The sequence below is a fragment of the Meriones unguiculatus genome, chromosome 17 (assembly GCF_030254825.1).
Source record: "Meriones unguiculatus strain TT.TT164.6M chromosome 17, Bangor_MerUng_6.1, whole genome shotgun sequence".
Classification (NCBI taxonomy): Eukaryota; Metazoa; Chordata; class Mammalia; order Rodentia; family Muridae; genus Meriones; species Meriones unguiculatus.
The window spans coordinates 39113537-39401894 of record NC_083364.1 but is presented as its reverse complement, the minus strand read 5'-3'; the positions used below and the strand labels follow the sequence as shown (position 1 = coordinate 39401894).

The window sequence follows — 288358 nt, the reverse complement described above, 5'->3', positions numbered from 1 at the left end:
GGGCTACATAAGAAAACCTGTCCCAAAACAAAATTTAAGTTAAATTTCTAAAATCTAAAAATATTTCCACAAAAATTAACTACTCAGTTATTTTTTTTTCCTAAAGAAAAAAGTTGGCTCCAGCTGAAAAATCCCCTTAAAAATCCTAAAGGCAGAAATGAATGTCAGAATTTGTTTATGCACAGTAATAAAGACTGTACCATGTGTACATTTAAAAAACAAGCCAGAGCCAGGTGGCACATGTCTGGAATCCTAGCACTCAAGGTGGCAGAGACAGATGGATCTCTGTGAGTTCAAGGCCATCCTGGTCTACAACGTGAGTCCAGGACAGCCAAGGTTACACAGAGAAACCCTGTCTCAAAAAATAAACAAAAAAACACTATAATGCCTTTGCCACTACTTTGATCAACTTTGAACTTGTTACAGAAGATGCTTTTGCCTCAATTCATTTAGTAATCTATATCCAACTCACTGAATGAAGATTCTATTTTTATTATATTCAAACATTATATATTTCCAGCATCTATGTCAGCCTATCCCTCAGTAAACTTGAGACATATCCTAAACGCAGTACCATAAACAGAACACCATGAAATACAACCATTCTTCCTCTTCCTCCTCCTCCTCCTCCTCCTCCTCCTCCTCCTCCTCCTCCTCTTCTTCTTCTCTTTTTAATGTATATTGGTGTTTTATCTGCATGTATGTCTGTGTATCACGTACCTTCTTGGTACTCACAAAGACAAAAGGGTATTGTCTGGACCCCCAGGCACTGCAGTTACAGACAGTTGTGAGCCACCATGTGGGTGCTGGGAATTGAATCCTCCTGCTCTGGAAGAACAGCCAGTGCTCTTAACTGCTGAGCCATCTCTTTAGCCTCCAAATGCAAACAGTCGTAATTACATTATAAGAAACCATCTTATTAGAAAATACAATGTGACTTTAACATGAGAAGCTCAAACTGTAAGAAAAGATTACTACAAAATCAGAAAGATGTGAGTTACATACATGCTGGGGTACAGTGTTTGAAGGTGTGTCTCTGTATACTGAACTGTTAACTCTGTACAGGCAGAAAGCGATAGCCCATCAACAGTCTCATATTTTGTAAATATGTTCCTTCCTCACCTGTCTAAGTCAATCTAGGCTTTAGTAAAGAGCTGACAACCAATGGCTGGGCAGTAGGGAAAGGCAGATTTCCAGGCAGAGAAAGGGACTAGGGGGATTTGGCAGCCTGACACTGAAGGAACAGGGTACATGGGCTGAAATAGTGAAGACTAGACATATGGCAGGTCATGGACAAGACAGCCAGGATAAGTTTAGAGTAGCTGAGAGTCTGCCCAGCTTTTAAATAATAAGTCTCCATGTCTTTATTTAACCACTGGAGGGTCCAAGAAACCCACCTATACGTATAAATAAAAACATGAGGTATTTATAGACTTCTAAAAGAGTTTTAGGTTCCTAACAATACTGAGTGTGTTCAAAGTTTCTTTCAATTTTCTGCTCCCCAAAGGGTTTTACTGGCCAAGTAGAGAACTATGAAGCTGAGCACCTGTATATAGAGAACAAACAAGATGATTAATACTACCCACCAATCAGGGTGCTTCATACAAGATGCTCCATGTGCCTATGAAAATATAGAAGCCAAAAACTAGGCTGCCAATTATAAGTCAATGAAATAGCCAGACTCTTTCTCCTGTACTCTATAGAGTAGACTAGCAATGCTCTTAAACCCTTCAGATGTTAAGAGTAAAGAAATTAAACTAAAATCTGAACAGTGCTCCGGTGCAAACTCAATCAACAAGTTTTACCCACAAAGCTTCAAATCTGGTTTTTGGTACCACACTCTTAAATGAACAGATGGGAAGTCTCAATAGGAAAAACACAAAGATTGGAAACATAGGAGCAATAAAGGGAACAAAAGAAAATGTGTGTGTAGTCTCAAAAAGGAGAGTTGGCTCAGTGGTTAAAAGCACTTGGTGCTCTTACCTGAGTTTGGTTCCAACACCCATGTCAGAGAGCTCATGACAACTTCTAACTCCAGCGCCAGGAGCTCCAACACCCTCTTCTGGCCTCTGGGGGCATTCACACACATTCGTGCTCATTCACATATATACACAAATTAAAATGCTTTTTTAATCTTTAAGATTTAAAATAAAAACAGGAAGAACAAAAAATAGGAAAGACAAGTAAAAATTAAGTTCTAATATTCAAGTAAAAAAATTACAAAAGGGCAAAAAAAAAAATGTTACTGAGAAAGAGATTATCAGCCAGCCTGGATGGTGCAGGGAGATAACCAATTTTAAGGCCCACCCTAGGCTACAAAGAAATTTAAGACCATCCTGGGCAATTTAACAAGACCTTAAATATAAAATAAATAAATAAAGGCTCAGGATTTAGTACTTTTCAAGCAGTCAAGGTACTTAGTCTATTCCCAAGTAGCTGACAATTAGGGATTAAGGACCGTACAGAACCAACTTACCCAAGTTGAGAATACCTAGTCAGTGGTATGCCAAAGACAACATTAACAAAAAGATGACAGCTGTATTTTGAGTTTAAAAATCAACAGACCATTAAAATCTACTGTCCTCAACTCTAAGTGGTGCTACGTACCTGCAATCTCATCACTGGGAGGAGAAGACACGAAGACCAGTTCCTAGCTTGAGGCCAATCCTGAGCTAAACAGTGTCTCAACAAAAACAAATCTAACACCCACAAGGAACTTCAGCAAATCAAAAAGCCAACAAGAAACAGCTAAAAAAAAAAAAAAAAAAAAGCTAAATAGATAAAAAAAATATGCTCAAATTCATCAGTTATCAAAGAATGCTAAGTTGAAGCACTTTTACTCCACAGACTAACCCAGTAGAAAGCTGGATAAAAACAAGCCCAGGCAGTTGAGGGCTAACCCTCCTGCATTGTTAGCTGGCATATAAACCATTTCTCTTATTTTATGCTACAATATTCTTGTAGCCAGAGAAATGGTTCAGAAGTTACAAGCAAATTTTGTTTCTCCAGAACAACCAAGTTTGGTTCCTAACACCCTGATCCCACAGCTCCAGGGGATCTGACAGCCTCTTCTGGCCTCCAAGGGCACCTGTACACACAGAGGGACATACATGTGCATATAAATACTTTTTTTAAATAAATTTAACTTTAAAAATAACATTCCTGCCAGGTGGTGGTGTATGCCTTTAATCCCAGCCTTGTCTATACAGTGAGTTCCAAGACAGCCAAAGATACATAGAGAAACTATCTTGAAAAACAAACAAACAGACCATTCATGAGACTACAATCCAAGGGACTTCTTATACAGACCATGAAAATAATGTACCAATTACTAGAATTCCATAGCACATATGTGTGCATGTGGCAAAACAAAAAGGTTCCCAACGGAGGGAGGGAGGGAGGGGGAGGAAGAAGGAAAGAAGGAAAGAAGGAAGGAAGGAAGGAAGGAAGGAAGGAAGGAAGGAAGGAAGGGAGAGAGAGAGAGAGAGAGAGAGAGAGAGAGAAAGAAAGAAAGAAAGAAAGAAAGAGAGAGCAGCTATGGGAAGTGATGGCTTAGTTTGGTCTTTAACTGTGCCTTACATTTCTTGTGGATGCTAGATTTGTTAAAGTAAAATTTAGCCCAGGCTGGCCTCAAACTAAGGACCGATTTTATTTCCTTCCCCCCCCCCCCCCCCCGGTGATGGGATTACAGGCTGAGGCAGGATTACTGAGTCTTAGGACAGTCTAGGTTGTAACTAGGTTTGGTTATAAATTTGTAGAGCGAGTCTCCAAATCTAGTGGTTCTCAACCTGTGGGGAGCTGACTAACCCTTTCACATTGGTCACCTAAGACCATCAGAAAACAGTAGCAAAGTTACAGTTATGAAGTAGCAATGAAAATAATTTTATGGTTGGGGGTCAGCCCAACATGAGGAACTGTATTAAAAGGTGGAAGATATAGGAAGGTCGAGAACTGCTACTCTAAATAAACAAGACAAAGTGTATAACAAAATTTCTTAAGAACCACAGGGACTAGGGCCAGCATGTTCTCAGTTCTCCCAGTTCTCCCACTGGGACTCCATGCTGCTCATGGCCCAGGGGTGCCTTCCACATCACACACAATGGGTAGGTTGCAAAGTTTACACAACAACCAAAACTTAAATCCAAAAGCAAAATGAATCTGAGTTGTCTGGCAGAACTAATCTGTGTTGCATCACAGAACTTCACCGAAGCCTGGTTATGACACACATGGGCACTTTATACTGTGTACACCATCACGTTACACAACAGCAGCAAAAGTCACCCAAAACATCTCAGCTTACTTTTCAAACTATTGTGTTATGAACTGCAATAGGTTTTAAAACTTTTACGAGTGTAGCACCCATATGTGTGTGTGTATGTGTACCCACTGCACGCAGTGCCTGTGGAGGTCAGAGGAGGGTACTGGATTCCTCTGGAACTGATGTTACATAGATGGTTGTGAGCCACCATGTGGGTGCTGGGAACCAAAACCAGTTCCTCTGCAAGAGCAGTGTGCTGGCCCATCACGTCAACTTTACACAAGCTGGAGTCATTCAGAAGGAGGAAGCCTCAACTCAGAAAATGCCTCCATAAGAGGGGCTGTAGGCCAGCCTGTGGGGCCACCCCTAGGCTAGTGGTCCTGGGTTCTATAAGAAAGAAGGCTGAGCAAGCCAGTAATCATCAGGTTCTGCGCCCAGGTTCGAACCATGCCCGAGTTCCTGTCCTCCCTTCGAATAATTGTGTGTGATATGGAAATGGAAGCCAAATAAACCTTTCCTCCCTGAGTTGCTTTTGGTCATGTGCTTCATCATAGCAAGATTACACTAACTAGGACAAACAGCAAGTGCTCTTAACCTCTTTGCCATCTCTCCATTCCCAATTGCAGTGTTATTCCTAAACATATACAATCTTCTGCTTTTACAGAAAAAATAATGGCTAATTTTAGAAAACAAAGACTTTTAATATTTCCCTACAGTTCTCCCTCAGCCAATATTTAATGTTCTTTTTATATTGCAATGTATTAGAAGGCTTGATTTTTAAAGTTGTTAGGAGTTTAAAAAAAATCTTTCAACTTGAATCTTGGCTTGATAGGATCAGGACAGAATTTCCAACCACTTCTGAAAGAGCCCACAGCATACTGCTACCACTTTATACTAGGTATTTATGTGAAGTAGTAGTCTCAGCACTGTTAATTATAAAATCAAAATATTGATCAACTCTGAAAAGTGCTGAAGATGGTCTACATCTTTCAACATCAAACATTCAGCAAAGGTTTAATACTTCATTTAAAAGTAAACACATAACTGACTCATACAAACTTCCTTTAGTCTTTAATAAATGACAAAAGTACATTTCTATCAAATAATTGTTTTAAAATAATTAATCTGTAATTATTATCAGTAAACACTTGATCTATATTCCTATTTGTATTGTACCTGCATAGTCTGGCTGCATAATAATTTCTTAGGCAAAAATGGTCTCTAGTGGAGAAAGTTATACACATACACCTTGATACATATTTCACAACAAATCATATATAACGACAACCATGAATATTCACAGCTGAACCACAGAGAGTGCTATAATTCCACAATGCTAAAGGAAAGAATGAAAGTAGGAATCAGAAATTTAAGACAGATAAGTTAAAATATCCTGTAAAATCTGAAGTGTCAAAATTGAGTTGCAATCAACTTTAAAATTCTTTTTTACCTCCAGGATATGTGGTGCCCACCTTTAATCCCACCACTAGAGAGGCAGAGGTGGATCTCTGTGAGTTTGAGACACAAATCAGTCCAGAACAGGCAAGGACACACAAAGAAAGTCAAATTTCTGGTTTTAAGGGTCAACAGAATGCTTTTACAAAGATTGATTTATTTATTTATTTATTTATTTATGTGGGTGGGTGTTTGTCTTCCTGTACAGGCTCTCAGATCCTATGGCCTGTAGTAACAGACAGTTGTGAGCCACCAGATGGGACTGGAAATTGAACTCTGAACCCCCGGAAGAACAGCCAGTGTTGTTAACCACTAAGCCAGCTCTCCAGCCCTGGAATGGTCTTTCAAAAAAGAAAAAGTAGGGAGAAGGGGTGATGGAAATGTACCTCACTTGGTAGTGTGCTTGTCTACCATGATGAGGCTCCATCCGCTGCACCACATTAAAGAAAAAAAAAATCAGGTGCTAAAAAGATAGAACAAGGATTAAGAACTCTGACTGCTCTTCCAGAGGACCTGGATTCAAATCCCATCACCCACATCAGGTGGCTCACAACTGTGTAACTCCAGTTCCAGGAGATGTGAGTCCCTCTTCTAACCTCTGGGGACACCACACACTATAATGCGGTGCACCGACATGCATGTAGACAAAACACCTATACACATAGAAAACTGAAAAAAAAGAAAAATGCTTTAAAAAACAAACAAAGAGAAAAAAGCAGTTCATGGTAGTGCACAGCTGTAATCCTAGCCGTGGGAAGGGGGTAGAAAGAATATAAGAAATTCAAGATCATCTATCCTCTAGGCCAGCCTGGTATGAGATCCTGTCCCAGGAAATAGAGTACACACACACACACACACACACACAAAATGAATGAAATCTCAAAAGTTAAAAATAATATCCTAAAAGTTTTGGGATATATGAGAAGAGGGGAAAACAAAACCTCAAAATAGGCCAAATATGCCACCCGAGTCTATGAGCCCAGAGGTGGGGTAGGGTGGTTCTGTCCCAATGTTGAGATAATTCTTCATCTCCTGGTTCAGTGAGAGACCTTGTCTTCAAATAATATTGAAGGGCTGGGAATAGTTAAAAATGTGCTATTGCAGCGAACACAAGTTCAGTTCCCAGCAGCCATGTAAGGCATCTGACAACTGGCCCCAGCAATGACAGGGAATACAAAGCCTCAGGCCACCACCACCTGCACTCACGTGCAAATGTCCACAGACAGACAAACACACCTGTAATCAAAAATACTAAAAAGTAAAACTGAGACCTTTGGCATACACACTGCCGCGCGCACACGTGCATGCACACCCACAAGCACAGGTACACACCACGCCCACACAACATTTTAAAATGGCTTGAAATGCCAACAACATTGGAAGGAAGCAGCAGAGATTCTGACTGCCGTGTATCATGTGTTAGGAAGTTTGCAGTTTCTTTTCTTCTTTTTTTTTTTTTTTTTGGAGGTGGGTATTTGAAACAGGGTTTGTCTGTGTAGCCTTGGCTGTCCTAGAACTCACTCTGTAGACCAGGCTGTCCCAGAACTCATAAAGATCTGCCTGTCTCTGCCACCAAAGTGCTGGATTTAAAGGCATTAGCCACTACGGCCCAGCTGTGTCAGGAAGTTATTAAGAGGACATACTCCAAAGAAATTAATAAAGAAAGAAAACACAGGGAAAGATGATGATGGCATAAAGAGACATCCCAAAACAAGAATGTCAACAAGTATAGAAGAAAACCACCAATCAGACTTTACTAAAAGAACAGAGGAGCCAGGTTTTTGGCACACACCTTGGGAACGGGAGGTAGAAGAGTTCCAAGCCAGCCTGGGCTTAATGGTAAGCCCATCTCAAAAAAAACAGTGAATTAATAAAGAGGACAACAACTTCAAGAAAGAGCTTAAGAAATGAGGACACTCTACCCCCAAAACATATTAACTCCTATATAAACCTCAACTAGTTGACAGGAAATTATCTCATAGTAGTCTGTACGGTTCAGCTGTATTTACAATTGTATTAACAGATACTATGGTAACTATATTAAGAAGAGGGGGCAGTATAAATTTAGGCGGAGCTGATAATGTAACACCAAGAAATATTTCACTCTGAGGAAAATCAATTATTCTTGCTAGAGAATTATTCTATCAAGACATAAGCCAGGCACAGTGACGCTCATCCCTGATCCCAAGCACCCTGGGTGGCAGACTGGTGGACCCAGGTCTGTGAATCTGAAGGCAGCTTGGTCTACAGAGCAGGTTCCAGGCAGCTAGAACTACATAGTGAGACCATTAAAGATAAATAGTGATGATGATAGCAGCAGCAATAAAGGTTAGGGCTGTAACTCAGTGGTAGCTCATGAGCCTTAGCATGCCGAAAGACCTTCATTTAAGCCCCAGAAAGGGGTGGGGGCACAGCAATAAATCAAAGAAAGGTATTTATCAATATGAGGATAGGCAACACTTAAGAGGAAAAAATTATAGAGACTAGTACAAGGGTGGCAGTTTTTCTGTTATCCTATTTAAAATCTGAGGTGATTTTAATGGCTACAAAACATGGAATTTAAGACTGTAAATTCAGTCTCTAGTGGTTCTGATGTGAACCGCTGATAAAGCTTCAATGACTGGTGTAACCATATTAAAAACAGCCTATGGCTTAAATCTCAGTCCTATCACTTACTGTGAAGTGGGGCGGTAAGACAACTTCCTCCTCAAAGTGGTTTTGCAAGGACTATTACTGAAAAACACCTGATGTAGACAGGGCTGACCCATAATGAATTTTACTACTCTCTGTGAGTCTTTCTGTGCCTCAGCTGGAAGCCCTCACTCTAACCCCAAGCCGTCTTGTTGGCCAGAAGAGTCACATGGACAACTCAGCACATACCCTTGTTGGTGCTGGAAGACCATTCATGCTGAGCAAGCAGACTCATCTTTGTACATGAAGGGCAGCATTATTCTTGTTATATGACGAGGATTACCCCATTATCCACATTCTGGATTACTGCCAGCTCTCAAGAATCATTCCAGTCAGTCTACAACATTGAGACAGAATCATTTTTTTTTCATTGAGGTCTATTTTGAAGTGTTGCTAAGGTCTTAAAAAAAAAAAAAAAAAAAAAAAAACAGAAACTAGAGTTCATCAGTCCCCAATCCCAGTTTTAATATACTACTTCACAATCCTTCTAACACAAGTCCTCCCTGTACTGCATAAAGAGAGAAATCAGCTCAATTCAGCTAAATGAACGGTCATAGCCAATGTTTACTTCCATTATTACACCTAAATTCACAAGATAACAAAAAGGAACGAGAATTAAGGGATTATCCTTTACCAATAGGTCAGTCATGGAACCAATCAAAGGTCTTAACTTTTGTTTTGGTTCATGTGGGCCAGGTAGGCCTCATACCCACTCTGCGCTGAAGATGATTCTGAACGCCTAATATCCTATCTCCCTCCCAAATACTGGTGCTAACACTAGAGATGAAAAGATATAATCCTACTCTCCAGGCATGGCAAAAGACAAACTGATAAAATAACTGAAAGCAACAGATTAAAAAAATTGAATCCACTGAGCCTATCGGTCAACCTGCAGAAACAAGACTGCTTACAAAACAGTATTAGTCTAATAAAGGCCATCTTTATATAAGAAGGGAAGGTAGTGAAGGAAGTAAGAAAAAGAAGAAAGAAAAGACTGTGGCTGGAGGCACAGCTCAGTAGTTAAGAGTTGTTACTCTTCCAGAGGACCCAAATTTGGTTCCCAGCATCCATATTGGGCAGCTGACAACTGCCTGTATTCCAGCTCCATGGGATCCAACACAACCCTTTTCTGGCCTCCTTTACAGGCAACCCTACACATGCAGCATACACTCATGCAGACACATAATAATTAAAAACAAACAAAAAGGCCAGGGCTGGGTGGATTTCTCAGAGCTCTTGCTGGGAAAGGATGAAGATAAGAGTTTCACTCTCTAGCATCCAATTAAAAAACAGAAGTATGGATGCACATGACTGTAAACCCAGCATTGAGGAGCAGAGATATGCAGATCCTTGGAGCAGAGCTTCAGATGCAACAAGATCCGACTCAAGGAGTAAGGCAAAGGTCAATAGAGTAGGATGCCAAAATATTTCTCTAGCTTCCACATACAGACAGATGTGTACACCCCACACACAGAAATAAAATAAGAAGCCTACCACTAGCAACAAAGTTGGGGGATGTTTTGTTGGCTTTGTTTTGTGGTTCCTTTTGGTATGGGTCAATACTAGATAAAAGTCAAGATGTGAGGAGGAGTGGTGCATACCTTTAGTTCTAGCATTCAGGAGGCAGAGGGAGGTGGATCTCAGTGAGCCCTGTGAGGGCCTTGGAAACAATGGGGGATGAGGGGAGGTCAAGATACATATTTCATGAAGACCACCAAAAAGCAGGTAATACAAGGACTAGGGACATAATGCAGTGGCGGAGCACTAACCTAGTTAAACCTAGGAAATGGATCACTGCCATCACAAAAATAAAACAAAACAGGACAATGGCCTGGCATAGTGGGACAAACCTTGAGTTCAAAGACTGCCAAGACTACACGGAGAGACCCTGGCTCAAAAGAAAGAAAGTATAAGCATGTATTTGATTTCAGGTAGTATCTTCATTCTCCTTACTTGACTCTAAAGGCTTTTCAGGTTTGATTTTTGTTGGGCTTTTCATAGGATTAAGGGTTAACTCCAGGCCTCTGGCATGCTACACTCCTGCCCTACTCTAGGTTTAGCTTTCTTGCACTGTAACAGGCTCAAGTGCCAGGCTTGCCTCCAACTCAGATCTTCATGCCTCAGTCTCTCGGGTGCTAGCATTACAGGCACAAGCTACTAGTACTTACTCTGCATTTTTATCAGTGAGTGATCTATTTCTCTAGAACTTTAAAATTTCAAGAATTATGCAGTGTTTTCTTGACTAGAGAGATGGTTCTGTGGTTAAGAGCACTTGCTGCTCTTGCAGGACTCATGTTTGGTTCCCAGTACCCACAAGACAGCTCAAACCATCTTCAACTCCAGTTCCAGCGGATCTAACACCCTCTTCTGGCCTCTGCAAGCATCAGGCTCCATCATGATGCACTTTACATACATGCACACAAAACACTCATACACTTAAAAAATAAGTAAAATGTTTAGAAACAAGCTATTCTTACAACCAATATTGTGTTCTTCCATGCTTTCATTCATGCAAGAAAAGTTAGTATCTATTTCAAAGTTACTGTAAATTTGCTTTTTTGTGTTTTTGTTTTTTGAGACAGGGTTTCTCGGTGTCCTGGGCTTGCTTGGTAGACGAGGCTGGCCTTGAACTCTGAGCTCCGCCTGCCTCTGCCTTCCCAGGAGTGCTGGGATTACAGGAGTGTGCCACCGCACCCAGGTTGCTTTTATTTCTTTCCTTCTACTCAGACCTCCATTTTAAAATTGTATATCACATAAAACAGTAATCTACCAAAAAGTATATTTCATCAAAACTAGAGAAATGTCTAAATGCCAAAATGTAGACATTTTAGCTTTTAAAATGTAGGAAGGTAGGGGGTGGGAGAGATGGCTTCTGCTCTTCCAGAGGACCCAGGTTCAATTCCCAGCATCCACAGGGCAGCTCACAACTGTCTGTAACTCCAAGATCTGAACACCTTCACAAAGACATACATGCAGACTAAACAACAATGCACATAAAATAACAATAAATTATTTTTAAAATGTTGGAAGAAGGTCAAGTGTGAGAACACACTTCTTTAATTCCAGCATTCCAGGAGTCAGAAGCAGGTGGATCTCTCAATTCAATGGCAGCCTGGTCTATATATGAATTCCAAGGCTATGTAGTGAGACCCTGTCTCAAAAGATAGACTGACTGACAAGACATATGAATATACATATACACATATAAATTTATACAAATCCACACACCACACACCCACAGAGGAGCAAATCAAGCCCACTGTAGTACCTGTAAACCCAGCACGTGACAGGCTGATGCAGGATTGTTTTTCGTTCAAGACAACCATGGGCTATGTATCCAACGCTAGGTCAGCCGTGACTAAATAGTGAGACCTGTCTCAAAAACAAGGACAAAGAAAAGGCAACCTAAAGGCAACAAGACGTGGGACTGTTACCTACTTAGTCATCTAGGCTGATCGAAATGTTGAGCCGGGCTGTATAAAGCATGTCTGAAATCCTGCCACCCTGCAGGCCAAGGCAGGACAACAAATTCAAAGCCAGCCTACCAAACAAAACCCAGTCTCAAAAAACAAAAAAAAAAAAAAAAAAAAAAGAAAGAAAGAAAAGTAGGAGGTGGGTTTTGGAGGAACTTTTAAGAGAAGGGGGTAAAAAGGACAGATGTTAACTGTTTAATATTTCAAAGCATTCCTCGGTTGTTGATCCTGATACCAGTTGACCAAACCGACGTTTAAACCTTAAAAATCAATTCATTTGAAACTTTTCATTGCAAAGTGGATCGGAAGCAGCTGCATTCAACCCTCACATTCTCCCCTGCCAACGTCCCTGACTCCAGTCACCCTCCAGCTTTCTGCTCCCACGGCGAGCCCCGGCTCACGCTCGGCGGTTTCCCTCGCATCACCGCTCACACGGCCGACCAAGTTGTCATTGCTATAATTACCACACCCCCGTCAGCAGCTCCGGGCCCGCGTAGTTATGACATCCGTAAACTGCAGCCTCCCGTCTCCACCCCCACCTCCCTCCAAACGCCGGCCCGGTGCTAACCTGCCAACTCCCGGAACGACCCCGCACGCCTCGGCCTCGGCCACCGCTCCGCGCCGCCCGCCCCCGGCCCCGTCCCCGCCCTCATGCTAGCTCGGCGCGCAGACTCCGCGCCGCCGCCCGGCGCCCCGCAGTCCCCGACGCCGCTTCTACCGCCACCGCCACCGCCGCCGCCGCCGCCGCGCCGCCCCGCCCCGACCGGCGTTCCCCACCCCCACCGCGCTCCGCCGCCCGCGCGGCCGTTAGGACCGCCGGGGCCCGTGACGCACGGGAGCGCCGCGAGGGGCTCCGGCCGCCGCCCGCGTCCGCCTTCGCCCCGCGGGGCCTCCCTTGGGTCCGTGGAGGGAACCCAGAGCCGCCCGCCGAGGAGGAGGGGCCGCAGGGACCCCCCAACCCCAACACACGCACACTCACCGGCTCCAGGCGACCGCTCCCGGTGCCACTGCGAGGATGAAACGCCCGCTCCTTGCCCGCCCGCCCGCTGCGCCTCCTCCGCGCACAACCTTGACCAGCTGGCGCGCGCTACGGAGGCGCTCACCAGGCCTCGCTCTCTGCTGCCGCGCACCCAGCCGCGAGACCCAGCTCAGCCGGCGTGCGCACTGCGCCTGCGTGCGGGGGCCGGCCTGCGCGCCTGCGCGCGCCCCTCCGCCGCCCGCCGCGGGGGCCGCCGGGAAGCAGAGTCTCCGGGCGCGGACGCTCTAGGCTGACAGCGGCCAGGGAAAAAGGCTGTGGCCAGGGCTTGGGTCTCTGAGGACGACGTTTGCGGTCAGTGAAAGCAAAGACAAGTAGAAGTTATGGAAGCAAACTTGCCCTTACTAAGGTCTTCCAGAATGGACGGATCCCCCCCCTCACATCTCTATAAGCTGTCCTCTCACATGGTAGGTACCTCACACCGAGCATGCTTATTGGATGAATAATGGCATGGTTGGAGGCTGAGGGAGTGTTACAAAATACGTCAGTGTTTCACGTTCAAAGAATTCACATGCAACTCATTTGCAGGAACGTTCTGGGTATTCAGTTCTCTCCCACTTTACCTGGTAGTTTATTAGTGTCATAAAACACTAAGAAATTAATTTTTAAGCCTGCCTTGGTAACGCACGCCTGTATTCCGAGCACTAGGAAGGCTGAGGCAGTAGAATGGCGAATTCTAGACCACCATGATCACGTAGGAAGACCTTGTCTCGATAATAATAATAGTTTTTAGCATAAATATTTGCTTTGATATGAGTAAGTGCCCTAAAAAACTGTTTTAGGAAAATGATTGTCACTGTTAACTGATGGACTTTTCCTTTCTGGGAAGTAGAGTGGTGGCCTCAAAAGAGCACCGTAAGACAGCCAAGGAGAAGTCAAGGGAAAATCTCACACAGGACCCGGTCTAATAAGTTAGTTTAAAAAGAATGCTGAGGAGGTACATACAGTGAATCAACACATTTATAAATGTAAGAAAGGGGGGGAGAGAGGGCCATAGTGACTAAATCCTGGGTAATGCAGGTTCATTTGTCTTGGCTCCTGTGTTGGTCTTAGTAAACTTAGTAAACTTAGTAAACTTGAGCTAGAGCCTCCTTGGAAGAGGGACCCTCATCGGAAGAATTGGCTGCCATCAGATTGGCCTGTAGACATGTCTGTGGACCATTTCCCAGATTCATTATTAATGTGAGAGGGCCCAGCCCACTGTGGGCAGTGACACCCCCGGGCTGTGTAAGATAGCAAGCTGAGAGTGAGCTAGTGACCACATTCCTCCCTGGTCTGTTTCAATTACTGCCTCCAGGTTCCTGCCTTGCATTCCTGTCCTGGCTTTCCTCAAAGATGTACTGCAAGCTGAAATGCCTGTCCCCAAGTTGTCTTGCTTAGTTTCATCACAGCAACAGAAAAGCAAACTAGAACAGCATCCTCCCTCCCTCACTCCTTCCCTCCCTCTTTCTTCTCCACTAACAGAGTACTTATTACAATCAGAACTGAGTTTGAGCAAGGCAGCTCGGGGAAAAAAGTGAGGTAAGTGTGCTAGCTAGTCCTATGTCAACTTGACACAAGCTAGAGTCATCTGAAATGAGGGAACCTCAGTTGAGAAAAGGCCTCCAGAAGATCCAGCTGTAGGGCAGCTTCTTACTTAGTGACTCATGCAGGAGGCCCCAGCCCATTGTGGGTGGGGTCACCTTGGGGCTGGTGGTCCTGGGTGCTATAAGAAAGCAGGCTGAGCAAGCCAGCAAGCAGCACCCATGCATGGCCTCTGCACCAGCTTCTCCTCCAGATTCCTGCCATGTTGGAGTTCCTGCTCTGGCTTTCTTCAGTAATGGACTACAATCTGGAAGTGAACGCCAAACCCTTTCCTCCTCAGTTTGCTTTGGTCATGGTGTTTCATTGTAGCTATAGAAATCTAACTGATACAGGCAAGTATCTTGACCACAGCTGAGCTGAAGCCTGATCATTATACTCTGGTCAGGAGCCAAGACTCATCATTCAGAGTAGTCTTCTCAGATTAATCTCCCCTTACTCCTAGCTATAGCTCTTGAGAGACCCAGGGAAGTCACAGGGATCCACTAGGGTCTCTTCCCTTTGTCAGGGCCTCCTCAGCTCCCCCAGACAGCCGAAGTGCTGCTCAGTGTCTCAGCCTTTGCTTTTAGAATCGGCAGTCGCCGCAGGCTAGGAAAAGCAATGGCAAGTGTCAGGCTTCCATGTCTTACACAGCCTCTGTACCTCTTCATTAATGTTTTCAGTATTTTCCCCACTGTTTTTAGTGATGGGTTAATCCCAATCAACTACAGTAGACCATTGCTGGACCCATAATGCCTACACACATTGACTATACAAAACTGATATCATATTATATATAGTATCTTATGTTTCTCTATTTTTGTATTTTGAGAAATACAAAATTTAAGGAAAATTATTTTGGGGTCATGATAGTCTTGTATACATACTATGTACAAGGCAATTGCCTTAAGACATTGTTGTTTGTTTGTTTTGGGATTTTTTTTTTAGAGACAGGATTTCCCTGTATAGCCATGGTTGGCCTCAAACTCACAGAAATCCACCTGCCTCTACCTCCCAAGTGCTGGGACTAAAGGCATGCACCATCACCTGAATCTTTTTTAATTTAAAAACAAAATGTATGTTTAAGAATATTTTGTCACCAGTGGGGGGTGGTGCATGCCTTTAATCACAGCATTTGGGAGACAGAGACAGGAGAATCTCTGTGAGTTTGAGGTAAGCCTGGTTTAAAAGCGAGTTCCAGGACATAAGGGCTACACAGAGAAACCCTGTCTCAAAATTTTAAAAAGTATTTTGCCTGTGTATATATGTATGTATGCTAAATGTGTGTGTGCCTGGTACCTGTAGAGATCAGAAGAAGGTACCAGATCCACTGGAACTGAAGTTACAGACAGTTGTGGGTGCTGGGAACTAAACCCAGGTCCTCTGCATGAGTGGCAAGTGTCCTTAACCACCGAGACATCACTCCAGCCCCAGGTCACTGCATCTTTCATTAGATAGGATAGGCAGAACTCTAAGATAACCCCTGTAGTCTCTGATTCTTATTGCTGCTCTGTACAATCCCTCCTCCTTGAATGTCCATAGGCCCCATACTTATTCCTAGCCAACAGACAGAACTACGGTGATGGAAGACCTCCTGTGATGACATTTCTTTTCACAACACTTCGTTATTATGAAACCGAAAACTCAGGCTGTCCATAAAGAAGCGAGTTGTCATATTGTCACTGCCCATAGAAGGCCACTTGGTAGGGCCCACAGTTAGCCTCTAAGACCTGATAACCTTTAGCTAGCATTCAGTAAGAATCTAGAGGCTGCAATCACATCATCCCAGGAAATGAATTCTGCCAGCAGCCTGAATGGACTTGAAAGCAGAATCTTCCTGACTTGAGCCTACATAGGAGAAATATGTACTTTATTGCTGCTTTGATAGACCCTGAGCAGATGGTCCAGGTAAGCTGTGAATGCCCTCCCGGCCAAAAGGAACTCCAAGAAAATAAATGGGTATTAAGGAACCAGGTGTGGAGGTGCACACCTTTAATTCCATCACTCATAAGGCAGAGACAGGCAGATCTCTGTAAGTTCAAGCTCAGATGGCCAGGGCTATTACACAGAGAAACCCTGTCTCAAAAACCAAATAAACAAACAAACAAGCAAATTAATGAGGGTATTAAGCCACTAGGTTTGTGGTCATTCATTACACAGCAACTACAAACTCAAACAATACACTGGGTATTCCTGATTTATTTCACCAAGTTATAGCCTACAGGCAGTGCATAATTCCATTTTCTACACATGCTTGCTAACATTTGGAACATGAGTTTATAAACCACTTATCTTCCAGCTCTTTTTATCTCTTTGTAAACTGTTTATTTTTGCTTTATATATTTATTAACTACCTCCCTCTCCCCTATTTCTTCATCCATGAAAGCTAAAACCTAACTGACCACTTACTTACTTACTTACTTCTTGATACTTTTTTTTTTTTTTTTTTTTTTGAGACAGGGTTTTTCTGTGTAGCCCCAGCTACTCTTGAATTCCCTCTGTAGACCAGGCTGGTCTCAAACTCAGAGATCTACCTGCCTCTGCCACCTGAGTGCTGGGATTAAAGGCATGAGCCACCACCACCCAGCTTTGTGTGTATGTGTGTGCGTGTGTGTGTGTGTATGTATGTATGCATGTATGTATGTGTATGTGTTGGTTTCAGTTGTTTTTATTGATACCATTTTTAAAACAAATAAAAAACTGCAGGTTGCGAGTGGGAAGATAGCTCAGTCAGTAAAGTACTGGCCACTAGACTCTGAGGACCTGAGTTCAATCCCCGACATCCAAGCAAAAACAAGTATGTTGCTATGGGCTTTTAATCCCAACTCCAGGAAGGCAGAAACAGGTGGATCCCTGGAGCTTGCTAGCCAGCCAGCCTGGCACAATAGCTTAATCCGAATGTCCCAGATCCCCTTGAGAATCACAAACAAACAAACAAATCACCCAAGTTTAGCTGGGTGGTGGTTGTACATGCCTTTAATCCCAGCGCTTATAAGGCAGAGGCAGGTGGATCTCTGAATTTGAGACCAGCTTGGTTTACACAGTGAGTTCAAGGACTGTTACACAGAGAAACTCTAAAAAAAAAAAAAAAAAAAAAAAAAAAAGGGACATTTACTTGGAATTATATAGTGTAGCATTATTTTTTTTTTCCTGTTACACACATCCTCTTACTAAAAGCAAAATAGCAACAGGCCTAGTTAAACATGGCAGCCAGTAATAAGTACAGGAAGAACTAATTAGATGATTAGATGATAGTTATAACCAAAGTGTGGCAGTATTTTATAACACTTCCATCCCATTCTTCTTATTTGTAGGGTAGTGTCTTGTTTTTCCAGATAGGATTTTCCTATGTAGCCTTGGCTGTCCTTGAACTCAGTCTGCAAACCAGGCAGGCCTTAACTTCAGAGATCTATCCTGCCTCTGCCTCCGAAGTGTGGGAACTAAAGGCATGCGCCACCACACCTGCCTTTAAATTGCATTGTTCGATATGACTGAATCCAAACTGAGTTTCAGTCTTTGGATGTCCTCCCAGTCTGCATTATTTCGCTTCACACATTAACTATTCAGAGAGTAACTCAAACAATGGTGATTTATTTGTATATCCAAAGCACTTTATAAAATTATACAGAAAATCTAAAATCATTCTGTTGTCCAAATGATACTATCATCATTTTAGAAAATAACAGGCTTGAATTACTTACTAGAAAAAAAAATCTTTGTTATATATAAAATATTCTTGCTATAGGAAAGGAGATGGAGATGTCAAGAAGAGACAGGAACAAGTTTTAGTTGGTATCTTTCCACTCAAGCCCAGAGGTAAAGACAAAGGCACTAAGATGGTAATATGTACTAGGTGTCTTTAGTAACCCAGTTGTTTGAACAATTTATGTTCAAGCCACTCTGTAAGTCACTCACAGTCGTTATTTTGTCAATTCACTAAACAGGGCTGCCACTTGAGATCTTCACCCAGGAATGCAGTGAAGAGTCCATGTCTGGTCCTGATGAGCAGTCCTGTGACCATATCTGACGCTCTGACAGTGTCCTATCCTGTGTACAAGTCCACAGATACTGGGGCATCGCTTGCGTGCCACTAAAAACAACAATGGTTTCAGGGTTGGAAACACTGTCAACCATGCTGTCATGAGCATCTAAGGCCCCAGGACTCAATGGTGAAGGGACAATATTTGAGTATTTACCCTGACAAAAGGAGCCTGTGAGTACTTCTGCCTCAAACACATAGATTAGCTTATCTGCACTAGAGGTCTTTTTGACTGTGTCTGCTAGTTTTCTGAGGCTCTTGGTGAAATATATGCCGGTTCCATAAACTGGGTCTGAAAGACAAAAAAAGAAAAAAGTTCTAGTAGATTATGTCTGTTTGGGTGCTAATATGTATTTGCTCTCTAGATCTTCATAATTACCTCCACCCTAAATTGCTCCCCAGAGACAAAATCACTGATACCATCAAAAATAGTTTTGTAGGGCTAGAGAGATGGCTCAGAGGTTAAGAATACTGTCTGTTCTTCCAGAGGCCCTGAGTTCAATTCCCAGCAACCACAAGGTGGCTCACAACCATCTATAGTGAGATCTTGTGCCCTCTTCTGGCGTTCAGGCAGAATACTGTATAAATAATAAATGAATCTTTAAAAAAAAGTTTTGCCTTAGAATTTATAGAGCAGTCACTGGCTTTCAAAGCAATTTCACATTGGTTAGAGTCAATTAATCTGCACTTTGGATAATATTTTCATGTAAAGCATGAAAATCTAAGATTCTGAGAAATTATGATTCAAGTCAGTATTAACCAGGCAGTTGGCAGCAGAAAGGAAATCTGTTTTTCTTAGAACATTGGCTGGCTACCTAGGCGACGACTAGGTCTATCTCTACAGCTTTGAGAGTAAAGCCTTAAGACAGCATCCAGTAAGAGCAGACAGCACGAAGACTGTAGGATCGTGAGGTTGAGGCCAGCCCATGCTAGGTACCCAGTAAGAAAAAAAAAAAAAAAAAAAGTAGTGGGGTGGGGAGTGGAAGAGAAGGCAGTGTCATGGACATTATAAAAGAAAAAGATGCAAATGTGCTTGCTTCTTAATCCAGAAGAGCAACCCTGGTTTGGGAGAACATAGTCTTATATCTGTTGCAAGGTATCCTGGTTAGTGTGACTGGCACAATGCCCCACTAAGCTTCCTCCATTGCCTGGAACTAAGTTCATGCTGACTAGGGAATTAGCAGCCATCAGGCATTCTGGAGACCAGGACAGTAAGAAGGTGAGGCCCCATCCCCACTACTGGAGATGGAAAAGTGTCACCATTCTGGAATAATACTTAGTGTATTATACCAGAAAAGACAGACTCTGGGACATTAACAATACACAAGATCCAGGTGTGGTGGCACATGTCTGTAATCCTGGCACACAAGAGGCTGACGTGGGAGGAGTCAGCTGTTAAGGCAAACTAAGACTATACAGGAAGACCTTGTCTCAAACAGCAATACAACAGAAATGAAAATAGGCAAACGAACCTTCCAGACACAGAGCCAAATTCTGGGCTTCAAGATGGTCCCTGTTCAGAAGCCCTTCATTACCACAGAGGCGTGGTAAAGGGGGACACACCAAAACCTCTTTAAAGCCATGTTGCCATTCCTTCCCTCTTCCTGTCCTTTCTATACTAAACCAAATACTAGCTTAGGCTTTGGAGCAGCACTGGAAAGTAGAAATGCAATACCAGCCACATGTGCCACTTTTTAAGTTTTCTAGTAGCAAAGTTAAAAAAAAAAAAAGAAGAGGGAGAGCTAGAGAGATGGCCCAGAGGTTAAGAGCACTGCCAGAGGTGCTGAGTTCAATTCCCAGCATCCACACGGTGGCTCACAACCATCTATAATAATGACATCTGGTGCCCTCTGCTGGTGTGCAGATGTACAAGCAGACAGAACATTGTATACGAAATAAATAAATCTTTAAAAAAATGAATGAAATCAAATTATTAGCGTGAAAGTGTCATTTCAATATCTAATTACCAGTATAATTCACTAGGGAGGGGCTGGAGAGATGGCACTTCTTCTTTAGAGGCACAGGCTCAGTTCCCAGCACCCATATGGTGGCTCACAATCATCCATAACTACAGTTCCAGGGAATTAAACATCTCCTCTGACCTCCACAAGCACCAGGCGCACACACGGTACGGTGCACATTCATCTGTACAGGCAAAACACTACTATATATAAATCCTTTAAGGAGTTGAATACTTTTTAAAAACTCACTAGGGAGATATTTTTGCACTTATAATAGGTATTAAAATACATTATCATCATATTTATCTTTACGTTTCAATTCCAATTAGCGACATGTCGTATTCAATAGTCACGGGTGGCTAAAGGCTGCTACACTGGACAGTGCAGTGATAAATGGCTACGGTAGTATTTCTGTTCTGAAAACATCACAAAGAGATCTCCCTGCATGGTAGACACAGAAGATACAAGTGCCAAAATAAATTTTGCCAAAATTAAATTAAATTCTGAAATTAAATTTTTCTTTGCAAGAGTTTCTTTTTGAATACTGCCTCAAAGACAAAAGAGATAAAGCTTGGAACAAAGCCTCTGAATAAACATATTCCCATATAAAACTATATATCCATATATATTCCTATATGTACATAGTATTTATTTATTTTTAAAGACTTATTTATTGCTTGTACATACACTACCCTGTCTGCATGTACGCCTGCACACCAGAAGAGGGCGCCATGGTTTATAAGCCACCATGTGGCTGCTGGGAATTGAACTCAGGACCTTTTGGAAGAATAACCTGTGCTCTTAATCTCTGAGCCACCTCTCCAGCCCCGATATATTTATTTTTAATTCATAAGAAAGTCATGGTCTTAAAATTCTAGCTTCCACAGTTTATTTTACTGAGAAGGTTTTTCCCCCCAACAAAAGATTAAGAACTTGAAGGATTGAGAACATAATTTTTGTTTTGACTTTAAAGAAACCATGGTATGCTTAGAGCAGTTTTCTCAGTTCAAAAGTCCTTTCTTCCAGCCGGTAGAACCAAAATAATAAGGAAGAGGTGTGACTAGTTCTGACCTAGAAACTGTAACCATCCCCCTCCCCAACCTACCCCCTTTTTATATCTCCTGATCAAAATCCTAAGCCTGTGTGCCCTGATACTGGGGCATGTCACTCTCTCTGAGGCTCACCTCTCTCCACTGAGCCTATGGAGACACAGACGCCCACTCTGAGCCTGCCTGCTGTCTTGACTCACTATAACTTTCCTTCTGTTTCCACTTCCCTCTTCTGGGATAAGACGCAGACATCCAGCTTGCTTGCTTGCCCTATTATTTTCTCTAGCTCCAATAAAGTCTTTGAGTTCCCTGCTGAGTCCATTTTTAAAGTTTGCTTTATTGATATAACCAAGATTCTGCAAAAGGGATCCTGTGTTCCCCTTGTGGCATTATGAAGACATGAACTTGACCTTAAATGAACCCATTTACTTGCTGGTTTTGTTTGTTTGTTTTGTTTTGTTTAAGGCAGGATTTCTCTGTGTAACAACCTTGGCTGTTCTGGACTTGTTTTGTAGTCCAGGCTGGCTGGAACTCAGAGAGATCCACTTATCTCGGCCTCCTGAGTGCTGGGATTAAAGTTGTGTAGCACCACCCCTGACTGTGTGTGTGTGTGTGTGTGTGTGTGTGTGTGCGCGTGCGCATGCGTGCACACGCGGGCATGTGTAAATTTTCTGTGTGTCTGTATGAGTGCTTGTGCACCATATGCACACAGTGACCACAGAGGCTAGAAAAGGGCACTGGATCCCCTGGGACTGGGTTACAGATGATTCCCAGTCTCCATGTGGATGCTAATAATAAAGCCCTGGTCCTGTGGAAGAACAAGTGCTTTTAGCCACTGAGCCATCTCCAGCCCTCCTTGCTGGACTTTTCAAAAATTATATTTATTCATTTTTATTTTATGTATGAGTGATTTTGCTTACTTGAATGTGTGTGCACCACGTATGTGCTTGGTGGCCGAGTAGGTCTGAAGAGGGCATCAGCTGGACATGGTGGCACAGGCCTGTAATCCCAGCACTCTGGGAGGCAGAGGCAGGTGTATCTCTGTGAGTTCAAGGCCAGCCTGGTCTACAAAAGAGTCTAAGCAGCCAAGGGTACCCTGTCTTGAAAAACAAAACAAACAAACAAAAACACTGAAGAGGGCATCAAATTACCTGGAACTGGAGTTACAGATGGTTGTGAACCACTATGTAGGTCCTGGAAATCAAGCCTGGGTCCTTTGCAAGAGCAACAAGTGCTCTTAACCCCTGAGCTTGCCAAGTTTTTAAAGGACTCATACTGCTAGAGAAATTACAGTAATCTGAGTGTGTTCTGGCCTGGGAGGCAATCCAAGGTCAGTCTCCCGGTTAGGCAGGAGACCTAGAAATGGACCAAGGAAGATTTCTCTTGACTGAGCAATGAATGCTCCCTCTTCCTGGCCAGCAGTACATGACAAGTGATTGTTCCATGTTCTCCCTCTCCACTTTCAAAACGGGAACTATCACTACACTTTCCCCAATCCTTTTCATACCATTAGCTAGTGAGTAAGAGAGATCACTTCACCTAGCAAATTAAACCTGACTCCTTCACAGGAAATAAATGATGGAAGGGCTGGGCATGCCTTTAATCCCAGTTACTAGAGAGGGGAGGCAGAGGCAGGCAGATCTCTGTGAGTTACAAGCCAGCCAAGACTACGTAGGCTCTGCCTTTAAAAGGGGGGGGAGGAGCAGAGGAATTGCAAAACAGAAGTTTCTTACATTTAAGTAAATGTGCTTCTAAGTAAGCGATGAGGGCTTGGCATTAATAATTTTGTTGAAATGAGAAAGGCAAAGCATTGACACACCAAGGTGCTCTATGCAGGTGGAAAAGCTAGAACACAGAAACAGGAATGCAATTAAAACCTGAACCACAGACCCTGCTGTTCACACCTGCATCTGAGTAACAACCACCAGCCAAAGGCAGAAGAGAGAAAATAGCAGCCGTTTCCAAAAGACTTCACCTCTGAGGCCCAGGGGCAAAGGATCCCTTCCCCACAGCCATACACTGATGTCCTTTGCCGGTGCCCCCGTAGGCAGCCCTGAGGATGAGCTGAGCCCTGGGGATGAGGCTGATACCTACCACAGGGCGCCGAGTACAGCCTGTGAAAGCCGACTCTGCACACCGCATCGCAGAACTGATATGGGACCTGCTGAAACAACCTTTGGCTCCCAGATCCCCTCGGTGCCCTCCCTTCCATCATTTTCTTCTTCTCCTGGAAGGCAGCCAGGAGTGCCTTATTGTGTGTCTGCTCCACCTATAAGCAAAGGGGAAAAAAAAAAAAAAGCATTGAATGTGTCTGAAAAATGGCTACTTAAATTGTCTCCTGTGCTACTTGGAAAATACATGTGCTGTGTGAGAGGAACCCATGGAGTTTGCTTTTCAGTTCTCTCCTCATTTGGCTTCTCTCTCTTTAAAATGTATCCCCTTTTTCAATAAACACATTTAATTAAAGTTAGCTGTATGCCTGTAGTCCCAGAAGCGGAGACAGGAAGATTAGAAAGAGATCAAGGGAGTCTCAGCTACATAGCAAGTATGAAGCTAGCCTGGGCTACATGAGACTCTGTCTCAAAAGAAAGTAATTTAAGAAAAAACACAGGCTTGGGAAATGGCCCAGTTAGTTGGTAAAACGCTTGGCTTGAAAGCATGGGGACCCGAGTTCAATCCCCATAACCTACATTTTTAAAAAGCCAAGCATTATGGCATGTGCTTATAATCCCAACACCAGCGAGGAGACAGGTTCCTGGGGCTCACTGGCTGGCCAACCCAGCCTAGGTCGTAAGTTCCAAGTAAAAGTTTTAGTTCCTATTCTGTCTCTGTGAAGAGACACCATGACCAAGGCCAACTCTTATAAAAGAAAGCATTTAACCGGGGACTTGCTTACAGTTTTAAAAGGTTGATCCACGATCATTAATAGAGGAAGCAAAAGACCTGTGCTACAGCAGTACCCGGGAGCTTTACATCCCAAGCAGTGTGTAGTCAGAAGGCAGACAGAGAGACAGCTCTGCCTGACACACCTCCTCCAGCAAGGACACGTGTCCTAACCCTTCTGAAACACTTCCACCAACTGGGGACCAGGCATTCAAACAAATGAGCTTAGGGGACCATTCTTATTCCAACCACCACAAACCCTGTCTCAAAAGACAAGGTGAGCTGTGGAAGATGGGTGTCCTGAGGAAGGTTCCCCAACTTCCACGTGTTATACAAGTCAAATATTAGTCTTTTCCTTCAGTCTTTTACGAAAAGGAATTAAAACATATCTTCTCTACCTTCTAAGACTTTTCTGCAGATGCTTTAAACTCTTACCTCATAGAACTTTTTATTTAAAAAGGCAACACTCTCAGAGCAGAAGTAATTCAGGTGCTGACACTCCCCCCTCCCCTTTCCTTCATTTCCTTCTCACTGTTTCTTTTAAAGCTAGCCAACCAAGAGGGACTGTGAGGTCAGACCCGGGTCAGTGGGGAAACGACAGGACACCGCCTGTGTCAGACTATAAACCAAATGAACTCCCCACCCAATGTGCTGGCTCTTCTGCTTTTTGAGTAGCACACCCTGCTGAGGAGAAGTGATGTTTTGGAGAAGCAAGCACCTTTATTTCAACACAATCCACATACCAGGCACGCATAACCTGGCACACAAACAAATCCACCGTGTGATCGGTACGTGCCAGTCACTGGTGCTGAAATGAGCAGCCACACAGACATAGCAGGTGCCCCATTAAGGCTAACGGCAGCACAGCAGGCTAAGCCGTTGCGTTGCGCTTTCCACTGTTGTGGTCACTGACAGGTAGACCTCATGCGTGTCTTCGACATCATTTCTACCTCCTGATTCCAGCTACACCTTTCAGGCCAGTATTCCCACCCAGTCTTACTCCAGAACCCAGGTCATTGCACAACTGGCTCAGAGTCCTTGGTGGGTGACTTTTTATTCTGGCTACAGCAGCAGTTAACAGCAAGGGGAACGGAGCCTCCCTTGATCAGGCATACCTTCACAACCCACAAGCCATACTTTTCAAACTGTTTCTTTCGGTCCTCAAGTTCCCAAGTTAAAGATGCCGGGTATCGTTGATATGTGCAAAACTCTTCCATTTCATCCAGTTTCCCTTGCTGTCCTAAAAAAAAGAAAACATTAAGATAAAACCTTGTTTCAGTGCTTGGTGAATACAGGGAAAAGGTGTTACAAGATTTAATGAAACAAACTCTTGCTGCTACTTAACCTATCTTAAGGTTGAAACCACCTAAACCTTCAGTCACCCTGGATTTCAGGAACCACAAGGCCTTGCAGGCAGGACAGGCCCCCTCAATTGTCTGTGACAGGAGACATCACAGGAGACACAGACATAGTAGAATACCAGGTTAGTCCCTTCTTTAGATGACTGTGGTTAACAACAACTTATGAGACCAACTTGCAGTAGCCTGAGCTGAGGTAATGATGGGCAGGAAAGGCCTTGACAAGGACTGTTAGCTTGCTTTCCCTGCCTACCCTCAAAATATTTTGGGGTTTTTGTTGTTGTTGTTTCTTTTTCTTTTTTGGGGTGTGTGTGTGTGTGTGTGTTTTCTTTTTCTTTTTTTTTAATATTTATTTTCAGCTGGATGCTTGCAATCCCAGCACTATAGGAGGCAGAGGCAGGCGGATCTCTGAGTTCGAGATCTGCCTCATCTACAAAGTGAATCCAGGACAGCCAAGGCTACACAGAGAACCCTGTTTTGAAAAAACAAAAAACAAAACAAAAAAAAAAAAAGAAAAAGAAAAAGATTTATTTTCATTTTATGTGTATGGGCATTGTCCCTGAATATCTTTGCACTGTGTAAATGCAGACATGCGGAGACCAGAAGAGGGCATCAGATCCTCTAGAACTGGAGCTCCGGATTTTGAGTGACCATATGTTTGGGAACAAACTCAGGTCCTCTGAAAGGGCAGCCAGTGCTCTTAACTGCCAAGCCATGTCACTAGACCCCAGTGCATCCTTCAGTTAAACCTAAAAGTCACATAACTAACCAGAAGAAGAAACTGGAGGCTCTGGACCCTTTATCTCTTCCTAATGTGAACTGATGAAATCTTTCTCAGCTTTTCATGACTCCTGTGTCTGAGCCGATGTCCTGGGGAGGGCAGGTGAGCTAGGCCTCTGAGGCTGCTGCTGGAGCCCAAGCTTCTGCTCTAAGACTCTGGTTCTAGAACTGAAGTACTTGTAAGACACAAGATAAAGTGGTGATAGATTTGATAACCTGGGTCATGAGACTGTGAAGATGCGAAGGGGAAGAGTATTAATTATATTCTTCCTCCTACAATAATGCTGCGGTCATGATAAATGGTTGTGTTGCTCATAGGGAATGTCTGTACTTCAGCCAGGTTGCAAAAGTAAGAATTAGAGAAGCATGAAGCAAGACTGGAGAGCTGCGTCAGCAGCTAAGAGCACTTGTTCTTGCAAAGGACCTGGGTTCCTGGGCTTGATTCCCAGTGTCTACCTACAGTCAAGTCCCAAAGGATGTGACACCCTCTTCTGGGCACTGCAAGCACATGATACACAGACATGCATGTTTACTGTGCAGGCAAAGCACTCATACACAAAAAATTTAAACATTAAGAAAGCATGGAAAACAACAGGCCATTCATACAACATTTCAGTTTTCAAACCCATTCACTTCTCTACCTGTTATTCATCCCGCCACTGCTGAAATGATCAACAGAGCTTTATAATCAAGGAAATTGAACTTCAGAAGTTAAGCGACCCGTCCACTATAACAAAGCAGGTAAGCAGAGATCTAAGATTATAATCCTGGCTTTTATTTGTGTTTGCTATAAGGAGACAAGAGGTGTCACGCCTGGTATGAGCAGGAGCAAAACTGAGAGCTCAAGAATCCACGATATCCTCTCCTTCCTCCCTCCTTTCCGTCTTTTCCTCCCTTTGTTTCCAAACTCTCTAACTTCCCCTTCTTTCCTATCTCCTTCTGTTTTGAAATTCAATATGCAATCTGTTTTTGTCCAAGGAAGCTCCCTATTTGACTGAACACAAATGTGGACAAACAAACAAGGTGGCAAGGTGGTATGTCTGTTAACTTTCAGTTTGGCTCGAGCATGCTAAAATGGCCTAATCCCAAGCATGGTGTCTCTGGACTTCAGTTTAACCATGCATGCAAAGCAGGCGCTAAATTCAAAGTAACTCACTCCCTAGAGGACCACGTTGTAAATCTACAAAAATAAGAAGAACAAAATCCATAGCAGAGGCGATCCAGATCAAGAGGAAGAGACTGTACCCTCACAAATTTTAAAGTGTGAGATTGGCTTTCTGGTCTCTTGAATTCAACAAACGGTCAACAAACTCCTGCTGCAGAGCAGGATTTACAGGGGCTGGGCACCAGAGACCCAAAGATCCACAATCTTCTACTGTCAGACCTAATCGTCAGAAAAGATGAAGTAGCCTGAAACAAGCAGTTGCCATGTGGGGACTACGAACTTTACCCAGGTCCTCTGCAGGAGCCGTTAAGAGCTGTTTTGTTTGTTAGTTTAACTGCTGATACACACCCTCCCTGTTTTTATTTAAGCAGGGGTGTCATGTAGCCCAGCTTGGCTGAAATCTGCCATGCAGCAGACGACGACCTTGAACTCCTAATTCTTCTGCGTGTACCTCCTGAATGCAGTCACAGCATGTGCCACTGCAGCCCGTTAGTCCTGTACTCTTATAGCTCGAGACTGTCTTCCCTTGCCTAGCTGCCACGTACTCAGCCTTCCATTTTCTAGACCTCCTTCAAGAAGCCTTGTTCTGACTCCCACGTACGGCCATCTTCCCATCACAGTTCACCTGCTGGCTTATCAGTAGCCTCAGACTTTGCAGAAACAAGTTCCACCGTGTTTATCAGCAGGATCGGCACAATACAGTATGCACTAGGTCAATAAATCAACGAATGATGTGTGATCGTGCTTTTATTGTTTGGTTGGTATGGTTTTTTTTTTAAGACAGGATCTTCATCTTCTATCTCATTATGTAGCTCAAGCTTGCCTTTCTGCCTCAGCCTCTTGACTGCTACAATTATAGGGATTTGCCACCAAAGTGTCACTTAATTTTTTTTTTTAATCACACTTATTTGTGTGGACGTGCTTGTATGCACGGGTCTGGAGGAGAAGACATCTTGTGGAATTTGGTTTCTCTACCACATCAGTCCCAGGGATTGAACTCTGGTTGGATGGCAAGTGCCTTTACCTGCTGAGCCATCTTTCTGGCCATCAAAGTAGCCTTTTAAATGAGGCAATATCTTAGTTAGCTCTAGGATTCACAAAGGATCTCTATAGGCCTAAATCCCCACAGTTCCTCTCATGAGTTTAATCACAATGACTGAGAGATACCTGGGTATATCTCATAATACCAGTGAGGACTTCTGTTGGTGACAGAGTTCACAATAGTAATCTTAGAGCTCATAATGCTGCCAGCAATAAATAAATGTAATAAAACTCAAGGTAAGTAATTGGGTAAAATATGTCTATATTTGAATGCTCTATTTGCAGAACTGAGCATGTTACATTTTTGTTGTTGTTTTCCTGCAGGTCTTATTTCAGGGTTTCTGTGTAACTAGGACATCCATGTCATCACAAGTAAATCCAATGGCATGTGTTTTTATTTATTAATAAATAACTCTAACAGCAGAAAGATAAAACATAGCTTATCAAAGTGTTATGACCTGAGCTGAATGTGGTGGCTCATGTCCGTAATCCCCATACTTGGGAGGCTGAGGCAGGGACTATCTTTCAAAGTCCACCTGGGATAAATAAGTAAATTTCAGGATAGCCTGATTTACAGCGTGAGGCCTTATCTCAAAAACAAAACAAAACAAGGTCAGGCATGGTGGCAGAGACTTGTGAAACCAGCCAAAGGCAGGAGAAACAGGAGTTCAAGGCTGGTTTGGACTACTTGACACTCTTTTAAAGGAAGGAGGGAGGGAGGGAGGGAGGGAGGGAGGGAGGGAGGGAGGGAGGGAGGGAGGGAAGGAAGGAAGGAAGGAAGGAAGGAAGGAAGGAAGGAAGGAAGGAAGGAAGGAAGGAAGGAATCTATCAATCTGGATATAACAGAGCTGTTGGAAACATGAACTCACAGCATTTACAGAGGACAGCCAAACTGTCCCCTCTAACTAAGGAACTATTAGTATTTGATGGCTCCTAGGAGGAAGAGTCCATTTTCTTCAGGGATGTAGCCCGGTAGGTTGCTCAGGCTCCATTGGACAGGCCTAGATTCACGAGCATATGGAAGGCTTCGATTGGACCCAGTGGGTTTTCATAAGAAGGACATGGAGTAGGAAGGGAAATGTTGGGAAAGCCTCAGAGGAGCTGGAGCAGAGGAATGAAGGTGAGCATAATCAAAATACGTTGTATACATATATTGAAAATCACAAAGAATAAATAAAAATGTTAGTCACCTGACAAGCTCAAGAGACTCTTCTCCTTTTTTCTCGCCACTTCTTCCTGAATTTCACACAGCATAGACTCAATACTCATCACTGCTCCAATGAGGTCAGCCTGGGCACCTCTAATCTCCAAAGTTGCCTTTCCTGGACTGACAGTCTCTGAAATGGAGACACATGCGGTTTTCTGGAGCTGAGACAGCGTGTCATGCTCTTTCTTCCCAAGGTAGAGAATATGATTATTCTCAATGATGTGGTGGTCCTCAGAGGTCAGCAACCTTTCAATCCATTCTTTGGCCTCACACATCTCTCCCGCATTCACACCCATCAGATTGATGGCAGGGAATCCAGCTTCAAGCCCACTTCTTTGCTCCCTTCTGGTCCACTGGGAGACTGGAACAGCTATTTAAAAACAGATATGGAAGGCTGGTGGGTTTTTAAATAGTGCAGATCATCACAGCCTCAATTTGCCCTGAGGATATCACCACCACTGTCAGCAGCAGCAGCTAAGACCCATCTGTAAAGCTACACCAGTTATAAAGGGAATCTACGTGCTCAGCTTATGGCCTCCTTAAAAACATACCAGTTAGCCACCCTCCGCTGTGTGTGATTTGTCAATTCACAAATGAGTTTACCTACTCTCATCTGCTAAGTGACATGTTCCTTAACCTCTTGTACCTACCAGACTTAAAATCAGGCACCTAAAGCTACAGAGTTCAAGGAATAAAATTTATTTTGAAAAACAAAATCTGAAGTTGAAAGTGGTGACATGTGCTTATAATCCCCACATCTGAGCGGTGGAGTCAGGAGGATCAGGAATTGAAAGCTAGCCTTGGCTACATAAAGATTTTGAGGCTAACCTGTAAAATATGAGAGCCTGTCTTTTTTTTTTTTTTTTTTTTTTTTTTTAAGAGGGGTAGATCTGGGAAGAGCTAAGGCAAGGATTAGAAAAATGAATGGTATGAAATTATCAAAGAATTAATTAAAATATTATTGTTTTAAAAAGGGAGCAAACCAGTAGATAAGTACACAAAAATATTTCACAGAAAAACAAACATTATGGATTAAATCTATTTGAAAATATGTTTATCTTGATTCCAATAAGAGAAATGCACCATCACCCATCAATCAGGCAGGAATTTGTAAGTTTAACAATATCAACTGTTTATAAGTCTATAAAGCGACTAGAACTCCTAAATATCTATGACATAAAACTGGGACAAGCATTCCTTTTTTTAATATTTTTCTTTAAATTTTTATTTTGTGTGCACTGGTGTTTTACCTGCAGGTTTTACTGTGTGAGAATGTTGAACCCCTGGATCTGGAGTTAAAGACATCTGTAAGCTTCCATGTGAATGCTGGGACTCGAATCAGGTCCTGTGGAAAAGCAGCCGGTGCTCTGAACCTCTGAGCTATCACTCCAGCTTGGGACTTCAAGCATTCTTATTCAAAATCAAAAACAAAAACTTTTGAAAAGCTCACATTTAGTGTGTGGGTGTGTGTGTCTGTGTCTGTGTTGAGAGAGCACGAACGATCTGAAGGAGTCAGTGGATCAAACTCAGATGCTCAGGCTTGGTATTGTACTGATGAAAAATTACTTTACATGACTGAGTCATAAAAACATATTTTGAGGGGAGAAAATGCAAGTTAAGAACTATTCCAGACATTGCTCAAAGGACTTTACACATATTATTATTATATTTTTATTTTACTTATTCTATCTATCTATCTATCTATCTATCTATCTATCTATCTATCTATCTATTTAGGTTTTTTGAGACAGGGTTCCCCTGTGTAGATTTGGCAGTCCTGGATTTGCACTGAGATCAAAGGCATGTACCACCACGTCCAGTTGGATTATTTTATTTAAGCCTCACAATCCTGAGATAGGAACTATTTAGTTCATCTTACAAATGAAGTCACCTAAGATTCACAGAGTCATTAACTTGTACCTGTCAGTAGGACTAGTTAATCATGTCCACCAAGCTAGTGGGTGTGGGAATCTGACCCTAATGCTTACACAACTCTGCTTTCTAGCAGTGATCCCAAGACAGTAGGACAGGGGCTGGAGATAGGGGTGATGAAGAGGATGTATTGCTCTTCCAGAGGACCTGAGTTCGACTCCCACCTCCCCCATCAGACTGCTCACAACTACCTCTACCTCAAGCTCCAAAAGAATCTCTGGCCTCTGCAAGCAAAATTCACTTACTGGCATGTGCCAGTTTTCCTACTGTAACTAAAACTTCAAACAACAATAATAAAAAGACAACTGGGTAATCAGCATCTTTCTACTGAAGTCATAGCTGGGTGGAGCTATGGAAAGCATTAGGACACAAATACAAGGGAGGAGGATGGCAGCTGAGTAGAAAAAAAAAAAGCCAGTGTTTAAGACAACAAAAGTGAGAAGTGGAGGCATGCTTTTTGCTGTTTTAAATGCTTGTTTGGGAACTTACATTACTTTGAGGAGTTTGTCCATCTTCTCCTTATTTGCCTCCTGGAACTGGTTAAATGACACTTTGTAATTTTAAGTTACAAAATATCTGTTGTGGGACTGGAAAGACGGCTCAGTGTGTAAGAGCACTGGCTGCTTTTCCAAAGGATCTGAGTTCAATTCCCAGCACTCACATGGCAGCTCACAAAACACCTCTTGATAAATGGAAATTATCAAAACATTGCCTATTATTCATTTAAACTACAATGTTTGAGTGCTCTGTGTGTGTATGTGTGCATATCTTCGTGTGTTTGAAAGCGCACACGTATTATGATGTACATTTGGAGGTCAAAGGACAATTTGTGAGTCAGTTTTCTCCTTCTATCATGTGGGTTCCAGGAGCTGGGCTCCAGTCATCAGGCTCGGCAGCAGTTGCCTTTACCGGATTAGCCATCTCACTGGTCCTAACGGCTTTCATCATCACTCTACAGGCAAACCAATAAAGGCCCCTAAGAAGCACCAGCCCAGGACTCCAACAGAGTCAGCCCTTCCGCACCTCCAATACTACTGAACCATTAGGCCATCCTCCCTCCCCAGTCTACTCACAACCCCCAAAGGAACGGAGTGACACAGAAGTAACCACACAAGCAAACATTAGTTCCTATCCCAGCAGTTCCAAACCCAGCTCAGCCGATCAGCTGGACAGTTTTTAAAGAGACCTGCTTGAACTAGGCCATAGCTCCTGAATCAGAATCTATGAAGACATGGGCAGGCACCCCACCTTTCTTTAAGAAAGGGTTTCCTGTAGCCCAGGAGAGTCTCAAACTTGCTGTCTGAGCACGACCTGGAACTCCTGGTTCTCCTGCCACCACCCATGTACCATTAGGCTTGTAGGGCTCTTCGTGTTGTTGTTGTTTTGTTTTTTGTTTCTCGAGACAGAGTTTCTCTGTGTAGCCTTGGCTGTCCTGGACTCACTTTGTAGACCAGGTTGGTCTCGAACTCAGAGCTCTGCCTGCCTCTGCCTCTCAAGAGTTGCTGGGCGATCTTAATTTCTTACTCACCACTGTTCATGCTGAGACTCAGCTCACTGGACCTCTTTGTCATTTCAGCACAGAAAACCTGAAGTGAGCAAAGCAGGACAGTCACGGCAGAGCAGACAACCACTGTGATGAAAACCTCTGTCTGAATACACCACACCACTATGTCATTAGACTCCGTCCCCACTGCCGTGAACCCGAAGGCAGGCCTCACACAAGCCAAGAGACACGTGCAGCACTATGAGCTATCAGAGCAGGGGTTCACAGCCTGTGGGTCACACATCGGATCCCCCGTGTATCGGCTACTTACATTACTATTCATAACAGAAGCAAGATTACAGTTATGAAGTAGCAACGAAAATAATTTTATGGTCGGGGATCACTGCAGCAGCATGAGGAACTGTATTAAAGCATTAGGAAGTTGAGGATCTCTGTATTAGAACATGTGAGAAATTAGTACAGGTAAAAGTGAAAAAAAAAACTGGTAGAATTTGGGCAAAATATAAGCACTTATCCATTCAAGTATTGATGTAGGTACTGAATTAAAGTTAAAATAAAAATACAGATCACTTCTAAATGTTACGGGCAAACCAAACTATTTTTTGTTTTTGTTTTTTTAAAGATTTGTTTATTTATTTATTTATTTATTTGGTATACGGTATTGTGCCTGCATGTACGCCGATAGGCCAGAAGAGGGCACCAGATCTCATTACAGATGGTTGTGAGCCACCATGTGGCTGCTGGAAATTGAATTCAGGCCCTTTGGAAGAGGAGCCAGTGCTCTTAACCTGAGTCATCTCTCCAACCTACCAAACTGCTTTATATGGGCTAATTATTGTAAACTACTTGGAATTGGGTCTGACTCATACTGAGCACTCAATATATGTTCTATATAATAATTATTGTTACAGTCTACAGAAAAATGACTGGATATTTCTAGACATTTCCTTTAAGATAGGGTCATTTTGAAATAACTGAAACCTCTAGGGGGTTGGAAACACCTTATCCAGTATCTTTTTTGTTCAAAGTTGATAAAATAGGCAGTAATCACTTTATTGAAAAATGATAATGATAAAGACTAGATTTTGCTTTATACCTTCGTGTGTGTGTGTGTGTGTGTGTGTGTTTAAACAAGTTTTCATTATTTCACTACCTTTTTTTTTTTTTTGAAACAAGTTTTCTCTGTGTAGCCCTGGCAGTCCTAGAACTTGCTCTATACACCAAGCTGGCTTCAAACTTGGAGATCCACCTGCTTCTGCCTCCAGAGTGCTGGGATTAACAGTGTGTGCCATCCTGGCTCAGATCCTCTTGCCTCTGCTTCCCAAGTGGAGGAACTCAAAGCACACACTAACACACCCAACTCAACATTGAAGTTTCCTCATTTAGAGACATTTCCTTCACAAACTGTTTTTGTAGCTTCTAGTTCCAGAGCAAATAAAATGCCTTGATCTCACAGTTACCTAGAGAGAGTTTAACAGGATTGTTCCCTGTTGTCTTCATCCAAGAGTTTGTAAATACAGCAGATGAAAGTCATTCCCTGGCTAGGTCATTTCAGAGAGCAGGAGATGGTGCAGGTTTAGAAATATGAACGAAATGTGATGGAAAACTGCAACTTAAGCACTAGTGACAGCTTTTACGCAAGGAGTAGGCAACAAGCAAAGAACCTGGAGAGGTGGAGCTGAAGGGCAAGACTACACGGCTCCCACTACATTGTGGGATCCTAAACCAGTGTGTTAGACTAGAGATCCTGATCAGACATTGGTGGGGAATGAAAAACTGAATGCGAACTCACTCTGTATACCTCCGTATCTACTGGAAAGACCACAATCTTCACAGTTAGTGTTTTTTCCCTGTGCTCTTTGGCAAATGCCAAAACTTCATCAAACATTATCTGTGCTGCTATACTCTTCTCTAAATCGATCGCTCCTGTCCCAAGAGCAGGAAAGGAAATGGAATTTATATCCGGGTTAAGGCATTTTTTCAGACAGCTCCTCATGGCATCTTTCAATAGCTGCAAGAGAAACACAAGTTCAAGATCAACCTCTGTGACAAAAATAAGACTTCACTTAACTCTTCACTTGTGCTCAAAATTTGCCACTGCACTACATGTCCTCAGAGGGCCAGTAAGGCCCCACTTCACAAAAACCCACTATATCTATAGGCTAAAGAGTAGGAAGTATATGGCTGAGAAACTGAGGCCACTGAATGCTACCCAGGGTATTGAAGCACTGTGATCTCTCCCAGTTATGTAGCCCTGATAATCTCCCTAGCTCAGTGAGCCAAGCATCACTCACCTGCCACTTCCAATCAACAAAGAGTCCTTGACAGTTTATGGGATGAAAAGAAGACTAAAAGAAGAAAACAGTACTCCTTCACTATTAGGATCTACTGTGTAGCTTCTGCTGGAGAAGTCCATCAACTTTTCTTTTTCCTTTTTAAGACAAGGTCTCACTATACAGCCCTGCCTAGCCTAAAACTCACTATGTAAAGTAGGTGACCTCAAACTCACAGAGATTTGCCTGCCTCTGCCTCCCAAGAGTAGGGCACCATGCCAGGCTAACCTTCCAACAACCTTTCTAAATTACATTGAATTCACATATAGACAGGAAGGTTGTCTGTGAAAGAACCTTGAAAAGATGAAGCATAAAGAATGATTGAGGGGCCAATTTGGGTGAGGACATGGCACAGAAAAAAAAAAAATACACAAGCCAGGGGTGGTGGCTTATAATCCTGGCACTCTGGAGGCCCATGCAGGAGGATTGCCATCAGTTATGGGATAGCCTGGACTACACACTTTCAGGCTAGTCTGTGCTACACTATGAGACCTCATCTCAAAGATTAAAATAGCTTTAATCTCAGCAGTCAAGAGGCAGGGGCAGGTGGATCTCTGTGAGTTCAAGGCCAACCGCGTCAACATAGTGAGTTCCAGGACAGCCAGGACTCTGTAGGGAGAGAAACTGTCTCAAATAAGTAAGTAAGTAAGTAAATAAATAAATAAATAAATACAGACACAGACAGAAGGCACACTGGGATCAAGCAGCTCTCTGCACCTGAGTGGATGCCCTCTATTCTCCCATTTTCCTGTTTCACGGCAGGCGTTGGCTAAGAGCCAGTATCTACTATAGGCACAGTTGGATGAGACTGGGAAACAGATTTGAATCCAGCTCTTGCTAGAATTTAACTTGTGAGAGAAAATACGGAGAGGCTGGGTTCCCGCCTCACTATGGAAAGATAGAGCAGGTCACTGAGTATTGGGGAGCAAACTGGTGTATAGACTGAAGGATTCTGGGTGTCAGTGACCTTGTGCAGTGTGTGCACCTAGACATTTCAAATCAAACTGAAGAGAGCTGGGGGCAACCGTGCTTGCTTAGCCTTTCAGTCAGTCGTAGATGTGTTTTCAAACATTTCATAAACATAATCAAACAATGGAAACTTGACAAAATGCTCAGATCACACAAGCATACAAACATAAGTTTATTTTGAACTTACCTGGTATTTGTTATTGGGTTGCCATATCACATGGAACACATACTGACAGGACAATTTAAATCCTTTTGTGACACGTACCACCTCATCTGCAGAGCACCTAAACTTGTCGAGTTCCCTTTCCATTTCAAGTCCCGCTTGTTTAAGAATTGAGTTAGATACACATCCGCCTTTAAGATCATATTTGTTTGTGGAATTAACAATTACGTCTGTCTGAAAAGGGAAGAAGACACAGGATTCAATGTTAAACCCCTCCTTCTGAAATAACTAACTTGCACTTCCCTGAATGTTTGGTGATGTCTTTGTGCACCATGTATTCAAAGGCTGATCTCTGTACCCAAAGATCTGGTTGCAATCCGGACTTTGGCACTGTCATTATGAGGAAGCATCTCCTGTCTTGGTATGTTGTAAACAACGTTCTCCATCACCTTCTGATTGGTCACATAAAGAGCTGAACAGACAATAGCAGGGCTGAAGAGTTGAGGTGGGATTTCTGATCCCAGTGAGAGAGTCTCAGGCGGGGACACTGCTGAAGAAGCAGGTGCCAGGGTGAGACTAAAATGGCAAGTATCAGGTCACATGGCGGGACATAGGCCAGGCCAGTATTGTTGGCCTTGAATAGCTGAGTATCTGCCCAGCTACAGTGCCTAAAGCTACTGTAAACAAATAGAAGGTCTCCGTGTCATTATTCAGAGCAAAGGTGGGCACAGGAAAAAGAACATGCTTTTACCCCTGGAAGTTTTTAAAAAAAATAGTTTCTGAATATCCAAAATCCACAAAAATTGATTTCACAACAGAGACTGATATTTCCAAAGAGAGTTCATTTCATTGCTATGAAGTTGTTTGCCCTATTTTGAAATTATGTACCTATATGGATGATATTGTCATTATGCTCACCTTTTGCTGAATTATGTTTAAAATACTTCAAGCTTCTGATCATTCTTTTTATTTTAAAGACTTTATTTTCAGGCTGGGGAAGTGGCTCAGTAGTTAAGAGCACTTGTTACTCTTTCAGAAGACCTGGGTTCAATTCCCATCTAGCACATGGAAGCTTGCAACTGTCAGTAACTTCACTGCCAGGGGACCCAAAGGCCTCTTCTTGCCTCTGCTTTCATCAAGCACAAAGTTGGTGCCAAACACACATGCAAGCAAAACACTCACACTAAAAAAATTTTTTTTTAGAAATCTTTTTTTCAATTGTGTATATGTCTCTGTGTGGGTTTGTTCACATGAGTGTAGTGCCTGCAAAATCCTCAAGAGGGTGTCAGAGTCCATGGGCTGGAGTTAAAGTAAGTTGTGAGCTGCCTGATTTTAGGCATGGGGACGGAACTCAGGTCCCCTACCGGAACAGTCAATAGCAGGGCCTTCTCTCCAACCTCCGTTGTTGCTGGATTATTTTTGCTGTTTTTGTTTTGAGTCTCACCATGGAACCCTGGCTGGCCTGTAACTCAGTATGTAGACCAGGATGACCTCCGAGATCCATCTGTCTCCGCTTGCTCAGTGCTGGGTTTAAAGGCATGCATCACCATACCTTGTTTGCTTTGTTTTTGAGGCAGTGTCTCCTGTGGCCTGAATGACCTCAGACTACCTGAATAGCTGAAGATGACCTTAAATTCCTGATCCTCTTGATTCTGCCTCCCCAGTGTTGGGATTATGGGTTTATGGGTTCTAGGGATCGAACTCAAGGCTTCATGCTGCTAGGTAAGTGCTCTACCATGGAATGGAATCCTCCAGTCCTTTTAATTTTTTACCCGAATGCCTGCCTTCCTTTTTGTTGAGACCGGGTCTCACTGTGTACTCTAAATTAACCCTGAGCATTCCCCATCTCTTCAGAGCTAAAATTACCAGCATACACTGCCACACACTCAGCCGTTCTCATTTTTCTCAGGACTTTTTCCAAGGACTTGAACCCAGGACTTTGCATATGCTAAGCAAGCATTCTACCAGAACCAAAACCCTAGACCATGGTTATCTTAGAGACAAATCCACACAAGTTTCACTCTCTCTCTGCCTTATCTCCTTAGCTTCTTGCTGTTTTCCCTGTAGGTGGTTTTGTAACAAAGAATAAACTTTCTTGGAAACTTTCTAGCACATTATGTTCTCATGTACATAAGGTTAAAGAAAGTATAAACGAGACCAAAAGGTCTTTAGTGAAAAGTAGGTTTCTTTCTTCCTGGGGTCACCTGATAACACTCATCCGCCCATTTCACAGGCAACCATTTTAACCAGGTCATCTACAGAGTGGTTTTCAACCTGTAGGTCATAACTCCTTTGGGGGGGATTGAGTGACCCTTTTACAGGGGTCACCTAAGACCATCAGAAAACAGGTATTTACATTATGATTCATAACAGTAGAAAAATTAGTTATAAAGTACCAATGAAAATAATTTATTGTTGGGGGGGTTACCACAACATGAGGAACTGTATTGAAAGGGTTGAGCATTAAGAAGGTTGCGAACCACTGACTTACAGAAACAAAGTACACACAGACATTAGTTATATTTATTACTACTTTATCTCATATGTCACGACTCTGAGAGCAGTGCCAAAAAGAAGGCTGTGTTCTTGCGGCTTTGGTGGCCAAACTCTTATCATCCTAATGTCTTTGGCTCCATCAAAGGAAACTTAGGTACTTCTGTGAATTTTTGTTGTTTTGAGACAGGGTGTCACTATGCAGTCTGAGGTGGCTTACAACTTGGTTTGTAGACCAGGCTAGCCTCAATTTTGGCTCAAATCTCCTGCCTCTGTCTCTGGGGTGTTGATTCCAGGCATGTGCCAAGGTGCTCAGTTTATCACGGATGTTAATGGTTTTACCCTGAAAGAGCGATCTAAATTTGCCATGTAAAAAAAAGTCAGGTGGGTAACAAGCACTCATAACCCCAGCCGAGCAGAGAAGGCCAAGACAAGAAGTTGCCTGGGGCTATCTGGCCAGTTGGCACAGACCATCTGACAAGTTCTAGACCAATGAGAAACTCTGTCTCAAAAAGAAAAGGGTAGACAGTACTTTAGGAAGACAACCAAGGTTGACCTCTGCCCCTACATACCTGTGCACAGGTGTGCAACACTCCCCAAGCATGCACAAACCCACAAACACACACCTATCAACACACACACACACACAGAATTCACTCTCATTCATTCATTCATTTTAGTGCTCAGACGAGGCATGGTAACCTTTAATCCCAGTACTTGGAGGCAGAGGCAGGTGGATCTCTATGAGTTCAAGACCAGCCTGATCTACGTAGCAAGCCGTAGGGCAGCCAAGGCTCTTTAAAAAATAAAAATAAAAATCTAGTGCTTGAGGCGGAGGCAAAAAGATTATGAGTCCTGGGTGACGTAGTAAAAAGCAAAAAAAACCTCTGTTTCAAAAACAATAAAGAAATAAAGAAAAAGCTTAAGTTCTTTGGGCTCAAAGAATATTCGAATTCCTTACGGTTCCTAAGAATCAAAGCCTAATAATTATAATTTCCATGTTAGCCACATGCCGCACACTATTTCTTGGACGGTGCCAGCTTTCAGATGTTTAAGTGTTTCAGTGTGTTTTAGAAGAAGGACTGAAGACTGAAAGAAAGGAGCTGAGTTAGAAAGTAATAAAGCTGGTCTCCAATCCAGATGACCTAACCCTGACATTCACACTCATAACCCCCCAAAAGTTCATCCTACGGTCTTCTACTTTAAACATCTTAGTAATTAATTAGTTCCAGGATTCCCTTGTGTTACGGCCAGAGAATAAAAACAAAGACTTACTGTTTGCATTTGAATGTGGCCTTGGACAATCTGGAACGTCAGGCCCTGGCCAATTTGGAGAGTCACTTGTGAAGAAGGAGTAGTTTCTGGAATCTCCCAGAGGCCCGGCTCCTTCCCCAGGATGCTTTCTGACGCGTACTTAAAGGCCGCAACAGTAGGGCCCTCATTGCTCACCAGGTGGATCTCTTTCAAATCACTGATCGTCTGCTTCCCTTGGAAATAAAACTGGATAGTTTCTAAAATGGTGCGTGTACACAAATCCAGAGGAAACTGGAAAATGCCAGAGCTCAGGGCTGGAATTGCTACTGTCTTAATGTGTGTACCGTTTCTGGTGACATAGTCTAGAATATTACAAATGGCACATTTCAGCAATGCAATAGCTTTCATGGGGCTGTCCGTTGCTGTCCACCTAGGACCGACGGCATGGATGATCCAACGGCAAGGAAGCCTCCCTGCGCTCGTGACAGCTATTCCACCAACTGAAACTTTACCATAGTTATTGACTAATTTTGTGCTCTCGGTTTGGATTTCAAGGCCCCCAGCTTTCACCAAGCTTCCAGCCAGGCCACCTCCGTGCCAAAGATCTTCATTGGCTGCGTTCACCACAGCATCAACAACATGTCTGGTGAGGTCATCCTTCCAGACGGATAACTCTATGCTAGGGGTCAGCCTCTTTCTGAAGACCTGCTGAGCGGGAGAGCTGTTTCCTGCTAGAGCTGGACAGCTCAGGGTAGAGACACATCCAAACTTATTCTGGAGGACTTCACACAGTTGGCTCTCCTTGCTTTTTAAAAATTCGAAGACGTTGTGTTTAATGGGAATTTGCCATCTAGTGTGTTCTTCATGAGAATCGGCTGGAAAAGGAGAAAAGACAAAACAGGAAACAAATGACTCCTTTTTTGGACGTGATTCCTTTCCACACTTGGAGACTGAGTTTCTTCCACAGAGAGATGAACTCCCACTATCCCCCCTGGAATCAGGCAAACGATATCTAAGGGTCTTCAGTGCTAAGTCACTTGAAAAGGGCCCAGTCTTGTGTGTGGCGTTTAGTTAGCACTCCCTGAGAAAACAAGAATGTCCTGAACGTATGTAAAAATTGTGAGTTTGGGAAGACTCAGGCGCTTTAAGTGCACACGTACTAAAATGACATAATTGTGAATCAGAAATAAAGGGAAGCTGTAGCCATGACTTCTTCTCTTTCCTCAGTCAGGTTTACTCTGAAGCAGATCTAAGCAGTGCAATTAGTTAAGAGATGACTGTAGAAGACATCGCAGCTTTGGGTTAAGGAGAGACCAAAGAAACCCGGAAGGGAAAACAAACAAGCAAGCAAAGGGTACTGTGTGTGCTGGCTAGCCAACAAAACTCATCCCAGATCACGGAACTCAGAGCCGTAGCCCTACAGCAGCCCTCATCACAGGCGCTGAGACACGCAGCCAGCTTCCAAGGGTCGCTAGCCAAAGCTGCTCCTTACTGAGGGGAGATGGGCAACACCAGACCAGCCAGTGGGTAGAAAGCCTGCAGCCTCTGCCTCATGGCACTTAACTCTAGCCATCACTGTTAGAGCCTAGCAGCCAAAAAATAAAAATAAAAAATTCTTTACTATTCTGTGCATCCCTTCACCCCAGCACTGGGGAGGCAGAGGCAGGCAGATCTTTGTGAGTTCAAGGCCAGCCCGGTCTACAGAGCAAGTTCCGGGTGAGTCAGAACCACATGGTGAAATCTTAGCTTAAAAAATAAATAAATAAATAAATAATCACACTGCATTTTTTTTCAGACTACAAGATATGCTGTTTGCACCCCCCTTAGTTTGTTTGTACGTGGAGAATCTAGTTAGCTCACAGCCTCTAGCTACTTGCCACTAAAGTTCACCTCAGCACTAGTCACGGTTCTCAGGACAACCCCCGTCAAAGGCTGAGCGAGGCCACTTCTGCCCTGGGGGGGGGGGGCATCTCTGGCACACATCCCAGGCTGCCAGAGACCTGGAAGTAGGTGGTAGCGAGACTACCACGCTTCACCGTGTGGTCCTTGAATTATACTCCTCCTGTCTCCTAAACTCCAGGATTACTATCACACCCACCTAGGACAGGTTTTGTTTTTTTTGTTTTTTAATACGGTCTGACTTCTTTCTCTTTCTTGTTTTCTTTCTTTCTTTTCTTTTTTTCCTTCCTTCCTTCCTTCCTTCCTTCCTTCCTTCCTTCCTTCCTTCCTTCCTTGTTTGTTTTTCAAGACAGGGTTTCTCTGTGTAGCCTTGGCTGTCCTGGACTTCCTTTGCATCCCAGGCTAGCCTCAAACTTACAAAGATCCCACCTGCCTCTGCCTCTGCCTCCCCAAGTGCTGGGGTTACATGTGTGCCACCGCACCCGGCTTCTTTATCTTTCATATAATATGTTTTATACTCCTTACTGTACCTCAAAATCCACTTTCTGGATAACCCAACCTGTGGAGTGACAATATCTTTTTCTAAAAATCCCCCTTACCTTCAGAAACTGAACCAACTTAATAACATACCTAGAACACACTTAAAAGTATGTACTCAATCTGTTTCCCTACTGTAAGTCAACCTTCTAAACTTCCCTTTAAGAGAACAATGTAACCGACCTTCTACGCTTTGCATTTCTCCTGCGGTCAGCTTTTACCACAAACTAAATATAGCCTTAAACTATGATTCTTCCATGTCCGTGACCCAGAATAATGGGTGCGCCTCTGTGTGTTGTGGTAATCACCTGCTGAGAGCAGCCAACAGGTTGAAAGCAACCTTAAACAAAATAAATAACCCGTAAGTGTTGGGAGCAACATGTGGCTGGCTACAGGTTCAGAACATCTGTTTGGGGGTCAAAGTAATTTCTTTCCTTCTAAAACTCTTTAAAAAAAGAAAAAGGGACTTTTAATTCCTTTACCACACTCTTGATAGGGACAGACAACAAGGACAAACAGACATCAGGTACACACAACAGACCTTCTACAGGCCACAAACGACAGGCACATGACACGAAGTGCAGATTTCAATTCTGGGCTTGCTCTTGGTCTCTATTATCCCAAGAGAAAGCCTCTTCATTCTGTAACGAAATACCAACCCATCCTATGCCTCTGAGGAAGGAAAATTATGTCAGTGAAACTAGGGTCTCATTTTGGAGATGTTAAAATGCTAGAAAATATGCATCCTAAAACATTAAAGTAGTTAATTTACTCCATTTCTGTCTAAGCCAAGAAAGACTTCTGGTGACCCCCTTTACTCAAAAGAAGCCACAAGTAAGCAACTGGTCTCAACCTGCCTGAGCACTGATGAGAAGCCTCAAATGGGTCACCCCTAGAACTAGGCAGGTTGGATCTTGGTCACCCTTTCTGCCTGTTCTGGCTATAGCCAGAAGCGTCTCACAGGGAGTCCTGATGTGCACCTTTAACGTCAGCGTTCAGATGTTCCGGGCTAGCCAGCTCTACAGAGTGAGACCCGTCTCAGACAGCCAACAACAGGGAAAAGAAGTCTGCCAGCAAGGGAAGAGACAGTGGGGACCCAAGAGAACGTGTCTTCAGCGGCCACAGGGCCTCTGAGGCGGCTCCCCTGTCCGAAGGCCGTGCTGGCATCTCCACGGGGCCTGCAGTCACACACCTGAGCCCCCGAGGGGGAGATAGTCTCCTTCCGTGTGCCCTCTTCTGCACGGAGGGAAGAGCTGAGCAAAGCCTTTCTTAAGTAAGAGCGAGAGTGAGGCAGTCATACCTGCTGTTTCAGGGGCCGCAGCTGCTCCAGCACCCTGCAGAAAAACAGGAAATGGCTGCTTTAAAAGCTCAAAGGCGGGGCAACCCACAGTTCCCACGGTCTACCCAACAGAGTCGCCGCTCAGAGCATGGGGGCTGGGGTTTGGGAAGGAGACTTTTTGGTTGTCGTTGGTTTAGAGTCATTATTCAGTTGGTTGATTTTTGTCGTGGTCTTGTTTGTTTCATTCTCCCCTTTGGTTTTTTCAACACAGGGTTTCTCTGTGTAGCCCTGGCTGTCCTGGAACTCACTCTGTGGGCCAGGTTGGCCTCAAACTCAGAGATCCACCTGCCTCTGCCTCCCGAGTGCTTGACTAAAGGCGAGCACCACCACCGCCAGGCTTGTGTTATTTTTAATCGGTGTGCCTAAAACATGGAAATACTACCACAGATCCTGTCTATGCCTCTTAGAGGTCAATGCACTTCTTGTTTGTTCGACTCACACTGCAGCCCAGGCTGGCCTTGAACGCCCAACAGTTCTCTTACCACAATCTCCCAGAGCTGAGGTTGCAGATGTGCACAGCCGTGCTCCGCTGAAGCACTCCTAATTCAGAGTCAGATAAAAGGCCTCAACCATAATGAGCCATAGCTCTCAGACAGGCTCCTATCTCCAAAGTCTTGTGGGATTTCCCTGGCCAGAACAGGAAACATGAGGACCTGAGCCTCACCAGCTGCTTCCCCCATCTCCACCTCCTCCCGTCTGTAAGGACCCATTTCCAGTTGCCTACTTCATGACACAAACATTAAGTGAGAATTTTCAGATCGACTCAGCAAGATGCCTTTCTCTGTTCCCGTTTTCATTCCTTGATCACTTCTTACCCCATCCTGAAAAATAACCGCTGAATGAGTGAAGAAAACCCACATGCCATGGAGAGGGCATGAGACAGGGTCTCATGTAGCTCAACATGGCTTCAAACTTGCTACGTCCTACCAAGCCCAACTTATGTGTTACTGTGTTGTAACCTGCTTAAACTCTATAGCCCCTCCGTTGAGACCTACTTTAGTTCTTGGCTCCTCTGTGAACACCTGCTGTTGCTTTTAGCATTATCAGAAGCCATTTTGTCTCCAAGTCTCCATTTTGATCATAAGGTGAAATTAAGTTCAAGTTCTTAGGCCTATGTGCCTGAGACCAGGATGTAATTCAACAGGTCAATACTTGCTGCTTAGTATAAAACAATAGATGATAAATCCATGTTTTGCTTGAATTAAAGATAAATGTATGTTCTGGTAGAGGTAAGATCTCTTCATCCCGCTATGTTCTTTACTCCCAGGAAGCCAGAAAGTCCCCAAGAGCTCCCCTACCCTAAATCCCAGCCAGTCAGCTTAGAGTGCTTTGTCTATCAAGCTATATACAACACTTGGAACAAAATAGATTATGTTTAGTTAGTCAAAATGATATAATGCTGCCCCCCCCTCACTTCCTACACTTGGTTACCTGTATTACCTGGTTATGGGGTTTTGGATAAAAAAGCCACCTAAGAAACATCCCAGCATCACAGCCTGACTAGTCCAGATGACCCCAGTCGGCCAGTCCTTGTTCAGCGTTCAATAAACTTCCATCAGTCTGAGTCTGGTGTCCAAGTGGTCAGTGTGTGGCAATTCCTGAACCCAAAACAACTAGAAAATTGAACCCAAGGCTATATGCATGGTAGGTAAACCCTTTATCATCTGTGCCACATTCCCAGTTCTGGAGATGACGTTTAAAAAAAAAATCATCCACCCCCAAGTTCATTCTGCTAATTAGATTAGTATATCTTTTTTTTTTTTTTTTTTATGTTTTGAATTTTGAGACAGGTTTGTTCCATAGCTCAGGCTACCCAGGAACCTCTCGTGAGGCCTCTGCCTCAACTTCCTGAGTACTGGAATCACATCTGTGTGCCACCGTATTTAATGATATTAGCACACTCTTGATTTTCAATTTCCCACACAGTACAAGGAAAAGAAACTTCAAAAAATTAATTTTATCTGTATGGGTGTTTTGCCTCCATGTATATCTGTGTAACACGTGGAGGCCAAAAGAGGGCACTGGATCCCCAGAACTACAGTCAAAGACAATGAGTTGCCATGTGAGGACTGGGAATTGAACCTGAGTTCTCTGAAAGAGTAGCCAGTGCTCTTAACCACTAAGTCACCTCTCCAAAAAGTTTACATGTATGTACGAGCCTGCGTGAGCTTGTGTACACTACCTGCATGTAGGAGCCAACCAAGACTGGAAAAGGGACTCCGATCCCTTCACACTGGAGTTCAGGCAAGATTGTGAGCCACCATGTGGGTGCAAACCTATGTTTTTCTTTTATTTCAAGACAGGGGTTCTCTGTGTAGCCTTGGCTGTCCTGGAACTCGCTCTGTAGACCAGGCTGGCCTTGAACTCAGAGATCTGCCTGTCTCTGCCTCCCGAGTAGTGCTGGAAGCAAAGGCACCACCCAGCCAGCGTTTACTCTTAACCACTGAGGGTATAAAGCCACAGGAGGACGCTAGGTGTAACTGAAGGCCCAGCTTTCTTGTTATGGGGAGAACTCTTTGTGCAATGATTGGACTTCACGGTGAAAGATATTTATGTTTTTACCGTGTGAAAGGCCATCCTTGGGTCCCACGTGTGTCTTTAGACGTTTATACTCTTTCGTGTTTCCAAGTGTAGTCTGTTAATCCTGGCGACCTGTTTCTTGGGACACATAGAAAGAAGAATACAATAAGCACTGACCAACGCTGAGGGAATTTGGGTTTCGTTATTGCTTTTGAGATGGGGCCTCATCACATTACTCTTCCTAGGTCTGGAACTTGCTATGCAGATAAGTCCAGCTTGGAACCCAGGAATTCCCCAGCCTTTGCCGCCCAAGTACTGGTAGTAAAGGCTTGTACCAAAACAACTAAAGCTGAGGGAATCTTCTAAGAATATAGCATAGGAGGCCGCCTGGGGCAGCACAGGCCTTTAAGCCTAGCACTGAGAGGCAGAGACAGCCAGATCTCTTGAGTCTGAGGAAAGCCTGGTCTACAGAGTTCCAGGACAGCCAAGACTACACAGAGAAATAAACCCTGTCATGGAAAAATAAAGAAGACCGTACCATAGGGACATAAAAGAAACTTCTGATCTTCAGCACTTTCTCATGTCAGTGTGAGGATGACCACAGTTTTGCCACTGTGGCTGCCTGCCTACCTTCAGGGAATTCTGATTTAAGTCAGGGGGGAAAGCTTCAGGGGCTGGAACAGTAAAAGCTTTTTGGAAGTGAGATAGGAGTCAGGCCTTGAAGGTGCTGGTACACTTAGAAAATGATAACAAAGTGCTGAGAATGGGAAAAGCCATCTAAAGAGCAGCCTTGTGGACAGCGGAGCTCTCCACGGGAGCTCTGAACTTGCATGGGGTGTGTTCTACCGAATCTGTTATAAACAGCTCTGACCTAAGGATAAACAACCGGAAACTCTGGGGAAAGTTACGTTTCCAAGATTTTTAGCCAAGCAGGCAAAAACTAAAGATTACGAACTGCTGGACTCAAGATAAAAAGTTACAATATGGCATCTAAAACTGTTGCTGTCATTAAGTGTCTGGAGTGATTGATAACGTCTTTGCCCCAGAAAAACCCTGTCAGAGCACAGACGGTCCTAGACCTTGAGGGAGGGCAGATACCAAGCAAAACTGCAGGGACAGGGTCCTCTGTGCCTCCAGAGGGCAGTGTTGCTTTCGCAGAAGACAGACCTCCGAGGTCCTTCGGAGGCAGCTGATGGGCGTCAGGTTTATCTTGGGGCAAGCAGGCAAAAAGCAAAAGCTTCCTTTTTCCCTTGTCATTTTATATTTGCTGCTACCAGGAGGTGGTGCCCGGATTTAGGGTGGGTCTTCCCTCAAATGATCCAATCAAGAAGAGCTCTCATAAGCCTGCCCAGCAGCTAGTTTGGGTTTTACCTGATACCAGCCGTAGTCAAAATTAGCCATTGCGAATTAAACTATGGTGACAAACTTTAGAATTAGCACACACAATCCCAACTGTATTTCTATTGACACTATAGATTTCACAGACCCTTCCTACTCCTCTCCCGAACCCACCTCACAAGCTCCCAGGCCTGGGACTGAGCCCCTCCCCCCCCCCACTCCAAACCTCAGCTCTCCTGGCCTAGGCTACTCTCGTTCCCTCCCCGACCCGACCTCATGATTCTGCTGGAAACCAGCCCTTTTAGTCCTTTGGCTTTTGCTCTGTTCACACGTACTGACTGCTCTTGCGAGCAGGTGCCTCTACCTCACTCTCCAGGGACTCAGGGCAGCAAGCAGATCTGTGCTGTTCACTGACTTAAGGACCCAGAGTAGAAAGTTCCTAGGTGCCCATCTAACCAGAAAAGAACTGGGGGCTGGAGAAGATGGCTCAGCAGTTAAAGAGCACTGAATGCTCTCCCAAATGACCTGGGTTCAACTCCCAGCACCTACTGGGCAGTTCACAACTGTCTGTAACTCCAGTTCTAGGGGATCTGACACCCTTAAACAGACAGAACACCAATGTACATTAAATAAATAAACAAACAAATACTGAAAAAGAAAGCAAGCCAAGAAATGCCCTCAACTTCAAAGAAAACAGGTAACTATATACCTTGGATTCAGAGTTGCATCCCAGTTAGTACTAGTTATATAACAATGGATTCAAAAAGCACAAACGGCAAACTCTTTTAACCCTCTACTCCTCTCCACACCCCCTTGGCAGGCCTGGCCCTGAGAACTTGGTTCCTACCCGGCAAGAAAAGGCGACCGACCACCCGGAGGAAACTTTTTCTCCCAAGCACCCACCGCCCGGTTTGCAAACTACTCACCAGGCAACGGTCCGACGGGACCACAGAGCAAGGAAAAGAAGGTGGCTCTGCGGGGAACAGGGAGGGACCTCTCGGGAAACGAAACTGAAACTCTGCAGCCCGGGTCTCTGGGGCGGGACGCGCCTTGGCTCTGTCCCTGGCTGTGCAGCGTCCCTGAGCCCCTAGAGAGCCAGACGCGGACAGCCATGGCCTCCAGTGTCTGCCCGCCGTCCCCGTTACTCGTGAGGCTGTCGGAGTCCATCCCCTGGGCGCACAGGAAGCTAGAGAAATACTTCCAGAGCCGGGCCTCAGGCGGCGGGGAGTGCACCGTCCAGCCCGTGGGCCCCAGCGCCCCGGACACCTTCGAGGTCAAGTTCCTAGAAAGGACAGGTGAGCCGCGACAGGGGGATACAGGGCCAAGCTCGGGGGGCAAAGGCGGAGCCTGCAGGTTCCCAAACAGGGGAGTGCGGCACGGCCTGTGGGGGACTGCCGACCACACACTTCCTCCATCCCTCTCCAGCAGAGGACAGAGCCTTCGCTGTGCCCAGCCCCTGACCTGGTTTGACTGCTTGGGAGAGCTACTTTCCATTTCCTTTCCGAGCTGCCTTGCTGAGAAGAGAAACCAAGTGTGGGGGTTGGGATTGAGCGGGAAACCCAGAGCCCACTGCTCCACCACTGAGTTAGACTCCAAGCCAAATGATTCCACTGACTTTTTTTTTTTTTAAGGATCACAAAAGTAAAAAAAAAAAAAAAGGAAAAATTACGTGAAGCCAGTAGGAACATTCTCTTTCCTTTTTTTTGGGGGGGGGGGTTCGTTTTTATTTGATTGTTCTTTTGTTTTTCAAGACAGGGTTTCTAAGTATAGCCCTGGCTGTCTTCAAACTAGCTGTGTAGACCAGGCTGGCCTTGAACTCACAGAGATCTGCCTGCCCTTGCTGGGTTTAAAGGCGTGTGGTGACCCACTAATGACCTCAATGGTAACATTTTCGTGAGTTCTTTTCTGTGCATCAACTAATGCATACATATTTATATCATTCTACACTTTTGGATTCTTGGTTTTTGGGGATTCCCACTTAACTATATAATTATTATTCTGTCATGGAAACGAAAGACTCAGGACCATTACAAAAACATGAGTTCTCCCCTACCCCCAACACACACATATATGTACCCCTTTAAGACAAGATCTTGCCATGTACCCTTAGCTGGCCTTGAACTCAAGATTCTTCTATCCCTGTAAGACCTGGGGTCTCACAGCTCAGGAGTTTAAGATCGCACCCTTCCCAGAAACTCCCCCAGACCAAGACTCATTGCAAAAGCAAGAGGTTTATTAACCATTGCGCAATGGGGTCACCCCTGCCGGTCAGCAAAGAGTGGCACCCGGAGACAAAGGCCTTTAGGTTTTTAAAATAAAAATTGCGGGAGATTTGAAGTTGCAGTCTTGGAAATTAAGGATTGGATGAGGAAGCTATAAAGTAAGATAATTGGTTAGTCTTAGGTGCTCAAGCTTGGCCAGTCCTGCCAAGTGTGGATGCAGCTGCAATTTAAGGTGGGGGTGGTTAGCTCATCCTTGAAGATTAGGGGCTGCAGACTTTTGGCTGCAGGTCAAAAGCTACTCAGAAGAAGTCTGGGTTCGTTGCTAAGAAATGTTATCTCAAAGACAAGGGTCTGGTCCTTATTTTTGTTGAGTGAAGGTCATTGCTTGCTTGCCTTTTTTTATATCTGTCCTCACAGATAGGGTCACATTCCTCCATTCTCTGGAAAGGTACTAAGAGGCTTTAGCTTAACCTGAACCTAAAACTCAAAGCTATAGGCTTTAGAAGACATACAGGTTACAAAGTTAGTCTAACCCTTTCATCCCTACCATTTTAGCGCTAGGAGCTTGGGTGTGTACGAACATTCCCAGACTAGAAACATGGCTTCTTACAACCAAATGATACTCTGTAGTAAAACTTAAACTGCCTACCTTCAAGTTCTGAATAGTTTCTTTCATCAACAACCTGCTATTCCAGAATGGCAGAAACAGCTGCTCGGGCCCTCCATAGGCATTTATCCCTGTTGTGCGACAAAACTTTTCCTGGGGAGACACACACGCACATCTACTCACCTCAGATAAGGACCCCACCACAGACCAAAGTACGGATACCACCAAAGTTCAACGTGAAGAACCAATGAGTTTACTGGGGTTACTTACAGGCATATGGGTGAGAGGTTACTTATAGGAACAGAAATGAGCCCACACCAGTATAGGTGACAGCTCACAAACCTGGGAACCTGGAGCACACTGCACAGCCTGCAGGCAGCTCAACAGGTGGGAGAGTTTCCTTTCCAGGTGCCTCACGTGGTCTAAACCTCTTCCAGGCAGAGTTAGTGTCTGCTTCTTCCAGGCAGCTACTCTGACATCAATGACTTCCCTGAGAGTCTCGTTTGCAGACCTTTAATTGGTCTTCATAGCAGATCTGTTCTGTGAGTCTCAGAAGGGCTCTCAGCGGTCTTTATTCTCGGCAGTCTTTAGTGCTTGCTCTGGTAGGCGGGGTCTATTGAGTCTGGTCAGTTTCAGGCACTTCCTGAAGGTATTTTGAGTTGTTTACTTTCTTGCTTAAGGAACTGCTTTGCAGGGTGCAATGTTTCAATCTTGAGGAAATTGACACAACAGTTCCACACCTTAGGGTTCATCCAACGAAACAATACAGTATAACATCCGTTTCTATAATGTTTACCTTGTATGTGGGATTAAAAATCACCTAGAGATTCTTAAAAGTATATGGAAGTCTGGGCAGTGGTGGCACATGCCTTTTATCCCAGCACTCTGGAGGCAGAGGCAGGCAGATCTCTGTAAGTTCAAGGCCAGCCTGGTCTACCTAAGGAGTTTTAGGAAAGCAAAGGCTATATGTAGTCAGACCCTATCTCAAAAACAAACAAGCAAAAAACAAACAAACAAACAAAAAAAAAACAGTTTAAAAAACCCAAGCAAACAGACAAAGAGCATACGGGAGAATGTGGGTAGCTTGTGTGAAAAGTCCTAAGCTTATTAAGGAATCTCTGGATTTAGGAGTTCCTAGAATCAACCCTGAGGGACACTGAGTATCATCCCTGCAAATTCTCTTATTTCTGTCTGAACGTGTGTGTTTAATGTTTCCCCTGAAGCTAAGGAGAAAGTGTTGAAAAAGAGAGAACACCAGGTGCCATTCAATGACAAATCTGTCACCATTTTCCTGGAAACCATTAAAAAGCCAGTAGAGGACCTGAAACCCAGAACTCCATCCTTAACACAGCCAGCTGAGACACCCAGCTCCAGATCTTCATCCTCGATAGAATCCCTGGAGGAAGTACTGTGTGAGGAGATGCACCCCAGCAATGGGCCTGTTTTTAACTCGGTTGACTCTATTGTCCAAAAGGTGAGTGCTGACAGAACAGCTGACACGGTTCCCACAACTGCCTCTGCAGTCAACGCACCTGCCTATTTGGTCCAACAGCCTTGTGCCGGGGACTAGACGAGGTAGGCGCTGGTCTAGGCACTGGAATACAGAGGTGAACAAAGAGGGACAAGATCCCTGTCCTCATGCAGCTTGCGTTGGGGTCGAGAGGTGCACAGACCGTAATCGAGTAAATGAACTGAGTAGAGGTACCTCAAAGAACGAGACTTGCTAGGAGAATAAGACCAGAGTTTTGCCTCAGGGAGGAACAGGGAGGGGGCTTGCAAGGGGAAGAGGGAAAAGAACTTCTTCATGAGGTGACATTTAGCCTGCTGGGGTTTAAATGATAAGAGGGCATCAGCCATTAAAGAAAAAAAAATGCATCCAAATAGATAGAGACTGCTTTCTGTGTGCCAGGCACTGTTGTAGTGCTTGGGGCACAGGCACATTGCAGGCTGCTCTTAGGGCCCTTAACTATCTAGTAAGGGAAACAGAGAATAATAAATAGATTTATGATATAATTCTTTCCAGCAACACATGCAGGAAGAATAAAGGAGCATAAGTGACTGTGACAGAAACACTCTCAAAAATTGGGTGTAAAAAAACAAGCAAACCCAAATGATGCTCCATCTAAAGAACAGGAATAAATTAAAGCACCTGGCCACGTGGTTTGTAATAACAGCTTTCTAGGCTGGGGGTCAGACAGGCTAGGCCTCACAAGAAGTGAGCTTAGAAGTTTCAAGCAGGCAAGAATAGGGGGAGGGCAGTGAGCAGGGAGAGAGCTAGGAACTGGTGAGGGTCCTGTAAGGTGGGGCTGAGGCTTTTAACTTCAGTATGGATCTTTGCCTGGTGTCTCGAAGCCTGGTAGTGAGGGATCTGGATTGCATTTGTGGATCACTCTGTGCTGAGTTGAAGCATAGATACAGGGAGGGGCCAGGCTGCATGGGGCGGGGTGGATGATGATGACAACCTAGATTCTAGATGGTCCTGATAGGCGGGTGAAAAGGAGGCTGGATTTTGGAAACATCTTGAAGCTCTAGCCTAGAGAAAGAATGTCCCTGGTGGATTAAAGAGCACCTGCAGACTCCTTGAGTGGGAACAAATCATCATTAATTTTGCTTTTATATTACACTCAGTTTGCCTATATACCTTTTTATCCAAATCTGGTATTTCTGTTTCATCACTGAACTTTTAAGAACCACAGTTTAAAAGACTTAATAACTTCGCATGAGTTACGTGTTTCATGTGTTGGGGTTTTCTTTTTCTTTTATTTATTTATTTTTGATTTCTCGAGACAGGGTTTCTCTGTGTAGCCCTGGCTGTCCTGGTCACTGTGTAGACCAGCCTGGCCTCAAACTCAGAGATACTTCCTGCCTCTGCCACCCAAGTGCTGGGATCAAAGGTGTTCGAACACCACCTCCTGGCTGCTTTAAGGTTTTCTTAAAGTAAAAAAAAAAAGCGTATTGATGTGGGGTGAGGGCAAGAATCCTTGGATTTAGAGCTAGCTTCAACACTCATAAACTCTAGAGCACCACAGCAACTTCAAGGAAAGCAGAGATGCCTTCTCTCCACCTTTAGTACCCAGGGTCAAGCATATAGTGGTAGCTCTAGACACAGATCTCTTGGCCACAGAGTTTTAGAAAATGTTCGTGCCTGGGCTTCATTGCAAACCAGTTACACGAGCCTTTTCAAGGAGTCGTGGTCTTGGCTTTCTTTTTTAATTCACCAGCAAAGTGAGTCTACTGTGCAAATGGGGCTGACAAATCTGCCTTGAGGGGGCCGTTCCTCTCAGAAGACTAAAAGAATTCAGACCCTGCTAAGAAAATAAATAAATAAAGGCAGTGATCGCAGCCGGACTTGGTGGCGCTTGCCTGTCATCCCAACACTCTGGGAAGCAAAGGCAGGTTAATCTGTGTGAGTTGGAGAGCAGCCTGGTCTTTTACAAAGCAAATCCAGGACAGCCAGGGCGACATAGAGAAACCCTGTCTTGAAAAACCAAAACAGAAGCAAACAAAAAAAAAGGTGGTGGTCATCTAGGTAGTTCCTGGATGTCTTCCTGAAGAGGGGTCAATAGCTGAGGCATTTTATTTGCACCTCTTCCTTTTAACCCTTCAGGTCTTTCTTGCTGTGACCGCTGAGCTGAACTGTGACCTGCTCTCCAAAGAGCAGCGGGCTCTCATAACCACCGTCTGCCCTCATGTCAAAGGCGTGGTGGGTAGTGAGGGAATTGAGAAGGTGTGTGGCAGCTTTGAAGACATTGAAAAGATACATCACTTCTTGAGTGAGCAGCTTTTGGGAAGTGAGTGGGAGCAGAAGTACCTCCCACAGAAAGACCCGCCCTCCGATACGGAGAGGGAGCAACCCTGTCAGAACAATTATGAAGTTTCCGAGCTTTTCCTTGAATATTTCAGACATGCCTATCCTAACAGGATAGAGTCCATAGAGAAAAAATTTCGTGTAAACTTTGAAATCCGAGATAGTGCTCCCAATATGGTCTCCGTGGGCTTCACCTCCGGCCAATCGGGCAACTTAGAAGAAGCCCGTGATTCTTTTGCCAGAAAGTTTCAGGAATGCACACAGTCTCTGAAGCAAGATTCCATCTCCCTAGAGGACCATGAGAGAGCAAAGGAAGTCAGAGAGGAGTTGACGCGCCGCTTTCCAAAGCTCCTGATCAAGGGACAGGGAAGAACGCTCACTCTCCTCGGAACTCAGGGTGACATTGCAGCCGCCACAGAAAAAGTCTCCCAAACTTTTGTCAAGACACCCATGGTGAAGATAACGGCATCTGGTTACCTGACGGGGATTGAGGTGGATTCGGCTCGCTTTAACCTCCTAAAACCTGAATTGCTCCAGGAAATCACGGAGATAGAGCAGAGGTACAACACTTGCGGGCAAGTCCAGGAAAAAGGTCAGAAAACCTGCATTGTCTTTGTCCCCAAGGATAAGGAGGTGGACCTGTCCGTGCACTCTTACACAAGTTTCATTGACGCCTTCCAGCATGCCACGAGCCAGCTGAGGACAGAAGCCCTGTCGCTGAAACAGTTGGGCAGGGAGAGAGCTCGCTTACAGAAGACGAAGTTCGTTGACGACTTAAGGAAAAAGCACTCAAATGTGCACTTTGTGGTGTCTCAAGAGTCACTGACCTTGACTGGTTTGCGGAGTCACCTCACACAGGCCATGCAGTATGTCTTCAAAAGAATGGGACTGTCCCCACCGTCCGGAGAGAAAGCGAATGTGGATGATGAAACGGCCATGGATGTCGACGGGAATGACTCAAATGTGGCCTCACCTCCTCCTGGAGGCTCGGAGAGTAGCTCCTCGGCCTCGAAGGTGAAGGAGAACAAAGACTACTGTGTCATCTGCATGGATACCATTACTAACAAGCACGTGCTTTCCAAATGCAAGCATGAATTCTGCACCTTTTGTATCACCAAGTACATGTCCATCAAGCCTGTCTGTCCTGTGTGTCAGACCTCCTATGGTGTCCAGAGAGGGAACCAGCCAGATGGAACCATGACCCACACCAGAGTAGATCGATCACTTCCCGGTTACGAAGGCTATGGTACAATTAAGATTTGCTACGATATGAAAGGCGGCGTCCAAACAGTAAGTGTGTCTGAGGAATGTGGGTCTCTTTCCGTGAAGCCAGAATTACCAGAGCCCCAGGTCATCCTGTAGCCTCTTAGATAATGATTATCCCCAGGAAATCAGTCACTATGGGTAGGGACATCTAATAGAGGCAAAGGTCATGTTGCTTGCTTAGATGCCTTTTTCACTATTTTGACAGTGTTGGGGCATGTCCTGGCTTTGGGCATGCCATGCAAACACTCTCATGAGCCACACCCCTAGCCTTTCCTGTCTTATTTTAAAGGTAGAAATCATATGTTACGATGGGAGGAGTTGGGTAGGCAGTGTTCTAATTTGAAATGAACTATGAATTATTCAGAATATGTGTAAAATGTCAGATTTTTCTGGCTTTCAATAAGCATCATCTGCAATGAGCACAACTTTACTGTAGTAAAATTCAGAGGCATATATACATATATACACACACACGTGTGTGTGTGTGTGTGTGTGTGTAAAACATTTGCTTTTCTTCATACAGAATGAGCACCCGAACCCAGGAACGTCTTACTCTGGAACACAGCGCATTGCGTACTTGCCTGATAATAAGGAGGGAAGAAAGGTTCTGGATCTGCTTCGAAAAGCCTTTGCCCACAAGCTGATTTTCACAATAGGGTGCTCTCGAACATTAGGCCTCTCAGATGTCATTACATGGAATGATATTCACCACAAAACATCCATGTCTGGAGGACCAGAAGGGTAAGAGTCTTTTGAAAGATAACGGTTGTGGAACGAGGGTTGTCAGATGCCGCAGTTTGAGGCTGCGGGTATAAAGAGACATCCTAGCAGTAGGCGCTAGCCCAGTGTCTTAGGGTTACCGTTGCTGTGCTGACCCAAAAGCAACTTCAGGAAGAAAGGGTTTGTTTGGTTTGCATATCCTGAATCACAGTCCACTAGGGGAAGGCAAAGCAGGAACTCAAACCAAGAAGGAGCTGATGCAAAAGGCCGTGAAGGGGTGCTGCTTATGGCTCGCTCAGCCTGCTTTCTTCCAGCATCCAGGACCATCACGTCAGGGTGGCATCACTAACAATGGGCTGGGCCCTTCCCTCATCAGCCACTAATTAAGAAAATGCCCTGCAGACTTGCCAACAGCCCCATCTTAGGGAGGTAGTTTCTTGGCTGTCCTGGAACTCGCTCTGTAGAGCAGGCCAGCCTGCCCCTAACTCCCAAGTGCTGGGATTAAATATGTGTGCCACCATCGCCCCAGGAGGCAGTTTCTCTCTTCTCTGATGACTCCATCTTGTGTCAAGTTGACATGAAACTAGACAGCACACACTACTAAATCATTAGGCTAATTTCAAAGGCAAAAATATTGGTTTCCCCAGCCTTCTCCTTTGCGGTTCATATGTATGACTTGGTTATTAAACTTTGCTTCAAAAGAAAGGGGTTTCAGAATCCAAGATAAATGGCATCCAAGTTGATTTAATTTAGGGTTTCATGGCTGTTTCAAAGGTAGATCCTAGGAATGTTATTTGCCTTTGATTTCTTTTTTTAAAGATTTACTTATTTTATGGGTATCAGTGGTTTTCCTGTATGTTTGTCTGTGTAAGGCTGTCAGATCCCCTGAAGTTACAGATAATTGTGACCTGCCATGCAGGTATTGGGAATTGAACCCAGGTCTTGCAAAAGCAGCCAGTGCTCTTAGCCACTGGGTCATCTCTCCAGCACTGCTTTGATTTCTTTTGAGGTCATTTTACTCTCCCTCAACCCTCTCTTCCCATCAGTCCAGTGATGTTGAACTCACATGGCTCATACATGAGGAAAAAAAAAAGTTTTAGTTATAAAGAGTGCCAAGATGGCAGGAGATATAGTCCAGGAAATCTGATTGTACTTTATGAAACTCAGAATTCTTCTACTATGACATCCAAATATATGGATATATCCTGAGACCTTTCAAATCCCCCAATCTGAAAATCCTGCAAGAGTATGAGTACTACCTTCTCGGTAGAATACTGCCTTTATAACATTATCTGTGTCGGTACTTAGAGTAAGTTAAGAATTTAAGCAAATCTGGCCAGAAAACAGATGCTAGTCAGCTAGCCAGGCCCTTGAGTGACTAGACATCAGTCACTGTCTGGATCGCCTAAAAATGCTGGAACCCACCCAGAATGCTAGAGGCTCAAATATCAGTTGTATAGAGTTTGTTGTTTTGAGACAGGGCCCCACCCTGTGGCCCAGGCTGGCCTCAGACTCTTGACTGCCACCGTACCTGGCTGTTGTACACATTCTTAAGAATTATCTGGGAGGAACCTAAAGGAATTCTTCTTCTTTTCTTCGCACAGGTTTGGTTACCCTGATCCTGATTACCTGAAACGTGTCAGGGAGGAGTTGAAAGCAAAAGGAATCGAATAAGGAAGCTGCAGGGAAGTCATCTCTCCACTGTCAAAAGAAGTGTGTTAGGAGGCTGTATTTGTACAGACCTAAACCTTTTTCTAGAAAAACTTTGTAACATTTTTTTTTCATGTTAAGTAGTCTTCTTGCCAGTCATTTCTAGAGTGTTACTCTTTCATGGAAAGCTAAATATAAAGGGCATGGGCTGGGGAAATGGCTCCGTCCGCAAAGTGTGAAGAAATGAGCTCAGGTCTTCATCATCCATGGAAAAGCCCGGTGTGATGGCCTGCACTTGCAAACTTAGCGCTGGTGAGTTGAGACAGGATTCCTGGAGCTTACTGGCCAGCTAGTCAAGCCAGAACCATGAGCTCCAGGTTCACTGAGAGACCTTGCCTCAAGAAATAAGGTGGTTCGGGACATGGTGGTGCAGGCCTTGAATGCCAGTGCTTGGGAGGCAGAAGGAGAGGAGCTCTGGGAGTTCCAGGCCCCAGCCTGGTCTTCAGAGCCCCAGTCCCAAGACGGCCAGCTGTCCATAGTGTCTCAAAACAAACAAATATTAGGTGGACAGAAATAAAGACATATAACTTTATCTTATGGCCCCCAAATACACCTCCATACAAAGTACACAAACACACACACAGAGAGACGTTTTAAAACAAAAAGATAAAGGATTTCAAATTTTGTTCTGAAGAAATCTGATCTCATTCTTATGTTTAAGTGTTGTAGTAAATAAATAAATGAGTGTTGGGCTACATAATGTTTATTATCAGCCCTCTGATTATCACAGTGGTATTATCTAACCCGCTGTTACAAATAATAAGACACAGATGCAATTAGATTTTATAATTGCCTTACTTACCTTAGGCAGGGCAGACATTTCACCTACGCTGGCTCAGTAACCTCACCATCCTTCTCCCAGCCCCCATCCAGTCCCATCCACCGTAGTCATCCTCATCTTCCATCCATAATCCTATGGTACTTGCTTGTATTCTTCCTCTGGGCCTTTTCACACCATTGTTGGAGTCCTTCCTCTTGGCCCACATGATTTTTTTTCTCCACACTGACCCATCCTGGCATCCTCCTTTCTTCTCTCTCCCTGTCTGTCTGTCCTCTCCAAGCCTGGGAACCTCTGCCACGCCTCCCCCATTCTTCCCTGCCCAGGTATAGGCCATTTAATCAGCCAATCAGGTATGTCTTAGGGGTGTTTACAAAACAGGTGTAAACAGACCTTGAGGGCCAGTAACCTCCATCAGACCAACCTACAACAGTTAAGGCTGGGGGGGTAAGTGAGTTTGAAATCATCTTCTGTGTCTTTCACTGGAACCATTGCGACTGATGGAACCTCCCCCGGTTTTTGCTTATCTGAGGCAGGGTCTCACTATGTGACTCTGGAACCCACTTCGTGGACCAGATCTTGAACTTGGACCTGCCTGCATCTGCCTCCTTAGTGCTGGGATTAAAGACCTACGCCACATGCCTGATTTTTTGTTTGTTTGGAGTTTTTTTGTTTATTTTTGTTATTGCTTTTTTGGTTTTGGTTGGTTTGCTTTGCTTTGCTTTTGGTGTTGGGACTTAAACACAAAGCCAAGGAGTTCCCTCACTAGTTCTTTGATCCTTTTTCATGTCCATCTCTGTGGCAGTACATTGGGTTTTTTGTTTGTTTGGTTGGTTGGTTGGTTTGTTTTTTTTTTTTAATCTCTGCCTGGACAAGTAAAACCTTTGTGTAAAAGGGAAAGCGAAACCCTTGTGTAAATGGGAAGTCTAAAAATAGGTTTGTCTGGAAAAGACCCATGTTTCTCTCCCTACCCTTAGCAAGAAAAGTGTCCAGGAGATCAGGCAACTTTTGGTAATAAGCAGAACAAGAAGACTTATTTTTCAGGACACAGAGCCTGGTGGATGGTTGGTGCTTAATGTGTGTTTCTTGCTTGGCTCTAGTTGCTAGCAGCTCAGCAGGGGGACAGGCATATAAAGAATATGTCCCCCAATCTTCGGCAGGAGCAGGACTGGAGTCCTTGGCATTCATTTGGAAAAGTTTCTTACCCCAATATGCATTGGTTAGGCTCTGACCAAGCCTAGAGCTCTACTCTTCCCCGAGCCCTGCCACAGAAGGGCAACACACACATACACACTACACACACACACACACACACACACACACACACCACACACACACACACACACACACACAGGTTATGTTATACTTTCTCAACATACTCTGTTTCAGATTTTAACAGGTAAACAACCTTGACTTAGCTTAATATTTTATAACTGCTACCTTCGATGTGGTAGGGTTTTGTCTTTTAATCCTTTGACTGAATCCCACCAGTCTGCTATCTCTCTAATCCTTTCCCTGGACACGAGTGAAGGAGAGAATTACACCTACTGTAGAGTCTGAACGGCATGTCACAGTTCCCTGTAAGCGGTTCTCCAAGTCAGAGGAAAATCACAATGGACAGTGATCTGGCGACCTGTGTTCCAACCACTCTCCAAAATGGTACGTGACATGTCTTGACCTCCTTAAGACAAATGTGCACACACATAGACCGACTTGGCCGGATAACAATAGCCAACACTTCCTGAGTACTTCCTCTGCAGGTACTGATATGATAGTACAATTAATTGCCCTGTTCTGTGAACAGAAATTTCATGTGCGGAGCAGAGTCATCACTCACCAAGGGTATCGTAATTGATAAAAGGAAATGCTAATTTTTACCTCTGTCTTGGTTTTGGCTTTTTTGAGACAGGGTCTCACGGAACCCGGATTGGCTTCTCCCTGTGTATAGCCAAGGCTATTCTCGAACTCTCACCTCCCGCCCAAGTTCTTGCGGGTATCCTTGGCTGATCTCTCAGAATCTGCTTCCTCCCAAGGAAATGGGTTCCAGGCACACACCACCATGCCCCCAGGCCTGGCTTGTGAATCCAGTTTAGACCTTTTATTTCCAATGATTCACCAAGCTTTTATCGTTAAGACTAACTGATCATTTTCTATCTTCTAATCTAGTAGTTAAGTTTACTCCAAAGAAGAAAAAAAAAAAATGGTTTCTGTTAAGTTCTGTATCTTGTATTTGATGGAGTGTGCATATGCAAATTCCACGTGGTGTGAGTGCATAATGGCATTTGGGTTTTTTCTTTTGCAAGGTGTTATCTGCCTTAAATAAAGTTAGGTCCTTACAACAGATTGCGTGCTATTCCTCATTCCTCGTTTCCCTTTCCTTAGGTTGGTCTTCTGGGTGTTTCCTATGACACATACAGTATATAGTGATGGGTGGGGGACGTTAGGTTGCCATATATGTAGCTCGCCATCACAGAACAATTCTTTATTTTTCTGACTTCGCTTTTGATTGCAAAAAAAAAAAAAAATCATACTTCTCGGTATTTTTTTCTGCCTAGTGAATACAGGTTGCTATAGAGGCAGGGCAGTGGGATGGTCAGAGGGTACAGGCCCTTGCTGCCAAACTTGACCACCTGAGTTCGGTGCCTGGCACCCACAGAGTAAAAGGAGAGAACCAACTTCTGCAAAGTTGTCCTCCGGCTGCTACATGCATGCCCTGGCACCCGCTCAGTAAATAAGGATTTTTTTTTTTTTACTTTCGTGTTATCCAGTATATAAGCATGTTTTGCTTGCTTGTAGTACGGGCCCCACACGTATTCAGTGCCTTCAGAGTTCAGAAGAGCGTGTCTGGGTCTCCTGCAACTAGATTTTAAGTAGGCTACAGGTTTCATCTTTTTCCAATTACAGAACGCATATTTGGTCTCTTATTAAACCTATTTCCCTGTGCTTCCTTCCCGAATACCAGCAGCAAATTGGGGGGGGGGGGGCGCACTCTTCGATCCAAAGGAAAAATGAAAAAATTTAAAAAATAAAAATACTGTTTCCTTACAAATAACATCAAGATAGAAGTTAGAAAGGAAGCAAGTCAAACTATTATTAACTTTCTTATTCTCCTTTTGTTTGCTTTTGGAGACAGGGTTTCTCTGTGTAGCCTTGGCTGTCCTGTACTTGCTTTGTAGACCAGGCTGGCCTCAGACTCAGAGAGAGATCCACCTGCTTCTGCCTCCCGGAGTGCTGGGATTACAGACAGCAATTTTCTTCTTATCTCACTGTTTCGGTTGCTCCTGCTGCTTTCTTTAATCTCTATATGGGAGTTTATCTAGCATTAGTAGTGGTAGTGTTATGGACTTGGGGACCCTCAAGAAAAGAGCACAGACTCAGACTATAGCTAGTTAAATTCATTAAAGCTGCTGCCAGCAGGACAACCGTCTCTGAGTCAAATTTGGGAATCCCCCACAAAGCGGGAGTGAGGGAAGGATTTTAAAAGGTGAAAACTGCAAGAAGACCTTGAGCGTCTGCTGCTCCGTGTCCACATCTCTCTGCAGCCCAGCCCATTGCTCACCAGACTGGGGTGGAAGAAAGCTGACGTGGGGTGTGGGTGCCATGCAGGGCCTCGGTGGACAGTGCCTGCCTGGGCGAAGAATACAAACCTGGGAGCAGCTTCCGGGAATTGGCTCAGTTGGGGGAAGGAGTTCTTTATGCCCCTGGGGAGGTGGGCAGGGCCTCTGGGGCAAGGTTTGTGTGGCCAGGTGCAATTGGCCAGAAAAGGGGTGTTGAAAGATAGTGGAGGGAGCTCACATCTATTGCCCAGGAAAACACGAGTCACTGTAAAATACACGCTTATTACAACATAGTCCTGGAGGCCCCACTGGCTCCTCTCTCTCCGGCGCTCTTCCGCTGTTACTGGCCCCACCCCTTCCTCTCACAGTTCAAGTTTCACTGTTGCTGGCCTCCTCCGAGTTCTGTGGACAGAACTACTGAAATGCTCTGAGACTTGGTCTGTACCCGTGTTTCCCACTGCACCACCGACCCCCCCTTTAAAATAGTCTTTGTTCAAAAATTAATGGGTCTCATAGATGTTTCCTGCACTTTGACCATCTCGCCGTCACCCTTGGTCCTCTCTGGTCCTCGTTTCACCTCCGGGCGTGCAGTATTTGCCTTTCTGTGTTTAACTTACTTCGCCGATCAACCTGATGGCCTCCAGGTCCTGCAAACCTTCATCCGCTGCAGCACAGGCCACTTTAGCCCGCTCATGGAATTCGCCTACACGCTCATCACTGGGTGAATGGCTAAAGAAAACGGACCTCTCCGGATTAGATAGCTCAGCGGCTAAGACTACCTGCTGCTCTTGCAGGGGACCACTTGGTTTTCAGTACCAGCATCGTGGCTCAGACCTGTCTGTCACCCCAGTTCCGGCAGATGTGACACCCTCTTCTGCCCTCTGTGGGCACCAGGCACACATACGGTGCACAGATATTCATGGCATGTAATACCCACACCGGTAAAATAGAGAGAACCTCGGGTTCAGGACAGCCAAGGCTACACAGAGAAACCTTGTCTGGAAACAAAAACAAAACAAAACCAAAAAAAAAGGGGGGGAGGGGGAGGGGAGCTTCATAGCTGAGCGCGGTGGCACCCACCTTTAATCCCAGGACTCCTGGAGGCAGAGTCAGGAGGATTGCCGTGAGTTTGAGGCCAGCCTGGTCTTACAAAGTGAGTCCAGGATAGCCAAGGCTACACAGAGAAGAGATTATTCATTATTAATTTTGGAGGTAACATGGCTGAGGGGTTTATCATCAATCTCCCTCTAGCTTTGCTGTAGATGGAACCTCAGAGTAAAACACATCTCATGGGTTAAAACTGTTAAGACAGCACCTGGTGGCACGTGCCGGAAATTCCAGGCGGGAGCTCCTCAGCTTCACAGCAAGCTTGGGGGTCAGCCTGAGATACACAGCAAGACCCTGCCTCCAAAACAACGAAAACCTGTTGTGCGGAACGGCCAAGGACTCTCGGGTTCAGGTGAAGTTGCCTTGGGTGTCTTTCCCAGTCTCCAAGCTTCTATTGCTCTCCACAATCTCCCTGTTCTTTGTATCCTCGTGATTTACAGTGGAATCGACTCTGGGAAAAGAAACTGAAAATACAGTCATCAGACTTTCCCGTTTGTAACCTTTCTTTAGGTTTGTAGCCCCTGGAACACCCCTGAGGTCTGCAGAGAACAGGGCTAGCACAGGGAAGCATGGCATCAGCTGCCTGAGGCTGTCTGGATGCCCTCCATCTGACCCGCCTCCTCTCCAATCTGGCTCACCACAGAAATCCCTATAAAAGCCTTGCACCGAAACCTCTAAGGAAGATGGCTTTTTAAGGCTAAGAATCCCAGTCTTACAGCTCTACCAATTTGTTGCAAGTAAAGCTTTTTTTATCCTCCCTATTACCAGGACAATTGTCTACACCAGAAAGAGTGGAAGGCTTGAGGGGGTCAGGGTGGTTCAACATGAGCCTGGGCGGGGTGGTGGAGAGCTGACCAGCAGACAGAATTAGCAGCTGAAGAGATGCTTTTATTCAGAGTGAGGAAACACAACATGTGATAAAGAAAGTTCAGCCTCTCTCTGGAGGCCAGGAGTTTTTAAAGTCCTTGAAGGGTCTTCCTACCCTACTTTAGGGCTTGTCAGTTTGAGGAAAGACAGGTCGGCTGCTTGGCCCACAACTGCTGTGTCAACATGTCCTGACAACACAGGGAATTTGTTGACCCGGTCCATCAGCAGGGGGCCCCACTGGCAGGAGAAGGAGCCTACAAGGCCTGTGTTTCAGGCTTTTGTCTCAGATCCAGAGGGAAAGGAGGAAGCAAGTCAAAATGGAAGTTCTCCGTCTTTTTTAGTGAGTCATGGCCCCTCTCCCTGTCAGTCTGCCTATCAAAAAACTCCTAGTCCCTCAAGATAACACTTTGGTGGGTGTGGTTGGCAACCACAGGGCTAAATGTTTCCCTCTTTGGGGGTCCAGGTGAGGGAGTTACCCCCTTTCCCTGGCCTAGTGTGTCTGATACCTTTGCCTGGTCTCCCTATGTGATTTTATGTCCAAATGCCAATCCTAATTTTACCCCAATAAATGTACAGGGTAGCACGCTTTCCACTCTCAAGCACACCTTATTAATCAGTCTGTTCCGCGTGATCCACATGGGGCAAACGGTGCCATCCGTGTGTTCACCCAGTGGCTCCGCCATCCTCCTCCGTCTGGAAAGCCGAGTCAAAAGCTGCTTGCAAATGGAGCCTTTTCAGAACAAAGCTCAATTTGAAAGCCCACTGTTTCACACAACCGGGTGTAACTTAGAGCAAGACCTGATCCCATCATCATACACACATATGCGAATGAGCACACGCCACACAGATATACTTGAGAATTTTTTAACTTGTAAAAAGTAAGGTGCGTTGACTAGGGGTAGTGCAGTGGTCCAAACGGATCCTGCGTAGTCTTCCATGTTTGGGAACGATTAGGAGGTGTGGCCTTGTTGGAAGAGATGTGTCACTGGGCATAGACTTGGAGGCTTCAAAAGCCCGAGCAATTTCCACATAGCTTATACTCTCCCTCCCTCCCTCTCTTCCTTCCTGCCCTCCTCTCCCCCGCCCCCCCCACCCCGCCTTGTAGTGTTATTTCAGCCTACAAGCTCTCAGCTACCTCTCCGGAGCCATGCCTGCCCGCCTGCTGCCGTGTTCCTCGCCACGACGGTCACGGACTCACCCTCTGAAACCGTGAGCAAGCCCTCAGGTAACTGCTTCCTTTGATAAATTGCCTTGGTCACAGTGCATCATCGCAGCAATGAACCAGTAACCGAAACAGGTGGTTCGGTGACACTGTGTGCGCCTAGCCTGTGCAAGGGGTTCAAGCCCCAGAATGCAAAATAATTAAAATTAATTAAATTGAATCAGGTAACTTACCAATATGTACAGAAAAGCCATATTTAAAAACTTTTGAGTATGTGTGTGGAAGGGGTACCTAGGTACCTGGCAGGTACCTGGGGAGGCCAAGAGGTGCTAAATCCCCTGGGTCTGGAATTACAGGTGCTTTAAGCACGTGGATGTAGGTGCTGGAAACCAAACTCTGCTAGAGCGAGTACACACCGAATCATCTCTCCAGCCCACTAGGCCTTTTTTTTTTTAAGTGAATATTTCTGTGCATTTTTTTGAGAAATTATTTTATTGTTTTTGCTTTCTAATAGTATTTTACTTTCAATGGATGTGGGTGTTTTGGCTGTGTGGTGTGTGTCTGCACAGCACATTTGTGTCTAGTGCCTTCAGAGGCACTGGAACTGGAGTTAGAGAGAGTTGTGAGCTGTGTGGGTGCTGGGACCCACACAGGGTCCCAGAACCAGGGTCTTCTAGAAGAGCAGCCAGTGCTCTTAACTACTAACTCGTCTCTCTAGCCCCATTGCTTTCCCTTTCTTATTCCATCCCTGTTTTTAAACGTAGATACAGTTTGTCTTCACCAGCCAAATTTTGTAACTTGTCCTGTGAGTTTTACGGGAGGTGTTGGGACAAGGTTTCTCTGTGTAGCCCTGGCTGCCCTGGAGTTTACTATGTAGACCAGGTTGGCCTTGAACTCACAGACACCTGCCTGCCTCTGCCTCCAGAGAGCTGAGATCAAAGGTGTGCGCCACCACCTCCCAGCATGTCCTGTGTGTATCTTAACTGGGACTGAATAAATAGATTTCCTTTCTTGTATCTCTGACTTTAACTCAGAGACCATTCACGTTTACGGAAAAGCAGAGCACATTTGTTGGAGTTGTTTTCTTAATATGGTCTCCCATCCTGCTTTCTAGAAACTTTTTATTGGTGCTTTGTAATTTTTGTCTTAAATTACATTTTATTTGTCTCATGTGTACATATGTGCACACAAGCGCTTGCTGGCGTGAAGGACAGAGACCAACTGATAAGAGTTGATTTCTCTTCTTCTGCCGTGTGGTCCCAAGGGCTGAACCCATGTCATTAGGCTTGGAGGCAAGTGCCTTCACCTGTGGAGCCACGTCAGGGGCCCAGGTTTGTGATATCTTAGATGGGGCTTCACGCTGGTCCTTGAACTTGCTCTGAAACTGAGGGTCGCAGTCCCAGGCCTGGCTTACACGATGCTAGAATTGGACCCAGGGCTTCCAGCATTCTAGGATAGCACTGTACCAACCAAGCTATGATTCTATTGGGTTTTGTTGTTTGTCGATTTCAAGATTTTTATTACCTTTAATTTATATTTTAATTGTGTTTGTACAGGCACACACATGCCTTGGCACATGTGTGCGTATTTAAGGAGAGCTTGTGTGTTCTCCACCGTGTGGGTCTCAGGAATCCAGTGCACTTACCACTTGCGTTGGTAAGTGCCTTACCTGCTGAGCCATCCCACTGTACTGATCAGTGCTGTTGGTGGCAGCTTTGTTGAAGGGTTATTTTTACACTCTAAAATGGACCCTTTATAAGCGTGCAATTCAGTGGTTTCCACTGTATCCGCTGGGCTCCTTGCTGTGCATTTTGAGACGTTTCCATCATCGCCGAGAAAATTCCAAGTGCAGGGTCAGTCACTGTCATTCCTCCTCTTTCCACAACCTGTGGGCCACGAAAACAGCTTCTGTCTTTACAGCTGAACGCATCTTGGTTATCTTCTCTGAAAGGAATCACATGTGGCTGCGTGCATCTGGGTTCTTTTACTAGGCATGCTTGCAAGGTCACCCACGTGACTGAGTGTATCATAAATTCATTGTTCCTCGGGCCCCAACCCAAACAGTGTTCTCTTGTGTGGATAGCATACTTTCTGACTAGTGTGACTGGAGCTTCTGTGAACATTTTCCCAGTCAGCTAGCGCTGCTGGGAAAACATACATGCCTGGGGTGGCTCATAGATAAACATTTATTTCTCACAATTTGGAGCCTGGAAGTCTGGCATCAGGATCCATCAAGACTGGGTTCTTGGTGAGAGCTCTTTTTTTCTAGTTTGCAGATAGCCTCCTCTTGCCTTTAGCATACATAGAGAAAGGGGAGAAGAAGGAGGAAAGGGGAGGGGAAGGAGGGGAAGAGAGGCTTCATGTAGTCAATCTTCAGAACCCATCTTAATGGAAGATGTCACATGTACTTTAAAGTTGTGGTGTAGTCATGTCTTAAGCTTTCTTGTGCACATAGGATTGAGATAATTATCACCAGGAAACTTTTTCTCCAAATTGTGCTATGCTTAAATATGCCTGACATAAGCTGCCCGGTGTCAGGCTCCCAACATTTGGGCCAACACCAGCTACTGAGCCATGTTGAACCAGACATCCCTCTGGCCTCACACGAACTGACACTCAGCTGGCTGTGGGAGTTGCAGAGACATCCCCCACCCACCCGCCATATCCCAAAGGCCCCTCCTCCAGATACAGTCACACTAGGAATTCCGTTTTCCATTTGAATTAGGAGGGAGGAACACAGCATTAAGCCTGTAATGTTTATGTGAAATTTTTTTGTGGATATGTGTTTTCATGTCTCTTGGGTATGATACTTAGTAAGCAATTGCTGAGCCACATGGTAGTTTTAAGTTTTTGAGGAACTGCAGAACTCTTTTTCTAAGTGGCTGAATTGTTTTATAGTCCAGCCAGCAATAAATGAGGGTCCCTGTTCCATATCCAATGCAACACTTGTCATTACCTGTCTTTTTGCCTTTTAGTTTTATTGTTTTTATTTTATGGTGGTTTTGTTGTTGTTGTTGTTGTTGTTGTGTTTGGGCCTACATGTTTGTCTGTGTACCCCATGCATGCCTTCAGAGGCTGGAAGATGGCACTGGACCCCAGAATCTGGAGGTACAGATGGTTGTGAGCTGCTATGTGGGTACTGAGAATTGAATCCAGGTCCCCTGGAAGAGCAGCTAGTGTTTTTAACCAACTGCTGAGCCATTTCTCTAAGCCCTTTCTGTCTTTTTTATTTTAGTCATTTTCCTGAGATAAGGTGATATTTTAGGCTTTTCTTTGCTTTCTCTGCCTGTCTTCTTGAGACAAGATTTCTTTGCCCAAGCTGGGATTGGACTCAATATGTAGCTGAAATTGACCTTGAACTCCTAATCCCCCTGCCTCTACATATACTTTTTTATTTGTTTTGTTTTTTGTCTTTTGTTTTTTGAGACAGGGTCTGTCTGTGTAGCCCTGGCTGTCCTGAAATTTGCTCAGTAGATCAGGTTGGCCTCGAACTCACAGAGATCCGCCTGCCTCTGCCTCCTAGGTCTTGGGATTAAAGGACTACACCCCCACGCCCCGCTTTCTATCTCTACTTCTCAATTGGGATAATGAGCCAACGCTATCATGGCTTGCTTCGTGATGATTTTTAAAAACTTTTTATTGATTCTTTGTGAATTTCACACCATACACCCAATCCCACTCATCTCCCCATCCCTTCATATCTACCTTCTGTCCTTGCAACCTCTCCTCCCTGCCCCCCCAAAAAAAGGAAAAGAAAAAGAAAAGAACCGTCTTGTCATGGAGGCTGCAGTCTTTGACAGTGTGTCAGACAGTATAACCCTTTGTCCACACATCTTGCCTTGGAGATGTTCATTGAGTCAGTGGTCTGGATCGAGGCCTCTGGCTTCGGCTACACTCTCCATACTGGATCCACCTTGGGACTCCTCTGGGATATCCTGCAGCTTCCCTGTGTCATTGAGATCCTGCAGCTTCGGGTCTGCAGGATCAGTCCCTTCACATGCTCCAGAAATTCATAGATGGGGTAGATGTTGGTGTGGCCAACTCAGAGCCCTAGATCTGGGTCTGGGTCGTGTGTAAGTTGGTCATTCTCCCAGCTTTCCCTTCACCCATACCGCCAGGGCCAGCTCTCCATCACTGCCCCGGCTAGCTTACCCAATGCCATAGCCGGCAAGCAATGGAGCCAGCTCTCCTAGTCTCATGCCCTGAGGCTGGCTCACCCTTGCCCACAACACCAGGGTAGCTTTACTATGCTGTGCTGCCTAGGCTAAGCACTGGGCCACTCTCTCAAGTGCTGTAGCTGTTGAGGTGTGGGACCAGCTCTGCACAGCTCTTTTGGACATCAACACAGTCCCAGGTGGCAGCCCAGACCAGGGACGTCCAAATGGTCTTTGGTGGCAACATGGGCCACAGACAATGACACAGACCCCTGCTACCGCATAGCCATGGACCCAGACGTGGCCCTCATCCTCAGCACGGGCCAGCACTTCACCATGGCCTCGGGTGGCAGGCAGGCTACTCACATCAGGCTGCTCCTCTCCACCCTTGAGTCTTCAGTTCCACCTCTCTTCACAGTGCTCAAACCATTCTGCCTCTCTTTCTCTCCCATCTCTGCTTCCAAGAAAACAACAGTGGAGTAGCCTTCACCGCGCACGTGCTTCTGCCCCTGCAAAATCCGCCATGCCGTCCCACTACAATGAACTGAAGTCCCTCGGAAACCACAAGCAAAAAGAAGCTCTGACTCTCTCCCGTTTCTGTCAGGCATTTTGTCATGGTACAACCAATACTAGTTGTATTAGAGTATGGGTCAAGAATGACATTTAAAAATACTTTCCCGTTTATTCTCACGCCTTTCGTGTACTTTATTTGGGTGACCAGGACGAGTTCTAACAATTATACTGAATATACTGTGTCAGAGCACACAGGGGCCTTTTGTTATTTTGGCTTTTACTGTTTCTAAGGGGAATGAGTCTTTTTTTGTTGTTTTGTATTTAGACGGGGGTCAAACTTGCTCGGTAGACCAGGCTGGCCTTGAACTCAGACATCTGCCTGCCTCTGCTTCCTGAGTGCTGGGATTAAAGACGGGCACTGCCGGGCTCAGGGAATGACTCTAGTCGCCTCACTTTACACACTACAACTGACTTCTGAGTTCCAATGGTGTCCTTTTGGCTTGTTTGTTTTTGTACCATGCTAATTAGACGTCCCTAATTTCCTTCCCAAGCATTAAAAATAACGAATATAAGAAGTCACCATCCCCGGCATTCCCTTTGTGATGGACACTGCCCAGGCTTCCTTGTGAATACCAAGCATTTTTGTCCTTCAGTTCTCTCTGTAGACTGCCCTCCCACAATGAGGTGAAAGGATGGTCCTTCCCGGTGGCTCCTTTACATTAGAGGAACCTGATGTACCTGAGCAACATCACCACTGCCCCTTTTCCTCTCACATTTGGGTGGTGGGTGAGTAAATCTGACTTTTGTTTTATTTTGTTTTGTTTTTCGAGACAGGGTTTCTCTGTGTAGCCTTGGCTGTCCTGGACTCACTTTGTAGACCAGGCTGGCCTCGACTTACAGAGATCCTCCTGCCTCTGCCTCCCAGAGTGCTGGGATCACAGGTATGTGCCATCATGCCCCAATAATCTGATTTTTCAAAGTATGCTGTTTACCTTGATTAATAATTTAGCCAAATACTTGGAATTTTCCTTATTATTTTAAAACATGGAGACAATGAGTGAATTTCATTTTATCTCAAGACATTTTAAAATATCAGAAAGTAACAAAGACCAAAGACTTGGAACCTTGAGTCAGATACAAAAACTTACGCTCATTTTACAAGCTGAGGAAATGGGGCCAGGTATGGGGTTTTCTCAAATAACTAAAGATAGATTTATCATATGACCTAGATTTACCACTCCTGAGTGAGTGTATGCCTGAAAGACTCTTGAGTCAACATACCATGAAGATATATGACATCATGTTCACTCCTGAGCCACTCACAACAGCTAAGAAATGGAACCAACTTGAATGTCCATCAACCAATGAATGGACAATGAAAATGTGGCACTTTTATACAACTGTATATAAAAATCAAATCAGCATTTGTGGGGAAATGAGTGGGATTGGAAATAATTTATTAAACAAAATAAGCCAGACTCAGAGAGATAAATACTACATGCTTTCTCACTAATGCGGATCATAGATTTAAATTATGTATTTGTAGATATTTATGTGTGTGTGTTATACCAGCAGAACAAGGGAGGAAGAAGTCTTTGCTGTGATTATTTCTGAGATCGTGTCTCTTGTAGCCCAGGCTATCCTCCAAGGAAGACCTTGAACTTCTGATCTACCTGCCTTCTGAGAGATTATAGACCTGTGTTACCTTGCTGGATTTATGTGGTTCTGAGGGTCAAACCTAGGCCTTTAATCATCTAGGCAGGCACTCTTCCACTGAGCCAGCCTTGGGAGGAAAAGTTTTTAAAGGAGGGAGGAAGGGAAAAACAAGAGGTGGTAAGTGAATATATGAGACCTGAAAATAAGAGGAGGATTTAGGGGGCAGAAGAAGAAGATAGAGGGATGGGAGAGAGCAGTGGGAAAGGGGGGTTCATGGGTCCTAAGAAACAAGACCAGGGAAGTCACCATGCAGACTCAGAGAAGTTGGGGGAGAAAGAGAGTGCCCACTCAGAGAGAGAAATGCAGGAAGGAGAGAGAAAATGCAGAGAGAAAGAGAAGGAGAGACCAAAATGTCTAGATTATACAGGGAAGAGATTCTGGGTAAGAAAAGTCTCTGGGCTGGAAAGCTCAGGGCAAAGGCCGGGGCATGCCCGACACTGCCTTGTAACAGGTAGGGACTGAGGGATGCTGGGAGACCCTGGAGGCAGGTCTGCTTTGATATGTTAGATAGGCACCTCAGCCGCTTGTCCAGAGTCTGAAACCCAACAATATGTATGAAAATGCCACAGCCAAACCCGTTCCTTCAGATGCTAACTTTAAAACTTAATCATAATTTTAAGAAAAAATGAGGCTTAGCGTTAAATGGCTTGTTCAGTGTGTACAGGTAGCGAATGCAAGAGAATTCTATATTACACATCTTGACTTCTGAGTTTGAATCTTCAGGTAATGAAGGGGTACATGTCAGCTTTGCTTGTCCAAGGTGGCTTGCAGTAAGGCTGGAAAGGACTCCAGAAAGGCAGAGACAAAGATGGATTTCCCGTCACAGCAAGGTGGCTCGGAGTCCTCTGTGGGCCAGGGTCATGGACACCTGAAATCTAGGACAACCACTTAGCGATGCATGGGCTGCTGTGCTCAGCTCAGCCGTTCAGGGTAGCTCACCGCGGAAGGACTTGCTGGAGTTAGTAGGAGACATCAGGAGACTTAAGGCAAAGCTCTTTATTGACCCTGTCACTTGCAACTTGCATTGTATAGATCAGTGGCTTCCAACATTCCTGCCACCCTTTGATACAGTGTCTCAAGCTTTTCATGACTGGAACACAAAACAGTGGGGTCCAAGTACCTTACTGAGTCTGTGAACCTGAGTCAAAGAGTAACATAATATAAATCTGAGAAGTTAAAATGTCACCTGGCGTTCACACAACAGGGATGTTGACTGTCTGCCTGAAGGTCCAAATTAAACCACCAATCAGGCTATGCAGAGCCACCTCCTATTTCTGTAACTGACCTTGACCCACACTTAGTTCAGATCCAGTTTTCTCTCCTGCTTCACTGAGCATCCACATAGAACTCACTTTTCGCACCTGATCACATGACTGGTCACAAACACACCCTGTTCCCACGCTTTGCAAAGACGCAGGCCACTAGTAGGAATGTTAAGTTCTTGGTGTGGCTCCCGTCCTCTCTTGTTGTTCCCTCTCCCGGTGAAGAGTTTCAGTTAGCCTGGGTATAACTTCATTTCGAAATAAAGAGCCATCTTGACTGGAGCTGAACTCAGGTGCCAGGAAATATCACAGAATGTACACTTGGCAGAAAACAAAGTTAATTCTCCTAGCAACAGCTTCTAGGAAATATCACAGAATAAATGCTTCATAGAAAATAGAGACAATCTCCCTGGCAATAATCAATGAGAATCAGTTGAGAATCGGGTGGGAAAATTCTCCCCAATGTTTCAGATATAGTTTAAAAGAATAGCCATTGTGATCATATGTCTTAGGCCATTGTGCCTCAGAGAGACATATGCCTTAGGCAATTGTGCCTCAGAGAAGGTCACCTCGCCCCTCTAACTTTTACCTGATCCTGTGACGTCAAGGCATGAACCCCCCCCTGCTTGCTGTCATGGAAACATGTGCCCCTCTGCTTGCTACCATGAAAACCCCTGCTCACAGACTTTCCCTATAAAAACCCTGCTCACTCAGGGCTCGGGGTCCCACTTCTCTACTGCTGCATCGGTGAGACTTGGGTCCCGAGTTCAATTGCTCTCGTAAAAAAGCTCTCTTGCTCTTGCATTGAGTCGTCTCCTGGTGGTCTCTGAGGGTCCTGTGAACCTGGCATTACACTGGCAACCACCAATTGGCAATAGATGAAGATGTTGCTTTACACTCTACACTCAGTTTGGGCTGCAGTTCAGTTTTTACCATGCACCCACGTGGGTACTACCCCTAGATAACCTTATTTCAATTGGTCACGTGTACTGGTGTAGGACACGGCAGCTTTTGAAACTGTTCCAAGGGATTCTATTGTGCAGCTGTCGCTGAAGATTGACGCTTTGAATGTTTCTTCAGAATTCCACCGTCTGACCTTGAGAGCCACCTCTGTTTGGATGGCACACATTCAAGACAAATGGAAAGAAAACCCTAGTGAGAAATTCGGAGGCTTTCTGACTATGAGCCCCTGGGAACATTCTTTGCTTTTGATGTAGCTAATGAGATAGCAGAGAGGAGGCAGCCAGCTGCTGTGAGTCTCCTAAAGAGTAGAGTCCTTCGACTATCTTGGAATGTGGGCTGAGGACCTTGTCCTGAGAGCAGCAGATTCAACAGTTGAATCTTACCTTTTTTTTTTTACCCAGAGTGGATCTGACTCATACAAATCAAGCTCAGGTGACTTACTTTATGAGAGCTGGAATTGTAATTACTTAATTTGCAGTGAGAAAGGTAATTGTCATGGTTACTGGTGATTGTGAGTCAACTGGGTTTTATAATCAGAGAATATAATCAGACCAGGAAAAAAAAATCGGATAGCATAACATTACAGTTCATTCTCTTTCGTTCTAAGGGGAGGCTTAGTTGGCTCAGCAGACCAACTGGAAAGCCATCTCTGGCAGGATTCAAATACCATCTCACTGCTGGGCAACCACTACCGTGGTCAGTATTTCTCAAACACTTCAAGGCCCTTATCTATTCAAAACAGGTAGGGATGTTGTTAAGATTGCTGTGGACTTAAATAAAATAATTCATGTAGGGCCCTTAACCCCTATCTGGCACTTAGTAAAGTGTTTAAAGGTTACAGCTATTATCATTATATACCGATTATGGACCAGGCCACACTCCACTCAGTTAACAGTGTAATACGGTTGAGATACCTATACCAACCTCACTACAAATGTTTACTTATTATTGTATTGTAAACGATGTGTGTGTGTGAGCCGGCACATGGAGGTCTGAGACAACTTTGTAGCGTCAGTTCTCTTTTTCCCAAAGACTTTTTTTTTTGTACAGTACTCTTCCTGCATGTATGCATACACACCAGAAGAGGGCACCAGATGTCACTATAGATAGTTATGAGTCACCCTGTGGTTGCTGGGAATTGAACTCAGGACCTTTGGACATGCAGACAGTGCTCTTAACTGCTGAGCCATCTCTCCAGCCCCTCTTTTCCCATCTTTATGTGGGTCCCAGGAATCAAACTGAGGTTGAGTACAGAGAAACAAGTACTGTATGCTCTGAGCTGTTGCTACCTCCCACCTCATAAAAATTTTTATTAATTATTTGAGAATGTCACACAAAATGTTTTTTCTATATTATGCATTGTATATAATATATACAACATACTGTGCTTATAATACACCATATATTTGTGCCTACCCCAATACTTCTCAGACCAGTCCCTGAAAAGTGAACTTTTGATTCACTTGTTTTAATTGTCCTTTCAGAAGATTACTGCCTCCTTCTGCTAACCTAGGCCTAGCTTTAGTCCCCTGGATTAAAGGCATGTCTGTATTCCAGCCAGATCACACAGACCTAGGTCTTTGGATGTAATCTCTTGCCACAGCAGCCATGTTCTGAATTAAAATTCCTCTACACATCCCCACTTCACTAACCACAGAACTTCAAGCTTATTTATTTATTTATTTATTTATTTTTAAGAAACCCACTGAGGGCCTGGAGAGATGGTGCAGTGGTTAAGAGCACTTACTGCTCTTCCTGAGGACCGGGGTTTGGTTCCCAGCACCTAAAAAGTGGCTGACAATGTAGCATCTGCAGTTTCAGGGAAATCGGACACCTTCTTCTGGCCTCCATAGGCATCAGTTACTCACATAACGCACAGACATGCATGCATGAAACATCCATACACATAGATGTTTAAAAATCAAAACGAAATAAAATTAAAACAAATACCATATATATTACATCAAGATCCCATCTCAAACTGGTCAGAGTTATCAATCACCAAGTAAACAGAAGCAAGCTGGGCATCAGTAGTGCACACCTTTAATCCCAGCATTCAGGACACAGAAGCAGGCAGATCTGTGCGTTCGAGGCCAGACTAGTCTACAGAGTGAGTTCTAGGACTATCAAGTCTACACAGGGAAACCCTGTCTAAAAAAAAAACAGTGTGTGGTAACACATGCCTCCTAGCACTCTGGAGGCAGAAGCATGTGGATCTTTGTTGAGTTCTGGGCTAGCCTGGTTTACATCATAAGTTCCAGGGCAGCTAGGGCTACATGGAAAGACCCTATCTCAAACAAGACCAAAACCAAAACCAAAGTGGAGCAGAAAATGCTGACAAAGATATAGAGCATGTAAGTTAGTAGCCAGAGAGAAGTTTAAAATGGAACTGTCATGTATATCACATGTGCATAGACACCCTCACACTCCTGTTCGCCTCTGCAACCATTCCTAGTAGCCAAGTCATAGAATCAGCACCGGTGCCCATGAAAGCGTAGATGAAATACGTGCACGCAAGTCCTGTTCGGCCATGAAGAAGAAGGAAATTACATTGCTTGCAAGAAAGTGGAAGGAACTGGTGGCGGTCATGTCAAGCCAAATAAGCCAGACTCAGAAAGATGAGCATGAGATGTGGAATTTATGAGTGGGAACATGGCCTGTCAGCGTGGAGAAAAGGGAAAGGGCTGGGCAATAAGAGAAGCTAATGGAGAATTTATCACATTAAATCTGATAAATGTGTTATATGTGTGTGTAAAAAAATGTCATAGGGGAAGCCATACTTTGTCCAATTAACATATGCTGATGATAATTATAATGATAAGATAAAAATAAAATTTTCTGCCAGGTCTGGTGGTGCGTGCCTTTAATCCCACCCAGGGCAATACCGACAAACCCTGTCTTGAAAAACCTAACAAAAACGAGTAAATGCAAAGGGCATAAATATGAGTCAGAAGTTAACTGCTGAAGTAGTTTCTATTGTTGTTTGAGACAGGGTCTCTCTGTGTAGCCTGGGACACTCTGGAATCTATAGAGACCCTCCTGCCCCTGTCTTCTGAGTGCTAGGATTAAAGGTGTGTGCTACCATACCCAGCTGGACCAGAAAAAAAATATATTATTTTTTTCTAAAGAGGGTTTCCTGGCTGTCCTGGAGCTCACTGTGTAGATCAGACTGGCCTCAAACTCAGAGATCTGCCTGCCTCTGCCTCCCAGGTAGTGGGGCCATGTGCCACCACCACCTTGCTGGACCCAAAAACATTAATAGTGACTGGCATGATGGCGCACGCCTGTGATCCCAGCACTCTGCAAGGCAGAGGCAGGAAGATCTCTGTGAGTTCGAGGCCAGCCTGGTCTACAAAGCAAGTCTAGGACAGCCAAGGCTACACAGAGAAACCCTGTCTTGAAAAACAAATAAAACAAAACAAAATATTTAATACTGGCCTTTTGAAAGATAAGTCAAGGCCTTATGAAGAGAGGGAAAAGTGGGATTTAAAAGGTTATTAGTCACACTTGTTGATGTGACCAAAAAGTAAAAAAAAAAAAAAAAAAAAAATTATATAAAAAGCAACTTAGAGGGACTGGAGAGATGGCTCAGAGGTTAAGAGCCATCTCTCCAAAGGTCCTGAGTTCAATTCCCAGCAACCACATTGTGGCTCACAACATCTGTAATAGGATCTGGTGCCCTCTCTGGCATGCAGGCAGAATACTGTGTACATAATAAATAAGTAAATCTTAAAAAAAAAAAAAAGAAAAAGAAAAAGAAAAGCAACTTAGAATGAAGAAAGGGTTTCTTTTCCTTTACAACCGTAGTAGTCATTTGCCCTGTGTTTCAGGGTCCTGTGAAGAGATAGCACTTCCTGGCAAGGCCACGTGGCAGAAGCTGTTCCTCTCATGACAACCAGGAATCATAAGGAAGACAAGAAGCAGAGAGCAAAGGGTACCAGACACACCTTGCCAGGGCTTTCCTGCGGTGACTAACGGAGCCTGGCCTCCTGCTTCTCATCCCCCGCACTATCGTGTGAACCCATCAAAGCTTTTAACCCGCTGATTAGTGCAGAGTCCTTGGGATAGGATCACTTCCCCCGAATCCATCAGTTAGCAACGAAGGCCCTAACCCACGATGTGTCTCTGAGGCGCTTCAGACTCAAACCAGAGCGTGAAGTCTCGAGATGCAAGTGCTTGTGTAGAGCATGCGGGCCGAAACAAGGCTGACTGAGGGCCCGAGCCTGGAGGTGCTGGGACGCTGTGGTACCGGCTGCATTGGAGAATTTACCAAGTGGACTGTTGTGTGACAGACTTTTCCTGGGGAGACACAACACACACAGGTCTCCTCACCCCAGAAGAGGGAGCCCCCAGCAGACCGGAGTGAGGATCTTGCGCTCCTCTCCCTGGATCAAGCGTTTACACCGTGTGTGTTATAAAACATTCAATTCTAAGTTAAAGGGTTAGATAAAACACGAACAGAAGTTTTCCTGCTTCTCAATTGTAAAACATTGCAGAGCTCACAGGAGGGAGTCTGAGGAGTATCTATCGAATTTTCCAACCACTCAACAAAGCAGCTGGAGAATGGAAATTTGAACACGAGCCTTTATTCCTGTCTCACTGTTCTGAAATCATAAAGGCTATCAGGAAAGGAAAACTTAGGCTATGAGTAAAGGGGAAAAAATGAGTTGGGAGGAAACTAATAGTGAACCAAAGATAACATAGTTTACGAGATGGGAACCAGCTAGCCACTTGGGGTAACTGACACGGAGTGGAAAAACAGAATGGAGAATGGGACCACCAAAGACATATAAGACTCACGGGTAGCAGGGGTCTGGGAGAGCAGGAGGCAGTATGGAGGTAGAGGTGGACAGCGTCCTGTGTCAGCAGCATTAGCCCTAAATGCCCTGCCATAGCCTACAGCAAGCTCTGTTCTTCAAGTTAGTCCACTGCAGAAATGGAACCAGAAAAATTCCAGGTGTAGGGCACCAGGGCCTGGTGAGATGAGCTAGAGAAAACGGTGTGGGAGTAGGTTTGTGCTGAGCTGTGAATCCCTGCACGCCTTGCAGAACTGAACATGGCTTACTGCGGGAGCCCAGAAGCCTCTTTTGCAGAGAAAGAAGGTTTGCACCTCAGCAAAGACAGACCAGACAAAGAAACTGAAAAAGAAGAAAAAAAATTTTAAAGAGTTCATCTACCCACATAATCAAAGATATATAAATATTTGCTGGGGTACAAATATAAATATTTGTGGTATAAATATTTATGGTACACACATCTAATCCCAGCACTAGAGAGGCAGAGGCAAGTGGATTTCTGTGAGTTGGAGGCCAGCCTGGTCTACAGGGTGAGTTCCCTGATGAGCAGACACACACACACACACACACACATATATACACATATATGTATGCCCTTTCATAATGATAAAATGACATTTTATCTAACATTTGCTCAAATCTCTGTGCGTGCCAGGCTCCTTTGATCCATTATCTCTGCTGGACAACTATCCTGGCACAGAAAGCGCTTTGTCAGCCTGCGTGTGACTCATGAGGAAAAGAGGAATCACACACTGCAAGAAGCTTGTGGAATCAATTCCAAGCTAGGATGCAAAGTGCAAAGTCCTTGTTTTCATGCACTCAACCCAGCTGTCATTGCACCTTGATCAACACGGTGAAACCATAACCTTGACCACAAACATTCCCTGTACAGAAAGCCAGCTAAACATTTGTCTAATTACCTGTGTGCGGGAGGAATCAAATAACTCAAAGAAAATAGCCAATTGTCTTGTTAGCATCCGAACTTTCACCTTTTTGTATTTTTCGGTTTTTAAAACATTTTGACAACTTTGTAATAGCTATCTTCTGGCACATACCCTCTTTTATTCAATAGCTGCTTAACAGTTGCTAGGCTGAACAATGAACGGGTTTCTCAGAAAATCTTGTGCTGCCTTAAAATGTTTTCATTGACACATCGCATTTACACATTTTAATTCTTTTTTAAAAATAAAATAATAGGGAGCAAAAACACTTCAAACTGCTCAAAAAAATTTTCTGGACAAGCAGAGACCCCAGTTTCTGACGCACCCACGGGGCAGGACTTCAGAGCTGTGGTCCAATGGATCTCCAGCCTCCAGAGGAAGAACGCTGTCCTTCTACTGGAGAAATTCAGGAGAGTGAGCACATACATTGCTCTTCTGGGACAGCAGGACAGTGGCTAAGTGCTCTGGAGACGGACTGTGAGATTTCAAGCACTGGGGGATGCCTGGACTCTACCTGAGAATCCAGTGAGCCCGGGGAGTGGAGAAGCCAGAACTACACAGTGGTTTGTTTTAAGGACCAAATGGATTGAGACAGATAATACATGTATATTGCTCCTCAAATATTCAACAGTAGAAACAGTGGTTTTGGCGTTTTGTTTTTGTTTTTGTTTTTGTCTTTTGAGACAGTTTCTCTGTGTAGCCCTGGCTATCCTGAACTCACTCTGTAGACCAGGCTGGCCTGGAACTCACAGAGATCCACCTGCCTCTGCCTCCCAAGTACTAGGACTAAAGATGTGTACCATGACTGCCCGGCTTCAATAATACATTTATTGAGTTAAAGAGTCTGGATTGTGGGGGTCATGAAGCTTTGGAGAGTCACCACTCTCCAAAGGGGAGATGTATTTCTGTGATGTATTTGATTTGGTTTTGAATGAGAAACACTTCACCCAAGCTCCTGTAAGTAACCCCAATGGGCTCCTTATTTCCCCCACCAAAAAAGAAAGTAATTCTGCTGGAAAAAAAAAATAGTTCAGGAAGCGAAACCTGAGAGGGAGGCCTGGCCTCATGGCTATCTGTCTGTCAGCTGTTTTCGTTTCTCAGAAATCAAGGTGTAGCTTCCAGGAACTGATGTGTTGTGTATTTTTTTTCTCAGCTGCACAGAGGGGAGGAGCCTGAATTATATGAGGAGGACTGAGATATGAGGGGATCCACTTAGATCCAACGTAAGTCAAACAACAGGTCAATGCAGATGACAAAAATATTTATCGACATCAAGTTGCTCCTGATCAATCACGGCCACAGAATAGGCTCAGGAGCTGAACTGTGACCTTGGAGCCAGGATGCTACAGACCTTTTAAGTTTCAAAGCCACAAACGTCTGTGCCAAGTTACGGTTGCATTTTTCCACCAATCAGGATTTAGGGATAGAGGATTTCCTGAGGAACATGTACACTTACCCTGTCCTCACTGGTTGGGTTATTCAGCTGTTGCAGGGTGACTTGCCTAGCAATTATGTCTCAACTTGTCGACCAGACGTCAGATACCCACGTGCATGTCTCTCTCTGCAAAGAATCCAGGGAGGTCCTGGGAACTTGAACTTTATTTGGTCCCTCTTCAAGATGGAAGTGTCATTCCTTCTTAGAGAGTAAAAAAATAATAATTTGTCTTGGAGAAAATAATGTCAGGAAACCAGTCTCCACTGTCCTAGAATGGTAATCAGATGTTCTATTTCTCTAATAACAACTGGAAGAGGGTTGCAGCCTCGTGGCTTGAACATCCTGAATCAGCTACATTTTTTTGGATTCTAGTGAAGTCAGAGAGTCTGCTAGTGAGTGACAGAACCCAGGCGTCTTTCACCCACCTTTCTTCATATCCTTCTCTCTTGGTGTCTTTACATGTCCAATCTTAGGTTAGTCATCTTCTGTTACTATAACAAATATCTGAGATCAATTGTCTGATGAAGAAAAAAGGTTTTTTCGCATCCTAGCTTTGGAGGTTCCTGTCTGTTATTAATTGGCTCTGTTGCTTTGAGCCTGTGCTGAGCAGCTTGTCTGGCTGAAGTGTGTGATGGAGCAAACCTGTTTATCATGACCAAGAAGTTCAAGAAAGAAGACACAAGGTTCTCAGATTCTGCTTTGAGACTATACATCACCCCCACCCACCAGCAATGACTCCCCATCAGCTCTGCCTCTTAAAGGTTCTATCTATCCCTCTCAACAGCACTTAGCTGGGAGTTGGGACTTGAACCTATGGGCCTTGGAGTAACACTGCAGATCCAGATTTCCTCCAGGGCATTCATTTGCTTCCCTTCTCTTAATTTCACTTCCCCTTTGGTAGTGTCCCGGTGCTGCCAGTGCTTGGCCCGCCACTCTCATCTCTTTGCATGCCCAGACCCTGCAATCAGCAATATCACACAGTGGGCTAGGCCTTTTTGTATCAATTAGCAATCAAGAAAATATCCCAAATACATGCGGACAGGCCAATCTGATGAAGGGAATTCTTCAGCTGACACTTCCTATCTGCGGTGGTTTGAATGAAAATGGCTCCCATAGGCCCATAGGGAATGGCACGATTAGAAGGCCTGGTCTTGTCGGAGTAGCTGTGGCTTGTTGGAGAAAGTGTGTCACTGGTGGGGATTAAGGTTTCAGAAGCTCAAGCAAGGTCTAGTGGCTTACTGTCTCTTCCTGCTGTTTGTGGTTCAAGATGTAGATGTCTGCCTGGTCCCATCATGCTTCCCACCAGGATGACAATGACAATGGAGTAAACCTTTGAAACTGTAATCCAGCCCCAGTTAAGTGTCGTCCCTTATAAGAGCTGCCTTGGTCATGGTGTCCCTTTGAAGCAATAGAAACCCTAACTAAGACACTCTCCCAGGCATGTCAAGTTGACCAATCAAAATTAACCACTATAGCCATGTCCTTTTCAAGCCCTATTTATGGCCTTAACTCACTTCTCATTTCCCCATTTTAAAGATGAGGAACTTGAGTAATTAAGATGAAGTTTAGATAGCTAGTGTCTTAGTTATTCTTCTATTGCCATTACAAAACACCATGACCAAAGAAACTTATAAAAGAAAGCAACTAATATGGGGCTCAGGGTTCCAGAAAGTTAGAGTCTGTGACTGTCATGGTGGGGAGCATGTCAGTTTGGCAGCCATTTGTGGAGCTGAAGCTGTGGCTGAGAGAGATTACAGGAGAGACAGAAATGGTGTGGGCATTTGAAATCTGAAAGCCCACCCCCAGTGACACACCTCCTCCAATGTGGCCACACCTCCTCATCCTTCACAAATAGTTCTACCAACTGAGAGCCAGGCACTCAAACAGATGAGCCAATGCAGGCCGTTCTCCTTCAAACCATCACAGCTAGCAGGTAACACAAATAGGCTCAGATGTATGCAGCCTGGTTTTAGGATTCTCTCCCCCAAAGAGCCCCGTGTCAGAGCCCATCACATTCCCAAGACCAGCTGACACTTTTTTTGTCATGTAAAGAAAAATGTTCTGCTCTTATAAAATGATGCTAAAAATCCTCCATCACCATTGCTTGTAAGGCAAACAGTGCTGTAATAGAAATCACAGAGGACATTTCCTCTTCAGCGCTTAAAAGAGTTGAAGCTGGCATCTTTCCATGTGAGCTGCTAAATAGATTCTCTGACAGCTGACAGTGTGAACAAAAGGGCCATCTCAGTGAAAGCGCCTGCCTCTCAGACACAGTCCCAGGCTGAAAATCACACTCACCTGTAAATCATGTAGCTGTCTAACATCATTTGTACAATATTTAGATGTGAATGCTCCCTGGCCTTATACTTTCCTATCAGTTTTAGGACTTTAAAAACCACTTCCCATGATAACAATCAGGAAACACTTTCCTTTCCTCTGATTATTTTCTTCTGAAACTCAGATTCATGCCTGAAGACAACACTAGCAAGTGGACAGAAAGTGAAGAGAAGGGAGCGGGAGAGAGCTGGAAATCCTAGCCAGTTTCTCATTGTTTCTTTGCTGATTGTTAGGGATCCTCAGTGTCTCCTGCAGCTACAGACTAGCAAATGAATGTTGGACTGCTCACCCCTTCTAGACAAGTGTATTAGTTACTTTGATGTCAACAAAGCCTAACAGAGCAACTTAGAAGAAGGACTTACTTTGTACATTGTTCAGAGGGTTAGGACAGTCATGGTGGGGAGGGGGTGGCAGAGTAGCCCAGTTCACAGTGATGGAGGGAGCAGGGAGGGAGCAGAAGGCAAGAATCCAGGGATGTAACCCCGGCTGCCCGAGGACCTGACAGCAGTGGCCTAATTCACCCAGCTCCCAAAGCTGCCAGGACCTCTCAGAATAACATCACTGGGGTCGCCCTGGGTCTATGCTTCTTAGTTGCCGCTCCGAGGACCTCTTACCCGATGTGTCTAAGCATCGAGTCGACCTAGGACCTTCCCTTCCTTTGTTTGGTAGCTTCCCTGCCTCTATTGTAGGGACTAGAAATGCAACCAGTCAGCTGGCACACACGCCTCTAATCCCAGAATTTAGGAGGCAGAGGCAGGTGGCTATCTGTGAGTTCTAGCACAGCCTGGTTCGAGGACAGCCAAGGCCATACAGAAAAATCCTGTCTCAAACAAAACAAGAAAAAAACAATATACAAAAAAAAAAGTTTTAAACAAAACACAAAACCAAAAACCAAACAAACAAAAAACGTAGCCAGTCTGGCGGTCGCTGTTTTCACCTTTTGGAGTACTTGGCTAGGAAGCACCATGAGCCTTTCTAATGATGAGTTTCTAGGCTCCATTGTTCAGCATTGCTGCGTCCTGCTGGTGGCAGAGGCTTCATCTCCCACACTCATCTGACAGCTACTTTTATCTGTGTCACACTGAAAAGAGTAAGAGCTATGGATGCACAATTAGTAACAATGGAACAAGTTCATTTATTAAGGTTTTTGCAGTAACATAAAATACAAATTATACAAGCTTATGCAAAAACTGGAATTTATTGGCTCATATTACTATGCAGGCTAAGCATTTCTGGCTTTAGGTATAGCTGGATCCGGGTGATAAAGGGACAGTATCCAGACCAGCCATTCTCAACCTGTGGCTCACAACCTCCTTTGGGAGAGGGGGGGTTGGACCACCCTTTCACAGGGTTCACCTAAGACTGTTAGAAAACACAGATATTTACATTACAATCCTTAACAGTAGCAACAGGACAGTTATGAAGTAGCAACAAAAATAATTCCATGGTTGGTGTCACCACAACATAAGGAACTGTATTAAAGGGTCGCAGCATCAGGAAGGCTGAGAACCACTGGTCTAGACCCTGAAAAAATTTTAAGACAATGTGGAGAAGGAAAAGGGACTTCTTCCTTCTGGGTCACCATCTGAGGAGGAAGGTCAGCTGGTGCTTTCTCTGCCTCTCTGTGCTAGTAGGTTTTCACCTCTGCATCTGGCTCCTGAGTCTTTACTGGTAAAATTCAAACGATTGGAATTTTGTTTAAAAACAGCAATGGTCAGGTTGGCTTCATACCAGAGTTGCAAGAAAGCTGCAACTTACGTCAATTGACATCAGTATACTCAGGGACAGACGTTACATGTTCAACAGATGCAGAAAGAACTTTTGATAAAATCCAACATCTCTTTATGATAAAATCCATGAAGAAATAAAGAATAAAAGGGAAATTTCAAACCTGTAGCCATAGTGACAAAAACAGTGCAATACTGGTCCCAAAACAGACATGTAGACACACAGGTGTAGGCTTAAGGTTACTGTGTAATTCAAATGCTGGTTTCGGTATCCCACACATCTGCTTGCAATCTTTGTTCGAAGAACCTCCTGTCTCAATGTTGTGTAAACACTGCTCCCCAATTGTCCCCCGATATGCCAATAGAGCAGCTTACAATCAGTTGCTGAGCAGTTGAGAAAATAGGGCTGGATTTTCTGCCATCAAGGGGAAGAGGAATTAGAGGAGGAAGTGGGGTATTCATCCATGGGCAGGGGAGCAGGAAAGATAAGGAAGGTTCATCTGGCACACAGAAAGAACTAAAAAGCAAGTAACTTGAGGATTTTGGCAAAGAGGTAGTCAGAATAACATAGAGGGTTAAGGACAGACTTAACCTGCTTAAGGTTGTGCTGTAAAGCTTTATAAACAAGCAGTCTCAATTATTTTGATGCTAGGCAGGGTAACATAGAAAAAGAGAAAGAACATAATTTTATAAAAGTAACTTTAACACACACATATACATACAGTCACACACACACAAACATAATAAATAAAAATTTTAAAAATTCAGCCACATAAAAAGTTTAAACTCACTCAGTTACAACCACCATAATTTTTTTTTAAATATGCCAAAAAAAAAAAAAAGCATACATCGGAGACAAGATAGCCTTTTCAACAAATAGTTCTGGGAAGACTAGGAGTCTATACTTAAAAGCATGAAGAGTCCCATCACTCAGCTTGCATAAAAACCAGTTCCAAAGGGACCAAAGGCCTTAATATAAGCACTGAAACTGTAATAGTGCTAGAGAAGAATGTGGGAGATACTTCAATATCAGCCCAGGCAGGGCTCTCTGTAAAGGACTCCAGTTGTTCAGGAAATAATGTCAACAATTGCCAAATGGGACTGCACAAAAGAAAACTGTCTCCTCACAGCGAAGGAGACAGTTGAGTAAGAGACAGGCTACATCATGAGAGAACATCTTTACTAACCTCACATCTGACAGAGGATTGGTTTCTGGAATATACAAAGAACACAGCAAACATCAAGAAAACAAACAACCCCAGTCAATAAATGGGCTAATGAAGTGAGTAAACAGTTTTCAAAAGATAAAGTACAAATGGCCAATAAACATGTGAAAAGGTGTTTGACATCACTAGCTGCAGTGAGAATTTTGGTCTCTTTAAGAACCCAGTTATGTTAGGTGAATCTGTTTTTGTTCTAATCCCAGGTGTGGGATATGGGCTGCTCCAAGCTGTCCATAGCAGCTAACTATGATTGTCTCGTGCTCTGGGAGGGGCGCGATTTTTGCCAACTGAAGATAGTTTATGTTTAGAATTCTGGGCACTCTGGAGAGGGTATAAATGGGAAAGCCCCCAAAGGGCCTGTGGTCCCTTTACTGTGTTTGCTATTGCTGGATTGCTGGTTGGAGATGTTCTGACTACAAAGATTGGACTTGCCCCAGGGACCCCATGCCCCTAGTCAGCAAGAAGTAGTGTAAAGAGTCTGTGCTGCTTTCCCTTCTAAGCTTCTTTCTCTACTGTGGAGGTTGGAAGGGATTAGGGTAGAATAAGGGTTGGAAGGGTGGTGGATATAAGAACCCAGTAAAGTAGCCTATGCCTACAACCAGCCATCAGAGAAATGTGATTAAACTAGACTGAGATCTAATAAGTTTCTTCTCCAATGCAAATGTAGGCCAGATCAGAACGGGTTACAAGTAAATAAATGCAAATTTAATTGGTGCAACTTTCAGGCAGATTCACTCTGTCTCAGAGATGGAGGCCAGGGAAATCTCCAGGAGACAGAGCGGGAGCAGAGCGAGAGAGAACACAGAGAGCACTCTGGGATAGCAAGGGGCACTTTATCCACAGCACACACCTGGCACACATAGGTCCCTGAGAGCAGGCCGGTGGGATCGCCTGTATACCAACAAGATCCATCTTAACATATCCAGAACAAAAGCCAGAGGAAATCAGCAAATGCTAGGGAGGCTGCAGAGGAGAAAACCCTCAAGCCACTGGGGGCCGGAAAGTAAAGTAGTTTAACATCTGTGGAAATCAGCAGGGAGGACCTTACAAAATTAAAAATTCCTGGGCATTGGTGGCGCACACCTTTAATCCCAGCAGTCAAGAGGCAGAGGCAGGTGGATCTCTGTGAGTTCAAGGCCCGTCTGGTCTACAGAATGAGTTCCAGGGCAGCTAGGGCTACACAGTGAAACCCTGTGTCAACAAACAAGCAAACAATCTATTACGTGATCTAGCCATACCCCTCTTGGGTATGTGATATGAAAGACTTCTTTTACAAAAGAAACTAAGTTCACTCCTGTTTTTTCAAGGATTAAGCAATATCCCTTCTGTAACCTTAACTACAAATGATTTTGTACTGCCTGTTCTAGGAAACGCAGCCGTGCCTTTGTTTCAGGAGGTTTTTATGCCCAAGTTGTTATTCTTACGTTCTGCTTCTGTAACCCTGCTTAGCTGCCTGCCAAACCCCCCATTAAGAAACTCCTCACTCCTGAGCTGTAAAAACCTTATCTTGTCCATGTCCAGGAGTGATCTCTTGAAACCTGTCTTGGGGTGGGAGGCAGCCCATCTACATGAATAAAGCTTGCCTTCACTTGGCCACTTGGGTTGGTGGTTTTTTTACTCCTGTCTGATAGACTTAACATACGTCTTTTCTTCACTGGCCACAGCCTGCAGTGGCCTTCTGCACCTGGAAGACTCAGGCTAGACATGAGAGATGCTTCTACACCAATGCTTACGCTATTCAAAATAGCTAAGATATGGAATCGGTCTAGGTGGACGTCAACGGAGAACCGTATAAAACTCTGTGTGTGTGTGTGTGTGTGTGAGAGAGAGAGAGAGAGAGAGAGAGAGAGAGAGAGAGAGTGTATACACATATATGTGTGAGATGGAATTTTATTTGGCCATAAGGAAAAATGAAATTATGTTGCTTGCCTGGTGGCAACAGAATGAGGCTTGCCTTCACATTTTTTTTTTAATTTACTTATTATGTGTAGAGTATTCTGCCTGCATGTGTGCTTGCAGGCCAGAAGAGGGCACCAGCTCTCATGATAGGTGAGCCATCGTGTGCCACAATGGCCATCATGTGGTTGCTGGGAATTGAACTCAGGACCTCTGGAAGAGCAGCCAGTGTTCTTAACCTCTGAGCCATCTCTCCAGGGCCTGAACTTGGCATTCTTTAAAGTATTTTCAGGCCTCTCGCTATGTATTGACTTAGTAACAATGAGTCCCTGAGCAGGTAAGCAAAGGACTTCCTGCCACTCTTCTCAGGTGAGAGCATGAAGACTCACACAGGTGTGTGACTGTCAATCTTATGTCCACAAGTTGAGGTCACCTGGGTCTTCCGATTCCACATCCTTCCCACTTTGCAACTTCTGGGCCTGAAGGGAAAAAGGGCCCTACGAAAACCTTACCATATGGCTCTGCCCTGAATTCAGAATGACAGCAGCACACCTAGAAAGACCCCAGGCCACTAACTGGAGATGATTCTGCAGGCAGAGGCTCGTGGGGAAAGCGGAGAATAGAATCAGGAGCAACTACACGCTCTATTGTGGGAGTGAGCGACTCTAGAAATCTCTGAAGTAGAGTTTGGAAAGAAGTTACTGCTGGGGCTTAGAAGCCTCCGCTTTTGTGAGAATGTAGTGTTTTTTTGTTTGTTTGTTTGTTTGTTTGTTTTTTGTTTTTTGTTTTTTGAGACAGGATTTCTCTGTGTAGCCCTGGCTGTCCTGGACTCCCTTTGTAGACCAGGCTGGCCTTTGAACTCACAGACATCCACTTGCCTCTGCCTCCCGAGTGCTGGGATTAAAGGCATGTGCTACCATGCCCACTGAAAGAAAACATTTAATAGTTAAAAAAAAAAAAAAAAAAAGCAGAAAGGAAAAAGCAAGCTCCCAAATGGATTTTAATGCTGAAATTACACCATCTGCTGATGGTGGCAATAAAGTCATACATCTATATCCACTGTATGGTAGTAAGAACATCTGGGGGGAAAACCCAACCCTAAAACTCCAGTCAGTCAGTTTGTATAGTCCCTTTTCTCATAGCTGTTTAAAGTGGCCATCCTCATTGTCATCCTAAGAATAAAAGACATTCCTCAGGTACACAATGGATGTGCTGTAGTCAGCGCAAGTTTTTACATCATTTGAAGCAATTATCTCTGTGATGGGTGCCCCATGCAGAGGCCTTTTATTTTATTTTTTTCCCACAATTTATTTATTATATATTCTGATTGAAGCCCCCTCCCTCAGCTCCTCCCAGTCCCACCCTCCCTCTTCCCCCAACCCCATCCCTAGTTCATTGAAAGGGGGAGTTCTCCTCTTTTGCCATCTGCCCACTTGGGCAGTCTCATCAGGACTGCCTCTATCCTCTTCCTTTATGGCCTGGTAAGGCCACATCATGAAGGACAAGTGATCAAAGAGCAAAGACAAGTGATCAACGAAGTTCATGACAGAGGCATCCCCTGCTCCCCTTACTCGGGCATCCACATGGAGACTGAGCTGCCATTGGCTACATCTGAGCAGAGGTCTAGGTCCTCTCCATGTATGGTCTTTGGTTCGTGCATCAGTCTCTGCAGGACCCCCAGGGCTCAGATTTTTGTTTTAGCTTTGTTGGTCTCCTGGTGGGGCCTTTTATGGAGGGTGTCTGGCCTCAACTGCAGGAAGTAATTCTGCTCAGCCAGGGATTGCCTCAGATGCAGAACCATTTTGCCCAAGGTCACCCCCTTCCTGGGGCCCATTCATCGACAGAACCCTGCTGGGATCACAGCAGCTCAGCCTCACTGACGTGGTGGTGCAGGCTGTAATCTCAGCATGCAGGAGGCTAAGGCAGGACGACTGTCAGTGTGTAGCCAGCCTGGGAAACCTTGTCTCAACAGACCAACAAGAAGGAAAAATAACACAAAGTCTCAATCTTTCTTCAAGTCTGGTGAGCCATTTGTGCCTGTGAGCCTCCGAGGGATCAGCTGAGACTGCTGTTGGGCTCTGCACTGCGCCGACTTCTTTATCTAATTCAACATCTGAGTCTCCTCTTCCGGACTACCCACCTCAAGGTCACTTCCTGATAAACTTCCTGCATGCTGCACTTCACATTAGAGCCTGGTCCTCAGGGAAGCCAGCCTGCAATGCATGTCCCTGGGGCTGACATTTTAAAGTGAGGGCAAGTCGGTGACTTGGAGCAGCTACCAGCTGCTCAAGCCGTGTGTCTTTCACGGCCCACCCACCCGTGCCTCCTTGAAGGACTCAACAACGCCTTTATAGACTCACGTTCCTGGCTTTGGATGCTGTAGCTATCAACAGCCAGGAACTACATTATAAAATGTTTCCTCCGCGGGAGACTTTTTAGGAAATCTCTTTTGCCTCCCTAGTCAGCGACATGCCTCAATTAAAGTAAGTTGGTTCTCTATCCTACTGATCAACTGTTTTCTTAAATCTTAGTCTGTCAGTGACGTGAATGCATTAAGGTTAAGAAACTTCAGTAAGAATGAGTCTCGTTTTACACCAGGCAATGACCTAATAATATTTACATTTTTTCACATAGTTATTCTAGCTATCTTTCTCTTTTTAGAAGCCACTTCAGTTTAGCGACAATAACCAGCCCGTGGTGATGGTGCAGTCCTTTAATCCCAGCACTCAGGAGCCTGAGGAAGGAGGATCTATCTCTATGAGTTCCAAGCTAGCCTGGTCTACATAGTAAGTTTCAGGGCAGGTAGCCCTACAAAACAAGACCCTGCTTGGAGAGAGAGGTGAGGTGGAGGAGGGGAAAGAAGGAAGGAAGGAAGGAAGGAAGGAAGGAAGGAAGGAAGGAAGGAAGGAAGGGAGACAATCACTCATTACTGTCATGTCTCAAGATTCCGGGAATTAATTACTATCGTTATCATATCATTCTGATATGGTATGTCAGAAACAGATATGTCTGTGCCTTTCCACAAAGCCAGAATTTATCGAGTTACACTAACCCCACAGGCTGCACCAGATTCACTGGCTGTACTCCAGGTACCCCTGATGGCCTGGCTGCCCGCCGCCCCACGTTCTTTCACTTCTGGCTTAATCACTGCTGTTAACTCTCAGCTCACACACTCCACAGTCATGTGTACTTTACAGAATGGCTACAAAGTGATAAAGAAGCTACTGTTCCGAGAGGCCTTACCACACGGGGGGGGGGGGGGGGGGGGAGGGGGGTAAGGGGGGGCATTAGAGTAGAGGTGCCCAACTCTGGTTTTTCTGGGCAGATCTCTGGGCAGATGGAAGTTACAGGAAGTTGTGCACTGGCAATCATCTGCTGGGAGGGGGGGTGCTGTTGGGGGGGGGTGCTGCTAACTGAACCCAGGTCCTCTGGAAGAGCAGCCGGTGCATTGAGTCACTTCTTCACCCCCATGCCTTATTTGTTTATCTCTCTACTTAAGAGATTTTTGTTTGTTTCTTTGTTTGTTTATGTGTGTGGGGGTTTTGCTGGCTGTGTGTCTGTGCCACATGCATGCTGGTGCTCACAAAGGCCAGAAGAGGAAGATGGTTTCCTGGAACTGAACACCAATGTGCATTTTTTTAAATTAAATTTTTATTTTTTTACATTAATTACATTTTATTCGCTTTGTATCCTAGCTGTAGCCTCCTCCCTCATTCCCTCATTCCCTCCTTCCCTCATCTCCTCCCAAGTCCAAGTCATGCCCTTCTCCAAGTCCACTGATAGGGGAGGTCCTCCTCCCCTTCCCTCTGACCGTAGCCTATCAGGTCTCATCAGGACTGGCTGCAATGTCCTCCTTTCTAGGGTGGTGTTCAAAGAACCAGCCACTGAGCTCATGTCAGAGACAGTCCCCACCAACGTAATTTTTAAAGCTCCCTGACTTATGATTTTCTTTGTTCTGTAACCCTAAGAGCCTCATAAACTGTTACACTGGAGCACAGTACTTGGAGTAATCTAAATCTGTGTTTCCAGGCCATGGCCCCTCATATTTGGCTCTAGAATAAACTATCTCTCATTCCCTTTGCATTGAGGGCCGTATCATGTCAATAAACACATATCCTGAAATTTGCATTTGAAAACTTCGAGTTGTAAATATATATATATATTAAAAGCCGAGTTTTCAGCTTTCTTGATGTCCTACTTCTCTTGCACAGCTAGGTGGTAGTGTAGACCTTTTTTCTTTCCTTTTTTTTTTTTTTCATGTCAGGGTTTCTCTGTGGAGCCCTGGCTGTCCTGGACTTGCTTTGTAGACCAAGCTGGCCTTGAACTCACAGAGATCCACCTGCCTCTACCTCCCCTAGTCCTGGATCACAGGCATGCGCCACCGGGCTGGTAGTATAAATCTTGATTCATTTCCCAGGTCAGCACCACTGCCAACCAAGCACGCCCTGCTGAAAGAGAGGCAAAGACTGAGAGGAGAGACGGAAAGGTAAAAGTTAAATAAAGTATACCAATGAAACGTGAGTATGTTTTTAAATAAAAGAGTGATAAAAGTGATATTCAGTGGTCACTAAACATGTAAGGGAAAGGAAATGATGAAAACAGGTTAAATGTATAAAGACAAACACAAAGGCAAGGAAATAAAATATGTCAGAATAAAGGTCCTGTCACATTTATCCATTCATCATTTGTATTGTGTGCTCAGGGTCCACAGTGAACATGAGGGGGTCGGAGGACAACTGGCAGAGCTTAGGGTCAGCTCTGGGTGTGGCACATGACATGAAGTGCCTTTGCCCAGCGAGGGATCTCCCCTGCTCGAGAAAACACAATTGAAAACTCATGAGGACAAGTGAAAATGAAGCAACTTTGAAATAGTCTGAACATTCTCCATTCATTCAAGCACTGTGGCCATATGCATGGCACGCTGTTGACACCAAGGGTACGGCAGGTGAGCAGGGAAGGACGTTGCCTACCACGGGAGAGAGGCGGTAGACAAGTTACAGACGAGAACAACACAGCAGCATTAAAGGAGAAGTAGAGGGAGTTATGCGATTAACTGGTTTCTAGAACTCAGAGAAGCTTTGCCTGAGAACTCAGTCGAATAGAAATAAGAACTGTCAGCATTAAGATATAAGAAGGTAAGTGAAGCAGCTGCTGAGATGGCTCAGTGGTTAAGCTCTTCCAGAGGGGCCTGGTTTCAGTTCTTAGCAACCACAGGACAGCTAGTAACTGCCTGTAACTCAAGGCCCAGGGACCCGATGCCCCCTTCTGGTCTTCTTGGACATACGTAAGATGCTTGCATACACAGGGAAAACACCTATATCCATAAAAATAAGAGTTTTTCAAGAAGGTAACAGTCAAGTAGAATGAAGCCCTGTTTCTCAGCAGACTTGATTGGCTGTGGCCAGCCAGCACATCCACCTGCAGCCACCAACAAATCTAAATGATATAGAGAAAGCATGGATTTTTGAGTCAGAGGAGAGTGGCTGAGTCACCACACAATCAGACTCCCACACCAGAGAAGCTTGGAGATGGCAGCCAACTTTGTAGCCACTTCACTAGCTCACCCCAGACAGTGTACCCCTGGACACTTACTGCAGAGGGCTGTTGGGGTGATGTGCAGGCACACACACACACACAAACACAATTAAAATAATAAGAAAATAAGTCTTTAAGAACTTTTTGTTATTTAGATAATTTTAGCTTTGGTAGAATGAACACTAATAAAGCCAAGACTTAGAAATTCATAAGGTGGAGAAAATGTTTGCACAGAGACACAAATTGAATAATTAATCAGCTGGGTGTGGTAATGGGAGGCAGAAGCAGGGGAATCTCTGAGTTCGAGGCCAGGCTGGTCTACAAAGTGAGTTCCAAGACAGCCAGGGCTACACAGAGAAACCCTGTGTCAAAAAAAAAAAACAAAAAACAAAACAACAAAACAAAACAAAAAAGAATAACTAAAATAGATAAAGACTATATAGAAGCTGTTAAAAACACAAGTGGAACCTATTTTTACATTTATTTATGTAGTGTGTGTGTGTGTGTGTGTGTGTGCACGCCCCTCATGTCATGACACAAATGTGGAAGTCAGAAGACAACTTCCTGAAGTTGGTTCTCTCCTTCCACCAGGTGGATTCTGGGGATCAAACTCAGGTCCATCAGTCTTGGCAGCAAGTGTCTTTACCCACTGAGCCCATTTGCTGGCCTGCAGTTCATTAAACAAATGATGGGAAGATAGTTCCTTAAAGAAGCACCTTTGAAAAGAAGCCAAGACTTTAAAAATACGCAGCCAATTTTGTTGGCCAAACAACCGCAAACTAAACCTACCGTGAACTTTCATTTTAAACCTAAAAAAAAAAAAAAAATCAGAAAAACTTTCAAAAAGTTATGAAAATCCCTGCCTGCAAGGCTTTGGGAGAATAGATATGCTCATACATTAATGAAAGCAATGTAAATTGATCCAGTCTTTCTGAAGGGCAAAATAGTACTTTATTGAAAGAATCATAAATATGCCTAACCCCTGACCAAGTGATAGAATTTGTCCTGAGGAAAAAATGTTTAATAAAAAAAGCCAAAAAAAAAAAAAAACACATAAGATGTTTATTTTATGGTAGTAAAATGCTGGAAGAAAGCTAAGATTCGGGCAGTACAGATCTCAGAAGGTAATTGTGGTCTATTAAAATGATATACTCCAGTGACACCCTGAATTCATCAATATGAAAATGATATAAGTAGACAATATTTGGTTATATGGTGTTTCACAAAAGGGAGGTGGCTACTGGGCTGAGCATTCCATCCAACTATACTTTAAAATAAACATGAAGATAGCTTTTCAAAAATAGTTTCAAAAATAGTTTGAGAACACCAGACCCATAAGGTGTTTTTTTTTGTAAAGTTGTTAAATATTAAAAAAAAAAAACTTTAATGCTGTTATAATGAAATTTTCTTCGAAGGACACTGAACTACCTTAAAGAAATAGTTATTTAGTGCCTTTCTAAACCAGGCATGTCAAAAGATGACAGATTTTTCATTTAGTTCCCTGAACTTTATTGAAAAGAAAAAAAGATACATTTTGAGACAGGGTCTCACTGTACAACCCTGCCTGGTCTGGGGTGCTCTGTGTAGACCAGGCTAGCCTAGAAGTCACAGACATCTGCCTCTGCCTCCCAGGCACTGGGTTTTAAAGCATGTGCCACTATGCCTGTCTGAAACTATAGTTTCTTAGAAAAAAATAAAATAAAACAGATGCAAGTGATGTCCAAAGCAACAAAGCTGGACCCCAAGGAATGTTCTAGCTTAGAGCCATTTTCTAGTTAGTGGATAGGAAGAAACTACAGGGTCCTAGCCATCAGCCTGAAAGGGACTTGAGGAATAGGACTATTGTGGGTAGAAGGATGTTGGATCAGGCTGTGCCATGCCCCAAGTTCCTCCAAACTGTGTAAAATGGGTTTTCGTGCTGTTCCAAGCAGTCCCTGACTATGTGAGATTGGAGGACGGCTGTGTCCCGGGGTAGACACCTGCCCTGCATCTTTTCCTGGCACTCCTCATCTGGCACAGACCGATAGGCGACTTATGGCTAGAACAGAATAGACACCAACCTATCTATACATTTGTCAGGATAAGCTGGGAATTAAGGAGCACGTGGGTGCATAAAAATCATGTTAGAAAAACTGGGCCTAAGAACTTATCAGACACAACAGGCCAAGGAAATGGTGTAACTCCCTTACCTGGACCTCATAAAGAAATAGACTCCCAGCCCTGAAATGGTGACAGCTCCATTCGACTGCTGTGTGACCACTATTTGTCTGGGGAGACTGTTCAATGGATAAGAGCTTGCTTTAAAAGCCAGAGGACTTGGGTTCCAATCTCAGCATCCACATAAAAGCAAGAAATGGCCATGTGTACCTGTAGTCCCAGAGTCGGGGGTGAGAGAAGGATGGAGACCTGCAGGTCTTGGGGCTCCTAGACAGCTAGCCTATTTAGAACTGTGCGTTTCAGATTTGACGAGAGACCCTGTCTCAAAGAAGACGTATGGGGAACTAGAGGAAGACACACTGTCTTCCTCCGACTTCCACACGAAGCTTAAACAACTGAGCACTTGTGCATACGTGCACATACATCCCGTGTCCCAGATAGCCCTGCCCAGGGTGCAAGCCAGTAGGCAGCACCCCTCCATGGCCTGTGCATCAGCTCCTGCCTTCAGGTTCCTGCCCCGACTTCCTTCAACGATGCGCTATTACCTGCCAGTGCAAGACGAAATAAACCTTTTCGTGCCCAAGTTGCTTTTGGTCATGCAGAAATAGAAACCCTAACTAAGATAAACACAAGGGTTTTGATTAAGTTTACGCTACTGGATTTAGTTGAGTCCCAACCTAAAGACCAGCACTCTGAACGTGACTGTGACTTTCAAGGAGATTTGTTTGCCATTTGCTGTTATGGAGAGGAGTGGATAATTTCTAACTCATTTCACTGATGAATGAAAAAAAGTATTGCACCTTTTGAAATACGCCAAATGGATTGAGTTCCTAATTTAAAAAAAAAAAAAAGAAAGAAAAGAAAAGAAAAAAGAAATCTGTGCACAGGGAGATTTATGCCGTCACTGGGGAATCAAATCAACTTGGGACAGAGGAGGCAGAGCCTGGAGTGATAAACCTACATGCCAACAAGTGCCAAAGAGTGAAAAGAGTCAGGGGAGTGTTTTTCCTTGGATGTCTTGCAGGCACCAACTCTACTAGCATATTAGTTTTTAACAGACTCCAGGACGGTGGGAAAATCGATATCTATTGTTTTGAGTCATGCCATTTATTGGCTTTGTGATAGCGCCCCTAGGAAATGAATCTAGCGAGCTAAATGTGTTGTCTGACTGAAATACTGACAAGACCAAAATGGACTACAACTGTTGGCTACCAAGGCAGTGGCAAGATCAATGAATCATCATGTTTAGGCATGGCCTAGAGGAAGTCTGCGTCAGCAGTCAGAGAAGAGGCCAAGGGTGTCAAATCCAGAACACTGTTTATGATATGCTATGATATGATATTATAGCATATCATAACATATATGAATGTGGGTATTTTCCATGTATATATGTCTGTGTACTGTGAGTTTCTGGTTCTCTAGAAATTCAGAAGAGAGCGTCAGATCCCCCAGGACTGGAGTTATAGTTAGCTCTGAGCGACCATATGGGTGCTAGGAATTGAACCCAGGTCCTCTGAAAGAGCAGCCAGTACTCTTAACAGTTGAGCTATCTCTCCATCCCCACTACACTGTTTCTTTCTGTGCTACCTTGCAAAATAATGATGTGCTTTGATGCAAATCAAAAGGACACCTAACACTTTATGATGTTTAAAAAATTACATGATATTTGGGTATGTTGGATGGCTCAGTGGGTGAAAGCATGAGCTGAGTGAGCATGATGGCTTACTCTCAAAAGGTATCCTCTGACCTTCACACACATGTGTGCACACACACTAATAAATATGATTTGTTGCTTTTTCCAAGACAGGGTTTCTCTGTGTAGCCTAGGTTGTCCTGGAATTCTCCCTGTAGACCAGGATGGCCTCGAACTCAGAGATCTGACTGCCTCTATCTCCTGAGTGCCACAACCAGGTGGCTAAGATTTAAAATTTTTCAATGAAATTCAAGTTCTGAATCTGTAACAGTGCCGTGTTCCCAGTCACTCCTGTGTATTCTTTGGCTGCATGCAATAAGTAAAAAAAAAAAAAAAAAAAAAAAAAGATACCCTAAGATGCAAAAGAAGGGTGAGATTTTCTTCATTTTCGTTTGTAAACACCTGTCAATGGTTATTCTCCTGCATATCCTTTTGAGATGTCTAATAACTTTTTGTAAGGCTCATTTAAAATCTCTGGTCAGTTCCACCCCCTGGGTGAAAACTTTTTGTTTTCACAAAAAGCTGGGAGCCATCGCTTTGAAATGCAGTCATCAATGAAGGCTGTACTCTTATCTTCCAAATTCGCTGCGAGGGAAGAAGCCTGATGTTGGCTCACGTCTGACTCCAGAGATGAGAAAAATGGATTATTCCTTTGGATTAAAGGCCATTTAGATGGTCACCCCAATTACCAAGTGGCTATGGGATGAGATGCGGTATCAAACAGTGTTTTCAAATCTTTTTACTTGAGGACTGTTCTCGTTTATCTTGGAAAGTGTGCTGCCGGTTTTTTGGCTGATAGCGTTAAAAGGTGAGATTTCATTTTGTCTTTGCAATCTGTTCAGCAGATTACTTGTAATTACTTTTGTTTTGTCTTAGTAGGTATTTATAATAAATAATTTTCTTTTTCTTCCTCTCTCTCTCTATATATATATATACATACATACATATATATATCATATAATAGCTCTAATTTCAATCTTTTAAGAAACCTCTGCACTGATTTAAAATTTTTTAATTTAATATTTTTTAGACAGGCTCTCACTATGTATCTCTGGCTGTCCTAGAACTCACTCTGTAGACCAGCCTGGCCCAGGACTCACAAAGATCCACCTGTCTCAGTCTCCCTGAGGGCTGGTATAAAAGGCACGGGCCACTGGCAAATCTGTAAATATCTCACTGAGCATTTTTGTATCTATGTTCACCACGGTGTCGTCACTCTAGAGGCAGAGGGACCTGGGAGGACAGAGCATAAAATAAGAGGTGGACTAAACATTCATGCAATGGCCAGTCTTACTTAGAGCATCAGAGAATTTGTATTCTGAGGGTTAAGCACGCCCACACGAGCCAAGTTCACACGAGTTCAAGCTGTCTACAGCCGCAGGGAGAAGCCTCGTATGTGAACATGCAGGTGGCCGTGGCATCGAGGAGGCAACAGATTCCCCTGGAGCTGCAGGGACAGCCAGCCAACCCGGGTGCTGAGAACTCAGCTCCTCTCCGAGGGCACTGAGCTCTCTAACCACTGAGCCATTTCGACAGGTCCAAGAGCAGACTTTTAATCATCACTTCAGTCTCGTTGCTGTGAATCTGTTTAGGTTGTTTGTATCTCCTGCATCTAATTTTGGTAGGTTATGTGCATTGAGAACTTTATCTGTTTCTTCCACGGTTCCTGGCCTTTTTGGAGTGAAAGTTGTCAAAGCATTTCCTAAGGATCTTCTAAGTGTCCCTGGAGCCTGTTGTCATGACTCCCCTTTCGCCTCTAAGTTTATTAATTTGGCTCGTCTGTCTCTTCCAGTTAATTTTGTTGTCAGTCTTGTTAGTGTTTTCAAAGAACCAACTCTTTGATTGTTGTTTTTTTTTTTTTTTTTTTTTGTGGAATAGCTCTTTGTGTTTTGCCATTGTATCATTGAAACCTACGATAAACACACAGAGGCAAACTGTCCCTCTTTGGCCCCCGTGGTTCATTTTAACAGTGTGTCACTGGATTAGGTTGGGTATATAGGGTGGGTAAACAGGATTGTGCTGTGTTACTTCGAGTCTTGAGAGATTCCCACGTGGATCTGATTCTCTGATTATTTTGCTGAAAGGCCAGGAGAGGTCTTTACTTTTTCCTTATTCTGCAAGAAATAGGAATGATCAAGTCGGTACCTTTCTGAGGATACTGCTTTTAATTCCCATCTGTGGTGCTTTGTTTTTGTTTTTTGTTTTTCGAGACAGGGTTTTTCTGTGTAGCCCTGGCTGTCCTAGACTCTCTTTGTAGACCAGGCTGGCCTCGAACTCTCTGAAATCCACCTGCTTCTGGCTCGAGTGCTGGGATTAAAGGCATACGCCCCCACGCCCGGCCAGCTTCATTTCTTGTAAGTTGATGGTGTGAGGAAAACGTGAAACTATTTGCCCTGCTCTGGAGCTCTAAATTCTGGGAAACGGGGTCGCCGATTTTCTCTGTGATTTGGGTGAGACAGAGACCAAGTCCAGGAAGAGTCAGCACTCTAGCCTACCCAGCGGTGTCCGCTACGCTGGGTCCGTCGATGGTTGGCTCGGATGATGAGCGCCACCTGCAGGCAGAATGCTGGAAACTGGAGAAAGATCCTTCCTAAATATCAGGAATTTAAACAAAACGACACAACGGTAAATTCTTCCCGTGCGTCTCTGAGGCTCTTTATATTGATTCAGTTCTTTGGGATTAAGTAACAGTATTCAGGGTCTGTCTATCTCCAAGGAATCTCCGGACCTGACAGACCCTGAGCTAGGACCTCTTACCTTTCTTCCATTCACATCTGACACACTTCAACGCAACCTCAGGTATACGGTATCCAAAATACGCCTGCAAACCAAGTACTCACTGATGATGAATCATAAAGTCATTTTAAGACGATTCTTGAGTTCACGCATGCTTCTGCTGTTTACTATAAATGGAAGCAAATTTGCATATCACAACAAAATGTTTCTTTTCACACAGAGAACTGAATCATGGCTGAGTATTTCCCATCGTAAAGGAATATCTTTTATTTTACAGTTGTCAATGCAGAGAACCCTACTCTGCCTTAAATACATAATATAAAATGTCTGAAGCTTGCTTAGGACCATTTCCGAAACTGGAATGGAACTTCTGTCTTAACCCCAAAATTCACTGAAAGAAATTTAATTTTATTTATTTTATGTGTGTGGGCATTTTGCTTGCATGTATGAGTGTGTACCATGTGTGTAGTCCCCTCAGAAGCCAGAAGAGTGTATTGAATTCCCTGGAACTGGGGTTACAGGTTGTGGTAAGCTGTTGTGGTAAGGTTGAGCTGCCTTGCAGGTGCTGGGAATCGAACCGGGGTCTGCTGGAAGAGCAGCCAATTCTATTAACTGCTGAGCCATCTCTCCGGCTCCTGAAATAGCAATTTTTAAAAGTAAGCATTTTATGGTGATACAGTCCAAAGATACACTAACTCTGGTAATTACATGCTGAAGAATGACGGGCATTTTCTATTACTGAGACATTCTGTTTCTCTAAGAACGGAAACTTTGTATACAGTAAAAGCTGCAATCCGTATTGTATCACAGTCTGGCATCCGAGCTGCCCTGTTTCAGAGAGTGTGCTCTGGTATACGCTCAGAAGCAACGAGGTGTTAGGCTGTTAATTTCGAATTGATTTTTGGTCACTGTACCTCCAGAAGAAGCCTTCCAGTGTCACGAAAATCTTCACAAGCCTATCACTGCGTGTGCCACCCGTCGGATTGCAATCCACAGAGAAACGGGACCCATCTGTAAAAACGCCTAGATGCAGCCGGGCATGGTGGTGCACACCTGTGATCCCAGCACTCAGGGAGGCAGAGGCAGGTAGATCTCTGTGAGTTCGAGGCCAGCCCGGTCTCCAAAGTGACAAAGTGGGTCCAGGAGAGCCAAGGTTACAACACAGACAAACCCTGTCGGGAAAAACCAAACCAAACCAAACCAAAAAACAAAAACAAACAAAAAAAACCCAGCAACGGCAACAAAAAAAAGCCTGGATCTTTACCCTCTACCTCCAACCCCAATCTCCATTCACAATGCTTTACTGCTGGCGCCTGGGACATCGTGGCTGATGCTCCCAGTATCTTCCCCATCCCTTCCTTGTACCAACATTTGCACACACCTAGGACCTTTCTATCTTCAAAATGTTTAAATCCAAGAAACAAAAACGAAAGCTTTCTGAGCCCCGACCCCCTTCTCCCAACTGCTGCCTGACTCCCATGTCTTCCTGTTCAGTCAACCTTGTGGAAAGATCAGGATATTTTTGCTGCCACCGCCGCCCTTCCTTTTCTTCAGACGTCGAAACTATTCGGACACCCTCCATCCCTCCCTGTTCTCCATCAGATGGGGCTACCAAGGGGCCCCGGAGGCCCACCATACCCTAGCCCCGGAATGGCAAAGCCTCCGTGTATCACGTGCTGAGGGTACCCACATTCCCAGGCTGGTCTCGTCCCTGTCACAGTCTGCCCATCTGACTCTTTCACTACTATCCAGGCTCCTGCCTGGACAGCTCCAGGGCGAACTGGAGTCTTGCCTCCAGTGGCAGCCCCGAGCCCACCCTTTCTCCATCCCTCTGTAGCACCCAGGTCAGCTTACCTCCCCTCCCCTGCGTCCACTCCAGCCATCACGCGGCAGCCTGAGTGCTTTTTGGGCTAGGGAACCACCACCCAGAGTCCCCCAGGCCTAGGTCATCTCTGGATCCTTAGGCTTCAGGTGCCACACATGCCCATAAGCTCTTCCCCACCTCCCCACAGTTGGGCTAGGAACCTCTGCTCTCTCCTCCAGCAGCACCTGTATATTTCTCCCTAGCGCTGTCTGCTGTCTCTTGGGTCCCTTCCTTTGAACACTCAGAGAGCACGGGGCCTAGCGCGCGGTCCCCCAAACCCGGAGTTTGTGAACACAAAGCACAAAGCACAGAGTTGGAAACAAGAGCTCAGAAGCCGGAAGGGCAGGTTAAATTCCGCTGGGTGGTCCTCAAGTGAGCAAGGAGCATCCTCGCGAGGATCATTTTGCCAGCCCTTTTCTTCCCTCCTAGGGTGTGGGGTTTGGGTTAAAGCTAGCCTAGTGATGGAGCAAAGCTCAGCTGCGGCCCCGGGGGAGCGCCCAGCCAGGGAGCCAGGGAACCGCTATGCGGGAGGACTGGAGGCCAGAGTCTCGGTGGGACGGTTCTCTGGGTGGTGTCGAGGGCAGGAGAACAAAGTGGGGGACTAGGTGTGCCCCGGCCCTGGAGGGGGGGGGTTGCACTATTCCAATCCCGGGACGGCTGGGTGAAGACAGAAACTAAGGGCGGGGAGGGATTTCCAGGAAATGAAAGCGAAAGAAAGTTAAATAACACCGAGCAGCTTTGAGCGACCCGGCAGTCGCTTCCTAGTCCAGCCAGGATGGCGGCGTCTGGCCCCTTCCCGCTGCTGGTCGAGGGGTCCTGGGGATCCGATCCCCCGAAGCACTTGACCAACAAGCTGCAGATGTACTTTCAGAGCCGGAAGAAATCGGGCGGAGGGGAGTGCGAGGTCGTCCCGGAGCCCGGGAACCCAGCCCGCTTCCGGGTGCTCTTCTCCCCGGAGGATGGTGAGGGACGCGCAGGCCGGGGAGGGTCCCCTCCGCGCGCGGGGTTCGGGGACGCGCGTGGCAGGCCCCGCACTGGGCTGCGGCCCGATTGGAGAGGGGGGTCGTGGAGGCAGAATCTGGGTGGCGAGCGCATCCCCGAGTGGGAAGGTCGTTTCCAGGCGCTGTCTGTGACCCTTCCCGTGCCTTTTCCTCTATTCTCTTCTTCTCTTCCCCTCTTCTCCTCTCTTCTTTCTTCTTTCTTTCTTTCTTTCTTTCTTTCTTTCTTTCTTTCTTTCTTTCTTTCTTTCTTTCTTTCTCTCTCTCTCTCTCTCTCTCTCTCTCTCTCTCTCTCTCCTCTCTCTCTCTCCTTTTTTTTTTCCTGCTTTTATTATTCAAGTGGAGCAGGAAAAGAATAAAGAAACCGGAGGAGTCCCGGGCTAGCACTGCAGGGTTCTTTGGGAGCTGAGCTTGAGAAGGGAAAAGCTCTGTGCTACAGCCGGGGGTCTTGTCCTCCCTTGTCCTTCAGCCCCAAGGTGACCGGAGGTGGCTGTAGGCTTCGAGCCGGGGCTGGCGTGGCGGGTGGTGGGGTTCCATCATTGCGGGAAGCTAAGCAGCTGAATGTCCCCCACCTCTGTCTGCATTCTGCATTCGTCAAGGCGGGCCCAGCCTCGCTTGCTTGCTCAGGTGAAAGAGTGGAAGCCCCTGGCCTGCAGCTTCTGCAAAGTCTCCGCTTGGTTCCAGCTGAGATTCTGTAGACCAGGGTCATCCTCAGAATGCAGGCAATTCCTCCTTCTGGATTTGGAGGAAACATTTAGGCCAGGGGAGAGGCAGTGGGAATCCAAGAAGGAAAAAAAAAAATGAAACAAAGAGAAAGGAGTAGAACAGGTTTTCAGGAAGCCTGGGAGAGAGGGCACAAGAGACTGCGTGGCTCTGACCCCTTCCGGAGAACAGGACCTTCTCGTCCTGTTTCACAGGGGAGTGCTCGATGGGGGCAGAATCTAGGCAGAAGCTATTTTCTCATTTTCACTTTTCAGAGAGCCGAGGTCCTCAGCCTTCCTGATGCTGCGGCCCTTTAACGCAGCTCCTCCTGTTGTGGTGACCCCCCCAACCATAAAATTATTTTCGTTGTTGCTTCATAAGTAATTTGGCTTACACGATGAGTTGTAAGGTAAAAATCTGCGTTTTCTAATGACCCCGTGAACCGGTCATTAGATTGCCAAGTGGTCGCGACCCACAGGTTAAGAACCGCTGTTAGAGGCTTTGGTTCCAGCCAGTCCGCTCCCAAGCAGACACGACCTGGATGGAGAGCATTCTTCTCTAGAATGCCACTAACTTCAAACGTTGGTCGTATGTTAGGGGTACAAACTCCTGGCGTCCCTGTCATAGGCTAACTAGATACAGCTCAGGCTCTATTCTAGACACTTCAGTGCAGTGAGTGTGCAGTGTGTGTGTGTGGGGGAGGGGTCATGTGCCACCAGCCCTCCACAGTGACCGGGACATGCTGAACTTAAAAAAAAAAAAACAAACTCTGTTGTTTATTGGGAACCTCAAACCAACAAAATGGAGAGAATCTCTAAGACGGTAGTAGCATATGACGAACACAGCATGGAAAAATAATTGCTGTGATAATGCGACTCCAATTCTAGCCTTTGCTGAAGACCCCACGGCTGGCGAGGGGACTCAGTCCTGAAGGGCTGTGCGCACAACGAAGTCACCAAAAGCAGATAGCTCTGCTCAGCTTTCCCCTCCCGGCCTCCCAGCCGCTACACCCTCTCTTCTTCCTGGCTCAGGGGGATGCCCCTGGTTTCACTCCCAACACAGCTGACTCCTAATCTGTTACAATGTAACAGTGTTGAGGGGCAGTCATTAGGGTGACTGGAATCTCTCTTCACTTTCGGTTTCCTATCTACACAGCATTTCCTCAGCAGCAAGTCATCAGGAAATTCCCTGCAACATATTTACAGGAGATTTACTGGCCTGGCTGTCCCAGGGCAGCAGCCTTTTCTTCCCTGTAGAGGGCATCACCCTCCGTCCCTGAAGTAGCCCAAGCAGGCCTGACTATTCATAGACATCTACAATAGCAGGAGAGAACTATTGAGCCGATTTTTTTTTTTTCAGTAGAACTTTGAGCCTGCCAGGCAGATACTCTATGGATGAGCTACATTCCCAGACCTTAACTCAAAACACAGTAAACTCCATTTCATATGGGCACCCTTTATCATACTTGCCAGTCCTAATTTGCCTCCTGTTTATTGTGTAAAGGCCTAGGTAGCCTTGAAGTAAGGGAACTCATCTTCTTTAAAAAAAAAAAAAAGAAAGAAAAGATTTATTTCCGGATGGTGATGACTCACACCTTTAATCCCAGCACTCAGGAGGCAGAAGCAGGCAGATCTCTGAGTTCGAGTCCAGTCTGGTCTACAGAGTGAGTTTCAGGGCAGCCGGGGCTGCACAGAGAAACCCTGTCTCAAAAATATTTATTTTGATCGTATGTGTATGGGTTTTTGCCTGCACATGTCTGTAGACATGCATACAATGCTTGAAGAGGCCAGAAGAGGGCGTGAGTCCCCTTTGGCCTGCCTCTTCAAGGCGGAGGTTGGAGAGCTAGCATCCGTCCTTTTTTTGTAAAGGTTTATTTATTTATTTATTTATTTATTTATTTATTTTGTGTACATGGGTACTTTTGTCTCCACGTACATCTGCCTGCTTCTGCCTCCTGATGAGCCCAGAAGACAGTGTCAGACAGTTATGTGCCATGTGGGTCCTGGGAATTGAACTCAGGACCTTCGGAAGAGCACATGAGTGCTCTTAACCACTGAGCCGTCTCTCCAAGTTCCCATGTGATACACTCTGGGCTCATCAGACCAGCCTGTCAGAGCTCAATAGGAACCTAGCATTTGATTGCCTCTGTGAACAGCAGGACTCTCTAGGACAGTTCGCAGCGGCTTCTATGCTGGCCACGACCCTCCTGTTGCTTTCCGGTTGCCCCTCATGTTCCTTTCTGGTTCTCCACTGTTTGAACTACACTTGATCTTTCGCTTCTCTCTCTATGGCTGCTTCTGATGCTTGCAGTTCATAGCTCTTCATGCGATTGACGGCATCCCGAGAATACTACAAATGGGGAAACCTCTGCTTCAGAGGTGTCTTATTTCTTTACAGCCACCCAGCTAGGTTGTGACAGAGTTTGAAATCAAATGGCAAGGCTTTAGATTCTGTTCAGTTTTCACTGCAGTTCAGCTGCTCAGGGCTGTCATTCTGTTTTTTTTTTGCAAAACCTCCTCTATTCCATTTTTTTTTCCTGCTCCCTTTACTACCAAATATGGGTTGTTTATCTTTGCAGGCTAAGGTGTCAGTTGAAATGGCTGGACTCTTGGTCATTCTGATAATGGCCAATTGGGTCACCTTCTTAAAACATGGCTTTCATCATCCTGTATACCCAGTTGCTCCTGTAACTATAAATATTCCTACCTTTGGTGCCTCCTGAGTAGAGTACAGGTACTGCACTCCTGAACTCTTTATCTCTTCAACGTTATATACTTAGCAGCAGCTGGAAACAGTCCCCACTTACCTCGTTAGTCCAGGAGAAGACTGAGGCTCCCTGGGTAAGATCTGTTTGTTTAGCACGATGCTAAAATCGGTCACCAGAGTTCCGTTACTGTGATAAGGTATCTGAGATAATCAACTTGAATAGAGGGAGAACTGTTGATCTGGGGCTCAGCAATTTTTGGTGAGTTTTTAGTCTACAGTCACTCAGCCTGCTGCTTTTGGGCTGATGGCTATGAAGTGATAAAGAAAGGAGGAAAGGGCAGGGGTCCCAGGGACACCAAGCTCGGCCTCCCACAGAATCATCTCCCAGGGGCCTGACTTCCTTCCTCTGGCCCCGCCTCTTAATGCTTCCAAGACTGTTAGCGCCATGAGCTGGGCAACCGTGTTTGTGATCTCAAGGCCCTTGGGGAACAATCCATAGCTAAGCTAAAGCAGTGGATATTAAAAAGTAAGCAGGGTCCAGCTCCCTCTGTCCCCCACCCCCCAAATCTTAGTCTAGGTGTGGTGGCACATACCTCAATCCCAACACTCAGGAGGCAGAGGTAGGTGGATCTCTGTGAGTTTGAGGCCAGCCTGGTCTACGAAGCAAGTCTAGGACAGCCAGAGCTCAGGGGAACACTGTCTCAAAAAACAAAACAACAAAAAAGTAAGCTGGTCATGATGGTACATGCTTTGACCCCAGCACTTGGGAGACAGAGGCAGGCAGATCTATGAGTCCAGCCTGGGAACTTACAGAGCAAGTTCTAAGGTAGGTTACACAGAAAGACCCAGTGTCAGAAACCACAGAACAACTACACCCCAGTCAGTTTAGGGGCAGGGGAATGGCTCATCGGGTAGACGGCTTGTTGTGTAGGTGTGAGTCTGGAGCCTGAACCTCCGGCACCCTGGAACAGCTGGGCATGGCTACATGTACCCAGTGTAGAGAGCAGAGATGGCAGAGCCCAGGAGCTCCCTGGCCAGCAAGCCTAGCCAAAAGGACAAGCTTCAGGCTCAGTGAGAGACCTAGTTTCCAGAAGGCAAAGGGTGATGCAGGGCAACGCCCAGGGTCCTGATGTGGCCTTCCCATGAACAGGGCTGCCCAGGCTATGGGTACCACATGTATAATGCACACAAAGGAAGTTTAAAGGTGAAATTCAAATCCCCCTCTCCTACAGAGTCTCCTTAGAGAAACTAGCTCAGCTGCTGACTAATCAGGGTGAAGACTGTAGAAATTGTGGACTAAATATGTAAGTAAAGATTGCTTGCAATTTGGCTTAAAACTTTTTTTTTTCTTCTGTTTCAGTCCGGCAGAACGTTCTGGAGAAAAAGGATCACGAGTTAGTGTTACAAGGAAAAGGAGCGTTCAGGTTAACTGTGTGGTTGCCTGCGGACCCAGGGGAAGCCTCATTCTCTAAGGAGGCAATTCCGGGAGAGGTAAGGAAACCCGAGGAGGGGCTCAAGGACACGGTGTTAGCCCAAGGTGTGTGAGAATCTCTGTGATGAAAATATGGTAAAGATTTGCTGGGTGAGGTGGCTCCTGCCTCTCATTGCAGCACTAGAGAAGGTAGAGGTAAGCAGAGTTCAAGACTAGTCGGGTCTACGCAGTAAGTCCAGGCTAGTCTAGGCTACAAAGTGAGATTATCTCAAAAAGAGAATAAAGAGGAAGCCAGGCATGGTGGTGCATGCCTGTAGTCCCTGTAGTCGGGAGGCAGAGGCAGGCAGATCTCTGTGAGCTCAAGGCCAGCCTAGTTTACAAATAAAACCCAGGATAGCCAGGGCTACACAGAGACACCCTGTCTCAAAAAAACAAACAAGTGAAAAGTAAAGGAAAAGGGTAAAGAATAAGGACCTAAGTCACAGTAGTGTGAAAACAACAGCTTGAAACTCTGGAAGGAGAAAGGCTATAAATAATGAAAAAAAGCATGCACTGTTGTTATTTTTTGTTTTTGTTTTTTTCTGAGACAGCGTTTCTCTGTATAGCCTTGACTGACCTGGATTCTCTTTGTAGACCAGGCTGGCCTCAAATTCACAAAGATCCGCCTGCCTCTGCCTCCCTGAGTGCTGGGGATTATAGGTCTGTGCCACTACCACCTGGCGAAGCAGTAACTTTTTGATACTTTTAGAAGAATCAAAGTTTGGGGGATGCAATAGTAATAAATTTGGGGGCATCAAAATTTGCATCTCTTTGTCTTGTTGTCCATCATCTGGAGAGGCCAGCGGCCCACACTGGGTGCTGTTTCCTCAGTGCTGAAGAAGATCTCCAGGGACGTCTGTGAAGCGTGTGCTCTGTGCACACACAGGAAACCTGAAAGAAGCGCTAAGTGTGGGTAGAGAAAGCGTGGGCTAAGCTGGCTTACATTTGGCATGAGCTGGGGACTCTCGTGTGCGTCTCACTTCATCACTGGTTGCTGTGAGCAGCAAGAAGACAGCGCTGGGGCATGTGGCCTCCAATCCATTCACCTACTCATTACCCAAGCGTGTTGTTATCATTTCAGTTTAGCTTACATCTCCAGTCTGGCCCGAGAGGTGTCTTATTTTTATAAGGAAATGATTCACGTATTAATGCTTCCTTACTGTTTGGGTTCTAGGAATCCAAGACAGAAGAAGATGCTGTGAAACCAGGTAAAGTCTCAGCTGAGGTGGCCCTCGTGTTCACCAGGCAGTTTTGCGTTTATTAAACAAGTTGCCTGGGAGATTTTTTTTCCCTCAAGAGTCACACATAGCAGGATCGTCTCAGCTTGGAGCTGCCCTGAGTTGCATCATCTTGTCTTAGATGAGTATGAAGCAGTCCCTGAGGGAGCTCCTGCCGCAGTTAGGGCTCCCAGCAGAAGAATAGGACCGGCTCTTTCTGGTGCCGGGAGGAGTCTGCAGATGACAGGGGAAGACCTGGGAGGTGGTGATGAACGCTTGTGCCTGGGCGGCGACGAACAGCAAGGATAGCAAATGTGGCAGACGCTGTGTGGCTCTCTCAGTGTTAGAGCTCTGTGAACACTGGGTGTGTCGGTGGTGGAACCCAGCTGCCCAGCTCTTCCTCATCAGCTGCGGGGAACAGCCAGCACAGGGACTCGGGGTGGGATCTCCTGATTTATCACGTTAAAGTCCCAGACTTTAATGAAGGCATGACTAATACCCTTATAAAGTCTAACAAACAAAGAACCGTGCCGGGTAAGATAAGCAAGAGTAAAGAAGAGATGCAGATACCCAAGGCTTAGGGAAAGGAATTCTTTCTTTCCCTCCATCACACTCTGCCTTCTGGCTCAGAGACTGGGTCTCTCTCTGAACCTAAAGTTTGCCCCTTTGCCTAGGCCTGCTGACCAGGCTGCTCTTGGGATCTGCCCATCTCCACCCTCTACACTGGGCACACATAGCCATGCCCAGCTCTTACAGGATTCTGGAGATCAGGCTCTGGACCTCATACTTACACAACAAGCTGTCTTACCCTGTGGGTCATTCCTCATTCATAATGTTATAGTGGTAATCTTTACAGTATTCTTTTGTTTAGCATGACTGTGTGCACACCCTCTGAGATCCTCGCTTTCCTAGAGGGAGCCAGACAGTGGTGCTCTAATCCAGCAAACATCTGGCGAGCTCCAGCTGTATGGCGCTTGCCAGCAATGCAAAGATGAGGAAAGGCATGCCCTGCTTTTAGAGACCCAGTTCCGTGATGACAGTCTAGTACCTGAGAGGCACAGGAGGAACAATGTATATTGTCAGATAGACAAAGCAGAAAAAAAATGGAATAAAATCAAATTGATGATAACAACAACAAGACAATGCTAAGGTTTAGGTTTTTCAAGATAAGAGTTTCTTTCTATGTAGCCATGGCTGTCCTGGAACTCACTCAGTGGACGAGGCTGGCCTTGAATTCACAGAGATCTGCCTGCCTCTGACTCCAAAGTGCTGGCATTAAAAGCGTGTGCCACCACCACCCAGCTCTGCATTTTAGTTTTTAACTCACTAAAGCAAAAGCTTCAGTATCTGAGATTTCCTTTTAGATGAGTTAGCCAAGAGATGGTAAAATTGGAGTTGGGGAGCTGCAGGGGGGAGTTGTCTTAGGATAACTTGTTTTAATAGAACCATGATTTAATATTTTATACCTTTCATAATTTATCAGATGACTTGGACACAACACGTTCTCCCAGCGATGGATCTGAGAAAAAGGAAAACGTCCCAAAAGAATGTGAACATGCTTCCTCCATGGTGGTATTTGAAAACCTGCCAGAGAGAGTAGCCGACATAGTACTGATCATCCTAGTGGAGAACCTGAGTGGCCTCCCCAGTGATGACTTTAAGATGGAAATGATCCGGGACTTCAACCTTGCTGTGGTTACCTTTCAGAAGCCTATAGGTGAGTGCCAGGGGGCACTGTGTTCCCAGGCTTCTGTGCGCCACACCCCAGGATCTAAGCTGGTCTCTGAAAGTGTGACCCTTTCTCATAGTGAGTTAGACAGATCTCTAAGTCAATACCGATGCCTCTGCCCTCAATGTTTTGAAAGAGAAACAAACTCATTTTGAGAGCACGTTTGAGTGTGTTCAACAGACCGCTTTCTATTGTGTGATTGCTGGAGTGGGTGGGGTGGGGGTGGGGAGAAATGGGAATCCTAAGGTGATACCAAGTGAATGAGCTTAGACTTTTACATCCCTGGGAGGAGTAAAGACAGACCTGTTACCGTGCTGCACTTACTGGAAGGCAATGATGCCATCAAACTTACCCTTCAGTGCTTGCTCCGAGTCAGGCACCTGCTCATAGCTGCATGTGCTAATTTACTCCTCCCTTTCAACGACCCTGTGACACAGGGCACAGTGGTGCTGAGAGACAGGAACTGGATTTGACCCTGGGCAGCTCACCTCCTCTCCCCTTCCTCCTGCCACATTACCACACTTCTCCTTGGCATAACCCTTTCACCGTCACACATGCAGAGATGAGGGAGCCCACTTAATGGGGAAAATGAGTGCCCCGGCCAGCAAGATCGCAGAACAGGCAAGAGCACTTGCTGCCGAGCCTGACAGCCCGAGTTTGATCCCTGGGCTTCTTACAAGTTGTCCTCTAGCTAGCCTCCAAAGGCACACACACACATACACACAAACATGAAAAAGAAAATGAGTGTTCTGTTACGTCATGGTCACAAGCAAGAACCATCTTCACCTCAAACAGGGAACATTACAAAGCTGAGCTCTCACGTCCTACGGTCATGGCCATGGGGTGTTGATCAAGCCCACAGGTGGTGTGGTCAGAATTCTAGCCCAGGCACTTAAGTGGTTGTATGCATCTGTTCCTTGTCCACTCATCCATAAAACGGGGGTGATTGTACTTAAATAAATTCCTTTGAGGATTTAATGAGATGACACTTCACGGAATACCTGAGGCATGGTAAGGATTTGATAAAGGGCACTATTGTTCTTTCAAGTTTACTATTTTTTTATAAAGGAAATGCTTTGCCTGCACGTATGTCTGTACCACATGTATGCAGTGTGGCAGAAGCCAGTAGAGGACATTAGGTCTCCTGGAACTGGAGTTACAGGTGGTCGTGAGCTTCCAGGTGGATGATGGAAACTGAATCACAGTTCTCTGCAAAGGCACTGAATGCTGTCAATCTCTGAACCATCTCTCCAACCCCGGGAAGGGACATTTAAATTTAAACGACTTTGCTTCTGTTCATTGAGTAACAGTCTTGAATACATATGGTATTAGCTTTCTGTTACTGTAACAAATACCTGAGGCGACCAGCTATAAAAAGAAAGGGTTCTTTTGGCTCACAGTTTTGGTGGCTTCAATATTTTTTGTTTGTTTGTTTGTTTTTGTTTTTCAAGACAGGGTTTCTCTGTCTTGTAATCCTGGCTGTCCTGAAACTTGCTCTGTAGACCAGGCTGGTCTCTAACTCACAGAGATCTCCCTGCTTCTGCCTCCCTGAGTTCTGGGGTTACAGGCATGCACCACCACACCTGGCTGGCTACAGTTCTTGATCAGTTTTCTGTATTATTTTGGGGCTTCTGGTGAGGCATGGTGACAACACATAGAAGACTGTCTATCTCAATGACCAGGAGAGAGAGAGAGAGAACCAGGGTCATCTTGTTCCCTTCATCCTCTCTTGATAGGGGACCCACAACTTCTCTATAGCATCATGTTGAGGACCAAGCCTTTAACCCATGAGCCTCTGGGAGCTGTTAAGATTCGAACTATAGCCACTCTTACGGGCCAGGTACTGGTTGAGGAGCCGAGGCATAGGGATGAATAAGTCATAGCTCCCTCTCTGCGGGAACCCGGTCTGGGAGCAGGAAGGAAGCATTCGTGTAAATGAATAATGAAGATGAAAGAGAAGTTGTCTGTGAGCTGTGAGGGGTGGAGACAAGGACGTGCATTGTTGTGCTCTGAGCATGTGCTCCGGCAGTGTCCCCTGACCATGTCCAAACTGAACCAAGCCCATTCATGCCGCCATCGTTCCCTCCTTCTTTTATCCACTTGGCAACTCTCCTCTTATTTAGCCTTTAAATTAGAGACCATACCCAGAACATCCATACTCCGAGGATAAATGGGACCAAATGAGAGAACAGAGGAGCCTGTAGACATAGTGATGGGAGCGTGGTTGGATTTGATCCTCAGCGTCACAATAAAACCAGAACACCTCCCTCTCGCAGGTCGGAGAAGGGCATTGCAGACACAGGCCAGTGTACGCACAAGGACGAAAGACGAGGGTTTTAAAACATGACGTGTGCGTGTGTGTGTGTGTGTGAAAGAGAGAGAAGGAGAGAGAGGGAAAACTGAGAGTGCTACTTGGCTATGAGTTTGGAGTTGGTAGCCTGGCCGTGGGTGCGGGCTCCTTGAGAAACCGGGCAGAGGAACAGCTCGGTGGCAGAGAATACAGCAATTGGCTGGTTCCCCCATCTCAGCTGTAGCCAAGCCATTTCTTCAATCCGGTCTAGAGATGTCATCGAAATGTTCTCATTTTATTTTTGTCTTGTAGACACCAAAAAGTTTATTATTGATTGTATCAGCCACCCCTCGAATCAACGACTCCAGCTCACCCCGAGGCTTCTGGAACCCACAAATGTAGTGAGGGTGGAAAACCTCCCTCCTGGGGTGGATGGTTACCAGCTGCAGCTCTTCTTTGAAAACCCTTCCAATGGTGGCGGAAGCGTTGCCCGGGTGGAGTGCTTCCCCGAAGAGAGTTCGGCGCTGGTTGAGTTCTGTGACAGCAAAGGTACCGTGTCTCTGCCCACCATCCTGGGCATAACCCAGACATTTGGCCACTGCAGCAGTTACTTAAACCCTCAAGCGTTTGTCCGTTAATCTGTCAGAAAGGCATCGACCACTCACTCATTGACAGGATTTGGGGCAGGATGAGGACTGAGCAGCAGAGGCTCTGTCGAAGTGGACAACGGGAGAGCCTCTCCTGAGTCCATGACTGAAAAGAGCTGCCGTTCTCTGAGCCTTCAACAGGCTATACTCACGAAGAGACAGGCCCATGTTTTCATTCTCCACATTGATTCTGAAATTGATTCCAGCAAGCGTAGGTAAAGATGTACTCAGAAGCACGTATAGCTCTACAAATCGTTTCTGTTCCCCCTTCTCCTGTCACTGTGTTGAGTCAGAACTTAATGGTTTGGCATAGGGGCAAGAGCATGGAGGTTGGATTGGATTGGCTCACGCTGGAAATGAGCTCAGATGATACCTTGTTCTGTGGAACCCTGACCTTTCCCAGCCTCAGCTTTCTCACGTGTAGGATGTCATAGAATCTTTATCCGAGAAGGCTGCTGTCAAGATTAAAGGCATGTAAAAGGCTTGGGAAAGTGATGCAGAGCACAGGCTTCTCCTGCGAAGATATTTTAGGTGTAGTATGAAAGTTAAATTATGGGGCTCCACAGGAAGGGACAGACGACAGGAAGTTTCTCCCTGAGGATTACAGTGGTGTTTGCGCTGGTACAAACACCAGCCGAGTGCTTGAGTCCACCTTTGTGTCTGTACATCAGTAACCTCAGAAGGAAGGAGAATCAAACAGGACTTCAGTGTAGAGTACAGAAAGCAATATTGCCTCAGCTAAAGTCTGCCCTGTGAGTTACTATGTATCAGTTTATAGATGGAGGATGAGAATACAAAGTAATGACTGCATTAGATGAAGTGTGCCTTGTGAAGGTACTGCCTATCTGCTTCTATGTGACCACGTGGGAGGATGCTCCCTTGAACTTGTACAAACACCAGAGAATTTTTGTCCTCTAGAAAAGCTTGTTTTGTTTTGTACTCTTTTGAAATGTGTGACATCGGCATCACCTTTATTTATTATTCATTCATTCACTCATTCATTCCTTTATTTTGCTTTTAAAGTGTTAGACACCATTTTGGCCAAGAAACACAGCTACAACAAGATGCCGCTGTCTGTCTTCCCTTATTATGTCTCTCTGGGCACAGCCTTGTACGGCGAGGAGAAGCCCCTGGTGAAGCTTCCGGCATCTTTCCAAGAGTCTCTGGGTCTTCCTCTGTTGAAGTTCTTTCAAAAACACAATCACCTGATCGAGGAGATAAATGAGGAAATGAGACGCTGTCACTGTGAGCTAGTGTGGTCTGAAACCAATGGCAAACTGACCGTCAGACCAGCGGCCACCTTAGCCAGTCACAGACCAAGCATTAAGACCTGGAAGAATGATGCATCCACAGCGCTCGCTGGCATCAGGTCTAGATACGAAGTTAAGCTGTTTGAGGTGTGTTCGCCAGTGTGGGACATCATCAAGCACGAGTTAAGAGATGACAGAGTTTTGATTGAGTTTGAGAAGGAGAGTCTCACCGTAGCGGGAAAGTCAGAAGATGTCCAAGACATTAGCCAGCGAATCAAGGAATTGATAGACAGCACCACCAAAAAGCTCAGAAGGGAAGAGCAGAGTCTGAAGGAGACCATGACCATCCCTCCGGGAAAGCATTTCCTCTTGCAGCACAGCGGTTTCCTGTTGGAGCTAAAGCAAGGCTACCCGGAGATGGAGATCTCTTACGACACCACCACCCAGCACCTGTGTCTTAAGGGGCTCCCGGCAGACGTGTACAAAGTGAAGTGTGACATCCAGGAAAAGGTGTACGTCATGGCTCACAAAGACATCTTGGTTTCTCCTGAAATCTTCATGTTTCTGCAGCAAGCAGACAGTGGGGAACTCTCCAAGACCCTTTTCGAGGCACAGACCATCCTCGCCACGTACGAGCTGAAAGGCACAGCCGTTCTCTTAACCGGTTGTTCTTCCCAAGTCCTGGCAGAAGCTGAGAAGAAGATGCTCGGTGCTTTAGGTCATAAGTGCATAGAGGTTGAGGACGAGGAAGTTCTTAGAGGCATTGCGTGGAAAAAGAAAGTTCAATCTCTGCAAAAGAGACACAGCTCCTCCGCAACCATTGTGGTAAAGAATGAATTAACCTCAGGGGCCGTCGCTGAGGTCTCCGTTGCGGGCTGTGTGAAGCAAGTGAATGAAATCCACAGCCAGCTCTTCGAGTTCTTGGAAAACAACATGAAAGTGGAAAGACTGGTTGAGCTAGAACCGTCCTTGATAATTGACTATTTAAAGACGGACAGGAGGCTGCTGTCGAAGACAAAAAAGACAAACGTGCAGGTGAATTTCAAACCTAAAGACAACCCAAACAGCATTTTGCTAACCGGCTCCAAGAAGAAAGTTCTAGAGTGCGTGAACACAGTCAAGGAAATCCGGGATTCCGTCTGCGTCAAACATTTCCAGACTGACAAAGCCGGTGCCAGGCACTTTTTCCAGGATAAAGAATCGTATTACAGAACGGAGATGAGGCGCCAGTACGGATGCATCGTTGAGCTCCAGAAGGGTGGCGAGAAGCGGGGAGGCGGCAGTAAGGAGCGGAAGTGCCTCTTACAGAGGGACATAGCCCCCGGAGTCACGCTGGTCGTACAGCAGGGAGACCTGGCCCTGTTTCCTGCCGACGTGGTGGTGAACGCGGCCAATGAGAACCTGCAGCACACCAGCGGTCTGGCGGGCTCCCTGGCGAAAGCGGCTGGCCCTGAGCTTCAAGCAGCATGTAACGAGATAGTGAAACACGGCGGCCTGATATTCCCTGGCAACGCGACCATCTCGAAAGCAGGCAAGCTCCCTTGCCGTCATGTCATCCACGCGGTAGGGCCTCGGTGGGAAAGGGATAAGGTCGTGGCGTGTGTGAGCCTGTTAAAGAAAGCTGTGCATCAAAGTCTCACTTTAGCCGAAAAGTACAAGTGCCAATCCATAGCCATACCAGCTATCAGCGCTGGGATCTTTGGCTTCCCCTTAGACCAGTGTGTGGCGACCATTGTTTCAGCCATCAAGGAAAACGTCCTACGCAAGCAAGACGGACACACCTTGAAAAAGATTTATCTGGTGGACCTGTCTGCAAAGGTTGCAGAGGCCTTTGTGGAAGCTGTGAAAACCATGTATAAAGACACTCTTTTCCACACAGCTCTCTCACCCAGTTCAAAGGCATTAGGACCCCCTGAGAAAACGCCACAGAATCAGGGCTGTCTGCTGGTGTCACCCGAAGGCCTGAGAATCCGCCTGGTGGAAGGAGGTGTGCAGAATGCCAAGGTGAGTGTCCCTGTTCACCACCCATGTGCTGTGATGTCGCACGGTCTGTGCCTGCTTTACTGAGGGACAAGGTGGAGGGGAAGAAAACAGAGGAAAACTCCATGCTCTCCTACTCCGCCGTAGACACTGGACTTCTTGTCAAATCACTCAGGAATAGAGATTTGGTATGTTTGTAAGAGTTGAAAGGGCACTGAGATAATTCTCTCCAGCTGGGTGCTGTGGTGCACACCTGCAATCCCAGTACTCGGGGAAGCAGAGGCGGGGGGTGGGGAGATCTCTGTGAGTTCGAGGCCAGCCTGGTCTACAAAGCAAAGGCTACACAGAGAAGATAGGTCCCTTTATCCCAATAACTTCAGACCCATAGTAGTAGACATTGCATACTTCTCTGCATTTTCATCATTTTTACATCTGTCATGATTTGGTCCAGCTGGGGTCGGGTCCTGTCAGGGTTACAGGTGTGGAAAAGAGCATGGGGAATGCAGAAGACAGAAATCCGACCATAGACGTGAGCAAGGGTGAACTAGGGTGCTGGAGTGGAGGGCGCTCAGTTCCCTGAACCCACTTGTTGGTCCTTTGTGAGGAAGGAGTGAGCAAGTGGACCTGAGGAAGATCCAGATGTTGGAAATTCTATAAGGGCAATTCTTGTTCTGTGTATTTGTTTTGAGGAGCTGATATGTTTTTTTGGATATGCTGGCAGCCAGCAAGCTCCAGCAATCCTCCTGTCTCAGTCCTACGCAGTCCCCCCAGACCCACCTTGCATCCTACTGGGGATACAGGCCTGAGCAGCCATTGTCCTTATCCACTATCCACTGTCCACCACCCTCAGCCCAGACTCGCTCACTCTCTCTCTGTGTCTAAGCATTTAGCTCGGCATGGTGGCACATGCCTTTAATTCCAGTACTTGTGAGGCAGAAGCAGGCAGATCTCTGTGAACCCAAGGCCAGAGTTCCAGGACAGCCAGGGCTACGTAGTGAGACCCTGTCTTCCCTCCCTTCTTCCTGAAAAGCAGTTCATACCCTTTCCAATACAGGCTCTACCAGTAAGAACGGTAACCGTGTGAAGCAGGACAGGCTGGCACCTGCTTCCTGGTCAGCAATTGCATTTCTCTCCCGTGACTATGGCCACAGATGTGTCCTCTGGTGAATGTCTGCTCCACTGTTCTATTGGCTTCAGGGGCCCCTGGGGCTCAGAGTTGGGTGCCCTGCCCTTTCTGCCTCGCAGACAGCTCTGAGCATTTTGCTGTCACTGTTGTGATTTTAAAGATGAAGGCGTGGCTGTGGCTCAGTTGACAAAATGCTGGCCTAGCTGGCATGAGGGATCAGAAATTCAAATTCAAGGTCATCATCCCTGGCTACATAGTGAGTTTAAAACCAGCCTGGACTATATATAGGACCTTGTTTAAAAAAAAGGAAAGAAAGAAAAGATTAACCATTACAACAACACAAATAAAGAAAACATTGTAATATAGAGAAAAAGTTGTGAAAGGTTTCTTTGTTGCTTTTTGTTTTTGGTTTTTCAAGACAGGGTTTCTCTGTGTAGCCTTGGCTGTCCTGGACTGTAAACCAGGCTGGCCTCGAACTCACAGAGATCCACCTGCCTCTCCCTCCCAAGTGCTGGAGGCAGCACCACCACCACTGCCCCGCTTATTCCTGTTCCTTTTTTAAATGTACATGCCGTGTGTGTGTGACTATGTGAGTCCATGCCACAGGTGTGTGGGTACCCAGAGGCTAGAAGACACAGTCAGATCCTTTGGAGCTGGAGTTACAGGTGGCTGTGAGCCCCCTGAGGTGGGTGCTAGGTGGGTCCTCTGCAAGAACAGCGAGAACTCTTTAATTGCTGAGCCATCTTTCCAGCCCCTCCAGTGACATTTTAAACCAAGCCCTGAAAGCTTCCTGTAAAGACCAAGATTTAAGTCCACTGGAGGTCACCTTTCCCTGCTACCTTCAAATGGCTAACAGTTGGATACGTTGACTACCTTAATAGACTAACTAGATGTTGTTACTCTTGCTTTGCTTTGATTTGCTTTCCAAGAGGAAGTATCTCCATGAACCCATCAAGAACACTTCCTGGTACAGTGTGATCAACACACCTGAAACCTTTAACCCGGACATACTGCTGTAGCATATCCCACGGGCTATATTGAGAAAAGCTAACACTCATTTAGCAGCCATGTAATTAATGTCCTTCTTTATCCTTAAACAGCTTTACAGAACTCACATACAATACCCATTTCAAGTGGGTTTTAATAGATTGACTAAAAACACACACAGAAGGTCTTGGTGTTGGGGATCATGTTGGGACAGTTAATATAGTATGAATGTGTGTTTAACAGGATCATGCAACCATGACTACAGTCTAACTTTAGTACACTTTCATCCCACCAGAAAGATATTTGTACCCATCAGCAGTTACTCTTAGTTCGTCCCCCTACCCACTCTACCTTCCCAGCTCTAGGTAACAGCTAATCTGCTTTGCTTTTATTTATTTATTTAGAGACAGGGTCTTACTACATTGCTCTGGTTGTTCTAGAACTTGCAGAGATCCATCTGCCTCTGCCTCTGCCTCCCAAGCACTGGGATTGAAGCCGTGCAAACACCGCTGCTGGCTCTATTCTACAGATTCACCTGTTCTTGAAATTTCATATAAATGAAACAATATATTTGTGGTTTTCCGTGACCAGTTTCTTGTACCGAGAGGAATGCTTCCAGGGGCCATCTGTGTTATAGCATACGTCATTCCTTTTAGTGGCTGAAGAAATGCCCTGTTAGACGAATATACATTTGGTTTTCCCAGCCATTAGCCAACAAACATTTGAACTCTTTCCACTCTGACTTTTGGGGGTTTTGTTTTCTGAGCATTGATTTACAAAATGTATACGAGCAACTGTTGTCTTCTTGATGCCAAGCCCAGTGACTCATGAAGGCCTTTACTAAGAATTTGAAAAGCATCTCTGGTTTTGTCTTTAAGACCCATGCCATTGTCAACTCCGTTCCCTCGGATCTTACACTGGATAAGGGACCCCTTTCCCAGGCCCTCCTGAAAAAGGCTGGGTTAGAGCTCCAGGAGGAATTGAACAACGTAGGATCACAGGTGTCTGTCGACGTGGGCACGGTTCTTCGAACCAGCGGCTGTAATCTGGACTGCCACCACGTGTTTCACGTGGTGGCTCCGCCGTGGAAAAGCAGCAACACTGCGTGGTCACTAAAGGTAGGGCCCGACTTCTCAATTTCTGGGAAGTGGGTTAGCTCTCTGGACTCTTCCTTCAGCACAGCGCAGTTAGCCCCTGCGATGTTCTGTTAGCAATATCATGATTGGCAGGCCCCGTGCCATGGCCATTCCTTTGCAGTCACAGATGACTTCTTGTAGGTCATAGTTAGTAACGTATGTTGGCTGTTGTGCTCAGCAGTTGAGAGTTCAGGAAGAGTTAGGGGGAGTATGCTACTTTGGTGAGATAAGTAAGGTGAGGGCTTGGAGCTGGGAGCCAGTGACAGATGGGGACAGCTGTCGCTTCCCCTCTTGGCTTCATGGCTGTCTCCCATTCCTTTTCCCATTTCTTCTCCTGACTCTCCTTCTCCAGACTACTGTTAACTCTTGTTGAGAGTGGAGTGCCCCCAGTAAAAGCTGCTGAGGGCTTCTTTTTTTAGTGTCTCCCCTTTCTAAAGAGGATGTTTAAGGAGTGCTTTGTGTTTTTCAGCTCATGAAAAATATCATCTGTGAATGTCTGAGGCTCACCCAGGTGCTGTCTCTACAGTCGGTCGCCTTCCCTGCAATAGGAACGGGAAATTTGGGCTTTCCTAAACCTGAGTTTGCCAAATTAATCATTTCAGAAGTGCTCAAATTCAGTAGCAAGAACCAACTGAAAAGTTTACAAGAAGTTCAGTTTCTGCTGCACCCGAAAGACCAGGAAAACATCCAGGTGAGGACTCGGCCTCTGATGACTCTGGCAACGGCAGTTGGGGATCTGTGTTCTTCTGAATCTTCTCGGTCTAATAGGATGTTTATTTCATGTATTTTCATCACGGGAGCGTGTGGGAATAGCATTGACTGGTTATATGTAGCATGACAGATCCGAAGGAAAATTAGACACAGAAAAAGCACTTCTCATCCGGGAAAGTTTCAAAGCCACACGGAAGTACATAAACCAGGCTAATGAAGTTCTCTGATTCTCTTGCTCAGCTCAAGCTGCGACTGCTCTATGGCCGGGTGTCTGGTCTTTCCCCTACTTATTTCTCATCTTCTCATGTGACGTTGAAGCAAATTCCAGACACTTGCTTCTGTCTCTAAACAATTCAGTGTGGTTTGAACAGCATCTGGTTCCTTTGATTTGATCAGTTCTAGAGTTGATGAGTGAGTTTACAGCTGTCTCACGAATATCTCCCCATCTTTACATCTTTATGTCTGAATCAGTCTGATAAGGAAGGCTCACACGTTGTAATGCTCATTGTGACATTTTCAACCTGTAGGTGGCCTTTCACATGGGCATAAGGGGCTAACACATAACCTAAAGGCACAGTTGTGGCATTATCAATCTGAAAATTCTGGGATGGGCCGCCGATGATTCTAGCTCTCATTTCTGGAAACGTGCAGTGAAGGGTGTGGCTAGAACACATCACATATCCGCACGGGAGTAGAATGCTTAGGCCAGAAATACGAGCGCTGTCATCCGTCACCGTTTGTGTCCGTCAGCCCACGTTTCACCAAACAGCAGCCGCGGCGGCTTCTGCCCTCCGAGTTTTTATATAGAGTACCTGACCTTAATGTTCGGAAAGTCCCACCATGTCACATTCAAAGTTGCTCATAGGCGCCTGTGGAACTGGCTGTTGGAACATTGGGCTGTGGGAACTTTTAGGTCACGTTTTATCATTATCTGTATTTAGATACTACCTACAAATTCATAGGAAGCAAGCACACGGAACCTACATTCTAATCGCACTCGAGGCCAGACCTCCTTTGGCTTGGCTTGTACAAACACAGTGGGTTTTGCCTGTTTGTTTCGGCTTTGTTTTTTTAGACAGGATCTTGCTCTGTAGCCCAGACTGTTCACATGCCTGGCAATCCTCCTGCATCAGCCTCCATGATGCTAGGATTACAGGCATGCAACTGTAATCTTACCTGCCCAGCTGGCAAGAGTTTTTAATGACTTCCCTCTGGTATGCGCTGTGTGAGGTGGCGTGGGCATTGGGCACGTGTATAGCACATATGTTCCCTCTGGCATGCGCTGTGACGTGGACATTGACCACATGTGCAGCACACACTTTCCCTTCTAGAAATCAGAATGACTTTGGAAGTTTAGATTTACATACACAAAGCCAAGATTTTTGTATGCTATTCATGTATGATAGGATACGTGCATCTGTGTGGATAGGGCTGAGTCTTGGCACATAGACTTGAGCCTCCCAGTCTTTATTTGGGAAACTCTGGTCTCTCCCTCTCTTCCTCTCCCTCTCCTTCCCTTTCTCCCTCCCTCCCTTCTTCTCTCCCTCTCTCTTGTTTTTTTCACTACATTCTGTAGACCAGGCTGGCCTCGAACTCACAGAAGAGTCTCCTGTCTTTGCCCCCAGTGCTAGGATTAAAGGCGTGCACTACCACCGCCTGGCTAGAATCATTTTCTTTAATACATAGAACTATTATGCAAATCTTCTTTGAAAAGGATTAGTCTCCGCCAACACCTTTAATGCATTTCAATGCTATTATTCTCCCACCAAACGTGGTAAACTTTCAAGATTTAAAGACATGGAAGCTTGAATTGCATTTATGAAAAGAGCTGTTCGTTAGTGGAGACTGGAATGGCGATTGCAAAGCAGGAGCGAGGTCTGACCATGGCTTCCAGGTGCGCTCTATCTGAGCTGCTTGGTTAGTGGCGGAAGGCATAGCACACAACACAGGAAGTGCTTAGTCAGCCTTAACCCAGGCCCTTCTGCTACAAGGCTGGTTTTCAGATGAACTTATGTAAATACACAATATCATTCCCACTTCAAAGTATAAGCGTGTCTACATCCCATTAAATATTCTCTGGAAATATGTTGGCTACTGTTTCAACACACGGGCATGTGCAAGTGCAGTGAACTACCCCTCCATTGGCTTTTCACTGTCTTGTTTCTGTCGTGACTAGCACTCTAGCCAGCACCTCTGTCGTTCCGTCTTGTCCATGTCTTTATTTTTATAGGGCAGGTTTGTAGAAAAGGAGTTTTTGTGTGTGAGTGTATGTACATATACATATATATGACTTCAGTTGTGTAATATCCATGTATAGAACATTAAAATCTGCAAGTAAATTGAATATACTGTTTGAGAGTTATTACTTTCCAATTATGTATGCGTGCACACAGAGTCAGCAGTCCCCATGAAGCAAACGTGTCCATCAAGGAGGGAGTATAACGGCCAAAACTGTGTTTGCATTTCCAGGCATTTTCAGATGAATTTGACAGAAGGACTAATGGGAGCCCTAGTGACCAAAGTCCCAAGGCTGAAGCTACACAAGGTTCGGTAAAGCTTTTAAGTTGACCAGTGATGCCTTTTTACTGAGTAACTGTTCAATGACAGGTAAAGGATGATGGTGATAGTTTTTCCTGATAAGTCAAACTGGGGAACATATTAAATTCTGTTCCATACATGTGAGTATAAAAGACAGTCGCCCGTTCATGGGACTTGGGGCAAGAAGGAAGGCGGGCCGAATTATATAACCTGAACCATGGGGTTTTTAAATTATAAATGAGACTTCCAATGGATAACGTGTCATGTATTTTCCCAGAGATACATTAAGAGACAGTGCAACTGATAATTCTCTGTCAAATTTGGGTTGCTGTTTCTGAGGTTATCTTGTTTGGGGTTCACTGAAGCTATGTTTCAAAGTGAGGTTTTGCTCTGTTGCCCAGGATGGCCCCACACTCTTGAGCTTAGGAACTCCTTCCATCCTGGGCCAGGGCCATAGTAAAAGACAGCTAATACAGAGATAGGGCGGCCTGCAACCTGAGTTATTCTTGCTTCTGCTCATGACTAACTTATCTTCTTTCTTCTATGTTTTTGTTTTGTTTTGTTTTCCTGGGCAGGTGTCTATGGAAGTCTTTCTAGCCCTACTTTAGGAATGCATGAAATGCATATTGGCCCGATCCTCTTCCAAGTGGCCACTGGGGACATCACCAAAGAAGTGGCAGACATGATCGTCAATTCAACATCACTCGCATTCAATCTCAAAGCAGGTACTTGACTGAGGCAGACTCAGTCTCCTGTAGTAATCAGTATGGCAGATCCTGAAAAGGAGTGTTTCTATGGCCAAATGGGGTTCTTGGCTTTGGCTTGCTCATGTTAATTAGTGCCTTTAAGCTATCTTAATGAGCTTTCTTTTTTTTTCTTTTTTCTTTGGTTTGTTTTGATTTTTCAAAACAGGGTTCCTTTGAGTAGCCGTGGCTGCCTGGCCCTTGCTCTGTAGGTCATTGAGATCTGCCTGCCTCTGCTTCCCGAGTGCTGGGATTAAATTCTTTGTCGGTAACGCCCGGCTGTGGGACTGCTCTATGAGCATGTTGAGATCAAAGGCTGTCTTTCTGCTCGGGTTACCATCTTGATTTTCTCATGTAGGGGTCTCCAAGGCAATTTTGGAAGGTGCAGGACAAAATGTGGAGCAAGAATGTTCTCTCTTGGGTAAGGAACAATGCTATCTCTTGGTGCCAGACTGTAAGTGGGAGATTCAATATAGGCAGCTGTGAGGAAACCGAGGAAGGTTTTCTTGGGCGAGGAAGACAATCTATTAATCTTAAGATCATATATTTCATTAGAGAATTCCATATGAAAGAAAATTAAGTGGAAACTTATCTCACAGTCAAGAGAAATTAAGCCACAGAATTTTACTAACCATGGTATCTCAAGAGCTTTTAATTCATAAAATGTTCCCTCATGGAATCAGACACCTCGCTTTCTCAGAGTAGGATCGGCACCTGATTCTGAATCTGCTCGTGTTTCACAGCTCAGCAGGGCCCCAGTGAGTATATAGTCACTGCAGGAGGATCGTTGAGATGCAAGAATATTATCCATGTTGTTGGTGGGAATGACGTCAAAAGATCAGTTTCCTGTGTTTTGGAAGAATGTGAACAACGAAATTACTCCTCCATTTGCCTACCAGCTATTGGCACAGGTTTGTAGCTACAGGCTGTTAAGGCTCAATCCCAATGTGTTCATTATCCCATGGACTTGGTCCTCATAGTGTCCTGGATGATGACAGTGACCCCTCACCTAGGCATAGACAGTTCCCTTTCTGCTAGGGAATGAGCAAAGCCTGTGGGTACTTCAAGCAGGAGGAGGAAAATGAGCAGGGTACATTTATGTGCACGGTCCCAACTACTGGAAGGTCTGAGGCAGGAGGAGTCATTTGTGTCCCCACAATTGTCGCAATAGTGGTGCTCAACCTTCCTTATGATGTGACCCTTTAATACAGTTCCTCATGTTGTGGTGGCCCCCAGTCATAAACTTACTTTTGTTGTTTTGTCATAACTGTAATTTTGCTACTGTTATGACTTGTAATGTGTCTATGTTTTCTGATGGTCTTAGGTGACCCCCCATGAAAGGGCCTTTTTGACCCTCAAATGGGTTGCGACCCACAGGTCTACGCTCAGTCAAAGGCATCGCCTATTGTTTTCTGCCACAGTGATGGGTGTCATCAACAGGGATAATAAAAATCAGCTTGCCCAGGGGACTGTTAGATTGCCTGTCATGTGACTCTGCCACCCTCCGTTCACTCTGGGCCACACCCATGATTAGAAATGCAAGATTTCACAATCTTACCCAGCCAACGGCTTTCAGGGCTTGAGAAACAAGGTCTGGAACATACTGAAGACAGGAGTGGGTCTACTCAGTGGCTGCTTTGAATCCTGCTGGACAGCTAAAATCATACTGAGCATGAGGAAGAAACATGCTGGAGGCTCATGATAACGAACACACCCAGGATTATATATAGATTGTATAACAAGTAGCTTACAGTTTTGGGCACATTAGAAAGATCAGTTCCCCAGATAGAGCTGGGCAAATGCAGACACATGGATGAAGTCACACAGGGGAAGAGATAAATTGTCTCTGGGAGGATCCTGTTGTTTCAAGATGTAGCTTTTTAATTTTTACTTATTTAGTTAGTTTTTAGGATCTTGTTGTCATGTTTTTCAAGACAGGGTTTCTCTGTGTGTATTCCTGGTTGTCCTGGAGTCAGTTTGTAGATCATGCTGGCCTCTAACTTACAGAGATCTGCCTGCCTCTACCTCCCTGAGTGCTGGGATTACAGCTGGAGACCAGGACACTAGTAAATCAAGGGGCGGGGGCGGGGTGGGGGGAGTGTCACCTGGACTGTGTAATAGGAGGAAAACAACACTGAGAGCCAGAATCAGCTGAAAAGGACAGATGGGAATGTCACAAGCTACAAGTTGGGTCTCGGGGGCTTTTGCTGGGGTGTTGACCTGTTGGCAGCATGAAAGAAAAACTCCTCCCCACTGTATCTAAGATGTCAAAACTATTTGCTGATGTAATATTAGAAATGTCTACCTTGATTACAGTGGGGAACAGGCAGTTTTATTTCCTGTGACAACTAGACTTCTCTGTTTATGCTGCAGCCTTCTGCAGGTGGAGCTTAACCTTGCCTTTTTTCATGTGGTTTTTCTAAAGGAAGCGCTCAACAGGACCCAAATGTAGTTGCTAATGCCACAATGGATGCCATTGAAGAATTTGTCCAGAAAAAATCAGTGCAAGCTGTGAGGAAAGTCAAAGTTGTTATCTTTCAGCCCCATATTTTGGATATTTTTTATGACAAAATGAAAGAAAGAGAAGGCTCCCCCGGTTCTCCCCAGAAGTCAGTGCTGTCTAAGATTGCCTGTGAGTAGTTCATGTTTATGAAATACATATTCCTAACCTTGATGTTGAGGGGAGTAAAAGAAATGTTAATTTCCATTTTCTCTTTAGCCTTTCTCGGCTTTCCAAAGCAAGCTTCCCCCAAACAGAACACCCTGGTTTTGGAGAAAAAAGTAGAGCTGACGGTTTTCCAGGTATGTGGTGCAGACACAGCCAATGTAGAAAGTGCAATCTCCTGGCTACAGGATCTGATTACCAAAGAGCAGTTTTCCTTCACCAATGCCGATGAGTGTGTCAGAGACTTTGACAGTAATGAGTACGAGAAACTGAATGAGATGCAGAAGAGACTGAACATCATCATTGAAATGGACCAGAAGAAACCTTGTATCAGAGTCTCGGGAATTAGCAGAGATGTGGTAAAAGCTAGAGATGAGATTGATGACATGGTCAAGAGCATTCGACTGGCTAAAGAAAAGGAAAACCAGGCAGACTATGTTCTTACTTTCGTGGAGTGGAGATACACCGAAAATAACATCACAGACTGTTTTGACAAAATAGCCAACAAGGAGTTGGAGGACGCATGGAAGGCAAAGCAGAAGAACGTTACTGTTAAAATTCATAATCAGGAATTCACGGTGAACTTGAGCACAAACACAGCCACGGGCCCTCAGGGGCAGAGCGTCACTGTTCAGCGCGTCATAAAAACTGAAGGTGAGTTAGGTGCTCCTGTGTGTCAGTGAGTACTCTAATTTTAACACTGTTTTAGAAACACAGCAGTTTTTATTTTGTTTTTGAACCAGTGTCTCACTATGTAGTGGTCTGGACCTCTATGTAGACCAGGCTGGCCTCAGACTCACAGAGATCTGCCTGCTTCTTCCTCTCAAATGCTGGGATTAAAGGGGTGAGCCATCACACCCTGCTGCATTAAATGTTTGGTTTTTGGTTTTGTTTTTTTGCTTGTTTGAGACAGGGTTTCTCTGTGCGGCCCTGGTTATCCTGGACTCCCTTTGTAGATCAGGCTGTCCTCGAACTCACAGAGATCCGCCTGCCTCTGCCTCCTGAGTGCTAGGATTACAAGCATGCATCACCGTGCCCAGCTGCCACATTAAATCTTAAAGTAGATAAAATTCAAATAATCCTAGTAGAATAGTTTATAAGTCTTGGTCCCTGCATTTCCGGAATATACCCTATAGCCAGGAAAATAAATCATGGATGAACTCGGCTGCCAAGAACAACCATCATAATTGTAACAACAGTAACCTTGCATTTGTGCCCATCCATGCAGGTTATAGGCTTTCTGGGGCCAGTTCTTCTGAGGAAATAATGGCTGCCCCAGGCAGAGATAGAAAATAGTTTTAGAAGGAAAGTGGGCTAAGGTTTTGAAGATCACAAAGGCCACGGAGAGGTCAGGCTCATTAGAGTTGGCCCCTGTGTCCATGGTGATGACCAAGGAGAGATACTGATTTTATTCCCAATTCTTCTCTTTCCTGAGCAAAAGGTTCTTGGGTACCAGTCAAGCAGCAGCCTACAGGTTCCCTGGTGGGTCTGATCCCCAGAAAGGGCATGTCTGTCTTGTGTAAGGTCATTCTGGCCTTCAAACCATATAAGCCCTTGGCTTCCCACAGACAAGATTCATCTTCTGTAGGATCAATGTGAATGAACCACTCAGACTCGGAGCAGCTCTGGAGGAATGATACAGCACAGGTGCTCTTGTGCAGCATGTCACAGGCAAACCCTCCCAACCGCCTACCTAGCTTTTAAGGATGTAGCGAGGCAAATGAGCAAATGCATGTGAATGGCCCTCCAGTGTTAGCGAGGTGTTCTGGTAGAAACCCATGCATGTGCAAAACTGTGCAGGCTGCCTGAAACACGCTACGCAATTAATTTGTTAAGTTAATCAGAATAGAGGCTGAGCAGGAAGTGAAGGTAAGTTAAGAGTATGTAGTCGGTTCTCACACCTTGGCGCCATCAAAACAGAAGGTATAGACATGAAGCTATAGATACAGGTATAGACACAGCGCCTGTACTCCTAGGAAACCCTACCTCGGTATATCAGTGGCTTTTCTTCTGGAGGAGGTGCTGGCAAATGAGTCCAGGTCCCGTGTAGGTCAGATAAGAGATCTACCACTGACCCCTTAAATTATCCCCCTCCTTTGAAGAAACTTTCTAGTTCATCTTGATACAAATGGTCTGTGGTCCACACATTTAACAAATATCCTTTTAAAAAGATTTCTTGAATACATGGAATTGTGAGATTGTAACACAGGAGCCCTGTCTACTTTGCAGCTGAAATCCCTGAAAACTGGAGTGACATGAAGCAGAAGACATTGCTTGTGGTCAAGCTGCCAACCAGTGATCCTGAATACATCATGGTGGCGAGCCAGTTTAATCAGACCTGCTCAAACTTTGTCATAGAGAAGGTAAGTTGGCTGTTAACAAGGAATTTCCTAGTGGTAGAAATAGCTGATATCACAGTCCTGTATGAGTCCACACTCATTTGATGGGCTTATAGAGGTGGCCTAGGGGTCAAGATCTCATACTGTTCTTGCAGAGGACCCTGAGTTCCAAGTTTGGTTTTCAGACTCATGCCAGGTAGCTTACAACAGCCTGAAACTGAGGCACCAGCACTCTGATATGTTTTTCCTTAAGCTCATTGGCAATGTATTTCCATTTTATTTGCTCCTCTTCTAGCCAATGTGGGCACCTGTACACACATGTGCCAAACCCAAATGTACATATTTGAAAATTACAAATAAGGTCTTAAAAAACACACTCACTTTCACTTTCTATTATATTTTTATTACCCAGAATTAGTTGTGTGTGTGTGTGTGTGTGGCTTATTCTCTCCTTCCACCTGTTTATGAGTTCTTTCTGGGGGCTGAGCTCAAGTCACCAGACTTGCAAGGGAAGGCAGCTTTACGTATTGAGGCAATGACCTCGACCCTCCTTCAGGTTTTGAAGGACATTTTTGCTGGGTACAGAATTTGGAATTGGCAGTTATTTTCTTTTAGGCATTTTGAAAAAATGATTCCACTATCTTTGAACTTCAGTGCTTCATTCTCTCTCTCTCTTCTCTATGGGATCCCGTCTCATCAAATCCTTGTTTTCACCTCCCCTGCATCTTCTGGCAGTTATTGGTGAGAGAATAAATTTGATTGATATAATGGCCAAGAGGTAATGGCTAATAATACATCTACTAAAAAAAAATGTTTAAGATTTATTTTCCTTCCTCCCTTCCTTCTTTCCATGCTGCTGGGAATTGAACCTAGGGTCTCACATATGCTAAGCATTCACCCTACTACTGAACTATACCATCAGGTCTGAAATAATTTTGTGCTGTTTTTAAGAAACTGCCCCTTTAAAATTTTAAATTAAAAGGGTGGAAATTTCAAAGCAAAAATCTGAAAGTTTGAAAAACTGAGTTAAATGACAAAATTTAAGGTAAGTGAAAATAAAATGGACACAGTTGAAGATGAGAAACAGTTGTAGGGAAACAGTAAAAAGGGGAAATGATGTGAAAATCCTAAATCATATGTGAAAAATTTGAGACTTTGATCTAGAGATCCTGTTTTTTATTTCTCATTTTTTGATGTTTTTGAGACAGGGTCTAATCATGTAGTTCAGGCTAGGCTACAATTCACAATGCAGCTCCAGGCTGGCCTCTAGGGTCCTGATCTTCACACATTAATTCCCTATGTTCTGAGATTAGCACTCAGAGTGTACCACCACAGCCAGATCAGAGGGAAAATTATATATAATTTAGTTGGCAAGTTGCTTGTCATTTGAGCATGAGGATCTGACTTCAACCCCCAGACTCAAGGTTAAAAATAATCCAGGTATGGTGGTACCTTGTAAAACCACAGAGCTGTATAGGCAGATTCAAGTGGATCCCTGGGCTCATTGGCCAGACACCTACTAACTTGGTGAGCTCCAGGCCAGAAAGAAAGAGGACCTTGTCTCTGTGTGGGGGTAGCAGGGTTTCACACATGTGGAAATCAGAGCTGTAACTTTGTAGAGTCAGTTCTTTCCTTCCAACTTTAGGGATCAAACTCAGGTCACCATATACTTACTGAGATGTCTTAGTCCTAAAAAGATTTCTGAACATTCGCTGTCACTTAACAATGAATTTGCTACAGAGTATAGTTTTTATTTACAAAGGACAAGGATGCTGTTTTATTCACTATTTGGCAAGTGCTCTTGGCATCTCCAGCATACTTTTCTTTATTAACTTACAGATTGAAAGGATTCAGAACCCAGCTCTCTGGAAGAGGTACCAGGCAAACAAAAAAATTATGGATGAAAAGAACGGCCATCAAAGAAATGAGATGCAACTCTTCCATGGGACGGAGGCTAGCTCTGTGCCACACCTTAACAGCCACGGCTTTAACCGCAGCTATGCTGGGAAGAATGGTAAGGGCGCATGTAATCAGCTGCTCTAAACGGGGTGCTGCCTGGGAGAGTCCCCTCTGGGCAGCATGTGGGTTCACTGTGCTCCTCACACGTTGGTGGCCAGACTGGAGTCAATTTTAACAGTAAACAGCAATAGATTTCATCCCAAGGGCTTGATTGTCTTCTCTTTGAGGAGGAAAATTTAACTTTTAAAAACGAGCAGAGGAGGAATAATAATAATAATAATAATAATTAATAATAATAATAAGCAGCAACAGCAGCCAAACAAAATACTTGAATGGATCACTCCTTTTATATTAGTTGACGTGTCAGGCTAACACGCTGACACGCGACACTGAATTTCTTCAAAATGCTTTTCTCTTTGCAGCTGTGTGCTACGGGAAAGGAACCTATTTTGCTGTTAATGCTTCCTACTCTGCCAACCACACCTACTCCAAACCGGATGCCCATGGGAAAAAGCATATGTATTATGTGCGGGTCCTCACTGGCAACTACACAAATGGACACTCGACACTGATTGTGCCTCCTTCAAGGGACCCTCAAAATCCTACCGACTTGTACGACACTGTCACAGACAACGATAAAAATCCAAGTATATTTGTAGTGTTTTATGACAACCAGGCATACCCAGAGTACCTTATCACGTTTAGGCAGTAACACTTTGGGGCACCCGCCCTCACAAAGATAGCCATGATCATGTGTCTGCTGTAAGGTAAATTTTGGCTGACTTCGTTCTTAAGCTTTCTCTAAGAAAAGAGCACAAGGTCTTTCTTTGCCGTGGACCTGCTTCCTCAGCTGCTCCTCCATAGTGGAAATTAATCTACTTGAGAGCCAATCAACTTGAGAATTGAGATCAGGTAACAGCCATAACTGTATGTGCTCAAATGTGAACCTCTGATCTCTGGAAAAGAACAGGCTTTTATGTTCGGGGAGGACAGCAAGACCTTTATGGACTTTCAGGAAGCCACACAGTCTCAGTTGCCTCCAGTGGAGTCGTGTTGGAGTGTCACGGTGCCGGGGTGGACCCACATCATCACTGAGCCAATCTTCCTTGCTGCCAACCGAACAGATTCCAAGATGGAGAACTTTCTTCACTGACAGCCCTGTGCCATGTGGCCAGACAGCCCCAGCCGGGGCTATGTACCAACTGGGAGCTGGGATGCAGCTTGTGGTCTGCGTGAACTGTGCCCTGAGGGACAGACCTATCTCAGAAGCCCTGGCCTCAGTGGCCGGGGGCCCCTTTTAATGTTGACCCCAGTGGTCAGGCTACCTGGTGCAATCAATGAGGTGCCTGCTACATCTCCGGTGGGATTCCTCCTACCGTGTGAAAATGAGTGAACTTGAAGGAGATGGGCTGTGTTTCCGGTGGCAGCCCGGCTTGTGATGACTTAAAAGCTTTTTGTATAAGCCAGTTAGTCAGGCTGCTAGCTTGCTAACACTATCTACTGGATGGTAATTATTCTTGCGGTGCTGGAGATTACCCAGGGCCTCACAACGGGTCAGGTGAGCCCTCAACCTGTGAGCTATATCCGAAGCCATCTTACTTTGAGGCGGCGTCTAAGTTGCCCAGGCTGCCTTTGATATCATTCTGTTAGGCTTTGAATGCACTATCTTCCTGCTTTGGCTACCTATTGGGGGCCTGTGCCACCAGACTTGCCTTATGTTATTCTTCTAATTTTCTCCTGTAAGTTTCAGACTCAGTGCCATTTGTTGAGTGCCTGGGCCTTGCCAGGTAGAGTAAGAGGCGTGTGCACATACATGGTTTTGGTCCCACAAATAGCTGAGCCCCTCATTATTCCCACCCCAGACCGTGGCCTTGAGATTAGTGAGTGCCGTTTCAGGAGTTATTGCAGATGATCTGTGAGGCAAACCCAGATTCCCTTGCTTTTTTTCCTTTCTGGAACTGGTGACCACTCTACCCTTACTAGGCGTTCTCTAGGACGGGGCGCGAGTGCCGTGCAAGATTCTCAGTTGGTATACTCTTGGGTTTTGTGTGTGTGTGTGTGGGGGGGATGATTAAGGCACTGGTTCCCACTATAGGAAGCATTGGCAGGCTTCAAATGGAGAGAATGGTCACTGTTGCTGCTCCATCGACACAGGCCTTGAAACTTCTGCTGCTGTTTCTAAGTGGACTGGCGGAGACTGCGGCTTGAAAGGGGTTTTCTCAGCACTGGCGGACCAGGATTCGGCACTAACAATGGCCTAAAGAGACGGGATGAAAGCCTGAGGCCTGTTTTCATTTGCTTTTTTTCTCCAGTGGTTTGGTTAACTCAGGGCAAGGATGACACATGCAAGAATAAGAATCCCATCAGCCAATGTCACAGTTACGTTCAGTCAAAGTAAATATGTCATTTTTTTTTGTCATTTTCTTCATGTCCTAGTAAAATGACTTGGAAAATGTCTTCTGGTAGAATCACTTCTCTCCTGAAGGGCAAGTGTAAGGGGAGCTCACTGACATACAGTGGCCACTGCTGATAATAAGCCACAACCAAACAGGACAGCACTAAGAGATCCTTAGTAACGATGCTCAGCTGGACCACAGTCCAACGTTCCTTGATCACCCGAGGGGCTTGCTGCAAGCCCTGTGTGCGAGTCAGTGTGCTTACACTGAGCACGTCGATTCCAACAGCGCTGACGGCCAGGGCCAGGGCAGGACACTTGGGCCCAGGTGCTTCTGCCTTTGTAGCCCCCTCAGTGTATACAGACAGAGCATTCACATACATAAAATAAATAAATAAATCTTAAAAATTAAAAAACAAACAAACCCAAAACAAAACAAAGAAAAACAACAACAACAACTGAACTAGGTATGCTGGCGCATGCCTTTAATCCCAGCAGGGGCAGGCATTGCTCTGTGAGTTCAAGGCCAGCCTGGTGTACAAAGCAAGCCCAAGACATGAAGTGGATTTGGGAGAGGCTGGAGGTGGGCAGTGTGGAGTGAGTATGATCAAATCATACTGTACACGCACATGGCATCCTCAGAGATTAAGTAAAAAAAAAAAAAAGCTACATAAAAAGCAAACAAACACGCGTATCACATTATTTCTAAAAATATATTTTAAAAAGTTACTAAAAAATAATCTATTAGGATCACAAGCTTTTTCCTTGTATCAAAAGCTGGGCCACCATCCTGGTTACTTGTGGATTCACCAAGCAGTCCAGCAAGTCATCCGTGGACACAAACATTCGAGAAGGCGCCACAGGACGCTTTGAGGTCGCCTGTTCCGCCACTGCACTTGCTCTTTTACTGGTTTTCTGCCTCTTGGAACAGGGCAGTTCTGCCACGTGTTCTCCGTCTCTCTTGATAAAGTCTTTGCTGTCCCCTTCGAGTGTGCATCCTTTCCCTTCACATGTTGGTGTCACCGGGACCAGATCGGGGCTAAACAGACCCGCTGCCTCCTGTTTCTGGGTCTCCACCACGGAGCTGTGCCTGTGCGCTTGTTCCATGTCCATGGGCTCTTGAGCACTGGGTTCTTCCTTTCTCCCGCTCTCTCCGTTTGCTCTCAGTGCTTGCACGTCTACTTCCTTATTAGCTCTTTCACAATGATCAAAAAAAGCACAAACAGCACCATTTAGGTAGCAGCAATTGACTTCATGAGATGTTTCCTCCACCTAAGAAGAAGAAGCCATCAGTATTGTGCTGAAGTGGAGACCAACCAACTCTACCTTAGGCTGATTCACCATCAAAACCAAGAGGCGGCAGGGAATCTGAGCACCGCACCTCAGTGGGGTTCAGCCAGGCTGCAGGGTGACTCGGGTCCTCTGCATTCTTCAGTGCACACACAAGCATGCGGGTGATTGCCTCCTCCACCCGGGTGAGGTGGTCTTCTTCCTGAGATGAGGTAAGAAATTTAAAAATGAAATCTTATTTTCCTCTTTGTCTCTGCGCCTCATTGTTGTTTTAAATACAACATCCTAATCATTTGATTTTACCAATAAGGACTGGGGAACCAGATGCAGGGGTGAAAACCTGTTAGCTCAGAGAAGCGGAGAAAGGGCTCAGCTGACCTTCCTACACAGCTTATGTCCCAGAAGGAAAAAGCCCCTTCTCCTTCTCCACATTGTCCTAAATACCCTTTAACTCAATGTCCCTCCTTTCTACTTCCTGTGTGTCTCTTTATCTGTATTCTGGACTTCCTCTCACTCTCTGTTTTTTTCCCATGTTCACTTCCCATCAGTCTGGTTGCTTGCTCCACCTCTTGACCTAGGGTTAATTTTATTTAATCCTGTTTACAGAAAGCTCTTAGATTAAAGGTGTGTGCCAGGGCTGAGCCACCAAGCACCTGTTTACAGAAAACAGAAAGCTCTAGGATCAAAGCTGAGCCACACCACATTAGAGACGACCCCCCCCCAGAGTTTCTGTCCTGGACTCGTTTTGTAGACCAGGCTGGCCTTGAACTCACAGTGATTTACCTGCCTCTGCCTCCTGAGTGCTGGGTCTAAAGGAGTGCACAACTAAGCCCAGCTCAGAAGCAGGTTTTTACAGTTCACAATCTTGGGTTTCACAATGGGATCAAATATCCTGTAACACCTCATGATTTAAGAGTCTCTATTAGCTACATGCTCTGTCCCACATGAACGCCAACCTCCTCACAGAAGGAAGCACTCTGCTGTTGGGAGCGCCACTGTGCTCGTGTGCTCATCATCTGCCATCTACGGGGGTAGGACAAGACAGACATGCCCTTCCTGGGGATCAGACCCACCAGGGAACCTGTAGGCTGCTGCTTGACTGGTACCCAAGAACCTTTTGCTCAGGAAAGAGAAGAAGAATTGGGAATAAAATCAGTATCTCTCCTTAGTCATCACCATGGACTCAGGGGCCAACGCTAATGAGCCTGACCTCTCCGTGGCCTTTGTGATCTTCAAAACCTTAGCCCACTTTCCTTCTAAAACTATTTTCTATCTCTGCCTAGGGCAGCCATTATTTCCCCAGAAGAACTGGCCCCAGAAAGCCTATAACCTGCACAGATGGGCACAAATGCAAAGTTAGCTGTAGTTACAATTATGATGGTTGTTTTTGGCAGCCGAATTCATCCATGATTTATTTTCCTGGCTATAGGGTATATTCTGGAAACAGACACCAAGATTTTTAAATTACTCTACTAGGATTATTTGAACTTTACCTACTTTAAAATTTAATGTGGCAGCCTGGCATGGTGGCACATACCTGTAATCCCAACATTTGGGGAGACAAAGGCAGGTGGATCTCTGTGAGTTTGAGGCCAGCCCTGTCTACAAAGGAAGTCTACACAGAGAAACTCTGTTTAGAAAAACAAACAAACCACCCCCCCCAAACCAAACATTTAATGTGACAGGGTGTGATGGCTCACGCCTTTAATCCCAGTATTTGGGAGGAAGAAGCAGGCAGAGCTCTGTGAGTCTGAGGCCAGCCTGGTCTACACAGAGGTCCAGACCACTACTTTCTTTTCTAAGAGTTGCCATGCTCATAGACAGCACTCAATAGCTGTCTAAGCATACATCTGTGTGTTTGCCATTTCTTCATTCCCTCCACACCCTCATCAGGTCCAAGTCCCCGGAAGCTGAGTATGATCATTCCCAGTGATGTCTAAAAGGCACTCAATGAAATTCTACATTCCTTCTAGATTTCAAAAAACAAAACAAACACAATGAACAAAAAAATGAACAAAAAACAAACAAACAAACAAAAAAAAACTCAGAAAAAAAAAACCCAACAAAATCTACATTCCTTATAGAGTAAACACACACACACACACACACACACACACACACACAAAACAAACACTGACTAGAATTCTCTCTAAAGTCAAGAAAAAGACAAAGATGCTTATCACCTCTACTATTTATATCTGAATCAGATGTACTAATACCAGCCAATGCCATTAAATAAAAGTCACAGAAAAACACATTGGAAAGAGGTGAACTTCATAATTTTTAGAGAAACTGAGGTACCTTTAAAAACCTAATAAAGCCAGAAAATATTAAAGAAAAACAATATTAAATAAATAAAACAAAAAGAAAAAGAAAACAATTCAAACCAACAGCCATCATCCATATTCAGCACTGTGCAGCCAAAAGATACGATGTGTCGACATAAGGGGAAGAGAGATCTTCCTGCAGCCACGGGAAAGATGCACTCAGGCACAGACTGTATGAGAAGAATCACAAAGTCAGAGAGAGGAGACTTTAAAATATGCCTAGAAGGAAGAAGATTGAGCTTGGACGAGGAAGAAAGATAATTTAGCATCTACAGTCCACGTAAGATGTTAATATGGACTGAATAAAAATATTAGTAGTTCTTTTTTACCTTCAAACTAGGTAAGTTGGTTTAAAAGACTATAGAAAAAAATAGAAGGAAGAACAGCAAGGGAAACACTTCAATAAAAACGCACTGAGAGGTCAGGCCTGCAGTCGGCTCTTACCAACATGGCTGACTCGCTCAATAAGGCAGGAGTGGGCAGGAAACAGACCTGCATGTGACTCAGCGGACACGGCATTAGCCAAGGGAGAACAGACTTTCACACAGACAAGGTCTCCCACAATCCTGTTGGGACTGTGAGAATTCACTTGGGGAAAATCCGTCCTCAACCTCACACCACACACCTGCAAAAACTCCCCATGGATTTCAATGTGAACTAATACATACTAATCAACCCAGTGCAGTAAAATCCAACAGCACATTCTGTTCACAAGGCTGTGGATGGAACGGTTGCTCTCACACCCCACTGACAGAAGACTGCACCATCACAGCAGAGTGTGGCGCTGGACCTCGGGGGTCAGGGTCTTCCCTAATGTCACACTCCAAGGCAGACAGAACGGCACACACACAGACCACCCTGACAGCATTTGTAATTATACCAGAAGCAATCAAACACCTACCCACAGGGAGTCTGTGGAATGACACTGGAGCATCCCACAGTGGGATATAGTTGTTAAAGGGGAAAAAAAGGACTTTTGGTTTTATTATGTAGGCAAATTCATGACACTATTGCTCAGTAACAAAGTATCAGAAATCAGTAAAATTAAAAACTGGAGACCTGGGCTACAAAGGTGGCCCAGTGGTTAAGAGCACTGACTGTTCTTCCAGAGGACCAGGGTTCAAATCCCAACACCTACATGGCAGCTCACAACTGCCTGTAACTCCAACCTCCCATAGACTTACATGCAGGAAAAACACCAATGTGCTTAAAATTTAAAAAAACAACCAAAACCAGGAGACCTAGAGTTCTTAATGATCATCATCGTTATTTTTTTGTTGCTGTTGTTTTTGGAGACAGGGTTTTTCTATGTGGCCCTGGCTGTCCTGGAATTCTCTTTGTAGACCAGGCTGGCAGAACTGTCAGGCTGTGGGTTAAGGAGGACAGGGATGTAACCGGAGCCCTGAAGGGGCACAGGTGTAATCAAAGGCCACTGTTAAAGACGGTGCAGACACAGCGGACACGTCCACTTAAAGGGACAGATTTGTGATGGCTACTACACTGTCAACTGGGCTCCAGGATGAAGGTGTTATTGGGGAAAGGGTCCTGGCAGAAATGAATGATAAAATATAGTGCTGAATGATTCTACTTTGAGCCAATGCGTATGTCAGGCTTAGAAGTAAGGACCCTGTCCCAAGAAAGAGAGACATCTGAGGTGGTGTGGGATGGAGCCTGCAATTTTAGACACAGACTGCAGTCCCACCAGGCCTAACACCTTTCCTGACTCCACTCAAGGGAGCCAACCTTGTTCTCTCAAGGAGTGTCTGGGCACAGAAGCACAAGCGTCATCCCAGCACTTGAGAGGCCTACAAACCCCATCTCAAACACAAGACAACGCAAACAACTAAAGCAAAAGAAGAGAATGGCACATCTCCAATGTAAACATTTATCGAGAGAGGCCAGACCTCAGTACACAGAAACGATGCCATCCAGGACTGCTGGTCCCAGAGAACTAGTGACTGGATTTTGTAGACAGGCTTTGCTTATCTTAGGCATTTTTTTTTTTTAAAGTTGACAACAACAGCAAAAAAGAGTACCAGCTCAATCCAGGAGTTTATACTGACGGTGGCAGGATCAACAGACTCCACGTAATGCCACCAGTGTCTGGGAACAAACAGAACCTGGAAACCAAACAGAGACCAGTTAACACAAGGACAGGGCATTTTGTGCTCTAGTCGAGACTGCGGCCACTTTACCTACTGGAAACCCCCGAATTACGATATAGGACGGTGGGTGCCGGGCAAGGCGTGAAGCAACCAGAGCCCTCACACACTACTGGGAGGAATGCAAGGTGGCCACTGTGGAGAACAATCTCCCAAAAGGTCAACACACCCACCCGGACCACCTGTCCTACCCTTAAACACTCAAGAACCTAACACACAGATGTCCAGAGCAGCGACAGCCATTCATGGTGGCTCACGTGATCGAAAGAGCTGTGCATCATTGCGGCACACCTGTGTAATCAAGAACCGCTCAGCCTTGAAAGTGTGTTCCGCGTCACAAGTCAGGCATAAAAGGCCCTACACTGTGTGGCTGCGTGTACAATGCCCAAACAGGAAAATCTGTGGCTGCTGGAAGAGGCATGAAGGGAAGTGGCTGAGGCAGCCTGAGCAGGTTGATCTGTGTGAACTTTTAGGATGTGTATGAGACCATCCTAACAGAGAGCCAGCCAGCAAGGAGGACAGGGTAAGGATGACGGAGGCACTCTGTAATGACCAAATGCTAAGAAGCCAGGGCGGCGAGTGCCAATGCCGAAAAAGAAAATTTCCCCACAGGGTGGCAATAATGTTTTGGAAATACAGTCTCTTTAGAAGTAAATCAGAAGTCAGCCGTTCTTGCTGAGAAGCAAAGCTCACCCTCAGTGCACCTGCCTCTGAGGCTTGGATGCACCGCAGCCAGTGTTCATCCATCTGGGGCAACAGGTACTAAATGTGAATCAGTGTTCCAGCACCCACACCCTGTCAGGATCCCCAAACCTGAGTAGTGATGATGGCTTCACCCGCTTTGTCTTCCTCCACGCCTATTCTCCCCTTCACCAGCAGGGGGAGCTGTGCTCCCTCTTCCCACGTCTCCCGGCAGAGCTGCAGGTCTCAGGCTGCAGGGAGGAAACTATTCTCTGCACTGAGGGACACAGGCACAGGCTGTGGTGTCCACTGACAGGTCATCGATGTTCAAAGGCCCATTACCTGTCCTGGGCTCAGCGTGACCATATGTCTTCGGGCTTTCTGGAACTGAGGGAAGCGCTTTAAATCAGGGTTGACAACATTGATTTTACTGAACACACTAGACTCTTCGTAAGGAATTCTGGTTGGATAAAGGAAAGGCGTATCTTCAGGAGGAAAGAGATGCCATGTTTTCCTAATGAAAAAAGAACACACAAGTTAGAGCTCTCAACATGAGATGAAGTGTGTAAGAAGGTAGCAGCCAAAGGTTCAGTTTTATTAATTGAAATTAAGTTCGTACAGGAACATACCTGCCATTACAGTGGTCGCCTGACCTCTTACTTTAGGCTCAATTCCCCTGCAGGTGTCTGGTGGAAGGTAGCTCCCTACTGGTGGGGTTCTTACACCCTCCTGGGGTAGGCCCTCAGCTGGGATAGGATCTTGTTTGTAAGGTGTGTGTGTGGTTTCTTAAAGCTTGCTTATAACTGCTTTCACTCCTAATCCTGAAGCTAACCAGAACAATCTTAACCCTTTCTGTATTCCTTTTAAATACATTTTACTTTGTGTGTATACGTGTGTGTGTGTGGCATGTTTGTCTGGCAGTGAGCTCCTGGACTCCTGTGTCTCTGCCCCACTCTGCACTGGAGTCACAGCCCTGTGCCATGCCTGGCTTCTGGCGGTGCTGGGTACTGAACTTGAGGCATCCTGTCCGAGCAGCAAGCACTCCACCCGCTTGGCCATCCCCCGAGCCCTTCGGATGTCTGCACTGTCAGCACATCCCGAAACCGTCCCAATGCTCCCCCAGCAAACAGCTCCCAGACTTCTCCCTGTCTGGATCTCCTAAGGATGAGAAACACATAACTAATGCCACATAACCCGAAAGTAGTATAATTGAGGATCTTTTAAAAAGAGAAAACTATTTCATAGAGTGGATTTTTCTTTTACGAATGGAGTAAAAGTAGTAATAAGTAGTAATAAGTCTTATTTTACTAAACTCTTTAAAAAATCCATATTTTATAGCAACAGAAGGAAGAGTGCTGAGGCAAAGAAGGCAGGAGTATGAGTAGAGATGAAGAGATGGTGAGGAGAGCTGATGGTGCCAGAGTAAGAGCCGAGCCCCAGTTTTGAGAAAAAGCCATTCGGCCTTCTTGAGTGTGACCCTGGCAGCCACAGACACCACTAGTCCTTTCTGCAGAGGGAAGCAGTTTTCAAACTTCCAAGCATCAACCGAAGGCTTCACAGAAAGTGGTGTGCCTGGCTGTTTGGAAATTCTAGGGCAGCCTGCGACTCCCACAGCCCCTGGTACGAACTGCTGGCGTTCAGAGGCCCCGATGCGCGACGGCAGCCTCTTCAGGAAGGGCCGCCCCACTCCACTGCACCCCCACCGGTGGGCGGCCGTTCTTGGTCACTTGGGCTGTATGGACGCTAATTCCGGAAAGGCTCTGAAGGGCTCATCAACCGAACTTCATTTCCAAAGTGGTGAGAGGGAGGGAGAGGGAGAGGGACCATGTTTGCTAGGTGTCCTTTGGGCTCACAGGGGGGAGAGGGGCCATGCACAGAACCCAAAACACTTATCTCTTTGCTTCTCCAGATTGTAGCTCCATTCCCTGCACCAGTGTAGCATTTCCCAAAGGCCCAGCCATCACAGCCAAACTCTCCAACCTGCTTTGCTTGGCTTCATGAGTTAAAATGTGTATGGCCTACTGGCAGAGGACCGTATCACCACGTGTCCTACCAGCAGAGAACCTAATCACCATGCCATCCCTTGCTCAAAAGCCTCCCCTGGTTCGGTACGTAGAAGGAATGGAGAATTGGGCTGCTTGGCTTGAGTCAAGACCTTATGCTCCACCCTGCCTTCCCTGCCAAGTCCTACTGTTCCCTGTACACTGTTCACACAGGGTCCTCTGCACAGACCATGTCCTCTGGGACCCTGTGTCCCTTCCATCTGAGTGACATAGGACACTTGCTCTGCTTCAGAGCCCACTGCACACAACAGCTCCTCTACAGAACCCCTAATCCTTCCTACAGAAGCACTGTCTCTCCCATTTCAGTTCCAACGTGCTGCAGCCTCCTTCTGGTGCACAGACCTCCCCTCCCTGTGGACCTGTGGGCACCCTGGGCAGAAATGCTTGCAAGGCAGAGCCCTGACCATTTCTGTACCTATTCTAACACATGGAACTCAATGGACACTCAATACATATTTACTAAAGCAATTTTATTACATTGGAGTGCCAGGAAAATGGAAAACATGCTGTTAAGACACTTACAGTAAAGCTATATATATATGTGTGTGTGTGTGTATATATTATATATTAGTATATAAGTGATAATAGATAATCTGATATATATTGTGTAATATATATTATTACATATCATTATACTATACTATATTATTATAATATATAATTTAATAATATATAATTTGATTAATATATTATATATTTCAATATGTAAATATAGAATATATATTAATATATATTAATCAAAGGAAAAAAACACTGGCTTGCTTCCCAATTCAGAGCACATGGAGGAGGCAACCTTAAAGCAATGCTCTATCTCATCACATTTTGGTCTCTAAACTCTTAACTCCAAAGGGCAGGGAAAACTCATACCAGACTCCACGATGGCTCCTCTGTATACAACAATGTACCCGAGAGGTTACCCTTTAGCCAGGACATGAATGCTCAACTGCTGTGCCCCTCCACTGCTTCTCAGGGGACATGCATCTGCCCCTCCACACACATGCCGTTTCTCTTGGATCCACTCCTCAAACATTTTTGTGTTCAGTGATACTGAGACTTTGTGGCCATTTCTGGCTTCTTCATGAATTGCCCTGTAGATGTCTCAAAGGGCCAGAGGGAAGTCTGGGATACCATTTATTAGTGGGGAATAAGGCTGCACACACGACGCCTGAGTGCACCCGCCAGGCTGCCAGACTCCAGGTTATCAGGGACTGTCCACTCAGCTCTGCCGCTCCGTCAGGTGGAGAGAAAAGCTCATCTCAGCCGTACACATTGCATCCACTGGCAGACATCAACTCCCAAACTGAAATTTAGTCAAAGGGGGCGTAAAAACTATGTGGCCCAGGCTTCCTGGCACCCGTCAGCACCCAAGGGCCACAGTGAAGCATCTGTCTTTCAACAAACTTCTCTGTTCTTGTTTGAGAGGTGGAAGGGAGTGAAAGGTGCACACTCCTAGTAAAAAAGCTAAGCAGAGAGATGCCCAGCAGGATAGGGGCCTCTGAGAGAATCCTGATGATGGCCGAGGCACACCGAATTCACTTCAACTGTCCCCTTGCTTCACACAGAAGGAAACAGCATGGTGGGGAAGAGAAGAGCCTTGGCCATGAAGGCTGGTGGACAGGGCGGGGGATGGGGCTACTATCTGACCCCACTTTCTGTTTCCTTTTCCTGGTAGCTCTTGTGTGCACCCACATGTGTGTGCAAACACACACATACACACACACACACACACACACACACACACACACACACACACACAATTACCTTCCTTGTACCTGGAATACTAAGTTGCAGCCATAGGAATCCAGATGGCAGGGAGTATGGGCTCCCAGGGAACCGATCCACAGTGTACTTTCCTGGCCATTTCTTCCAGGAAACCCAAAGTCAGACCACATCACCTCCTGTTTGAAAGAAAAGTCTGGCTCATCAGGAACTGACAGTCTACTGAGGTGCACGTGCTCACTTGTACAACTGTTTTTAGCACTTACATTTTCTTACGGAAAATGCTAAGAGGTGGAAAGGGTTAGATTTTCAGGGTAATATGAAAAAAATTTCAACCAGTAATATCTAAATAAGCTCAGTGGAAGCAGTCAGTCAACAAATGTTTACTATTTAAAACATGCCAGGAACTCTTCTGGAAGCTTAGGACAAATCGATGGATAAACTAGGCCCACCGGGGGTGACTGTTCTAGCTGTCAGAGACAGACAATAAGCAGCAGACATAATTCTGCAGCTGCCTGGGGTAAAAGTACTTCAGGCAGCAAGAATACTGTGGAAGCTCAACCCAGGAAGCCACAGGCCTCTAAGCAGAGAGTATTTGTGGGCATAAGCACTTTATTACCTTTTTGCACTTCGATGATCACATAAAAGAAGCCTTCTGGGTGAGCCCAGCCATTTAAAGCTGTGACACTAAGGTCATAGCTCACCTACGAACCCAGTCTCAAGCAGCTGTGTCACAGAATGGCTTCCGGAAGGGTGATTCATAGGTGATTGATTCTGCTGTCTGCCCCAAGCCTGGAATTTGTAAGTGTAATAAAGAAAGCACAATGCTCCAGACCAGTGCTCTCCTAGGCAAGGTTCTGAGGCAGGTTTTGGCCATACTCATAAGCTAGAAAAGAAAAACCGCTAGCAATCCAAGCACGCCAATATTCTCCGATTTTTTAATCAATTTTTCCTTTGATTTTCTTTTTTACGAATGAAACAAAAATACTTTTATGTGCAGTGTACTGACATAAATGCTAACACCTCAGAAATTCCTCACCATCTGCAATCTACATTCTCCTACCTTTGAGGGGAACTATCAACAGCTCTATTCAAAGAGAAATTTAAAAAACACATTCAAGGGATGATTTTGAGGAAGACTAGAAAAGACATTTGAAGTGATGAAACAGTAGGTTAGTCAGGGATGACCAACAGATTACCAAAACACTATAAGCTATTGCAACTGCTCTTGGTTGTTCCTCACAGAGTCAGAAGTTAAATCCTAATCCTGAAGACACCATGCACTTTGGACCCAGAACCCAGAGGACCTGAGCTGGATCTGGCCTGAAAGCCTCCTCCATGAGGGCTAGCTTTCATGGTGCCAACTGGTGCCACACAAGCTTCCAAAGGAGGGAACCAACCAACAGCCTTTACCTAACTTTGGGCCACAACAACTAGCATGGCGCAATAACCCCCAGGGGGCAGTAGTGGCACACACATCTTAGCAGTAACCAACAACAGCTATCTAATGGAATCTTAAATCCTGCACTACAGGAGGGAAATCATGCTTGGTATTAGAAACCTAGTCAAGGGGCTGGAGAAATGGCTCAGTGGTTAAGAGCACTGACTATCCTTCCAAAGGACCCGGGTTCAATTACCAGCTCCCACATGGCAGCTCACAACTGTCTCCATTTCTAAGGGACTGATACCTTCATGCTGATGCACATAAAATGAAATTAAATAAAGAATTAAAAAAAAAAAAAGAAAAAAGAAACCTAGTCAAACCACCAGGAGCTAGTGAAGGCAGAAATCTTGGAGGAGAATCTACAACTAACACTTTGCTAAACCAGCATTAATTCCCAACCACACTCTAAATTCTTGTCCTTATACCCACAGAAGCAAAAGCTGGAAAAACTGCAAGAACCAGAGGAACAAGAAGTTTGCTGTGAGGTTATGTCTCCTAAAATTGTCAGTGAAGCTACACCCATGAAGTCTAACTAACATGGTTGCCTAAACAAGAGCTGAACAAAGATGGCATCAAAGGACATGCTAATACGGAAGATGGAAAGCTAATGAGTCCTCAATTCTAAATAAAGAACTGTGAGCTACCAAGGAAAGCTGAGAGGGAGAGAGGAGGAGTCATCCTCAGGGAAAAGCACACGTGATTGTCCACTATCAAATGGTCAGCCCTGAAAACATACATACACGTAACATTATACACACTGAGCAGGTTGTATTAATTGTTGTTTGAGACCGGGTTTCTCTGTGAAGGCCTGGCTATCCTGAACTCAGATCTACCTGCCTCCACCTCCTGAGTACTAGGATTAAAGGAGTGTACTACCACTGCTCAGCTAGAGCAGGTTATATTTATTCATTTAGAAACATGTATATGTAAACATATACATATATATATATGTAACACAATTAAAGAAAAAGACCTATGAATTTGATAAGAGAAAGGAGAGGTACATGGGCAGAGTTGGTTGGAGGAAAGGGAAGGGGGAAATGATGTAATTATACTATAATATAAATTATTTAAAAAATGGAATAAGCTTTTTAGGAAAAACTTAAGTAGAATGCTTTCCTATGTTTAGGTGTAGGTTTTGAAAGGATGAAAAGTCAATTATGGCTTTAAAGTTTGTCTTGAATTCATAAGATAAGGATCTTGGGAAACATTCAAATTTAAAGATAGTAGAAGCAATAAAATAATAATTAAAATAATATAAAACACTAAGAAGTATTTGGAAATGGTTGCCCCTCCCCCATCTAATTTTCTTTCCAACTTAATTCCATTAAGGTAAAATTTAAGTATGACAAAATGCCCCATTGTGGAGAACAGTGCTACATGTCTGACAAACGGAGACACCAGCTAACTGGCCACAACAGAAATCAGCAAGACTTCCATTACTCCCCAAAGTTGCCTCTCTCTCCTGGGTAGCAATCCTCCTGCCTTTACCTTCAGGCCAAAGTCACAGTATTTGGCAACTGGATTCTTCTAGATACATATACCAACAGTGAGAATCTACTGAAAATTTTTTCACTGATTTTTAAAAATTTGTTCATTTATTTATGGTTTGTGTCTCATGGCACATGTGTGAAGGACAAAGGGCAATTTGTGGGAGTCAGTTCTTTCCCTCCACCATGTGGGTTCTGGGGATCAAACTCAGGTGGCCAGGCTTGGCAGCAGGTGCCCTTACTTTCTGTGATCTCTCTGGGCTCATCTTTCTTACTTAAAAGGGTCCCTACCCCATGTGACTACTGAGCCTTAGGGGTGGTGGTATAAATGCCCTGTTTAGGACTGCCAACCTATCCTTAGCTCCCAAACCGTGAGGGTGCTAGGGAGAGGAGGGCCTTATCTTCAGCATGTACCTGCTAAGAAGCCCACCAGGCTCCAATGGATAGTTCTAAACCCATGTTCACACCGATGATCCAGGCTAAACCCAGTGGGCTTCAGAAAACAAAACTCCCCCCCTCCCCGGAAAAAAACCATGAATGTGGGAAGGAACTTAAGGGGGTTTAACAAGGGTATGAAATAGAGAGGTTTGGGAAGTATGTGTGTGTGTGTGTGTGTGTGAAATTGTAACACTTTTTGTTTTCAAACGGTTCCCCCATTGGACGCAAAGACAGGCAGATCTCTCTAAGTTCAAGGCCAGCATAGTCTACATAGTGCATTTCAGGGCAGATATAGAGAGCACCTTTCTCTAAGAACAACAACAAAAGCAAACAACAACAAACAAACAAAAAGGTCCCTTAACAATTAAACGAGACTTTAAACTCTACAGTAAAAATAAAAAAGTATGTCTCAATATTCTTGATAGTGTGCTGCATTCCTAAACTAATTATTACCAACATTTAGGTGACAAATAATGAATTAGAAAGTGTACTGAATTCCGGTAGAAGACATTATACTTTTTGATCCTGAGTCTTGGTTTCTGGATAGACTTCAAAGTTCTGTCTTTTTAGAGTTTCTACTGCTGTGATAAAACATCATGACCCAAAAAAGCAACTTGGGGAGGAAAGGATTTGTTTCACCTTACACTTCAAGGTCACAGTCCACCACTTCCACAGGAAGTCAGGGCAGGAGCTGAAGCAGAGGCCATAGAGGAATGCTTCTTACTGGCTTGCTCCTCAGAGCTTGCTTGCTGAGCCTGCTTTTGTACATCCGAGGATCACCAGCCCAGGCGTGACACCACCCACAATGGGCTGGCTGGGTCCTCCCACACTGATTGTTAATCAAGAAGATGCCCCAGGCTTATGGAGACACTTTCTCAACTGAGGTTCCCTTCTCTCAGATGACCCTGGTTTGTGCCGAGTTGACATATAAAACAGTCAGGACAAGTGCCACGCCAGCTCAGTCTCTTCATTACGGTGACTTCTCCAATACCTACGGTGGTGAACATAGCACTCTGAAAAAGAACTGGGTTACTCACAGTAGCTCCTGGATCTACTTTTTACCCAAGACCTAAAGAGCTTTTCTTGCTTTCCTTTCTGTTTTTTTAAAGCGGGATTTCTCTGTGTAGCCTTGGCTGTCCTGGAACTCATCTGCCTATTGCCAGTCTCTGCTGGGATTAAAGGTATGCGCCACATGCAAGGCTCCTTAAATCTGTCCCAGTGAATGAGTTCAATAACCATTGAGAAACAAACTCCATTTTGAAAGTGCTGTACACATAATGAAATCATCCATATTTTTACAGTTTTAACAAAAGCAAAAAATAAAAAAAATAAAAGGAAGAAAAAGAAAGTGGTAGGAAGCTTCTAAGGCAGGATGATGGCTTCTGTTAGCCTATCACAAAAACAAATGACAACAAAAATCATTTAAAACTCCATGGTTAAGGTACTTAATGCCATATGGTATTACTTGAGAAAACACTTAAAGAAGTGTTTCCATGTGCCCCTTTACCCAGCCCTGACCTTGCAGACAAGAATCTACAGCCCAGAGCTGACAGAGGCTTCTGTTAACAGCTCCTACCATTAGACTCTGAATGCCTCAGCTTGGGAATGTTCCTTCTGTCACCTTTAGTGTCAATGTCTCTAGTTATTTTCTATTCACAGATCATAATACAGGAAAGCCAATCATACTTAATTCCACAACAAACATATCTGAAGGAAGAAATTAATACTGGTTAAGAGCAATAAAACTGCAACTCTTAAAAATAACAAGACCTTTACTTATAATTAATATACAGAATTTAAACTTTCTTTTTACCTCAGGAAAAAGACCTTCAGGTACAGAAACAGAAGAGGTCATTAAGCCTCTACTTACTGAGTAAATGCTAAGTTTACTCAGTTATTCCAGTTTCTGTTCTTTTAATCATGTGAATTCTTAGGTGCCAATCTGTCTCATCTGACAGCATCCCTGTCTGAGGCTCTTTTAATCATTTCCAAAACACCTGCCTCTATTTCAACACGTCCTCACAGCTATGCCACAAAGTCCAACAGGTCTGAACTAATCTTCCATTTATTGCTTTTGCAGATGCTATATCCTGGTGACTTCATAAGACTGCTGGCTCTCTGTAGCTAACCTCAATTATAATGTGAAATAGAATCTACCTGGAAAACACTCCTGGGGTACAAAACTCCTTTTATTCTATGTTGATTTTTCATAACCTCAATTTTAAGAGTGCTTATCAATAAGTACAAGAGATAGAAGTAATGCTTCTCACACACTCCCTACCTTCTTAGGGCAGTAAAGACGGAGGGTTCAGACATGCTTTATTGAGTCAATGATGTGAATGGGTAACTAAAAAACCAATGAGACTAATTTTGTCATACACAAAAGCAGGTGTTAATAACTTCAGGTCCCCTGCAAGACTACCAGATATTTTCCAGATATTAGTACATTTACCAGTTTATTTGCCAACATACAAATATTGCATATTTAACAGAGAATTAATTTCCTTTATGGAAGAAAAGATTAAGGAGATGGAGACTTTAAACAGAGGTTCTAAGTTAAAATTTATAAACCTACTAGGAGGCTGAAGAGAGCTAGAAATTTCTTATCAAAATTGACAGATGTTACACACTTGGTTAACTAGAAGGCACAGGACATTTGACAAGGGAAAAGCCGGGGTTTAAGCCAAACTGTTCTTTAAAGGGTGTTAAAGACCAAAGAAATATGTGATCATTCCAATACCTTTTACATATTCAGTACTGTGCTAACGGTCCTGAGGAGGAAAAGGAACACAGGCCAGGACTGTTAAAGGACCAAGACGCAATTCTACGAAATTCCAATTCCAACAAGAATGCTGGCTACGGATGTGTGCGCTTTTGTGGCTGAGGTTTCACGGTCAAGGCTGAATCTGAGCCAGCCCTAAGAAGCAGAAGTGTTTTGGCAAAACTCGAGAGGGTCTGAAAAAGGTCAGAAGGTGGTAGAGAACTTGGTCTGCCATGAAGCCAATGAGGAGACCAGCTTGCGGCTCATGCGGACAAGGCGGCTGGGCTAGGGTGCTGCGGAGGGCCTTACAGGCTACCCTTACATATCTTCAAGTCATCAGCTGTTTATGAACATGACTAGTACATTTTGGTATTTAATATTAAATGTGACTTGAGGAGTACATTTTCTATAAGAGATTATTTTAGAACTAGAGGAGATGGTGTCAGAAGAAAAGGATAATTTCAGAAGTAATGCTAGACTCAGGAGATTTCTTTGGCCCCTTTGGGGATCTGTGAGGTCAAAACTATCTTCACAATACTATAAAATCACTATCTGCCTATTTCACTGTGCTGATACTTGCATTGACTATGTACAGGCAACAGTACTGCGAGTGTCAAGATAGTGCAGTTAAAATATACTAGTAGTATTGTTTTTTTTTTTTTTAAGATGTATTTTTATTTTATGTGTATGGGTGTTTCACCTGCACAGTTGTCTATGTACCAAGCATATGCCTGATTCTCCCAGAGGACAGAAGAGGGTGTCAGATGCCTGGAGCTGGGGTGCGTGGTGTGTGCTGTGCCATGTGGGTGCTGGGATAATCAAACCTGGGTCCTCTGGATAAGCAGTCAGTGCTTTTAATTGCTGAGCCATCTCTGTGGCCCCAAGTATATAGTGTTTAAAGGTGTTACTGAGGTATGATTAATGTACAACAAACAGCATATATTTAAAGCATTTGATTGATGAACTTGATCTGTTTGCAACACCATGAATCCATCAAGATAATCAAGATGACAAATACTTTATGTCCAAAACTTCCCAGTGTCCCCTCATGACTCATGTCTCCCGACAAACCTCATTCTCTGACAACCACTGATCTACTTTGTCACCATAAATTAGTTTGTAAGTTTTAGGATTTTAAGAAAATTAAATTCTGCATGAAACATTCCTTTTTTGTACTACTATTAATCAAAGGCAAACTAAGCAAGTTAAATTGGATCAGAAGGACTACGCCAAAATAGGTAAATTAATTTCATCACAATAAAAGCTCAATAAAGCCAAGTGTGTGGTATGAGGCAAAATCTGACCAATCTAAAGTGAGGAAAAAGCTAACAATGTTCCTCTCTCTACACAGATAAAACAAACGCACAGACACACAGTACAGATGTAGGACACTTGAGGCCCAGGCTGACTTCAGGGGGACTTACAAGGTACTCCACTCAACAAGACAATGTATAATTTCCAAGTTTCCATAGAACATTCATCAAGATCAACCATACTCTGGGCTATGGAACAAATTTACATACATTTAAAAGGGCTGACATAATGTCAATTATGTTTTCTGACCACACTGGAATCAAATCAGAAATCAATGACCAAAAGGTGGTTAGAAAAAAAACACCAAACACTATAAACCGAATGTTACAATTTATAATGAAATGAATCAAGCACACCAACATTTGGAAGAGATACATAATTCATAAGCCAATGTTTCCAAATAGCTAGTGAATGGCATTACATAAGGTCCATTGTGCGTTCACTGGGCTAGGGGGTTTTACTACAGGAATACAATGAGTTCTTTCATTGTGGGTTCAGAGTCTATACCGCAACTAATGAACTTTTAAGACAACAGCCCTTATCAAGTTTGGTGTGGTATTTTAAAAAATTCCACAATTATCTAAAAAGATTATTGCATACTTCTGTTTTTCACCTGTGTATGTGATTGAGATGATTTTTATTCCTCTCTTAACAGACCAACAAATTGCAACAGATATGAGAATCCAACTGTCTTCAATGGTCAGGCAGTAAGATGACTTCCAAGATACATAAAATAACCTACTCTTCTAATCACGTTATATTTACAAGTATGCTTTCTTAGAATATCACTTGTCGTAAACATATAATAAGCTTACTGTGTTACCTATGTTTTGGTTTTAGTTTTTGGTTTCTTGAGACAGGGGCATATGTTAGATGAGCTGAAGCTACACTTATCTCCTGACTAATGCTTACCAATTATCCCAAGACAATATTAAAAAAAAAGCTAGAAACAATAACAAGCATGAGATTTAGTATCTAAGCTAACTGCATTCCTAAAAGCAAACGAGAACAGGGACCTATAATGTCTGAAGAGTTGGTACCCAGAAAACCAACAACCGAGGATGGCAAAATGTCCACTGTCTTGATTGTTGACAACAGAGCTAATGACCATGATGTGAGCTGGCACAGACTCATCTGACTAAAAACCCAGACTTTACAAAGGTTTACTTAGAACTCCAGCTTATTACCATACTTACTGGTCAGGTCATGTGTGTGCCAGTGGTGGCTGTGCCTGAGATGGGACAGTCACCTGACCAGGTTTGGTGAGAGGCATCTAAGGCAGCATAAGCTAGACTCAGCATGGCTGGAAGTACTTCACCTAAGCTGAACAAACCTTTTCTGGGAACAGGTTCACACCACCTCTGTGTGCCTTATTTTTCTGAAAACAGAGGTAAGCGTTAAATCGTGTTACTGTGAGGGGTCTAAGTGTACAGCGCTTAGAAAGGAGCCAGGGACAGGTGAGCACTTGGTAAATTTTATCATTGCATAAGATGTTGCTGAAGTGTGGTGGGAGAAGGTGGAAGTACAACCTGCAGAGTGCCTGAGGGTATAGAGGAGCCCAGAGCATTCTAAAAGTTCACTATGAAATCTGTGGGTTCCAGGGTTCAAGATCCATAATGCTATCTAAAATGGTAAGGAAACCCATCACTCAGACGTATGACTGCAAGACGGCTGTGTGTGGTGTTTGGATTTGGAAGAACGGCCATGGAATAAAGAGGATCTTCACCCAACGGCGCACAACTGGACCCCAGATGGAGGGTGGTGATGTTAAGGCCAGCCTGTGCTACACAGTGAGACCATCTCAAAAGAGAAAAGAAGAGAAAACAAAGGGGGGAAGGGGAGGGAGGAAAGCAGGGAGCTCAACAATTAATGAGGGTAGGGCAAGGGTGTATTTTTCCCTCTTTTTATAAAAATAAAAAATGTTTGACATTTAAAAAAGTTAATAAATGAAAACAAACTATTTGGAGTTGTAGTAGCTTTGTGAACACCTTGATTCAATAAGGAGAAAAAAAAAAGTAGGTTGAACAGGAACAGAGTGAGAGCCAAAGAGCATCACACACAGAAGAGGGTCAGGGCAGGGCAGTCATGGGTGTGGCAGGCAGGCACAGAGGTAGGGAGCAGCAGGGAGCAGGACTAAAGGAGAAATACTTCTTTCCACAGACGATACTAAGGGGTGATAGGGCTTTGCCTATTGGGATCAAGGTGGTCATGAAAACAAAGCTCCTGGCACTACCCCCTCTTGCCCCACCCTCAAGGCAGGACAGAAACCAGAGCAGGGGTCTGCAAAATCACTCCAGCAAACAAACTGGCAGAAGATGCCGAGGAGAAAAAGGACATGGCAGTCTACAAACCCTGTTGCCAGTTATGTCAACACACAGCAAAGAGCTTTCATGATTTTCCACAAGCATCCGGCGGGGCTTCTGCCACCACTGGGAAGTCTCTGGAATCCTATGCCTCAGGTCATAAACCGCCCAAGGAAGCCACAGCCTGAGCAGAGACTGAATAAAGGCAGAGGCAGCCTAGTCTATGCTCCCGCTTGGCAGCTTCCATTTCTACCTGCCTCACTGGCAGGACCAGGATTTCTGTGCAGGCTAAAGGGAAATGAAGTTTCACACGGAGTCCAGGCGTGTGCTAGAATGTACTAAATGTACATCCCACTGTTTAAAGATGAAGGGGTGTGGGGAGAGTGCTGAGCAGGAAATACATAACACTGCAGCTCATCAGGCAGTGGGTCAGATGGTCAGGTCTCATCTGACTACCTACATGAGAAAACGTAGTTAAGAGAGAAGGGACCCATAAAATTCTAATTTAGGATCCCACGAAGGAGCACATTTTTACCAAGACTAAAAAGTATGAGTAACTTACCTGGAAAACATCTGTGTTGTCTTCAAATAGAGTGACAAAATATTTATAGTCAGCATAAGCCCAGAATTTAGAATGATCGTAATCTTTAAATGGTCCAGAGACACAAGGCTGGTCACAGTTCCAGGTCAGAAACTCCTCAAGTGTAGCATCCACGTAACTACAAGCGGTTTCATACTGAGGAACTGCAATGTAAGAGAACACATCTTGAGATGCTTAGTAAGCACAGGCTCTCTGAATACTTTTTCTTAGGAGGTCAAGTTGACCAAAATATAATTTACCAATATTTTAAAATGAATTTTTTTATTTGTTCACCAACAATTTACATGGCTCGCAATAAAAGAAAAAGAATGATGCCAGACCTGTAGCTCCAGCATGGCATGAAGGCTGAGGTAGGAGGATCTTGGTTTGAGGGTACACAGCGAAAGAATGAGAAGGATAAAAAAAAAAAGAGTGAGAAGGAGGGATGGTAAAAGAGTTCTCCACTCTGGGGATCTATCTGTGTCCACTCCCAATTCTAATAACTCTCAGACATTATCTGCCTCTCTCAGTCTCACTGGCTCAAGAGCATGTGTGTTCTCCAGTGTCTACACGACTGTGAAGGCTCATCTTTACTGTCAACATGACTGAATTTACAATCACCAAGAGGACACACCTCTGGGCATGCAGAGATGTTTAACCTAGGAAAGAAGACTCGCTTGGAACATGAATGGTATGGAGAGCTAGAGTGACGGAGAGAAAGAAGGAACAAGGTCCATGAGTGCCAACACCCACCTTGGTGCTGCAGTGGGCACCAATTCAAGCCAAGGCCAAAAGAAACCCTTCCTCCATTCTCCATTAAGTGGCTTCTTTCTTGATATTTGGTTGGAGCAATGAGAAAAGTAACAAATAGATGACATGTGGGTGCTAATACTCACTTGGAGCATGTGTTTATTGTTTGTGTGAGACAGGGTTTCTCTATGTAGAGCTGGCTGGCCTGGGACGTCCTATGCAGACCAGACAGGCCTCACACTCACCACCTGCCTCAGCTTTCAGACTAAAAGGGGTGCACCGTCACGACTTCCAGCTGTGCATCTGTTTCTTAGGTTTCACATACTAAGTGTCCCTCTTTTAAACAAGGTAAGTATGATGGGAGAGTCTGCCTCACTGGGGTCCTTGGAAAAATTTAAGTATAAAGTGATCCAATGCTCAAAAGAAAATTTAAATTAAAGCCAGCGCTGATGAGATCTGATAGGCTAGGATCAGATGGAAAGGCAGGAGGACCTCCCCTATCAGTGGATTTGGAGAGGGGCATGGGAGGAGATGAGGGAGGAAGAATGGGATTGGGAAGGAATGAGGGAGGGGGCTACAGCTGGGATACAAAATGAATAAACTGTAAATAATATAAAAAAATAAAAATGAAAAAAAGGGAAAAAAAATTGACCTCCTAGGAAATGTTACAGAAAATACAACTACTCAAGTAAAAAGAATGCGAGGAGGAAAGTGAAGAGGTGGATGACCATGAGAGATGAAGCCAACAGAAGAGGAACCTGGAAATGGACCTAGGACAGTGTCCCTGATCCAGCTAATACCTTGAGAGTGGTTATGTATATGGCTTGAAATGCACTAGGTATAGCAGTTGCAAGTTGCTGAGGAGAATCTTGCTTAGCCCTAGGAAATAAGGTCATCTTTCAAAGGGCACCCAGCAGGTGTTGGGCATTACCTGACAAGGATCACAGAACACCTGGCAGCACCATCAGGTTGCTGAAAACACTGGTGTGGACTAATATTCATGCGTATACTCTCGCTTAAATGTAGCATGAGTGAGCTCACCTCTCCATTCCTTCATCTCCATCAACACCATCACTCAGGAAGAAAATACTAGACAGACCCTGTGCTCAAGCACAGGTACTCATAGATACTTTAAAACCTAGACAAAATTTAACTGTCTTTCTATTCTACATGTATTGATGAATAAACATTAAGTAAAAACAACAACAACAACAATTAGTGGCTTTTGAAAAGTTTCTACTTTGCATTGCATGTTTACACACAGAGCTCCTTAGATTCACTAGCTGGACGTCAATTTAATGTCTGCTCATTTATTTATTAACTCAGTTACCTCAGAATCATTTACTTAAACACATATAATTTGTGCTTAGGTTTGTCAGGACACAAAATAAAACGATAATAGTCTTGAGTTTAGAACATAATTTACTAAGTCCAAACATGCTTGTAACCCTGGCACTTAAGAGGCTGAGGTGCAAGGACAAGTGAGTTCAGACAGCCTGAGCTTAAAAAACCAAGCAAGACCCTGTGCTATGGCTTGAATGTGAAACTTCCCCATTGGCAAATGTATTTGTGTCCCTGGTCTCCAGCTGGAGAACTGCTTATGAGAGCAGCAGGAAACAAACTAGGACACTTCTTAAGGGGGTTGCTATGATGTTTTCTGAATGCAAAGGGAACCCCTAGGCCCATAGGAAGTGACATTGTTAGGAGGTGTGGGTTTGTTGGAGGAGATGTGGCTTGTTAGAAGAAGTGTGTCACTGGGGGTGGGCTTTGAGGTTTCTGATGTTCAAGCTAGGCCCAGTCTCACCCTCTTCCTGCTGCCTGCCAATCCAGGTGTAGAACTCTCAGCTCCTTCTCCATGTCTGCCTGCACGTTGCCCTGCTTCCCACCGTGACAATTATGGACTAACCCTCTGAAACTGTAAGCCAGCCCCAATTCAATGTTTTCCTTTATAGGAGCTGCTGTGGTCATGGTGGTTCTCCACAGCAACAGAAACCCCAACAGCTATGAACCCTCTTGGGCACAGGGTCTAGTGGGCAGATACAGGACTAAAGGACAAGGCTAGGAGACTGTTACACAACCTAGGCCAGCTCCAGTCTGTGCTGTCTGCTTTATGGTCCACCATATGCAAATGCCTACCACCACAGACCGAGCCAACCCAGCTGCCATGCTTCTCTCATGATACGCACTGCCCTTCCTCCTGCTTTTTTTTGAGACAAGGTCTCTGTAGAGCTGTGGTTATCTTGGAAGTCTACTCACCATGCTGGCCTGGAACTCACAGAGGTCCACCTGCCTCTTCCCCCTAAGCACTGAGATTAAAGATGTGTGTCACCACCCCCCAGCCATGCTGTACCCCGTTAAACCAGAAGCCAAACTAAAGTTCTGCAACCTTAAGCTTTGTCTATTTGTTACTTGACCACAGCAATGTGAAAATAACCAACACATACAACCTCAAGAAAGAAAAATCATTTCAGACAGGAAGTTTTAACTAGAATGACAGACAACTGGCAGACCATATATTTATTGTACACAGATACATGGAGAGGAAACTGTCCTCACGGCTAATGGCTGGCCCGTGAGCTTTGAGGGGAAGTCAATGATCTGTGTGTGCGTGCAGCTTGTTCTTATGACTCCGACGCCCAGGGGTCAAGACTACACTAACTGAAAGGAAACCCGCAAGTTGCAGTGTTTCGAGTGAGCGCAGGGAAGTTAATATTTAAGAAATCTAACCGTGAGCTCCTTTGCAAGGTGTGCAGCCCTTTCAGGAGGGAGGGCAGCGCAGAGCCTGACACACGCACATGCCCAGTAAATGTCAGGCACTATAATTAGTCCTTCTCATTTGTTCCAGTATCGACTTGGAACCTTTTCAAAATTAAAGGAGCCAACACACCGGTACTCTTCTTTCAACAGTTTCTAGCTTTCCCCTCCTTCTTCACTCCTTAAAATTATCCAGTCATCTTTTCCCTTCCCTTATTCTTCTTGAAACTACTAAATTGCAAAGACGGAACAGAAGCAAGACAAATGTCATTTAGTCTATCTATTTCATCAATTTGTCACTTGACTTTGTTAAGTGGGAAAACTCCCGTAGGCCACACTGATCTAAAAGACAAAAATCTATATACTTAAAAAACATTCCAGAAAGAAAAAAACTCTAGAACCCCCCCCCCAAAAAAAAAGCCCACTCCAATCTTGAGAACTTTTGTGAAGTACGTAAGAACAGTGCCTGGCAAGCAGTAAGCCACTGATATATACAAGCTCTTAATAGCATTAGCTTCCTCAAGAATTCACCATAAAACCAAGAGCAAAGGAAATTTCCACAAAAATGTACGTAGCAAGAAAAGCACCCTCATGGTGCTGAGAATGAGCCATATTTAATCCTTACACTGAAGCGGATGAGTTTCCCCTTCATAGAATTCAATCCAGCTGTCTAACTAAATGCTCAAGTCCTTAGCACATTGGCCCTGGGGTAGAATGAACAGGGCATTTTGGTGATGGCATTTACCACCAGCAAGTCTGCATTGTAGTTTCAAAATCTGGCCTCATTAGAGGACTTCATTTCCTGTCACAGCAAATTCTGTATGTTAAAAATGAAGATCTAAAAATGTAAAAAAATCCACTTGAGAATTGTTACTGCCAGGGGAAAATAAAAACAAACAGAATGACTGGACATGACAGATCTTTTCACGTACATAATGATTTCTAAAGAGAATCTTTTCATTCTGGCAGAGCAGCAGCAGCACCAACAGTGCCCCGACTTCCCTCACGCTTGCTCCCTCTGCTTTGCTTTATCCACTGGATTACTCCTTTCTCACGTTATCATTCTGTGTTCTTATTTAATGTTGAAGCAGTCTAGGCAGCTCTGGCTTTCAAACACCAACTGCCAAGTATTAGGCAAAAAGCTGCGACCTTAGTCCAAGATTTCACAGCAATATACAAAGTGAGCTTGCTTTTAAACCTAAAACAAGGGCGCACACACACACACACACACACACACACACACCTGCCCAGCAGGAAAGCAGCTACTTTTCCATTTTGGAATCTCAGCACTCTGCAAACTGGGAAGACTGCGTAGAGAGTGACTTTGCACGGATCTCTGACTGCTCCCCTCCTTTCCCACTTACCAGGGTTTGGCACTGTTTCCAGAATGGTTGATGGCTGCTGCCAGTGAGCGCGCATCTTGACCAATGAATGCGATTCAAATGGGCTGATAGACCTACATGCTACTCACTACCTGTCTTCTAAAATAAACTCAGGAGATGCAGTCTCACTGTAGACCAGGCTGGCCTCAAACTCAGATCAGGCTACCCCTCTGCCTCCCAAGTGCTGGGAGTAAAGGCATGTGCTACCCTGCCTGACTTGAAAAAAAGTTTTTAAAAACCCTCTGTAACTATAGATAATCATAGTATATTAAACATTTCTGAGAGCTGGGAGAAAGGATTTGGAAGTTTTCACAAAGAACTGACCGACATTTAGAGAGATAAATATGCTCAACTGACTAAATCATTAGCAATGTCTACATATACTGAACATGGTGCTCCATTAATGCATAAAACTTCTATGGTCTCTGTATATTAGTTAAAAATAAAAAATATTGCCAATTACTTTTAAAAGTCAGTTGCTAATACTATTTCAAGCATCCTAGAAAAAAATTCTAAACAAGACCTAGGACAGATATAAGAAATGTACTCAATACAAAAGAAAGCAGAAAATATCATTATTTACAAAATTATGTGTCTATCTTTCTATGAGACCTACAGGAACAAATAAGCTATCTATAAAAACAAAAACAAAAACAAACAAACAAACAAACAAAAACAGTGGATACAAAACCAACATAGAAGCAAACAGCTTTTACTTATGTACCAATCAAAAAAAAAAAATGAGGCTGTCTAGAGAGACCCTGTCTCAACTCCTACATTATATAGACTGCATATATATATAATATACATGGCAAAAATATTATCTTTACCCTGGCTGTAAATGAAAGACAACTGCCATTCTTTTTGCTAACAGACTTGGTAAATAAAGATGACATGTTTTTGCATAGAAAGATACAATTTTAGAACAGTGAAAAGTTCTTATCAAAGTTAATTTTTAGGGCTTATTAAATTTTCATTTAAAATCTCAGCAAGGGAGAGAGTCCGGGATCACTCAGTGGGTTACAGGGCTTACCCTGTACACAAAGGGCCTGAGCTCAGCTCCAGGACCACAGAGCCAGGCGAGGCTCATACGATTGCACCCGAGCACTGGGAAACAGACAGGTGGGTCCTGGGGGCTCACTGGCCAGCGAGCCCGCTTAGTGAGAGAGCCTGCATGGAAGCTAGGGCAGAGTGGTTGGGCTCAAAACCCTGCTCTGGTCTTCACATGTATGCCTAAGGTTCAAGCAGACACTCACTCACACAGACAGACAGACAGACAGACAGACAGACATACCAAATAGGTAGGTTTCTTTTCTTTTTCTTTGTTTTGGTTTTTTAAAGACAGGTTTCTGTATAGTCCTGGCACTAGCTCTGTCGACCAGGCTGGCCTAGGACTCAGAGATCCACTTTCCTTGGCTGGAATTAAAGGCCTATGCCCCTCCCGCCCCCACCCCCCTTTTTTGTCTTTTGAGACAGGGTTTCTTTATGTAGCCCTGGCTGTCCTGGACTCACTAGTAGAGTAGGCTGGCCTCGAACTCATAGAGGTCTATCCACCTCTGCCTCACGCCAGAAGGGTTTCTTTAAAGTGAGCACTCTGTGTAACTACAAAGTCCATTTGGGCGAATAAAGTTCAAAGCTACAGGGGAAAGAAGAGTAATGGAAGATCAGAGCAGACCAACAGTTACCAGAAGCTGGAAGAGCTGGCAGGAGGGACAGGCAGGGGAAGAGTGGTCATGGGAAGGAAGTCTGAGCTAGATAGGAGACATTTTAGTGTCTTATCACACAACAGAAATGTACCGTGAAGTCCACAAGAACTAGATGAAAGGAATGTAAAAAAGGGACCATCAGTATTCTGACATTTAATGTGCACATACGTAGAAAGGATATACAAAATATATACAACTTATATCAGTTGGATATAAATACATCTGGTACGATGATACACGCTTGTAATCCCTGCAGAGGCTGAGGCAGGAGGATTACCAAAAGTTTAAGGCTAGTTTGGGCTATACAGTGAGCTACTGAGTGAGACACCATCTCAAAACCAACCAACCAACCCACCCCACCCCCAACGTCAACAACAAAAACCAAACAAAGAAGTAATCAGGCTGTCTGAGATGTACTTTGAAGTACTAAAATGTGTATCAGTTCTAAAGCGGTATTTTCAAATCATCTGATTAGCCCCAAACCTGCGACTTAGCATGTGACCTGGAAACCGATGGAAGACACAGGGGCATACAGTAACACACTGACGGACGCTGCCAAAGCCAGCATCTTTAGAGCAATGACTGAGTAAGTGATTTGGAGCTGCACTTCATTATTGAAAAAAACTGCAGCAAATGGCCGCCAGTAAGCTGTTAGAGGAAAAGTATTAGAGCAGCCTATTTTAAGAGAAGAAATTTCTAAAATGAAACAAATGAGAATAAATGTCTGTAGAGCACTAGCTGATTTGATTATAAAAATGCACATGTATAGCAAAACAAATGCAAACAATAAAGAAATAGCCATAATATAAAGAATTGTCTTAAAAAGTAAAGAAAAATAAAAAATAAAAAAGCATGCGGGGGTGGGGGAGAGGGAAGGGTGCATGTCTTTAACCCAGCACTCAGGAGGCAGAGGCAGTGGATCTCTTGTGAGTGCAAGGCCTTCCTGGCCTGGAAGAGTTAAGTTCCAGGACAGCCAGGGCTGTTACACAGAAGAAAAAAAAACAAACCTGTCTGAAAAACAACAACAAACAAAGTAAATAAAACAAAAACAAACCCCTGAAGCTCTACAGAAACAGTCAAAGGACAATTATCGGGAAGATGCAGGCACTACTGATGAATACTCAATACCACCAGCGAAAATGCTAATTACAATCATGAGATACCCTTTCACCTACCAGATGTTTTTTTAAAGATAAATTTGTTTGGTTTTGACAGGCACAGACATGGATGCCATCTCTTTGCACATCTATCACCTATGGAAGAATGTCTAGCTGATGCTGAACCCAGGATGAGATAAGGCCCTCGAAGAAAGACCTCAGAGGGAGGAGATTTTCTTCAGGAATGATCTGGGAGGTGAGGACAGGGGATGAGAGGAGTAACTTTGACCAGGAACACAGTAACTGCAATTGTGGGAGTGACACAGAAGGGTGAAGCCAACCAGAGAGAGCGTCCACCAGACAGAGCAGCAGGTGGTTGCCAGATATTTAGCATGCAAGTCACAGACTCCAGCGTGACTCAGGTCTCTGGTGCAAGAAGCTTCCCAGTGAGTGCTGCTGCTGCTGCTAATCCACACACCCTTGGACCCAGTGACCTTGTTCCAGGAATCTATCCTAGGGGAATAATCAGAGACAGCTGGACAAAATTATACATTTAAAACTTGTAAGCAACTTAGAAGCAGCTCACCTTCCCCTGTTAGGTACTGACTGAACCTAGGCCTAACACAGGAGTGGAACACATCTAGCTTTCTAGGAACATCTTAAATAGATTATGATATTGCCACATAATGGAATGTTAAGGAGCCATTTCAAAGTCACATTTACTGTCAGGAGTTGTTCCTCTGAATATGCTAATAGGAAAAAAAAACAGCTTGTGAAAATCAATACAACCTTAATTTTTAGACATAACCTGTTAAATAACCTGTTTAGGTCAGGATGGAGAGGTGCTCAGTGGTTAAGAGCACTCTGCTCTTCCAGAGGAAGTGGGTACGATTCCCAGCAGCTCACAAGGCTTTTTAACTCCAGTTCCAGGGATCTGATGTCTTTTTCTGGTCCCCATGGACGCCAGGCACACATGTGGTATACAGATATAAATAAAGGCAAAACACCCATACAAATAAAATAAACAAAAGCTTATTTAAAAAAATACAGGCACACACCTGTAGGATTTGCTTAAGAAGGTTGGAGGCAGGAGGACCATGAGTTCAAGGCTAGCTTGTGCTACACATCTGCCAGGCATGGTGGCACACACTTTTAATCCCAGCACTCTGAAGGCAGAGGCAGGTGGATCTTTGTGAGTTCGAGGCCAGCCTGGTCTACAAAGTGATTCCAGGACAGCTAGGGGTGCACAGAGAAACCCTGTTTCAAACAAACAACAGCAACAACAAAACAAAGTATCTTTAAATTTCTGTGGTCTTTCTGCCTTTTGCAATTTTATATATATTACACTGAAGAAGCCATACTTTCATTTTAAAATTATTTCTATGTTAACAGATATTTGTTGAATATTTACTATGTAGGCACTATTCTAACTGCTTTGTGCATATGAAATTATTTCTTTTTCTGAAACAGGGTCTCACACTGTAGCTCTGGATGGCCTTGAACTCGCAGGGTTCTCCCTCCTAACTGCTGGGAGTAAAGGCGTGTACCACCACACCTGCTGAAATCATTTAGTTTTGAAAACATTTCTAAGATAAAAGGAAAAGCTAATCTACCTGCCCAAGGCCACACAAGTAAGCCAAAGTTTGAACAGCTCTTTTATGCTGTATTCCTATGCTATCTGTGGGAACACATACACTCAGGAGACTTTTTTTTTTTTTTTAAATTACACTGTGTGTGTGTATGTATGTATATGTATACGTGGAGGTCAGAGGGCAACCTCTTTGCTTTCATCAGTGCATTCCCAGGGATAGAACTCAGGGGTCAGACTTGGTGGCAATGCTTTACTACCAAGCCATGACATCACCCTCCAAAAATGTTTTTAAAGGAACAAAGTGTTAGGATAATCTACTCAATGGAGAAAACCTTTGCAAGCTATGCATCTCATAGGGGCCTGTTCTCTAGAATATATACAGAGCTCTTTCAACTCAACAACTAAAGCCTCCATCAGAAAACAAGCAAAAGGTCCCAACACACACTGCAACTGGCTAATACAACCACAAGACGACTGACAGAACAAGGCCAATCAGAACCAGGAATGGAGTATGTCCTCTCGAGAACCAATGCGGCTACAAGTGAGAAGAGACCGGAGGGGGTAGTCAGGAGGTGGGGAAGTGCTGGCAAGGAGCTAGAAAACTGGGACCTTCCCACATAGCTGGCAGGAATGTAAAATGGTACGACCATTTGTAAAACAATGCCTCAAAAGGTTAAGAAGCACACTGCTGACTCAGCTATTTCCCTGCTAGCTCTATACAGTCACGATGAAAACACAGCTCTACTACAAAATCTGAACCCAAATGTCCATGGAGTGTTACCACAATAGTAAAAAAATGCAGAAAAACCCCTTCATTTCCATGCTGCTTGTGAGAAAACAGGATGCACACATTCACACCCACGGAATGCCACGTGGTAATAAAGGTAAATGAAGTGCTGATACACACCAGCAGAGAACCCTTCCTTACCTGAAAAGCCTGGGATCAGAGCGGCTTACTTTTTCTTTCTTATTTTTCTGGATTTTGGAATAGTTGCATATACAGAATGAGCTATTTTGTCAATTGAACCCAAGGCTACTATGAAATTCACTTCTACTCCATTATCTTCCTTAGACTAACATGGGCTAAACATGGAATTATTATATGGTTTTAGGCTAAAGGTTATACATTTTGCCTTGGGGGATCAGGTACGGAATTACCCAGTGGTAGCATTGTGCTGGCGCTTGAAAACTCAGACTCTGAAGCATTTCGATTAGAGAAGTTAAATTTATATTTCTATTTGGATGAGCCTTGAAAACAGGCTATCTGCAATAAACCAGATGCAGGGACCAACTCTTCTGTGCCTCTGTTACTATGACATCTTGAATGGGTACATTTAGATCCATTTAGAAGTAGGCTGGTGTTGCTGGGGTACTGGTCCTCATCATGGGATAATGAACATTCTAAAATAAGAAAGTGGGCTCGACAGCCCATGAAAACGTTAACCGCTGTTGGATTAGATACTTTCAAATGGCTAAATGCTACACTTGATGCTATGAGAATTTTATTTTAGTTATTAAAAAAAAAAAAAGACTAAGCTACCTTTATTAAAATTCAAAGAGTGGGTTCTTAAAACTGCAGAGACTTTGTAAAAACTCCTTTTAGACTTAAGTATCAACCTGAAGATGTCAAATTACTGCGACTCATCTGCAGTCTTTTCAGTCTAGGAGGGAGGTGAGCAGATTAGGGCAGAGAATTCAGGTGAATCACTCTCAAGAAATAAACACTAAGTTACCAGTGGTGCTGTGGTGGTGGCGACTAAGCAGGATGTGAAGATACCAAAATTTGTATTTCTCTTCAAGTTAGTAATAGACACTTCAGTGATAGATTTGTTTCATGAATTCAAAAAGGAAAAACATGTAATCTGATTTTAAGTTATTGCACTGGTCTAGCATTTCATTTCAAAATAACTGAACAATCAATTCTGTGGTTAGAATGAGATGCCAAACTATAGTAATTCTGTTGTCTATCTGTTTCGGGAGTCCAAAATGACTCTAGACACCAGAAGCAAACTGCAGGAGATATCCTACAAGGTCACGATGAGAGAAAAGAGCTTGGAGCTGCTGTAAGGGAAACTGGGAAATGTTCTTGTCCTCTTAGGCTATTAATAGGTCTGCACAAACTACTTTTCTGCAATGTACTGAGTTTCTACAGGACCAGTTATTCATACTGAAATGCAAGCTAAAGACCAGACCACTGCTAGAGATATCTTTCCATTAGAAACATACCATGTCTGTCCTTTAAAATAAGGACATTTCAGCGAGAATGACAATCACTTTATCTGATAAAAGGGCAAAAATGTCAAAATTTTCAAAATGATCTGGAAAGAAATGGCAAACAAGCAGTCATCTGTTAATGCTAAGGAAAGCAAAACAACAACAAAAATCACAAGTGGGAGGGTGATGACAATGTATTCTTGAATATTACTACATTGTTACATTGTATTTCTGTATTATTATAGCATTGCTACTTTTCAGTAGAATGGGGCACAAGTAGTAGCACGTTAACATATTTATTGTTGGCCCTGCTCAATCAGCCACAATAATGTCTAGCAACAGGTTGAATACATGAATAGACAGATTTGCATTTTGTGTGGGTGTTTAAACCCAACTGTTTGAACACGGAGGGAAAAACCTGCACGACGTCAAACTATCTTTCCACTCTTTCTTGTAACATTTTCCTATCTGTACAGTGAGTGGTCAAAGAACATCAGACATAGAGGACTGCCTGGAGACTGGGTGAGCATGGCTGAGAGTGTGGGGGTCCTACTGAGGAGGGACTGACGTGCTGATTGCCTACCCGTGTCTGTGCTTCTCCGGCCCATTCTGAATCGTATCTGCTTGCCCTGCAAGACCTCAGAAAGGTGTGTCACTGTCCAGTGTCGTGCAGGCCAATCAAAAACCATGTTATAGAAGACTGCAGGCTGCTGTAGAGACATTATAATTTCTTTTGCTTTCTCTGGCGTAAAAGGTTTGGCACGTTCACCTAGGGAGAGAGAAGAACAGGACATTAGATAACAATGGCCAGTTAACCACGCAGTTATTTCCTATAAGATGAGAGAATGGCTAATGCTGCCTTTGTTCTGGCGAAGCTTTCTGTGAAACTGCAGTGCACTCTCACTCCATTTATCACTGCTTAGATAAATATAAATACAAAGGCCTGAATTCTTGCCTTTTTTTGTTTATTTGTTTTTGAGACAGGACCTCATGCTATAGTTTAAGTTGGCCTGGAATTCATAGTATAGCTCAGGCTGGCCTAGAACTCACGGAGATCCTCTGCTTCCATTCTAAATACTTGGATTGCAGGTGTGAGGCACCACACCCACTAACCTAATTCTTCAATTGGTAGGTGATTTTTTTCATATTAAATTTTACATGTTGACAATATTTATGATTTTCAATGTTAATAGTAAAATATTTTAGCTTTTTTTAAATTTTATCTTTAGTTATTTTATATTTAGTTATTTTTCCGTTGTATCCCGCTCCCTCATTCCCTCCCCAATATTTTAGCTTTTAAAAGGGCTTTCTAGCTACTTTAATTTAAAAACAATGAAATTTTTGGAACATGACAGGTCTGTTTTGTTTTGTTTTGGTTTTTTGAGATAGGGTTTCTCTGTGTAGTCCTGGACTCACTCTGTAGACCAGGCTGGCCTCAGACTCACTCTGTAGATTCACCTGCCTCTGCCTCCCCAGTTGCTGGAATTATAGGCTTGTGCCACCATTCCTGGCACAATACGACAGTCCTTAAATAGAAGGTTATATGAATGCTGGCGAGAATTACTCCAACAGCCAGAGTTTCTGGAATCATCAATGACTGTACTTATGACTTGTTTAAACCCAACAAGCAAAACGACTAAGCTATAGCAGTCAGTCAGGACAAGAGAAATTGCTTTTTATTGCAGTTTTTAAAATAAAAGCTCTAGCTGGGATGGTGGCACAAGACTGCCATCCCAGCATTTGGGAGTGGAGGCAAGAGGACCATAGGTACGTTCTTGGCCAGCCTGAGTATGTATGGAGAGTCTACAAAAAAGTGATAAAACAGCAACGCATGACCACCCCTGGTTTCCACACACTTGGGAACAGTTAAGAGACAACAAATTATGATGTACCGAGTATTCAAATTTCCCAGGCTCTGGGTTTAGATACAGCTCAATTGGTACAGTGCTTGCCTAGCATTTCCTTCTATACCTCCCCCCAACCATGTGATGGTGCATAATTATAATCCTAGCATTCTGGAGGTAGGCAGGAGAATCATAAAATTTAAGGCCATCCTTGGCCATATACAGTGTTTGAAGGTGGCCTGGGCTATGTAAGTATGTCTCAAAATTACAGAATTTTAATTTTGAAAAGGATAGTCTACTATTCTCTCATTTATTCTATCTATCTTCCCTCTCCTTCTGTCTGTCTTAGGGTTACTATTACTGTGACAAAATGCTATGACCAAAAAAAACAAAAAACAAAAAACAAAAAAACAAGTTGGAAAGGAATGGTTTCATTCAGCTTCCACAGCACTGTTCATCACCAAAAGTCAGGACAGGAACTCAAACAGGGCCGGAACCTGGAGGCAGGAGCTGACGCCATGTAAGGATGCTGCTTACTAGCTTGCTCTCCATGGCTTGCTCAGCCTGGTTTCTTCTAAAATCCAGATCACCAGCCCAGGGGCGGCACCATCCACAATAGGCTGGGCCCTCCCCATCAATCACTAATTTAAAAAATGCCTTAACCGGGTGTGGTGGCACATGCCTGTAATCCCAACACTCGGGAAGCAGAGGCAGGTGAATCTCTGTGAGCTTGAGGCCAGCCTGGTCTTCAAAGGGAGTCTAAGACAGACAAAACTACATAGAGAAACTGTCTTGAAAAACCAAACTGACTAGTCCTCCTCTCCTCTTTCCTTCTATCCTTTCATCACTATGTCTGGATCTTTCACAGGGCCTTTTACATGGTAAACCATCATTCCACCAAGGAGCTACTGATCCATCAGGTGAGTTTGTCTTCAAAGACACCCTAGTATGGACAGTTAGGGCAGCTTCCCACTCTTGACTCTGATGCTCAGACAGGTAATTATGAGTCTTTAAAATCTTTCATGAAGAATCCCAATTCTTTTGTCACTTAACCTTCTAAGCTAATAGAGAGGAGTTAGGAAGGGCTCACAGAAGAGCTTGGGTAATGTATGCACCAATGTAAGGCTTGCTCTCTTTCTTTCCTTCCTTTCTCCTTCTTTTGTGTTTTCAAGGCAGAGTCTTTCTACACAGTCCATCCTGTCCTGGAGCTCTCACTATGTAGAACAGGCTGGCCTTAAGGTCACACAGATCCTCCTATAAGGCTCATTTTTAAAGACAATAAAAACTGTTCCTTCCTGGGAAGGCCCACACCCTGGGATCTATCTCTAAGCCCTTGGTGACACTGACCAGGCTGTTACTGACACCTAAGAACCTTGACCTCTGCAAAGGATGAACTCATTGTGGGTGTTTGGAGGGAAGGCCAAAGAGCTGGGACCAGGAACAAAAGTTTCTATCTTTATCTTCAGTTGTTTATTTTTGCTTTCATTTCTTTTTGTTGGTAACTTTACATACAGATACACAGATCAGGGGGACCCACTCTCCCTTAAGGGCCATTGGATAGGTGTGGAAATACTACTGAGAAAATTCATTTCAAGTTAGGCCTTTATCATAAGCAACATTCAATGTTTAAATGAACAAAGCTATAGGCAACAGTCAATTCATCCCTACGGATACCTGACAGACCCTTCATTTGTATTCAGTTGCCTTAAGAAGGGTGCTGTCAATAGAACAGCCCTCTAGAGGGCTACCAACTAGATTGTCACCATGACAGGTAGGTCACTCAAGTAACACCCCAGTCACTTCAAGAACACTTCATTCCAGTTGCAAGGGACACCATGGCCACCAATGCCACTAAAGCCACAACAGCTTCAGCTATAGACAAACTCACCCTGGGTCCAGGAGACTTCACTTCAGCCATGACAAACCTTGGTGAACTCTAGATGGCCTCTACTCTATCCTGCAGGAAGAGTCCCTCAGGACAGGAGGGGAGGGAAGGGCCTTTCTAGTGACTCAACGATAAACTTGTCATTAGTGCGTACACGGCGTATGGTGTGATGCACTCATCGGCATAGCTCAGTGTTCATTTTGGAGTCAAATATGACTGTGGCCCAGCAGCAGAGTTCGGCTGCCCCAAACACCACATTCCACTGTACAAGTGGTTACACAGTGTTTTAATCAGCTCCAGAGCAAAGAAAGTCACATGTCAAGGTGCTAACCAAATATACTGGGGACTCCCAGGTACTTGGGCACAGCAAAGCAAGGCAAATTCTGCTGTGTATTTTATATATTATCTAACATCATTCTTAGCTTCCGGGTTGGTCAAAGCTAGTGGTTTGCTAAGAATGCATGGTAAAGGTTTTGACAGTCACAAGAATATTAGGTTAGACACATGGGTACCCAATGAATGGTTTTCAAAGGGAATAAAATTAGCCCCAGATAATTTGGTACTGGTCTGCAACATTTTAGCTTTCCTTTACTTCAGCCATTTTATGCAGAATCTATTTTGTCTTTTGGTGTACATATTATGTGTGTGTAGCGTGCATGTGTGTGTGTATGTTCGCGTGTGTGTATGTTCACGTGTGTGTGCGGTATGAAGGTGCAAAGGTGCATGTTCATGTGGAGGCTCGAGGGTGATGGTGGGTGTCTTTACTGGTACCTCTCCACTTAATTTATAGAGGCAGGGCCTTTAAATGGCACCCATGGCTCACCATCTGCTAGTCTCTCCCGCAGCCTGCCCTGGGGCCCTCCTGCCTCTACCCCGAGTACTGGAATTACAGGTGGCTGCCATACCTGTTTCCCTGGCCCCATCTCATACAATCTTCCTAGAAACTCAATGCATAATACAAATGTAAGACTTGTGACTGGCGGATCCAGGAGCTGTGCACAAGCCAGTCCCTCCCTCTTCTGGCTACAGAGGCAGCTGGTTTCAGTCTTCTCAGGTCAGTCTGAGAAGTGTCCCTCCTATACACTGACTGCTCCTTTCGAGCTGTAACTCTAGGTCTCAATAAAAGCCTCTTCTAAATGGCTTTTTGGTGCCCAGTGACACGAGCAGACAACACTATAGTGAACTGCTGGGCGTGGCTCTAGGAATCCAGTTGAACACCAGATGAACCTCTGGGCGTGTTTCTAGGCATCCAGTTGCAGCCAGCAGGTAACTAGAGGGTGGCTCTTGAGGTTGAGTCCTCAAGCCTCCCAATACCATAAGCCTTCAGCTAAGCATGCAGCTTAAAGGAGGCTGCAGCAACTTAGTGAGTTGCCTAGGGCGATGGGATAGGAGAACAGATTGCCCAGAGTCCAGAGCTGTTACGACTGCCCAGTGTTGAGCTACTGACACTCTGAGCCTACAGCAATGGGCACTGATTTGAGCACCCAGGGCTGAAAGGCTAGAGCTGTAAGCCCCTGCTTCTCAACGTCTAGAGCCACAAATCTCTGGCTTTGGAAGTGCAGACCAGCAGGGTCTGACTGAGGATTTCGGAGCCTAGATCTACATGCACTACTTTCAAAAGCTCAGCTCATAAGCCTCTGAAATCCAAGCCAGCCAAGGGCTCATTGCCTGGTTCAGATTTTCTCTCACTAGAGCAACAGGGCCCTCATGCATCTGCTTCTGACAAAAGGATTCCTGGTACATGAACATGGAGGAATCACTATTTTGTTTGTTTGTTTTGGGACAGATTTTTCTCTGTGTAGCCCCTGGATGTCCTGAAATTCTCTCTGGAGGCCAGGCTGGCCTTGAACTCACAGAACTCCAATTGATTGAGGGATCAAGGTGTGTGCCACCACCACCCAATGAGTCACACTTTTTAAAAGTGCTACAGAGATGACTCATGGGATAAGTGTTTGCTGCATCAGAATGAGGACCTGAGCTGGGACGCCAGTACCCATGTAAAAAGCTCAGTATGGCCATGTGTGCATGTGTGTGGTAGTCTACGTCCAGACTCAGTGAGCTGGCTCACTCAAAGGATCAATGCAGAGAGATATACACAAGACACATACATCCTCCTTACATCTCTGCACATTTGCATATATACACACACACCCAGACACACCACCACCACCACCAAGACTAACATCAATAATACACTTTTAAAGTTTCGTTAGACTATTATAGAGAAGGTGAAATTTCTTTTCCGCCCTATGGGTCTTTGGTTAGAAAATTACATGGCAAGTTAATGTGAAAAAAACATTCAGATTTTAGTAAATTTTACATGTGCCTAGGAACCCTTATAGGAAAATGAAGATCCACAGGACTTAGAGCATGATGCTTAGTCAGCAGGTAGGACAGAAAAGTGAGCTGTGAAAAAAGGAGGCGATAAAGGAGTCTGGACGAGGGCAGTGACTGAAGAAAGTGACTGAAAGATAATAGTGACTTAACAAGTTTGCTTATCCAGACTTCTCAGTGTTGCCTGCCATCTCTGGTTATAAGAATGACTCCCTTTTCCCTTTCTTCCCTTAGTACAAGAAGATACCTTTCCACTGGGAGTCTTACTTCCTAGTTTTAGGAAGAGGAGGAAAAGTCAAGGTCCTTTCTTTATACCTGCTGTTTTCCAATCGAGCAATCAGTATGACAAAGCTGTATTTTTGATCCCTATGATAAAAAAAGGTGTATAATAGAGCTGGCTGTATATCAGGCTAGACTACTTGCCCAGCAGGAGGTAGACCCTAGGCTCAACACTAGAAAAGGAAGGACCCAGCACTCAGGAGGCAGGTGCAGGTAGATCTCTTTGAGTTCCAGGCTGGCCAAGGCTGCACTGGGAGACCCTTCTCAAACAACAACAAAGAAACAATATACTTACACTCTATGCTCACACACAGAAATTAGAACCGTGCTTTGGGAAATAACTGGGACATGAAACCACAGTCTCAAAGAACCATATCGCACTAACTCACATAACTCATGCCACAAAAATTACTCTAACAAAAATAATAGGCTTCACATATATGTATGAAGCATACAAGTACACAAAAATTAGTAGCATACTATAGCAGCTAAAAGTGTGGATATCTAATGTCCCCAAACCACTCACCAAATTATGACATGGAAACCACATGGCATATTGTATATACTAAAAAATAAAAATAAGAGCTTTGTAGAAAAGTATAGAAATGTGAGATAATTAAGGAGAACAAGGTAGAACTGACTCACAGTTAATACAAAAGCCAAGCGAGGAATGCAAAGTTCTAAACAAAAGGTTTCAATGAGTCAGGCCGTGATGGTAGAGTTGGAGAAATACGAACATATCAAAGACCATTTCAACCAGAGCCGTGGGCTGGGAGGAAGGTGCAGCCGGAAGGGAGAACTGAAGCTTCTGCCACAAAGAGAAATCACATGCAGCCATTTGTTTTGTTGGGAAGCTAAAGAGTGGCTTTGAACACCACCATCATTATATCATATATTTACAGTGTCCATCTGCTCTTCTAAGAAGCCTATAAAACACTGAGAAAATATTTTATTTCCATTGCCAAAGGATAAAATGGAAACTTAGATGTAAATGAATTAGCCAACGACAAATAAACTGATTAGGGCTCATTGCAAGCTTAACGTTCTTCACAATGCACAACCCTACTTCCAGAGAATGAGAACCTGACCTAAGGCTGAAAACTGCAAAGACAGTGGGAGGAAGGGAGAGAAACAGAGGGGGAAGGGGAGAGAGGAAGAAAGGGGGAGGAGGACAGTGAGAGAGAAATGTCCTAGTTTGCTTCCTATCACTGTGATAAACATCTTGTCCAAAAGCAATTTGGGGAGGAAAGGGTTCACGTTGCTTACACAGCCCATCATTGACGGAAGTCAGGGTTCTCCTGACACAAGCCTGGAAGGAGTTGAAGTAGAGGTTGTGGAGGAAGGCTGCCCACTGGCTTGCTCAGTTTGCTTTCTTAATACAACCAGGACCACCTGCCCAGGTGGGCGAGCCCCTCCCACATTAATCACTAATCAAAAAATTCCCTACAGTCCAATCTAATTGAGGCATTTTGTGAATTGCTGCTCTCTCCTTTTCTGATTACCCTCTTTTTCTGAAGCTGACAGATCTCTAGACAGCATAGAGAATGTGACCTGAAAGAACAGGTCTAGGAAATCTCAAGGTCAATTCACAGGTACTAATCCACACGTATTTTGGGGAAGACAGGAATGTCTGCGGAACAATTACAGGGTGGGGGCATGCTATACCTGCGGTAGAGACTATACAATGCCTAGTCTTCTCTTCCTGAAGTTTGCCTTTTCAGTACTGGGCACTGAAACCAGAACCCTGTGCTTGCTGGGTAAATACTCCACCACTGAGCTACATACTACTCCCTCTTGTCAACAGAACTCTGCATGAGGACAAATGGTTAAAAAAAAAAAAGTCAGACTTCTGTACAGACATTGATGACAAAGATTTATGTGTGTGAATGTACACATGTGTGTTCACACATATATGTTTTGCTTATGTATGCAAGCTCCTGAGTCAGCATTTTGACCCTTATTTGCCCTCCTCTCCTATACCTATTTTGCCTGGAAAACATACTTAACAGACAGCATGAGACATAAAAGTTAACTGCAAAATTTGCCCAAAAAATGCAAATGTCCACCTTTGTGCCATTTCACCAGCACCAGCAAACTTCTACCTCCTAATGCTTTTGTATGACAATAAACCTTTAGAGTCAAGACTCCAGTTATTAATAGTTCATGGTTGGAGGAACACTTTGCTGTTTCAGGCAAGGACACTTTCAGAGACAACCTTAGTCTCCCTTTGTGGCTTAGACCAGATAAATCATGGCTGGTCTGACGCACTGTAGCATTTTTCAGTTCTAATGTGGTATAAAACATTCAACCTTTGACCATTATGCTTCTAGAATTTTAAAGGGCAAAGATGATCAGATGTACTGGTGCTTCCAGGGTAGGGGCTGACTCACTCCCTTTCTTTTAACCAGAGCCAACAAATCACAGTTTTGAATGCCCCACAAACCGTTCTCCCGTTTGGGTGATACACCCGGCTCCGTTTCTACAAACACATACTCAGACATTACTAATACAAGAACACTGTTTTGACAAAACAGCTTCAAAAAAATTGACCCACTGGGTTCTTTTAAAATACCTTTATTGCTACAATCTAAAAAATCTCAGATAGCCCAGCAATGAGTTAATGGAAGACCACCCAAACCAAACTTTGCTGAGGAAGCATCTGCTCCAGTGACTGGTATACACAACAGTCATTTGCCAAGTGAATGAAAACTGCGATTAAATGTGTGTAAAGAAAAACAACAGCAACAACAAAAAGCAATCAGATGGTTACCATAATAGAAAACTAGCACACATTACAGAATTTCAGGCCTACAATGAAATCAACAATCAGTTGGTTGTGAGATAAAACTCATTTGGCTTCTGATCAACAATGAACTGGGCCATTAAACTTGCGAGTTTAAGTCTCAAGATTTCCTTTAGAGAAGGATGTAAGGCTACAGCCTATTAATTAAATAGCCTAGGGATATACCCAGTCATTACATGCCAGGAATATGTGCAAAGAGCTGTAAAGATTCTGAAGTAACCTCAACAGCCCTTAAAGGGTAAATGTGTTTACGTCCAGGCTTGCAAGCAGGGATTTTTAACTAGATGGTTTAGAACCTGCTGAGAAGAAACAGATCACTGATCCAGATGTGGTGCCATCACCCAGTCTTCCTTCAAACACAGCATATTCAACACAGCAACAGCAGAAAAGAAAAAGGCCAGCATATTTAGTGTATTTGCTGTAGCCTGGTTACTACTAATTCTTTAGGACAGCTGAAACATCATGAAGGAGTGAACTGACATTATCAGTAGCTAAAAAAAAAAAAAAAATCATGCAAAGCATAAGATACTTTGAAACCCAATTCTTCTGAATTTCATGGTTACATCGTGTTAGTAATTAATATCTGTCTTGGGTTTGTATCTAAAATTTAGAATAAGATGAGAATAAAGAACATTCACCAAGATTTTCAGAAGATTCTCCAGATACGGATAGACTCTAACAAAGCTCCTGAAATTAAAAATAATCTGTCTCTCTCGTTAGAAAATACAAATGAAAAAATTATAAATAATAAAAATGTACAGAAGGTGTCATAAAAGTTTCAATAGAGAAATCCTCAGAATAACCCAACAGGATTTAAAAAACACAACAACAATAACAAAAAACCCTGGCGTAGGAAGATTTCTGAAATAAATTCATGTATGGCAGTCTCTTCAATCTGACAACTATTACACATGTGTGAAATTTTAAACCATTTCAACAGGAGCTATTAGGACAAAAGGCAACCATCATTTAAGCCAGGTCTAAAAACCTGACAGACTCATCTAATGAAATGACTGAAATGGGCTGTAATCCCAGCACTCAGGTGAAGGAGGTGAAGGTGGATGACTGTCAGTTTTCTAAACGCTTGGCCTACAAGACCCTGTCTGACACAGAAGCAAATAAAGTGCTGTATTAGTACAAAGGAGTGCAGAGGAAACTTGTACAAAGACTTTTTTTCTTTCATTTTGTAGGTATCACTTTGAAAGGTCAATAAACCTGACAAAGTTCTCCTAAAAAGGTAACATAATGCTCGAGTAACAGTAGTTGGCCACATGTGGAGGTGCGCAACTTTAATCCCAGCAACTCAGGAGGCTGAAGCAGGCACATCTCTGTGAGTTTGAGACCAGCCTGTCCATGTAGGGAGGTCTAGGCCAGCCAGGGATACACAGTGAGATCCTGTCTCAAAAAACAACAACAAAAAAGATCAATGGGCATAACTCTTGGGAAATTCAAGGATCAAGGTGGTCTTTTGCTACTGAAGAAACACCACATTTTAATGTCCAGGCGGTTACAGCTTAACCATTGCAGAGCTTGGGGTGGATACATGAGTCAGAGACAGGCCTTTTCCCATGTTTCACTTCGTAACTCTTCCTCAGATGTCCCAGAAACTTTGCTGCCTTCTCAAAAACTGGCTCATTAGGGGCTGGGGAGATGGCTCAGTAGGTGAAGTGCTTGCCATGCAAGCGTGAGGACCACAGCTCAGGTCCCCAGAAGGCACACAGGGCATCCCAGCCCAGAGCCGCAGACATGGAATTCCCCAAGCGAGCTGACTAACCAGACTAGCTCAACAGCAGGCGCTGGGTTCAATGGGAGACCCTGTCTCAGTATGTAAAGTAGAGATTCATGGAGGAGGAAGTCTGGTAGAATCTCAGACCTGCACCTACATGCCAGTGTGTGTGCACACACTTACTCGTGCACACACATAGATGGGAACAAACATATGTACACACATGTACAACACACACACATATGTGAACCCAAAAATCTGGCTCACAACCAAAACTAACAAATTCAAAATTGATACCTGTTTTGAACTTTAAACAAGGAAAAGTAAATTCGCATTATAAATCAGACTGAAACACTAGAAAGAAAGGAATCTCAAATACTAATGCTCTTTCCAAATGCTTCACAGTATCTTCAAAATCTCCCCCAAAATATTCTGATCCGATTCCAGATGCTTCTAAGCAGATATGCTACAACTGAAAGTAAATGTCATTTTGCCATGGTCTTTTTTTAATTGTTAAATGAAAGATAGTCAACAGTTGAACAGACACCGGCATCGGTGCTTCCAGCAGCACTACTGTAACAGCTAACACTGGGAGCCAGGCTGAATGAGTGTGTCGTTCAGCCTGAAAAACCAAAGACACAACATTACTAGAAACAAGCAGGCCACAAAGTTGTACTGTGTGGTTCCTCTCATAGGAGGTGTTAAAAGCGGTCAGATTTATAAGCCTTTTGAATAATGCTCCACCGAGCATGACCAGACCAGCCTCAGTTCCAGTTTCATGCTCGCCTCACTAGCCTCTCCTGCACCACGCAATTCACCCAGGTAGCTGTATTCTAACTGCCCCACGACCTTTGAGCAACCATTCCAAACTTTATCCTCAGCGCCCCCAAACCTTCTCCATGTCCCCATTTCTGTGGTGCTTTGTTGTTTTTCTGAGAAGCCTGAAACCCATGACTTCCCTTTTCACCCTTCAACATTTATATTTTCACTCTGCTTTCTTCCTTCCTTCTCTTTTCTCTTTTCCTTCCTTCCTTCCTTCCTTCCTTCCTTCCTTCCTTCCTTCCTTTCTTTCCTCTCTTTCTTTCTTAGATTTATTATTTATACAGTATTCTGCCTGCATGTGTGCCTCAGGGCAGCAGTTCTTATTATAGATGGTTGTGAGCCACCATACGGTTGCTGGGAATTGAGCCCAGGACCTTTAGAGGAGCAGACGGTGCTCTTAACCTCTGAGCCATCTCTCCAGCCCTCACTCTGCTTTTTCTATGGCCTCAACACAGTTTCCAGGAGGATCTTTGCATTCTGTCGCTACCTCCACCCTTCGTAAAATCAGTCTCTGCAGTCCAAGCCCTCTACCCTGCAGACTTAGTGTTCTCACTTCCACCTCGTCATTTCTTCCACTCATTCCCATATCCAACTATTTAAACTTTGAGAAATTACTCCAGAAAGCATGGACAAAATCTGTTTTGTAGTAGTGTCTTAGGGTTACTGCTGCTGACATGAAACACCATCACCAACAGCAACCTGGGAAGGGGTCTGACCTACACTTCCACATCCTAGTCCATCACTGAAGGAAGTCAGGACAGGAACTCCAACAGGAAAGGACCCTGGAGGCAGGAGCTGATGCAGGGGCCATGGAGGGGTGCTGCCTCCTGGCTTGCTCCCCATGGCTTGTTCAGCCTGCTTCCTCGTAGAATCCGGGACCACCAGCCCAGGGATGGCACCACCCACAGTGGGCTTAGCCCTCCCACATCAATCACTGATTAAGAATGTCTCAGAGTAGGAGCTTCTGGAGGCATTTTCTCAATTGAGGTTCCCTTCTTTCAGATAACACTGGCTTGTGTTGAGCTGGTATAAACTAGACAGAACTAGAAGCTCTTTCTCCTTCAGTTCCCCAAGCTCTGCACGTGTAGATTCTTATGACTAGTTGCATCTCTCCTTGTGAGTATATCTTCCACTATAACCCCCTCTCTCAAAAAGTCTACATCCCTTTCCCTTCAAGTTGATAACACTTAAAGCTATTTTAAGGTAAGGCTGTCTTTTTCCACACTGTACACAGCAGGGGTCTGTTTATAATGTATATCAAATGTTTCCTGATAACAAGATGGTGGCAAGTTTTTAAAAAACAAACAAACAAACAAACAAACAAACAAACAAACTTTCTAGGACCACTGCATTCATCTTCATACTAAATATATTTGCTTTTTTGCTTGGAATTAAGTAATATGTGTATTCTTAAAAACCTTTTGTTCCTTTTTGCCTTGTCTGATTGAAGGTAAAGCCCTTTCTAACAGAAGGATCTGGCTTACTTTATAATAAGTGTGTTTCATTCTCAATGTTTCTGGAGGTGACAGTTTAAAACAGGGTTCAAAGTTCTAAAGAGAGAATTCGAACTGTTCTTTTCTATGAAATTGAAGGCTACCTGCAAAGATGCACATACAGGCTACATTTTTCTGTGAGGCACGACCATACTTCCATCAGTTTTTTACTGCTACTTATAACTTCAGATTAAGAACCAATGATTTTCCGAAAAGGTGAAAATAGAGTTACTAATGATCGAGCAATAGTTTACATCTACGAAAACTGAAAGCACATTCACATGCGTACAACACATGCACACACATGTGAATGCTTACAGGTGTACTATTTGCTAATAATGTTTGTTATTAATTTGCAAAAAGTAGAAATGATCCTAATAGCCTCCAACTGATGAAAGGATAAACAAAATGTGCTTGATCAACCTGCAGGCATACATCAGCATGTATTACATAAACAGTTATAGGAAAGACACTGGACATTAAACACCACACACAGAGTAGCACACTTAAAGGAAATGTCCAGAATAGGTAAATCTACAGAGATGGAGAGGAGAGGTTACCTGGAGCTCAGGCAAAAGGGGAATAGGGAGTGACTGCCAAGGGATGACTGTGGGAAATGATGAAGATGTTTTGACGGTGACAAACGGCTGGACAACCTTGGGAACATACTAAAAACCACTGCTTTATACATGTTAAAAGAATGGATTTTATGGTATGTGAATGTTGAAAAACAAGTAAACAAATATCTCCTTTTGCTCAGTTGTATGCTTGATAAGCTCTTTTGCATCCCACTCTGGTACCTAAATGTCACCCGTTCAGATGAAAACCTAACTTTGCTCCCAGCAGTCTTCTTGTCTCTAATGCTGAGTTGGCTCTCTGTGAGCAGTAAGGAAGAGGGCCTCTAATGAAACTGCATGCTGCTTACATAGGCTTGGGTTAAAAGAAACATTAAAGGTTAACATGGCATGCTCTAAAGGATTGAGGAAGACAAGAAGGCCTGTTGCTGGTTATGAGATAGCCAATGTGCAGCATGACTGTCCTTTTACACACACATATATATAACATATAATATATAGATGTGTATATATATATATATATATATATAGTATTATGAGACAGGGTTTCTCTGTGAAGCCCTGGCTGTTCTGGACTCACTCTGTAGACCATGCTGGCTTGAAACTCACAGCGATCCACCTGCCTCTGCTTTCCCCAAGTGCTGGGATCACAGGCATGTGCCTCTGCGCCCAGCTCTTTTTTATATTCTTCTTCTAATGCAGCTAATTGTAACAGATTACAGTGGAAGTAAGGGTGTCTTGTAACAAGAAGCCTCAATCTATTTCAGCAAAGAGACCCCAGACCACTCCATAAACAAGGAGCTAACTCAGAACAGATGCAGCTACTTCTTGGTATCCATGAAAATAAAGAGAGCTAGCATATATCATTAACAGCATTTAAGACATCTGCAATATCAGAAGGGAGTAATGCCAGCAAGTAACAGCTAGCAAGCAGTCAAGGTTGGGCACTAACAAAGCCAAAATCAAAGATTACAGAGGGGGCTTCAACTGCCCCTAACTGTGTAGGCAGCGCATGAGCAGCTCCCTGGGCAGGTCTGGGTGAGGTGGGGGTAAGCACAGGTGCTGTAGGCTCTCTATTGGTTCAGCCCCTGATAGTGCCAAGAACCAACCAACATCAATAGAGATTACCTCAGCCTTTGTCCAGCTATAGCCATGGTCCTCTAAAGATCCCCGGGCAAAGGAATTCAACAGCTTTTCCCTCCCTTGGAAACCTTCCCACACTCACTTTTCAGCAATTTTTCCTAAGAAAGCTTGCTTCCACTTTTGCATACTCCGAGAAGAGTGTGTGCCTTTAATCTTCACTGGCATCAGAGTCACTGTCTCAGGTTGACTTCCAGTGACTGTGGAGTGTCCAGAACTTTAGGACCCTGGGTTAAACACAAATGGGCTGAAATAAGGTCCCACTGCACACTAATTTACACCTCGCTTTTCAGGCTGGAAAATAAACATCTCTGATTTCTTTGCTCACTTCAGTTGTCACTAATGCCAACACTTTCTTTTTTCCCTGTTAGCGGTGCTGGGAATTGAACCTGGTGCCAAAGCACTCCACCAGTGACCCACACCGCCACTCCCAGCACTTGCTGTTACAAAAAAAAAAAAAAAAAAAAGGCTGTTATTCTTAGATATCTAATTCCTGCCAGACACTACAGGTTAGCTATATGCATTATCTTCAATTTTCACAAAATTGTGCATTACATAAAATAGGCCCAGAAGGATTAAGTACCTCGTTGTCTACTCTATTTCCTTCTAATTTATATGGTATCCTTCAGCCAGAATGATCTTTCTAAACTTCAATCTGATCATATTACACCCACAATGAAACCTCTTCAAAAACTAACTGTTTTTTTTTAAAGTCCAGGTACTGGACATAGCTACAAGATATCCCACTGTACCACTCCTGTACAGTAAGGACTCTGTATCTTATTACAAGGTTGGCTGTACGACCATGTTCAATGCTGCTCTACTCACAACAGCAAGGAAATGACATCAGCCCAGATGTCCATGAATTCCTGACTAGATAAAAGATACTGTGTATAAAAGCTGGGAAGTGGTGGTGCATACCTTTAGTTTCAGCACTTGGGAAGTAGAGGCAGATGGATAGCTTTGAATTCCAGGCCAGCCAGGGCTACACAGAGAAACCCTATCTCAAAACAAAACAAATATATATATAGCATGTATACACAATGGACTTTTATTCAGTCATAATGAAAACTAAAATCATGAAAGTGGATGGGATGAGACCTGATAGGCTAGGGTCAGATGGAAGGGGGAGGAGGACCTCCCCTATCAGTGGACTCGGAAAGGGGTATGGGAGGAGAGGAGGGAGGGAGTGTGGGATTGGGAGGGGACAGGGAGGGGACAAGGGAGGGGGCTACAGCTGGGATACAAAGTAAATAAAATGTAATATAAAAATATAAAAAAATTACCTTTAAAATAAATAAGAGAAGTGGATGGTACTTGAGATTATAATAAATGCAGACCTTAACTTCAAGGTTATATATACATATACAGATTATATATACATATATATAATCTATCAATTTTTTTCTATCTACCCATACACCTACCTACCTATTTATCTGAGTGTGGATAGAAGCAAGAGAACTAGAAAGGGACCCATAAAACAGGGGGGAAAGGAGGCATTAAGGGAAGGAGGTGGAGAGAACAGAACAGGTATAATGAAAGAAGAAAGGAGAATGCTGGGAATGGAAGGGTGCAGACTAGGATGGAGAAGAGGCTGGGAGGTGGGTGAAAGAAGTATGAAGGAAAGAGGAGTCAACCAAAGTCAAGTAGATACGAAAATGCCGTAAAAAAAAATGTCATGGCTAGTTAAACGTTTTAATTTAATTGAAGAACGAACAAACAGAAGAGATGCTGCTTAGACACATCAGAAGACCCCAGATCAAAGATTTGTGCAGGCCATGGTTTGCAGCTTGGATTTTTAGTCTAGATACTAAGCACAGTACAAATTATTAAGGAATTTTGAGTAAGGAAGTGTCACTTTTGCAGCTGGTGAAGAGACAGGAGAGGAATAAAATAGTGGCTTGGAAAAAAAAAAAAGAAAAAAGAATGATTTGAGGCAGTAAAAATTGGCAAGTAAAAACACCTGGTGCGCAAGTCCGGCGGCCTCCCCCCAGAGACCTTCATCAAAAGCTCCGGTGGTCTACATCTGCATTTGTCCTGGAAATGCAAGGCAGACAACGGGGAGTCACCGCAAAGCTCCCTCACGGGCTAGCTAGCCCGGAGGACTCAGAGCAACTTCCGACTCCCACGGCGGCATCTGTCCCCCTACAGGAACACCAAGACGGCGCGCGCAGCGTAATGAGAAGTCACGTTCGCCACAAACAAGTCACTTTCCGCACGGCCTACCACACAGCGTGAGAGACCCCGGGCCGGAGCTCCGCACGGCCGGGCCACCCCGGACTCCCTGACCGCCGCTTACCTCCCTCGCCAACAGCTATCCTCGCGCAGTTCCCCAGAGCGTCCCCCCGGCCGTCTGCTGCCATGGTGACCGCGCCGAGGAAGGAGGCGGCGCGGGAGCAGAGGGACCGCCGGAATCGGCCGTCTCCACACAGGAAGGAGCCTCCGCCTCCGCCGGAACCGGCGCTCCCGCGGCCACGTGACGGCGCTGGGCGTGGCCACGCCGGTTTGTTTTGCTCTCTGGATGCTGCGAGGCGCCGTGCACGTGGGCTGGGCAGGGGTGCCTCTGTCTTCAACCCTTTGGCTTCCTTCCTGATTCTCCTCTTTCTCTAGAGGGACCCGCGGTTTTAGGAGACGCCGGGCTGGCGCGCCGGCTCCTTCACCTTGCTGGTCTCTTTAGCGTCCGTCCCTCCAGCTGGTTTTCCTAGCAGCCTAGGAATACGGGAACCTCAGGCAGTGTCCCTTGCAGGCGTTCCCCGTGACTCATTTTCCGAGCCGGAGACTCGGAAAATGCTTAAATGTAATGTTTTTGTTTTTTTTTTTTCAGGAACACAGACAGCTGTCAGGGTTCTGGGTTTGTACATTAGAACAAACAAATGCCTGTCTGAGATGCACCACCCTCAGCTTCTCTGTTTGTTTCGTCTGGTGAACACCAGCAGGAGGCAGATCTCGGTTACTGCCTTCCAGAGTTAGCCTAATCCTTATTGTTTACCCCTTTTGCGTGACAAAGTGGGTGGAAAGACTCACGGGTATGAATGAAAACGGGCTAGTTGCTAATCTCCCGGGACACACACAAAACCGAATGGGTTTTCATGACCTTCCTGCTCCTCAATATCCTGCCCCCCATCATTTCTGCAGGTAAAACCCTAATAAAAACACAAGTGAGCCTAATATAGAAGCGAGCGTCGGGATGAGTGACCTGAGGTCATCGGGTTGTTTATTAGGCACGTGATGTAAACTTGGGCACTTCCTCCAGCAACCGGCGAGTGACTGGCTCAGCCTCCCAGCCGGCCGCGTTCCTCCACCCTTCCCATTGCTAGGGGCTCCGGAGCGACCCCCAGCCTCTCTCTCGGGGCGTTCCCGTGCTCCCAGCGAGCAGGGTGGACCCTGCCTCGCCTCCTCCCCTCGGGCTCGGGCGGCGCAGGCGCAGCAGACGCGGCCGGGAGGCCGAGGACCAGAGCGGCTCCGGCTCCGGCTCCACCCGCCCAGCCAGCTCCCGGCTGGTCTGCGGCCGCCACCGGGACGCGTCGGGCAGGGCCGGCGGGCGGCGTCGCCATGGGCTCCGGCTGGAGCAGCGAGGAGGAGGAGGAGCGGCAGCCGCTGCTGGGGCCGGGGCTCGGGCCTGCGCCCGGGGCTTCGCGCAGGGGTCGGGAGGCGGCGGCCGTGCTGCCCGCGGCAGGCCCGGGCCCCGGGAGGGTGTACGGGCGCCGCTGGCTGGTGCTGCTGCTGTTCTCGCTGCTCGCGTTCGCCCAGGGCCTGGTCTGGAACACCTGGGGCCCCATCCAGAACTCGGCGCGCCAGGCCTACGGCTTCTCGGGATGGGACATCGCGCTGCTGGTACTGTGGGGGCCCATCGGCTTTCTGCCCTGCTTCGCGTTCATGTGGCTGCTGGACAAGAGAGGTAAGGGGTCCGGGATGCCTGCGGGCGTGTCCCTTCTCCCAGAGCCGGCTTCTGCCAAGATCCGGGCCTGCCTGTGTCTCCCTGGGCTTGGTCTTGGGGTTGTGTGAGGTGACCCAGCGCCGCTGGCATCTCATTCCCAAGTCGGGAACCCGCTGTCCCCAAAGCGACAAATAAGGAGGATGCTTTCCAAGCATTGATTTTTTTTTTTCTTTCGTTACGCCCTTTTTGCCACGCCAGATTTAGGTAATCATCAGATGTGGTAGGCTTTGCATGTTGTGGACATCAGAGCGACTCACTGGGAATGTTTTTGACACCTGACAAAAGTGACTCATGCTTTGCTTTTAAATGGGGTTTAGGGTGCTGAGGGTGAAAGATCAGAAAAAGAGACTGGTAATGCCCAGATATAAGGAAGTGATGAGCCGGCGTGGTGACTCCAGCCCTGGAAACACTGTTGGGAAACTCAGGTGTGACGCTGGGATTTCTGGAAGGTAGATCCCCAGGTTCAAATGAGCCCGCGGGTGACTTTTCAGTTTCGATTCATTACTCTCAGATAAAGATCGCAGACTCAAGGCTCTCTTTCAGGCGTTTTACTTTGCCAGTTGCCAGTGTGATTCTGTGAGGTGGGGAGAAGGCCAGAGTGGGAAGAGTCAAGATGTTGAATTATCCCTCCCTCCTGAGTGTGAGTAAACCCCCGAGGCTGTTGTGCAAGAGTTAGACTTCTTAGGGATATCGTTGGATAATGGTTGGAAACTGCTTTGTGTAGCTCAGCCTCTTGTGAGCGGTGATGCAGTGTATTCTTCGGTCAGTTTTGGAACATCTGCAGGTATATGAACAAAAGGCCATGAGCTTAGGAGACAAAAGAAATTTATTTATAACCTTTCCGGAAGCTGGGGAAGTCCAAGAAGGAGTAAGCAGAGTGCCAGGCTGGTGAGCATCATCCGTGCAGTGCGTTTCCTTGGTAATCTCTCATGGAAAACAGCCAGGGCTCGCTCTCTCTGGGGTCCCTTTCATAAGGGCATTACCCCAATTTGTACAGACCCTGCCCTCACCACTGTTTCATTCCCGAAGCCCCCAACCTCTAAGTCCAGTCGCTTAGCTGGGAGTAGGAATCTGAGCAGACACTTGCCCAGCAAAGCAGGAGTGGAGCATAGGTTGGTCAGGACTGTGGTTGTCTGGTGTAACATAAGCGCTCAAACTGTTCCTTACTGAAAGAACAAAACCCAGCCGTGCTCCCTCTCTCATCCTGATGGTATAGGAATCCACACAGAAGAGACAAAAAACAAACACAACAAAAAACTGAATACCTTCCTGATCAACCTGTGACACAGTTCTAAGCACAGAAGTGACGTGTCCAAAGGGAGACGAAATGTGCTTTGATTTGTTCTACTCTAGTACTAGTACTGTTTTTTGTTTTGTTTGTTTGTTTGTTTTCTGAGACAGGGTTTCTCTGTGTAGCCCTGGCTGTCCGGGAACTCATTCGGTAGAACAGGCTGGCCTCCAATTCCCAAAGATCACCTGCCTTTGCCTCCTGAGTGCTGAGATCAAAGGCAGGTACCACCACCGCCCAGCGACCATTGACTTTTTTTAAAAGATGCTCATTTGGCAAGCTGGAATGACTGTAAGAGCTGTGTGAATGATAGTAAATGTAAGAGCCATGAAATTTGAGACGAAGCTTCAAAAGCGGGGTGCAGCGGCACACACTTGTAACCAACCCCTGCCTTCTGGGAGGCAGAGGCAGGTGGCTCTCTGTGAGTTCCAGCCTGGTCTACGGAGGAAGTCCAGGACAGCCAAGGTTACACCGAGAGAAACAAACAGACAAGCAAGCATGAAGCTTCAGAAATAACCTGAGGCATTGTGTAGACTTCGTGAAGATGAAGTGAAAGGGCGTAGACTTAATTAAAAGGGCGTAGCGCCCAAGGAAGAACTACAGTGTAGCTGTGCAGTGGGGGAAGGGAGTGGCGTAGCATTTCTAGACCAGCAGGCAGGTGGGCAGCGGGTTCAAAAAGCACTTAAGGTAGAATAAGGTAGAAAAGACCAATTATTAGATACTGATTTATTCAGTGATTTACTGTTTGCCAAGCATGACTTCACTTGCTACCTGAAGCAGAATGACCTGGAGGAATAGCTGAGACAATGGGTCATTCCCCATAACAACCTGCTGACTGCCTCGAAGGCTTCTGTGAAAAGCTAGCTTGCTTGCCTGCCCCACCTCGTGGGTTTTGAGTATAACATGAGAATGCAAACTGGACCTGGGTTGGAGGCATTTCAGGGGCTGTCCTGGCTTCTGTCTACCATAGACAGCTCCCTCTCCTCCATCCTCATTGGTGTCAGAGTACTTACTACAGAAACATTCATGCAGCATTCTGAGTGGGGGGATTTTCTTTGTGTAGGGGCTTTCTGTTTGCCTTTAAACTGAATTAGAGATTTTACTGGGACTCATCAATGCCTTCACTGTTGTTATTTATTTATTTGTTTTCTATCTTAAGATTCATCCTAGTTTCTTCCAGTCTGGAAATTCCTTAGTGGTTCCTGTAAAATCTGGCCACGTTAATAGTCATCAAAAAGCCACAGTTATGGGGCCGAGAAGACAGATGGTCAGTGGGTAGGAATGCTTGCTTGTAAATGCGAGTGGCCCTGAGTTCAAATCCCCAAGCACCCGTATAGAGCTGAGCATGGCTCTCAAGACAGAAGATTCCCTCAAGCTCCAGTGAGCTTCAGAGTCTTAAAAAATAAGGTAGAAAGACACCCAGCCACTGTTCTGGCCACTACATGCCTCTGTACACACACACACACACACACACACACACACACACACACAATGGGCTTTATAAAAAAAAGAATAGTGAGGCTTTATCATAGCCTTACTAATTTTTTCTTTGTGACTGCTGAGTTAGAGACTCTCCATTGTACACAACAGGAGGAGCACGCCCCCTGGGGACACTGATTTTCTGGGTATAAACAAGAGCACAGAGTAGAGAAAACCTGCCGGCGAATACTGGATTGCTCCCGGCCTCATTTCTGTAAATGTTAAAGCAGAGACTGCCTTACCATACTGCCTTATTAGAAATCTCCTCTTCAGGAAAGACTGTTCTGCCTTGTGATTTATCCACTTCCTTAAAGTTTTAATTTCACTTTAGCATGAATGACTCTTTGGCTGGTTAGTTCCTATGTCACCTTGATACAAGCTTGGTCATCTGGAAAGAAAGATCCTTCTAGAGAAAATGCCTCCATAGGCTTGGCCTGTGCGCAAACCTGCAGTGTGTTTTCTTTCTTTAAAATATATATATATATATATATATATATATATATATATATATATATATAATTTGTGAGTGTGTGTGTGAGAGAGAGAGAGAGAGTGTGTGTATGTGTGCATGCACACACATGTACCTAAGTTATACTCAAAGTTATACTCTGGCACCGGAGTTACAGGTAGTTGTGAACTGCCTGATGTAGGTACAAGGAATCAAATTTGGATCCTCTACAAGAACAGTGTTCGTAACTGCTAGGCCATCTATCTAGCCCGTGTGGTACATTTTCTTGATTGATGATTGGTGAGGGAGGATCACTATGGACCAGTGCCTGGCAGTTTGAGCCACCATTAGCAAGCAGTCCAAGCAAGCCAGTAAGCAGGTTGCCTTCAGGTCTCTGCTTTAGTTCCCAGCTCCAGGTTCCTGTCTGAGTTCCTGCTCTGAATTCCCTCTGCGATAGTGCGTGACCTTATAGCTGTAAGATGAAATGAAGTAAACACTTTTCTCTCCAAGTTGCTTTTAGTCGTGGTGTTTTAACTAAGGCAAACTATTTTGGTTTGGTTTGGCCTGTTAGGTTCTAATGTAGGAACTCAGTCCAAAACAGTCAAAAAAAATTTTTTTTTTGGTTGTTTTTCAAGACAGGGTTTCTTTGTAAGGCCCTGGCTGTCCTGGACTCACTTTGTAGACCAGCTGGCCTCAAACTCACAGCAGCCCACCTGCCTCTGCCTCCTGAGTGCTGGGATTAAAGGAATAATCTTTTGCTCAACAGAACAAAATGCTGTTTTGTGGTGTCTTTTTCCAGTAGTATTTTAATGTTATTTTCTAAGTTTAGCCATTCTTGCTTTTGTGCTACAGAATGTTAGTTTTTTTTTTCTCTATATTTCATGAGTGCATCCATCAACCATGGCTGTCTACATTAGACATTATTATTCCCTTCAGAAAATAAGTTGCTTTGGGGAGTATTTCATAGTTCCTGTAACTGTTTGGTAAATTTAATTTCGTATTTTCCATTAGTTGAAGCAATAAAAAACAACAACAACAAAAAAACAAATTTCAGATCTCTCCCCTGGGCTGAGGAGGGAGTATTAGAGTTTGGATCCCCAGCATGCACCCTGTTGGCACATGTAACCGTCCGCCGCAAAGTTCTCTCTTTTAGGAACAGTTCTTCTTTCTGGGGGAGCAGTTAAGACACTTTCATAATGTTGGTGACCCAACTGCACCCACACAACAGCAAGTTCGCTTTCTGTGGCCTGCTCACTGGGAGGCATGCAGCTCTCTGTTCGCTTAGCATACAAGGCCTGTTATCTTCCTAAAGCAGGTGTTGTACCTTTCCACCCCATTTCCATTCACCAGCAAGGAAACAGAAGAAGGTGTCAGGGAGATAATAGTGTAAAATGGGTGCACCCTGGAAAGCAAGCCAAAGAGCCGTTAAAGAGATAGCAACATGCTAAGCTGGGACCAGGGGCTCCTAGAGTCTGCTTCTAGTGAGAGGATTAAGCAAAGAGGACAACTGATGCTTTGGAAAAAAGTAAGAACAGTAAAGGAGGAAGATCTTGTGATCCACTGTGTTCTAGTTTGTGGAAACTGTCCCACAGGCCTCATGGGAAGGTGTGTTTGAGTAGACACCTGAAGGAAGAGGGAAGCTTGGCATGACAATGCTGGACAAGAATGTCTGGAGAAAGAGGATGGCAATGACAGAGATCCTTGTTTGTCATATCCAGAAGGAGCCATGAGGCCAGAGTAACGTCCGAGAGGGAAACTGTAGTCAGAGATGAGGTCAGAGAACTAGGGAACTGGCTCAGGCTGGGCCTCTTCAGCCACTTGTAAGGACTTTGGCCCTTAGGAGTGAGTTATGCCATGAGGCTTTGAGCAGAGGGGTAAGGATGACTCTGCTGCTGTCCTGGTTATGAACGCAGGAGCGGGAAGACATCTTACTTAGACCAGTAGAAAAGCCTAAGATGGGAGACGGAGCCAATGCTGGCTTTCTAACACAGGTGGTAGTGGTGGAGGATTTGAGAAGAGGTGAGACTGGATATGCGTGTTGGAGGTAGACTCACTGTAGACTCACCAGTACCGCTGATGAGCTGGATAGAGCATGTGAAGCTGATGAGCTGGATAGAGCATGTGAAGTAAAAGAAAAGGCTAGTACATCTCTTACCATTCTAGTATCAGGGAGAGTAGAACTTCATCTACTGGGATATTTTAGGTTATGGAAGGGAGGCCAGGAGTAGTTAGTGGCACATGCCTTTCGTTCTCACACTCAGGAAGGCAGACTTATCTCTGTGAGTTTGAGGCTAGCCTTGTCTACATAGTGATTTCCTGCCAGTGATACCTTATAGTGAGACATTTACACACACACACACACACACACACACACACGGACGTGTGTGCAATAACACACATTCACACACACAGGTTATGAAAGGAGTGGTTTAAGAGAAATGGCATGATTTGAAATACCTGTAAGATAGTCATGAAGATAGATTAAGCTGTCATCTGGGTATATATACAGAGTTCAGTGAAGAGGCCTGCAGGATGGTGTAGGAACTGTTAGCCATAATAGAATGTAAAGTCTCAAGGTTAGATATCTATGTAGAGAGGTGGAGACTAGGATTAAGCCGGGGTCATCTCAGTGTTCAGAGGTTGGGGAAAGAAGAAGGATATAGAACATGGAGATCGTCGATGTCATTTGGAAGAATGGCCTTATTGGGGTGGCAGGAATAAAATGGGAAAGAAGAACTGGGGACAGTGAGTGTTGTAGACATTTCTGTTAAGAAAGCATGCCATAAAGAGCAAAAGAGCACCCGAGTAAGAGCTAGAGGGAATGTAGGCACTGAGAACTTTTTTTTTTTTTTAAGTAAAAGAACTTAAAGCATATTTCAGTAGTACAGTGGCCTTTTGGATACATGAGGAAGAGGGAAATTGATGCTGGAGGAGAGAGAATTGTTGATATTACTGTGCTGTTGTATAAGCATGATGTATTCTTCACAACACAGGTAGACTAGTTGTCCTTAGGAACATTGGCAGCTAATTCTTCCTGCTAACAGAAGACAAGATGATGTGACAGGTAGTGGTAGCTCCTATGTCTCAGAAAATCAGTAACAAAATTATCACTTGAGTGAGGATAAGGGAACAGTTACTGGAGAGAGAACTTGTGAAGTGCTTTCCAGGGAACTGCAGAACACTTCGGTTAGACGTGGTTGCTGGATGTGTCAGCATGGAAGGCCTACTGTAAATGGTTGACTATTTGAAGGGGTGAGTCTGCGCAGTTGTATGTTCCTCCCCCCTTCAATGTTCAATGTTAAGGCAAGAGCAGAAGTGAATGTGCTTGTGTGTGTGTGTGTGTGTGTGTGTGTGTTGGGGAGTATAGTACCAAAATAAAAAAAAATCACACCAAGATTAAAGGGTTATGTTGAGAGCAATATAAAAAGGAACAATGGCATATAAACAAAGTCAAGAATAGATAAGTAACAAAAAATAGTAAACTCACCAATTGTCATTCTTTATAAGACAAAAATTTTCCTGTCACAGTTGTTAGTGTAAGAGAGGGAATGTGTGGGAAAGAGAGGCCATGATTGAAAAGCTGGGTACTTGTAATTCAGATTATGTCATGGGTGTGATTTTGCAAAAATAAAGGCAGAATGTAACCAATAGAGTAGATAGTTGTCTTGGTTAGGGTTTCTGTTGCTATGATGATACGCCATGATTGAAGCAACTTGGGGAAGGAAGGGTGTATTTGGTTTACATATCACGAGTCTGTTAAGGAAACTTCAAGACAGGAACTCAAATAGGGCAGGAATCTAGAGCCAGGAGCTGATGCAGAGGCCATGGGAAGGTGCTGCTCACAGGCTTGCTATGGCTTCTTCAGTTTCCTTCCTTCCTTCCTCCCTCCCTCCCTCCCTTCTTCCTTCCTTTCTCCTTCCTTCCTTTTTTGGTTTTTCGAGACAGGGTTTTCTTGTGTAGCCCTGGCTGTCCTGGAACTCACTTTGTAGATCAGGCTGGCCTTGAACTTACAGAGGTCAGCCTGCTTCTTACTCCCAAGAATTGGGATTAAAGGTGTGGTTGGCTTTCAGCCTGCATTTTTATAAAAGCCAGGACTGCCAGCCCAGGGGTGACTCCAGCCACGATGGGTTGGGCCCTCTTACACTAATCACGAATTTAAAAATGCCCTACAGACCTGCCTACAGCCAGATCTTATGAGGCATCTTCTCATTGAGATTTCCTACCATCATGTGATTATATCTTGTTTCAAGTTGAGATGGGACTAGCTAGAATAGGTTGTAGGGCATGACCATGAGTAAGAGGTCAGAGACCTGAGAGGTCAAGATGGAAAGCCTTACTTAGCAAATATTGAAAGGGCTTGAGAAAGGAATCATTGTGTTGAATAATATATTAAGTATCTTCAGACAGTGAGGCCACCTGATGTGGAGGCAAGTATGTCATGCTCTATAAACTACCACAATTAGGAATAGTAGCTATTATATCAGATCAAATAGACCAAAGGCTCCTTTGGCCATTGTAGCGGTTTGATTGAGAAATGCCCCCATGGGCTCAGGCATTTGAACATTCGGTTCTCAGTTGGTGACACTGTTTGTCAAGGTTAAGGGGAGGTGCAGCCTTGTTGGAGGAAGTACATCACTGAGGGTGGGCTTTGAGAGTTTAAAGCCTCACCCCACTTCCAGTTCACTCTGCTTCATGTTTGTGGTTCAGGTTGTCATCTCTCTGCTTCCCGTTCTGCCACCAAGCCTGCTGCTTGCTGCTGAGCTCCCCCTATGTGATATACTTTTACCCCTATAGGACCCTAAGACCAAATAAACTTGTTTGTCAGTTACTTATGGTTGTAAGGTATTTTCTCACAGAAGGTACTTAGGACAGAAGTTCCTATCAGACAGTAGGCTGTTGCTGTAAAGAACTTCACCATGTTGTTTTGTGGAGGAATGTGGACGCCTTTGGGACTTTGTACTAGAAAAGCGTTTGAATGGTAAACAAGGCCTAAGGGGGATGCCCTTGTGGGAGCTTGGAGGGCAGCAGTGTGAAGAGCAAAGCAGATTGTAGAGGTCCAGCTCAAGAGGTTTCCAGAGAGAAGCAAGGACTTTAACAGCAACCAGACAAGAGTCCATGCCTGTGACAATTGGCAGAGACTCTAGCTATCTTTTGTCTGTGCCCTAAGAACTTGCTTGAGATTAAATTAAAAAGTAAAGAACTAATTTATCTGGTGGAAGAAATTTCAAGATAACAATGTTGAATCTGTGGTATGGTTGTTATAATAGTGCTTGGGCAGGTCTACAGTGGAAAAAGAGGTAGTGGGGAAAAAAGAAATAAACGTACAGTTTGAGAGAAGAAACACTAGGAAACTTAATGTTACAGCAGAGGCTTGTGCTGGGAGAGAGGCTGTGATTGGTAAAGAGATCAATGCTATTGAGGAGAGGCACTGGAACTAAGGAAAGAGTCCTGGGGGCAGGGTCAAGTCCTACCCTGCTAAGCCTCCACCTTGCCAAAGGAAAAGGCCTAAAGAAATTTCTGCTCCTAGTAAGTGAGGAAGCAAACAAAATGTCGCTAATGTTATTCCTGTACAAGTATTTTTATTTGTTCGAGGTTCCCGGAAGCTTCTATCCTCCATACAATCTAACCTGGCCTAGAGTGTTGTCAGCCCCTGAGACTTACTGCTGAATAAGCTCACCCTTTCTAGCTCTTTCTGAACTCTGTCTGGATGGTTCGTTCAACTCAGCTGTTCTGGCTCAAACTTCTCTCCCAGCTAACTGATTCAGTCTGGCTTCTCTCTTGGCCTCTAACTGAATTGCTCTGCTTGGCCTTAAACTAACTCTAGCAATCTATTCTAATCTTCTAGCTCCTTTTCATTCTCTCACTTGTTCTGTCTAAACCTGTGTCTAGCTTGTTCTATCTTCAGCCTGTGTCTATAAAACTCTCCCAGTAAAACTGCCTCTGAATTCCACAAACTGAACTTTTCCACGAACTGAACTACTAAGAACTCAACTCTACCGCACCGACTCTCAACCGAATTACCTGAACAGAACTGACTAGAGCTCAGAGATCTGCATTCTTCTGTCTTCTGAGTGCTGGGAGGGATTAAAGGCATGTACCTAAGTTTTTCTTTATCTGGTAACTTGCTTTATACCAGGCTGGCCTTGAACTCAGAAATCTGCTTGCCTCTATCTCCTGGGGTTAAAGGTGTGTCTATTCCAGCCTGATCACACAGACCTAGAAAGCCTTTGGATGGGATCTCATGCCAGAGTAGCCATGTTCTTAATTAAAATTCCTGTACAGATTCCAGGGGCTGAGGGTCCATTTCAAGTGACAGTACAACTTGACAGTGTCATCCAGTCCACAGGGTGACAGCTTTAGAGGCACAAAAGGTACAAGCATAAAGAGATTGTGGATTATTCCTCCAAGACTTTAAGAGAGCTGGTGAGCCTAGGCAGCGTATGGCAGGGGAGTCTCTATGAGAAGGCCCTGAGAGGCCATTGAGTGAAGCTGTGAAAATGAAGTCTGTGTTCCCGTGGCAACCCCAAGATGTCAGAGATGCCAGAGTCACAGGGTATCTGCCAAGAAGAGCTGCATGCAGGAATTTGAACCAGCCCACGAGAGAAGTATGCTTCAGGCAGCAAAGCCGGAAGGCAGAGTCGCTTAAGCCCTTTGACTCCAGACATGAGCTACAGAATTTGTGTTTGCGCTGATGGGTTCTGGTCTTCCTTTGGTTCCGTATTTCCTCACTGTGCCCTCAGTCCTCCCTTTTGCTGTGATTTATATTCTGTGCTGCTCAATATGGGAAGTCTGTAACTTACTGTTTTTGATTTTTATAGGGGGTTACAATTAAAAGATTACCTTGAGTCTCAAAAGAGACTTAAAAATGTTGAAATTGTGAAAGACTATGGGTGCTTTGGAAGTTGGACTAAATGTGTTTTGCATTATGATATGACAATGGGTCTATGGGTGCCAGGGAATAAAATGTGGGACATGAATCAGGAGTGGCCCCCAGAGGCCCAGGTATCTGAGTACTGGGTCAGTTGGTGTTGGTGCCATTTGAAGAGGCTGTAGAGAGCCTCGGTGGAGGGAGTATGTCACTGGGACGAGCTTTGGGGGTTTAAGGCTTTGTTCCACTTCCAGTCTGCTCGCTGCTTCATAACTGTGAAAGATGTGAACTCTCGGCTTCCTGATTCTGCTGCCAGCTTCCATGCTGTTCCTTCCATTTTGTACTCAAACCCTCTGGAACTACAAACCAAACTCATCCTTTCTCCTATAAATTGCCTTAGTCATGGCATTTTATCAAAGCAGTAGAAAAAGACCTAGAAAAAGAGCCTATGGGAAAATTCTGGATTTTCACTAAAACAAAACAACCCAAAAGTATATGAAACATGAGTCTCAGACATTTGTTGTGGGTATTAATATTTATTATTGATTTATCTTTTAGTTAAGCAGTGGTTAATTCTATACCCAAATCACACTGCACAGAGACTACGATGTATGTAGTTAACCTAGAGCACAATGCTGGGCAATGATTACTCCATCCTAAATCTCCAAGCCCCCATAGTTTCCTACCATTCAGAATTTACCCATTATACTTGCTTTTAGTCATATCTTAGGTCTGGTTCCAAGTTCTCTCCTGCCTACCTCTACTCCTACTCCCTCCTGCTGCTTCTCCTCTCTGGACCAGGATGTCCCACCCTATTCTCTCCATTGCTCAACATTGGGGATGCTTGTTTAATTGACAATATAGAGAACAAATGGTGGCATGTTTACACAAACTTGAGACAGATGATACTTAAAATAAACGTCACAATGCAATGTCCGAATTGAAACCAGATAGTGGGGTAGAGACATCAGCATTTGAATGAACAAGGGTGAATTGTATACATTCCAAAAGAACATTATACCAACAGACTTTGAACAACATGGCATGGCAATGGTCCTAATGGTGGCTTCAGCTTGCCCCCTGGAGAGAATTTCCAGAAAGCATTGCAAATAAGGAGAAGCCATAATTTTTCCTCTTAAGTTCAATACTTAGCTATGAAATCAGTGTTGGCAATGCTGATCAGTTGGTAGGATGTCCACCTATCATGCCAGAGGTCTGACTGTGATCCCCAGGGTCACCTAAACTAGAATAGTGGTACACAGTCTTGTAATCCTGACCACTCTGGAAATGGGAATAGGAAGATTAGGAGTTCAGGATTGCTCTCTGCCTCATTTGGCTCCTGGCCTACATGGATTTCTTGAGACCGTATCAAAACAGGATAATTACAGCTGGCACATTGTTGGGCTAGTGCTATACCTCAGCAAGTCACGGTACTTGCTGCCATGCTTGACAACCTGAGTTCAGTCCCTGGAACCCACATGCTAAAAGAAGATAACTCTTGCAAGTTGTCCTCTGACCTCCACAGGTGCATCCACAAACATAAGGCTAACATTAAATTCCTAGAGAAAAGAAAACAAACACCACCCTAAAAGAGAAGGCAGAAAAGAAAATGGTTCTGAAGCTCATACATGACAGCCAGAATGAAAAAAAAGAACAAACAAACAAACAAAAAACCTTCTGTAAGGTTTTTCTGTAAATATACCCCATATGTATTTACAAAGATGTAAAAAAGTTTGATTGTGCTGAGGAGAAATATAGAAATACTAAAAACCCAACATTAAACTTCTAGAATTGAAAAGTTTAATTAGTGTCTAAGATTTTTAAAAATTCAGTACTGGAGTTCAGTGATTTGTGAGACCATTTTAAATTACCTGGTATACATGTGGTTGGAATCTCAGAAGAAGATGAGCAAGGTAAATAATAGATAAGGTGTGATAGAAAAAAATGTTTTGAAGAAAAAATGGAGAAAACGTCTTCAAGCCTGATCTCTCTATTTTGCATATTAGGAATCCCAGCAGAAGCAACATGAAGAAAACTACATCAAAACATATAGTCATAATTGCTCAAGGCCAGTGATAACAGAGAATCTTAAAATGCATGGGAGAAGATCTGGGGAGCTTTGAGACAGAAAAAGGAGTGTGCTTAGAAAGTAGCAGTAGACGCAGCATCCTAAGCGGGAGTCATTATAGGAAGACAAGGTGGAGACCCTTCAGAGATGCACTTGAGAAGGTCGGGGGTCCCATTGATTATGCTGAGCCCTCCAAAAGGCACAGCGGGAGGCTTCCAGACTTAAAGGTTTCTGAGATGCCGGGTTAAAGGATATGAAGGGGTAAGGGTGACCTATGGATTTTGGATCTTGTGTGTCTGCTTTTGTAAGCAGGATAAGCTTACACAGTGTCATTATCCTGATAGTATCCATCGTTGACTGGGATGATGGGAGAAGAGAGGCCTGACAGGAGCTTGTCTTCCCTCCTCCTGAGGAAAATGAGGCCCCTGGACAAGCATGCTCTGGCTCCATGATCTTTGTCTCTGCAGTGTATTCTTGAATTAACTTCACCTGGATTGTTTGTTTCTATTTTATTAAATATTTATACTTTTCTATAGTGTAATTATGGAAAAATGTAAATTTACTTTTAAAAAGATTTATTTTATTTTTCCTTTATGTGTGTGGCTATTTTGTCCGTATGCATTATAGATAGTTGTGAGCCACCAAGTGGGTGCTGTGAATTGAACCCAGATCCTTTGGGATAGTACTCAGTGCTCCTAACTATTGAGCCATTTTTCCAGCCCCCTGAATTTACTTTCCTTTGCAGATATTTGTCAAGTTCAGCTCCAGAAACATTTTCTGACCCTTGTGTGACAGCTTCACGTTCAGTACCTTTTGTGAAGACTCTCATCCCTATAGCCAGTGGATCCCAGTATCTCATCTACTGAAAGGCAACTGTCTGAAATGTCTCAATGCTGTATTTGATGGAATTCTACTTTTACTTTTAACATTGTTTGCTTCTGCGTCTTCTAACCGCACTCTTTATAACGTGGGTTTTGCCTTCACATACTGTGATAGCTTGAGGTCCGTTCATGCATAGGTTTTATTTGTCTCAAGTGTATTTCACTGGGTCCTTTATTACCTCTCTTCCTGGGCTGAGTTGATATCTCTCTTGATTAAATGGAATTAGAGAGTCCTGCCTTGTTGAGGTATAAGTGACAGGAAGAAAGTATTCCATTCAAGACTGAGAGTCTAAGTGGGATAGATTAAGTAACAGTTGGCAACAATTAAACAAAAATAAAAAAGCCTGCTTCTCCTTCCTCTACAACCATGCTGTATCCATCCAAAATTGCTTTAATAACCAGCTTTTCACAGCCTCTTCATCTTACACTTATATAAGCTATGAAAGCATCATATATTTGATTAAAACACCCTGCATAGGAAAGTCTTGGGCAGTAGCAATGAAAAGCTGGGCCATTTGGACCACATGGCACAGTCAATGCCCTGCTGCTTCTTTGCTGCCTCTATAATTACAAGCAGAATCCTTAGGAGGAAGATAAACCTCGCATACAATATAAAATATAAAACTCTGTTTGGTGTCTCATTGGGTGCCCAGAGTAACTGTGTGTTTTCATGCAGTTTTAGGGTATTTATGGCCGCGTGTGTCTTTTCCATTAATTACACTCTGTTTCCTGTGTCTATACTGCTGTTTCCAAGCTTGTGTTCTGCTAGTAGACACAGTAATGAGCAGTATGTATGCATTACTTGTTACCAGGAAGCACAATTCTCTGTGGCATTCCTTCTGCCCAATTGTATTAATCATATTCAGATTATATAAGAATATTATAAAGTTTGCCCCATTCATATCACAAAGTATTCTCAGTGTGGCATTTATGTGCCTGATCTGGATCTTAAATTTATTTTCCCTGTGATGTTTGTTCTGCATAATCATCGTTTTGTTGACTTTCCATTTTCTTCAAGCAGAGAAGAAATTTGAAAATCAAATATTTAATCTACCCTCTACTAATTTTTTTCTGAAAAAAAAAAAAAAAAAAAAAAACCAAGCATTTTATCAATTGTTTAGTTCTGTTTTCTCTGTAGCATGGTTTCAAATGTTGGATTTGGGAGATACCACCTGGACCATAGCTTGTGTGAGTCACCTGTGTGATGTGGCAGCCATAGGTGATAGGTTATTACATCAGGTAACAGTAGTTCAGTGTGAACAGAACAGCAGCATTCCAGACGGAAGCAGGTGCAGTTTCATTAGTGTTTCATTTTGCACTCACATGCAGTTATCATGTGTGTTTCTGGTTACCTGTGTTCTCTTTCATTCTGTTGCTGGGGCAGATATACCATGCCCCAAAGCATCTTCGGGGAGGAAGTTGTGTGTGAGCTTTATTTGGCTCACAATCCCAGCTAACAGTTCATCCATGGTAAGGGAAGCCAGGAAAGGAACTTGAAGCAGAAACCTCGGAGGAAGGTTGCTTATGACTTGCTCATGTTTTCTTACCTCCATTTGCCCAGGAAAAGGCTGGACCACAGTACACTGTCCTGCATCCGTTAACCATCAGGACAGTGCCCCACAGACCAGTCTGATCTGGACAGCCCCTCCGTTAAGACCCACTTCTTGGTGACCCCAAGCTGTGTTGAGTTGACAGTTAAAACTGATTCTAGCTCAGACGCCTTGTTTGTATACATACTTTTATATTTGCTTTTGCCTTTTACATATGCACATGGTGCTGGCACACATTTGAAGATCATATTAAAAATACGAAGGAAAAACTACCTGATTCACTTTATTTCCTGAAGTCTTGAGCCACTATTTAAATAAAAAATACACATATTTTTTAACTTGTCAGGCATGGTAATGCACACACACCTTTAACCCCAGCACCCAGGAGGCCTGTGAGTTCAAGGCCAACCTGGTGGTCAGAACAAAATCTTGGCCAGCCAGAGCTACGTAGTATTTTCCAATCTTTTCTTTTTAATTTTCATTATTATTGTTGGTATGTATGTATAATGGGGGTGTTGTGTTAACTTTTCCTGGGGAGACATAAGTTAACATCCAATCACCCCAGATGGTCACCAGAGACAGACCGAAATAGGATTTCACTTGGTGACAATAAACTTACGGGATTTTTTCACAGACCACAGACAGACAACAGTTTACTGACAGAGTCATGGGTAACAGCCAGGCAGCTGCATCACCACCAGGGCCTTCCCCATCATGGCTGGGGAGCCTCGTGGGAGCTACATCATGGAGTCCTGTTTTAATAACTTTCTGCTTCCTATATAGTTTAGTATCTCCCAAGATCACTTGTATACAGAGTTGGGGGAAGTAACAGTTGACATTCCAGGCAGGGTTTCCTGACATAGGGAGCATCAGTAGCTCCATTACCACGACTAAAGACTTGGCTTCCATGTATTGTTCTATGACATCTTGTTATAAGGAGGTAAAAGATACACACAACAGGGCAGGGCTGGGGGCTGGGTCTCCTCATTTATGGAGTTTAGAGGACACTTCAGGAATTCATTCTCTCTTTTCATCAGAACTTCCAGGGATTGAAGTTCAACTCTAAGGCTCGCACAGCAAGAAGCTCTGTGCTATCTTGCTTGCTTCTGATTTTAATTTTTAATGGCATCATAAATATATGCATATTTATTTATTTGGTTTTTGTTTTGCACACATGTATATATGTATGTATGTATACCTTGGGCATACCTGGTGCCTACAGAGGTCAGAAGATGTATTAGAAATGACTAATACTGGTCTTGCTCTCAGAGTGACACAAAAAGACACAAGAACTGAGCAAAAGTAAGCTGGCCATGCAATTTCTATCTGTACAAAGGCACATGTACATCACCCAGAGAGCACACGTGACGTAGATGCCTCTGTATCTTTTGTCTCTAACACAGAGGGCAATTGGCCATTCCTCACTGTAGAAGGTTCACCTCACAGTCCAATCTCAATTGGCTGATGTGGACAGTGGAGGGAAAAGGAGACTTGAGAGCATGTCGAAGTAAAAAACCACAGCTTTCTTTTTAAAGGAAATAAGAGATAGTTTATTGTGGAGCCATTGTAGGTTACCCCAAATTCTGTGCTCCAGTGTGGAAGCAGTTACATGAAGTTTTTATAGTCTCACAGAACAAAGAAAATGATAAATCAAAACAAGTTGAAATATATTTGTGCATACACCAGAGAGGCAGGTACAATGAGATGGGGAAGCTATTATGTAGGTGTAGATGCAATCTGATGTCCTTAGCTTTAGCATCTGCTGAAGTTACAGGCCTGCTAAGTCAGTAGAATCTAAGGGGTTTTTATTTATTGTCACAGGATGTTATTTCCAATACTGAGTGGGGCAAGCAATGGCAGTACCAGAGGCTAGAACTAGCCCAAGATAAGGTAATTAGCCTTTGAACATGCAAATTCCAACCACTCCACAGCACTGAAGTTCCAATCGGTCCATCAGTCTCTGCAAACACAGAGTCCTTCTAGGAGTCTTTTTTTGGTTTTTTCGAGACAGGGTTTCTCTGTGTAGCCCTGGTTGTCCTGGACTTGCTTTGTTGCAGGCTGGCTTCAAACTCACAGAGATCCACCTGCTTCTGTCTGCTGGGATTACACATGTGTGCTCCCACACCTGGCTCTAGGCTCTTGGTGAGACAGGGCCTCTTTTCAGGAATTTTCGTTCACAGGGAGGAGGAGAAATGAAGTGTAGCAGGCGCACAGCCACTAAGCCTGTTGCTCATAGATGGTATTGATTCCCCTGGAACTGGAGTTATAGATACTTATGAGTCACCGTGGAGATGATGAATTGAGCCGTTGTCCTTAGCAAGAGCAGCAAGCACCGCTAACCTTAGAGCCATCTCTCCAGGCCCAACAGCATCATTTTATAAGTTAAAAACTATCTGAATAAATAGAAGAATTAAGACTGTTATTGTATTAATAATCAGACTACTTTCTATGCCCCATAATAAACATTAATTTGTACCAATTATAAACTAAAATATATAGTTGGCCAATTGTCTTTTCTTTTTTTGAAAAAACAAACAAACAAACAAAACAAAACAAAACAAAAAAAACCCCAAAAAAACCCTTAATATACATGTCACCTTAGAATAACTTTTTAGTGACAATGTAGTTTTTATTAGCAGTTTGAATTTGAAAGTTGGAATTTTTATATTTGATATATATAGAAAGATTCAGTTTGACTTTTATTTGTGTATGTGTGTGTATATGTGCCTGAGATACAAAATTTAAATAGTCTTAAATTTATTCTTCGTTCTTTTGCTGTAATAACTGCATAAAACTTTCCAGACCTTCACTTAGACTATTGGAGGGAGAGGGTTCCCCTTCTGTCTTTGTGGTTATCCCAGTTTTCTACTCAAGTAGAAACCATCTAGTTTTCAGTGTACAGGTTGTGTTTTCCCAGTGTGGAGGTTGCTGGGGACATCGGGGAAAAGCTATTGTGCTATTGTGTTAGAATGAGATGTTAGACCGATTACTAACAAGAGTCTCAGCTAACATCAAACACCCACAGGGGAAAGAGAATTCATCCTGATGCTTGCCTCCTCTGCAGGTCTGCGTGTCACTGTGCTCCTGACGTCCTTCCTCATGGTCTTGGGAACCGGTCTAAGATGCACACCCGTTTCAGACTTAACCATTAAAAGAAGGTAAGTCCTATACGGCATGTCCCACGATTTTAATCTCTTATTGCAAGTGTGTTGTTTATGCTTGATTGTAAGTCTCTAGTCGTGATCTGTGGAGAGTCACTGGTGTGGACGCATTTATTCTTTTTACTGTATGCAGTTTTACTGTATGTATTCCAACTTAGTTGGAAGATGCTGGACTAGTTGTGGGAAAAAAGCAGCGAAACAAGTAAATCTTCTTGTTACCCAGGAACTGTAATAACCATGAGAAAATAAAAGCAGAGTATACTACAAGTGAGTATAATAGGTCACACACTCAAATGTGTGTGTTACATATATAGTAAAGGCCATGGGGCTGAAGAGACGTCTCAGAAGATAAGAACACTTGTTGCTCTTGCAGAGGACCCAGGCTCAGTTCCTAGCACCCACATGGTAGCTCACAGGCATCTGTATACCCCACTTCCAGGGCTTCTAATGGGTGTGCACGTGGTACCCATATGTATGTGCAGGCGAAACGTTTATACACATAAAATAAGTAACCTAAAAAATATTAAAACGAATGAGGTAATGGTATAAAGGAGACATAATGTTACCCTGCGGGGCAGAGTAGTTTTGATCATGCAGAGAGAACCACAGGTGTAAGCGGTAGAAGAGGGACGAGCTCAGCTGGCGGGAGGCGAGGATGGTGAGAACCTCGTGAGCGGCTTTGCGGGAAGTGTGGAAAGACCTAAGGCCCAAGCCGCCGCAGGCACTGTGGGAGTGTGGGACCGGATCCCTTAGACTGTGTGAGCTCCTGGAAGGACTTCAGCGCTCTTGCTGAGCTAGGAAACCACTGCAGGCTTTAAGCTGTGGAGTGTCCGGATTACAGTCTGCTGGGCTGCCTATAGGGAAGCTGGAGGTCACAGGCAAAATAAGGAAACCGGCCTGGGAAACTAGTCATCGAAGCAGGGAAAGATGGCAGCCTGGTGTTGTGGTGGAACTGAGTTCGTGGAAAAGTGGTGAAATTCTGTTTCTGTTTGGGAGGACTTGCTGCTGGAAATGGAGCTATGGGGAGAGGGAGCCAGGGCGACTCTTAGCTGTGAGGAGTGGTGGGATGAGAAGGATGACATGTGTGAGAGTGAATACGAGGCGAGGTCAGAGGTCATGCAGCTGAGGCAGAATCGCTGGTTGTTGATTCTGTTAGAGATGGGGAGACATGGGGACGCAGGAGGGTTTCAGTGGCAAGGTGGCTTTCATTTAGAACAGAACTTTACAGGTTAAAAATAAATGCTTGTTTTCCGATTTTCAAAATATATTCTCTTTTCAGAAAACTTAAGATACTAATGTTTTGTATTATAAAGGAAATCCAGAAAAAGCTCATGTGAACTTCCTTGGAAGGCTGTCAGCTTCCATCCTTCTTACATTGGGTCTTTATTGTGTTTGATATGGTCTTAAATTTTAAAACATTGCAGGTTTGTTTGCTTGTTTTTAAATTTAAGCATCCAGAGTGTTAAAATACAATCTCAGTATCATGTCCTCAAGGCACTCTGAAGATGTCAGTCAGCCTTTGGTTTTAGTTCCGTTTTGGACCATCTGTGCTGTTATATCCCAACCCTACAGTCCTCTTCATCCTTCCAGTTATGATTCTAGAAATAAAGAGTTGGGTCTGCCTTTTGGCAGGGAAAGTGAAACAAAAGAGAAATAGAACTCATAAAGAAATGTGAAAAGCTGGGTATGGTGGTGCATGCCTTTAAAGCATAGCACTAGGAGGCAGAGGCAGACGGATCTCTGTGAGTTGGAGGCCAGCCTGGTCTACAGAGTGATTCCAGGACAGCCAGGGCTACACACAGAGAAACCCCGTCTCAAATAAAAAAATAAAAAAGAAAAGAAATGTGAATAAAGATAGGATGGACAGGAAGGAGAAAGAGAGCTCACAGATGTTGAACCTTTCCTAAGAAGATGGTATAAATTTAATTTTCAATCTTGTGTTCATCTGTAAAGACTAGGTTTTCCCGGAATAAAATACTTTGTGTCCTACAGTAATTTCATGCAGTATGTACAATGCAGCTTTCAGACTGAAAACACTAAAATTAGAACCTATATTTTTATCTGATAAATGTGCTAGATTGCTACTTTCTCAGCTTGCATAACATTGTGGAAGGAATAAAGACCTACACTATGCATTTAAACATCACTGAAACAAGACATTAGCAATCTTATGTTCTGTGGGCCTATCTCACATGCAGCTTTTTAGTTCTGACCCAGCCTGTTGGAACGGTACCCTGAACCCGGACTTCCTAAATCTCAACTCCTATGACAGTTTGGGATGCCCTGTTTGCAGGGCATTTGGGCACTATATCCGGCTTAAAATGTACGTGTTCTTTACTGTATACATTTATAAAAAAATGAGCTCACATGCAAAGCCGCCCCAGGTGGCAGATCCCACTGTGTGTGTGCAGCTTTGCTTGTGATAGCGGAAGGCTGGACTCATACAGGTTCCAGCCACAGAGGCCTGTGCAGTAGCTTGTGGGATTGTTTGTGGCTGTGAAAGGGGTTACAGTATTGCAGGTGCTGTTGTGGGCTATCTCTAAAACTGTGCTTGTGAGCAAAGAAGTGTGGTTTAGAACAATATGCTTAGTGTGCTTTAGAAAACAATGGCAAAGACATATATGGCAGCTTTAACCAGCATTACTGTTGTCTCTGGGGAAGGGGCCAAGGAACTACAAGTCTGGGGAGAAGAAAACATCTATTTCTTGCTTTATATTCTTAACTACTGTTGGGAATATTCAATCACATGGGTATATGTCTTAGATTGCTTTCCTTTGTTATGATAAACACTGTGACCGAAAGCATCTTGGGAAGGAAAAGATTTATTTCATTTTAGAGCTTACAGCCCATCACTGAGGAAAGTCAGGGCAAACATTCAAGGAGGCAGGAGTAGATGCAGAGGCCAAGGAAGAATGCTGCTTACTGGCTTGGTCTCCCATTTGCATAGCCTGGTTTCTTATAGAATCCAGGACCATCTGCCCAGGCATGGCACCAACCTCAGTGGGCTGGGACCTCCTACATAAGTCATTAATCAAGAAAATGTCTACAGACTGATAGAGGCATTTTATCAGTTGAGGTTTTTCTTCCGAAATGACAATAGCTTGTGTCAAGTTGATAAAAAGAAAAGAAAACAAAACAAATCAGAAAAACAGGGCTGTCTGTTACCTTTTCGACTGATTGAGTAAAAATAAAGTGCTTACTAAATGTCAATGAGAAAATAGCTTTGAATTCAGAGAATAAGAGATAACTTATTCTGAAGCCAATATGCATGGCCCTGTTTGGGACCATAGATTCAGGTTACCCCAAACTGTACGTACAGAAGAAAAAAATTCTTAAATCAAGACACTTTTCAAATACATAAGGGGAGACCTCAGGTAGGTCTCACCGTGGACCTCCGATACAGCACAACAGCATTGTTAGCCTTTTGCTTCGTGGGAGCTAGTACATTCAGGGGATTTACCTAACAGTCACAAGTGTTAGGTCACATACAGAAGAAGGCAGGTAAGGGGCCTAAAGGTGGCCTAAGGTAATTTGATCTTGGGCTACAGTCATTCCATTATCTCAGGTCATGGAAGTTCTAATTATTCAGCCTTGTTGACGTTTCAGTGGAAGGGGTGTTTTTTTCCAGGAACTTCTGTTCACAGTTCTCCTTGTTGGTCAAGTACCACATTCTGTGCATGTGGACTATGAATAATGAGAGGGAGAGAGAGAAATACAAGGAAGGGTATAGATATGTGAGCAATTTGATACAAAAAAATGAGAAATATGTACATTTAAGAACCAAGAGTTTTTTCATAAAATGTATAAACTTAAGGTTCCCCTAACTTAGGGTCTTTATACATTTCACAAACTACTGTTTACCAACATTCTAGATCCTTGGTCCCCATCCCAGTGCTAACAATTTTAAAGAGATCTGTTAGTTCTTAAACCCATTTAGGCTTAAGAACTGCCTGTCTAGAGGTAGTTTCACCATAAATAGCAATCAGATAAGTAAATTGCATTTCATTAATCCGTTCTGTGATATAAGCAAATAAGTGAGTTTTAGGTAGATTGCTGTTTAGACTCTAGGGAGTGAGGGGATAACTCAGCAATGAAGAACACACTGCTCTTGCTGAGGACCTGGGTTCAGTTCCCAGCACCCACATAGCTGCTCAAAACTTGCTGTAACTCCACTTCTAAGGGATCTGATGCCCTCTTCTGGCCTCCTTGGGCACCACACACATACATAGTATACACACATACATGCAGGCAAAACATGCATAAAAAATGTTAGAGATTTAGACTCGAGTAATAATTCTAGTCGCTGCTCTGTTTTTTAAACTTTTATCTGCACATATTCTGTGCGGAATTTATTCCCGTGCCATCAGCTTTTGTTTCGTCAGTTTCTTCTTGGATCTCTTTTCTCCTGTGCAGCCTCTTCTGGCTTTGGAACAATTTGTTCCTTTTCCGTGAGGGTCATCTCACTGTGGCAGGGGGAGCTCAAGTATGGGTTAATCCGGCCATGAGCTCTGTATGTTTGATGGCACAGCTTAGGTGCCTTGGTCACCTGGATACGGTCAGTGACTAGAGAATCTCCATCTAAACTTAAATTCAGCGTTACTCTCTGCGGTTTTAAGCATGTTCAGCAAAAACTCAGCCTTTTTTTTTTTTTTTTTTTGCCACTGCCCCTGAGTCCAGCCCCACTGTTTGGCCTGGGCACACATCCCGACTCCACCATCATACCACCAGAATGGCACACACTGCTTCTTTAAAGTGACATCTTTCAGATACTTGGTGACTTTTTGGAAATGCATTCCCTTGATGGTCTGGGCAGGTTCCTGGGTGTTCTTAAAGTGAACACAAAGATTTGAACCTCTTGATTTGCATGATTTTGTAGGGTTTTCTCTGTCAAAAGAGTAGCAAACCATCTTTTCAGGTTATATCTGACAACTTTCAGGAAGAACTGAGTTGCCCCCTCCTGATTCTTAAAGCTCAGGGGTCAAGTTGTTAAGTGTTTCTGCATGGTGCTGAGATGGGTGTCAAGGCTGGTGGTAGGGGTGGCTGCCATCATGAGTCTTTAAAAGAGAGGAGAAGGTTGTGAAATTAGAGCTTTGGCAATACATCCTTTTCCTCTTTCGTTGTCATTCTGATATGTTGATTTCTGAGATAGTTCCTAGGCCCCCAATATCACACAGGAATATTAATTTTTTTCCTCACTCAACATATCATGCACATATAAGTATATAAAACACGTATTTTAATGGAGCATCATCAAGCACATACTCCAGTCCCACTGCCCACGTTAGAACTCTACAAAGCTAGTACATGACTGACCACTCACTTTCTCCCTCTCCCTCCTGTGTGCGGTCACGTGACTGTGGGTACAGTTTTCAGAACAGCTTGCGTTGGGTCACTAAGAATTTTTCAGGGCCAGCAAAATGGCTGAGCAGGTAAAGGCACTTGCTGCCAGAACTCATGACGAGTTCAATCCCCGGGACCCACATGACCAACTACTGCAAATTGCCCTCCGACCTCTACACACAGGTGCCATGACACAGGCGCACATGCATGTACCCAGCACACAAAACATATAAATGTAAATCGAGTGTAGTTTTTCTCTTGACTTTGTTGGTGGCTGGAGGTTTGGGAAGGGTCTCTCATAGCGTAGGCCAGGCTGGCCTTCCGTCCACTTTCTAGCTGAGGATGGATGACCTTGAACCCAGTTCTCCTGACCTCACCTTCAAGTGTGGCAGCACACCCAGTTTATGCAGTCTGGAAACTCACCCAGAATATCCCTGCTGGGGAGCGCTCTGCCACCAGAGCCACCTCTGCCCCAGGGAGAAAATAAATGCTGAAGAGTACTTCAAAGGCTGCTGGAAATGCCCATTTCCTTTTTCCTTCAAAATAAGGGTTTGTCTTGGAGTTGCCCCCCCCAATACTAAAAGAAACAATTGAAATTTTATTGTATCCAAAACAAAATGGTTACAAGAACAAAATGGGCTAAAAGCTGTTGTTGGTAATAACGTAGTGAAAACACAAGTCAATGGGCTTGTTAAATCATTCCAGAAAGTAGAGTGTAGCTGGTGTTCTTGAAAGTGGTTACTATTAGAAAAAAAAAGCAGGGTCTTTACTCTGCGGCATGCATCCCTGACAGATCTGAAAATTGGTATTTAAATGAGACAAAAGAAAGCAAAGTAAATCTTGTTCCCAAAGAGACTTCTAAGCATAAAGACCGTAAAGAAATCACAAAGGGAAGCAGCCACTTGTGATTAGGGCTAGAGTGATGGTTAGGTTACTATTTTCACATCAACATCTTGAATTTTATGCTTCAAAATAAATCATAAGATGCAAATTAGGAGAATGTATGTTGGAAATGTTTTAGATTGCTTGTATGTTATAGAAGCATTTGTCTCAGTCTGCTTCTCCGTTGTCATGATAAAACACTGACCAAAACCAACGAAGGGGAGGAAAGGGCATTTCTTCCTTCAGTCCGTCACTGGGAGACGTCAGAGCAGGGGCTGGAGGCAGAAGCTGCAGCAGAGACCATGCAGGAGCAGTGCTGGCTGGCTTGTTTCACTGCCTTTCTTACATAGCTCAGGCCACCTGCCCAGCGCTGGTGTCCACAGTGGATGAGCCCTCCTGCGTCAATTAGCCGTCAAGAAAATGCCCCACAGACATGCCCACGGGCCAGATGGAGGCTGTTATTCACTTGAGATGCTGTCTTCTCAGGTGTGCCAACTTGACGACCAAAATAAATAAATAAATAAATAAATAAAATGAAAAGTCAAGGGTTTGGAAAGAGGAAAATCAAGGAGAAATGGTGTAATTATATTATAATCTCATAAATAAGAGAAAAAATGGGGGAAAATTCATGGAAATAGTAGTCCTACTTAGTAAATATTGATTTCCATATTTCATCATTTAAATTCAGTCAGTATTTACTTAACAGCCTGTGTTTGTATATTAAAAAAGTATAGGCTGGCCTCTATAACAAAGAGACCAGAAAGGACTCACAGTTGTCTAAGCGGGCTGCTTAAGAGAGCGGGCCGTTCCAGCATCCCTGTGATGACCGCCGTGACCGTGTGACCAGAACTAGCTCCCGAATATCACAGCATCTGTAGATGATGACTAAAGGCTGTGTGCATCATTTCTGCTCCCCTTGAATTATCCTGTGGTCAGGCACACCCATCTGCAAAAGAAGGCAAAGTGCAGCTCAGCTGCCAGGTATCCAGTTAAAATTCAAGGGTGCTGTAACAAAAGAAAGGAGACAAGTCTCCTTTAAACTCGTTCTCCACTTCCTGTGCAGAGAGCATATCCAGTGACCGAGTGCCACCCCCCCCCCCCCCCCCACACACACACAGTCTGGGTGGTTTTGTAGCTCCTTTGGCCCTTCAGACTGGGGCAGAGAGTTTTGTAGGACTGCTTTGTGGGATCTTGGCAGTACGCATCCCTCAGGAGCTTTCTAGTCTCCTGTCCTGTTAAAAAGTTTTCCATGTGGGTGCAGCCACGCCAAAGGATTTTTATTCCTGGTTGTGATTTTTACAGCACTTGAATTCCCTGCCTTTTACTGCTCATCCCTCCTCTCCTGGTGTATTTTTTAATGATGTATTCTTGTTTACGGTTTTCTAATTGTGTGTGTATGCACAAGGGCGTGCAGGTACCCACGGAGGCCAGAAGCATTGCATCTCTCTGGAGCTGGAGTTAGAGGTGGTTGTGAGCCACCCAGTGTGAGTGCTGGGAAGTGAACACTTGAGCTCCCTGCGGCCAGAGCAGTGCACACTCAACTTCTGAACCATTTCTCCAGCCCTGCTCCCCAATTTAATGATTGTCGCCTTGATACTATCGTACACAGCTGAACCCGAGTAGGAAAATGATATCCTGATTTGTACATGTAGATAGGCTTGAAGGACTTCCTGATTCTTTCAGTGTCTGATTAGGAGCAATCTCAGTTCCTGCATAGTCATTAAGTTACGGTTGTAGGCTCTGAGTGGAAAGAAACTTCACAGGCGTTTGTTTCTTACATTAATGCTAGCACATCCCTGACTTTGCATCCCTCCCGGATGACAGCCTGAAATCAATGTGTCTGTTTTGGTTTACCACTGTGATAAAATACTGGAAATTAAAAAATAATAATAATAAAATTAAAAAAGAAAAAAAGAAGAAGAAGCCGGATCGTAGGAGGCAGAGGCAGATGGATCTCTGAGCTTGAGACCAGCCTAATCCACAACGCGAGTTTCCCCATAGCCAAGGCAGCACAGAAAAACCCTGTCTCGAAAAACAAACAAACAAGGAAAAGAATCCAGCTTTTGGAGGTGTGGATTATTTTGGCTTATGGCCTTAGGGGTTTTATTCCATGATCATTTGGCACTGTTGTTCTTGGGCCTACGGGATAAGGCAGTACCTCAGGGCAAAGGAAACTGTGCCCCACGACGCAGGAAGTCACCAGCTTCCTTCCATGAGGCTCCACCTCCCCCAGGTTGGATCACAGGTTAGCATCCAGGCCTCAGCAGTGGGGTTTTGTGATCCAGATCCAAACCACAGTGACTGGCACAAGGCACGGAGCTCAGAGCAATGTTACTTCTCCCCCTCCCCCCCCAGTTCCTGGTTATTGTAGTTTACTGCTTCACTGTAAGTCTGCAGGCCATCAGCCTCCTCGGCCTGTATTCACACCACCAGCACGCATGACATGTCTTCCTGGACATGGCTCCCTAGTTTGTGACTAATTTCTCAATCAGGAAGCAGGTTCACCTGCTGTAACAAATAGATCCCAGAGCATACTGGCTCAGATAACACAGTGTTTATCGCTTGATCATCCACAATAGGCAGGTGGGCTGGGGTAGGAGGGTAGTTCTGTTGTTAGGCCTGCGATTTGCCAGGGAAACTGATTCCACCATTTTGGGCCATATTTGAGGCAAGCTTTATTAAATATTAAATACTGATCAAGAGATGGACTTTGACCAGGACCATTCCCGGAAATTTCCCACCTGATAATGACATGACAGAAGAGGGTAACAGATCTCATTATAGATGGTTGTGAGCCACCATGAGGGTGCTGGGAATTGAACTCAGAACCTCTGGAAGAGCAGCCAGGGCTCTTAACCACTGAGTCATCTCTCCAGGCTAAGCAAAGACTTGGCTTGACAGGGGTGGTGGGCAGAGTAGTGTCCTTATGGTCTGAACCTGTGATTATTACGTTATACCATTATACATGAAGGAGAACTATGGTAGGAATGAAATGGTGCCTATGCTGTGGTGGATATGGGTTAGGTGTACCCTGCAGGTCCATCATGTCATGAGACTTTGTATTGACAAGAAGTAGAGCCAACATAAGGCCTGAAACTCTGATGGGAAAGAGTACAAAGGTGCTTCAAAATAGCGGCATAGATAAGGACCTTATATACAACTCCAGTTGCTTAGAAAATATAGCTAACAACTAACAAATAGAATTTCACATAACTAAAGAGTTTCTATACAGCAAAAGCAATGAATAACTGAAGAGACAGCCTACGGAATGAGAAACTGTCTGCTATCTATGTCTATATGTGGGTATGTATATGGCAGAATTCATATATGAACTTATAATACCAAAGGCTAACGATCAGCTATTCAATTAATGAGCCAGTGGAATGAGCACAGGTCTCGAACAATGAAACGCAAATAGCCAGTAACTGTAAAAAAAAAAAAAAATGTTCACTATCTCAAGCCATCAGAGAAATACAAATTTTTATCTCAGTCAGAATAGAGGTAGCCGCCAGTCCTGCCCCAGATGCAGACAGGGGGAACTTCACATTGCTGCTGGAGTGGAAACTAGTCGGACCACTTTGGGAGTCAGTATGGAAGTTTCTCAGAAAACTAAAAATAGAAGTACCACGTGACCTTGCCATACCACCTGTCAGTGTTTACCCTGAAGACTCAGAGTTGGCTCATCACGGAGAGACGGGCGCCCCAGTGCGTGCTGCACCGCGAACAGAGCCGAGTTATGGATACACCATGCTGTCTGTCAACAGAAGAATGGCCAAAAATGTGGTTTAGATTCATAGTCTGTTTTTTTTTTGTTGTTTTTTTTTTTTGTTTTTTTTTTTTTCAGAGATAAAAAATAATGGAGTAAAGTCGTTTGCAGGAAAATGGATTCAACCACATTAAGCTAATTAAGTCAGTCTCGGAAAGACACATGTCACATGTTTTCTTTCGTTTGTGGGCTCTAGTCTTTATAGAGCCATAAAGCCACATGTGTACAGATGACATGAAAGGAGAAGTAAACTGTCTAGAGAGCAAAGGGACTGCTGAGATGGGGGAGGGGCAGAAGAGGGCAGTGGAGATGGGGGAGTGTGTTTAAGCACATTGTGTACGCATGCAAGTTGCCTTGTGTAACCTTGTATAATACATTTTTAAAGAAGATAGAGCACAATAGATCCTTACGCTGTTTGGGGCTTATGTTATTTTGTCATGACCCCTTGGATTGTCATCTAAGCGTGTTTTTACGGAATGCTCAAGACCAGCCCTTCCTGCCCTCGCTGCCTCATGGCTTAGGACTATTGCTTGTTCTCCCAAGCATGCTTCCATCATTGCTGTCTGCACCATGCTGCCACCATACAACGCCATCACACAGCAGCACTCAGTACAAAGCCTGAACGATGACATTTGGATAGCCAGCCTCCAAAACTCTGAGCCAGGTGGCCCTCTTCCTTCATCAGCAGGCTAGATCAGGCATTTGTTATAGCAACAAAAATTATCTGAGACAGCTTGCTAAGCCGCTGATGTGAAAGGGGGCAGAGTAGCCTGGCTTGTTCAGGTAGGGCCCTTGTAGTCACAGGCTCCTCGGAGAGGCGAGAGAGGAGCGCAGGGAGCTCTCAGACCACAGCTGCTGGCTTTGAAGACAGCACAAAGCCAGGGCATACAGGGAGCTGCAGGGAGCTGGAAAAGGCAGAGAGAGAGAGAGAGAGAGAGATTCTTCCACCAAAAAAGGCAGTCTTGCCAGACCTTGGTTTATCCCTAAGAAGCTCTAACAAAGTGTCCAAACTCGGGACTTTTCCAGGGTCTCTGTCTCTTCTTGCCTAACTTCCTTTTTCCTGGCGGTAATTCAGAACTTTTCTTTGGCTACTGAGAAGGGAGACTATTTCTAGCACTTTTCCCATTTTCAATATCCAATTGGTTTATGTTGATGGGAGAAGTTAGAAAGTTTATGTTGATGGGAGAAGTTAGAAAGTTTCTGAATTGTTGGCATATTAAGTCTTAGAGGTAAATACTTTTTTATTAATTCTAAATTATTTCATATTTAGAAATAGAAATTAAGGCTGCGCAGTGGTGGGGCACACTTTAATCCCAGCACTTGGAAAGCAGAGACTCTGTGAGTTCCAGGCCAGCCTGGTCTACAGAGTGAGTTCCCAAACATTCAGGGTTACAAAAAAAAAAAAAAAAAAAAAAAAAAAAAACCAAACAAAAAACAAAAAAAAACAAAACAAAACCCTGTCTCGAAAAACAAAACAAAACACAAAAATTAAGTAAAGGACACTGGCTTACCCCAATATGTATGTGCTGTGTTTTTAAAAAGTCAGTCTCTGGCACCTGCAGTGCAAGTCACAGCCTGGAGGCTGGTAAATTATGGCTGTGCTCTGGATGAAAATGTCCTGTGTACCTTGACTCTGCCTGCATTAGGTCATCATAACAGCCACTGATTTTTACTGTTGTTACTTGTAAATGGAGACCCTGCGGATAAGGCCTGTAGGAGAGCGGAGGTCTGTAAGTAATGGTGTCACTTCTCACTGTGATGTCTAGTTGTGACTAAGCCAGCAGGCATATGACAGAGACTCCACCCCGTGCTTTCTAGAGAAAGGGAAGTTACAGAATTGTGAATGGTATTTTTCAGTGTGATATTAACTTCTGAAGAAAGTTGGTCTGAAACCACTTTTAGCTACAAAAATTTAAAGGGTAAAAGATGTTATCTGAGTAGGACACTTAGGAATTGGAGGTGGCTGGTCCATGATGCCAGAGAGCAAAGGATAAGACACCAGAATGTCATTAAGTGCAAGCTGAAACAGCAGATTCTTAGAAAACATGGACTGTAGCTCTTTGGTCTGAACTTGAGCGATTGGCATTCTTTGAAAATCTAAAGAACATTGACTGGAATGAAAAGGAGTGCAGCTGTGCATGAGTGCCCTCCATGGGTCCTCACGGCTTGTCCTTTCTGTGTGTAGCGCCTCAGTTGAGGGCCAGAGATGCCCAGAGCAGTCACAGGACTCAGCAGAACTGTTATGGCCAGGGCCTTGCTAGCAAGCCCTGGTGTACACACTCTTGTCCCTGCATCCCAGGCTTGGGGTGTGGGAGGGGCCTCCATGTCTTATTCTCCTCACTGTTCACTATGGAAATCCTAAATTTATCTCATCTGTAAAAAGTGAGGTTCCACCTGGCTTACAGTGAGGACAAATGAGGCTTGCAGAAGTGGGGTGAGGAGAAAACAAAAGACTTGTGGGAGGAAGGAGGCAAAAGCAGCTGAGCTGAGGGTGGGAAGAACCCTGAGGGGAGCCTCGTCAGGAGCCTGGGAGGAAAGAGGCAATGCAGCTGCAGCCGGCAGAGCTGCACAGGCCTGATGGACAGGCCCATCGGGGTCATTACACACCTAGAGTGACCCAGGACACATTGGTCAGAACGCTCCAGACCGTTCCCATCGGGTCTCATGGCTTGTTGGCCAGAAACAAACACGTCTTAGCTTCTGCCCTGTGCCCAGCGACTGTGCTGTGATGATGATGATGTCATGTGACTGTGCTGTGATGATGATGTCATGTGACTCTGCACCCGCAGTAGTAACTCCAGAACATTTACTGATGACCTGTTCTTTTTCTTAGTATGGGGAGCATGGTGAGGATAGTACGTGTGTGCCACAGAATGGTCATAGAGGTCAGAGGTCAGCCCGTGGGAGTCCATTCTCTCCTTTCACTCTGCGGTCCCCAAGGACCAAACTCTGGTCATCAGGCTTCGCAGCAAGCACCTTAACTTGCTGAGCCATCTTGCTGGCCCTCACTTTGCTTTTCTGCATTGTTAAATTAAAACTTCTGAAAATTTATAAATGGAGTTGATCTCCTGTATGCATTTGGATGACTTGAGGATTTTGAACAGTTTGGCTTCATGCTGATTCTGCTCCAATAGGTCTAGAGTGAAAAAGACATCACGTGATAAAATTGCTGTGGGCATCTTGGGATCTGCCGGCTTTAGAGGAACTATTTGGTCACAAACCATTTTGAATTTACTTCTTTCACCCAGAAAATTATTTCCCTTACACAAGAGATCGTGATTTTTTTTTTCATTTTTGAACCTAGTAATTTTATAGCATTTGGAACTATTTTCCCTTCAAATAATCTACCTAACATTCATGGAGAGACCCACCTTGCGTATTTCACTCCTTGCTCACTTAGCTTCTGTGTAGGCTCCTGCCTCCTGCATGTTTATTATTTCTTTCTGTATTTGGGAGATGTTTTTCCCTGAATGGCTTAAGATGCCAGTCACTGGAAAGAAAAAGAGAGAAAGGATTTAAACCATGCATGCTGCTTAAAAAGTACAGGTAGGAGAAAGTCACCTGTGGGCCCCTTTGCTTTCCCTGCCTCCAAGGCAGAAGGCACTAGCATGCTGCCTTCCCTGCCTAGACTTTGTGAACCCCTGGCTTCTTCCTTCAGGACTGCTTTCAGGTGTGAGTATGTACTGAGAGTTGAAGGACGAAGGGGATGGGGTTTTTTTTGGCAGTACGACATAAGTGTGCTAGGTAGTTGATTAGGAAAAGTGAACAAGAGAACAGTTAGATGGAAGCCAGACTGACCTCCACTGGCCTCACAAAGCCAGAATCACAGTGTTAGGACTGCAGGCTGTAAGGCCCTGATCCAGTCCTCACACACACACACTAGAAAAAGCTCTCATGAGCTGAAGCTTCCAAGACCTCAGTCAGCCTCAAAGATGCTTAGGAGATGCACATAGAGACTAAACCTGCCTTCTTGTTCTGTAGAAGAAGTGGTGTCTCAAGCTCAGGACCATTCAGATATCTAGTTCCAGTGCTCGTCTGAGTCAGATAAGAGACATAGGGCATTCAGGGTCCCCCTTTGGGATACTTAGTCTCATTAATTAACAAAAAAAAATTAAGTATGTACTGATACGGAAATTTTATTAGTGCTTAAAAGTAAAGCCCCAGAGCAGGCAAACTGTAAAAACCTCAGCAGCTGCTTAGAGGGCGAATGGAGGAGAGGAAGGGAAAAAGATGGTCTTTCCTGCTGGTGCAGGAAAAGGTCAGACAAGGCTGGACAAGGAGCCACAAGGTGGGAGGGAGGCAGGCTTTAGAAAAAGAGTAAGGAGGCCCAGAGTGTTGGGGGAAGCATGCTTAGAAAAGGGATGAAAAGGAAGAAAGAAAAAATAATCGTGCCTCCCCCCACTTTTTTGAATGATGCAGAAAAGCAGGGAGACTTACCATATAACCTAATACACCTGGAGCCAGGGAGTCGCGGTAGGGGCAGGGATTCTGGGGAGTTTCTCTTTTATCTCATTAAAGAACCACTAAGTCCACCTTTCTCTGTAGCACGGCCTAAGGTGAGTTCCTGTCCCAGCACTGGTCCCTAGCCAAAGTGACCAGATGAGCCCATTTGGAATATTAGGCCTCCACCCAGGTCCTTTGCTGTTCGACACCAGAAGAGCCCTGACTATTATTTTCTGTATGAATATCATCCTAGTACCTGGATACAGCAGGTGTTAAATACTGAGCTCAACTGTATCGTTTTCTAGCGACTGTTAATGAGTTGCAGTCTGCTAGAAAAAAAATACTTTTTGAATCTAATTTTTTACTTGCTTTGTTAATACCTTGGCAAGTTTCTTACAAGCCTAGGCTGTTAGATTTCAGCAAATCGAAACAATAATAGAGTAAATGAACCAAGTGTCTTAGTTGCTGAAGAGACACAATGACCATGGCAACACTTAGAAAGGAAAACCTCTAACCGGGGCTGGCTTATATGGAGTTCAGAGGTTTGGCCCATTGTCATGGTGGGAGACATGGCAGTGGGCAGGCAGGCATGGAGCTGGAGAGGAGCCGAGAGTTCTGCATCCAGACCTGCCGGCAGAGGGACACTGAGCCTGGCTTGAGCATTTGAAACCCCAAAGCCCACCCCCAATGATACTTTTTTTTCCCATCAAGGCCACACCTCCTAATAGTGCCACTTCCTGGAAACCAAGCTTTCACATCTCTGAGCCTATAGTTGCTGTTCTTAAACCACCACACAAAAGGTTATGGCAAGTTCTTAGTTTGGTATTTGTGAAAGGAGTAAATGATAAACTAGCTATATATATAGCCATGGTTAAATAACTAAAACTATGTATAGAGCCATAGTTAGACTGCTGTTTGTTTGGTTAATTTTTTCTTATTTAGAAAATGCTTGCTTCAAATGCCTCACAGCCTTGTAACTTTCCTAATTCCAGATTAATCCATGGGGGACAGATACTGAACGGACTGGCGGGTCCGACTGTCATGAACGCCGCGCCGTTCCTCTCCACGACATGGTTCTCCGCTGGTGAACGGGCCACCGCCACGGCCATTGCGTCGATGCTCAGTTACCTCGGTGGAGCATGTGCCTTTCTGGTCGGGCCCCTCGTTGTTCCCGCTCCCAATGGGACCTCACCCCTTCTCGCTGCTGAGAGTAGCAGGGCTCACATTAAAGGAAGAATCGAGACTGTGTTGTATGCAGGTATGTTGGAGACCTTCTTCCCTCCTGGTATACTTTGGTTCCAGTCTCCGCTCTCTCGCCCTGGTGTGCCAGATCAGGAGACCCCTGAGGACTGATGCATACACGCACTCAGCATGTGCTTTCCTTGTGCTATGTGCAGATACCTGTTGGAAACAACCCTTCCTAGGAAGTCATCAGTTATAATATGTGTTCTTGCTGCATGGAAAAGTCTTCGTTAATTTTACCTTTTTAATCTATTTACAGTAAAGCACTCTATAGCATATACTCCTGAGTCTTCTCTAGATGTGCTGTCGATATAGAAAAATAATTGACTAAACATTTGTCAGACTATCTGCTGGTAGCCTTCGGCCTGTTCTCTCCCTTGCGATTTCCCCATTATTGGCCACATTCTCGCCTTATTAATCTCGATCACCTATAGTTTATTCTTCCTTCATTGTTCTCCGTACATTAGTCTATTAATCATACGGACCTTTCTGAACATTCTTTTATATCCCTTCCCCTGTTATTTTGAGTCAGGCCCTATACTCTGCTCCTATTAGATCTTTTGTATGTCCTCCCCATATGCCTGTTTCTTGTTTCTTTGGTTTTATAAATATCTTTGTTGCATCTAAAGCATTGTGCTCAGCACCGAAAATTGGTGAGGTCAGTGTTGAGACCACTGTAGTACAAATCGGACACAAAAGGAGGAGGAACCAAATTTGCCTAGGTTTGGAGAGACGTTGAAGGAACACAGTAATGAACAAAATTAAAAATTTTACCAGGCTCGGTGGTGCACACCTGTAATCCCAGCACTCAAGGAGGCAGGGGCAGGTGGATCTCTGTTGTGAAATTCAAGGCCAGCCTGGTCTGCAAAGCAAGTCTAAGACAGTCAAGGCTACAGAGCGAAACCCTGTCCCAAAAACTAAAAACAATAAACAAAAAGTCCATAGGCATTCATAAAATATTCAAAGAGGTTAGGATACTCCATGCAGGGGACCCTGAAAGGCAGAAAGGGTGTGAGAGAGTCTAGGGTGTGACCCCTAGACTTGATATCCCTGGTGGGTTATATGAGGGAATTTGTGTATCAGCAGCAAACAGTAGAAAATGAGGTTGGTAAAGATAAGGGACCAAATTATGCTGAATTGTGCTTTAACTCACTTGCTAAATATTGGACTCCTCCTGTATGTGTGTCTCTGGCTGGGTACTGGGACTGACATGGTTCCTGATCAGCAGTGCTCAGAGGCAGGAGACCGTCAGAGAACTGTGGTTGGTGGTGCTGTGCGGAGGGCTCGGAAGCTCTGAGGCAGCAGTGGCATGGCTATTTCAAATTGTGGGTGTGCAGTGGAACTCCTTAGAGATGCAGCATCTGACCTGGAACCCGAGAGTGAGGAGTTAGCAAAACCCGCAGTGAACAAGGGAAGATGAAGAACCAGGAAGAAAACTCCCAGTGAAGACAGAGATCCTGGTGCATTCTGAGTGGTTCAGACCTAACGAAGATCAGTTAAGCCAGAAGGGAAGCCAGGCCATGGAAGCTTCCAGAGCAGCCGAGGCAAAGACCAAGCTCTGAAGCTCATGCCAGAGAGCTACATGACAGGATTTACATTTCAGGATTAGGCATGGAGGGAGTAAAAATGAAAGCAGGGATGGAGAACAGGGAGCACCGTGTCTACATGTTCCGTCTCTTGGTTGCTTATTTTTAGTTCTTCCCTGTGTTGTTTAGCTTTCCTGTGCAGTGTGTGAACTGAATCCGTCTTCCCTGTAAATTGGAAGTGCTGTCCTCTATCAGACAGAACCCTGTCCTTCCAATCTCCTCCCAAATTCCTTCTTTCTGAGTGCTGTGCTCATTAAGAGTTGTCTTAGACTGCTTCAGAATCTCTCCCACAGGGTTTGGTCGGGCTTTCCCATAGAATAGCATCGTTCATCTCTCACCCTTTGGATCTCTGATGTGTACCAGGCACTACTTTGCATCTTTGTTCATAGTGCGCCTCCTACTGGTGGCCGGGGGAATTTAGGTCTGTACACGCCCAGCGTCCGTCTGGGCTGAGTGGTGTAGGCATCACATTTTGCTGGGATTCGTGGAGCTAGGTATTAAAGAAATTAAGCATTGACTCTCCGTATTATGGGTAACACTTCACTCTATTTTTCTTTCAGAGTTTGGCGTTGTCTGCCTAATATTCTCTGCCACCCTCGCTTATTTTCCATCCCGGCCTCCTCTTCCTCCCAGCGTCGCTGCAGCGAGCCAGCGGCTGAGTTACCGGCGCAGCTTTTGTAGGTTACTAAGGTGAGGCTCCTTAGGGTCATTGTGTGGCTGTGGCTGTGGCTGTGGCAACTGTCAATATAATCCTGTGTGTGTGTTTGTGTGTTTTGTGTGTGTGTGTGTCTATGATGAGGAGAGGGGTGGCACACGTGTGGGTTCTCCTCCTTCCTGGGGGGCTGGTAGCCACCAGCCCACGAAGGTAGGAGGAGCAGAAGGCGAGGCTCAGAGCTTGGATGGCCAGTGAGCAAAATGGAGATTAAACACTTTAGGAAGCCTATCAGTGAGCTGATTCAACTTTAATTCCAGAGAACATAGGCTCTATAACCCTTGGGGAGTTGATGGGAGCTCTAAGGATATGTGTACATAATTGGTTAAAACTAGGCACTTCAGGGATGCTTGATTTGCATTAAACAGCACGATCCTGTCATATGAACGGGAACACAGTACTGATTATCAGATAGGCACAGGGAGGGGAGAGCTAGCAGGGAGCTGAGTCAAAGGCCATATGTCAAATGTGGTTAGGGGCGTCTGTGTCTAGAGACACTCTCCAGATGAAGTCAGGCAGAGAGCAGGAGGCCCTGCTGGGGAGAGGGAGTCCTGCACCTTAATGCTGAGCTCAGAATGGCTATCCGGACTGGGAGGACTGCAACCTCAAAAAGCAGGGCCCCCCCAGCACACATGTGTTACAGCACACACGTGCCACAGCACACACGTGGAGGTCAGAGAACAACTTTATGAAGTCAGTTCTCTGCTCCATCTTTACATGGGTTCCAGGAATCAAACTTGGGTCATCAGCATTGATGGGCAAGTTCTTTGCCCACTAAGCCATCTCCCTGGCCCCTGATTCTTCATGTTTAAGGATAACTTGAGCTGGTAATTTTTTAGCATTAATTAGATTGTGCTAGCAATCAGATTAGTTAATTAGCATGAACTGATTCATGCTAACATTAACTGAAATGTTAATTAAATACTTTAATTTTCTATCAGAAATATATCTTGAAAATACCCCACACCAAAATGTCATTAAATTTTTCTTTATCCACATTCCATGTAGACTAATATTTAATTTTTTTTTAGTGTTTAAAAAAATACTCTTTTAATTTCTGTAAATAATTTTTGTTATATAGCAACTTACATCATATAGTCTGTGAAATTATAAAATTTTCATGTTTTCTATATTTTCCCTACTATTTAGGTTCTTTGTTGTGTATTATCACACATTATGTAGGCACCAGTGAATGCAAGGTGATAAAATTATATTCTTTATATGTCATCTGAAACCATCTCAGCTACTCAGGGGTACTCGTTAGGCTTGTAGAATGGGAAGTGCAATGTGTGACTCATTTTATTGGTTTAGCTTCAGTGTAGTAAGATTAAATTCTGCCCTCAAAGGCTCATATGTGCTAGGAGTAAGATTGACTCTCCGGGCACATCAAATGTCACTATGGATTGTGACTTGCACTTGCTACATTTGATGTCACCTTTTGAATTTTCTTTCCTATTTAGCTCTCAGGAATTGTTACCCATTCATTAGCTCTCTAGTTGGTTCTTGCTTTTTTTTTTTTTTAATCTTGCTGAAGGCCAGCTTCAACTGGTTAGTTAAACTGAGGACAAGTGTGAAGTTGGCGATTAATCACTGCACAGAGTTTTCTCTGAGGGAGCAAAACTTGATTCTGTAGGGCCAGCCAAAAGGGGGAAAATCACATACACACACACACACACACACACACACATTTGGTGGATGAAGGGAAACTCCAACAGGCACCAGCAACTTTGCTTTTCCCCTACAGCTTGTATATCCCATCAAACTCTTTTAAGCAATATAAAATTACAATGTGGTTGCATTCTGGTTTTTTTTTTTTCAAGTGAATGAGTACAGTGAAACATGATCAAACTTTCACATGTTACAAGTGAAAAACAAATTATTCCCAAGGGCCCATGTACATATCAAAGCAACTTGTGATCAGTTAACAAAATGTAACAAAGTGTAAGCAAACTATTTTTTTCAGCCAGTTTCTCTTACTGGCAGGCTGCAATTTGTGGTTACAAAGAAAAGACCAATTATTTTATTGTTTATCTTAAAAAGTAATCTTGTAAAAATCTAAACTTTTATATGTATTAAAAAATCAGACATTTCTTCTTAGGGTACACACCTATTAATCAACATTTTTTTTAATTAAATTGTGTCAGGAATTGGAGGACAAAAATGGGTATAAGAAACTAATCATCATCTTGATGACTAGCCCAGCTTAGGAAAAGAGGCACATCAGACAGGCTGCCATTGTTCTTTTTCCCTGATGTCAAAAAAAAAAAAAAAAAATCCCTCGCCCAAGTTTCAAGAATGTGCCTTTCTGAACTTCCCCAAGATTTTCTGCCTCAGAGAAACTAGCAAAAGAAGTCTTTATCTAACTTTACTAACAGTCTACATCTCTAAGTTCTTCCTAGGGTGATGATTAAGCCGTTCCTCTGCTTCAGGAACAATACTTAGAAAAGATCAATCGCTAATATTGTAAGTGCCAGTGACACTGCCCAGTGCGGGGCTGGAAACCCCCTTAGAGCTTCCATACAACTCATAGATACGGAGGGATGTGATAACCCGGAGGGCAAAGAGCAGAGCAAAACTCCATAGCAGCAAAGGACAGGAAGTTCTGGGGCTCCGCCTCGCCGAGGCACACCCATCGTGGCTGTGCTAATCATTGGGCCATATTCCCTGAATTCTAAAGCTGTTTGCTGTTCCTCTTGAACATTATCTCTTTATCTCTTGCCCCATGGGAAATTCCTTGCAGTAAAGAACTATATTGTTGTATCGTCAGTATTAATACCCAAGTCATATGCTCAGCATAAAGTTTTTAGTATCTCTCTAAGAAATATTAGAAGGGAATAAATAAAATTAATTTTGGTAGCATATTTTATTCAACTGTAGGTATCAAAACATCTTAACGTGTGGTCAATATTAAAATTATTAATATGATATTTTACTATCCCTTTTTTTTAGTATCTACTATGTGTTCACCTGTGAACGCGTCTCAATTTGGACTCTGTTTTCATTAGAAATAGTTGATATATATTTAAATTCCATCAAATCTATAGTTGAAAATCACTTATTAAACAATATTTCCAATGTTTTACTTTTTTTCTAAAATTTTTTAAATTATTTTTATTTTTTATATTAATTACAGTTTATTCACTTTGTATCCCAGCTGTAGCTAAATCCCCTAAAAAAATTTGTTTTAAATGATTGTATTTCCACACTTTGACTGCACAGGTAGGTCCTTGACATTAAAGGAAAGATCTATTGGGTCACTCCTTTAGAATACACTCAGTCTTCACTTTTTTTCTCAGATTTTTGAACAAAATTTCCATAGCTGAAATAATCATCTTACCATCTCTTTACCTAAAATTGTTTTTCTTTTTATGCAAGAACCCAAAGCTTTTTGTAGTTAGCCAAGTCCTAAGTTCAGATCTATCAGCAACTGCTTGTGATACTATTTGGATGTTTAATTCTGATTTCTAGCAACTAATTTTCTTCTTGTTCGTTTATAAGACAGAGCCCTACTGTGTAACCCTGACTGGCCTGGAACCTGTTTGGTAGACCAGGCTAGCCTTGAGTGCTAGCACTAAATGAGTATGTCACCAACTCCGGCTGCTTGATTCCATTCAGATTGTTGACTCCAAAGTGTCTGACAGAATTCACCGTGGGTTTGCTGACAGTGTCTCTTAGAACTAGCCGCGTAAGCAACCTGCGTCTCCCCAAGGCACAAATTTAATTAACTGTGCTGCTGCAGCACGTTGCCACCTGTGATATTTGCAGCACGCTTTCTCTAAGTGAGCCAATTGCAGTATTAGATCAGTGTGTCCAAGAACTAGGATTAAATCAGTTCATTGACACTGGGAAGATCAGTGGCCACAGTGCGGTTACCCCAATAATGTCTTAATGTGCTACAGTTGTTAAAGCGAGGTGTAGTTCTTCAGGAAACAAAGCTTAAGGACCAGGGATGTCTCGCAGTTTGTAGAGTGCGGCCCAGCAAGTGGGAAGCCCCGGGCTTTATTTCCAGCCGTGTGCGTAAACTAACAAATAAATGAAGGTTAGCGGAAAAGTGCTTTTCATTTCGTGTGGCTTAAAGTTTAGGCCGAACTTAGTTAAAAGGAAGAAATGAAAAGTTCAGCTCGTTAGTTGTGAGAGCCCCTTTCACACGGTTCACACCCCAGCTAATGTGACGGATTAAGCACTGTTATTGTGTGCACAGTGAGATGAGCACAGTGGGTCGGAAACACTGTGCTTAGTGTAATGGACACGCTTTGTGAAACATTACCAAGGAAAGTTGAATTTCTTCCTCATAAGGTACAGTAAGAAGGTTTTGAAAATCTACTTCACTGAAGCACCACGGGCATTACTTCCCACATAACAGATAGAAAAGCATCACGGGGCAGCAACATGGCTCAGTAGGTGAAGGTGCGTACCACCAAGCCCAGTTCCCTGAATTCCATCCCAGGATGCCCATAGTGGAGGGAGAGAACAGACTCATGAAAGTTCTCCTCTCTGTCTATCAATCAGTCTGTCTGTTCATCCATCCATTCATCCATCTATCTTTCATACTGCTTTCTCACATACATACATACACACATACATGTAATAACTAAATAAATGTAACAAAAACTATTAGTTAATTGGGGTCTGTGGCACACATTTGCAAGGTGGTAGTTTAAAATAACAGTTCTTTAAAATGTTGTTTATTCAAATTTGTCTTACTGCAAAGCCAACAGAAAATCTTTGGCAGGAAATGCAAGGCATTAAAGGGCATTGTGTTCAGTTGCAAACAAGTTGTCCTGACAGGGAAGAAGAGTAGCTTTATTCTTCTGGCAACTTCCTGAACAGAACACCAACAGCACAGGCTCTAAGAGCAACAATCAATAAATGGGACCACATGAAACTGAAAAGCTGTAAAGTAAAGGATACTGTCATCAGAACAAAACGACTGCCTACAGATTGGGAAAGGATCTTCACCAACCCTATATCTGACAGAGGACTAATATCCAGTATATATAAAGAACTCAAGAAGTTAAACAGCAAGAAATCAAGTAATCCAATTTAAAAATGGGGTACAGAGCTAAACAGAGAATTCTCAATAGAGGAATATTGAATGGCAGAGAAACACTTAAAGAAAGAAATACTCGACATCCTTACTCATCAGGGAAATGCAAATCAGAATGACCCTGAGATTTCACCATGGAGAGGTTGTGGAGAAAGGGGAACCCTCCTTCATTGCTGGTGGGAATGTAAACTTGTACAACCATTCTGGAAATCAATCTGGCATTTTCTCAGACAATTAGGAATAGTGCTTCCTCAAGATCCAGCTATACCACTCCTAGACATATATCCAAAAGATGCTCAAGTATACAACAAGGACATATGCTCAACCATGTTTGTAGCAGCTTTATTTGTAATAGCCAGAACCTGGAAACAACCCAGATGCCCTTCAACTGAGCAGTGGATACAGAAATTATGGTACATTTACACAATGGAATATTACTTAGCAATAAAAAGCAAGGAAATCATGAAATTTTCGGGTAAATAGTGGGAACTAGAAAAGATCACCCTGAGTGAGGTATCCCAGAAGCAGAAAACACAGGGTTTATACTCACTCATAAGTGGATATTAGACATATAATATAGGATAAACATACTAAAATCTGTACACCCAGAAAAACTAATCAAGACCGAGGACACCAGCTAAAATGCTCAATCCCCATTCAGAAAGGCAAAGAGGACGGTCTCTTTTTCTAACTGGCTCTTATTAGAAATTCACTTGTGGAGGAGCCAGCGCCTTTGTCCTCCAGTCTAGTCTGGAGAGGGTCTCACTGTGTGGGATGACAGGACTCTGTCCTTTGTGTTCTGTGTAAATTGTTAGTCAAAGCTTTGTTCTGAGGTGGGGTGTCTTAGCTTTGTTCTGAGGTGGGCTTTCCTATAGCTTTGGGTTTAGTTGGTTGGTTGGTTGTCAGTGTCTCCTGGAATGGAAGCTGGGCCTTGTGCATGTCCTGTCAGTACTCTGGCACTGAGCTATAGCCCTAGCCCTTGCTTTAGTCTTGTCTTTCTTTTTCTTTTTTTAACATGATTTCATTGGTGAGGATAGTCCTTGCTATCTGAAGAGCTCTCATTTTCTTCTCAAGTTGTGTCTCCACCACTGTCTACAAGTGACCCTCTGTCCCCTACAGCGCTAACCAATCACATTTTATCTACCCATCCCATTTTGTACCCAGATTGCTTCCAGTTCATTGCTGCCAAGACACAAGTGCCATGATACTCTCATACACTGTCGATCTGAGATGTATTTTGGAAAATGTGCCTGCTGGTGTATTGTGAGGCCATAGATTCTCTGTCATCCCTTGCCAGGCATCACTAGACTATTCTCAAAAATGCCCAATGGACATCACATTATCAATATTTTGTAATTACCTCATTTTGTTACTATAATAGATAAAAGCTGTATTTTATTTAGCTTATATTATGTGATTATTAATGGATTTTGACTCTGGTTCTGTGATTTGTGGCATATTAGGTTTCATCTGCTCTCAGTCTCCATAGTTTTGTCCAGTTCTTAATGGAAGTTCCTAAATGACTTGTATATCCAAAGTATAAATCTCTTGTTGATCTAAACAGTTTCAAGTATCTGCTTCTGGTCTGTGGCCTGCCTAATAATTGTGCACATTTTTAAAGCTTACTACTTGTTGGTTTTCCCTTTCATATCTGGGTCTTTATCTCACCTTAGTGAAGGCCATTGGCAGCTGGTGTAGGGGGGTCTGATGAGCAGCATCGGGAAGCACCCTCGGCATTGGCTGGCAGTGCTGTCTCACCGTGTGTGGAATTTCTGTGCCTCGGTGTTCGTGCCTCTCTGTGGCCTCTTTGTTGTGAGGCGGTGCGACGCTGTCACTGCCTTAGCCAAGCAGTCAGGATTACTATCTCAGGACAGGGGCTTCCCTGTCCGTCTTTTTAAGGGTAACTTAGCATTTTAAGCAATTTTATTTTTCATATTTTGTAAGTTTCTAGAAAAAAAATACAAGTAGGATTTTAGTTGTGACTACATTGAATTTATAGATTAATATAGGCTGATAGCATGGACCGTCAGTCTATTTAGATTGTCTCTGCTCTCTTAATTTAAGATTTTCATTTTTTCTTTCCTTCTTTCCTTCCTTCCTTTCTACCTTCCTTCCTTCCATCCTTCCTTCCTTCCTTCCATTCCTAGCCTTCCTCGTTTATCCCTAGGTGCTGTGTGGATTTTATTTTGGTTTGCTTTTTTAAAGATGGGGTCTTGATGTATAACCCAGGCTGTTCTGGAACTCATGGCCACAAACTCAAAGTAACCAAACTGCCTCAGCCTCCTAAATACAGTCTAACACGTAAATATAACACGGCAGACACTGCGAAATAGAAGTGAAAAGGAGACTTTTGGTGCGATTTCTTGTTTTGTTGTTTGTCTTTTAACTTTCATTAATATATGTTGATCATATTTTCCCCTCCTTCAAGTCATCTCAGGTTCTTATCTTGCGCCTCTACCCACCCAACTTCATAATCTCTCTCTAAGAAAGACAAACATAAAAAGCCAAAAACAAAGCATGGAGTTCATTTTGTGTTAGCCAGCTATTTGTGAGCATGGGGCCTACCCTGGAGTGTTGTTGATGTGATCTGTTGTCACTCCACTAAAGAAACTGATTTTCCCTGTCCCAGCAGATAGCACTTAACAAATAGCTTCCTGGTTAAGGGTGAGACTTTGTGTCCATTCCCTTCTCTGAACCGGGGCAGGTCTTGTGCATGCTGCCATGATCTCTGAGTTTGTATGTTGTGTCTAGAAAATTGTGTTTCTCTGGAGTCATCCACCAGTGCTGGTTCCTTCCACCTACTGAGCCCTGATGGCTGGCAGGGATGGGATAAAATCTTGCCATTCAGGCTGGGTGCCACAGAGCACATTCTTACAAAAAACTAAAAAGTTAAAGAATCTTGTGTTTATTAATAAGTGGACACATATTTCCTATTCTAATTCTGTATTCCAGTTTTAAAATGACTTAAGTATCTCCTAAATAGTTTAAATTCTACATTTTTAATTTGTAATAATGTTTTCTTTTGCAGCAACTTGAGGTTTTTGATGATTGCTTTGGCATATGCAATACCACTTGGTGTGTTTGCGGGCTGGTCTGGAGTTCTGGACTTAATTTTAACACCAGTGCATGTTAGTCAAGTAAGTATTTGTGCCTGTGTATGTTGTTGGTATTTTAGCTCATTTAATTTATAAATAATGGTGATGTGTTTTGATTTTAACTTCAAAGGCCGGGTAAAATGTTGCCTAAATTGTTGTTGGAAAAACAAGATTCCTATGAGACAGTTGAAAGCTTGATTTTAACATCTGCCATGAGTTTCACATTTCTTTGGCTGCTGTTAATACTGATAAACAGAAGAGAAAAAAAAGTCTTAGTTTTGTTAACTTCATCATTTATCCTTGTTTCATACTTGATAAATTAAATTATGAACCCATCATCTGCTATATTGCTGTCCTAAGTGCTTTCTTGTCTCAGAATTAGGATGTCTCTTTTTTTAGAAAACATAGCCACAGACCAGCATGATGGCTCAGTGGGTAAAAGCACAGTGATCTGAGTTTGATAATCAAAACCCACATAGTAGAAGGAGAGATCTGATTCCCACAAGTTCTTCTCTGCCCTGCGCTTATGAACATACACACACACACACACACACACACACAAAAGATTACCAACGGCTTTAAACCCTGTCACCATGCTCATTGCCATTACAGCATTCTTTTAGCTTCCAGACAGCACGGTAGGAGAGGCAGATAGAGGAAATCCAGCACCCCGGTGTGCTGTCGTTGCTCTGTGAATGAACAGTTTGGCAGCTGCTTTTAATGAGTACTTGGGTTGTTTCCCCTTTTTCACTGTCACAGCAGGGCTGTGTGGCCATTCTCATGCACCACTCTCGACGCCCCTCCTGCACGGTGCTTTTGCTTGCATGTCTAGGAAGGGACCTGCTGGTTTTCGTGTGCGCCTCCTCTGACGGGCAGTGTAAAACCTGTCGGAGGTGGCTGCACCCATTTACGATCCTGCTGGAAGCACCCGCCCTTTCTCCCGCTCCATGGGCGTAGAGCCCTTGGTAATGCAGCAGTATTAGTAGCCTCTGAGCGTGCCTTGCATGCAGCACAGTGACGTCTCTAGTGTCTCTCAGATGCTAGTGGACAGGTGAATGGCCCATTTTGTGACTACCTGTCTCTTGCTGAAAAACAGAGAGGTATGTGTGAGGTGGTGACACAAGACAACAGAGAGGTCTGTGTGAGGAGGTGACAGAAGACTACAGTGCACATTCCCTCCCGCTCCCGTATTGCTGGCTGAGAAACAGCCTGCACACCTAGAGCTCCTAGGAGCTTAGCTGGTAGCCAGCCACCGCGTTCAAACTGGAGCAAAGACAGCAGAGGTTGAGCTGGAGTGTGGAGACAGTACAACACCCAAACACTTTCGCCCCTCTATGGGGAACTGAATTTTCAGGGCCTCCCACAGGCGAGGCAAGGGCTAGCACCGTGTGAACATTCCTGTGATGTCGAGTCCCCTGAGGGAGTGGGGGTGAGCTAAAACAGGAGAGGTGTCCTGAGATGGGGGTAGCCGCTAATGCTTAGCAAGCGTTTGCTCTGACTGCCGAGCCAAGTCCCAGCCAAGTCCCGGGAGCACACGTTCTCACTCATTGTTCAGTAGATACAAGGCGTAACTGACCACTGTCACTGAGCTCATCGGTAGCAGGAACAGAAACAGTTTCCGAGTTCAGCTTTCCTTTCTATCTACTTTATTCATCAGGCTAAGTGACAAAACATTAGGTTGACAGAACAACCTAACAGGAAAAAAAGCGTTACTTTGGCTTATGATTTTAGAGATTCTAGTCTGTGTTGGCTTGGCTGTGGGGCTGAGAGAGGCAGACATCATGCCAGGGAGCAAGACAAGATGAAGTTCCTAAGGACATGTGCCCAGTAACCTCCTTCCTTCAAGTGGGCCCTACCTCCTAAGGCTTCTGGGACTTCTCAGGTAGTACCAGCAGCTGGGGACCGAGCTGAGTCACGAGGCCTAGGGGTATGTGTCATATCCAAATTATAATGTCACTCTCTTCCTTAACCTCACATCTCTCTCCCTAGCTCTCTCCTGTCCTCTCACATCTGTCATCACCTGATATAGTTTCAGATTTGGCCAGATGTTTTAGCAAGAAATTATTTTTTTAGGAGTTTTATGTATGGTGATTAGATTGAATCTTCTTGCAGTCAGGGGCCATTTCCTACCCTTTCTTATTGAGGGTTCTCAGTATTAGGCAATACAGTAGTTCCTAGAACCAGGCAATGCTGGTATAAGCACATGCCTGAAAATATTTAATGATATTATTTTGTTGATCTAAACATTCCAGTAAAAGTTAATGGAGGGTATAATTACACAGATAAATTTGTATTCATTAGTTACACATGAGTCCTTTTATTTTATCCATTTTCTTAAATATTTCCTACATTTGTTGCCATTTAGCTGTTAATATTGCCTATAGAAGCTTTCATTTAATTTCTCTTCGGTTGCAACATGACAGTCTTGTGTTAATGTGTCTGTTACTTTAACAGGTAGACGCTGGCTGGATTGGATTTTGGTCCATAGTTGGAGGCTGTGTTGTTGGGATAGCTATGGCAAGGTGAGAATGTTTCATATCACACTTACAAGTGGATGGGAAGGTGAGAAAAAGAGAGAAGCGGGCTTCCCAATATGAACATTATTTAGGAAAGAGCAGAAGGCCAGAAATGGCTGCTTGTTCAGGCTACAAGGAATGTTCATGTGGCAGAAAGGATTCCAGCTACAGGAAGACTGCTTGGGAGCACTCCCTCCCACAGTGGTTTCTGAAGATAAGAAATGTATTCCCAATATAATTAAGCACTTTGTCTTTGTATTATTCCTCAAATGGAGAACCCCTCCAAAAATTGATATAATTTTTAAAAAATAATAAAAAGGTAAAGCAATAATTAGAAAGAAGAGATGTGTTGAAGATCCATATGTCAGAGGATCTCTGAGCACTCATGGAAAGGCCGACCCCGAGACAGTGTCCTGTGGTTAGCCCACTTGGATGAAAATGTCTGTGAAGGTCTCCCATCTCCTCAAACTCTTTTTCATCCCAACCCATTATGACAACAAATTTGTAGGATGGGTTAGAAGAAGAGGATTCTTGTTTATTCTAAAACAGAAATATTGGAAGTAGAACATTAATCATTCTTGTGACTGCCGGTGAAACTGCTCTTGGTGTTTCTAAGGAAAGAGCCCTCCAAGCCAGTACATCATTCCAAGACTGGCAGGTCACTTTGCAGGAAGAAGAGAATCTAATTACAAATTTGATGAGATGGAGAGGACAGGTAAACTTCTCAGTTTCTGGCCCTGAAACACGATTGGCCCAGGATGACACATGTAGACCTGGCAGTTCCTACATAGTTTCTGGGGTGATGCAGGAATAAAGTGAAATTATTACTTCCAGCTCACTTCATTTTTTTTTAATTTTTTTCATGTTAGAAAATCATAGAAGAATAAAATCCAAAAGCTAAAGGTTTGCGCTAGGAATGCCTTTGACTGATTGGGAAACACACTGCCTGACAGTTCTGACAAGAATCATTCAGTTTTTCTATAATAAATAATAATCTTCATAAACTTGGAATTCAGACCAAGCATTTGGCATCTCCTCTGGGGCAGACATTTTATTAAACTTGGGATCTGTCCAGAGTATGTAGAAATACCTACTGTTAGGAGAGCAAGCCTGAAGAGAGAGAGAGAGAGAAAGAGAGAGAGAGAGAGAGAGAACAAACCTGTCACTAGCAAGTAGCCCGTTCTTCCCACCAACAGGTGGCAGCAGGTCTCACGTGACAGTCACATACTCCAGAAAACACCAACAAAACACCATCATACTAAATAAATGCAAACAACAACAAAAAGATCATTTTAAAGAGTTATAAAGGACAGCTGCATGAAATAGACGTTGCAATCAGTTTTAAAGATAATGGAGAGGACATGGTTAATGCTGGGGACATTTCTGTAGCAGTAATAATACCAAAGGATGGAGTGACTGTGTTTAGGCACAGCCAGAGCTGTGGTAGGAGCAAATGGAAATGGGGAGAGAGGCGAAGGGTGTGGCCTTTAGTTTATGTAGATTAAGGAAAAAATAAGTTTTGAGAATCTAAAATGCTGTAAAATTCTCAGCTTTATGGGACAATATCCAACATCCTTTCCCACACCTATTCCCCACCCCAGACTGATTTTTATCTCTCATTTGACTGGCCTTGAACTCTTCCCCCTTCCCACCCTGGGTGCTAGGACTATAGCCATGTGTGACCATACCTTAGCTGTAGTCTTGCTCTTAGAAAGTCCCCAGCCTAGTAAGAAGACATGAAATAAACAAATGATTTCCAACAAAGTTGTTGGGGGTTTATAAAGCAGAATTCAGGGAAGGGCTTGAGTGAGCATGAAGGGATAAGACCTAGATGGGCGGAACAGTAGCAGGAGTGAGCTATGTGAGGGTCTGGGGTGTTAGTATAGTCAGAAGAAGGGCAGCTACAAGCAAGTACCAAAGTTGAACCCTGCTGTGAGAACCAGCCTTCGCATGGATGAGAGCAGAAAACAGTTATGCAGCTGCTGAATGGGGAAGGAGAGCAGAACAGGGCCAGGTTTTGCTGGACTTCTGTATGCATTCTTTGGAGGTGAGTTTTGGAAGAGCCAACTTTGCACATCAGTGTCAACTCTAAAACCGAGCTAATGTGTGTTGATTAGAACATGTCTAAAAAGTATAAAAATGAAAAAAATAAAGTCAATTTAAAAACTCTGTTCTGTGAACTGTAGACTCCAAACATTCTATTTTCTAATAAGGGGGAAAGTTATTGTAAAGTGACATCCTAGACACCAAAAAGAAGTAAATATGTATTTATAACTGGCTTTTAAAGTTATTCAAGTAATAGTTGCTTAAATGGGGTAGGTTGCTAATTTAAACAATACTGAGAAGTCTAGCTGGGGTTAACATAATACTGTTTCTTTTCAGGTTTGCAGATTTTATCCGGGGTATGCTGAAACTGATCCTTCTCCTCCTGTTTTCTGGGGCTACACTGTCCTCCACCTGGTTCACCCTGACCTGTCTAAACAGCATCACACACTTGCCTTTGACGACAGGTGAGCACAGACCGTTTTTGAGATTGGGATAAATATTTTCAGTTCCCAGAACTGCACATACTCTGATAGCAGGACCTTGTCTTTGCTGTTCTGTGTACAGAGCGGCAGGCTACGGAGATGGCTCAGTTGGTGAAGTGCCTGTAGGTCAGCATGAGGACCCGAGATCAGAGCCTCATAAACGGTGAGGGTGAGTGGTTAGAGACATGGCCAGATGTCGCAAAGACTCAAGTTCAGTTCCTAACGTGAGTCTTCGGTGGCCAGCTGACTCCAGCTTCTAAGGATCTAACACTACTGGCCTCCAAGGGCAGTTGAATTCACATGTACATACCCATGCGCATACACAGAATTTTAAAATAGTTCTGTTTTTAAAGGTGGGGGCCTTCCTGGGCACGGTGGTGCATGCCTTTAATCCTAGCATTCGGAGGCAGAGGCAGGTGGATCACTGTGAGTTAGAGGCCAGCCTGGTCTACAAAGCAAGTTAAAGCAAGCCAAGGCTACACAGAGAAACCCTGTCCTGAAAAACCAAACCAAACCAAAAAAAGCCTGGGGCTCAGATACAGGCAGATCAATGAAGCTTATTGGCTAGCCAGCCTGTCCCAGCGAAGGGACTTCAGGCTCAATGAGAGCCTGTGTCAAAAAATAAAAAATGAATCGGAAAGAGATTGGAGAAGGACACCAAAAATCAACATCAGGGCTCCACACGTGTATTGCTTATATGCATGTGTGGCTGCACACATTTGTGTATATGCCACATGCACACACACACACACACACACACTCCAGGTAAAAAGAATCCAAGACATAATTGAATGTTTTTCATAGGGAAGTGTCCTGAATACATGATCTCATATAGCATGAAAATGCTTATTTATGTATAAAATTCACATCAAAGCATGACATATTTTTGTCCTGTTTATACTTGTTACTAAACAGAGCAGTAAAGGCAAAGCACCACTATATCTAGAGTATACCTCCATACAGTTCTGAGCCAGCCTGGTGCCTTAATTTATACGGAGTTGTCACATCATCTGTATAAAACATGATTTCTGGAAACGCCTTTTGGAAGCTTACTTTGTGTAATTGACCAGAAATATTTATAGTTGCTGTTACTTTTATTGTTTTTACTAACATAAATCTGAGATTTTCCTGTTGTTGCTGAAGTAAGTTACATAGATGTAGCAGCTCACCTGCAGTACAAATGATTACCTCACGCCCCTGAAGAGCACAAATCATCCTACATCTGGAAATGGGAAGAGATCTACCGCAGGTGTCTGGGCTAAAATCCCCCTGAGGACTGGAGAGAAGAATCTAGTTCCCCGCCCCTGGGGGCCAAAGCTTTACAGCGTGCTGCAGCCCCCATGACACCGTTCACAGTTGCATGCGGACCCTCTGCCCCTCCCCCTGTTTTCTGGGATCCTTGGCTCACATTGAGCCCACTCACATAATCCAGGATAATCTCCCAATTTCAGACTCCAGTTATTAGCAACCTTAATCCCATCCCAGGCCTAATCCTCTTTTCCCATAAGGTAACACATTGGTAAATTCCAGCGACCGAAACATCGTTCTTTAGGGGAGAAAGACATCATTCTGCCTGCCCCAGGGTCTTGTCTAGATTCCCGTGATGGCTTACTAGGAAGGCAGGGACGCCTTGACTGGTGCGTCTTCTCTTCTAGTAAAACATTGCTTCAAGATGCAGGTTTCTTACGCATCTTGCAAGTAATTTTTAGCCACTGTGGAATAGGTGCTTAATAACAGGATTATTTATTGTGAAGTGCACCTGGGGATTAATGTCACACCGGCATGTGATGAGTAGGAGTAAATAGCAATTTGAAGGCTTGGGGGGCCCACCTGCCCAGCGGTGTGTGGTTCCCTTTTCCCTATAGAGTTTAGAGCTTCTGCACAGCCTCCTTTGGGTCTCTGTATCTGGAATTAGAACCAGGATGGATACATCAGGAGGAGACCCTGGGAGTCCCAGCCACTTTCACAGAGTTGATATATCAGCAGTCATGTAAGGTCGCCAGACAGAGGGCCCCAGCAGCCGAGAGAGCCCAGCAGCCACAAGGAGCCCAGCAAACTCACAGGGGCCATGTTGGGCCCTGACATCTGCTAGACTCCACTGCAGCCTACAGTCCAGGGAAGTTCGCAGTGCTGGTAGTCTGGGGTTCCTCCTGTTACGTCATAGCTTGAAGAAGCTACTCACAGTTGGCGTAATAATGAGCAAATCTCCACAGAACTGATCTAGGAGAGGAAATGAGGGTGGCAGTACTCAGTGTGATTGGAAATTTGGGGCTCTATGGTTGGCCCTCAGATGCACGCACACTGTAGTAACTGAGCTTGTCCATTCGGTCTGTGGATGCTAAGTCGTCAGGACACACACACTCAACTGTTCGCACCTCATTGTGTGTTCAGCACTGTTGTTAGCTATTTATTTTGTCCTTGAAGCACCATTAAAAATTGATGCCATACTAAGTAAGCATTAAGGACAGAGGTGGTAGGCTGTCATGATGGCTCCATGGTAAACATGCTTGCTGCCCAAAGCCTGAGTTCTGTCTCCAGAACCCACATGGAGCAGCAGAAAGCTGCCTTTATACGTGTGAACATATACACACACAATTAACAAATAATAGATAGATAGGTCTAATTTTTTAGATTAAAAAAACATAAAAGTGGATTTTTTTGTTTTGGTTTGTTTTCGTTTTTGTTTTTTAAGAAGAATTCTGGGAAACCAGCTTCTGCCATCCTCAATCCACCCTCTTGAGCTGTGAAGTCCAGGTGTCCAGGGTAATAATTAGGCCCTGACTGAAAATCTGTGCCTGTTTGTATCTCAGTGTTCCTACACGGGGCTGCAAACAATTAGGCAAGTGTTCCAAATCAGAGTTCTTTTAAAATGTATTTAATTTTCTGTGTGTGGGTGTTTGGCCCGCTGTGTGTCTGTGCACCACATGCATGCTGTGCCCATGCAGGCCAGAAGAGGGCGTCAGGTCCCCCGGAAGTAGCGTTACAGACGCTTGGAGCTGTCATGTGAGCGCTGGGAATGAAACCCAGGTCTCCCGGAGGACCAGCAGTGCTCTCGACTACTGAGCCACCTCTCCAACTCACTGGGCCAGATTTTTTTTTTTAACTTCATTCTGGTATAGTGCAGCAATTGGGCAGTAGTCAGGTGGGACCATTTTAGTTTACAGCTCCTCTCATCCATGGAACTACGTGCAGATTTTTTTTTTCATGATCCCAAATAGAAGTCAGCGTGTGTGAGGCTTTACAAGATCGTGGTCATGAGTGTTTGATGGCAGCTGTTGGTTATTCATTATAAGACAGGAGCAGCTCCATCAGAGTGGAGGCGTTAGGAGGGAATTTAGCTTTTTACATGTGCTTTTGTGTGGGTTTGTTCAGTGAGCATATCTGTCTTTTATAGTCAGGGGCAGAGTATATTTGAAAACTGTACCTCTTTGTACCCTTCCACTGCCGTGATTGACCTCATCAAGACCACGTGTTCCAGACTCAGGTTGTAAAGAATTCTGCTAGGCCGGAAGAGGGGAGACAGGCTTCTACAGTAAATCAGGGCGGGATTGGAAGGTTGAGTTTGATGAACCATCTTAACAACCTGGGAAAACAGTCAGTGTACTTACATCATGAAAGTTACATAAATTTTACTGTCGTTTTCACTTGCAAGTCAGTTTTCTTTTTATATCACTTAAGTATTCCTAAGAGATGGTTTTTAACTTACCAAAACCCTGGGTTGAGAACCAGCTTGTGCCAGTTTCTTCTACAAGCTCATGGCCTTTCATGTTTCACATTGAGTAGCGTTTAGCGGGTCTCTGGCCCTCACTGCCAGCCCGAAAATCTGGAGCATGGAGGTGTGCCTCGCAGATCCTGTCCCAGCCCTGCACCGGGGAAGGGAGAGGGGGAGAGTGGATCACCTCATCCGGAGCCTCGGTAGATAGAACTTCCTGCCTGCAGGATGCAGCAGCCACTGCTACTCGTCATTTAACGCAAGCTGCAGGGAAAGCAAAAGGGCACATTTTAATGGAACAATGGGGAATTTTAATAAATCTATCACAGGTACTCCCTCTGCCTTTGTAAAAATCTGACCTAATTCTCTTCAAGTGAAAGAGGTTATACGAAAGGAAATTTACTACAGAATCTAATTATGAACAGCTCTAAACCTGGACGTTGATATTTTAAGTCAGTAATGGCAAATCTGTGTTTCTTTCTGGTGGCCACTCTTAGTCAGGAAACGTGTAGTCTTCTAGCCTAGCATGCGTAGGATGTCTCTTATGGGCTTTTATAAGTCAGGAGAATCTCCATGAAAAGTAGGTGAAACGGCCATGCGCTGCAAAGTAGCTTTGTGGTCAAAAGGCAGTGTCTATGTCAGTAGGCCTTAAGACTGCTCCCCAGCCTCTCAGCACTGTGGTGTCCAGTAGGACCAGACTCCTCTACTGCATGACTCTGACTAAACAGTGGCGCGTGTCTGTGCACAGCTGTGCACAGCTGTAGACAGCGAGAGCTAAGAGCTCGTTAAGTTGGCTTGCACGGCTCTCCCGACAGCCATTATTAGTCCTTGTTACTCCACCTATCTTGGTGTTAGTGTTGCCATCTCTGCAGGAAGAAAACTGGGTCATGGCATTGTCTCTGAAGGCACAAGGGGTGGATGTATGCACTTGCTCACACACATCTTCTTGGAGGCTGTCAGCAGTATGCATTTTTTTTTCCTCTCAGGGAAACTTAGTATTTAAAGCCTCATTATTAATTAACTGAAGTGTTTACAACAGGATAAATAAATAACTTCATGACTAGATAACGTGAGCTTCATGGACAGGACAGAATGATGCAGGCACATTATTCACCCAGTGGGAGAATGAGATGTCTCCCCGTTAGCCCAGCTCACACAGTCATTTTTTACTGTATAGATGAATGCTTGCAAAATGGCATTTTGAAAAATGTTAGCACTTTTGCGTTGAGTTTGCTGAAACAATATAATTTGACTGTTGGACAGAAGTTGCCTCGGGAGAGATTATTCATCTAATTTCATTTTAGCGTCCTGGAGCATGTGATGGTGCTCTCCAGCCACCCTGGGGTGAGACGGAGGGAGGTGTCCCTCTGCACAGATGACCCTTAAGAGTAGTAGCTGATCACAGCCTAGCATCTGTGTTACTTCAAGAAAGGAAGCATTTTTGGCTGTGTTGAAAGGCGTGTGATGGAGGCCAGAGAGTAAGCTGTTTTATTTTCATGCATTTTGACTTTATTACGGTAATTATTCCCATTCTCATAGCACACAGAAAGTTAAGGCATACACATGCCCCCTCAATTAAGTCCCATTGTAATAGATGCAAAAATTAAAAGCATACTCATGGCTCCTCATGGAGTACCAAAGATGATTTTTAAACATTTTTAAAGAAATGGGTGATTTGAAGCTTTCAGGAAATTAGATTTTTAAAAAAAGTAACAACTCTTTTCAGTTTTGTCACTTAAAAGTGACTCTTACTCGTGGTTACTAGTAACAGCTCAAAAAAGGAAAATAGAATATGAATTAAAAGAAGAGAATGTATTGGTGAAAGCTCCGGGTACAGCAGTCACGAGACCTCCTCGTATAAAACTTGCCACATGAGTGTGAAAACCCAAACGTGAAACCCCAAAGCCCATGTCGCCCAAGGTGCAGCTGCACTTGTGCGACCCTAGCTCTCCACAGCACGTGGGAGGCAGAGACGAGAAAAGCTGCTCTTGGACGCCCTCGGGCCAGCTCTCATGGCCTGTGCCTGTCTCCAGCAAGGCGGAAGGGGAGAGCTAACACCCAAGCTTGCCCTCACACGCGAGCACATGCTGGCATAAATAGGCATGTGCTGCGTGCACGCACAAAGGCTGCTTTAAAAATGATTTCTCGAAGTAATAAAATGCTCAAAGGATCTACTGAAAAAGATCATGTAATATTTATTTGTGGAGATGTTCAAGAGAAATAAGTCTTGGGCGGAATTGTGTTTCAGAAGGCAGTCAGTCAGCGCTCGTGATTTAAGAGGAGGCTGCCTTCTTCTGAGGCATAAATAATTTGGGGGGTCTGGAAAGTGTCTGATAAACCTGCATCCTGGTATCGCTGCGCCGCCAGTCTCCAGGCCCACTCTTTCAAGGATTATTTGTTGTGCTTCATTTCTGCAAGATAATTACTTTGCCTTTCAGCCATACAGAACTGTAAACATAGCAAACAGTCAATTTTTATGGGACTAAAGTATGCCAGCAAAGAGGCTAAACAAGGGTGCCGGCAAATTAACAGCACAGAAAGAAACCATCGTCGCTAATGACATCGTAGCCAGTATCCCCGTCCTCGTCTGGGCCAGTTCCGTTTACGGCATGCCCAGTTTTCAGCAGATTATGTGGGGTACAGCAGTTACTTCTTAGGGAGAAAATGCGATGATGTGAAAAGGAGGCGCAGCTCAGTAGTGGAGAATCAGAGAGCCAGGCCTGGTGACACGCCTGTAACCCCAGCTACTCTGGAGGCGGAGGCAGGAGGGTCAGGAAGTCCGTGGCTAGTCTGGGATGTGAAGTATGCTTCTCTATCTTCATGGACACGGTTTGGGGTTTCTTTGTCTCCAGGATGTTTTTTTTTTTTTTTTTTTTTTTTTAATGTGTATAGGGTCATGTGCATGTGAGTGCAGATGCTCAGGGACACCAGAGGGTTCTGGAATTACGGCCTTGGGGACCGAATTCAGGTGATGCTGTAGCATTGAGCTCTCTCTCTAGACCCGTGGATGTGTCCTGTTCTGTGTGTTCAGCCTGATCAAAATCTGGGGAGGGGGAGGAAAGTAAAAGTATGTAGATAGTATTGTGAATATTTTCATTTACCACTTGCTGTTTCTTTTCACCTCTATCTGTATTTCCAAAGGAAATAAAGTTTCATTTGCAAGTTTTCTTTAGAGGGGGAAACAGGGAAACAGTTCTCGTAAAGGTCTAAGGTAGTAATTGCCAGCTGTCTTTCCCAGCTTTATCCCGAAATAAAAGTTCAGTCAGTGTGCACTGCAAGAAAGCTTATCTATAAAGTGTGCTCATGTCCTAAACTACACTGTAGAGACTTTTCTTAGCTCCCCTAAAGTGATTAATAATATTTTAGTTTACATGCTATATGTTAATAAAGCCATCCACACTGCCTTGGCCACTCTTGTCTGACTGGGAACACCATACGAGTTTTGATTTTTATGTTCTGTGACGTGAGTTAGAATTTGTCTCTGATCTGCTTAAATGAACTTTACCCATGTGATACGATTTCTCATTCAGTCAGTGAACCTTGGGACTAGAGATTGACTCAGCAGTTAAGAACATATTGTGCTCTTGCAGGGGACTAGAGTTTGGTTCCCAGCACCCCTAGGAGATCTCAAAATTGTCTGAACTTGGGCTAGAGAGATGGCTTAGCAGTTAAGAGCATTGTCTGTTCTTCCAGAGGACCTGAGTTCAATTCCCAGCAACCACATGGTGGCTCACAACTGTCTATACTGGGATCTTATGCCCTCTTCTGGCATGCAGGTGTACATGCAGATAGAGCACTCGTGTAAAATAAATAAATTAATTAAAAATGCCATTTAAAATGAAAAAAATTTTAAACATTGTGAGAACTCCATCTCTAGGAGTCCACAGCCTCTGGCCGGCAGGAGTATCTGCATGCTGTGCACAGTGACACACACGCGCACACACACACACACACACACACACACACACACACAGTTGAAAATAATAAAAATAAAATAATGAAATGAGTGGACCTCGTGCTGAGGTGTTGGGAGGGTGCTTTCCTAGTGTGTGTGTTGCCCCAGGGTCCAGCCTAGCCCCCTCAGCTGCATGGCCAGTTCAAGGCCACACTGAGCCACTTGACACTAGCTCAAAAGAAAAGTAAGAATCAAAAGCGGTTAGCTGGAATCTCTTTTGTGGCCTGGCAGACACACCCTTCTCTGATGGCAGCTTGCACATCTTCCAAGAGGAAGATTTTTTTCCTATCCTCTTGGTCAACTCTGGGTCCCAGCAAGTCCTTTCCCCTAGCAAGTTATGATCGCTCTGGAGCAATAAGATCTGGAGAGCAAGTCATCTTCCTCCCTCATACGTTATGGCCCTCAGCATTTGGAGTCATCCACCACATCTGGCCTAAGTCTTAATATGAGCACACACCCTCCCCACAGCTCAACAGCCGTGCAAACACACCACTGACCAACCTGGTTCCTTTGGTCTCAACCTCCTAGTGTATCAGGGTCTTCGCTAAAACATTGCTGGTGTGGGGCCTGTGAGATGGATCAGCAGGTCAAGGCACTTGTCCTGGGTGGGGACTTGACCCCATCTAAAGGTGAATGGAGAGAAATGACTCTACAGAGTTGTCCTCACCCACAGCAATGCTAACAGCATTTTACACATGTCAGGACCCCTTGTAGGTGGATATGAGCTGCGCTGGAAACGGAACTCATTCCCAGTACATTCTTCCTTAAGCTCTGAGCCATCTCTTCCGCCCCTAATTCTATTTAATTTAAAAACCAAACATTCCTAGAACTGGTGCACCCACCTTCCTGCTGGGCTCGCAGCCGGGAACCAGGGGCATGGCTGCTTATGCTCAGGCACGGTTTGTTTTGAGAATGGCATATAATTACCTTCCTCACTGTGCTAGAAATGGCCACCATGCCAGGAGATAGCAGAAGCAGAGTGATCTCAAACAGCGTGCCTGTTTACTGCTGTAGCCTCGCTGCCTCTATGGGATAGGCCACTGACAAACGGCTTTGAAGAAAGGCGCAAGCTACGTTTTTCCTCGAAGACACTTAAACAGTAATTGTTGACCTACTCTGCAGATGTTTAAAATTCTTTTCATTTGTGACCCTCAGACGCTCTGCCTTTGTTCTGTCAATCTGTCTGTGTGCAGTCACTTCCAGCTTTGGTGCTGAATACAGATTTGAGGCACAAGCCATGTGTTTCAGTACTATTGAATAAAAAAACACGGATCTTTGGTGTCTTTCAGTCCCACACGGTGGCTTGGAACAAAACAAGCCAAGCCTGACAGTGTTATTGTTATTAACAGTGTTAGATGAAGATTCATGGAGGTGACATGGAAATAAAGGAGGAGCCAAACTGTCCTTTAATCAGAACAATGAAGGGCTCCTGTCTCTCCAGGAGAGCAGAGACTATGCACAGGGGCAGAACAGGGAGCTTTTGGGATGGAAGAGTCCATCCGCAGGTCAGTTCCCCTATAGTCTCCCAGTGGTAAATACCACCGGAGGTCTTGATCTCTCGCCTGAGCGGTAGGTCATTAACCCTTCATTCATAATTTAACTTGTATCTAAACGAGTTGAGTTGCTTTGGTTTTGGTTTTTGTTTGTTTGTTTTTTGTTTTTGCTTTCAGGACTTTAGTCACTTCAGTCAGTTTAAGACACTTAATTTACCTGCGCCAAAGAGCTGATAAGATGAGCAAGTTTGGTACCATGGGAATGCGGACTTAAAGAAGTCACAAAAGCTTCTAAGTCCAAAATTAGAAAGTTGATGTTGACAGCATCTTCTTTGGTTTTAGTTTTATTTTTGTCATTTTTTCAAGACAGGGTTTTGTGTGTGTGTGTGTGTGTGTGTGTGTGTGTGTGTGTGGCACAGGCTGAATTTTGGAATTAATCTTTTATAGACAGAGTCCTAAATAGCCCAAGCTTGCCTCAAACTCACTACATAGTCATGGGTGACCTTGAACATCTGATCCTACAGCTTCCACCTTCAAACTTTTGGGGTTTCAGTGTGCATGGCTGCACATGATTTATGCAGTGCCGGGGATCAAACCCAGGACTTTGTACACGTCAGACAAGAGCTCTGCCAACTAAGCTGCACCCAGCCTTCTCTCTCTGACTGCTGAGCACCTAAGTCCATAGGAAAACACAGATACTTGCAGTATGATTCATATCATTAGCAAGATTACAGTTACAAAGTAGCATTGAAAATAATTCTCTGGCTGAGGGTCACCACAGCATAAGGAACTATATTAAAGGGTCATAGCATTAGGAAGGTTGAGAGCCCTGACTTAAGGGTTTATGTATTTTAGCTAATGAGAATGTATTCAGACATAGTTTTCTCCCTCTGAAGTTTAGCTATTTGGTTTGTCATGGGAATGAAAACTTCCAGGGCTATGATCTAATGTATGTGCCTAATATACATCCATTTTAACTCTACTTTGTATTATACAGGATTTTTTTTAAGCTTAAACTGCAGACCCATGAAATCTTATTAGCATTTTTGAAAAAAAATTCCGCATCAGCGCTTCATTTGTGTTTGTTCTGCTAAATTACCTTGACGTTTTAATTGAAAGGCAATTTATTATCATTTTAGTTTCACCATTATAAAAAGTCATGGAAATATTTAATGATTGTGTAGTTTGATCCCTCTGTGATGAGTAGGAAATTATCTTGTCTGCTTGGCTCTGAATAGGTGACACTCACCCACTGAATATATCAAGGCTGAACTGAAAATTCAACTAGAAATCAAATTCAGACTTTTAACAGTCAGCCTGTACGTTCTGCATGCCCCAGAACAGGCAGGAATGAACGTATCAAATCAGCGTGCTCACAGCTGTCTTTCCCTCGTTCTGATTAGGCAGACATTCACCACCTCTGCCCTGTGTATGTTATTTGATTCTTTCGTTTCTGCAGTAGAGAGTAATTTCAGCATATCCAGTTGTGTGTGTGTGTGTGTGTGTTTGTTTGTTTGTTTTTAAGCCCTAGTCATTTTTATAGTAATGAAAGAAATGCTGAGATGGCTCAGCAGTTCAGAGCCCCTGCCTCTCTTGCATAAGACCCCAGGGTTCCGTTCCCAGTACCCACTCGGGGCATCTCACAGCCACCTGGAACTAACTCCAGCTCCAGGGGACCCAGCAGCCTCCTCTGCCCTCCTCCCCAGGCGTCCACACTCACGTGTACACACACACACTCACATATACACACACATACGTGTACTCCCACATAAAAATAATTTAAAAAAGAAACAACATTGAGACTGAGACAGCAGCTTTTTTTCCAGTGGCCCTTGAAGTGACATCGTCTGTTTATTCTACACACAACTTAGCCCACGTATCTGCCCTGCACGCTAAGGAGTTTCTGGTTAGTGAAGTGGCACCATGTCACCAAGGACCCTGGCCTGTGGTTGGGTGGGCATCACAGCCTGCCCGAGACACCGCTCAGGCAATGCTGGTGGCTTCTACTCATAGAGTCAGCAGGCTCCAGGAAGTGGAGCCTAGTCAGCTGTAATGAAATTGTAATGAAATTCCTTTTCGTTAACTAGGTAAGAAATAACATAGTAAAACAAACGAACAGAACAAAAACCCTAAAATTTAAATAGTAGAAAAAGAAAGTATAGCAGCTTATTTCCATTCTGCTGTGCCTCTGGCTCTCTTTCGAGAGACAACTCTATCCCAGTTTCTTCTGTGTTGCAGAGAAGTCTCGACATTTACGTGTGTGTGTGTGTGTGTGTGTGTGTGTTTTTTTTTTTCAATTTATAACTCTTTTCAGCAGTTTCACATGCATGTATCTAGCAATATTTACATATATAAGTTCCCTTGTATAGGTTGTAGGTTTGTGCAGGTGTGAGTGCAGGTGCCTGAGGTGTCCATCAGGGGCATCTGATGTTTGGAGCTGAAACCACCAGTGTGATAATAACTGGTGCTGATAACACCCTGGGTCCCCTGCCAAGACTGTCCTGGCTCTTATTCTCCAAGCATTTTTCCAGTCCCATTTAGCTTGTCTTCACTCTTTGTACATCACAAACAGCATCTCTGTGATTGTCCCACATGTCTGGGCCCACACAGACAGAGCATAACATTCCGCAAGTGGACCGCTGAATCGGAGTCGGCACATGGATCTACGGAGATGTTTCCCAGTCGCCCACCAGAAGATGAACTAGTTACGGGTCATCAGCCGGGTTTAACCACAGTAGAGTTTCTGCCTTTCTGGTGACAGTTCTTTTTTTTTTTTTTCAATGCAGTTTATCCAGGAGCCTTGAACAATCATCTGACCCTGGGTAAAGCCAGCCCACTTTAAATAGCCTCTGGGTAGCCAACCTCAGCATGCCATGTGGGCAATGCAGATAGGTCCACATACATGGAAGCAAGCCAGATCCTCAGCCTTAGCCAAATGTGGAGTTGTTTGTGATAGAGAGCACTCACCATCGGGAAGGTGGAAGGCGGAAACCAGCTCCATCTTTCAGGCGCGGCATTACGCAGCTCTCTACAGTTCCCCCTTTTTGTTTTGGACGCATCAGGCAAGAGACAGTTCTTTAGAGGGTTCTTGTGAGCATGGGCCAAAAGAGCTGCGTGGCCCCGAGGCACGGCATCTCCAAACAATGCTCTTGAGGTGACTCCCAGGTCCGTATGTGTCCCAGGCTTGGTAAAGCCCAATAGACTAAAATCTCAAGACCCTATACCCTTCCAGTTTATACTTCTCGTATTTCATTTGCCGTGTCAGTTCTTACATTGATTATTCCAATCCTTACATTTAATTTACCTGTTTATAATTTCATGTAGGGATAAAGCCCCTTCAAAAATATAAACATAGATTTTTTGTCGTTCTTTGTTTTTGTTACAGTTTGATTTTGTTTTGTTTTGAGACAAGGTCTCACCGTAGCCCAAACTGTCTGGAGACCCTCCATGGAGTCCAGGCGGGCTTTGAACTCAAATCTTCTGGCTCTACCTCCTGAGCGCTGGGTTACAGACAGGAGCCAGAATGTTGAGACAGGAAGATTATTTCTAACTGTGTTTCCTAAAATCATCTGACTCCATCAGTTTGTGATCCTGGGTTAAGTAGTGGCACCTGCTGTTCCCTACGATCTGGAATTTTTCTTGTTGTTTTGTTCAGTACTTTTTTTTTTTTAACTCCTTAGCTGATGTGTTCTTGGATCAGTAGTCCTTTCTGCCCTGATTACCACTGACCAATCAATAAATGATCATACACTGGAAACAGAATACACTACCAAAGCTACAGCACTCTTCCTCCCCCAGTGAACCACGTGAGTCATGTGCAAGCCAACAGATAGTGAGTGCTAGGCTGTGCTTTAGCTTTACAAATCTCTTAGGTGTGTGGGGGGGGCTGGAGAGGTGGCTCCGTGGTTAGGAGTGCAGACTGCTCCTGCAGAGGAGCTGAGCTGAGTTTGCAGCACCCGGAACTCTGGCTCTAGGGGAATTCAGTACCTCTGGCATCCTGGGCACCTGAACTCACGTGCACACACACATCTTCACACAGACACACACACATAAACACACATACCACACTCATTGGGGGGAAAATAAAAGTCTTAAGGGCAGCAGGATGGCTCAGCTTGCCATGCAAGCCACACAACCCGGAATCCATATTAAGGTGGGAGGAGAGAACCAGCTCCGCAAAAGTAGTCCTCTGCCCTCTGCACGAGCTCCGTGGCACTCACCCCACACCAAGCACACCGTACAAGCGATGGCAGGGCATACAGTTGAAAGAGCATCTCTTGAGCACTATTCAATGTTGTAATGGGGTAACTCGGCTGCTTGGGTGACGGTAAGGGGCCGGTGTTGCCCAGTGGGAGGGCTAGGCTCCGAGTCATTTTTTTGTTGTTGTTGCTCTCTAGCTTCATAAGTAACTGTCACAGAAATAAGGGGAAGCCAGAGTAATTACCAGCTATTTCCAATATTAGAAGATAGTAAATATTTTTTAATCCCGGAAAGCGAGCTGAAGTGGGGGAATGCAGCAGTGAGGTCAGAGAATCTCTGTTAGAAATCGGGGCCCTGCTGCCCTCCCACCCTGTGGTCGACACTTAACGATTGGGGTCAGCTGTGTAAGCTCTGGTGCTTTGAAATGCCAGACTCCACGAATGATGGGTAAGAGAGTCGGTTTAATGCCCTCGCCTTCTGCAGCTTCCGTACAATTTTTCCTTAAACATTTAGAGCAAAAGCATTTTTCTTGTAACTTCATAATACGTTCTACGCATTATTGTCAGTGGATATTTTTATTAAAATATTGGTACATATCATAGCTTTCTTCCACTGGCTCTGTTTCACCTTCAGATTGAAGTAGTGAAAACATACGTGTGTGTGTGTGTGTGTGTGTGTGTGTGTGTGCAGGCAGAAAGGAACTGTGGTGACCTTAGAGTGGCGTGCTGTCCTCTATGTGGCCAGAGCGCACCCTTTTCTAGTGGGCTGACCTGTTAAACTGTGGTCCTCCTGCCCTCCTCGCCTTTTCATTTGTACTTAATGATTTTTGAGAGAGCGTCTGGGTAGCCCGGACTGACCTCTAACCTGCAGTCCCCATGCCTCAGCCACCGCAGCGCATCGATGAGAGAGGCAGGCCTCACCAGGGCAGGCTCAGCATAATATTAGCGCATGTGTTTGCAGTGGAAACACATAAAAAGGCACTGACAAAGAACTCCTCCCGACTGAGGACTGGTCCTCCTGTGTTCCCTGGAAGGATGCTGGGTGCCTCCTGCAGCACTTGGAAGCCCCTGGGAACCAGGCTCTGCCAATGTAGTTTTCAGTAGCATCTCATGTGCCTTACAAAGTTTAAGCCCTCTTTAAAATTGTAAAATGAGACGAGATTTGTTGATCAACTTGCTGTGGTTTTGTTCCTTCGCCTCATTTGCCTTTTTATGAATCTCTTCATCAGAAGCTTTACTATTTTCATTGCCTTTATTTATTGTGTAGGGCATGGGCCACACCACACAGATAGAGGCCAGAGATTGGCTTGCGGGAGTCTGTTCTCCCCTCCCGCCATGTGGGTCCTGGGAATTGAACTCAGGTCGTCAGGCGCGGTGGTGGTTGCGCCCACCGAGTCATCATGCTGGCCCAGAATGTTTTTCATTCGATTCTAATGCTAAATTGCTTTGGTGATTCGGGGATAATCCACCAGAAAGAGAACGCAAATAAACCGGTAATCATTCAGCAACAAAACCTGTTCTTACTGTAGGAAACCCGAGCGAGGAGATGACAGCTGCGTGATGCTCTGTCAAACTTCGTCAGCCACCGTGGGGAGGAGGTGCAACCCCACAACTGCTGCTTAGGAAACCCCAGACACCCGCCTGCCCTGCCCATCGCTGCTGCCTTCTGAAGTGTTTGTGTTTTTATTTCAGTGACACTATACGCCTCCTGCATCCTCCTGGGAGTGTTCTTGAACAGCAGCGTTCCTATATTTTTTGAGCTCTTTGTGGAAACTGTCTACCCTGTTCCTGAAGGAATTACTTGTGGAGTTGTCACTTTTTTAAGTAATATGTTCATGGGAGTGCTTTTATTTTTTGTCACATTTTACCATACAGGTAAGAATTTGATATTTTTTTTTTATTTGCTATCTAAATGTGTTATGAGGCAGGCTTGTGGAACTGATGGATAAGGGTCCTATGTGGAGAATTCTCACGCCAACATATTACTAATCTAAGCATTCACACACCAGTGAAGCAATAGCCACAGTTTTTTCTTGAAGTGTGCCCACAGGCGCTAGACTGTTTGAATTTCCCTGGGCTGGCAGGATTGTTCTCACCGGTGTCCTCACAGCCCGCCTCTTGGCCAGGTGAGCTGAGTGTGCATTGGAAGTCACTGGTGATATTACTTTAAAATACATGTAGACTGTTCTCTCTGAGCACAGGGTGTAAATTAGCGTTGGGGTTGTATCAATTTAAAGCCTGGGGGATAAATAAGAGTAAGTCAGTAGGCCGAGCTGTTCCCTGAAACTACTCCAGGAGGCCACACTGCTTTCAGGGAACTTCTGACAAGCCTGTAATTGAAGTGGTGACTGTGTTAACCTCCTTGGCCAGAAAATACATTTTTAAAACATTCAAAGCAATGAAGCAAAATCATGACAACATGAACTTCTAACTGCACCTTGTATCCAAATGATAATGATCTTCGTAATATGATTAACAACAAACTAGACGGCCCCTGTCAGTGCTGCAGAGAAGAGTCTTGGCTCTGCTACACCTGGTGTGGGTTTAGTTTACGGTCAGGGGGAGGTACGCTGTTGTCATTGCCTCTTCTCGTCTGTTTCCAGTATGGGAAGCACCACCTGTTAGCGAAAGGACATTTGCCTTCAACACAGAGCCTTGCATCTGCTGTGTTGCACCTTTAACTCACTGCAGTCGTGCCAAAGTGGAAATTAAGGGGCTGTCGCCTCTTTGTACAGCATAGCATCAGAGCTAGCGTGTGCCCCTGGCACGACAGAAACAATTTTCCAGCTGACGGGCCCACGTTTACTAAGTGGTCCATGCAGCCTAGCAGAACATGGTTTTTCCTATCAACTACAAATAGTTTTTTTTTCTCCCCTCATGGTATTTAAAAAAAAGCCGTTGATGTCAGATAATCTTATCCCCCAATGAATCTCTTTCCTTGGTCTCTAGTGTATAACACTATTGATCAGTGTAAAGCAGGGAAGGCACCAGTAACAGCAACCAGTCTAAAAGCTACTTCTCTTACTCCGTTTTCATTACTCCTGGAGGTTAGGTACTTTGTTGAGAAAAGTTTTCTTTTACTTTACTTTAGAGATTTGGCACATGCTTAAGAATCAGCTCTGATGAGCTAATGGGGCATGGTGAGGGAGATTAGAGGGCAAAATGGCAGGACCAAGACAAAGGAGGGGCAGCTATAACTTCTCACTAGACCCCAACTCTCAGAGGCAGCAAATACTGTGGTTGTATCCCACACATGGCCCCTGAAGACTCAGTCCATGTTTTCATCCCTTAGCACTGTCATATGCAGAAGAGCACTGTGTGTTTGCTACTCATCACTTTTCTAGGTCCAGCAGCAGCTTTTTTGGGGGTTTTGTTGGCTGGTTGGATGGATGGATAGATGGATGGATGGATGGATGGATGGATGGATGGATGGATGGTTGGTTGGTTGGTTGGTTGGTTGGTTGGTTGGTTGGTTGGTTGGCTGTTTGGATGGTTGGTTGGTTGGTTGGTTGGTTGGTTGGTTGGTTGGTTGGTTGGTTTTTTTGAGACAGAGTTTTTCTGTGTAGCCCTGGCTATCCTGGAACTGACAATAGATCAGGCTGACCTCAAACTCAGAGCTCTTCCTGCCTCTGCCCTTGCCTCTGTCTCTCAAGTGCTGGGATTAAAGGCGCACATCACCACCACGCAGCTTGCTGCAGCAGCTGTTTTAGATCCAGCAGACACTGACACCTGACATGACTTAGGTGGAACTCTCCATGCCGAAGATTCAGTGACCAGAAAAGCATCAAGCACTGTTTCTGCTAACCCCTGCCCTGGTGAGACAACCAGGAATTTATCTGGCCTTGGAGAGAACACCATCCTCTCCTTAGTCGCTTTCCCATCCTGTGTTCTTAACACACATCTGAACAGCTGGTACAGGGTTTCTGCCTAACCTCTTGGCTGCTGGGAACAAGTGGAACTTGCAGTAACAATTAATCTTAATCCACCAAGATGGTTTCCAGACAGAAAACTTTGAGTAAATGCTGGCATGTGGGTACAGATGTGCGGGTAGGCATGAGCGCACACAGCTGGAATTCTGTTACTTCTTGGTAATTGATTCATTGATGCTACAGTGTAGCTGAGCAGGTTTCTGTTGTAGAGTAGTAAACCCTTTGAGTATGTGAAGATGAGGGGCACAGGTTACCTAGCAGCGTGACCCTCATTGAAATCCCCTCTCACACAGTTAGCTGCTGCTGCCTATAAATCCTGCCACAGAGCACACACTTAAGGAAAAGCTGAAAATCTAAAAATTTTATAAAATGACTTCCTCAAATCACTCCTAATGCTGCAGCTCAGTGTCCTAAACATTTTGTATAACTGACTTGATGATCTTCAATAAAGCATATGGGAATGGCATAAATCAGTAATTTTTTTGTATTTTTGTTGTGTTGTGTTGTGTTGTGTTTTGTTTGTTTGTTTGAGACAGGGTTTCTCTGTGTAGCCTTGGCTGTCCTGAACTCACTCTGTAGACCAGGCTGGCCTCGAACTCAGAGATTCACCTGCCTCTGCCTCCCTGAGTGCTAGGATTAAAGGCGTGCACTGCCACTATGCCTGGCTCATAATTCAGTAACTTGAAAAATCTGTGACGGGTCAATTATTCTCACACTGTTGTTAAGTCCGGAGTTTATTGTTTTTTAAGAAAGCCTAGGTTTCATTCATTCATTCATTTTGGTTTTAAGGGATACCATCTCGCTGTATTGCCCAGACTTGTCTCAGACCCCAGAGCCCTGGCCACCCTCCTGCTTAACCCTCCCTAGGACCGCCAGCGATAGGCATTCGTCCCCATGTCTGGCTGAAGCCTGGGTTTTCATCATTGTAAAGAACTGTGATTTTTAGCACTCCTCAAGGAAGTACTTCGCTTCCTTGACAAAGTTCTTTCCCGCCCACGCTGAGCTGTCTGGCGGCTGCCTGGGATAAGTTTTCAAGGGTGCGCAACTCCCCCCCCCCCACACAGGAGCCCATCAGCTCAGAATGCATGGCCTAAGGGTGGGTTCCACCTGTGCTTGCTTCCAGATCAAGGCCATGGACTAAGTGGAGCTCTGGGCCCCAGGGCCTTTCAGGAGTGCCTTGTCACATGAAACCATATCAGAAATTTTTTAGCATTTTTCTGACGTGAGGTTTTCAAGGCCAGTTTCTAGAAAGAGAGCTGCTTGTTCCCTGCCATAAGAGGAATGTTTGCTTGAGACCCCGAGTTGTGACTGTGCAGTGACACCTTGTTCTAATAACGTCACAGAACAGAATCAGTTCGGGGGATGCTGCTGTCCTCCGTGTATCCCTGAAGTGCAATCTGGTTTATATTCTGAAGTTTGTCTTATCAGCTGTTTTTGTGTCTAAGCTCAGCAGCAAGTTTGTCCAAGCGTATTAAGATTTTTCAAGTGGCTGACTGAACTTGAGGCTGTAGTGTCACTCAAAAGATCCAGGGACCTGGCTGAGGTGGGCAGCATCGCCAGTGGTTACTGGGAGAGCAAAGGGGAGGCTCAGCGGATGTGGACCAGCAATGCCACCCTAAGAAGCAAAGTGCTGTGGTGGTAAGGTCTATAGACAAGTCCTGTGGAGTATGGGGAGCAGGCTGTCGACAGGATCTGGGGTGTCCGCCGGCTGCTCACCAGGAGAATGGAGACAGCTTTCTTGAGTACCAGTTAGCTCTGGGGGTTCCGGGAATGGGGCTTGTAGGTGCTCAAACTGTAAGCGTGGGACACTGAGGAGGGAAGAGGCTAGCAGCTTCTGGGATTCGGAGAGAGGATGGACAAACATCGCAGAGGAGCTGTGCATGTCGGCGTGGTGCACACGGCCAGCGCAGAGGAGCTGCACAGAGCTCATGCAGAGCGGAAAGTGGCGCTTGAGCTATAGATTGGCACTGAAGATGAGGCTGCAGTGTGGTAGACGCTGGCAAGCAGCTCATACAGGGGTGGCTGGGTAGTCCTGTCTCCCAGCACGCATTTCTGCTTCCTCCAGCGAGAAGCAATGGGAAGGTTTACAGCCAAACAGATGAAGAGTTAAGAATGCAAACATTTCTGTGGATCAGGTAACATTCAGTTATGTTCTGCGACACTGAGCTCAAAAAGTCAGTGGTTTGCTGGCTTTGCAACGTAGCCAGATTGTTTAGGTGAGCGCCCTTCCCCCCAGCTGTGGTTTCCATGAACCGTCTTCATCAGGAAGAGGCAGGTACTCCCCTGTCTCTGACCTTTTTGCTTCCTGAAAAGGGAAGTGATTGTAAAGAACACTTGCTGTTTGTTGAGCCAAGTGAAATTCCTAAAAGTGGATTTGACTTTTCAGAGAGACACAGTAACGAACTAACATCTCAGCCTAGACAGAAGCAACAATTTCACCCTCTATTGAAAGAAATGTTCAGCTTTGGCAACATTGGACAAACCTCCTGCCGGAAGGGGAGCCAAGAATAAGTCAGTCATGGCTCGTGTATCCCTTTAGCTTCCTGTAACCTAAAAGTCCCTGTGACTTAGAAGGAGCAGTTGCAAACCACAGTGGCAGGCACCTGCTTCCTTTCATCCAGTGCTTACGGCTGTGGGGTCAGGGTGCTCAGCCATAGTACAGTACTTCCTAACTGCTTCGTCCTGCCTAGTAAAAATTACGGGAAATCCGGGCCTTGTGTTTAACACAAAAGCAGAAAATGCCTGAGCGTCCTTTGAGGGACTGTGGGAGTGAAGGCGGGATGGTAGGGGCCAGAGCTTCTCCAGGTACAGTGCCGGAAAACGGCTTGGCAAAAAGTGGCGGGGGAGCGCTCGTATGTCGACGCTGTGGGGTACCGAGTCCCACTTTAAGCGCAGCTGCTGGGTGATGAGGGAGCTCTTCATGAGCACAGTATGGAAGTCACCGCAGCGGCCGCTATCCTGGTCAGTTTGCTGGCGCTGTCCAGCTTTCTTAGGCTCTGTGAGCTGAGGGTTAAACTATAGCAGTGGTTCAAGGGTTGATGCTTCCTGGAGGTGTTGGGATCTTATGGGAAGACAAAGGGAAAATGTGAACACGTGGAAAGGAGGGGAAAAGGACAAAGCATAGTCTTTCTTTTTTTTTTTTTAAATTGGAACAGGTAATATTAGCTTGGTAGTTGTCCATGGTAGTTGGCCCCAACCACCGTGAACAAGTTCTTTATGCCAAGATGATGCTTGCTCCCAAGCCTGGGGATCGATGGATGGCTGGGGTTGGGCCAGAAGGAGGCTGGCCAGATGCAGATCCCTGAGCTCCAAGCAGCAGCCAGGGACAGTCACAGCTGAGAGACAGCAGGTGGCCAGGAATGTCCCGTTACTCCTAGTTCATGAGAACACTTTTGAAACTGATTCTTGATGGCATTAAATCAGATAACAGCCTGCGTGGATGACTTTTGCAGGTTTCTCAGTGATTGGCATAACCCATGACTCTTCATGGTAGGAGGGGGGGAAAGATAAATAGAATATAAAAAAAGAATAGAAAAGATGCAAATACACTGGTCCCTCTAGGAGTAGAAACGATTAATTCTTTAATGTTTCACCTTATTTCCCCACAGCTTTGTACCCTTGTGTTTTGCAATGGTTACTATTAAATATTTTTGTTCAGAAGTTCACGTTTCCATGAAAACATTATCTTGAAAGTCAATTGAGGAGGAGGGGAGATTGCTCCGTGGGTTGCTGTGCAAACTTGAGGACCTGACTGCGATTCTCCACACCCGTGTGACGAGCGGGGCCTGGTCACTCCAGCGCTGTGGGGGACAGACGGGAGGGTGGCTGAGGTTTGCCGACCACCAGGCCAGCTGGGAACTGACACCCTTCTCCGGCCTCTGGCTGTGTGCATGTGTGTGTATACATTGAAATAAAATAAAGTATGATTTTCCTCTTTAAACCCACTTGATATTTCTAAACCGAGCCCAGAGCGACGGTGATAGAGGGCACTTAAGAAACAATAAGCTAATACTTGAGGTGATCAGTTTTTCCGTTTGAACCAATAGATTGAGTTTGCAGCCAAAGTCAAGGTGTATCAAATTGATGAAACGTTATTAACAGCGTGGATTAAATAGGTCCAGTAACATACCACACACATCCAGACTGTCAGTGTGAAGCGGCTTCCAGGGCGCCTCTCTCATGCTTGCTTCGGGAAGCAGAGCAGACACCTCAGGGTATACAGGCGATGCTTTGCTGGGTGCTGGAAAAAAGAAAAAAAAGCTTAAAACTGCTGCATTTGATTTTATTTCTCTGTCTTACAGAGTTGTCTTGGTTCAACTGGTGCCTTCCCGGGTCGTGCCTGCTCAGTCTTCTCCTCATTCTGTGCTTCAGGGAATCCTACGACAGACTCTACCTTGATGTGGTCGTCTCCGTTTAGATCCACAGACTTGCAGGACTCTAAAGGGACAGGACACCAGTACTGTGCATTCTCTTGGAATTGCACATCCAGTGGAAGAAAAGGCAAAGAAAGAAATGTCTTTCAGAGGTTTTGTTAAGTTACAGAGTCTCACATTAATTTAATGACTACTAGGTAATAGTAACACAGGACTTGAGTGTCATAGGGATTTGAATAGCACACGTGTGCTAGTGGCACACCCGTGCTGGTGGTACCCGTGCTGGACCCTGGGGTGGCAGTGTGACATCCTGCGATGCACCACCCACGTAAGTAACCCCTGCGTGCATTGTAACAGTGCTGACCTACTGATGAGCTGCATTCTGGGAAGAAGCAAGGAAGATGAGCCCTTCCAGGCTCACGAAGGAAGAACAGGAGGGCCACCACTAGCTTCTATCTTGGAACCCTGTATCAGATTTTAATTACAAAGTAGCCGAGCTGTGTACCAGTGGTAGAAGTTAGTTACCGACACTATGTGTTTTTCTACTAAAGCCATTTCTTATATGACTCCTTATTTTTAATCGGATCGGAAGCCTTTCTCTGTCTTCGGGGACAGGCCCTGCCTCCCGCACCCCCTTGTTTCTGTACATACAGCGTCAGTCACAGCAGCAAGGTGACTCAATGCCTGATGGGGTTGCACTAACTGTTGGGTGAAGAGTGTAATTCCGTTACGATGTAGCACTTTGTTAAAAGGAGAGCCACAGAGGAGGCCTGTGTGCCTCCCACACGTGTGGTGGCACAAGCTCAAGCCCAGCTCCCACTGTCACCTACCAGGTTAGATTGTGTTTAAATGATTCCCATGTCAAAAGAACGGTGTATAGCATTGAAGGTTTCAGATGTGTGTGTGATTTCTGAATTGTACCCTTGTGTTTTAACTTAAATTGTACTATAAATGAAGTCATTGTATTTGATTGGACAGAATTTTGCCAATACCTATTTCTTTCTATAAATAATGGATTTAAAAAGAAAACACATTCATTGCATGGCTCTTGGACCTGTCTTTCACTAGGTCATAAAACTCACTGTGATGGGCCTGTGACACTGACTGCTCCTGGTTGCATAGCTCCTCTTACACAGAACCAAACTTGAACCAAACTTCCAGAGCGACACTCCACCTGCCTCCTCATTCCCCTTTCCTCAGGTGACATAACTAGTCCTCTTAGAGCTCAGTCTCTGTGTGGGTGTAAGCCAGCTCCTGCTAGGCCAGGCGGAAAGGCTGGGCGCCCCTGTGCATCATTGAACACCTGCAGGTGCACCTCTCAGCACAGATTCAATTTGAAGGCTACATACGAACTTAACTTGGCCTTGGAGGAGGGTTCTGGGATTGCCTGGCATCTTCCGAGGTTCTAAATTGGAGAGTCCTCAGATTTAACATCAGTCTTCAGTCACTTGTGTGTTCGAAATTGGAGAGTCAGTCTTCAGTCACTTGTGCGTCGTTTCTTGCTCTAACTGGTCTGCTCCCTTAGCAGCGAAAATGGAAGGAAGAAAGAAGCTGCTAAAGAGAAGAAACCAATACTCTACAGCCAGGCTCTCCCAACTCTGTCCCCCACCTTCCTCAAGTGAAACAGAAAGGCAGGATTCCGAAGATGACAGGAAGCTAGTCAGTGAGGACACGCACTGTGAGGTACTGATGGTGCTACATAAAATCTGCCATAAGGCTTCTGGTGAGGAACACTTTAACGGATGGTTAACTCTACTTTTAACGCAAAGTACAGAGTAGCGATATAAAAATACGACCTAGAGGAGCTAACTAACTGCTTGAAGGCATCCCAAGTGGATGCCTTGTACCAGACACCAGCTCTTCTCCTCGGCACGTGAGGTGAGGCCAGTCCCCTATCTCAACTGTGGCTTTCCCCACAGCACACAGCTGCTCTACTGACACACTGCAGCTTTTCTGAGGGATGAAAACTTGGCCTTGGAGGGAGGGCAAGCACAGCGCGTTATACATCTCTGCTGCCTGATCCCATGTCAACTTGACGCAAGCCAGAGTCCTCAATTGAGAAAATGCCTCCTGAGGTATTTTGTTAATTAGTGATTGATGCGGGAGGGCCCAGCCCATTGTCAGTGGTGCCACCCCTGGGCTGGTGGTCCTGGGTTCTGCGAGAAAGCAGGCTGAGCGAGCCAGTAAGCAGCACCCCCTCATGGCCTTTGCGTCAGCTCCTGCCTTCAGGTTCCAGCCTTGTGAGAGTTCCTATCCAGACTTCCTTCCGTGATGAACTCCAATGTGGAAGGGTGGGCCAAAAAAAAAAAAAAAGCTCTTTTCTCCCCAGCTTGTCTTTTAGTCTCAGCAATAGAAACCTTAACTAAGACAAGTTGGTACCAGGATAGCAGTACCATACCAGGGTACTGCTGTAACCAACCTGACCGTGTTTTCGGGGGGCTGGGGGGAGATTGTTGAAGGACTTGGGAACTTTGGGCTAGAAGAACCGTTGAGTGTTGGGAGCTCTGTGGGATGTTCTTTGGGCTCCTGGAAGGTAAGAATGTTGAGAGCTGTGGCAGAAGATGGAGGACTGGCTTGTAAAGTTTCAGAGGGAAATTTAAAGACTCTGTGGGACCATTTGCTATTTCGAATTAAGAGCCTGACATTCTGGGCAGCTGGGGCTGAAGAGTCAGCCGTGATTAATGAGAGGCCAGCATGGTACCTGAATGCTGCAAATTCCATTATTTCTAGTCAACACATACTAGCTCTGCCCTTGTCTCATAGAGAGCTCCACCAAGCTCTCTATGTAGGATTGATAGAAATAACTCCAAAGAAGCCAATTACCTTGTCAAAAGACTACTGCCGTCCAGTGTCTGTGGGGATCGGTTCAAGATGCCCTTGCATCTTTGAGTCCTCTGTGGAAAAGCGAGTTAGTATTTGCATATCACCCCCACATACCTCCAAGGTATTTTGAACTGTGTTCTAGAATACCTGAATTACCTAGTACAGTGTGTAAACAGTTATGCTGTATTGTTAGGAAGTAAGAAAAAAGTCTATACATGCTCAGTTCCATTGTAATTTTTTTTCCCCAGTATTTCAGACCTGCAGTGGACTGAGTCCCTGGATGCAGAAGGGGAGAGGGGCACTGTAGTGACAAAAGTAGACCTATATTTTCTGAGCCTCAAACTCCCGCCTCACAGCGTCACAACGTCATTTAAAGTGCTTAGGGTATTGATAAAGATTCACGTGTCCGGAAGGGAGGAGCTTCACAATGCAGAGAAACTGCCGTGGAGTGTGGGCAGAACAGGGTCTGAACTTCATCCATGAGCTCTCGTGTAAAGTTTAAAGTAAGCAGTGTCACGGGCACGTTAGTGGCTCTCCAGCCTTCACGGGGACTCTATGCAAAGGTTCCGATGAATAATTCAGGCCTCATAAATGAGCCTACAGCATTATTAATTGGTGAGGTCATGTTATTGTAGAAGCTCCCTGTGGCTTATCAATTAATACTTCACAGTTCATGGAAAGAAGTGTTTTAATATGATCCATGGTAGAGATGTAGGAACAAGATAATTACACAGATGCATTGGGGGATCAAGTACACATGTAATTTTGCATATTTAAATGTGTATAGCCTAAGGGCCAGGTCTTATCCTGGATCATATATTCATGTTTAATTATTGAAGATGTTTACAGCTTGCTTTTAATGAAGCCTGTCTAAGGAGGGATCCTGGCTAAGGGACTTGAAGTTGAAGAGATTAAATCCCCATCTACTTATCTTTTAATTAGTTTTTATAAACTCTTATTTTTACTAAAAATGAAGCATTCATCATCTGGCATTCTGCCTGGATACTTCCTTTATTTCTAAGTCAAGATCAAATAATACATAGCACACTTGCTTTCAGTTAATGTTAAAAATCACATTAATTTCACATTCGTGGCTGATGTACTAAGTACGGAGAAACTGCGGCAGGTGAGGCAAGGGCACAGCTCAGTGGTAGAGCCCTTGCCCAGGGAGCACAAGGCCCTGGGTTCAGCCCTCGACACCAAAACGATGCAAACCCCGTCACGTTAAAATAAAAATTTGAGCAGACTTAGAATTCTTTGTACAGAAAAGATACAATTTGTTATAACCACGTAAAAGGAGGTGAGATAAATCTTCTCTGTGCCGAAAGTTTGCTGGTCTGCTAGGAAAGGTAATACAGGAGCATGAGGGACTGTTCTAGGAGGACAGAGCCTACAGTGGCTCTCTGCAGTGCCGTCAAGAGTGTGCATCAGAGTATGCAGTGCTTGTACACGTGTCTGTCCAGAAGGGCTTCTTGGCCATCTTTGGACAAAATGGAGACCCCCTTTGGTGTATCTTAGGATTAGAAAGGATACTCCTTTTAAAATAAACAACTACAAGTTTTTAACTGAGGTCTGTCTGCCTTGGCTTGCCTTTCCATTTCCTCAGAGGACTATGGGCTAGAACAGGAGATCTCATTCAACCTTTTCTCTCTGTGTACGAATAAGTGAGCAGAGGGCCTCCTGAAGGAAAGTGGTGTAGCTTATTCTAATGGATCCCTGGGCTCTCAGGCCTGCAACTCATCAGTCTTAAAAGTAATTTTTTAAAATAAACTTGTCTCTTTCTGTGTCTCTGTCTCTCTTGCGCACATACTCTCTTGCTCTGGCTTCCTGGCTCTCTCTCTCTCTCTCTCTCTCTCTCTCTCTCTCTCTCTCTCTCTCTTTGGTTTTTTTGAGACAGGGTTTCTCTGTGTAACAAGAGCCTTGGCTGTCCTGGACTCACTCTGTAGACCAGGCTGGCCTCAAACTCATAGAGATCCTCCTGCCTCTGCCTCCTGAGTGCGGGGATTAAAGACGTGCTCCACCACGCTAGGCTAAAATAAATTTTCTCTAAATTTTTAAAAACTTTTGAAGAAATACATGAATGTCTGACCATTACAAAAAAAACCCAGGACAAGAGTGAGAGTTGAAGAGATGCACTTTTCTCAAAATATATCTTGACCCCCAAAGACTGAGCTTTTAGCAGACCTTGCCGTCAAATTAAAAATTATCCCTTGAGATCATTTAAGACTATGTACTCAATCTGCTGTCTTACTGTGTACACAGCCTGTTTTAAATTTAATCTGCCTCTAAGAGAACACTGTAACCAACTTTACCATACTTTGAATTTTCCATACAACTAGCTATGTGTTGTAAATTACTTACTGAAAACAGCCAACAGATTGGAACAACCTTAAAACAAATACCTGCCATCAATCTTGCAAGCAACCTGGATATAGATTGATAACATCTGTTTGCTGTTCTGTTTGCTTATCTAACTCAGTCTTCTAAAGATTTCTGAAAGCTGAGCGTGCTGGCACGCATCTTTAACCCCAACACCGGGGAGGCAGAGGCAGGTGTGGCTCTGTGAGTTCAAGGCCAGTCAGTCTACTTAACTAGTTGAAGGCCATCCAGGGCTGCATGGTGAGACCTTGTCTGTGGGGAATGATTCCTCATGCTGTGGCGGTATTTCTCTCCAGAGGAGTAGTTTGTATAGACCTTCTGATACACCTGTTTCTGTACCGAAAAGCTCGAGCACATTCTGAGAGTGCTGTGTGAATTCCAGTGTGCACGCTCCTGTTTTCTTCCTCAGAGGACAGTTCCTCTTATTTCTCAATTGAGATCCTACACTGAAAGAAAGTGAGTGGCCAGCCCCACCCCACACCCCCCAGTCCAAACTGATCTTCATCACAGGGCTTCCCTGGCTCCCTTGTGTCTGCATGGGCCCTCAGTACAGCCGAGAACAGAGTGACGCCAAGAGAGAGTAAGCTTGTGGTGTCTTGTGTTTTAAAAATAATCACTCATTGCAGTTCTGCTAATTCTCGCCTTTTTGCTGTTTTCTTCATGGCCTAGACACAGGGGACACAGAGGAACAGGCTCCCCCGGCTTCTGGCTCTCATGCCAGGCCTAGTGACTTCAGCTGTCTGACCTTGAGCAATCCGGTTCTTATTTATATACATCTCTGAAATGAGGGGTAGACAGTGATGTTCCCAGGGGTTTCTCCAGCTTCAGAAATCCCAGTCCATGCATATTCCAATGTTGGAAATGACCGAGGCATCAACTGTAGCCTAAAGAACTCACTGGCACTTTCATGTTCAGTAGCAAAGCACCCTGTCCCTAAGCACATGAGATACTGTGCTGCTTTCGCTCGAAGCAAGAGGAGGTGGCTCTCTGGTGGCTGTGGTTGGAGATAAGCCACATGTGCAACTCACGGTCCCAGAGGACTTTATATATATATGATTGCAGGATTTATTAAGTGTAGCCAATGCAATAAGAGAAAAGGCTGCCACCCCGATGTGGAGATAGCATTCCGGCAGACAGGCAGAGGTTTGCATTTGCTCAGACTTAGCCAGATCCCTGTGCTTTTGAGTGGATTCACTGTGAGGCGGCCTGAGCTTGCGGCTGCAGAAACCAACCCAACAGGTTAGCCAGGAAGGAAGGCTGGTGCCTGAATGGGTGTCTGTGGAGTTGTGGCACCAAGTCACCTCTCTGCAAGGCCGAAATCTTCTAACCAGTGGGCTGAAGTGTGCTCCGGGTGCTGGTGTGGGCGAATGACGCTCTGTTGAGACTAATGTCGGGCATATAAGTTGCCAGTGACCGATATGAGCCCAAATTTGGGGACTTGGGTGCCTGCCCTGAAAAAGGCAGGAAGACAGAAGATGTATCCGTCTGCTTTCCAGAACTCTTCCAAAAGATGTTTTTAAAGGCGGGGGGGGGGGGGGACAAGTCCTGTGTTACTTTTCTCATTTCTATGACAAAACAGTTGATAGAAACAACTTGAAGCAAGGGTGTGTTTGGGCTCAGACCGCCATGGCCGGGGAGGGTGTGGCGGCGACCGTGGGGGACAGGGCACGCGGCGTCTGCAGTCAGGAAGTGGGAAAGGCGACCGATGCTCAGCTCACCTCCTTCTTGTTCGCTCTGGGACCCTGGCCCACGGACTGACCCATCTGTACTCAGGATGGGGCCTCTCGCCTCACCTAGTCCTGCCTGGAAACGCCCTCACAGACGTGCCACCGTCTAGCTCATGATGAAGAGTGACATCGCAAGCCCAGAGGTAAGAGGTCTTTTGTGCCCAGCATCCTTGAGGCTTTCAGCAAGCAGCCTGTTGTCTTCGGGCTGTTGCTCTCCCACCTTTAAAGTGGGAGAATGAGCGCAATCCTCAGGTCCATACCTGTGAGCCACACCCACAAAAGGTAAAAAACGACTGGAGTGTAATACTTAAAAAAAAAAGTTTTTATTAATTCTTGGAGAATTTAATGTATACATTATGTATACATTAAATGAGAATTTAATGTATGTATTAATTCTTGGAGAATTTAATTTAAAATAAATATAATGTATACTCTGATTATATTTATCCTCTCCCTCTAACTCCTCCCTCCCTCCCCACCCATCCAACCTCATGTTCTTCGTGTTCAACTCCTCCCCTCCCCCATCAAATCCAGCTTGCGCTGGCCGACTACTCCTGCACGTGGTGCCCATATACCTGGTGTCAAAACATTGAAAAAACTTTGCCTCTTCCGGCAGCAAGCAGATGCCCATAGCCCGTTGGCACCTCCCATCTCCAAGCTGGGGTTTTGTCCGGCTTGAGCTTGTGCCCGTCTTGTGCCACAATCGCTCTCCGTTCAAACGTGCACTGTCGTCCGCCACCTCCGACTCCTAACAGTCTCTCTGGCCGCTCTTCCACAAGATCCCTGAGCTTGGAAGGATCCTTGTGACATCATCAATGCCCTGGTTAGGGCTAGATGGCGTGCTCTACCTTTGTCTCATTACTCTCAGTCACACTTTGCATTTTCACACAAACCAGACATTTCCACCAGGCCCTGTCTGTGTCCTGTTAGAGGTGCCAGAGACCAATTCCAGAGTTACCGTATCCACATAGTCCTTTGCTTGTTGGTACTTTCAATTTGTTCTGTCTACAAGAGAGTTTGTGTGTACAGTATGTAGCTAGAAAGACAGTAGGGAAAGGGAAAGATGTTTCTACCCCAGAACCTTGCCAAAAGATTTTTTTTTTAAAGAGGAGAAAGAGGGCTGGGTAGATCATTAGTTAGAGCCTTGCTTTGTTCTTGCAGAGAAACCATGTTCAGGTCCCAGCACCCATGCCTGGCAGTTCACAGCTGCCTGTAACTCCACCTCCAGGTCATCTGCCACCCACTTCTGGGCTCTGCGAGTATCCATACAAAGCTAATATGCAGGCTTAAATCCATAAAAATAAGTCTTTTGAAAGGAAAGAACAGAAAAGGAAAAAACAAACATCTCTCTTAAAGTAACAGTTGCAAAGAAGTACTGTGTTTTGGAAATACATAATCATGCACACCAAAGCCCCAAGTATTTTCTCATTCAACCCTAGTTGGATTTGTCAATTTTGTGGACACAAAACCACAGCTTTCACCCCAAAGGGAATAACGGAAAGTTGATCCTGGAGCTACATATGAGCAACCCTGGTCTAAAACAGCGGTTCTCAACCTTCCTAATGCTGCGACCCTTTATCACAGCTCTTCATATGGTGGTGACCCCCAAGCATAACATTATTGTGTTGCTACTTCATAACTGCAATTCTGCTGCTGTTAAGAATGATAATGTAAATATCTGAAATGCGAGGTGTTTGATGTGAAACCTCCAAGGGGGTCATGACCCATAGGTTGAGAATCACTGGCCTAGGACGGGTTACCACAAACACTGCAAAATGTGGTAACAGTTTCAAGAAAGTGTTTTTGGTAACTTTATGGGAACAAATGAAGTGATATATTAAGATACTTCAAAGATATTTTTTATAGCTGGACTTTCTCAGAACCACCAGTGGTTTAAATAATTATATGGGGCTTTTTAATATAGTTTAAAGCTTAGGCCTTTTGCTGGACAGGCTCTCAGCTACCTCATCTAACTTATCCCAGCGTTTCTAGCCTTCCACCGGCCACATGGCAAGCTCTTTACATCTCTGCTCCTGTTCACATCTGTCCACATCCGTTTCCTCCTGGCGAATATCCCATCTCTGCCTTCTTCCTTCCGAAGGCCCTCTGTCTCCCAGAAGTTGCACTCGTGAGCACACACACACATACACATTCACAGAGGCCAGAAGAATGTGTTGATTCCCCTGGAGCTGGAGTCAGAGGCAGCCGTGAGCTGATAACACTCAGGTCCAGAACGGCAAGTGCTCTTAACCGTTGAGCCATCTCTCCAGACCCACAAGACCCTTGTTAAATGCACTGGAGGAAACATGAAAGAGGCAGGTAATATATACAGTAAAATGGGGAACTTCCTGCCATGGGCCTCAGACACTGGGCCTCTAGATTAGTGAGGTGTGCTAGTACTTCCCGAAAGGATTTATCCAACATTGACAGGTGTTAGGTCAAGCACAGAGGTAGCTAATGAACAACTGTAGTGGCCGAGGCTGGCCAACGTTATCTGGCCCGGAACCTCTGCCATTCTAAGTCTTCACAGTCCATGGAGGTTCTCATAGATGTTCAATGTAGATGCTACTCTTTTGCTGAAAACTTCAGTTGATTTCAAGAAAAGGTTGTTCTAAATTCTTCTAAATGTTTATTGTGAGCAAGACACTGGTTGGGAGTGGGGGCCGTAGAATCAACATGGGTCTGAGGACTCCGACCCTTCCATAGGGTTCCAAGGCTCGGGAGTCCGGGGGTTTCTTTGGAAAGTCAGAGCTGTTTGGCACCTGCGGAACTTGACTGTAGAAAAGCCAAGAGCAGGTGTGCTCTGATGACTGGGGAGTCTCCTTTCTAAGGGGAATTTGAATTTTAACAAACGCTCGAACTGAAAGGAAGTACGTTAACCCCGAGAGCGGCCCCATGGAGACTTGGTGCCCAGGGATCGGGTACACCAGCCCTGCCACCTCGTGGGTCTGTGTTAGTGGCAGGGTGTGGGGGCGTTGGTGATGGATTCCCATGATGGCGCACACAGCTTTGAAATGTTCCCTGCGTTTTTAAATGCTCCTGCCACTCAAAGATTGTATGACAATTCTAATAAAAACATCCTTTTTTTATTTTTCGCTCGTGATATTTTGGGGTTTTTGGATTTTCATTTTCTGGCCAAGCGTGCGTTTGTATGGGAATGTTGGTGCCTTGGGCAGGGTGGGGCAGCTCTGTGAGTCCAGCAGACACTGCTATGCGTGTGTGTGTGTGTGTGTGTGTGTGTGTGTGTATGTGCAGCGCTGAGACAATACTCAGAACTCACTGATTTGCACTGCTCTTCCTGAGTTAGTGCTGAGAAAAAAGTGATGGGGGGTCTCCAGTGGACCTGACCCTCACCCGCATATCCTACTGTCTTTGGCCATTCATTCCTGAGTCCTTGTTCTGTGTGTTCCAAAGGACCACAGCCCCCAACTTCAAACTGCAATTCTTTTGTAACTTCACGTGTCCTTCTCAAGAGGAAAAAAAACAAAAAATCAATTGTCTCGGTCCTATATCTTCTGTCTCAGAATAGAGATGTCCTTCCACATCCCTGTGTTTATTTGGGTTTAATATAGATGATCGCCCCCCCACAAGCCCCAGGGAACTGGGCTGCATTCCGTCACCTGGAATTGTCCTTTTGTGTAATTGGGGAAAGGTTACACTAATGAAGCTGATGCAGGCTCTCTTGGTTGTATACTCATCAATATCCCTGCACCAAGAAGTTCTTTGTTATCTGGGTCCTGAAATGCGTATTGGTTAAAACTTCAGTGTTTCCCACATAAGCTACTTTCATCCTAAAGCAGACTGTGATTTTCTATCCACTTTAGAACACAATTTAGACAGAGCAGAACTCTCCAAAGTCAAGTGTGGATTCCATCACAGCCAGTGTTGAATGCTGGGGGAAGCAGATCACAGAAAGATTTTTTAGAAGAACGAAAAGCATCAGGGTGGAGGAATCTGCATCCGTATTTTCGGCTTCTTCTATATGCTGGCCACTGGGCTGGACAGCGAGGGGGCACAGAGAAGCCATTGGTGCCCTGGCCCTTGCAGAGATTTGCATTCCAATAAGCCTATTCATTAAAAACAAAACAATAACAACAACAACAACCACTGTAACTCAAAACCAACAGCCACCCCAAAGGTCTATTGGGAGCTTCGGGCTCATCTCTGTCACTGTGTTGGTTTCTATAGGAGATGTTATTCTCTTGGGAAAATATATTCTAAATCCTGTTTTCTTAAGCTGTTAAAAAAAAAAAAATCCACGCTTGTTACTAATCAATGTGTGCAACCTTCATGGAGTAAAAACTGCCCCTGGGTGGCCTTGGAAGGGAAAGGCAGAAAAGTCTGTTCGCATGGCTTGAAAAGAGATGGTAGGCTTGGGGGTGGGGGGGGCCGACAATGACTCCAACAAAGCTTCCAGAGATCTCAGAGCTGCCGGTGTGAGCATTGGCTGGAGGCCAGAAGAGCCTTCTAGCAAGAGGAAGCAGAGACTGTGGGTGGAGGTCCGTGAGCTGAGACCCCAGGCGAAGTCACTGAGCTAGAAGCCAGCCCCTAACGGTTAAGGAGGAGCTCCGTGGTCGAGTTGTGTGCTTACCATACATAAGGCCATGGGTTCAGTTCCCAGTAACGCCACAAGTTAACAAAATAAACCATAAGCTGGTCCTGTAGACATATGTGTTAGGGCGGCTGCCCAGCCCAAGTGGAGGAGGACTTGGGAGGCATGTGTTGTGATAGAAGCAGGCTCTGGAAAGCAGAGCCAAAAATCTGGTTGGGTATCCCCTCCCCCTTACCAAGTCATCTGGCCCAGCCCCTGCTTCCAAGCACATCCTGCCTGTATGTGTCTGGCCCACTCGGTGGAGATACTGTACCTCACTCTGGCATTCGCTGCTGTTTCTTGGAAGCGTGAGCCTTCAAAGAATGGGACTGAGGAGAAAGAGTGAAGAAACCGTGCCAGAGCAGCTCTGGTCAGGGCCCCAGAAGGGAGAGGGTGGCAACCAGCCTCCACAGTCAGTCACCCTTCTTCCCACACTTGGAACGGCTGGCTCCAAGGCTTTGGGTGGGGGCCGGGAGGGTCATCTTTCAGAGGTGGAAACAGCCATTTGGAGACTCTGGGTGCTTTGCAACAGTGGAGGGAATTGGACACCCAGCCCTGGAAGGCAGCGTGCATTTGTTTTGGAACTGCATCCGATTCAAAAGTCTATGACTCTCAGACTCCTCCATAGGAACAGTCCGTGACCAGAGGCCTTCCTTATTCTCTCATAGCTAGCTCTGATGCCTATTCTCAGATGCAAACAAATCTTGAGCAGTCCAGGGGTGTTACATCCAAGAACAGTTACCATCTCCTAATGTCAGACTTGCCCACCTTTCCTGCCTCCCTCCCCCACCCCATCCTCTCAGAGACACTCCCAGAAGCCAACAAGAAGCCTGCCCAATGGAGAGCACTCTACTGAAGCCTGGACACTTTGTTCTTCTCCCTCTGTCCTCACAGCTATTTGGACTAATCACGTGCCATTGGTTATCTGGCTTTTCATGGCTCCATGCTCTATCATAGTCATTACAGGAAAGTAGGCAGGGCCAAAACAGTGAGTGGGAGGAAGAGGAAGTAAGGCAAGTGGAGCAGGGGCTAGGGGAGAGGGGGAGGGCAGGGAGAAGCTGTCACCTCCCACCACACTAGGGGGCTTGGGAGAGCTTCCTCCTTCCCATCTCTAGCTCTCAGCTTGGGCCTTGATTCTTTCTCACCCTAGGTCATGCCTTCCCTGTCTACTCCTGCTGCCTCTGCGAGGATGGACAGTCCCTTCCCACTGGGGAGAGAATGGACAGTCCCTTCCCACTGGGGACTTGGGTCCATTTTGGCTGAGACTGTTGCCATGTGAAATAGTGCACAGTATGTAACAACCATGCTAGACTCCCCACCTATGGGATCTGAGTAAGACGAAGGTTTGGGGAATCCTCTCTCCAGACTGGGTCCCGAAGACTTGATTTAAAATGGCAACACCCCGTGTGCCTGGGCGGACTTTGCTGGCTCAGTGTGAGGAACGGTGTGGTGGGGATTGAACGGGTGTGGGGAGGAAGCGTGCCCCCTGCCCCTGTGGAGACTTGGTGCCCGGGGATCAGGTACACCAGCCCTGCCACCCCGTGGGTCTGTGTCGTGGCAGGGTGTGGGGGCGCTGGTGATGGTGGTATGCAGAACTTTGAAGCGTTCTGTGCGGTTTTAAATATTCTTGCCACGCAAAGATTGCATGACACTTTAATAAAAACACCCTTTTTGTATTTTGCTTTTGTAACATTTTGGAGTTTCTAGATTTTCATTTTCCGGCCAAGTATACTTTTGTAAGGGAATGTTGACGCCTTGAGTGTTTTTATAGAAAACTATAGCTAATGTCAACTCTATGCATTGATAAATATTGTTCGCATGCAATTTTTCTTCCTTTCAATGGGACTTTTCAAGGAACTGTGCCTTGGCAGAGCGTTTTCTTTAAAATGCTGCTTCATTTTACACATTGTGAATACTGAAGATTCTGAAAAATAAGGGTGCATTTAAAATCTCTGTGCTGTTACAGTGTGGAGATGGTAATGTGTGTTGCTTTGCCAAAGTGCTAATTAAATGTTTAATGGTTTCGAACGCTTAGTTCGGAATAGGGGTTCTAGTCATCGTTCACCGAGCCAAGCCCCCGCACTTCGGGATGGCGACTTCCTGTTCACTTAGGAAATATGGTCATGTTGACATTATGGCTGTCTGCTTGTGGGTTTGTAATAAATGTGTACCGAAAGCACTCGTGATAACGTGGTCCACGGATTTTGTTTTTAATCAAACTCCAAATGGCAGGAGAAGTGGAGCCAAAGCTCCCTGAGCATCCAAGCAGCAAGATGTGGTGGGGAAAACATGAGTTGGAAGTGGAGGAAGCTGAGCCAGATCCAGCTCCTCCAGGGATGAGCCTCGAAAGTGGAGAATCCCTTTCTTTCTGTCTTCAGATCTCACCAGCCCTCACCCACCAAAGAGTGTAATTAAAATCAAGGAGGAAGATGAGTATGTTGACCTCGGATGTGTGCAAATTGTCAGAATCAAAATGGCACCACTTATGTCAAACTTGACAGGCAGCAGAGGTTCCTGCAGTAAGAACTATCAGAAGCTGCCCAGGGCCTGAAAGATGCGAGTGCAAACAAACGAGCAAGGCCCTAGGCTGGATCCTCCACAATGCACACGCATGCATACACACACACACACACACACACACACGCACACAAATACACGCGCATTCACATACACACACACATACACCTACGTACTCACACATGCACACATATACACGTACACATATTCACACACACACACACACACACTATATATATATATATATATATATATATATATATATGTCACACATATATACACACATGCAAAACAAACATATACACGTACTTTCCATATATACACCCAACACCTCTGTCACAGCCTTGCACAAAGGCCTCTAAAACCTAACGCACACACATGCACACACCTGCGGGGGCATCTACCTGCCCAGCACCTCACTGTTCAGCCACCGTTAAGGGCCACCCTTGTTATTGATCCCCACAAGCAAGCATGATTTTTTTTTTTTTGTCCCCAAAAGAATTAATACAGTCCTTCTCATTTTTGCCTCCAAACGGTTTCTCTTTTCCTTACCTCCCGGAGTCTGCCCATACATAGGGCATGTGTATTCCCATCACGTTGTTTATTTCTGAGCAAATTCCTGATCTTGAATCTGCCTTGTGGGGTATGTGTATCAACAGCGGAGTCTTCATGCCTGCGAGGGTTCCTCATCTGTAGAGCATCCTGTCACTTAGGTTCATGGCACGGGCATGCTGAGATGCGGAGGGGAAGCATCGGGAAAATGTGGTTCTCCCACGGACGTGTTTGCTGTCATCTCTCTGCCACTCTCTGGTCGCTCTCTCCCAATCTCTGCAGCCGCTCTCGGTTAGAGGAGCATAAGAGAGTTTTTTCCCAACGTCACTCAGAGAGGAGTATTCTTGTTCTGATTTATTTTTTGGCACTTTTTTTGAATTACAAAACAATACTCGAGTATTGAGAGCTTTTTAACCCCCCATGTGTTCTTTCCTGCCCTTCTTGCCACAGTTTTCCTCCAGTATATGTTATACTTGGGTCTTTATATTATTTCCTGAGCGTTTTCCGGTGACAAGAGAAACGTGTGATTTTACGATATTACAGTCTATTTGGGGCATAACTTTGTCCCAGAGGAGACGCATCCTGGGGAGAATACGCGGTCGTATGTTCATCCTGGTCCTACTTGCTAATGGTTTCCTTTGAAAAGATTCGTAGAAGGAGAATTGCTTAGTTCAGCTATAAAGGCCTTGAGCATCACTGTATCCCCACATTAATTCTTCAGCCCTGTTAGGCTCTATCAGCAGACGAATCATCCCTGAGTGAGAGATCTGGTCCGCTAGGAGGAGACAGGGGTGTGCCATGCTAGGCTCTCTTTGTGCTTGTGTTTTTCTGCACTTCTCATAGCCACGTGACCCAAAAAAGATGGACCCTGGTTTGTCTCTGTAGCTCGTTCTACTGTAAAAAAACACCGGACCCTGTGCTCTTTAAATCCCTTCGGAGCACTCAGTCCTAACTGAGAGATTTTCACCAAACCCCACCCGCAAGGCTTGGGGAGCTATGCGGAAGAGGTTGTGAGCGAGAGGTGATGCAGAACTCCGAGCAACCAGCATCTTCCAGACACAGCAGCACCAATACACATGCAGACCCAGAGACCATAGCAGTGTGCAGAAGATTCACACAAACTCAAGCCAGATCAAATCCCAGGGTGGAGGAGGGAAAATGAGCACAAAGACCCACCCCTAGCCAAGAAGAAAATCAGTTTTCTCCAACCAGCTGTAACTGGGTATAGCAACCACACTCCCTATGTTGGCCAACACAAAATTATTTCCCTGGTTTTCTGTGGGGTGTGTGTACTTTTTGTTCTGTTTTGGCCTGTTTTATCTTACTGGTTTTTAATGTGTTTGTTTGTTTGTTTGTCTGACTGTTTTTTAAAATATTTGTTTGTTTCTTTGTCAGGGTTTGTCTATGTAGGCCTGGCTGTCCTGGAATTTGATACTCACAGAAATCCTTCTGTCTAAATTTGCTTCCTGGGTGCTGAGATTAAGGGAGTGCACAACCCATATTTGGCCTCTTTCGAGGTGTTTTTCCCCCCCTCAGTGGGGAGGGCAGCCAGGAAGGAGAGAGAACAGTTGGTTAAGTAGGGAAGTGGGAAGATCTGGGAGACGTTGGGACAGGGGAAAACACAATCAAAAGCTGTTTAAAAAAAAAAAAAGCCAGGCAGTGGCACACACCTCTAATCCCAGCACTTGGGAGGAAGAGGCAGGCAGGTGGATCTCTGAGTTAGAAGTCTGGTCTACAGGGTGAGTTCCAGGACAGCCAGGGCTACACACAGAGAAACCCTGTCTGGAAAAACAAAAACAAAAGATTAAAAATACAGAAATAAAATCCTATCTGTTCTGAATTCTAGGAAACAAAAGGAAGAACGGGACATTGTAGGACGAGACAAGGGTGGAAGGAGAACGCATTGTGGATGTGTGGAGATGTAAGTGCAGGGAGACTCGTTTCGTTCCACCCCTGGAGCTCTAGAGGGCTGTTTCATGCATGAGTTACTGGTGGGCATCACTCGTCCTCCAAAAGAAGTTAAGGTGTCTTGAAATTTTGTCAGCGGAGCCTTTTCTGGAAGCGGCAGATTCCATTTGTCCTGGTTTCCCAGACATACCTGTGAGGCAGACTGCCAGAGCCTACCCTCCCCCCCAGCCCCCCCCCCCCCCCCGCCCTAACCCCAGTGTTAAACTCAGTGACAATACTGTCACTTAGTGCGCATGTGCTGGCTTCCATACTGGTCTAAGCACTTCCTGCGCCTCAGCCCTTGCAGCAAACCAGAGCAGGTTCTATTCTTAGCTCCCTTTTGCATAAGGGGAGCAAACCGCCCAAGGTCAAATAGCAGGTGAGCCTGCAGCTGGGTTGGAGCCGAGGCTGTGTGGCTTTGAGAAGGCAGGAGTAACCCTTTGGTCAAAGGAACCCATGCGGGCTTTTCCAGAGGCCAGGGCTGGGTGTTGGGCAGGCTCCCTGCTTGTGTCATGGTCCATTATCACTTATGCTTCACCAAGCTCCAGGGAGGCAGATGTCACAACTCCCCTCCCACACACCCCCCAGCCACGAAACAGATGATGGGGCTGAAGTCCCAAAGCCCAGGGTCATGGGTCTGCCTCCGAGCCCTGGATCAGAGCATGGGAGTGCACGTGGTTTGCAGATGTGGGAGATTTAAGGACACTGAGAACTTCCTTTCCGAATACTGACTCCAGTCTCTCCCACAGACAAGAGGCTGCGGCTGTGTTCTGCTTGCCACTTCCAATTTTCATTAATCTCCTTCCTCTACAAACCAGAACATTGCTCACATTCAAGCAGTACTCCCATGGCGTTCCGCAATGTAAATTCTTCTCATGGAGAGAGCCTGCCAGGCCCGTGAGATGGCTCAGAGGGGTAAGAGTGCTTGCCAGGCCTAATGACCTGAGATGGATCCCTGGCACATACACGGTGGCATGGTAGAGAGGGAAAGCACCAACCCTCCTGTAGGTTGTCCTCTGAGACACACACACTCGATCGATCAATAAATCAATCTACCAGTATAGTTTTTAAAAATAGATTGAACCTGCCAATATCACAGAGTGAGGGTGGAGGGTGTGGGGGCGTGTGGCACAAGTGTCTGCACCCCTGGCTAAGGAACCACTGGCTGTTAATGGCCACTGGTATAACCACTGGCAAACTGCCCATCTTCACCCTTGCTCCTACAAGCAACCTTAGTTAAACTCAGTGGTTCACTTAGAAAAGAAAGAAAGGAGGAGATTTTGGGAGAGTGGTCCAGAGGCAGGGAGAGGGGGACAGGAGAGGATAATGGTGGATATGATCAGACTACATTATTTACATGTATAAAATTGCCAAGGAATGAATGAAAAAAAAATGTTGTTACAAAATAAATAAAAAGCATGCCTATGGTGCCTGTTATTACAGAGCCAGGGGAGGCTGCATACCCGTCTCTTCCTCATGTATGCCTACCCACCTGGTCCTTCCTCCCATGTTCCTGTTACAGGCAACGGTGCATTTTGACTCCGGTGCTAAACTCCAGAATTCAGAAGAGTTCTAGAATAGGTGAAAGGTGGCTTAATCCTTCCATCTCCAACTACTGTGTAAATCAGCAGACTCCTGGGGAGACTGGCAAGACTGCTTTAGAGAAGCCATGTAAATCTGGGTCCTTGTTTCTTCGGGACACCTTCATGCCAAGACTGCATGCATCATCTATCATGGTCCAGGCTGGAACAAAGCATGTCAGGTACAAGGTTCTCCTCTCAGCCTCTTCCACATGCTCAGCGAAGACGTCTTTCCAGAATCTTCTCCTTTACCTCTTCCTTGTACTGTATCACACCTGACCAAAAAGGGGAGACGGAAAGCTGCCTGTTCACTCTGACAGGTCAACGGTACAGGAGCTTTAGGGGATAAGGTAGCAGCCATCATTCTCTTACATGCTAGCCCAAACATCTAATAGCTCTATTTAACAGGGGTATATTTTGTCTTAAGACAGAGTCTATGTAACTCAAGCTTGCCTTAAGTGCTACGTGCCCGAGGTGGTCTTGAGCTTGTGGTCTACCTGCTTTCACCTACCTAGTGATGAAATTATAGCTATGACTTTGTATATGTCCAGATGTGACATAAATTTTAATATGTGCATACCCATGAAACCATCCTTCTCCTCCTCCTCCTTTCTTCGATTCTCCCTTCTGTCTCCCTCTTCCAATCCAGGCAATCATGATTTGCCTTCTAGCACTATCCATTTTTTTTTCTGGAATCATATATAAATAGTAATTGTATTACTATTAACATTTAATTTTCTTTTGCCCAATATAAATATTGTTTTCATACCCGTCATGCATTATTGGTGATTCACTTCTTTTATTGCTGAATTTCATGTTATTACATTGTATGTATTACATACCACAACATGTCATTCTATCTACCTATTGATGGCTATTTGCCCATGCTTTTTGACTCTTACAAATAAATCCATTTTGAACATTTGTGTAACTCCTTGGATGGACTATGTTTTTTTCTTCCTCTTCTATAGATATTGTGAGACTCCAAAATGTGCCGCTGCCCAAAATACGCTTCTTTGTCACAGATCACAATGGCCATTCTGAGAAACTGCAGACAACACTGACTGAAAACAGTCCTTTTTAGAGAAATGTATATCAGAAAAGAAACCCACACTTATAAACAGCCAGGGTTTATACGCATGACCTTTCCCATCTTATGGACTCATTTCTGAGGAGCAGGGAAGGGACACAGAGGGAGGGCGTGTGAGAGCTACCGCAGGCAGAAGTTACGGCAGGTGGCGGTTACCTGGAGACATCATCTGAATGACAGACACAACTTGTGCTCTGAGCACTCACTCTGCTCGGCCTTCCATGGCTCTACCCGCCCCCCCCCCCAAGGCTACCCCCTGCCCCACTTTGCTTAGCTTTACCTATGTAAGCATCACTAGCTAGCCCTTCTTTGAGCCTTGCAGTTTACCTCTGGCTCTTGTGTTTCTGCAAGTTAAAATGTGTTGCTTTTCTCCTGTTAATCTGTCTATTGACAGCTTAATTAGTTCACACACGAAAATTATTGAAGCTTCAAAGTGAGAGGAACAGATTTAAAACTTGCCTGTTATGCCTACAGGTGGGAGGGCTGGCTGTCCAGTAAGTGTCACAGTGATTCCCAGAGTGGGTGCTGCATCCTGTGATGGGGACTTACAGGCTGCTTTGCTGAAAGCCCTGACTCTTCACCGGGCTCCAGGGTGCCTGGTGGAGAACTAAAAATGGGATAAAACTTGGCATCTTTGCCTTCACTTTGTGTCTGTCCCGTGAATTATTCTACACCTGGGTTGGACTCCTGCTTGACTCTGCACAGAAGCTGATCTTTGCTCCTATCCTTACTCTTATTCTAATCTTTGAGCCCTGCAGGCAGGGCTGGTGGTGCTGGTGCCCCTGTCCTTCCACACAGCTGTACTGATAAGCACTTCTTTCCTGTCTTCTCTACTTCCTGTCACTTTGGTTGGTCCGGTTTCTTTGGATTAGTATCTTAAGACAGTTGGAAGAATCTAGTGCCTCCCTGAAGCAGAGACCTTTGCCCTATGACCCCATAACAATGTCATTTTCACTTGTGGTGTGGGAGAGTTACAGCTACATCCTTCCTCACCATGCTTACCATGGAGGGTTTAGTTTTTGGTTTTGCAGTGTTGGGAAGCCACTCCACCCTCAGCCCCAGCCATTTTTCCTTTCAGCCATTTTGAACCAGTTTAGAGAGCCCCCGACACCCTAATCAAGCCCTAGCTAGCCCTAGCCAATCACAGATGCACTCGTACCTTTGCTTTTGACGTGTGTCAATCACAGTAAAGATAACCTACCTGTCCCTGAAATTGCCCTAGTTTCCTATAAAAAGGCCTGAGTGCTTTTGTTTAGGGTTGCCATTTTGTCTGGATGGTGGCCCCATCATGCTGGTCTTCTGCAGAATAAATGCCTTTTGTTGCTTGCATGCTACTTCAGTCTGGGATCATTCTTTCAGAGTCTTCTGGGCCCTAACACTTTGTTTACATCTCTTTGTCAATATTGAACTGCACTTTTGGTATCACCCTATGTCTTTGCCTAACCCAAGTTCTTAAAGAATTTGCCTTCTCCTCCCCCTCCCTGCCATTTTATCATTTTGATGGACTTCTGCCAAGTGGTTGAACACTATCTCTGCATTTTACTTGGATTTAAGTCTTTCTTTGTTGGTTTGCCTGATTTTTGGGTGCTAAGGGTTGAACACAGGCCCTCACACATGTGAGGCAAGCACTCAACCACTGAATTGAATCCCTAGCCAACCTCTCCATTAAAAACCAAATCTCACCATTCTGTTTCTATGCCAGTACCATGCAGTTTTTTTTTTTTTCAATGCAGTTTATTCAGGAACATTGAACAATCCTCGGACCCTGGGGAAAGCCAGCCCACAGCTTAAATAGCCTCTGGGTAGCCAACCCAGGCGTGCCACAGGGGCAATGCAGATAGGTCCACATACATGGAAGCAAGCCAGATCCTCGGCCTTAGCCAAATGTGGAGTTGTTCGTGACAGAGAGCACTCACCATCGGGAAGGTTGAAGGCGGAAACCAGCTCCATCTTTAAGGCATAGCATTCCGCAGCTCTCTACAGTTCCCCCTTTTTGTTTTAGACGCATCAGGCAAGAGTAGAGGTCTGATCTCTGATATTAGAAATAAATTGGGACTTTGTACAGTTTTTATTACTATTGCTTTGTAGTACAGCTTGAGATCAGGGATGGAGATACCTCCAGACGAACTGTTGTTGTACAAGATTGTTTGAGCAATTCTGGGTTTTTTTTTTGTTTTGTTTTGTTTTTCCATATGAAATTAAGAAGTATTTTTTCAAGGCCTGTAAAGAATTGTGTTGGTATTTTGATGGGAATTGCACTGAATCTGTAGATCGCTTTTGGCAGGATGGCCATTTTTACTATGTTAATCCCACTGATCCATGAGCATGGGGAATCTTTCCAACTTCTGATATCTTGTTCAATTTCTTTCTTCAGAGACTTGAAGTTGTTTTAAACAGGTCTTTCACATGCTTGGTTAAAGTCACACCAAGGTACTTTATGTCCTTTGTGGATATTTTGAAGGGTGTTGTTTCCCTAATTTCTTTCTCAGCCCTTTTGTCTTTCTTATACAGGAGGGCTACTGATTTTTTTTTTTTTGAGTTAATTTTGCATCCATCCACTTTGCAATGGAATCAAATAGAAAACCCAGAAATAAACCCACACACCTACGGATACTTGATTTTTGACAAAGAAGCCAAAACCATACAATGGAAAAGAGACAACATCTTCAACAAATGCTGGTCTAACTGGATGTCTACATGTAGAAAAATGCAAATAGATCCATACTTATCACCCTGCACAAAACTAAATTCTAAGTGGATCAAAGACCTCAACATAAAACCAGACACACTAAACCTCTTAGAAGAAAAAGTGGGGAAGAGCCTTGTCTCATTGGCACAGGAGACAACTTCTTGAACAGAATACCAACTGCACAGGCTCTAAGATCAACAATCAATAAATCAACTAAATAAACTAAATAAATAAACTAATAAATTAAAAATCAATAAATAAACTAAAAAGTTTCTATAAAGCAAAGGACACTGTTGTCAGAACAAAACGACCACCTACAGATTGGGAAAGGATCTTCACCAACCCTATATCTAACAGAGGGCTAATATCCAGTATATATAAAGAACTCAAGAAGTTAAACAGCAACAAATCAACTAATCCAATTAAAAAATGGGGTACAGAGCTAAATAGAGAATTCTCAATAGAGGAATATCGAATGGCAGAAAAACACTTAAAGAAATGCTCAACATCCTTACTCATCAGGGAAATGCAAATCAAAATGACCTTGAGATTTCACCTTACACCCATCAGAATGGCTAAGATAAAAAACTCAAGTGACAATGCATGCTAGAGAGGATATGGAGAAAGGGGAACCCTCCTCCATTGCTGGTGGGAATGTAACCTTGTACAACCACTTTGGAAATCTGGCGCTTTCTCAGACAATTAGGAATAGCACTTCCTCAAGATCCAGCTATACCACTCCTAGGCATGTATCCAAAATATGATCGAGTATACCAGTTGAGTATATTTGCTCAACCATGATTGTAGCAGCTTTATTTGTAATAACCAGAATCTGGAAACAACCCAGATGTCCCTCAACTGAGGAATGGATACAGAAATTTTGATACTTTTACACAATGGAATTACTCAGCAATTAAAAACAAGGAAATCATGAAATTTGCAGGCAAATAGTAGGAACTAGAAAAGATCATTCTGAGTGAGGTATCCCAGAAGCAGAAAGACACACATGGTATATACTCACATTAGATATATAATATAGGATAAACATACTAATATCTGTATACCTAAAGAAGCTAAGCAAGAAGGAGGACCCTGGGTAAGATGATTAATCCTCACTCAGAAAGGCAAACGGGACAGACTTTGGAAGAGGGAGAAAGCAGGAAACAGGACAGGAGCCTACCACAGAGGGGCTCGGAAAGACTCTTCTGAGCAGGGTATCAAAGAGACTCATAGCCAAACTTTGGGCAGAGTGGAGGGAATCTTATGAAAGAAGGGGAAGATAGGAAGACCTGGAGGGGATAGGAGCTCCACAAGGAGAGCAACAGACAAAAAATCTGGGCACAGGTGTCTTTTCTGAGACTGATACTCTAGCAAAGGACCATGCTAGAGAACCATGGAGATAACCTAGAACCCCTGTACAGATGTAGCCCATGGCAGATCAGTCTCCAAGTGGGTTCCCTACTAAGGGGAACAGGGACTGTCTCTGACATGAACTCAGTGATTGGCTCTTTGATCACCTCCCCCTGAGGGGGGGAGCAGCCTTACCAGGCCACAGAGGAAGGCAATGCAGCCAGTCCTGATAAGACCTGATAGGCTAGGGTCAAAGGGAAGGAGAGGAGGACCTCCTCTATCAGTGGGCATGGGAGGAGATGACAGATGGAGGGTGGGATTGGGAGAAGATGAGGGAAGGGACTACAGCGGGGATACAAAATGAATAAACTGTAATTCATTAAAAATAATTGTAAAAAAAAAAAAAAAAGGAAAAAAAAATCTCACCAGTGGTGGTGCATACCTTTAATCCCAGTACTTGGGAGGCACTGGCAATCAGAGTTTTGTGAATTTGAGGCTAGCCTGGTCTACAGAGAGAGTTCCTGTGCAGCGGCTGCACAGAGAAAACCTGTCTGAAAAACAAACAAACAGACAAATAAAAACAAACAAAACCCGAAAAACTGCCTCAGAGTTCAATGTCAGTGTTCTTTCTAAAGAACTGCAAATCCTTCTGTGGGCTGATCAGTTAGCAACAGTCATCAAGGTTTGTTTTAAATCCTGAACCTAAAGGTGTTTGAATAGCTCTCTCTCTCTCTCTTTCTCCACCTCATTATCTTAAATGCCTACTCTCTAAAATTTGTCTTTTTATTTAACAAGCTCAAATACCCCTATAACATCTGTTATCAGCAATCATAATTTTTTTTATTTAAATCTTACAGCCATGGGAGAATTTTAAATTTTAAGTTACAGCTCATATACATATTCTATGTGCAGAAAAATATGAAACAAAAGATGATTCAAGCCTAAAATCATTATTTTGGGTAAAACTGTGGGGGGGGGGGAAGTAGCATGATACATTAGTTGGAAGAGTAGAAGGAGCAGCGTGAACCCAGTTGTTGATGGATCTTTCTTTCTAATGCTCTGCTTTTTAGATTCCGTGGGCCGCATTTAAAAGAATAGTTTTACTTTAAAAATGTCGGCATTTACGATATCCCAGAAATTACATTTAAACTCTGATGAAAAATTTTACACGTCAGCTGAGAAGCCGTGGCGGGTATGACTGATTTTTCTTTTTTCAGTCACTTTAGAAAATGTGTGAGTAAAATAATACTAATAAAGAAATACCCACTGCTCAGCGGCGCTGCATTGCCACGCACGAAGGACTGAGCAGGAGTTGGTGTGATGCCGGCTGCACGTTGCCAGCCTTCTCTACGCAGGGAGGTGAGACGTTCAGGAGAGTGGCTTTGCCTCAGCAACGGGAACTGCTCCCTTCTGAATGGGGCCAGCCAGGCAGGAGTGCCAGCTTCCTCTCTTCTCTGAAAGGGAGTCTGAAGGGAAGGATCCTAAGCGTAGCCAATTTTACTGTTGTGGTTAAAGATTCTCCTGGGCAGCTATTTGGGTGGAGGAAGAAAGGACCAAAGAGTGAATTCTGAGCTATACGGGTGGGTGGGGTATCCTTAAGACAGTATGCTCCTGGGGGCTGCTGGGATCAGAACCACGTCAGCCGTCTTAATTAAGGTTAATGAAGACTGGCACATGGGCGGGAGGTGTGAGGGGGTCCAGCTTCTCCCGTTTTCCCCATTTTCTCTCCATTCTTCATCCTGGGTTTTGGAGTGGACTACTGCATTGTATCTGGGCAGATTTCTTCCTTTATGAGTTCTATTTGGTGGTTTAACTGAGAATGGCCCCCCATAGACTCATAAATTTGAAGACTTGGTCCCGAGTTAATAGAACTGCTTGGGAAGGATTAGGGGGTGTGGCCTTGTTGAAGAAGGTATGTCACGAGGGATGGGCTTTGACGTTTCAAAAGAAGCTGCTAATCCCAGTGCTTTTTCTGCCTAGCGGTTGTTGATCAAAATGTGATTCCTTCATGGACTCCAACCCTCTGAGCCAGTAAGCCAAATTAAATGCTTTCTTTTATAAGTTGCCTTGGGTGTGGTGTTTCGGCACAGCAATAGAAAAGTGGCCAAGACAGAAGAGGCCCTTGGTGCTGAAATTAACAGCAATGAGAGTCAAGACAGGATGGTGATCGAGATGGCTGTGCGAGACTCATTTTCAGTCTGGTCTTCCCTCTGCTTCTTGCCTCTCAAGTCCCTCTGACCGATCAAAGGAAAGGACTGTGTTTCCAACACCATTTCAAGCCCATGTTCCCCATGGACATTAAAATGAAACTCAAGGAAGTACAGAGCTTTTCCACATACAAAATGGTGTTTAAGCCGGGGGAGGGATCCAACTCCATGCCCAGGCCAGGGGTGCTGGCAGTGCAGGTCCAGAGAGGAAGAAGGCAGGAAGGGGTAGAACTGTGGACGGAGATAAGGAAGGGCTGTGGTAACCCAGGCAGCCTTCGTGCTGGCGCTCTGGGAATCCTGGCCAGAATGTTTGCTCCCCTGCCAGATTACATTCTGAAAGACCCAGCACCACTCACCTCCACCAGGTCAGGCTTTTAGAGCCTTTATCAAAAAACCTTGTCAACCGGCTATACCTAGGCCAGGCTCTGGCTCTCCAATCCGTATGATAAAAAGCGGAGCGAGAAATAAAGAGCATCAGAACAAGATTTGATTGGGAGCAGAGATGTGGTGAGGTTCTCCAGGGACCTCTGACTACAGGGAGGCACCTGGCAAATCAGCGATTGAAGGAGGAGAGGAGAAAGCAAATAACCTGAGCTGATTTCCCTTCCTCTTCTGTTCTCTGAGGGGAGGGGCCCTGCACATGCGCAAAGCAAAAACTCTATTACTGGGCTACCCACAAATGTAATAAAATTATACCAGGAGAAACAGGAAGCAATCGCCTACAAGAGATGCTATGGCATTACCGCGAGCTGGACGAAACAAAGAGCAACAGAAGAGGCATTCCTATCAAAATACGTATCCTCCGAGCTAGTGCCTTTTGCAGAATTCATCCTGCCATCATAGTCTCTGCCTGTGACACACGTTTGAAGACATCAGATGTCTTCCGTTAGGAGTCTGGTTAAATAAATGTGTGGGGTGGGAGGACAGCAGTTGTTAGAGAAGAGACAGACAGAGACCCTGAGGATGGCCGGGTATCAAGAAGCCTCCGAGAGCCTTACAGATGGATGGGTCCATGCGATTCAGAAATACACACCTGGGTAAATGTTAAAAAACACCCTCGTGTTCAAGTTGGGCCAAAGCCAAACAGCACCATCTCAGAACGAAGTTTCTGGGACGCAAGAAAGAACCTGAAACTTCCCTCTGAAGTGTGAAATTTTTCTTACAACTTTGCAATTAAGCTCTACAAGGTCGGTGGCCTCTAATTCCAGCACTCAGGAGGCAGAGGCAGGTGGATCTCTATGGGTTAGAAGCTATACACAGAGAAGCCCTCTCAAAAAAAAAAAAAAAAAAAAAAAAAAAAAGGCCTACAAGGTCAGATTTGTTTTTTGTTGTTGTTGTTTTGTTTTTTCAAGACAGGGTTTCTATGTGTGTAGCCCTGGCTGTCCTGAAATTCTATCTGTAGACCAGACAGGCCCCAAATAGAGCTCTGCTCTCTTCTTCCTCCCGACTGCTGGGACCAAAGGCAAGCACGGTACTGCCCAGCTGTTACTGCATAGCAACAGCAATGGCTCTACAGCGTCATCATCAGAGACTGATGTCTCTGAAAACAGTAGGAAAAACCAGAGTCTCCGGTAGCCCAGGCTGGCTTTTACCTTGCTCTGTAGCCAAAAATGACCTTGAATTTCTGGCCCTCCTGCCTTGTCTCCTGAGTACTGGGATAACAAATGAGCTCCAATCACATGGTGATTTCTTCTATGCTGAGGCTTGACCTCAGGGCTAAGTGCATGCTGGGTAAGCACGGTTCTGACCGAGCTGCACCCCAGCCCCCAAACCTCATACTCTCTGGGTATTATTACAGTGTGTGATACAACGATTTCCTTTTCCTCATTCTCTCCATAGTCTTTCATCTGGATCAAAGGTGATTTAGTTGCAAATATTATACATGTTAATATTTTTCTGCTTATGAAGTGTTGAAGTAGAAAAACTGACATTGTTTTTTAAATTAATTTTTCATAAGATGAATTCCCAAATATAATTTATTTTTGAAAGACTCATAACCTAAGTGGAATTAAATAGCCAAAGTTAACATAATTCTTAAAAATAATTTTATTTGGTTTAATGAATGTGAGATAGTCATGAAGTCAGTTGACAAATAATAGACTCATGATTTCATCAACTCTCTATTAATTCTTCCCTGGATCATTGAAAACTGTTTAACATATATTGGCTCACAAAGATTACAATAACGTCCTTCCTGAATTTATCCAACTAATATCCTTCTGAACTCTCAATAATTTCCCCAGTTCGCTTGCTCATACCAAGTGCTGGATTGTTTTTGAACATAAAGTAATTCCTTTGTAATCAGCAATAATTATCACGGCACTTTCATCTCGCAACCCTAAGCGCACACATGTAGCTCGACTAACAGAATGTTCACGTAGGGAGCATGAGAGAGATCCTCACCGGAGATTTAGCTAGACATTTACAGTATTTCTCTAGTAATAAACCTAAAAGCCAGCCGTGCGCGTGTCCCTGCTGTGGATGTGCTGGTTCGAGTCAGTAACGACCTTCTGTAACAACAACCGTCCGTCAAGCTCAGCTCCAAACGCTGAGGGCAAAGGGGCAATTTGCATAGTCCGGGCTGAACTCCCAGCGCGTCTTGCATAAGCGCATGCGCAAACGCATCTTCCATTTATGGCGCTCTGCCTTCTGGTTTCCTGATCGTATGAAAGCAGTAAGAAGGCAGTTAAATTATACTTCAAAAAAATCTAATTTTATTCTTTTCCCTGGCTTGCAATATGTGGTATCATAATCTCAAAATACTGGACAGTGTCGGTGAGCTACTGCGCCAGCCAGCTCCGTGAGGTACTAAGTTCTTCATTGAAAAGCGTGCTTTGTTTTAGTTGAATTTGTTTCAAATACAGGCTGAGGTGGATGTTCCAAGCACATTTGCCACAAGCCCAGGGAAGCTGTGATGTTTGGTGTGTCAGGCATATTAACTGAATTTTGACTAACATTTTCGGGTGACCTTAGGTTGATAAGCACACTATCCATCGTTCAGTTGGGAAACATTTTTGTACATGAACTGGAGTAACAGGCAGTTGGCAAACACCAACTGGAAATTGAACCCTGGTCTTCTGCAAGAGCAGGAAGAGCTCTTAACCACTAAGCCATCTTTCCAGCCCACTGCCTGATCTTTTTTTAGATTCCAGTAGTTTATCCATTTTAAATATCCATTACTGATGCTGTCTCTGACAAGGACTCTGTTGCATGCTTTTTGATCAGTTTCCCCTGGCGGGTCTGCTTTGTCAGGTCACTGAGGAAGAGGATGCACTCAGTCCTGATATGACTTGATGTGCTGGGGTGGGTTGGTGATGGTGGGGTCCCCTTTTCTGAGGGGGAGAGAAGGGGGCGTAAGGGGAAGAGGGAGGAAGGGTTAAACCAGGAGAGGAGGGAGGGGGCTATGATTGGGGACGTAAACAAATGAATAAATAAATTTGAGAAAGAGATTTTACGACAATATGAGTGCAGCAACTGTGGTTCAGAAAAGCAGTGCTCAAGGCATGCTAAGCAAGAACTAGAAGCTATCTTGGAATTATGAGCCACAAGGCAGTTCCTGAAAACCTTACCCCCCCCCCCCCGGAGTCTCCTGAGCATGAGTTGTCCACTGGGAAAGCGGATCTCTTGTGTTTGAGAATGTTCACTTCTGGGAGAAGTTGATAGATTTGCCCCCAACATGGGATGTCAAGTATTCTGCCAGTCCTAGACATCAGGGTTAAATCCTAGAGAAAATAGATCCCGTTGGAGCTACTTTGAAGTACCTCTGGACACAGATAAATTTTCTAGTAAATCTCAGAGTTCAACCCTCTCTAGTTGTCATGGCCAGAGACTGAGGTTCAGCCTCTAAGGGCTGAGGGTAGCTCATTTGGAAGCTTGGGACAAGAAGAAAGAGTTGCTGGATGACCCATTCTGGGCTAGCCTGGAGAACCCATTCTGGGCTAGCCTGCAGTGGATCTTTGACAGTAGCCCAGCTGTGAAGCAGAATGATATTAGGTGGGACCAGGCTGGTGGGGAGAGACAGGGCCCTGTGAGGAGGCCCAGGGTCAGAGATCAATGACCTGGTTGCTCTTCCATCTCAAAGTCCAGTTTCTCAGAATTATACTGGGACTCTGGAGCTCCAAGAGCTAGATGCCCTTCTAATGGTTGTAGCCAAATATCTTACACAAACAACTTAAGAGAGGAATGGTTAGTGTCTGGCTCACATTTTGAGGAGGTTCAGTACGTGGCCCCTTGACTTCATGCACTAGGCATCACCACCACAAGAGCACATGGCAGAAGACATTCGCAGTAGACAGGAAGCAGAGAGAGGGGACACGCAGGAAGATCAGCCACCCAGAGACACATCCCCAGTGGCCTACGGCCTCCAGCAAACTTTCACTCTTCCCAATAATGCCATTGTGTTGTGAAGCCATTAAACAATGAATCCATTGATTGTGTCATTGCCACCGGTGATCTGATTGCCTCTGCCTATGCCATCAGACACAGCCAGCGCTCTAAGCTCCCAGGTGCTTCTGGAAACCTTTATGTTGGTGGTCAAGGCTGAGAGCTCAACGGATCACCCTGGCGGCTGCCGCTGCCTGGGCTTCCCTTTTCACCTGGAGCTCCCCTTTCAGCATGATGCAGTTTGGAGAGGCAATAGCTATTTACTTGACTCCAGAAGCCATTTGCAGGTCCAGTGAGATGGTTCAGTAGGTAAAAACCCTGGAGATCTGAATTCAATTCTCAGAACCTTCCTAAAGGTAAAAGGAGTGAATTGACTCAGCAATGCTCTCCTCTGGCTCTCACATGTCCAATGTGGCATGTGCCTTCCAAAATACACACAATAAACAGCTAAGTAAGAGAGAGAGAGAGAGAGAGAGAGAGAGAGAGAGAGAGAGAGTCGGGCCAGGGAGATGGCTCAGCAGTTAAGAGTACTTGTTGCTCTTGCAGAAGACCCAGGTTCTGTTCTCAGAACCTAAAGCGGTGGCTCAGAACCATCTGGAAGCCCTGTTCCATTGGATCTGACATTGGAGGATGTTTTTGTGTCCTGTGTGTACAAATGCTGATTTCCATACACAGAGGTCTGGCTGCAGTCCAGACTTTGGCACTGTCATTATTATGATTATAAACATTGTTCTCCATCACCTTCTGGTTGATTAAATAAAGAGCTGAACAGCTAATAGCTGGGCAGGAGGGGATAAGGCGGAGAGATATTGCCATGAGAACATGGATGGACAAGAAACAGCCAGGGTGAGACTAAGATAATGGCCAGGCGGCTGGGAAGCAGGCCAGGCCAGCATAGTTTAGAATAGCTCAGTATCTGCCCAGCTATAGTGCCTGAAGCTTTTTTTTTTTTTAAGGTTTATTTATTATGTAAACATTACACAATGTTCTGTCTGTCTGTCATGTACACCTGCATGCCAGAAGAGGGCACCAGATCTCATTATAGATGGTTGTGAGCCACCATGCAGTTGCTGGGAATTGAACTCAGGACCTCTGGAAGAGCAGACAGTGCTCTAAACCTCTGAGCCACCCTGAAGCTTTTAATAAACAGAATAGGTCTCCATATCATTACTTGGAAGCTAGAGTGAGGCTAGAAAAGCCTTATTTTTATAAGGGTCCTTATTTTTATGATGCCTTGTTCTGACCTCCACAGATACCAGGAACAAATGTGTTACACGGGTATACATGCAGGCAAAATACAAAATACCATGCCCATAAATTAAACTTTTTTTTTTTTTTTGTAAAGAACATTTTTCCCAGGTTCCAGTGTAAGGACAATGGTTGTCCCCGGGGACAGCTCTGAGAAGTACAGTTACTTCTGTGGCCAACATTCTTTTCAAGGGATGACCACAAACCACACTCCGGCCAGCAATGTATTCCCACTTGACCCAGTCTAACCCAGAAAGCCACATGACAAGCTCATTATCTACCTGCCTCCACTTCTGGGAATGTATCCTAAGGGCATGTAAGAAAAATGCACAAGGAGACCTAGAATAGTAATCTTTGGCAAAGGAAAATGTGAAACAAATAAGAGCGACTAATGTGAATTATGATAAATTGATGTGGGAGAACTGATATATTTACATAGCAGGGGAGGGCAAATTTAGGTAATAAAGATGAAATTCAAGTGATCAGATGTTTCAGATTTTTCAACCGTTGCGTAAACATTTCAAAGCATACTGCGGTGTAACGGAATGTGTAAAAATATCGTTTTTTTTGGTTGAGGTGGTAGAATGGGGAACATATCCCTTGTGGGACCCTGAAAACAAAGTCCTCTCTCCTCTCCCTGCCCACTGCTAGGCCTGGGGCTGAAAAAGGCCCTGAGGCCTGCCCCAGAATTTACAGCAATATAAGAAAATTTAGATGTAATGTTATGTGTTAAAATTCAGAATAAAACCCACATGCTTAGCATGCCTTACAAAATGCCGCCAAGCTCACATACAGTCACCTTGTATTATGATACTGATGATTGTCTCTTTAGGACATTAGTGTTTTATTAGGCTTTTTTTTTATTCCAAAATTATTTTCTCTCTCTCTCTCTCTCTCTCTCTCTCTCTCTTTTTGTTAGGAAGGGTCCCTTTTTATCTCAGTCTGGCTTCAAATTCACTATATAGTCAGGACCCTCCTGCCCCCACCTTCCAAAATTTGGGATGATAGGCATGCACCACCAGGCCCAGTTTTTTTCCTGTATTAGTATTGAACCCGGGGCTTTGTGCAATGCTAGGCAAGCACTCCTTCACCTGAGATACATCCCCAGTCCCAATGCATTGCTTTTCTTCTTCTCTGCTGGGGAATCAAACCCACGGCTTCATGGATGCAAGGCGTGTACTCTCTCAACTGAGCTACATCTCAGCCCCTTCCAAAACTGTCTTCCTCCC

The 288358-nt window shown here is 44.6% G+C and overlaps 6 protein-coding genes, 1 long non-coding RNA gene and 1 pseudogene across 19 annotated transcripts in view; 4 read left to right on the top strand and 4 right to left on the bottom strand.

The window, feature by feature from the left end:
• Nucleotides 1-13061, bottom strand: part of Kpna1 (karyopherin subunit alpha 1) — a 63820-nt gene extending 50759 nt beyond the window's left edge. The window contains exons 1-2 of one of the 2 annotated variants that reach the window (XM_021634623.2): nt 12857-13061; nt 11673-11776 (exon numbers count right to left, since the gene is read on the bottom strand). In XM_021634623.2, coding sequence (XP_021490298.1) covers nt 11673-11730 — 58 coding nt within the window. In that variant the 5' untranslated portion in view covers nt 11731-11776; nt 12857-13061. The remainder of the gene's footprint in view (nt 1-11672; nt 11777-12856) is intronic. The other variant, XM_021634625.2, reaches the window with a different exon arrangement.
• Nucleotides 13062-18044: 4983 nt separating this feature from the next.
• Nucleotides 18045-49299, bottom strand: Parp9 (poly(ADP-ribose) polymerase family member 9). 8 transcript variants are annotated; one of them, XM_060370324.1, is made up of 11 exons: nt 49164-49299; nt 46942-47037; nt 44233-44374; nt 40626-41479; nt 36882-37091; nt 35185-35403; nt 33417-33474; nt 29940-30326; nt 25521-25645; nt 23617-23791; nt 18045-18804 (listed from the first exon to the last, which is right to left on the bottom strand). In XM_060370324.1, the coding sequence occupies exons 2-11, from the start codon at nt 46954-46956 to the stop codon at nt 18410-18412; spliced, it is 2580 nt and encodes an 859-aa protein (XP_060226307.1). In that variant the 5' UTR covers nt 46957-47037; nt 49164-49299; the 3' UTR covers nt 18045-18409. The 8 variants fall into 8 exon arrangements, with proteins under 8 accessions (XP_060226307.1, XP_060226311.1, XP_021490311.1 ...); XM_060370328.1 differs by having other exon boundaries at nt 35194-35403; XM_021634636.2 differs by having other exon boundaries at nt 44341-44374.
• Nucleotides 49300-49348: 49 nt separating this feature from the next.
• Dtx3l (deltex E3 ubiquitin ligase 3L) lies at nt 49349-61689 on the top strand. The gene is made up of 5 exons (XM_021634641.2): nt 49349-49532; nt 52290-52540; nt 54674-56164; nt 56664-56881; nt 58465-61689. Exons 1-5 carry the CDS (start codon nt 49349-49351, stop codon nt 58532-58534), a joined length of 2214 nt encoding a protein of 737 aa, XP_021490316.1. The 3' UTR covers nt 58535-61689.
• A 2292-nt stretch (nt 61690-63981) lies between these two features.
• LOC132648704 (uncharacterized) lies at nt 63982-70885 on the top strand. Of its 3 annotated transcripts, none has more exons than XR_009587092.1 (4): nt 63982-64364; nt 64523-64749; nt 65985-66104; nt 70661-70885. It is a non-coding gene; the product is annotated as an uncharacterized LOC132648704 (long non-coding RNA). The 3 variants fall into 3 exon arrangements; XR_009587090.1 differs by having other exon boundaries at nt 64523-65219; XR_009587091.1 differs by lacking the exon at nt 64523-64749.
• A 32835-nt stretch (nt 70886-103720) lies between these two features.
• Parp14 (poly(ADP-ribose) polymerase family member 14) lies at nt 103721-134640 on the top strand. Its single transcript, XM_060370321.1, has 17 exons — nt 103721-103951; nt 108756-108886; nt 110041-110074; nt 111567-111800; nt 114415-114651; nt 115773-118003; nt 120971-121210; nt 121698-121919; nt 124409-124484; nt 125053-125202; nt 125579-125641; nt 125964-126131; nt 127646-127852; nt 127940-128539; nt 130115-130248; nt 132064-132238; nt 132606-134640. The coding sequence occupies exons 1-17, from the start codon at nt 103765-103767 to the stop codon at nt 132893-132895; spliced, it is 5379 nt and encodes a 1792-aa protein (XP_060226304.1). The 5' UTR covers nt 103721-103764; the 3' UTR covers nt 132896-134640.
• A 632-nt stretch (nt 134641-135272) lies between these two features.
• Hspbap1 (HSPB1 associated protein 1) lies at nt 135273-184114 on the bottom strand. Of its 2 annotated transcripts, XM_060370323.1 has the most exons (9): nt 183848-184000; nt 181631-181772; nt 167228-167413; nt 155133-155314; nt 144863-144999; nt 141381-141552; nt 140232-140315; nt 135960-136070; nt 135273-135850 (listed from the first exon to the last, which is right to left on the bottom strand). In XM_060370323.1, the coding sequence occupies exons 3-9, from the start codon at nt 167364-167366 to the stop codon at nt 135329-135331; spliced, it is 1347 nt and encodes a 448-aa protein (XP_060226306.1). In that variant the 5' UTR covers nt 167367-167413; nt 181631-181772; nt 183848-184000; the 3' UTR covers nt 135273-135328. The 2 variants fall into 2 exon arrangements, with proteins under 2 accessions (XP_060226306.1, XP_021490317.1); XM_021634642.2 differs by lacking the exon at nt 181631-181772 and having other exon boundaries at nt 183848-184114.
• A 674-nt stretch (nt 184115-184788) lies between these two features.
• On the top strand, nt 184789-257075 carry Slc49a4 (solute carrier family 49 member 4). 2 transcript variants are annotated; one of them, XM_060370322.1, is made up of 9 exons: nt 184789-185446; nt 203132-203225; nt 218652-218917; nt 221048-221177; nt 229275-229383; nt 231796-231863; nt 234240-234367; nt 249437-249619; nt 251398-252009. In XM_060370322.1, the coding sequence occupies exons 1-9, from the start codon at nt 185101-185103 to the stop codon at nt 251475-251477; spliced, it is 1404 nt and encodes a 467-aa protein (XP_060226305.1). In that variant the 5' UTR covers nt 184789-185100; the 3' UTR covers nt 251478-252009. The 2 variants fall into 2 exon arrangements, with proteins under 2 accessions (XP_060226305.1, XP_021490319.2); XM_021634644.2 differs by lacking the exon at nt 251398-252009 and adding an exon at nt 255975-257075 and having other exon boundaries at nt 184791-185446.
• Nucleotides 207578-208135, bottom strand: LOC110547236 (large ribosomal subunit protein uL22-like; annotated as a pseudogene).
• Nucleotides 257076-288358: the final 31283 nt, after the last annotated feature.

Bases quoted from the DNA above. Each gene is read 5' to 3' on its own strand.
- Parp9 (XM_060370324.1), bottom strand. The intron at 23,792-25,520 runs GTATGCCTGATC...CTTTGCTTATAG, and splicing joins ATGGCTTGTGGGTTGTGAAG to GTGGAGCAGACACACAATAA. The intron at 18,805-23,616 runs GTAGGTATCAGC...TTTGTCTTTCAG, and splicing joins GCTGTACTCGGCGCCCTGTG to ACCCAGTTTATGGAACCGGC.
- Dtx3l (XM_021634641.2), top strand. From the start codon at position 49,349: ATGGCCTCCAGTGTCTGCCCGCCGTCCCCGTTACTCGTGAGGCTGTCG. The intron at 49,533-52,289 runs GTGAGCCGCGAC...TTTCCCCTGAAG, and splicing joins CAAGTTCCTAGAAAGGACAG to CTAAGGAGAAAGTGTTGAAA. The intron at 56,882-58,464 runs GTAAGAGTCTTT...TTCTTCGCACAG, and splicing joins ATGTCTGGAGGACCAGAAGG to GTTTGGTTACCCTGATCCTG.
- Parp14 (XM_060370321.1), top strand. From the start codon at position 103,765: ATGGCGGCGTCTGGCCCCTTCCCGCTGCTGGTCGAGGGGTCCTGGGGA. The intron at 108,887-110,040 runs GTAAGGAAACCC...TTTGGGTTCTAG, and splicing joins AGGAGGCAATTCCGGGAGAG to GAATCCAAGACAGAAGAAGA. The intron at 121,211-121,697 runs GTAGGGCCCGAC...TGTGTTTTTCAG, and splicing joins ACACTGCGTGGTCACTAAAG to CTCATGAAAAATATCATCTG.
- Hspbap1 (XM_021634642.2), bottom strand. From the start codon at position 183,911: ATGGCAGCAGACGGCCGGGGGGACGCTCTGGGGAACTGCGCGAGGATA. The intron at 145,000-155,132 runs GTAAGTTACTCA...TCTTTCAAACAG, and splicing joins ACAACACAGATGTTTTCCAG to GAGGTGATGTGGTCTGACTT. The intron at 141,553-144,862 runs GTAATTGTGTGT...TTTTTTCATTAG, and splicing joins GTATTCCAGGTACAAGGAAG to GAAAACATGGCATCTCTTTC.
- Slc49a4 (XM_021634644.2), top strand. From the start codon at position 185,101: ATGGGCTCCGGCTGGAGCAGCGAGGAGGAGGAGGAGCGGCAGCCGCTG. The intron at 218,918-221,047 runs GTATGTTGGAGA...TTTTTCTTTCAG, and splicing joins CGAGACTGTGTTGTATGCAG to AGTTTGGCGTTGTCTGCCTA. The intron at 221,178-229,274 runs GTGAGGCTCCTT...TTTCTTTTGCAG, and splicing joins AGCTTTTGTAGGTTACTAAG to CAACTTGAGGTTTTTGATGA.